At 38.2% G+C, this 281,911-nt stretch overlaps 27 protein-coding genes and 4 long non-coding RNA genes across 47 annotated transcripts; 17 read left to right on the forward strand and 14 right to left on the reverse strand.

Moving 5' to 3' along the window:
* Window positions 1-6,299: 6,299 nt before the first annotated feature.
* LOC114819267 (probable inactive leucine-rich repeat receptor-like protein kinase At3g03770) lies at window positions 6,300-10,938 on the forward strand. 2 transcript variants are annotated; one of them, XM_029090271.2, is made up of 8 exons: window positions 6,300-6,652; window positions 6,959-8,522; window positions 8,694-8,827; window positions 8,994-9,234; window positions 9,346-9,551; window positions 9,648-9,700; window positions 9,896-10,007; window positions 10,382-10,938. In XM_029090271.2, exons 2-8 carry the CDS (start codon window positions 7,190-7,192, stop codon window positions 10,658-10,660), a joined length of 2,358 nt encoding a protein of 785 aa, XP_028946104.2. In that variant the 5' UTR covers window positions 6,300-6,652; window positions 6,959-7,189; the 3' UTR covers window positions 10,661-10,938. The 2 variants fall into 2 exon arrangements, with proteins under 2 accessions (XP_028946104.2, XP_028946105.2); XM_029090272.2 differs by lacking the exon at window positions 6,300-6,652 and adding an exon at window positions 6,689-6,796.
* A 1,794-nt stretch (window positions 10,939-12,732) lies between these two features.
* Window positions 12,733-14,359, forward strand: LOC114820091 (LOB domain-containing protein 20-like). Its single transcript, XM_029090274.2, has 2 exons — window positions 12,733-13,414; window positions 13,847-14,359. Exons 1-2 carry the CDS (start codon window positions 12,986-12,988, stop codon window positions 14,180-14,182), a joined length of 765 nt encoding a protein of 254 aa, XP_028946107.1. The 5' UTR covers window positions 12,733-12,985; the 3' UTR covers window positions 14,183-14,359.
* A 515-nt stretch (window positions 14,360-14,874) lies between these two features.
* LOC114820090 (histone-lysine N-methyltransferase SUVR3) lies at window positions 14,875-17,398 on the reverse strand. The gene is made up of 2 exons (XM_029090273.2): window positions 16,597-17,398; window positions 14,875-15,432 (listed from the first exon to the last, which is right to left on the reverse strand). Exons 1-2 carry the CDS (start codon window positions 17,240-17,242, stop codon window positions 15,044-15,046), a joined length of 1,035 nt encoding a protein of 344 aa, XP_028946106.2. The 5' UTR covers window positions 17,243-17,398; the 3' UTR covers window positions 14,875-15,043.
* A 547-nt stretch (window positions 17,399-17,945) lies between these two features.
* Window positions 17,946-22,592, reverse strand: LOC114820150 (probable zinc metalloprotease EGY1, chloroplastic). The gene is made up of 10 exons (XM_029090535.2): window positions 22,068-22,592; window positions 20,785-21,249; window positions 20,528-20,668; window positions 19,873-19,974; window positions 19,190-19,401; window positions 18,979-19,029; window positions 18,830-18,899; window positions 18,577-18,645; window positions 18,334-18,384; window positions 17,946-18,221 (listed from the first exon to the last, which is right to left on the reverse strand). The coding sequence occupies exons 1-10, from the start codon at window positions 22,434-22,436 to the stop codon at window positions 18,063-18,065; spliced, it is 1,689 nt and encodes a 562-aa protein (XP_028946368.2). The 5' UTR covers window positions 22,437-22,592; the 3' UTR covers window positions 17,946-18,062.
* Window positions 22,593-23,436: 844 nt separating this feature from the next.
* Window positions 23,437-27,518, forward strand: LOC139187724 (uncharacterized). Its single transcript, XM_070810102.1, has 9 exons — window positions 23,437-23,680; window positions 24,291-24,513; window positions 24,733-24,890; window positions 24,978-25,123; window positions 25,321-25,383; window positions 25,487-25,588; window positions 25,714-25,875; window positions 26,393-26,484; window positions 27,090-27,518. Exons 1-9 carry the CDS (start codon window positions 23,590-23,592, stop codon window positions 27,193-27,195), a joined length of 1,143 nt encoding a protein of 380 aa, XP_070666203.1. The 5' UTR covers window positions 23,437-23,589; the 3' UTR covers window positions 27,196-27,518.
* Window positions 27,519-31,999: 4,481 nt separating this feature from the next.
* Window positions 32,000-36,234, forward strand: LOC103423162 (uncharacterized). Of its 2 annotated transcripts, XM_029090524.2 has the most exons (6): window positions 32,000-32,161; window positions 33,066-33,288; window positions 33,484-33,641; window positions 33,729-33,845; window positions 34,039-34,139; window positions 36,056-36,234. In XM_029090524.2, the coding sequence occupies exons 1-6, from the start codon at window positions 32,071-32,073 to the stop codon at window positions 36,092-36,094; spliced, it is 729 nt and encodes a 242-aa protein (XP_028946357.2). In that variant the 5' UTR covers window positions 32,000-32,070; the 3' UTR covers window positions 36,095-36,234. The 2 variants fall into 2 exon arrangements, with proteins under 2 accessions (XP_028946357.2, XP_070666204.1); XM_070810103.1 differs by lacking the exon at window positions 34,039-34,139 and having other exon boundaries at window positions 36,056-36,193.
* Window positions 36,235-38,165: 1,931 nt separating this feature from the next.
* Window positions 38,166-52,593, forward strand: LOC103423163 (uncharacterized). 3 transcript variants are annotated; one of them, XM_070810100.1, is made up of 14 exons: window positions 38,334-38,351; window positions 38,447-38,630; window positions 46,318-46,540; window positions 46,758-46,915; window positions 47,003-47,148; window positions 47,348-47,410; window positions 47,514-47,606; window positions 47,732-47,893; window positions 48,427-48,518; window positions 48,771-48,931; window positions 49,189-49,469; window positions 50,163-50,720; window positions 50,830-50,959; window positions 51,965-52,593. In XM_070810100.1, the coding sequence occupies exons 1-14, from the start codon at window positions 38,349-38,351 to the stop codon at window positions 52,198-52,200; spliced, it is 2,490 nt and encodes an 829-aa protein (XP_070666201.1). In that variant the 5' UTR covers window positions 38,334-38,348; the 3' UTR covers window positions 52,201-52,593. The 3 variants fall into 3 exon arrangements, with proteins under 3 accessions (XP_070666200.1, XP_070666201.1, XP_070666202.1); XM_070810099.1 differs by having other exon boundaries at window positions 38,166-38,630; XM_070810101.1 differs by lacking the exons at window positions 38,334-38,351; window positions 38,447-38,630 and adding an exon at window positions 45,505-45,718.
* Window positions 52,594-53,538: 945 nt separating this feature from the next.
* On the forward strand, window positions 53,539-60,062 carry LOC103413472 (disease resistance protein RUN1-like). The gene is made up of 5 exons (XM_070809836.1): window positions 53,539-54,143; window positions 54,238-55,330; window positions 55,450-55,725; window positions 55,843-56,955; window positions 59,511-60,062. The coding sequence occupies exons 1-5, from the start codon at window positions 53,659-53,661 to the stop codon at window positions 59,922-59,924; spliced, it is 3,381 nt and encodes a 1,126-aa protein (XP_070665937.1). The 5' UTR covers window positions 53,539-53,658; the 3' UTR covers window positions 59,925-60,062.
* Window positions 60,063-72,062: 12,000 nt separating this feature from the next.
* Window positions 72,063-74,744, forward strand: LOC103449342 (disease resistance protein RPV1-like). Its single transcript, XM_008388648.4, has 2 exons — window positions 72,063-72,793; window positions 73,814-74,744. Exons 1-2 carry the CDS (start codon window positions 72,330-72,332, stop codon window positions 74,598-74,600), a joined length of 1,251 nt encoding a protein of 416 aa, XP_008386870.3. The 5' UTR covers window positions 72,063-72,329; the 3' UTR covers window positions 74,601-74,744.
* Window positions 74,745-77,845: 3,101 nt separating this feature from the next.
* Window positions 77,846-81,749, forward strand: LOC103449346 (BTB/POZ and MATH domain-containing protein 4). The gene is made up of 4 exons (XM_008388654.4): window positions 77,846-78,500; window positions 78,992-79,337; window positions 79,525-79,804; window positions 81,231-81,749. Exons 1-4 carry the CDS (start codon window positions 78,106-78,108, stop codon window positions 81,515-81,517), a joined length of 1,308 nt encoding a protein of 435 aa, XP_008386876.3. The 5' UTR covers window positions 77,846-78,105; the 3' UTR covers window positions 81,518-81,749.
* A 737-nt stretch (window positions 81,750-82,486) lies between these two features.
* Window positions 82,487-89,687, forward strand: LOC103449345 (cationic amino acid transporter 4, vacuolar-like). Its single transcript, XM_008388653.4, has 14 exons — window positions 82,487-83,091; window positions 83,664-83,865; window positions 84,268-84,352; window positions 85,284-85,424; window positions 85,523-85,641; window positions 85,717-85,813; window positions 86,338-86,510; window positions 86,613-86,679; window positions 87,106-87,264; window positions 87,399-87,666; window positions 88,308-88,416; window positions 88,813-88,925; window positions 89,121-89,196; window positions 89,327-89,687. The coding sequence occupies exons 1-14, from the start codon at window positions 82,947-82,949 to the stop codon at window positions 89,481-89,483; spliced, it is 1,911 nt and encodes a 636-aa protein (XP_008386875.1). The 5' UTR covers window positions 82,487-82,946; the 3' UTR covers window positions 89,484-89,687.
* Window positions 89,688-98,756: 9,069 nt separating this feature from the next.
* LOC103449344 (cationic amino acid transporter 2, vacuolar-like) lies at window positions 98,757-104,952 on the forward strand. Of its 2 annotated transcripts, none has more exons than XM_008388652.4 (14): window positions 98,757-99,382; window positions 100,327-100,528; window positions 100,708-100,792; window positions 100,958-101,098; window positions 101,226-101,344; window positions 101,431-101,527; window positions 101,633-101,805; window positions 101,882-101,948; window positions 102,102-102,260; window positions 102,547-102,820; window positions 103,187-103,295; window positions 103,513-103,625; window positions 104,183-104,258; window positions 104,555-104,952. In XM_008388652.4, the coding sequence occupies exons 1-14, from the start codon at window positions 99,205-99,207 to the stop codon at window positions 104,709-104,711; spliced, it is 1,950 nt and encodes a 649-aa protein (XP_008386874.2). In that variant the 5' UTR covers window positions 98,757-99,204; the 3' UTR covers window positions 104,712-104,952. The 2 variants fall into 2 exon arrangements, with proteins under 2 accessions (XP_008386874.2, XP_008386873.2); XM_008388651.4 differs by having other exon boundaries at window positions 98,776-99,382; window positions 103,489-103,625.
* Window positions 104,953-105,468: 516 nt separating this feature from the next.
* Window positions 105,469-108,989, reverse strand: LOC103449343 (uncharacterized). Its single transcript, XM_008388649.4, has 5 exons — window positions 108,888-108,989; window positions 108,549-108,783; window positions 107,872-107,930; window positions 105,997-106,080; window positions 105,469-105,923 (listed from the first exon to the last, which is right to left on the reverse strand). The coding sequence occupies exons 1-5, from the start codon at window positions 108,918-108,920 to the stop codon at window positions 105,504-105,506; spliced, it is 831 nt and encodes a 276-aa protein (XP_008386871.1). The 5' UTR covers window positions 108,921-108,989; the 3' UTR covers window positions 105,469-105,503.
* Window positions 108,990-110,815: 1,826 nt separating this feature from the next.
* Window positions 110,816-111,958, reverse strand: LOC139190164 (uncharacterized). Its single transcript, XR_011574213.1, has 2 exons — window positions 111,077-111,958; window positions 110,816-110,959 (listed from the first exon to the last, which is right to left on the reverse strand). It is a non-coding gene; the product is annotated as an uncharacterized lncRNA (long non-coding RNA).
* Window positions 111,959-114,208: 2,250 nt separating this feature from the next.
* Window positions 114,209-214,705, reverse strand: LOC139190188 (uncharacterized). 2 transcript variants are annotated; one of them, XR_011574250.1, is made up of 6 exons: window positions 214,488-214,705; window positions 214,250-214,404; window positions 214,076-214,144; window positions 213,319-213,377; window positions 212,232-212,413; window positions 114,209-114,315 (listed from the first exon to the last, which is right to left on the reverse strand). It is a non-coding gene; the product is annotated as an uncharacterized lncRNA (long non-coding RNA). The 2 variants fall into 2 exon arrangements; XR_011574249.1 differs by lacking the exon at window positions 114,209-114,315 and adding an exon at window positions 114,521-114,602 and having other exon boundaries at window positions 212,230-212,413.
* On the reverse strand, window positions 123,593-124,598 carry LOC139190186 (uncharacterized). Of its 6 annotated transcripts, none has more exons than XR_011574244.1 (5): window positions 124,508-124,598; window positions 124,278-124,375; window positions 124,096-124,193; window positions 123,915-124,012; window positions 123,593-123,739 (listed from the first exon to the last, which is right to left on the reverse strand). XR_011574244.1 is itself a non-coding variant. In XM_070810108.1 (4 exons), exons 1-4 carry the CDS (start codon window positions 124,536-124,538, stop codon window positions 123,632-123,634), a joined length of 330 nt encoding a protein of 109 aa, XP_070666209.1. In that variant the 5' UTR covers window positions 124,539-124,585; the 3' UTR covers window positions 123,593-123,631. The 6 variants fall into 6 exon arrangements, 1 of the variants encoding a protein (XP_070666209.1); XR_011574245.1 differs by having other exon boundaries at window positions 124,513-124,591; XR_011574247.1 differs by lacking the exon at window positions 124,096-124,193.
* Window positions 128,430-130,123, forward strand: LOC139189756 (zinc finger BED domain-containing protein RICESLEEPER 2-like). The gene is made up of 3 exons (XM_070808943.1): window positions 128,430-129,532; window positions 129,639-129,755; window positions 129,856-130,123. The coding sequence occupies exons 1-3, from the start codon at window positions 128,536-128,538 to the stop codon at window positions 129,870-129,872; spliced, it is 1,131 nt and encodes a 376-aa protein (XP_070665044.1). The 5' UTR covers window positions 128,430-128,535; the 3' UTR covers window positions 129,873-130,123.
* On the forward strand, window positions 131,592-135,123 carry LOC108174742 (zinc finger BED domain-containing protein RICESLEEPER 2-like). Its single transcript, XM_017336156.3, has 4 exons — window positions 131,592-131,739; window positions 132,315-134,344; window positions 134,426-134,490; window positions 134,816-135,123. The coding sequence occupies exons 2-3, from the start codon at window positions 132,334-132,336 to the stop codon at window positions 134,473-134,475; spliced, it is 2,061 nt and encodes a 686-aa protein (XP_017191645.3). The 5' UTR covers window positions 131,592-131,739; window positions 132,315-132,333; the 3' UTR covers window positions 134,476-134,490; window positions 134,816-135,123.
* Window positions 136,782-139,501, reverse strand: LOC103449350 (uncharacterized). Of its 2 annotated transcripts, none has more exons than XM_008388660.3 (5): window positions 139,352-139,501; window positions 138,954-139,142; window positions 138,407-138,477; window positions 137,369-137,455; window positions 136,782-137,284 (listed from the first exon to the last, which is right to left on the reverse strand). In XM_008388660.3, the coding sequence occupies exons 2-5, from the start codon at window positions 139,084-139,086 to the stop codon at window positions 137,042-137,044; spliced, it is 534 nt and encodes a 177-aa protein (XP_008386882.1). In that variant the 5' UTR covers window positions 139,087-139,142; window positions 139,352-139,501; the 3' UTR covers window positions 136,782-137,041. The 2 variants fall into 2 exon arrangements, with proteins under 2 accessions (XP_008386882.1, XP_070666208.1); XM_070810107.1 differs by having other exon boundaries at window positions 139,338-139,463.
* On the reverse strand, window positions 140,022-143,934 carry LOC103449348 (phosphatidylinositol N-acetylglucosaminyltransferase subunit C). 4 transcript variants are annotated; one of them, XM_070810105.1, is made up of 4 exons: window positions 143,831-143,934; window positions 143,525-143,610; window positions 141,328-141,449; window positions 140,022-141,176 (listed from the first exon to the last, which is right to left on the reverse strand). In XM_070810105.1, the coding sequence occupies exon 4, from the start codon at window positions 141,117-141,119 to the stop codon at window positions 140,208-140,210; it is 912 nt and encodes a 303-aa protein (XP_070666206.1). In that variant the 5' UTR covers window positions 141,120-141,176; window positions 141,328-141,449; window positions 143,525-143,610; window positions 143,831-143,934; the 3' UTR covers window positions 140,022-140,207. The 4 variants fall into 4 exon arrangements, with proteins under 4 accessions (XP_070666206.1, XP_070666207.1, XP_017191959.2 ...); XM_070810106.1 differs by lacking the exon at window positions 143,525-143,610 and having other exon boundaries at window positions 143,831-143,896; XM_017336470.3 differs by lacking the exons at window positions 143,525-143,610; window positions 143,831-143,934 and adding an exon at window positions 142,563-142,875.
* LOC103449349 (DNA-directed RNA polymerases II, IV and V subunit 6A-like) lies at window positions 143,740-146,757 on the forward strand. The gene is made up of 6 exons (XM_008388658.4): window positions 143,740-144,197; window positions 144,298-144,331; window positions 144,427-144,605; window positions 144,714-144,765; window positions 146,233-146,300; window positions 146,481-146,757. The coding sequence occupies exons 1-6, from the start codon at window positions 144,163-144,165 to the stop codon at window positions 146,548-146,550; spliced, it is 438 nt and encodes a 145-aa protein (XP_008386880.1). The 5' UTR covers window positions 143,740-144,162; the 3' UTR covers window positions 146,551-146,757.
* On the reverse strand, window positions 147,284-151,432 carry LOC103423184 (replication factor C subunit 3). The gene is made up of 11 exons (XM_029090281.2): window positions 151,203-151,432; window positions 150,978-151,088; window positions 150,803-150,835; window positions 149,930-150,098; window positions 149,641-149,822; window positions 149,374-149,510; window positions 149,143-149,241; window positions 148,457-148,526; window positions 148,241-148,315; window positions 147,929-147,974; window positions 147,284-147,502 (listed from the first exon to the last, which is right to left on the reverse strand). Exons 1-11 carry the CDS (start codon window positions 151,284-151,286, stop codon window positions 147,444-147,446), a joined length of 1,065 nt encoding a protein of 354 aa, XP_028946114.2. The 5' UTR covers window positions 151,287-151,432; the 3' UTR covers window positions 147,284-147,443.
* Window positions 160,579-172,482, reverse strand: LOC103449351 (probable polyribonucleotide nucleotidyltransferase 1, chloroplastic). Its single transcript, XM_008388661.4, has 25 exons — window positions 172,034-172,482; window positions 171,128-171,196; window positions 170,595-170,701; window positions 170,459-170,501; window positions 169,591-169,674; window positions 169,317-169,381; window positions 169,043-169,199; window positions 168,470-168,526; window positions 167,977-168,090; window positions 167,557-167,820; window positions 167,185-167,259; window positions 166,840-166,953; window positions 165,871-165,963; window positions 165,215-165,393; window positions 164,880-165,063; window positions 164,676-164,723; window positions 164,518-164,590; window positions 163,915-163,988; window positions 163,709-163,816; window positions 163,523-163,617; window positions 162,687-162,750; window positions 162,482-162,535; window positions 162,349-162,390; window positions 161,157-161,565; window positions 160,579-160,983 (listed from the first exon to the last, which is right to left on the reverse strand). The coding sequence occupies exons 1-24, from the start codon at window positions 172,310-172,312 to the stop codon at window positions 161,257-161,259; spliced, it is 2,751 nt and encodes a 916-aa protein (XP_008386883.3). The 5' UTR covers window positions 172,313-172,482; the 3' UTR covers window positions 160,579-160,983; window positions 161,157-161,256.
* On the forward strand, window positions 180,581-182,597 carry LOC103449352 (cation/calcium exchanger 1). The gene has a single exon (XM_070810104.1). The coding sequence runs from the start codon at window positions 180,680-180,682 to the stop codon at window positions 182,423-182,425; it is 1,746 nt and encodes a 581-aa protein (XP_070666205.1). The 5' UTR covers window positions 180,581-180,679; the 3' UTR covers window positions 182,426-182,597.
* Window positions 201,552-202,780, forward strand: LOC114820159 (uncharacterized). The gene is made up of 2 exons (XR_003767541.2): window positions 201,552-201,745; window positions 202,333-202,780. It is a non-coding gene; the product is annotated as an uncharacterized lncRNA (long non-coding RNA).
* Window positions 214,706-218,987: 4,282 nt separating the features above from the next.
* Window positions 218,988-221,409, reverse strand: LOC139190187 (uncharacterized). The gene is made up of 5 exons (XR_011574248.1): window positions 221,192-221,409; window positions 220,954-221,108; window positions 220,780-220,848; window positions 220,023-220,081; window positions 218,988-219,117 (listed from the first exon to the last, which is right to left on the reverse strand). It is a non-coding gene; the product is annotated as an uncharacterized lncRNA (long non-coding RNA).
* Window positions 221,410-222,736: 1,327 nt separating this feature from the next.
* Window positions 222,737-225,031, forward strand: LOC103449355 (uncharacterized). Its single transcript, XM_008388665.4, has 3 exons — window positions 222,737-223,078; window positions 224,384-224,642; window positions 224,805-225,031. The coding sequence occupies exons 1-3, from the start codon at window positions 222,893-222,895 to the stop codon at window positions 224,864-224,866; spliced, it is 507 nt and encodes a 168-aa protein (XP_008386887.3). The 5' UTR covers window positions 222,737-222,892; the 3' UTR covers window positions 224,867-225,031.
* Window positions 225,032-225,157: 126 nt separating this feature from the next.
* LOC103449356 (protein PNS1) lies at window positions 225,158-227,508 on the reverse strand. Of its 2 annotated transcripts, none has more exons than XM_029090421.2 (3): window positions 226,994-227,508; window positions 225,679-226,824; window positions 225,158-225,598 (listed from the first exon to the last, which is right to left on the reverse strand). In XM_029090421.2, the coding sequence occupies exons 1-3, from the start codon at window positions 227,075-227,077 to the stop codon at window positions 225,464-225,466; spliced, it is 1,365 nt and encodes a 454-aa protein (XP_028946254.2). In that variant the 5' UTR covers window positions 227,078-227,508; the 3' UTR covers window positions 225,158-225,463. The 2 variants fall into 2 exon arrangements, with proteins under 2 accessions (XP_028946254.2, XP_070665578.1); XM_070809477.1 differs by having other exon boundaries at window positions 225,455-225,593; window positions 226,994-227,295.
* Window positions 227,509-230,048: 2,540 nt separating this feature from the next.
* LOC103449357 (beta-glucuronosyltransferase GlcAT14A) lies at window positions 230,049-234,284 on the forward strand. The gene is made up of 4 exons (XM_008388667.4): window positions 230,049-230,772; window positions 230,915-230,990; window positions 231,196-231,311; window positions 233,540-234,284. The coding sequence occupies exons 1-4, from the start codon at window positions 230,268-230,270 to the stop codon at window positions 234,058-234,060; spliced, it is 1,218 nt and encodes a 405-aa protein (XP_008386889.1). The 5' UTR covers window positions 230,049-230,267; the 3' UTR covers window positions 234,061-234,284.
* Window positions 234,285-235,088: 804 nt separating this feature from the next.
* On the reverse strand, window positions 235,089-238,484 carry LOC103449358 (multiple C2 domain and transmembrane region protein 14). The gene has a single exon (XM_008388668.4). The coding sequence runs from the start codon at window positions 238,368-238,370 to the stop codon at window positions 235,341-235,343; it is 3,030 nt and encodes a 1,009-aa protein (XP_008386890.3). The 5' UTR covers window positions 238,371-238,484; the 3' UTR covers window positions 235,089-235,340.
* Window positions 238,485-275,151: 36,667 nt separating this feature from the next.
* LOC139190096 (uncharacterized) lies at window positions 275,152-276,603 on the reverse strand. Its single transcript, XM_070809842.1, has 3 exons — window positions 276,141-276,603; window positions 275,992-276,050; window positions 275,152-275,631 (listed from the first exon to the last, which is right to left on the reverse strand). The coding sequence occupies exons 1-3, from the start codon at window positions 276,601-276,603 to the stop codon at window positions 275,152-275,154; spliced, it is 1,002 nt and encodes a 333-aa protein (XP_070665943.1).
* Window positions 276,604-281,911: the final 5,308 nt, after the last annotated feature.

A 281,911-nucleotide genomic window follows, 5' to 3' on the forward strand; every position in this document is an offset into this window, starting at 1 on the left:
AGAAACCTGATGCATTAATACTCTTAATACCCTTAGCTCCTACAACTAATTACAGAAAAACCACAACTAAAGTGTAACAATTTTAGCTAACTAACAGCTTGCTGATCTCTTTCAGTATCTGCCTTAATAAAAAATACGAGTGGTTTCCTAACTGAAAGCTTTAAGAGGACGTGTGTCATTTGACTGTGGTCATGAGTGAGCTGAAATGCCTTTAGCCTTTCCAGGCCTCACTAGGATTTAAGTCTACTATTCAGGGTTTGGGATACCTCATGCTACGGCAAAAAATAAACAAATTATCAGATTCAAATATAAGATATTAATTAAACATTGATGATATAACGATTAAAGATTTGACGATATTGTGATCAACTATTGAAAACTGATCAATTTAACAATTGAAATTTGAAAAATAATCATTTCGGCCAATTTTCACAAAAGATAAAGTTGTTATAACAATAAAAAAAATTGACGATATTGTGATCAACTAGTGAAAAATGATCAATTCAACAATTGAAATTAAAAAAAAAAAATGATCATTTTGGCCAATTTACACACAAGATAAAGATGGTAAGAAACTTAAGTTAGTTAAAAACATTAATCCTTATATAGGTATTGAGTTCGACTCTCCCTCGTTGAATATTATTTGTATAAACAAAAAATGGATAAGAATATGTGTGACTGTGATAGGTTTACAAGGAAACTCTCATCTTTTATGTGTAGTAGTTATGTACGAGTCCTAAAATGTACAAGTATATGCTGAATATTTAACCTGACGGTCCTGACCATTTGCTGCTTAGGCAGGGTCCTCAGTCATTCTATCTAACCACTGAAGAAATTTGAACTCCTAATTTCTCAATTCGTTTAACGCAGAAAAAATGCATCAATAGATATACCAAATTCTCAAATTCTTTGAAACGTAGTTCGCAGCCATATGTTAAACTTGTGAAGCAAGTGCAGAGCTTGATATACTTAGAACTTTTATTACTGGAATTTGATGCATGTTTGAGTTTATAAGCTATATCTTATTCGCCTGCCAATGGTTCGATGCAGATGGAGGAGCAACAGTAACAGAAGAGAAACGCGATTGTTATGGATGGTTGGAAGAGATTGAAATGCCCTTCGAGTATATATTCTTCTCCACACTCTGCACTAAACGGAAATCTCTCCTTTTTTTTCTTTGGTACAGTGTTTGAATTAAGATAAGATGGTTGTAGAGCTTCCTTTCGTTATTTGTTCTTTCATATGTACCATACTTACATGTTTTGAGAAAAAAAGTTGGTGGATTTGGTTAACCTTTGCGCTGACCTCTTGGAATTCAAATTTTGTCATGTAACTTTTTGAAACTCAACTCGTGTCATGTTTCACTTTGCCTTTATACTGTTAAAGTTCGTTAAATAAATTTGTTAAAACTATTACATGGCAAAACTCCTAAAAAAATTGTTAAGAGTTATTTTCTTATTTGGATAAGAAAACTTCGACTTAAATTTGTTTTATTTATTAATTTTTCAATCATATGACACCCATCTCAACAACAATGGGTTTCATTTGTGCCACATAACAATTTTGATAGATTAATTAACGAATTTTGACGATAAAGGCAAAGTGAGACACGAGTTGAGTTTCAGTTCAGGGAATAAAGTGACAAAATTTGTGTTTCAATGAGTTAAATGAGATCCGAGTTGAGTTTTAGTGGATAATGAATTGTATAATGTTGAGAGAGAGAATCTCGCAACTAAAGAGACATTACGACTTCAAGGCTTCAAGACACAAATTAGGGGTGGATTGAATCTAAGAATGCAGGAGGTGAGACATATAGGGCCTGCTTGGTGAGCTGTATTGAGCTTTAAGGATAAGAGTGGATTGGCAGAGACATGTAAGACATAACTTGTAATTCATGCATAAGAATAGGTTAGATAACTACTTTATTTTGGATTTATAATTCATCATGTCTAATCATATCCATCTCATATTTTTACACAACAAATAAAAGACTGAACTAAAGTCCATCCTAATTGTTCACAACTTATCCGAACTAGCTCATCAACCAGGCCCATACGGCTTGAAGACACAAATTAGGGGTGGGTTGGACCTGAGAACGCAGGAGGTGAGGTAGGTGGAGTTTTATGTATGTAGGTCGGATGGGTGTGTTCGTCCGGCCGGCCGAATATAAGAATTTCTGGACTGAAATAGCACTAGAGTGGAGTCCTAAATCAAGTGAAAGGGGAACATGACCTAGGTGGATCTCCTGTTCCAGGGGGCCTATGCCTTTAATAAAACATATCATATCTAATCACCCACCAAATCTATCTTCATTTGTCTTATGAAAGAACAATGTCCATTGAAAATTAAAAATCTTGGAGTGTATAATGAATTCTCAATGATTATAGGTTTGAACTTCTGAAATTCATGAGAAATTAATAAATTATTGGATAACTACGACAAGTGGTCTAGTGAAAATGCGGTAGAATTCCCAGTCAGGTATGCTTTCTGGTCTTGGTTTAAGGTACGAAGCTGGCAAAAATACTAGTGATTTCCTGGCTTGAAGCTTTGGGAGGACGTGTGCCCATTTGATTGTAGCCATGGGTGGGCTGAAATGCATTTAGCCTTTCTAGGCCTCACTAGGAATTAAGTCTACTATTCAAGGTATGGGATACCTCATGCCATTTAGTATTATTGTCTAATGATATTCCTCTTTACTTGTAAGTGAGAGGTCTTAGGTTCGATTCTCACCAAAGGAGAATTTGAACCACATTATTGCTAGCACATTATGAGACTTAGCCTATCCCTTCCCCCTTAGTGTAGATAATATCATTTATTAAAAAAAAAGAAGATATTAATTAAACATTGATGATATAATGATCAAAGATTTGACGATATTGTGATCAATTATTGAAAACTGATCAATTCAACAAGTGAAATTTGAAAAAATAATCATTTCGGCCAATTTTCACAAAAGATAAAGTTGTTACAACGATAAAAAAAATTGACGATATTGTGATCAACTAGTGAAAAATGATCAATTCAACAATTGAAATTAAAAAAAAATGATAGTTTTGGCCAATTTACACACAAGATAAAGATGGTAAGAAACTTAAGTTAGTTAAAATTATTAATCCTTATACATAGGTCTTGAGTTCGACTCTCCCTCGTTGAATATCATTTGTATAAAGAAAAAATGGATCAGAAAATGTGTGACGGTGATAGGTTTACAAGGAAACTCTCATCTTTTATGTGACGTTAAAAGGCTCTCAATTCCATGTTGATTGATACTTCCACTTTAAGTAAGTGGGTCTTTCAAACCCTAGAGGATCCAGTTGTGTCCCAACAAACACAACATTGGAAAATGCTTTTCCTTATCGACCTCCATTGTCCTCCTGATGTGATGTTCGCACACTTTCTTGAGTTAGGGACAATAATTTCTAAATTATTTTAAGGAAATCTTGGTGCATTTCATGTTGTTCTAATAAACTATGAGAGAGACGTTGCAACAAATGGAAGAAAATCGTGACAAGATAATCAAAATTTAACATGAAATGAAGGGAAATGAAGGGTTTGTAAAATCTTAAAAAAAAAAAACAAAATTTTCTAGATCAAATCTGCAAAAGGAGCAAGTGCATATATAATAAAATAAGATAGCACTTTACCTTAAGTGGTGGAAAGCAATAATATACTTGGGGCGGGTTTGATCCCTACCGATCTTCATTTCTCTTAATATTTAACAATGTAACCCAATAACATTATCGTTTGTAATAAAAAAGAGAGATAACTACGTGTATTAGAGGGATCCATAACGGATTTTTAAAGCCATACCTTTCTTAAGAGTGTTCTGAAAGAATTTTAACAAGGTTACGTTTTGTGAGGATTTTTGTAGAGATTCACAAAATCAAAATTAAACATTGTAAGTAGCTCATGTATTTTTAGAATAATGTTTTTGTAGATATTCACACAAAATCAATCAGACCTTGTGAGAAGCTCATATTTTATGTTGTCGTTAAACATTTTTTTTTAAACACAACGTACCCAGAATGGAATTTCTTCTAGGAGTTTTTTAACTTTAGTCCTTTAAGAAGATTGAAATTCAAAATAAATTTGGTGTTAGATTACATATTGATTATAATCCCTTGATATGTTCTTAATTCAAAATAATTAATGTGCATTTTATTTAATGTCTCATGTCACATCCCGGCCCAGGTCCACCACATTCTGGCCCCGTTCCACCACCGTAGCACGATATTGTCCGTTTTGGGCTTACCATTCCCTCACAGTTTTATTTTTTTTTGGGAACTCACGAGCAACTTCCCAGTAGGTCACCCATCATAGGAGTGCTCTGGCCTCCTTCTCGCTTAACTTCGAAGTTCCTACATAACCTAAAGCCAGTAAGCTCCCAAAAGGCCTTGTGCTAGGTAGGGATGTGAATATACATTTAAGGATCACTCCCCTAGGCGATGTGAGATGTTACAATCCACCCCTCTTAGGGGCCCGACGTCCTCGTCGGTACACTTCCGGCCAAGGATTGGCTCTGATATCATTTGTCACATCCCGGCCCGGGTCCACCACATTCTGGGCCCGTTCCACTACCGTAGCACGATATTGTCCGCTTTGGGCTTATCATTCCCTCAAGGTTTTATTTTTTTTTTTGGGAACTCACGAGCAACTTCCCAGTTAGTCACCTATCATGGGAGTGCTCTGGCCTCCTTCTCGCTTAACTTCGGAGTTCCTACGGAACTTGAAGCCAATGAGCTCCCAAAAGGCCTCGTGCTAGGTAGGGATGTGAATGTACATTTAAGGATCACTCCCCTGAGCGATGTGGGATGTTACATCTCCCATTAAAAAAATTAATTTATTAATATACAAATTTTAATTTATTTTTTTACCAAATAAGAGTTTTTTAATTTATTAATTTTATTTAACATTCTTCAAACTTGAAAGAATCAATTAATGCACCTAAATGTGTGTACCGAAATGTATTATATTGAACTAATGTATTTAAATGTTAGTACTGAAATATATGCATAAAAATGTATTATATTAAATTAATGTACCTAAATGTGTGTACCGAAATGTTAGCACCGAAATGTATTATATTGAATTAATGTACCTAATATTTGTATCGAAATGAATGTACCGAAATGTGTGTACTGAAATGTATGCACCGAAATGTATTATATTGAACTAATGTACCTAAATATTTGTATTAAAATGTATGTACCGAAATATGTGTACCTAAATATATGCACTGAAATGTTAGTACCGAAATGTATTATATTGAATTAATGTACCTAAATATTTGTATCAAAATGTATGTACCGAAATATGTGTACCTAAATATATGCACTGAAATGTATTATAATGAATTTAATGTACCTGAATGAAGAAGACAAAGTACATCGAAATATATTGTATAACAAAAATTAATTTATCTAAATGTTTACAATAAAATATATTACGATAAATGAAATAAAAATGAAAATTATAATGAAATAAAAATAGTATATTAAAAATTAGGAAGAAAAAGAGAAATAATTAAAAAAATCAAAATATACTTAATAAATAAGGTTATTAATGTATTAAGAGACTCAAATTAGATTTTAATCTTACTCATAATTTTTAATCTAAAAATCATCTTTGTCAGAGATTAAAATGAAGTTTTCTTTTCTTCTATCAAAACATTTATGCATATAAATTTTAAGAAACTTATGTTACACGACAAACTCCACAAAAGTAGTAGGTTTGTTTTGTGACTACTTTTGTAGAATTTCTCACCACTAATTATAAAACGTGTGTAACAATTTTTTGTTTGGGGCAAAATACAAATGAAGGACACTCAAGAGAGTTGACGGTTAGCAGAAGAGAACGAAGAACAACTGATAAAAGCCAGAAGCAACAGATTATGTGGAGAGAGTGGGCCACGGCTACACCATACAAAGACGAGTGGATGAAAAGCCAAAGCTCACCAGTACCACACCACCACACTCAGAAAGCAAAAGCATGGCTACCTTTTTATTTCACTATTTCCAATTTAAATAAATTTTAATTTTCGAAATCAATCTGGAATTCAGAGAATATTATTAGCAAGTTGATTTATGTACGGTTTACAGTCTACTACTTGTCTCTTCAATACTGTCCTCTAGCATGCTTCACCGTTATTATATAATTTTATCATTAAAAATCTCGATATAACGAAATGTCATACCTTTTTTAAAAGAATGCTGAGCAAAACTACACAATATAAGTTATATTTAATTTTGTTAACTTTTCGACGAGGTTCTTATATTATATTCTTCAACAACAGTCACAGTGAAATAAAACTTCCGGACCCTTCTGATCTGTTCTGTTTCTTTCTTTTGCTTTCAGTTGCAGTCCAAGTATGGCTTCCCTTTTGAGTTTAGCTTTTCCAAAAAGCACAAGAAAAATATTCCAGAATAGCAAAAATTAAAACACAGAAAAATAACTAAAATAAATATAAATGTAAAATGTCAGTTTCAAGTTGTCACTTGTCACTAGATTGTCTTGTTGTGGTATTTAAACTAGAAACTGATTTGTGGAGAAGAAAGAAGAAAAGAAGAAATATCCATCTCTTTTTCTGTGTCAGTAACTAAGATTTTCAATGGGTGGTTCCGAAAACTTTGGGATTTACTGAAGCAATAGGCAGGTCAGTGTTTGTTTATTTATTTATTTTGTTGGTTTTGTTTCAATTTATTGCAGTTTGATCAGATACTTTATGTTTATGTAGTTAAAAAGTTTAGAAATTCTTTTGTTTTGAGGGGATTCCTGTGTTTTTTTGGAGCAGTTTTTGGTGAATATTTACTTCATTTGAAGTTAAAGTCACAATTATTTGATTAGTTAATTATAACCAATGAAATCTCAACGTATCTGTGTGGTTAGTAGTAGCCAGTAGGGCAATGACCCTTCTCTCTAAGATGTTTGACATATCTCTCTTGTTAATTTGCTTTCACAGGGATTTGGCAAAGCAAAAGCTTGTGGATTTGTAACCATCATTATTTTCGTGGATTTGTTTGGATCCCAAGTCACATTGAACTATTTGTTCAATCTTCAATCCATTGAGCTAAGGTAACCTTCTTGATTCCTGAATAAACTTGTGTTCCGACCTGTAAAGCGCGGAGTCTTGTTGGCTTAAAGGGTTTCTGTATATGGTTTTGGGAAGCTGAATGTGTTAACTGGAACTGCTATGGCAAAACTCTCTCTCTCTTTTCTGCCTTTGGTTCTTGCTATCATTCTATCTTCAGTTCGTCATTCCGAACAACGTCAATCCTCCGAAGCTCAGACCCTTTTGAGAATTACGCAACTCATAAACTTTCCCGTTGTGAAAAGCTTGAATAACGACACAGATTTTTGCAACTTTGAAGTGAATGCTGCTTTTACGGTCTCATGCTACGAAGGAAGCATAACCCAGCTGCATATAATCGGCGAAAAACCTGCTCCTTTGTTGCCTCAAAACTTTTCGATTGATTCCTTTGTAACAACTCTGGTTAAGCTTCCGAGGTTGAAGGTCCTCACATTGGTTTCTGTTGGTCTATGGGGAACCTTGCCGGCTAAAATCGCACGTTTATCATCACTCGAAATACTTAATGTGACTTCAAATTTCTTGAATGGCACCATCCCTCCAGAGCTTTCCTCTCTAACAAGCCTCCAGACGCTTGTACTCGATGACAACATGTTTTCTGGACCGCTTCCAGAAGGGCTGAGTTCACTTCCAGTTTTGTCTGTTTTGAGTTTGAAGAAGAACTCGTTCAATTCGTCCTTGCCGAGTTCATTGAGTGATTTGGAAAATCTTAGAGTTCTCGGGCTTTCTCAAAACCGTTTCCATGGGGAACTGCCGGATCTTAGTCGTTTGACAAACCTTCAAGTTCTTGAAGTGGGAGATAATGCTTTTGGACCTCAGTTTCCGAAACTTGGGAAAAAGTTGGTCACCCTTGTACTGAGAAAGAACAAGTTTAGGTCTTCCATCCCTGCTGAATTGAGCTCGTATTATCAGCTACAACGTCTAGACGTTTCTTCCAACGTGTTCATGGGGCCATTTCCTCCATCGCTGCTATCTCTACCTTCGATTACTTATCTTAATATTTCGGGAAACAAGTTTACAGGAATGCTTTCTGAAAATTTGCCTTGCAATGCTGAACTTAAAGCTGTGGATTTGTCCTCGAATCTTTTGACCGGAAGCTTACCTAAATGTCTTGAGTCGGATTCTAAGGACAGGGTTGTCCTGTATGCAAGGAATTGTTTAGCTACTAGTAATCAAAATCAACATCCGGTTCAATTTTGCCTCAATGGGGCGTTAGCTGTTGGAATCGTACCTGACCAAAGCAAGCGAAAGAAAGCCTCCAAAGCAGCCCTTGCCATAGGTATAATTGGAGGGATTTTCGGAGGTGTTCTACTTGTCGGTCTGATTTTCCTTGTATATAGAAGAATTAATACCAACAAGACATTGAAGAAATCTCCACCAAGATCAATAACAGAGAATGCATCAAGTGGATATACCTCAAAGTTACTATCAGATGCAAGTAAGTTCTCATATCTCTCTCGGTCTCTAGCTCTCACACATGCTCACACACACACATACACGCAAAAATAAACGATGAGAAAGGAAAACCATAAATACTGGATGCTGGTTGGCCAATTTTTCCAGTGTACTCAAAATGTCTGATAATATGATCTTCTGCTTATACCTAAAGGATATATATCTCAAACAATGAAGACGGGAGCGCTTGGCCTTCCAAGTTATCGAACCTTTTCACTCGAGGAACTTGAGGACGCAACACAAAACTTTGATACGTCTACTTTCATGGGTGAAGGCTCACATGGACAGGTACATAACATAAACCTCTTACTTTCATGTGGTATTTATTGATGAGCTTTTGTGGATGCTTTTGAATGCAGTTTTGTGTGATTAACTATGCATTACATCATAGAATTTCGTCCGAGCTTAAATAAATGGTCGTTAGCTGGTGTTTTCGTCCCTTTTGTGATCTCAGATGTACAGAGGCCAGTTGAAGGATGGTTCTTTTGTTGCCATCAGATGCTTGAAAATGAAAGGAAGTCACAGCACTCAAAATTTCATGCATCACATAGAGCTGATTATGAAACTACGGCATCGCCATTTGGTCAGCGCACTTGGACACTGCTTTGAGTGTTACTTGGATGATTCGAGCGTCAGCAGAATATTTCTTGTTTTCGAATATGTACCATATGGCACACTCCGGAGCTGGATATCTGGTAATTCATCGTGAAATAGTTTATTTAATTTCTCCACCATGACCTTGTTTTTTTCTTTTGATTTCACACATTCATCTGGAATTTTTCGTTCTGTTTTTTCTTTTCCGGAAGAGGGACATCCCAGACGATCACTCGCGTGGACACAACGCATAGCAGCTGCAATTGGCATAGCGAAGGGCATTCAGTTTTTGCACACAGGGATCATGCCTGGTGTATATTCAAGTAATCTTAAAATAACAGACATTTTACTGGATCAGAATTTTGGTGCGAAAATTAGCAGTTACAACCTTCCTCTGTTAGAAGAAAATATGGAACAGGTAAAGATTATGTTGTAATTAACTCACTGGGGTTGTCAATTCAATTCTCGAAGCAAATCATTATGCACCGGTTTTCAGCTACGCTTCTCCTTGCAGGGTGGTCATGGAGTCTCTTCAAGTGGATCCATAACTTCTAGTACCGGTGCAAGGTCCGCAGTGAAAATTTTCAATCACTTTTAAGTTACATGTATACTAAAACACTTAAAATGCACCATTCATAGGAACTTCTTAATTCTATTACTTTTGATGTTAATCTTAGCACGCCTTTGTTCTTGTCGACACCTTTTCACTGCTCGCTACCTTCGCAGTATTGCTTGTAACCATTGTGCTATGTTGGTTGACAGGAAGAAACACGACGATAGGACTGATGTTCATGACTTTGGAGTAATATTGCTGGAACTGATCAAGGGGAGACCGGTTAAGTCTGAGGCTCAAATCGAGGATTTAGAAGATCAGGTAAAAGAAACTTGCTTTTCTTATATTTTCTTCGAAAGCTTCATTTTAATTTTTGAGGAAACAAGACCTGTCAATATCTCCCATGCCGCCTGCAATGCTCTCGCAGACCTTATGATTTTCGATCTTTCATGGAAGAAGTGTTGGCTAATTTCACTACTAGAGAAAACACAAACTCGTTTTGTTGGCCTTCGTTCGAGGATCAAGAGACTAAAAAATTTACTAAAATAAAGATGAAAGATTACAAAGAAAATTTCTTACAGTTACACTCAACCTTATAATTATTTCTGAAAATAATTCTTCTTTTTCTCTTTGCCAGGGTAATATATTAATATGGGAACAAGTAATCAATTTATATATATTCGTTGATGATGCAGGTACAAGTGGCCCTTACAGCTGATGATGCAGCTCGAAGAAGCGTAGTTGATTCACGGATTAAGCAGACGTGCTTGGATCTGTCAGTGAAGACAATGATGGAAGTTTGTGTTCGGTGTCTGGGCCAGGATCCAGCAGATAGGCCTTCTATTGAGGATGTTCTGTGGAACTTGCAGTATGCTGAACAAGTTCAGGATGCATGGCAAGGAGGAGAATCCCAGAGCAGTGAGGACTCTCCGGTTTCATCTCCAAAACCTCCACGCCTCGCCTTCAAGTTGTGAGTTACCGGAGTTTTTTTTAATGCTTGAGAATTCATACCACGGATACCTACACAAAGATGACGACTTCCGCCGCGAAAGATGTTACATTGCTCATATCCAGCATCATACGTTACTGAAGACCATAAAAAGGGATCAATTGATGGGGAAACTGCCTTGCCGGCCAGTGATCTATGTTCTGCAGCAGTTCAGAGATTTCTTGGTTTTCAAGTCACAACTGTAAATTAAGGAGTGTAAACAATCACTTTTGACCGTCTATATATGTTCATCATCTTATTACATTTGTACCCGATGTTTTGACTTACAACTAATCTTTCACCCAGCCAGCTCCGGTTCTTTTCCAATTGTAGCTGCCGGAGGGTGTCAGCCCTACCAAAGGTATATATTGATCCAACCGTAAAACAAATAGTTTTCTTTTTGACAAAAAGATAAATTTTAATGAGTTTAGATTCAAACTCAATCTCGAGTGCAAGAGTGAATGTTCTTAACCAACTGAGTTACAAGTCACTTGCTCTATAAAAAAGTTAAACTATTATTATTTCAGTAGTGCTATATATACGTCAAATTCGTGCACTAAATCTAAGCACCAGATGATGTCACATATTCTATACCCTATAAATTTTTATTATAACTATTAATCAAATGCCAACTTGAATAAAGTACAAATTTAATTGGTACCACATTATTTGATGTACCTAATATTATTCTTATTATTTAATTATACTACATGGAGCAATAAACTGTAGCACGGTTAGTTGTTAAGAGCATTCATCCTACTCTAATGAGCAAACGTTCACTGCCTTTTCCCATGTATCCTTCTCTCATTCTCCCTTCTAAGTTTGCACCTTTTTTTCTCTTTATATTAAATATATTTTAGTGTAAATATAAATTCTATTAAGCAAAAAAAATGCATATATGAGAAATAAAATTGTAATTTTTTTCATTTAAAAGACTGTGTCAAAAGTGGTCATATTTTAACTTTTTGATCACCAAATACTTAAAGAGGGCAGTGTTATATATTTTATGTATATATTTTCGACATTTCCCTACGTTTTTTCTTATTTTACGAAAAACAGTGTTAATGTGTTAGGATGTCAGATGCATCATCTTGTGGTGACAGTTAAGAGTTAGATATTAGCATAAACAGTACATTGTAAGAGAAGACAGGCAATTAATGAAATATTAATTGTTTGTATTGTTGTTCTTTTATTTCATCTCTGTGCAATTATGGAAGACGTAGAGTAGGGTTCTAACATAATGAGTTAGATAATTAGTCGTTTGGAAACGGTCAATCTGCCACCAAGGTAAAATGCGTGCACGTTTTCTTTATTAAAACATAAATATTCTGTTCTCTCCTAACCAAGGTAAAAGATCATGCTTGACATGTGCACCCATGCACTTTGAGGTTCTCCCCATTCCACGTGCCACGGGCAATACAAATCTTAATGCCAGCTGCCCGCCATGATGGATCCAAGACAACCTTCTACAAGTTCCATTCAAGTATCATTTGCTTTTTTATATAGTACTATACTTAAAACTAACACCAATAATGGTATAAATTAATAAAATTACTTCTCATAAAATTAATTTAATTAAAACATTAATTAATTATAAAACCCCGACCCCTCTTTAACAAGAAATTTTTATCAGTGCATAAACATATACTACATGGTATATCATTTTTTTATTTATAAATAAAGCGACAACTTTAATGAGTTAAATAATTAGTTGTTAAGAGAAAGAGAAATCAGTGGATCTAGAGCCCGTACTATGGTGCATAGACATGATTATTTTCTATCACTATAATAAAGCATCATCTGCATATAGTATATCATTTTACGTGTTATAATAAATGTGACAGAATCGATATATATATTCCACTCAAACTATATTAATAAAAAATAAAATAAATTCACGTATTATACATTGAGTAAAATATATAATAATGTCACAAGACACCATAAAATTACTCCCTTCGCCTTTGCACGTGTGCCTCACACACACCATGCAGCTACCATACTCACATTTCACTCACTCACTCAATATTCATCAACTTCACCAACCATAACGTCTCTCTCTCTCTCTCTCTCTCTCTCTCTAAGAAAGTCTAAGAAAGAATTAAAAGAAAGGCTTCGCACATTCAGCTTGCCAACTATTTCACGAGACAAACGTGCACTGCTAGCTCCGGCAGTTTCCTTATAAGCACCAAACTCGCCACCCTTCTCTTTTGCTCCCTCTCGAATTAATTAAATTACCCTTAATTTATACCTTCCTATATAGCCCATCTTGTTAACTAGCCAGTCCTTCCAATATAATTCCCATTGCTTGATGGCTGATCCGGCAGTACAACGAGACCATGGCACGTCTGAAAGCCGAAGGAAGGGCACATCCATTGGAGGGGGAGGCAAGCGTGCGTCTATGGAGGCGGCAGTGGGAACGACAACAATAAATAGTAATGCAGTAGGTTCTGGTGGTGGTGGTGGTGGTGGTGCAGCACCATGTGGGGCGTGCAAGTTTTTGAGGAGGAAGTGCATAAGCGGGTGCATATTCGCACCCTATTTCGGTTCAGACCAAGGAGCTGCACGCTTTGCAGCTGTGCACAAGGTGTTTGGGGCGAGTAATGTCTCGAAGCTTTTGTTGCACATTCCCTTGAACCGCCGGCATGACGCTGTCGTTACCATTTCCTACGAGGCTCAAGCTAGGCTCTCCGACCCCGTTTATGGTTGTGTCTCCACCATACTTGCTTTGCAACAACAGGTTTCATTAAATCATATACTAACAATGTTCATTCATCCATTATCTCTACACGCACTATCAGAAATTTTAGCCTTGGCCTATGAAATTTTGCCTGACGAAATCCGACAAATTTTGTAGGTTCATAGGGCAAAGCTGGTCAACATTTAAAGTTTAACTCCTTTTGTACATCTTTTTATTGACATCAAAATATTGTATATATAATCGATAAATTGTATTTACTCTTGCACTCGAGATTTATCATACAATGATCAAGTATCGATACAAAACAAATATACTTTAACGTTCATGAAGATGATGTCATAACCGAAAGGCTTCAGTTAAGATGCAAATTACCAGTACAATAGTCAAAACATATACATATATATTCATTGAAACGTACGTATGACTATCTGATGTGATATAGTTAACTATTGTGGCATGAATATCGTGCAGGTTGCATCTTTGCAAGCCGAGCTAGCAATGGTGCAAACTCAGCTGATAAACAGCAGGTTTGCATTTGCAAACGCTCTCCAAATCACCTCGCAGCAGCAACAGCATGAGCAGCAGCAGAGCCTGGCACTAATGTTGCAGCCTGCTTACTCTAACAACTCCTCAGCCACCACTAACCTCATCAACATGAACAGCTTCACCTCAAATTTCGACATCGAGGCGGCCCCGTCTTCACAGAGCTTCATGGAGCCTCTTCAGCTTTCGAGGCCATCCCGAGATGATGAAGATGATGAGGAAGAGAGTCGAGTTCCACTCTTGTTCGCCAATGATCGCTATTGATTTAGAATTTTCTGCTGCTTAATTTTGCTTGCTATCATCTATATATATCGTTTGTTATCATTAAACTACTCTTTTTTCACCAAGCACTGATACATGTGTGCATGGGTAAAATCTTGGGATAGTTACATTTCACACTCTCCCGCTTATTTTAAATGATCACGGTATTTTATTTTTTCACATTGCACCATGAGATTTTGAAGTCATGAATTTATGCTTGTCCATATTTGATTTGAGCATCTGGTTCTCCATTAGATTGATGACATGGTAAATGTTGAACCCATTTCTGGGTTGCGTAGAAGCCACCCTTGGACAATTGTGATCAAATTGAAATTGTCCAACTATTTTCCATTTTGGGAGAAGTCAAGCTTCATGATAACTAGTTTAGGTTCATGTGGTGCAAATGTTGCTTCCGCGTCAACCCATAAACAAGTATCATGGCTGCCAAGTCATCAATTTGACGAAGGATTAGAAGGTCAACTTGTGGGCCTGTGTAGCATCGAAAGTCATATGATATGTAACACTAGAATCAATTATTCATGTATTATTTGAAACAAGCGCAAAATTCGGAGAATGTTACCTGTTATGGCTTCTGAAAACAGAGGCTTAATTAATCAACATTATTCCAAGGTTCCTATACTAATATATTCTAACATAACAAACCAACTCCAGATGCACAAAAGTTAAAAGGCCAATTGAGCAAATCAATGGAAAATCAATGGATTCCAATAATATCATCCATTATATATTACAGTAGCACAACTGAACAATTCGTAACATTCCTCCATTTTGAACCAGAACAGACAACAAATGCTTTCAGTTGTTGCTTTGCCGGATTACTTACTATAGAGCCAAAAACTGCGACTAAGTCTGCTCTGCCGGCAACCTTCCAAGACAACAAGAGCTTCCGCAAAAGCACTTTAAACCCTTAGACCTTAGCGTAACTTCACCATAGCTAAAAGTAAGCTCCTCGTCTTCCTGTATGTTTTCTGAAGAAAAAAAGCAAAGGCGTGGGAGTAGAGCACCTGAACTTCTGACCAGTGTTGTGAACAAATTACCACCGTCACACGAATGGTTGATGAACCTTGCTACATTTCCAACTCTCGTTGCATCGATATTGTATCTTAAACACGCCTTTCTGGATGGAAGATGCTCCCTCACAACCAAAAGAGCAGGAGAAAAATTACCATCTGATGCAAATTCATCATATACTTGTTGCCGCAATCTTGCTTCTTTTGTTGTCAAGAGTTCACCTTTCTCACCGGAAAAGAAAAAAAAATATCAATATTTAAGTGTTGGAACATAAATAGTCCATCCTGCAGGATACACACATGAACATTCAAGAAATTATTTGCAGAAACATGTTAATCAACCTAATAGACAGAACCGTATCACAACATTCCAGGGGACAAGCATGGGAAATTGGGATTGTCCTAAACAAGTATCATATGGTGGAAGTAGATTATAATATAGGAGTTTTGGCAAGAGCTATAATATTAGGGGAGAAGAAGAGCAGCAGCAGCTGAAAGCCATTCATGAACAACAATTACAGCGATATGGTCAGACATTGTAGCAGTCCATGGTCCCCAACACCTCAGCTGATAAATAGGAAGGCCTTCTTAATTCACTCTTGCACTTCTCTTTTTCCTTTCCCCACATGCCCCAAAGTACCATACTTCACTCCTCAATCTTTGTTTTGTAAACTTTAATTTCACTCCCATCACATTCACTCCTCCTTAAAGCTGTACCTAAATGTATGATGATCCAACTACATGATTTCAAATCTAAAGGGTCCTGATCCCCACTCTAATTCGAGCTCCAAATATTGGACATACCATCTGTTCTCTTATCTACCTCTAATGAAGTTTTGATACCGTAAACCATATATTTCAATCCAACCTACAGAAAACAATGCCATTTCAGCAATGAAACTATAGTCCCCCTCCTATAAAGAACACCTTTCTATATTTTCAATCTTCTCTACCTCAATAACATTTCCACCAAAAAAAATAAGAACATCAGAATGATTACTCTTATTACTTCTCATGCAGGTTGAAGGATTCATTCATAAGGTCCCTGATTTTGATTGATTTGATGTTATGACACTGCATAACTATATATCCAATAAAATACTAAGAGCACCAAATTCAAAACTTCCCAACCCAATTCAAGCACATTCTTCCTAATCTTGAATTTCATGTCACAAAATTCAAGACATAAAACATTATTTTTTCATCTCCTAGTCAGAATCAAATCAAATCAACAGAAACACCAATCACATACCATCAGGACACACACTAAACAGAACACAAAATGCCATTGAGATATTCAAATCCCGCTCCGCTGCACGCAGTTTAAATTAGTTTAAAGTAGAATAGCGAAATGAGAATTGTAAAATGTGGTTGTTATACAAATACCTGCATATTCACAGACAAACCGACCCTTTGGAATGAACTGATCAGCATACAAGCTCCACCCTTTTGTCCTATCCCGCACAATCTTCAACCTCACCTCGATCCCTCTCTGACTCACCCGATTCCCACAATCCAATCCACACCCACAACCCAACCCACACTCCGAAACGACGCCGTCGAACCCACCAAACTCTGAACACGGACACCCACCACCCTCTTCCCCACACGTCTCGCAATCACACCCAGCCGCGCCCTCCCCCAACTCATCCACCAAACGCACCGTTTCGACACCGATTTCACCCGCCGAGTTCGGTCCCTGCGCGGAGCAACCGGAGCCCCAGGATTGGCGGAGTGGAAATCGGGAAGAGGAAGGAGGGGTTTGAGATGGGGTGTAGATGAAGAAGGCGTACGGGTGTCGATCAACGGAGTTACGGAACGGGATCGGATGGGGTTCCAGGGATCGGGAGGCGTCGGAGGCGCGGCGGAGAGTGATGGAGGTGGAGATTGCGCGGAGGGCGGTGCAGGTGAGAGAGACGGTGGCGAGTTCTTGTGGAGTTAGCCATGGGAGGATTAGGTCTGAGCACTGGAAGAGGAGGGAAGGGGAGTGGTTGCGTTTGGATGGCGGGGTTGGGGGCTGAGTTTGCTGCATCCTTGAGGCCCCCGCTTTCAGTGAGCTGCAAAGAAACCTTTGAGAAATTTGAATTTAGGGATGTAGCAAATTTGGGACATTTGGAATACGAGAATGACAATTTTGGACATGACACGATAAAGCTACGTAACATGAATTATGGTTAATCGCGTTTTTGTGTTGTGAATAATAATTGTCGCCTTAAGATGACATAACAATTTGATTCAATGTTGGAGCACAAGAGTAACGAGAATAAATTGGATTTCTAATTCGTTATCTATGAGTCTGCAAAACAAAGATCACTCACTTACAAATGAAGACGAATATCACTAAACTGTAATACTAAGTGGCAACTCTGATAAGTTTGAATGTGAAACCTTTGAGTATATTGTTTAAGGACAATCATTAGCGTTCCCGGTAGAGTTATGCATAGTGCATGCTCATTGCTGGTTGTGTGAACCATTATTCCGATCATCAAGTCAATTAGCCGTTTAATTCGAAAAACTGTGTTAATTAGGGTGGTTAATGCACCTTGTGACCAGGCGGTGCTAATGGTTCTTGCATCGTATTTGTCCCGTGTCTTACGGGAGCCTTGCAAAGTGCTTACCTCTACGGGCTTGTAATACGACACGCCTACTCAATTGGGCTTGTAATACGACACATCTGTCCAATCGGGCAGGCGTGCATGCTCCCACAATCTTCATTATTTCAAGAAATATGAAAATGGAGCACGAAAAATGGAATTTTATTAGATCGAATGCGTATTGAATTCACAAACTTTACAGCCAATGGATTACTATCGAAATTACTCGAACAAAAAAAGGCTCTCGCGTATGATACATCAAAATGTGGTTACAAGACCTATACCTAGCTCCTCGGCAAGCTCATCCCATACCGGAAGAAGTGTGAGTACAACAAGGAAAACGGCCACTGTAACAACTGTTTTCCTCCACGTTCCAACCTCGGTTACATCATTCAGGCACGGTTTCTCCGGAGTCCTCTGAACATATAAACAAAACAACGTAATGAGATGGAGCGTTTTTTCTTTCTCGGTAGCAGATAGAGGATTGTTGAAGCATGGAACCGCAGTATGTAAATTCTTATATGCAAACCTGGCATATGAGCACGTAGAGTCCCCATGGAAGTGAGAGAGGTCCGCCAAGCTGAAAGGGAGGAAAAGAAGACTAAAACTTAACGAGCCTCGGAAGTAGGAAAAACTGCTATTAATGCTTTTACCAAACATAAGCATGTTTTGTTTAAGTTGTAAAAGCTATCATACTCTGTTCAATCCAAGAATTTAAAGTTTGAAGCAAACATTAGCATGTTATGTTTAGGCCGTAAAAGTTAAGACATACCACTCCCAATCCAAGCATCGTGTATGTCGGCAAGCCAAAAGCATTTAGAGCATTTTTTCCAAAAGCGCCCTGCAATAAGAGAGATATACCATAAGCCACGTTAGGATACGGCTATCATCACTGTAAACTGTCTACCTTGGGCTACTTCAAAGAGAAAAAAACACAACTAAAACAAATTAAATAAAGATTTCATGAAATCATCATAATAAAGAAAACGGAAAGAGAAATTCAGTGCACGGATTTGTAAATTAACCTGCACAGCTCTTCCACCATCAAGACAGCCCACTGGAAGCATATTAAAAGCAGTTGTTGTCAACCCACACCTGCAATGTTAAACTTGAGTCACAAGCATGTTACGCATTGCAATGAAATTATTAAGGTTGTCAAGAAATAGTACATTACCAGCCAGCAATCATAAGAGGATGAATTGGAACTGTCGCAGCATGCATTGATCTGCATGTTCATGATGGTATCATGACAACTAAGAATATATGAAGCGAAATGAATTGAAACTTCTACTACATTAAATGAAAAAGGATTGTATAGATGTCTCGTAGCTCACATACGAAGAAGAATAGTTAAATAGTGGTACAGAGGCAAGGGAAGGACATACGCATAACCAAGAGTGGCTCTACTGATGAGTCCAAGAAGCAAAGAACCTTGAAACAGCATGCTAGGAACCTGCACCAACTCTCCTGTAGCGTTGGGATTAGACGAGAGCAGCAGACCTGCAGCAAACATTGACAATGACAGTGTAGCACCAGCAAAAGGGCCCGCCAGTGATATGTCGACTTTTGTGCTCCGGTCAGGAAGAATGGATTTAAACTACAAAACCAGTGACAAAACCAGTGAACGATGAGAAGAAATTATGTGAATCACCTTTAAGTACAAACAAGGGAGATAAGGGGGTCTAGGCGCACAGATGAACTAGTTTGAGCAAAGGTAGTCACAAATCTAGGTCAAACTACTGCATCAAATACAACATACCTATAGCTACAACTATCACATAAATATAGAAGTCCGAAACTATTCAAACTTACAATACTGGAGAAATGGAAAAGTCAGAAACTCATGACTCAGAAGTCGGAACAGAATAAGCCAACACTGTCTTAAATAAAATGTGTAACTCGTGTCTGGGATGGGGAGTGGCAGGGGGAAGAAGTACATTACAAAGATCAAATTTACATTATTCATTCGGGAATAACCTGCTCCTACTCAGATTGTATACTAAACAACAGAGACAAGTCTCTTAAACGGACATGTTTCAGATTGCTATACTTGGATTATTAGAGGTACCTGAGTGATTGAACCGAAGCTGCCAAGAGTAATATTAGGAATAAAGAAAGGAATGCTAAGTTTTACTTTCTTTGGGAAAGCAGCCACAAAATGCCCAACTTCCTGCATACAATTAACTCCATCATAATCATATTCAAATAAGAACAAAAGTAAAATTCAAATAGGAAATCACAAATTATAAAATATTGACTAATTCGTCAAAACTCAAAAAATCATTTGGAGAAGGTCTAATTGACAGAAATTTTTAAAAGAAAATGACATAATTTTTCATTTTTCACACAAAGCATATGCAAGTCATCAGAATTTTTCACTTAAAACTGACACAATTGAGTATTTACTTATCATTCATTTTATTCACTAGCATGCCCTCTCTTGAAACTGACAGAACTGAGTATCCACTTATTCTTCAACGTACATCGTCAGGGTAAGTGAACTTGAACAATAAGCATGCTCATTTTATTCACAATCAAATCTAGTATTATAAATAATGTACAGAAACATCACAATTAATCAGCTCTCTCTTTCATAGGCATAGGCTTAAAGATTCTACTCGGTAGTGGACAAGAAAGAGCACAGTGTGATAGCCAATATATAGAAAGAAATATACATTTTAAATTTGAACCAAAACCAACAAACAGCAAGACATCTCACTTACATGAAACAGTAAAACGCCCAAAACACCATATGCTACAGGCAAGGCTGAATCTACATACGGGAATAGCAACTCCATATCTGGTGGGTCAACGGCATTTGGATCTGTGAAGTATTTCACCACCTCTGGTGGAAGTCTATTTATCTGTTTAAAATAATGCATGAATATAAGTAGATACTCTAAAAATGAGAAAGAAATCAATTACTAATGGACCATTTATAGCATCACAAAACACATAAAAAAAACGCAAGTTGGCGTACCTGAGATGCAATTCCTAATTCCACAGATGATCCAATTGTTAGAAGGAATAATAAGAAGGCAATTACATATTGCCAAAGCGTTGTTGGCCCTGGTTCTGAGACCTCTTTCCGCAGCAAACCAAAGCTAACACGTGGCCCACCACGTGGATCTAGGTCTTCTGCATTGGGTTCCTCCACCATAAAAAGGTTGTACTTGTTACCCGTGACCTCAGCCAATAGACTCTGGAATTTGGCAAATACCTCTTCTCTCTTTCCCCTCAAATTCCCAAGGAAGAGAATGCCCTCACCAAGGTCTCCGAAAGGCTCCTCTTTGGTCACCCAAAAGGTAGAATAACCAAAAAGTGCTTCCTTAATCAGCTTTACATCAGCAGGATCAACCTTCTCAGGTCCAAGGAGTTCCATCAGTTTAAAAGAGTCAACTTGGAAATTATTGTACGCAGGCCCAAGTGGTGATATAGTTGGCGGCTGACAGACATATCGACACATAACGCTATTAGAGACTGTTACATTACTATATTAGATGTATGTGAGAATAAAACTCTGATGTCCTCTTTCTCGCACGTAGAATCAAGTCTATAGGTACATAACTACATATGCATATTGGCAGTGATAGTCAGTTGCCTCACAAGTACTGTGAACAAAGCGTACGTAGGAAATTAGCTATAACGGTTATCCGCAACCAAATTCAGATAACAGAGTTCAGATAACATGGTGTCTTTTACTAATTCATGCACTGCAGTCAGTCCCAATTGTTTTCCTTTGAAACTGAGCTCCCAACCGTTTGAAGACATTCAATGGCTGAAGCTAGCTAGATTCTGTCTATCTCAACCGTTGGAAGTCCAGATGAGACTCCACCTCCACGTATAATGTAGAAAACAAGATGGAAATTTCTCCAACACCAATTCTTAAAACAATTCAACAAAGACACTAACACTAACACAGAAAATGAACTCATACGCACTCTCGAGTGCTGCAACTAAAACCCACAGTTGGATAGCTACCATTTTTACTATACATGCCATACCGTCGTCAACTGAGGATTCCGATAAAAAAAAACCCCACTGACCAAACCAGAAAATTCTACAAATACAGAACCCTTTACTCCTATTTGCAGAACCCAAAACCGAATTTAAATTCCTATACCAATTTCTTCGCTAAAAATTCAAACTTGATAAATAAAACGCTGTAAGGTAACACAATTAAAATAAGAAGACTCTAATGCAAATTCAACAGCTAATGCAAAATATAAGTAAGAACACATATAACAAAGATACGCAATGTACCCTGGAAGAAACCGATGGACGCTCGGAATCATATTTGTTCGAGCGTATATTATCTTCATCTACTTCCGTTGTCGTCGCCGCCGTCGTGGGGTCTGTTGACTCATTTCTACTACTACCGCTGCCGCTGCTACTCTCTCCATCACCTTCACCGTCACCATTATCGCTAGAACTATGACATTTAAACCTACCAAAATTCCTACGCGGAACCCAACAAATGCTCTGGGTATTTACACTCGCTCTGCTGCAAAAGAAGCATGAATTCTTCTTGCTGCTGGGTTTCCTGGGAAATGGCAGTCTCGGAATTTCGCGGGTTTTGAGGGTGAAGTTGAAATCCAGGGTGCTGAAAGTGCAGCTGGTGAGCATCCCCATTCAGCTGAATTCACAGAGCTTGAATTATATGAGACTGTGAAATTACAATTACAACAACATTTGGAATTTGGAAGCAGAGGAGGGAGGAGGGGCTGCACTCATTCAGCTAGTTTTTTTTGCTGTGACAGAATATGTGAATATCCGATGACTTTTGCTAATATCCCTTTTTTTTTCTTTTTCTTTTTAAATTTTTTCATTTTGTATATTTCTCAAGTCTATTTTCTGCTCCAAACCATTTTACAATGCTTCTCATGCAATTCAACTACCCTCTAAAACACGATTTCAATTTCGATATTTTTTCAGCTTTGATTGCATGAAATCTTCATTATGATGTATAAACCTAATTTTACACGTTTCGAATTATAATATTCGGCTTAAATTATGTTCCTAATTCTTATATATTGTGGTAAAGTGATAATTGTGCGAGAAAAGAAAAAAATAACAGAATTAGGGTTTCTGCACCTTGACTTGCGTGAAGCCACAGCTTGAAGCCATTTAAGCTGCGTCGTCGAGCCACGTGTTAAAGTCGCTAAAGCGAGCCACTCCTATTCCAAAACCCTAGGACCAAACGTCGCCGTTTTTGCGTCGTCCCTATTCTCCATACTTGGGTTGTCAGCTGGGTCGCCTGAAGTTTGAACCTCCAGCTGTATTTTACCATTTTGTCAAATTTAGGAAAAGTATCTTGAAGTATACTTATTTGATATCAATGTACTATTTTTCCTACGATCAGGATCATTTTGTCCAACTGGGTTTTTTTGCCTGACGAGATTTTGACAAGGCATCCATTCTGAGATGGCCATACCTTTGTGTGCGTCCTACTTGCATCCTGAAGATGTTAAATTTTGACTGATTACATTTACTCACATTTTTCCTTAGAATATGAGTCTTGTTCCATATTGAGTTTCAATTTTGTGAAGATTACTCCTATATGCAATTTCTTAAGTGAAACTAACGTGTTTTCTATCGATGCCTATGGGGCAGCCAAAATCCAAGCCCTTTTCTTCAAGGCCCAAAACATGATGCTTTTGCTCCCTCTATAAGAAATCTTTCTTCAAAAATTGGAATCAGATTCAGAAACAGAAAAAATGGACACTTTTTTAGAGCCAAAGCTATCTCGCAACGCAGAGAGCGAGAGTAGCGAGTGTGCGATGCAATGGGCTCTTCTCTCTCCTCCGCCATTCTCCTTCTTCTCTTTGCTTTCTGTCTCTCTCTTCCGACCCTCTCACCTGCCACCGAACTCAAAGGTATCTATCTCTATATTGTCAATTTTTGTTAAGTGTTGCTCGTCGCCGCCTGTTTGTTTCCCGAGAAAATTTTAGGAAAATCAGTGATTGTTTTTTTTTTTTTTGATGTTTTGAGTATGTGGGCTGTTTACTTATTTCCATTTTAAGAGAGAAAAACTTGTACTTTGACTTGCTCTGCATTTATTTGCTGTGAAAATTATTACGTTTTAGTCTCCCTTTTGTTGTTTCTTTACTTGCAAGGCAGATAGAGGGTTAGGGTTTCGTTATGCCTCTTTAGGGTTTATTTCGGTTGCTGTATTGCTTGAGGGAAATGTCAAGTTGTTCGCCGGTTAGGGTTTCGAAAAATGTCGACTTTTTGGCCTTTAAAGTGGAATGTTAGTTTCAGTATTGTAGTTTAGCGTGATACCATTTTGGGTTTGGTCTGATAACATATGTTGCACCTTACCGCTCGATGTCGCTTTGATTTTGAGTTTTTAATCTGCTATAGCTAGACAGTATGTCCATTATAATTTTAGGGATTTGCACTTTGAAGAGTTCAAAATATCTCTTGTGTACTCCGGTGGTTTGTTTGCATGGTTGAAACTAACCTTTACCAATATTGAAATCACAGGTGTTGATATTGAAAACCCAGTACGAGAAATCATCCCGGCACCTCTTTCTGAGCACTCAGCTGTGCCTGGTTCTAAAGATGTTATATTTTGTCAACGGGCACGAGTTTCTGGTATATCCAGGTTAAAACTTGGGAGTTATGCAAGTTCACTTAAGATCACCTTGTCTACATCTCAAGGAATCCTGGACAGGTTGCTTAGCAAAAGTCAAGTCTGTTTTCATAGGTGAGTGAAATGTCTCATCTTTACTATTACAATCATTCTGTTTTTTTTTTTTTAAGGATAATTGTGTTTTATTGATTGAGTTATGAGTGCACCATATGCTACCTCTACCTCCCTCTCTCTGTTCCTCTTTCCCTTACTCATTTTCTCTAGTCGCACTCTCACACACACGCACATCTTTTTTCTGTGGATTGTTTTGTCTCACTCATGAATTTTTTTCAGGAATAATGCGCTTGGATTATGTCAGTGTGAAGAGGATGATTGGAAAAATATTCAGAAAGGGTTATGGAGCTCTGTCATGTCGCCTTATGATGAAAGATATGTCGATGTCAAGTTCATTGGCAAAAAACCTGGCTCTGTCACCATAACTGTTGAAGAAGGTTTGATAAAAATGAAAGTGTGGCCGACAATAATTGCTTATGCTACAATTTGCAGGCTCTGATAGTTATCTATTTTTGTCTGTACAGATTTTCAGAGATGGCGCCTTTTGTGTCTGGCACTGGGATTTACTTTACTGTTATTGGCACCAATTGTCAGCAATTGGGTACCTTTTTATTATAGCAGTTCAATGGTTATAGGAGTTTTTCTGGTCATTATAATCATTCTCTTCCAGGTAATTTTTTTTGTGATTCTGATGTATTTTCGTTTGACTTGCATGCTCTTAGTTTTTCATTGGGTAGTTTGAATTTCAGATCTCCTTTAAAACGAATTGTAATTACAGGGTTTTGTGATCATTATCCTTCACCTGCAGTTTTTGCTTGCAAATTTGTAGGTAATGTTTTGCATCATTGTTTGTCTTTAATCTTTCAGGGGATGAAGCTGTTGCCAACTGAGGGGAAAAATGTCCTCTATCTTACCATATGTGGATCAGCGGTAACACTTGGTGTCTTGAAGTTTACTGTTGCTTCATGGTAACTTATTAACCTCATGTAATTGACTGTACAAGTAATACTTACAATTTATATGCCTTTGACAGCTTGGAGCAGGATCTTTCCTTGTTCATCAGTTTTCACTGATGGTAAATTCAATTCTTTTGAGTTTTGGCCCTTTTGGGCTAAGTGAAGAGATGCATAACCCAGTAAGTATTGGTTCCCTAAATCTTATATTCGCAAAATTCTCATAAACATCTAGACAAATTATCTGCTTCTGATACTTTCTCTTTGGATCACTTTATTGTCTTGGCTTCTCATGTTTTTCTGCCAGGTCTCTATATTTTTACTAGTGGGAACTATCCTCCCGGGAGCTGCATTTGGGTACTGGATTGTGAGGAAGTTTGTAGTCTCAAAAGATGGGACTGTAGATGTTGGTATAGCACAATTTGTCAAGTGGGCTATGTGTATCATTGGAACAACCTCCATCTTGCAGGTGTTCTTTCGTATTCCTTTTGGCTGTATTCTTGATATTCGAGTACAAATGTTTGCCTGCTTAATTAAACTATGTGGGGTAGAAATTTGTAACGGTACTTTATGTACCTTGCTAAAAATATTTGAGGGACTTTTTATAGCCGATATTTGTCAAAGGAGAATCATTGGAATTGTTGGATAATTGGGCCATGTCTTTGTGTCCTAAGATTTAGCTAGTAGATTATTGGACACTTAATACTCAGTAGACATATACATAGCCAAGTGCAATACACCTAGATTGTGTTTCTTGTCTATTACTTGTCCCTTTGAGGATCAATTTTTAGATCATAGAAACACCATTTATTGCCTGGCACCATTAGGACAATGTTACTTCAAACCTTTTCTTATTTAAATTTGTCGTATGGACCCACAGGCACTTACGACTGAATTGGTTATTCAGTAATCTTATGTTAAAGTTAGTTCTATAATTTTATGTAATTGCCAAAATATTTGGTTGTTGATTCTTTGCATTTTCTCAGAGCACTCTCGATACTCCTTTAGCCATTGGCGCTTTGGTTTCTTCCTGGATTATCAGCAAATTGATTACTTCTCTGAAATGGCGTCTCAAATCGTAAGTCATACATTCTTTACCTGCGTACTTCTTGGTATTACAGAAGTGAATGCGTTTTAGCTGAAATAATTTTTAACTTTTTGTATGGAGCTATATTTTTATTGAAATAAGTTTAGATTTCTGGCTAGGTTTTGTATTTGGAAGCTAAACATTAGCAGTCCAAGAAAGTTCAGTTAGATGAATGGATGCGTCTCTGGTCATTCATAAAGGGTTTTGTCACATTAAAACATATTACTATTATTCCATGCAGTCATCAGTCGAATGCTGGGAGTGGGAGTTGATGATTGCATATTTTACTATTTATTTACTCGGAAAGTTACATTTTCTTGTGATAAGTTGGACGAAAATGAAAGGAATTTCAGAGATTTGTGCTTTTATGACTAGATTAATAAGAAGGCAACATTCCTAAGATTTTTGTGTAATTTCTAGTCAAATTGGAAGCTGCTACAAAATCAGAAAAATGAGAGATCATGTTGATTGGTGGTCAAATTATAGTGGGCCACCCAATAGCCTATTAAGTTGGTTTTTTTATTTGGCTCATGTGAAAGCACCAGTGGCTTTTAGAGGTTAATTGGCAGCAATTGCTGCTGCCCTTTTTATTGCAGCAAATTGCAGCAGAAAGGCTGGAAGACAAGCAACAGACAAGCTTCAGAAAAGAAGCAGAAAATGAGGAAGGGTGCCGCAGCCCATGGGAGAGAGGGAAAAAGATAGCAGAAAAATAGGGAGAGGGACAGACGAAAAAAAAAGAGGAGAGAGCAGAGTGCAGAAAGCAGAGAAGCCGAAGTGGAGAGCAGAGAAGAGAGCGCAGGGAGAAAGCAGAGCAGACGGGAGAAGGGTGCAGCAGAGCAAAGGAGTTTTAGAGGGTTTTCTAAACTTACATTTTATTTATTTTTATTATGAATTCAGTGATAATTTCAGCTATGTTTCGGAACTAATTTTCCTTTGCTAGAGCTACGATGTAGCCATGACTATGAATGCTTAAATTCCGAATATTTTCAAGTTTTCAAATTTCATTGAGTATCATTTGCTGTAAATTTGATGCAAGTTGTGCAGATGTCATGTTTTTAACTTGAGTGATAGCTTTTTGCAAATAGATACCACAAATTACCTAGTAGTAGATGCCAAACTCTAGTATTTGTGTAGTCTTTATATAAATTTCCAGTGATCGTAATGAGTTTCATTATGTTAAACTAATACAGATGCCATGGATGGTTGCATAGTGGAATATACGTAATAATCTAGATGCTATAGATATTACATGAATTAGGGAAATTTGACTATCAGTGAGATTAGGTACTTGTTAATAATTCGTTGCAGGAAATAAGTATGATTGGTTATGGTGAGTCGGACGTTCTAGTGTTTTACTCGATTGAATTATAAACTGCTTTCTTTGTTGGCACATCTAGTTTTATTGATCATACTTTCTTGTTTTCGTTATTTGTTTTTACATTAGTTTCAATTTTTAAGCCAATCTTCATTCATCAATCTTTGTTAAATTAAAAAGCGTTGTAATTGGAATTTAGTTAGTTGATAAGAATTAAATCATTTTCCGAGAGACGATATTAAGTGATTGCTTTCTATACTATCCAACAATTCATATGCTTACGAGCATAAAATTTGGAACTAAGTTGGACTGATTTCGGTTAGTTTAAATTTTGCAACAGTAGTCCAAAAATGTTTTCGTTAGATGAATGGATGCGACCCTGGTCATTAATAAAGGGTTTTGTCACATTAAAACATATAGAGTAGGATTCTCTCCCCTCCTATTCTCACCTCATTCCCTCTCTCCTCTCGCACATTGTTTTTTATCTTATTATCTTTATAAAAAAATCAATATAGAATGTTGACGTGGTTTAACCGTAACCGTTCAAATATGAGGAGAGAGAAGGGGAAAGAGATTAGAAGGGCAGAGAATTATCTTCCAAAACATATTACTATTACTCCATGCATTCATCAGTCGAATGCTGGGAGTGGGAGTCCTTGGTTGCAGAAGGGGAAACAGGTCAAGGGTAGACAAAGTCGTCTAGAATTTCTTAGCAGGTCTAGCGACTCTAGTCCACGAGATATTTTTCAATGTGACCGGTACATGAGATGATACATCACGTGCTATTATACAAATTGTGAGATATATGTGCTAAAAAGTTAATAATTTAAAAAATAAAATTTCTCACTTTTCCTATTAAAACACGTAGTGTACCACTTGTGTTCTCGTCACAACTAAAAATTTCTCCTAGCCCACAAGAAAAGAATTGGAAGAGCCGAAGGAGACTATATGTTGTTACGTTTATACATATTTTGACTGACTTGTTGTTCCAGCTACTCCCTAGTTATTTTGTTATTTACTTTAACTCTATGTTTGGATGAGGAAAATAAACTTGAAATTTAGATAAAAGTCATAATTATAAAATTGACATGCACCAATTCCTTTTGGAATCATAAGCATAGAAATTTATAATTTTCGCGTGGAAAAAATACTTAGAATTTGGGACCTCCAATTCCTAAGTTTAAATTATATGTAAATATGTGTCATTTCCCAATTTTTGTGATTGAGAGTTTAAAAATAACAAATTCCGTATTAAATTTCATTGTTCTTTTAGGTTAACCAAACAAGAAAATTCACAAATTCTAGAAAATAAAATTCCGTCATTTTAAAATTTCTTAGTAATCTTAAATTTCTTTATCAAAACATAGAGTTTGTGTTGGTTATTTGTTCTGCCTATTTAGAAAAAATTGAGTCGACATCCAAAATGCAGAATATCCATTCCCTTTTCAGCTTTGTATTAGGGGTGGGCGCGGTTCGGTTTGGTGCGGTTTTGAGTGAAACCAAAACCAAAACCGCAAGTTTTTGCGGTTTGGTTCGGTGCGGTTTTGAAGCCAAAACCAAAATGAAACCAAACCGTTTGGTTCGGTTCGGTGCGGTTTCAAACGGTTTCGGTTTGGTTTTTAAGAAAAAATGTACAATTTGCAATTTAACTTATTAAAAAGCATTTCCCAATAGTAATAGGAAAATGACATTTGTTATGTAAACAATTAGCATGTTGCATGTAGTTGTGAGGTTAAAACATGTTTGTGCAACAAAAAGGTGTCCCTTACAATATTTTTCATAAAACAAGTTGAATAAATTTGAATTCATTAAACGTGAGCGAAATTTTCATACTAGAATATGTGATATCATGCTTCAAATGAGTGGCTTTTAGTAGATCATTGTTCGACTCTTGATAACAAGATTAGTCCATCCTTGTACATATATGTGTGTGTGATGGTATAAAATAACAAAGGTCCTTCAAGTTAATGAACAAAAGAAAGTGATGAATGATGATATTCTAGTGTGGTTGAGTCCATACTAAGTGTATGAATTTTAACAAACGACCAATTAAAACATGAAATCTAATATGGACATTTAATTAAATGTTTATTAATATTTGCGGTGCGGTTCGGTTTCGGTGCGGTTTTCAAAAGCCAAAACCGAAACCAAACCGTTTTCTATGTTGCGGTTCGGTTTCAAAACCGAAACCGTTTCAAAACCGCAAAACCAAACCGTTCGGTGCGGTTCGATTTGGTTCGTGTTTCGGTTTCGGTTTTCGGTTTTAAGTGCCCACCCCTACTTTGTATATCATGCAAGAGTGTAGGCGGCACGTGTATGGTCAGCGTATCATTGTACACTTTAAATTAGGGAATTTTAACGAAAATTTTTTGGTACTGTTCATTTTAACGAAAACCCACATTTTTACGCTAAAAAGTCAATCGTGGTACTATTCACTTTACCCTTTATTTTGTCATTATCGTTAAAACTCAAATTTTTCAAGCCATTTTCATTAGTTTTCCTTTGACTTTTTAGCGTAAAAATGTGGTTTTTCGTTAAAATGAACAGTACCGGGTGCTTTTCGTTAAAGTTCCCTTTAAATTATGCTATTTGTTTCTGTTTGTTACAGGTGTCATGTCCCCATCTTCCAGGGGACCTAACCAACAGAAGTATTATTCAACCTTCCACAAGGTGCAGAACCGAAAGAAGTTCACAAAGAAAGAGTGGGATGATTTCACACATGAATCAACCCGCCAAGCTCTAGCAGAATGGGCAGCATCTCCCGAAGTCCCTAACTGGCTCATCGAGCATGCCGACTGCATGCAGCTCCTTCCAAGCGAGAGTTCAGATGAAGCCTAGTTTGGTACCTATTCTGAAAAAATTGGCTATAAAAAAAAACTCATTTTTATGTTTGGTAAACATTCAGCTTCAGTTTTTTTTCACAGTTTTGGGTGAAAAAAAACCAAAAACACAAAGCTGCAAAACCCAGCTTTTTTTCACATCTGTTTTATATAAAAGTTTATCAAACACTATAATATTGCTTTTTTTCTTTTCAAAAGCACTTTTACAAAAAAGTTTACCAAACACTACTGCTTTATTTCACAACTGTTTTTTTCTCACAGTACAGCAAAATCTGTTTTTTTTCAAAGCACATCAATACCAAACCAGCCCGTGAATCAGACTTCATAGTTTTTTTTTGCTGTGGAATATGTGAATATCCGATGGCTTTTGCTAATATCTATTTTTTTTCCTTTTTCTTTTTAAAATTTTTCATTTTGTATATTTCTCAAGTCTATTTTCTGCTCCAAACCATTTTACAATGCTTCTCACGCAATCCAAGTAATCTCTAAAACACGATTTCAATTTCGATATTTTTTCAACTTTAATTGCATGAAACCTTCATCATGATGCATAAATCCAATTTTACACGTTTTAAATTAAAATATTCTGGTTAAATTATGTTCCCAATTCTTATATATATTGTGGTAAAGTGATAATTAAATTATGTTCCCAATTCTTATATATATTGTGGTAAAGTGATAATTGTGCGAGAAAAGAAAAATAACAGAATTATTGCACCTTGACTTGCGCAAAGCCACAGCTTGAAGCCATTTAAGTTGCGTCGTCGAGCCATGTGCCGCCAAAACCCTAGGACCAAATGTCGCCGTTTTTGCGTCGTCCATGTCCTTCATACTTGGGTCGTCAGCTAGGTTGCCTAAAGTATAAACCCCGACCGTATTTTACCATTTTGTCAAACTTAGGAAAAGTATCATGAAGTATACTCATTTGATATTAATGTACTCATTTTCCTACGATCAAGATCATTTTGTCAAACTGGGTTTTTTTGCTTGACAAGATTTTGACGAGGCACCCATTATGAGTTGGCCATACCTCTTGTGTGCGTCCTACTTACGTCCTGAAAATGTTAAGTTTTAACTGATTACATTTACTCACATTTTTCCTTAGAATATGAGTCTGGTTCCATATTGAGTTTCAATTTTGTGAAGTTTACTGCTATATGCAATTCTTAAGTGAAACTAGCGTGTTTTTTTATTGGTGCCTATGAGACGAAGGATAAGAAAAGCCCAAAGGCCACGGTGCCTTTTGGGGCAGCCAAAATCCAAGACCTTTTCTTCAAGGCCCAAAACATGATGCTTTTACTCCCTTGATAAGAAATCTTTCTTCAAAATTTGGAATTTGAAATAGAAAAATGGACACTTTTTGGAGCCAAAACGTTATCAGAACGCACAGAGAGAGAGAGAGAGTAGCGAGTGTGCGATGCAATGGGCTCTTCTCTTTACTCCGCCATTCTCCTTCTTCTCTTTGCTTTCTGTCTCTCTCTTCCGACCCTCTCACCTGCCACCGAACTCAAAGGTATCTATCTCTATTTGTCAATTTTTGTTCAGAATTGCTCGTCGCCGCCTGTTTGTTTCCCGAGAAAATTTTAGGAAAATCAGTGAATTTTTTTTTTGATGTTTTGAGTATGTGGGTTGTTTACTTATTTCCGTTTTAAGAGAGAAAAACTTGCACTTTGACTTGCTCTGCATTTGTTTGCTGTGAAAATTATTACGTTTTAGTCTCACTTTATTAAACTTGGGTCCAATATATGTTTTGAATTGATATTCTGCTACAATTGCAGCAGAGTTTATAGACATTTTATTACACACACATGCAATAAACAAAAGCACTGGAAGTGGCGTCCTTGCTGTCCACTATGCAGCAGTCAGAATACACATGCAGTGACCTTGCTGTCCACGATGCATGTGTCCTTGCTGTCCAGAACAATGATACATCTTCACGTGCTAACCTAGCTGTCAAGGAATGTTTTATCCTTGTTAACATTCCTTCTGTCCAGGCTGTACTGTTAGTGGAGCACCTTTAACACACTTTTGTTGTTTCCTTACTTGTAAGGTAGATAGAGGGTTAGGGTTTCGTTATGCCTCTTTAGGGTTTATTTCGGTTGCTGTATTGCTTGAGGGAAATTTCAAGTTGTTAGCCGATTACGGTTTAAAAAAATGTCTAACTTTTTGGCCTTTAAAGTGGAATGTTAGTTTCAGTACTGTAGTTTAGCGTGATACCGTTTTGGGTTTGGTCTGATGACATATGTCGCACCTTACCGCTCGATGTCGCTTGATTTTGAGTTTTTAATCTGCTGTAGCTAAACAGTATGTCCATTATAATTTTAGGGATTTGAACTTTGAAGAGTTCGAATATCTCGTGTACTTTGGTGGTCTGTTTGCATATTTGAAACTAACCTTTACCAATATTGAAATCACAGGTGTAGATATTGAAAACCCAGTACTAGAAGTCATCCCAGCACCTCTTGCTAAGCACTCAGCTGTTCCTGGTTCTAAAGATGTTTTATTTTGTAAACGGGCACGAGTTTCTGGTATATCCAGGTTAAAACTTGGGAGTTATGCAAGTTCACTTAAGGTCACCTTGTCTACATCTCTAGGAATCCTGGAGAGGTTGCTTAGCAAAATTCAAGTCTGTTTTCATAGGTGAGTGAAATGTCTCATCTTTACTGTTACAATCATTCTGTTTTTTTTAGGATAATTGTGTTTTATTGATTGAGTTATGAGTGCACCATATTCTCCGTTTCTCTTTCCCTTACTCATTTTCTCTAGTCGCACTCTCACACACACGCACACCTTTTTTCTGTGGATTGTTTTGTCTCACTCATGAATTTTTTACAGGAATAATACGCTTGGATTATGTCAGTGTGAAGAGGATGATTGGAAAAATATTCAGAAAGGGTTATGGAGCTCTGTCATGTCGCCTTATGATGAAAGATATGTCGATGTCAAGTTCATTGGCAAAATACCTGGCTCTGTCACCATAACTGTTGAAGAAGGTCTGATAAAAATGAAAGTGTGGCTGACTATAATTGCTTATACTACAATTTGCAGGCTTTGATAGTTATCTATTTTTGTCTGTATAGATTTTCAGAGATGGCGCCTTGTGTGTCTGGCACTGGGATTTACTTTACTATTGTTGGCAGCAATTGTCAGCAATGGCTATAGGAGCTTTTCTGGTCATTATAATCATTCTCTTCCAGGTAATTTTTTGTGTGTCCGATGTATTTTTGTTTGGACCTGCATGCTCTTAGTTTTTCATTGGGTAGTTTGAATATCAGATCTCTAAAACGAATTGTAATTACAGGGTTTTGGGATCATTATCTTTCACCTGCAGTTTTAGCTTGCAAATTTGTAGGCAATGTTTTGTATCATTGTTTGTCTTTAAACATTCAGGGAATGAAGTTGTTGTCAACTGGAAGGAAAACTGTCCTCTGTCTTACCATGTATGGATCAGTGGTAGCACTTGGTGTCTTGAAGTTTACTGTTGCTTCATGGTAACTTATTAACCTCATTGATGTGATATAAACTAGCATACAAATGAAATCCTCTTATTGACAATTGCAGTGAAGATGTAAGTAAGGATCGTTCTAGGCCAGGGATTAGGAGGGATTGCTAATCTACTTAAAACTGACTCAAAAACATAAAACTAGGCTTGAAAACACTTAACTAGACTTAAAAGAACTCAAAACAAACTAAAAAGACTCAAAACAGCACAAAACTATCAAATAGACTCCAACTAGACACTAGAAGGTGATTTGGACGAAAATTGATTTTGACTTGACTCAAAACACTTAGAAACACTTAAAACACACAAATTGGACAGATTTTAACGAACTTGACACAATAAAGTAAAGATGATTGGGTTTTTGACGAATTTAAAGTAAAAACAAGCAGATTGTAAACTTAAACAAAGTTTAGACGAAATTGGGTGAATTAATGAATGATGGGATAGCTAGAAGCTAGAGGGTCATTCTCCACACATGACACTTGCACACGAATTGACTTCCAGTTACTCTTTCAATAAACCATGAATGACAATGCCCAAAATTAACCGTGTCATCATTAATTAACTCTCAGATTTTCCTTAAGTCATTGAATTGGACGGACAACGCATCAGCAACCAAATTATTTTTCTCAAGTTCCCTACATGAACTGCATAATAGAGACACAAGCAAAGATCATTAAGCTTTGTGAAAATCATAAGCATTGACAAGATATTTGTAATTATGACATCATGATAATTATGCCAGGAATTTTACTTAACACGATCGTGACCAGCGACCTTCACTACTTGTGAATATAAGTTTGTAACGATTATGTGAAATTCCCTTATATTCTAGTATCAAACTCATGCATGAAAACTAAGTATGCATCCTTAATCCACAAACAAAAATAAGTTTTGAATCGAACAGTTAAGTAAATTGCATTCACGATTCACAAAATTATAACTGGAAATAACCAACTCATATTGCATATATCATCATGGTTTCAAAGTCTCCTCTAGCTTAAACGAGTTTAGCCTCTCATGTTCACAGTAAAACAAAGAGAATATAAATTAAACATTGAGATCTAAGATAGATTACACCTAAAAACGTCCAGCAATCCAACTTGAATAGCCAATACGTCCAAGGCTGCTCCTTTTTCTTTGTTGCGGCACAAGGTGTGGTTGAAGGTTTGGGTGATGAATTGTATGAAGGAATGGTTGAAAGTATGAATGGTAGTGAATTGATCTTTGAATGGTGCGGCACACACTTAAATATATAGCAAAGTATGTTAAAACCCATAGGGAATTAAGGCTAGGGTGCGGCAGAAAATAAAGGGAAAGAAAAATTAAAGTTTTTATTATGGTAGAAGGATTTTAACTCTAAATCCCCAAGAGAAAAGGCTAAGTCAAATCAGAATCCAAGGGAAAAAGGTAAGGGGACGGGTTTGCCTTGCACGACAAGGAAAGGGAAAGGGAAAAGTGGCAAGGGGACAGGTTTGCCTTGCATGGCAAGGAAAGGGAAAGGGAAAAGTGGTAAGGGGACATGTTTGCCTATATGCATGGGTTTTGGTCTTCTAGAATCATGATGTAAGTGTTCTTAAAATCATTAAGGATCCTCTTTGCAGCTAGAATTTAATTTGTTTTGAGTTCTTGAAGTCTACTTAAGTGTTTTCAAGCCTAGTTTTATGTTTTTGAGTCAGTTTTAAGTAGATTAGCAATTCCTCCTAATCTCCGGCCTAGAACGATCTCTACTTTACTACAATTGTTAATAAGAGGGTTTAATTTGTGTGCTAGTTTATATCACATCAAATTGTTGGCGTCGTTGCCGGGGATTAGCAAAGTTGCTAATCCCCTGTTGTTTCTTTTTGTTTATTGTCATGTCTTTTGTTTTTAGTTTCTGACTTTGTTTTGTTTTCTTGTTTTTAGGTACTAGTTTATGACTCGAAGTTCTCAACTTGTTCGTGAGCACATCTTTGACTTTGACGACGATTTTGAGCGGACTTTGAGAAGAGGAATCAACAAGCATCTAATCCACCTAACCCTGAACCTGAGCTTGAAGGAGAAGAACTAAAAGAGGAAGAAGAGCCCACGACTCAGGAATTAGAGGAAGCACAAGTCATGGCAGTGGACAATCGAACAATCAAGGAACTCTCAGCTTCGGGATTGGAAAATGTTGTGCCCCTATGCATTCAATATCCAATGGCAGCTCAAGGCAAGACCGAAAAGTTTGAGTTGAAGTCCAGTTTGTTACATCACATTCTGAAGTACCATGGGCTGTCCATGGAGGATCCAAACAAGCATTTGAAGGAATTTGAAGTGGTTTGTTCAAGTATGACCCCAGTTAACGTCGATGAAAGCATATTGAAGATGAAAGTCTTCCCGTTTTCACTAATGGACAAGGCTAAAGATTGGTTGTACGAATTGGCACCTGGAACTGTTACTTCTTGGGAAAGCATGAAGAAAGCATTGTTAGAGAAGTTCTTTCCAACATCAATAATCATTCTTTTGAGGAAACAGATTAGTGGCATTCAACAAAATCAAGGAGAATCATTTTCGGCTTACTACGAACGTTTCAAGGCTCTTGTTGCATCTGATCCCTAACATCAAATGAAAGAAGAGCTTTTCATTCAATATTTCTACGAAAGACTTTTTCCAATTGAAAGATAAATGCTAGATGCCTCAGCAGGAAGAACGTTGGTTGACAAAACACCGGTTGTTGCCAAGACTTTAATTGCCAATCGAGCTTTGAATGCACAACAATATGAAGTAGTTGGACAAAAGGAACCCCTACTGCAGCAACATGTCAATGAGGTGAGTGCAATATCTGAAATTAACTCTCAATTGGCTCATCTCACTCTTCTTGTGTCACAGGTTGTTGACAAACCCAAATTGCAAGAAAATACAATTTGTGACGTATGTTCCATGCAAGAACATCTCAATGACCTATGCTCTCAATTGATTGAGAATGAATGATGGAAAACTGCCTATGTCGTGGGCTATTAAGGCCAAAATCAGCCACGAAATGACCCGTACTCCAACATTTACAATTCGGGCTGAAGAGATCATCCAAACTTCAAGTTGAGGGAACCTCAATAACCTCAACAACAAGGAGGATTTCGACAGCCACCTCCTGGGCTATATCAAATGCCATACGCATCACCACAACTTTCACCACAATCTGCCCAAACAAATTCAGGTTCGTCTTTGGACAATGATAAAGTTCTTTCAAAACTAACTTCTTTGACTCAAGGACTCCAAAATCAAGTCAAAGAGATGGAGGAAGTGAAGAAACAAATTGGGCAGATGGTAGAGTTCATGGGAAAGTTTAAAGAAGAAGGGAAACTAACTAGCTTCACCATCATCAATCCAAAAAGAGGCTTTGAATCTGCCAAGTCAATCACATTGAGGAGTGGACAAGAGGTAGGAACTAATCCACAACCATCCAAATCAAGTCAAAAAGAGGACAAGAAGTTGCAATTTGAAGAGGAGGAACAAGACAAGGCCATGGCAAGGAAGGAAACAACCTTGCCGCAACCTCCTACACCACTTAAACCGTCCACCACATGTAAGATAGTTCCAAATTTTGTTAATTCTAACCATATTCCACCTAATGTACCTTTTCCTCGTAGATTTATGCAATTAAAAAAGGAAGAGAATGATAATGACATTCTTGAGACGTTTAGGAAGGTATAAGTCAATATCCCACTCTTGGATGCAATCAAACAAGTCCTGAAGTATGCTAAATTCTTGAAAGAACTTTACACAACAAGGAAAAGGATTTCGAACAAAAACATGGTAAGGGTAGGTGAGAATGTTTCAGCTGTCTTGCAACGCAAACTACCCCCTAAATGCTAAGATCCCGGTAGCTTTACAATTCCTTGTGTGATTGGCAATACTCGGTTTGAACATGCCATATTAGACTTAGGTGCATCCATTAATGTCATGCCCTATTCAATTTATGCATCTATGAACTTAGGTGAGCTGAAAAATGATGGAGTGATTATTTAATTAGCCGATCGATTTAATGCTTATCCAAAAGGAGTTTTGGATGATGTTTTGGTGCAGGTTAATCACTTAATCTTTCCGGTTGATTTCTATGTGCTTGAGATGAAAGATTCGACTCATTCTTCTCCATTGCTGATTCTACTTGGAAGACCATTCATGAAGACAGCTCGCACCAAGATTGATGTGTTCAAGGGAACGTTGACAATGGAATTTGATGGTGACATTATTGACTTTCAAATTTCAGAAGCCATGAGGTACCTTAGTGATGATCACTCTTGTTTTTTTGTTGATATTATTGATTCATTAGTGCAGACACATCTTGAACAACTACATGAGGATGCATTTGAAACGGTCATTACAAATGGAATGAGACTAAAAAATCAAGAGGTGGTAATAAACCACACCCACGACACAATTGAAGAATTTCATGCTGTGCCCCCTTGTGAAGAAGTAGCTGAGATGGTGGTTGCCCTAAAATTGCTGCCACAACAATATGGTAAGCTTCCAATCCTAATTTCAGATTCTGTTTTTACTAATAAGATGCTTCCTTCAGTGATACAGCCATCATCCTTTGAACTCAAACCATTATCAAGCCATTTGAAGTATGTTTTCTTGGGAGACCACAAGACTTTGCCCGTCATAATCTCATCCACACTCACGGCACAAGAAGAAGAAAAGTTGGTGAGGGTGTTGAAGGAATACAAAACAGCCATTGGCCGACAAGGGTATAAGTCCTACAACTTGCATGCATCGTATACTCTTGGAGGAGGGGGCTAAACCATCTCGAGAAACTCAACGTCGACTCAACCCTTCAATGATGGAAGTAGTGAAAAATGAGATTATCAACCTACTTGATTGTGGAGTGATCTATCCAATCTCTGATAGTCATTGGGTTTCATCGATCTAAGTTGTTCCTAAGAAATCTAACGTCACTGTGGTGAAGAACGAAGAGAATGAACTTGTGCCTACCCTTATCCAAACCAGTTGGAGAGTTTGCATTAATTATAGGAAGCTCAACGCCACCACAAGGAATGATCACTTTCCTTTGTCGTTCATTGACCAAATGCTTGAAAGGTTAGTTGGTTATGCATTTTATTGTTTTCTTGATGGTTATTCAGGTTTTAATCAGATTGTCATAGCACCAGAAGATCAAGAAAAGACCACTTTCACGTGCCCATTTGGTACATTTGCTTATCGTCGCATGTCATTTGGTTTATGCAATGCATCAGCCACATTTCAAAGATGCATGGTAAGTATTTTTTCAGATTATGTTGAACAGATCATTGAAGTCTTTATGGATGATTTTGGTGTTTTTGGTAAGTCATTTGATGATTACTTGGTTAATCTCACCTTAATCTTGAAACGATGCATTGAAACTAACCTTGTTTTAAATTGAGAAAAATGTCATTTCATGGTAAAACAAGTCAAAAATAGATCTTGTACGCTACTTACCCTCTTCCACTTCGATGAGAGAGGTTCGTTCTTTTCTTGGACATGTAGGATTTTATAGATGATTCATCAAAGACTTTCTAAAAATTGCACAGCTCCTTTGCCGTCTCTTTCAAAAGGAGGTGCACTTTGACTTCAACGAGGAATGTGCGAAGGCTTTCAAACACCTCAAGGAGATGCTCACTTCGGCCCCTACCATAATTCCACTAGATTGAAGCTTTCCTTTTGAGCTCATGTGCGATGCCTCAGATTATGCAATTGGAGCTGTTTTAGGCCAAAGGAAGAACATGCAGCCATATGTCATCTACTACGCTTCCCGGACCTTGAATGATGCTCAATTGAACTACTCCACCACTGAAAAAGAACTCCTTGCTATTGTGTTTGCATTAAATAAGTTTCATTCTTATTTAATTGGCACTAAAGTCATTGTTTACACTGATCATGCATCTTTGAAGTATTTGCTCATAAAGAAAAAAGCCAAACCAATGCTTATTCGCTGGATGCTTATTCTCTAAGAGTTCGATATTGAAATTAGGGAAAAGAAAGGGAGTGAAAACGTAGTGGCTGACCACCTGAGCAGTTTGGTGCACAATGAGGAGTCCTTAACTATCCCAGAAATGTTCCCAGATGAGCAGTTGTTGTCCATTGAGGTAAGTGAACCATGGTATGCAGATTTGGTGTCTAAACAAGTTCCAAGCGCCCTAAACAAGGAGCAATGTGAAACTTAAAAAAGATGCACAATTTTATGTTTGGGATGACCCATATTTGTGGAAATATTGCCCTGATCAGATTTTACGTAGGTGTGTGCATGAGTCCGAATTTCATTCAATTTTAACTTTTTGTCACACTTATGCATGTGGGGGTCATTTTGGCACCCAAAGAACATCACTTAAGGTTCTTGAATGTGGATTTTATTGGCCTACTCTATTTAAAGATGCTAGAACTTTTTGCATAACGTGTGATCGTTGTCAAAGAACAAGAAACATAGGTGCAAAAGACCAAATGCTGCATACCCCTATCTTCAATGTCGAAATTTTTGATGTGTGGGGCATTGATTTCATGGGTCATTTTCATTCTTCTTATGGTTTTACTTATAACTTGCTTACGGTTGATTATGTCTCGAAATGGGTGGAAGCAAAAGTCACCGGTACTAATGATTCTAGAGTGGTTGCATATTTCATCAAAACCAACATCTTTTCCAGATTTTGGATGCCGAGGGTGATCATAAGTGATGGAGGCTCCCATTTTTGCAATCAGACCATTGAGGCGTTGTTCAATAAGTACAATGTCAAGTATAAGGTTTTGACACGTTACCATCCTCAAACAAATGGGCAAGCCGAGGTTTCAAATAGAGAAATCAAGCAGATTTTGGAGAAGACCGTGGGACCAACTAGGAAAGATTGGAGCATGCGTTTGGATGATGCACTGTACGCGTATCGTACAGCCTACAAAACACCACTGGGGATGTTTCCATTTTGGCTAATCTATGGTAAACCATGTCATCTACCTGTGGAATTAGAGCACAAGGCACATTGGGCTGTCAAGGCATTCAATTTGGACATAAATGTGGCTGGAATGCATAAGAAGCTCCAATTGAATGAACTTGAGGAAATCAGGAACGAAGCGTATGAGAATGCTCGTATTTACAAGGAGAAAACCAAGGCATTCCATGACAAGATGATTCGTGGCAAGATCTTCACCAAATGGCAGAAAGTGTTGCTTTTTAACTCCCGCCTACGTTTGTTTCCCGATAAGTTACGTTCTAAATGGATTGATCCTTTTGTTATTACTAATGTTTTTCCTTATGGTGCAGTCCAAATTCAAAGCTTAAGGAACAACCAAGAATTCAAAGTGAACGGGCACCATTTGAAGCCCTACTATGAGAATGTCGAAGGGCAGGTTGTGGAAGATGTACCCTTCCATGCCGTGGGCTCCGATAAAGTCTGAATAGAGGTATTCGTCCGGCTGCAAGACGTTAAAGCAAGTGCTTCTTGGGAGGCAACCCATGCATTCAACTAGGGAACGATGAAATTCTCACTCCAAAACCAAATTTTCGTTCCTAAACCCTTCTCTTTACTGCATTTATTTTGCCATGCTTAGTTCGTTGTTTGCTTTTGTGTGAGTCTATGTTTGAAACATTAAAGACAATGTTTGGTTTAAGTGTGGGGGGGGGTAAACAAATGCTTTTCATTGAATTTTCGTGGGATTTTCACCTATCACTTCTAATGTTGTTACTCACTGTTTTAATGTATTTTGAAGTGTTTTGTGTCATATAAAAGAAAAAAAAATCGAAAAAAAAAGTTTTGAAAAATATCAAAAAGAGTCATTTTTGTGTGTTTGAAAAATATCAAACTTTCACCCATGTTTGTAACTTTCTTTAACAGTCATGTAATTAAAAACCAAATCCTCAGCATTGTGTTGAAAGGTACCCTAAGACACAAACACACAAAAGCGACTCTTTTTTGATATTTTTCAAAACTTTTTTTTTCGATTTTTTTTTCTGTTATATGACACAAAAACACTTCAAAACTCACTAACACAGTGATTAACAACATTAGAAGTGATAGGTGAATAAATCCCACGAAAATTCAATGAAAAGCATTTGTTTAACCCCCCACATTTAAACCAAACATTGTCCTCAATGTTTCAAACATAGACTCATACAAAAGCAAACAACGAACTAAGCATGGCAAAATAAATGCAGTAAAGAGAAGGGTCTAGGAACACAAATCTGGTTTTGGAGTAAGAATTCCATTGTTCCCTAGTTGAATGCATGGGTTGCCTCCCAAGAAGCGCTTGCTTTAACGTCTTCCAGCCGAACGAATACCTCAATTCAGACTTCATCGGAGCCCACGGCATGGAGGGGTACATCCTCCACAACCTGCCCCTCGACATTCTCATAATAGGGCTTCAAACGGTGCCCGTTCACTTTGAATTCTTGGTTGTTCCTTAAGCTTTGAATTTGGACTGCACCATAAGGAAAAACATTAGTAATAACAAAATGACCAATCCATTTAGAACGTAACTTACTGGGAAACAAACGTAGGCGGGAGTTGAAAAGCAACACTTTCTGCCATTTGGTGAATGTCTTGCCACGAATCATCTTGTCATGGAATGCCTTGGTTTTCTCCTTGTAAATACGAGCATTCTCATACGCTTCGTTCCTGATTTCCTCAAGTTCATTCAATTAGAGCTTCCTATGCATTCCAGCCGCATCTATGTCCAAATTGAATGTCTTGACAGCCCAATGTGCTTTGTGCTTTAATTCCACAGGGAGATGACATGGTTTACCATAGATTAGCCGAAATGGAGACATCCCAAGTGGTGTTTTGTAGGCTGTACGATACGCCCACAGCGCATCATCCAAACACATGCTCCAATCTTTCCTAGTTGGTCCCACGATCTTCTCCAAAATCTGCTTGATTTCTCTATTTGAAACCTTGGCTTGCCCACTTTTTTTAGGATGGTAAGGTGTCAAAATCTTATGCTTGACATTATACTTCTTGAACAGCGCCTCAATGGTCCGATTGCAAAAATGGGAGCCTCCATCACTTATGATCACCCTCGGCATCCAAAATTTGGAAAAGATGTTGGTTTTGATGAAATCTGCAACCACTCTAGAATCATTAGTATCGGTGGCTTTTGCTTCCACCCATTTCGAGACATAATTAACCGCAAGCAAAATATAAGTGAAACCATAAGAAGAAGGAAAATAACCCATGAAATCAATGGCCCACACATAAAAAATTTCGACATTAAAGATAGGGGTCTGCGGCATTTGGTCATTTACACCCATGTTTCTTGTTCTTTGACAACGATCACACGTTATGCAAAAAGTTCTAGCATCCTTAAATAGAGTAGGCCAATAAAATCCACATTCAAGAACCTTAAGTGATGTTCTTTGGGTGCCAAAATGACCCCCACATGCATAAGTGTGACATGAAGTTAAAATTGAATGAAATTCGGACTCATGCACACACCTACGTAAAATCTGATCAGGGCAATATTTCCACAAATATGGGTTATCTCAAACATAAAATTGTGCATCCTTTTTAAGTTTATCACGTTGGTGCTTGTTTAGACACCAAATCTGCATACCATGGTTCACTTACCTCAATGGACAACAACTGCTCATCTGGGAACGTTTCTGGGATAGGTAAGGACTCCTCATTGTGCACCAAACGGCTCAGGTGGTCAGCCACTACGTTTTCACTCCCTTTCTTGTCCCTAATTTTAATATCGAACTCTTGAAGAAGAAGCATCTAGCAAATAAGCCTTGGTTTGGCTTTTTTCTTTGTGAGCAAATACTTCAAAGATGCATGATCAATGTAAACAATGACTTTAGTGCCAATTAAATAAGAATGAAACTTATCTAATGCAAACACAATAGCAAGGAGTTCTTTTTCAGTGGTGGAGTAGTTCAATTGAGCATCATTCAAGGTCCGGGAAGCGTAGTAGATGACATGTGGCTGCATGTTCTTCCTTTGGCCTAAAATAGCTCCAATTGCATAATCTGAGGCATCGCACATGAGCTCAAAAGGAAGGTTCCAATCTGGTGGAATTATGATAGGGGCCGAAGTGAGCATCTCCTTGAGGTGTTTGAAAGCCTTCGCACATTCCTCGTTGAAGTCAAAGTGCACCTCCTTTTGAAGGAGACGACAAATGGGTTGTGCAATTTTTGGAAAGTCCTTGATAAATCGCCTATAAAATCCTGCATGTCCAATAAAAGAATGAACCTCTCTCACCGAAGTGGGAGAGGGTAAGTAGCGTACAAGATCTATTTTTGACTTATTTTACCATGAAATGACATTTTTCTCAATTTAAAACAAAGTTAGTTTCAATGCATCGTTTCAAGATTAAGGTGAGATTAGCCAAGCAATCATTAAATGACTTACCAAAAACACTAAAATCATCCATAAAGACTTCAATGATCTGTTCAACATAATTTGAAAAAAATACTTACCATGCATCTTTCAAGTGTGGCTAGTGCATTGCATAAACCAAATGACATGCAACGATAAGCAAATATACCAAATGGGCACGTGAAAGTGGTATTTTCTTAATCTTCCGGTGTTATGACAATCTGATTATAACCTGATTAACCATCAATAAAATGCATAACCAGCTAACCTTTCAAGCATTTGGTCAATAAATGGCAAAGGAAAGTGATCATTCCTTGTGGTGGCGTTGAGCTTCCTATAATAAATACAGACTCTCCAACCGATTTGGATACGGGTAGGCACAAGTTCATTCTCTTCGTTCTTCACCACAGTGACGCTAGATTTCTTGGGAACAACTTAGATCGGTGAAACCCAACGACTATCAGATATTAGATAGATCACTCCACAATCAAGTAGCTTGATAATCTCATTTTTCACTACTTCCATCATTGAAGTTGAGTCGGTGTTGAGCTTCTCGAGATGGTTTAGCCCCATTCTCTAAGAGTATACGATGCATGCAAGTTGTAGGACTTATACCCTTGATGTCGGCCAATGGCTGCTTTGTATTCCTTCAACACCCTCACCAATGTCGGCCAATGGCTGCTTTGATATTAATATATTATTTTTCCTACGATCAGGATCATTTTGTCCAACTGGGTATTTTTGCCTGACAAGATTTTGACGAGGCACCCATTCTAAGTTGGCCTTAACTACCCCTTGTGTGTGTTCTACTTACGTCCTAAAGATGTTAAGTTTTGACTGATTACATTTACTCACATTTTTCCTCATAATATGAGTCTTGTTCCATATTGAGTTTCAATTTTGTGAAGTTTACTTCTATATGCAATTTCTTAAGTGAAACTAGCGTGTGTTTTCTATCGGTGCCTATGAGATGAAGGATAAGAAAAGCCCGAAGGCCACGGTGCCTTTGGGGCAGCGAATATCCAAGACCTTTTCTTCAAGGCCCAAAACCTGATGATTTTACTCCCTCGATAAGAAATCTTTCTTTAAAATTTGGAATTTGAAACATAAAAAATGGACACTTTTTAGAGCCAAAACGTTCTCGGAACGCACAGAGAGAGAGAGTAGCGAGTGTGCGATGCAATGGGCTCTTCTCTCTTCTCCGCCATTCTCCTTCTTCTCTTTGCTTTCTGTCTCTCTCTTCCGACCCTCTCACCTGCCACCGAACTCAAAGGTATCTATCTCTATTTGTCAATTTTTGTTCAGAATTGCTCGTCGCCGCCTGTTTGTTTCCCGAGAAAATTTTAGGAAAATCAGTGAAATTTTTTTTTGATGTTTTGAGTATGTGGGTTGTTTACTTATTTCCATTTTAAGAGAGAAAAACTTGCACTTTGACTTGCTCTGCATTTATTTGCTGTGAAAATTATTACGTTTTAGTCTCACTTTTGTTGTTTCCTTACCTGTAAGGCAGATAGAGGGTTAGGGTTTCGTTATGCCTCTTCAGGGTTTATTTCGGTTGCTGTATGCTTGAGGGAAATGTCAAGTTGTTAGCCCGTTAGGGTTTCAAAAAATGTCGACTTTTTGGCCTTTAAAGTGGAATGTTAGTTTCAATATTGTTGTTTAGCGTGATACCATTTTGGGTTTGGTCTGATAACATATGTTGCACCTTACCGCTCAATGTCGCTTTGATTTTGAGTTTTTAATCTGCTATAGCTAGACAGTATGTCTATTATAATTTTAGGGATTTTAACTTTGAAGAGTTCGAAATATCTCGTGTACTACGGTGTTTTGTTTGCATATTGAAACTAACATTTACCAATGTTGAAATCACAGGTGTTGATATTGAAGACCCAGTACTAGAAGTCATCCCGGCACCTCTTTCTGAGCACTCAGCTGTGCCTGGTTCTAAAGATGTTATATTTTGTGAACGGGCACGAGTTTCTGGTATATCCAGGTTAAAACTTGGGAGTTATGCAAGTTCACTTAAGATCACCTTGTCTACATCTGTTGCAATCCCGGAGAGGTTGCATAGCAAAATTCAAGTCTGTTTTCATAGGTGAGTGAAATGTCTCATCTTTACTGTTACAATCATTCTGTTTTTTTGTTTAAGGATAGTTGTGTTTTATTGACTGAGTTATGAGTGCACCATATGCTACCCCTCCCTCCCTCTCTGTGTTTCTCTTTCCCATGCTCATTTTCTCTAGTTGCACTCACACACACATGCACACCTTTTTTCTGTGGATTGTTTTGTCTCACTCATGAATTTTTTACAGGAATAATACGCTTGGATTATGTCAGTGTGAAGAGGATGATTGGAAAAATATTCAGAAAGGGTTATGGAGCTCTGTCATGTCGCCTTATGATGAAAGATATGTCGATGTCAAGTTCATTGGCAAAATACCTGGCTCTGTCACCATAACTGTTGAAGAAGGTCTGATAAAAATAAAAGTGTGGCTGACTATAATTGCTTATGCTACAATTTGCAGGCTCTGATAGTTATCTATTTTTGTCTGTACAGATTTTCAGAGATGGCGCCTTGTGTGTCTGGCACTGGGATTTACTTTACTGTTGTTGGCACCAATTGTCAGCAATTGGGTACCTTTTTATTATACCAGTTCAATGGTTATAGGAGTTTTTCTGGTCATTATAATCATTCTCTTCCAGGTAATTTATCTTTTTTTATTCCGATGTATTTTCGTTTGACTTGCATGCTCTTAGTTTTTCATTGGGTAGTTTGAATTTCAGATCTCCTCTAAAATGAATTGTAATTACAGGGTTTTGTGATCATTATCTTTCACCTGCAGTTTTAGCTTGCAAATTTGTAGGTAATGTTTTGCATCATTGTTTGTCTTTAATCTTTCAGGGAATGAAGCTGTTGCCAACTGGAAGGAAAAATGTCCTCTATCTTACCATATATGGATCAGTGGTAACACTTAGTGTCTTGAAGTTTACCGTTGCTTCATGGTAACTTATTAACCTCATGTAATTGACAGTACAAGTAATTCTTACAATTTATATGCCTTTGACAGCTTGGAGCAGGATCTTTCCTTGTTCATCAGTTTTCACTGATGGTAAATTCAATTCTTTTGAGTTTTGGGCTAAGTGAAGAGATGCATAACCCAGTGAGTATTGGTTCCCTAAATCTTATATTCGCAAAATTCTCATAAATATCTAGACAAATTATCTGTTTCTGAAACTTTGTCTTTGGATCACTTTATTGTCTTGTCTTCTCGTGTTTTTCTGCCAGGTCTCTATATTTTTACTAGTGGGAATTATCCTCACGGGAGCTGCATTAGGGTACTGGATTGTGAGGAAGTTTGTTGTCTCAAAAGATGGGACAGTAGATGTTGGTATAGCACAATTTGTCAAGTGGGCTATGCGTATCATTGGAACAACCTCCATCTTGCAGGTGTTCTCTCACATTCCTTTTGGCTGTATTCTTGATATTCGAGTCCAAATGTTTGCCTGCTTAATTAAACTATGTGGGGTAGAAATTTGTAATGGTACTTTATGTACCTTGCTAAAATTATTTGAGGGACTTTTTATAGCCGATATGTGTCAAAGGAGAATCATTGGAATTGTTGGATTATAGGGCCATGTCTTTGTGTCCTAAGATTTAGCTAGTAGATTATTGGACACTCAATGCTCAGTAGACATATACCACATGTCACTTCCCATAGCCAAGTGCAATACACCTAGATTGTGTTTCTTGTCTATTACTTGTTCCTTGGAGGATCAATTCCTAGATCATAGACACACCATTTATTGCCTGGCACCATTAGGACAATGTTTCTTCAAACCCTTTTCTTATTTATATTTGTCTTACGGACCCACATGCACTTATGACTGAATTGGTTATTCAGTAATCTTATGTTAAAGTTAGTTTTATAATTTGATGTAATTGCCAAAATATTTGGTTATTGATTCTTTTCATTTTCTCAGAGCACTCTCGATACTCCTTTAGCAATGGGCGCGTTGGTTAATTACTGGATTATCAGCAAGTTGATTACTTCTCTGAAATGGCATCTCAAATCGTAAGTAATACATTCTTTACCTGCATACTTCTTGGTATTACGGAAGTGAATGCGTTTTAGCCGAAATAATTTTTAACTTTTTGTGTGGTGCTATGTTTTTCTTGAAATAAGTTTAGATTTCTTGGCTAGGTTTTGTATTTGGAAGGTAAACATTAGCAGTCCAAGAAAGCTCAGTTAGATGAATGGATGTGTCCCCTGATCATTGATAAAGGGTTTTGTCACATTAAAACATTTTATCATCATTCCATGCAGTCATCAGTCGGATGCTGGGAGTGGGAGTCCTTGTCTGCCGAAGGGAAAACAGGTCAAGGGTAGACAAAGTCATCCAAAATTTCTTAGCAGGTCTAGTCCACAAGAAAAGAATTGGAACAGCCGAAGGAGTCTATCTGCTTGGTCTGACTCTCCTGTTACAGGTAATTTTATTTAATGTGCTGTTACGTTTATGCATATCTTGACTGATTTGCCGTTGCAGGTACTCGGTAGTTGTTTTGTTATGTACTTTTAACAAAGAGTTTTTTCTGCCACCTGTTTAGAAAAAACTGAGTCGACATGCCAAATGCAGAATATCCATTCCCTTTTCAGCTTTATATATCAGGCAAGAGTGTAGGCGTGTATGGTCAGCATACCATTGTACACTTTAAATTATGCTATTTGTTTCTGTTTGTTGCAGGTGTCATGTCCCCATCTTCCAGGGCACCTAACCAACAGGAGTACTATTCAACCTTCCACAAGGTGCAGAACAGAAAGAAGTTCACAAGGAAAGAGTGGGATGATTTCACACATGAATCAACCCGCCAAGCTATAGCAGAATGGGCAGCATCTCCTGAAGTCCCTAATTGGCTCATCGAGCATGCTGATCGCATACAACTCCTTCCAAGCGAGAGTTCAGATGAAACTGGGGGAAGTGAACCAGACTCCATAGATGAGAATGTCGTGGGGAGCACAGATCGAGTAGGTTTTCTTAAGTGGTAGTGACTGACATAGAGTGTCATATTGACTATGGCGTCTGCTATTTTCAGTTGGCTTAGGTTGAATTCTGTAACTGCTGAGGTAGGTCACACTAACTTGAACTGCCTCCTTGAAGGAATCTGTAGAGAGCTGTATAGAACACGGTAGGAACGATGTAGGTAATTTTTGCACCAGCGAACCTTACAATTTCTTGTCTGTCGTAGGATGTTAGATTCTACATGTGATGAGTTTTAACTGCAGTCTTGTACTGGATATGAAATGGATTTATGCTTTATGTATGTCTTCTCCAAAGGCGCTTTCTTCTTCTTCTTCCCCTACCTTCTCATACACTTAAAAGGATTCATGATGCTGTCTGTATTTTTTTCTCCAACGGAGCGTGCTTTTATCTTCATTGGAATCGTTCTTTCTTTCATATTATAAATCACTATAAAGATCGTCTTTGCAAAAATAGATCGTTTACTCATCAAACTGTATAGAAACAAATAAACCAAATTAATAAAATTATTACGAACCGTTATGTCTTTGTATTTGCTATAATAAATTAACTAAATAATTTTAGTTTTTATTCATTTTTTTTATGATCTTTATGATGATGAGCGCAAAACTATGTAATTCGAACTCGAAGTTTTGTTTCTTTTTTAATTTCCTGATTTTTATTTATTTTTACGTCTCCAGCCACAGAAAATAAATCCCCCCATTCGCTTGTGGACTCAACGGAAAAACCCTCCTAAACCCCAAACATTTCATTTCCTCTCCAACTCTCCTCAGTCCTCAGCAGGCCACCACTCCAAAATGTTCCTCCAGAGGCAGCGCGCCGCCGTCCTCACCCAAGCACTCCAAGTCCAACTCCGCCGCTACGCCCAATCATCCGTCGCCGCCCTCCTCCACCCGGACCCCGAACTCGACCGCGACCTCGAATCCACCACATCCTTCCCGATACCCGACCCGAAGTACGCCGAGACCATCTTCGCAGTCCCACGCACCACGTCCGGCAAGAGCATCTCCGCCAAAGAGCGCAAGGCCGGCCGCGTCCCCAGCATCATTTTCGAGCAGGAGGACGGCCAGCACGGAGGCAACAAGCGCCTCATTTCTGTACGGACCAACCAGATCCGCAAGCTCGTTGGTCATCTCGGCCGCTCTTTCTTCCTCTCCAGGCTCTTCGACCTCGAGGTTCGCTCCGACTTCGACTCTGAAAACGACGTCGTTGAACGGGTCCGCGTTTTGCCTCGCTCGGTATGTAGTCTTACACTCTGCAGTCTCTAATAACTTCAACAAATTTAATCCAAATGAATTTAATTTAATTTGCTGTTAGGGTTTATCAAATGTTGTGTTTTTTTGTTAGATTCATCTGCACTCTGCGACGGACGCACCCCTGAATGTGACCTTCATAAGGGCTCCTTCCCATGCTTTGTTGAAAGTCGAGATACCTCTTGTATTTCGAGGAGATGATGTCTCTCCTGGATTGAAGAAAAGTAAAAGAAACCACCTTTTTTTCTATCTGTTGTATGGGATTTCATTTGTTTCACTCCGTTGTTGCGAATTTCCGCTTGCACTGTCTGTTTCTATCCTCTTGTTGTGTATGCCATGCTTTGATTCAACATTGCCACCATTCTGTTGTGCATATAACAAACTATTGTAGTTAGCAAAATATGATACTTGGTCTCATTTGGATTATATCCCACTGTTCCTTTCTCATAATTCCGTTGTTGTGTTCCTCGATTTTTTATGTTTAGACGTATATAGAAAAGAAGAATGTAGGTGCTTGTTTTGAACACAACATAGCATTCAGATACTATCAGATTTTAGATTGTAGTTCTGGATTATTATGAGCCTTTGTGGATATGGAACATTCTGAAATCTTGAATGCTTTGAGAATTTATGTGGGAAGTCATTGTTTCTTGCAAGAGATTATGAAATGATTGGGAGTTTTGGTCTCAAAGCTGTAATTCCTAACATCGTTGTTTGAGCATACGAAGCTTTTGTTGTGGAGCATGTTATTGGCTCAAATCTGTAACTAAAATTAGGTTGAAAAGTCCCGGAAGTTGTCAGGGATTATACAAGGATTTTGTCAAAAGAAAAAAGTTTCGCTTTTATGGAAACAATTTTCACCATCCATTTCCAAGAGTCGAGTGCGTCTATGTTTTTTAAGGTGGTTCTCCCTATTGATTTTGGTAGATTGCTTTCTGTGTTATGTATAATCATTTTCAAATCATGGACCTGAATGTTAGTTGCAAATTAGTTTGCGGGTGGTAAATTAGAGTTTCAATTATAGAGGGAGACTTGAATTTGATAATGGCTTACTTTTCGAATTCTAAGATATATATTATGTACTGTAAATTTAGTACGTGAAGGGTCTTACTTTATGGTTTTTGTTGTACTTAGAATCTAGTTTGCTGTTTTGGTTACTTTCGATCAGTTTGCATTGTTATTCATATTGCTTTGATGATCTTACGAGTTGACATTGTACAATTTGGCAGATGGTTGTCTAAATACGATCAAGAGGACCGTAAAGTTCCTCTGTCCTGCTGATGTGATTCCTCCATATATTGATGTGGATCTGAGCGAGTTGGATGTTAACCAAAAGATAGTAATGGGAGATCTCAAAGTTCATCCAGATCTCAAGCTTCTCCAGTCGAAGGATGAGCCTGTTTGTAAGATCACAGGAGCAAGGGTTTCTGAACAAAAGAAGTCTAAAGACAAAGACTCTAAATAATTGCGGTCGTTGGATTCTGGTTGCTCCATATTAAGAAAAATGGCTTCCGGCATTATATCCCTTCTCAGCTAACATGTTTACACGTTGTTCGACCCATATCTTTTGATCTTGTAATGGTCGTGGAAGACAAGTTGATGGAATGCAGCTGTGAGTTTTCATCTTCTTTTTTGCAATTTTGTGGGTGTGATTCACTTCGGTGGGGGGAAATGTGGTTTGGCGGCGAAGGATGCCGTTAGAGAGAGGAAGAAACTGGTTCTGCTTCGTGTTTCTTGTGAATCTGAGCCAGAATTCTATGACAATAAGAATGTTAGTTTCTGAATGTGTTGTCAATGTATATGCCAGTGTTCTGAATAGGCAGCTAGACGGATCAAATATGTTTTTCGATTGCCTCAATTTTGATGTTTCTTTTCAATTTCTCTCATTCGAATGTTTTGTAGTTCAACTGTTTTGAGCAAATTGTGTTTGGCAAAACATAGCAACAACAACAATAACAAGCTCAAATGTCCCAAAGACCATGGAAACAATTACTGGCTTGTTTCTAAGTGCTTTTAAATGATTGAAAGCACTTTAGTTCGAAAAGTACTATAAGTGTGCTTCCTGTAAGAAGCATATAACTGGTGTGCCATGTAAGAAGCACTTTTAAGTGTTTCCAAGATTTACATGCATTTTTACTAATGATTAGTTCTAAAAACATTTTCACGAGAAACACTTTCAACAATTTTAAAAGCACTTCCAAACAAGCTCAACTACGTATCTGCACAAGCAGAAACAAAAACTAAACACCATCATTTTAGGGTGTTCTCAATTCGAAACCATAGGCTTTGTTTGATGTCTAAGATTGGATTGGATTGGATCACTAACTAGACTCAATGTATAATCAGTGATCCAAAATTTGAATGTTCGAGTCGCGAATGTATATGATGAAGAGATTGCCAAATTAAAAAGGCAAAAAAAAAACAAAATAAAACAAAAAAATATATATTCAATTAAGTTTTTGACAACTTGAACCATCTGAATTACTATTTCCAGAGTTAAGTTGTGTATTAGTGACATGATTTAACAAAAAAAATTAAAAGAATAACTTCCCCCTTTACGTGAGGATTGGCGCAAGGGAAAGTTGCTCATTTGTGACCAAAAGGTCACAGGCTCGAGTCGTGGAAACAGCTTCTTTACAAAGTAATGGTAAGGCTGCGTACGGTAGATGTTTTTCGACCTTCAGAAAGTGGGAAGCCTTGTTGGCTTAGGATCACCTCTTTTACAGAATATTATATAAACTCTTTAATGGTTTGCCTGGGCATTTCTCATCACTATTTATTTTCCACTTTCACAGGGATTCCCAAAGTTGAAATTCACCTGCGTATTACACTGATCCATGAGTTGTGATTGACAAGAAACTTTCCGTCAATGGTGTCTGATTTGTCTCCGTTAGCTTGAATCCGTGAAGCTCTTAAGTTCCGAATGGCTTCCAGTAGCATACAAACGCATCCAACACAATGCACATATGACATCTTCCTTAGTTTCAGAGGCGAGGACACTCGCATGAACTTCACTGACCATCTGTATGCTGCTTTGGACCTCAAAGGAATCATGACATTCAGAGACGACCTCAAACTTGGGAGAGGAAAATCCATTGCCCCGGAACTCCTCAAAGCAATCGAAGAATCAAGGTTTGCGGTAGTTATTTTCTCGCGAAACTATGCTTCTTCAGCATGGTGTTTGGATGGGCTTAGTAAGATTTGCGAATGCATGAAGGAACTGGGACAAACAGTTTTTCCTGTTTTTTATGATGTGGATCCGTCTGAGGTGCGCAGACAAACAGGGAGTTTTGGGAAAGCGTTTGCTGCTCACGAAGAATCTTTCAAGGGAAATGTAGAGAAGGTGCAGAGATGGAGGGCTGCAACGACGGAGATAGCCAATCTCTCTGGATGGCATGTGCAAGATAGGTAATCAAACTTTTGTTTTTGCCCATCGGAATATTTTCACTCATTGATTTGTGCTTACTGCTTGCTTAAAACATAGAATTGTCTTGTCCTGCAGGCACGAGTCAGAAGTTATCCGTGAAATTTCTCAAGAAATATTGAGTAAACTGAGTGACACATTCTCACAAGTTTCCAAGGAACTAGTTGGAATAGAATCTCGTCTGGAGGAAATAAATACATACTTAGGTACAGGGTTAGATGATGTTTGCATTATAGGGATCTGCGGGATGGGAGGAATAGGTAAGACAACTATTGCTCGCGTTCTGTATGACAGAATCTGGGGCCAATTTGATGGCAGCAGCTTTCTTTCTAATGTCAGAGAGGTTTCCGAAAAGCGTGGACTAGTTTCTTTACAGAGACAAATGATTTCCGAGATCCTGATGGAAACAAATGTAAATGTATGGGATGTCTTCAAAGGTTCCAGTGTAATAAGACACAGACTGCGGCATAGAAGGGTTCTTCTTATTCTTGATGATGTGGATCAATCAGAACAGTTAGAAAAGTTAGCAGGAAAACATGATTGGTTTGGTTTGGGGAGTAGAATCATCATAACAACTAGAGACAAGCATTTGCTTCTTCGCCATGGAGTAGATCAAATATACAAGGCTAAGGAATTGGATCAAGATGAATCTCTTGAGCTCTTTAGTTGGAAAGCATTTAAAAAAGACCATCCGGAAAAAGAATATCTAGACCTCTCCAACCTTGTCGTAAATTATGCTAATGGTCTTCCATTGGCGCTTGAAGTTTTGGGGTCCTTTCTGTTTCGCAGGAATGTATCTGAGTGGAAAAGTGCATTGGATAAACTAAAAGAAGTTCCCAACATAACAGTTTTCGAAATACTTAGAATAAGCTTCGAAGGACTAGAGGAGATGGAGAGAAATATATTCCTAGATATCGCTTGTTTCTTCAAGTTGAAGAACAAAGCTCGAGTAACAAAGATACTTGACAGCTTTGGCTTTCATTCAGATATTGGAATAAGAGTATTAATTGATAAGTCTCTCATAAGTGTTTCGTATAACATGTTATGGATGCATGATTTACTACAAGAGATGGGTTGGGAAATTGTTCGCCAAGAATCTCGTAAGGAGCCAGGAAAACGCAGCAGGTTGTGGCTTTTCGAGGATGTCTATGATGTACTAGTGAATAATAAGGCAAGAGATTTGGTGCAGTTTGAATTCAGATACTAACGTATAACTAAGCAAAACTATAATCTGTTCTTCTTAGTCTGCTATATCATGCAGTTGTCTTGATGTTTTCTCTTGTTAATTAGGGTACCGAAGTCATTGAAGGCGTAGTCCTAACTTCACGTGCAGACAAAGAGGTTCACACGAGCACTGAGGCCTTCTCTAAGATGAACAAACTTCGGATGCTCAAATTAGGTAATGTGCACCTTTCTGAAGAGCTTACATATCTCTCGAATGAGTTAAGAGTTCTCAAATGGCATGGATATCCTTCAAGATCTCTCCCATCAAATTTCCAACCAGAAAAACTTTTCGAACTTAGCTTGTGTAATAGCCGCATTGAAGAACTCTGGAAAGTTATAAAGGTACTATGGATTGTTATACATGTGATTTCATCGAAAAGCTTGCAAATCAGTAAACGCTAATTTAATTTCTCTTCCTTTTCTTTTTGTTTTTTTTTTCCCTTTCTTCTGGATTCATAGAAGCCTCTGGAGAAGTTGAAAATCATTAAGCTAAGTTACTCTCAAAGTCTCATCAAGACCCCGGATTTTACTGCAGTCCCAAACCTTGAGAGGCTGATCCTCAAAGGTTGCACAAGTTTATCCAAAATTCACCCATCCATCACAGGGCTTAAAAGACTTGTTTTGTTGAATCTGAAAGATTGTAAAAGTCTTCGAAGTCTTCCAAGCTCCATAGAACTGAAGTCCCTTAGAATTTTCATTCTTTCCGGTTGCACAAAACTCAAAAAGTTCCCTAAGATTGTCGGAAATATGGAACACTTGTTCAAACTGTCGTTAGATGGTACAGCTATACGAGAACTTCCCTCAACAATTGACCATCTACCCGGCCTTGTTTATTTAAGTATGAGAGATTGTAAAGACCTTGTGAATCTTCCGAGCTCCATTTGTGCGTTGGAGTCTCTTAAAGTACTTGCATTATCTGGTTGCTCAAAACTTGAAAAACTGCCTGATAACTTGGGGCATTTAGAATCATTAGAGGATCTTGATATTGGTGGAACAGCTATAAGAGAAGCACCGCCCTCCGTTGAACTCTTGAAGAACCTTAAGTTATTATCTTTCCGCGGATGTAATGGACTGCCATCTACTCCGTGGATTTCATCCCTTTGGTCCACATTGGTCATGAGAAGACGTCAAGATTCTACGGGGCTTCTAGTTCCGTGTTTGTCAAGCTTACATTCATTAACGGAACTTGATCTAAGTGACTGCAATCTATCAGAAGGAATGCTTCCCTCCGATCTTGGCTGCTTAAGCTCATTGTTGAAGCTAAATCTGAATAGAAACAACTTCGTTAGTGTACCTGCAAGCATCAGTCAACTTACAAAGCTTACAGAACTGAACTTAAATGGTTGCAAGAGGCTTCAATTATTGCCAGACATTCCATCGAGTGTAAGAGAACTAATGGCGCAAGATTGTTTGTCACTGCAAACGTTTTCAAATCCATTGTCTGCAGGCAGTTCAGTGTGGGCGGGGTTCAGTTTTATTAACTGCTATAGATTGGCAGGAAATGAAGGCATTAACCTGACCTTTCTCATGCTCAGAAAGTATCTTCAATCATCAATGAAAGCTGATTCTCAGGTCTCTCTCTCTCTCTCTCTCTCTCTCTCTCTCTCTCTCTCTCTCTCTCACACACACACATACACACACACACACACACATTCAGACACATCACATGATTCTTAAGCTATGGGATGAACAAGGCGGGGTGGGCGGTGTTGTGTTTGGCTCATACATTTGTGAGTAATTATGAGTAATGTGTTGACAACAATTGAAGACATGGTGACTACCACAATCCAAATGCCTTTCGGCTTGTAAAATAAACAAAGAAGTGGACATCATCATGTAAAGACATAATCATTGTAAGAAAAGAGAAAAAGTGGTGTTTTTTCTTTAATGATTATTCAGACATCATGATGTTGGGAATAAAATATAAGTGTGAGTGAAGTGCATTCGGATGAATAAGTGTGGTAGAAAAATATAGAGTGAGTGCATCAGAGAGCATCCAAGGGGGAGAGCATTCGGCTCTCCCATGGGAAAGCATGGGCATGGGTGAGAGAAAATCAAGAGAGCTAGAGTGAAAAGTATTCTAGTGAAAGAACTCTTGGGGTAGAGTGAGGCTCTTGGGAAAATTCTATGAGTGGGTGTACAAGGGATTTGCGATTGGGTTATGTCGATTTAACTCATGTGTACTTGTACTGTTATTCTCATAGTAAAGAGCAATATCTCTCCGGGGACGTAGGCAGGATTTTTGCCGAACCTCGTAAATTTCTCGGTGTCTTTATTTCTTGTAATTTTATTCTGTTCAACTGAGTGTGTTTTTGGTGAGGTTGTAATCTGAATCTCGTTTCCGCACTGACAAACGGGCCAAGGCACAACAATTGGTATTAGAGCATCGTTGGACGTTTGGTTCGTTGGAGGTCCAGATTTGTTGTTCACCATGGAATTTTCAGTTGAGCAGTTTAATGGGAGAGGCTGTTTTACTCTTGGTAAAGGAGAGTAATGGAAGCCTGAAGAAATGGATGCTTGGATCAACTGCAAAAGTTGATGTTGAGGAAGAAGACAAAGGCCTCTTTCTTCTTACCTCACTTTCAGATTCGTACGAGAACCTTGTGAAACTTTACTGCATGGAAAGTTACAGTAAGTTTGGAGCATGTGCAAGCTTGTTTGGTGTGGAATGATACACAAAGGAGACCATGAATGATGGTGGGCACAAGACTGCTTAAGTTATTAAAGGTTGGAATCGTGGAAGAAAATTGGAAAGAGGATCTGAGAGAGACAGCAGGTTCAGATCCTGTTCTGGAGGCAAGGGTCCACAATGCTACGAGTACAAGGCCGGGTTGTAGCAAGTTTGTGGTGGAAGACTTTGAGTATGTCCTCTAGGTACTCGAATCAACACTTCTCCTGGTGATGTTTAGTCTCAAGTGTTGCAGGGGTTTTGCAGCAGGTGGAGCTATGGGATTCACAGGTGATGAGATGGTCCTGAGGTAGGAGGAAGTGTGGGAATTTTGTCTGGCTCGATGGGTTGTTGCTGGAAATGGGTGCACTGACAAGTTTCCAGGTTGCAGACAATAAAGAAGGGGAAAAACCTGCTGGAGGAGACGAGGATGTGTCGAGATCCTGTCTAAAGCTAAATTGTGATTTTTAGCTTGTAGCAGCTGCACATGCATTGGCAGTGACTGAATCGGAACAGGACCAACGAGGTTGATTCAGTGTGTGCATGCTGGTACGTAAGGCCAATGGGCTTTGGTGATGGGTGCAAGGATTTTTGCATGGTGTATTCGCCAAGGTGGAGATTGTTGTGTTTGGCTCATACATTTGTGAGTAATTATGAGTCATGTGTTGACAACAATTGAAGACATGGTGACTACCACAATCCAAATGCCTTTCGGCTTGTAAAATAAACAAAGAAGTGGACATCATCATGTAAAGACATAATCATTGTAAGAAAAGAGAAAAAGTGGTGTTTTTTCTTTAATGATTATTCAGACATCATGATGTTGAGAATAAAATATAAGTGTGAGTGAAGTGCATTCGGATGAATAAGTGTGGTAGAAAAATATAGAGTGAGTGCATCAGAGAGCATCCAAGGGGGAGAGCATTCGGCTCTCCCATGGGAAAGCATGGGCATGGGTGAGAGAAAATCAAGAGAGCTAGAGTGAAAAGTATTCTAGTGAAAGAACTCTTGGGGTAGAGTGAGGCTCTTGGGAAAATTCTATGAGTGGGTGTACAAGGGATTTGGGATTGGGTTATGTCGATTTAACTCATGTGTACTTGTACTGTTATTCTCATAGTGAAGAGCAATATCTCTCCGGGGACGTAGGCAGGATTTTTGCCGAACCTCATAAATTTCTCGGTGTCTTTATTTCTTGTAATTTTATTCTGTTCAACTGAGTGTGTTTTTGGTGAGGTTGTAATCTGAATCTCGTTTCCGCACTGACAAACGGGCCAAGGCACAACAGGCGGTTGATCAGTACCTGATTGGCATATATAATTTTAACAAGGAACCCACTTACTTTTTCATTCTTATGAGTTAGTAAACGAATGATATGTCCGGATGAGAATGATACTCATACCTTGCATACATATTCCTGCAAAGTAAACATGTGATAAAAGTTGTACCTATTGTTGTACAGGAACCATTTGCTGGATTCAGTAGTGCTATTCCTGGAAGTGAAATACCAACATGGTTCATGCATCAGAGTGTGGGCACTTCATTAAGTATCAAGGTGCGTCCACATTGGTGCAGTAGTAAGTTCAAGGGAGTTGTCGTATCTGCTATTTTCAGAGTCTGTGAGAATGCAACCATCCGCCGTGTAGATTTGAATTCAACAGATGATCCAAAGATTCGGTGTGAGTTGGATACTGACAAAGGTACAATGAGCCCCCTGGCATTGTTTTTCCCTTCACCAAAGACATACGGATCGAGTCAGATCACCTTTGGCTGTGCTACCTATCGCGCAACGGGTTTCCAGAGAGTGCATTTGAGTGGTGGAAATGTAGACACATTCAGGCTTCGTTCAAGTCCAGTGTCCCTGGCTTGGAGGTGAAAATGTGTGGGCTCCGTCTGGTATACGAGCAAGACATGGAGGAGATATTCCGTGATGATTTTGATGAATCATCAGTAGGACTAAGAGGTGCTGTAATAACTGGACAAAGTCGTGATATCTACGAGTGTTATGATGAAGTCGAACGCAGGGAAAGCGGTAAAGTCAATCCGATGATTGGAAATGCAGTTAAATTCTTCAGAGCCTTTCTGGTTGGATTGCTAGTTTTGATTCTTTGGCAACTTTTCTTTTCCTGGGTTCCTTGTCCGTCAAGTTGTTTGGGTTAAAACTTGAACTTTGGGCTCAAAAGGGAGTTGGCCCAACAAGAAGACTAGGAGGAAATGAGCCTGAAGCTCAGCCAAAGCCCAGAATGCAGAAAAGGGCTTTTCCCGACTAGGTGCAGATCATTTGAACCACTTGTTCACCTACCTAGAGACCAAGTGGTGTAGACCAGCCAGCTAATCAGCCCAAAATCACTTTACAGTGGCAGTACAAGTAAAAAGCTGATGAGTCATTGCCCTTCAAGCTGCATTCGGGCAAGATTAAAGCTACAGGAGGCCAAGCCAAACTGTCTATAAAAGAAGAAAGAAATCAGAGATGAGGAGACTCAAACAAACAAACAAATACAAACACAAACTCTACTCAAGCCAGATTTGCCTTCAACGAAGCTGTAGTCAGCCCAAGCCTTCATCCCTTTCAGGATCAACCCTCACCAAAAGCCTTTGTAAAAGCTCTGCTACCTTGTCTAAATCTTGCTATAGTATCGATTTCCTTCTGTAAACTCATCTCCCTATCCCTCTTTTCAAGTTCTCAAACCCTTCTATAAATCACAAAGATAGGAAGTTGCAAGACGACCAGTCTTGCCCAACAAGGTGAAACCTTGTCCGACCCTCTTTGTTTTTATCTTTTCATTCATAAGTCTAGTAATATGTTGTATACTTTCATTTGTATCCAAGTTAGTTCTAGCAAGTTGATGATTAAAAGACTCCTCAGTGCTTGAATCCGATTGGAATATGTAGTCACAACTTAAATCAGATCAAAGTTCTAAACCCTCGGGCATGTAAGATTGATCATTCAAAAGTCCTTGGTCTCAAGGTATAAAAAGGAACCTTATGTGGACTTAACCCATCCACGACAGTCTTTGATAACAAGAAGTCCGAAGTTACCTGGGGCGCAAGTAATCGACCTATTTCCTAGTTTTATTTCTTATATTCTGATTATCGTAGAACGTTTGAATATAGAAGTAATTCTGATGGGAAGCCTCAAGGCCTACATCTAAGGCCCTACAAAGGCACTTATTTGGATTCATTCTGTTCTTCGGGCTCGGGTAATTAGAAGTATAATAGTCATAACATTTCTGCAATCAATAAAACAAACATTATATGTTCGAGTACTGGGTTAGTTGTTGATTGAAAGCCTCAAGGCCTACACCTAAGGCCCCACAAAGGCACATTTCATAACTAAAATGGCCTCTCGGGTATATATACAATTAAACTCAACATCTGTTTTACATCTGTCATGCTAAAGATGGCAGTGGCACGCCTGAACACCTAAAAGTTAATCTTGATTGTGAGCCTCAAGGCCTACACCTAAGGCCCTACAAAGGCACCTTTCAAAGTTAACCATGTCCTTCTCTTTCAGCCTTGCCCGACAAGATTTGCCGGACAGGCCCGCCAGTGAGCAGAAGCCCGACAGAAAGCATCAACCGGCGCCAACCTCTCGGGGAGCTATGTGCTCGTCTGCTAGGAAACATCCCCAATGAAAATTCTAGCCACGAACATAGTTTTGGCACGCCCAGTGGGACTCTTTTAATCAAATCTTACTTACCAAGGAAACATGTCAAGAAAACCTGAAGATTTAAAAAGAGCGGTTGTTCCAGACAATTTTGATGAAGACTTGCAAACTACCTTGTTGCAAATGTTGCAAAGACTGAAGAGCGCCTCCGCAGGCTTCAGAAGGAAAGCAGACCTAGTTGTAAGACCAACTATTCCTATATCTTTACCTCAACTTGGGGAAAAAGATAATAGGGAAAGAAAGAGACTTAAAAACAACCAGCTAGAAGAAGCAGTGGCGAACAAACATACAGATCCCTTCTCAGAAGCCCCAGTAAATATGATCAGTATGGCATGGGCCGAAAAGGGGAAAGAAAAGGTCACAAGGGAAATAGAAGAAGGAAGACTGGCTGACAAATCCACAAAAGCGGTGATCAAATTGACCGAACATCCAAAAGCAGCTATAATCAAAGGGATGGTTCTCTGCAGTAAATGCCAATGCGAGTGTGAGCTCGAAATACCACTAGCAGGAGTCCTCATGGATCATGAGCAGATCAGGAGGAAGGAAGAAGAAGAAAGAAAAGAGGCTCGTGAGAGAGCTAGGCGGACTGCAGGAAGAGATACTTCCCGAATTGTTTTCCAGCAATTAGGAGGCGATTCCCAACCCAGAGCTTTATCAGAGATATTTCGTAATCATGAAGCGTCTGAGGAGGCAGAAGACAAGGATGCCAAAAAGCCAAAAGAGGGGTGTAGAACATCTTCAATATGGCCATGTGGGAAAAGAAGTCAAGAGAAATGATAGGATAACAAATCCTGTCAAGAAAGATAACCCTGCCCGCCTCGGCCGAAAATGGTACGTGGTTGGGAAAAATGGACAGCCTGTTAAACAAATGGGAGCCTCCATGGTTAGAAGGGTCCAGAGGCAGCACAAAGCCTACATGAATTCTTTAAAGACCCCCGCGACGTCTGAAGCATCCAAGAATCAAAAGTTTGAAAAAACGTCATCTAGGGGAAGTAGTCAATTCCGCTGGAGGAGTAAAAAAGAGCTGGAGAGAGCTAATAGTAAAACAGAAGGTGAAGGAAACCATGTACCGCAAAGCCTACACCCTGGGAAATATAGGATCTTAAGGAGAGCTCAAGAAGATATGATCATGATGCCAACTCTTGGATGGAAGACAGAGCCTATTTGTTTTGAAATTGTTTCGCCTGAAAGAAAACCATCTTCTCTATCATTAATGGATCCTTTCGGTTAAGTTCCAAAGCAAACACCATATTCAGGCATGAATCAACAGGGGGCACCAGAACCACTGCTTCCAGAAGATGTGATGGCCTGGTTAGATGAGTTCATGGAACAGATCGGGAGCAAGAAAGAAGAACTGCCAGAGCCTAGCAATTTTCATATCAACATGGCGTATGTGCTATCCGCCATGTTTGGTGCCAAGCCTAATCAACCTGCCACTATGGAAGGAGACTATGTGACGATGGAGCCAATGATGGCTCATGTCAGTGTTGAGATAGCTGGAGAAAGAAAGTCGGGAAAAGCTGAATCTTCCGAAGCATCCAAAGATGGTCCTTTAAGGATCTATACAAATAAAATGGTGTTCAGCTGTCCAAACATGTTACTAGCCAACCATCTTAAGCCAATATATGTTGCAGCTCATTTGGAAGGGGTGCATTTCAAAAGAATTTTAATTGATGGAGGAGCGGCTGTTAATGTACTGCCAGCCAAGCAAATGAAAAGGATAGGGAGAGGCACAGAAGACCTTATTCCCACGGACCTCACGGTTTCAAGCTTCTCGGGTGCTATCACCAAAACTCATGGGATATTGCCCTTAGAAGTGGATCTGGGGTCCAAACAAATCATGTTGGCATTCTTTGTGGTAGATTGCACTTCCACCTATGGAGCCTTACTTGGAAGGGATTGGATCCACCAAAGTTTCGCCATACCCTCCATTCTACATCAACAAGTGGCTATTTATCATGACGCAAGGACAGAGGGACTAGGCTTTTGGGAGATGGTGGAGGCCGAATCACGGCTATTTCTCCCCACAGCCAATGTTGCGGAAGCGAGTTTCTACAATCCCAACATAGGAATTTTGAAATGTTCAGGAGCAGATGAGAACGGCTGCCCTACCAAGGTGACGGCCCAAAAGCTTTTAAAACAAGGAATGCTCCTTACTAAAGAGGAGTGAGATAGACCTTGTATCGTCCCAACACCCCTACACCATCAATGATAAAAACAAAAGAAGAAGGATCATGTAATGGCAATCAGGTCCCTGATCAAAAGACTGTTGGTGTATGGGAAAGGAAGAAAGCAAGAAATGGAGCTCTTAGACAAAGAAGAGCAAGAATGGCAGCTAGGAACTCCGACCAATCAGGATAAAAGCAGGGAAGAGCTTTACAGAGAAGAATTGGATTTGGCCATACGAATGGCCAAGTGCATATATGACTTGGATGGGCCAGACGACTTGCCCGAAAGCTCAGAGTTATTCGAATTTTTGTGCGCAGAACCGGACAAACCACCACTAGAGGTTCAGGATCCTTTGGAAGTCATTGATTTGGGGACAGAAGAAGATCCAAGACCTATACAAATCAGTGGCTTGTTAGAAACTAATGATCGGGCAAAGATTATCTGTCTTTTACAAGAATTTAAAGATTATTACAAGAATTTAAAGATTATTTTGCTTGGCATTACACTGAGATGTCAGGTTTAGATTCAACCTTGGTGGAACAAAGAATGCCCATCAAGGAGGGGTATAAACCTGTTAAGCAAGCACCACGAAAGATGTCAAATGAGATAGAAGAGAAGGTCAAAGAAGAAATTGAAAGGCTAGTAAAAGCTGGATTTATTAGACCAGCCAAATATGTAGAGTGGTTAGCCAACATTGAGTTGAATATCAGAGTGCGGAACAAACAAAACTAACAAATAATAAGAATATTATTAAACAAATTGAGAATGCCGAAACGGCTATAAAACCCTAAGAGACTACATTGTGGCTAACTTGTTCTCAAACTAAATTACAAGCTCTATTTATAGAGCAATAAACCTAAGAAACCCTAATGCTTAAATGCCAAAAATACCCTACTACAAAATCAAATCAAATCTTAATTAATTTCCTAAATAAACCTAATAAATTCCAACACCCCCCGTCAAACTCATGGCGGTACACGACATGAGTTTGCCAACAAGCAGATGTGGATGCAAGCCTCCAAATTCCGATGCTGATGCCGATGCCGATTCCAATTTCCGATGCCAATTTCAATACGAAATTTCACCGGTGCAAGTACAAGATTCCAATGCCAGTGCAAATTCCAACTTCCGAACAAACAAACAAAAAACCATATTCAAAACCATATTTTTTTCTTTGCCCGTGTGGGCCTAAGCCTCAAACCAGCCATACTTTTTTCCTTTTCTTATGACATGGGGTCTTCTCCATATCGCAAAACCAAATGATGCAGCAAACAAGTTTTGCAAAATAAAAGGATTGCAGCCGACAGAACAACTCTAGTGAAAAGTCAAACTGCAGAAGGGAAAGCCTCCAAACAGAGTGACCAAGAACAAGGGACACAGAGCAAAGCGGAAGCGAAGCCTAAACGAGACCAAAAGTAAACCCAAAAACAAAATGCGACAAAACAAATTGATACCAACAAGAACGGATTGAACCCTAAGGATCGAACCCGCTCTGATACCAAGTTGAATATCAGAGTGCGGAACGAACAAAACTAACAAATAATAAGAATATTATTAAACAAACTGAGAATGCCGAAACGGCTACAAAACCCTAAGAGACTACATTGTGGCTAACTTGTTCTCAAACTAAATTACAAGCTCTATTTATAGAGCAATAAACCTAAGAAACCCTAATGCTTAAATGCCAAAAATACCCTACTACAAAATCAAATCAAATCTTAATTAATTTCCTAAATAAACCTAATAAATTCCAACACATTGTACCCGTTTTAAAAGCCATAACAAAAGCAGTACGTTGTTGTATTGATTACAGAAATATTAATGGCGCCATACCAAAAGATGAATATCCCATGCCCATAGCTGACCTGTCCATAGATGCGGTAGCAAAACATAAAGTCTTATCTTTTATGGATGGAATGCCGGATATAATCAGATAAAGATGGCCCAGGAAGATATACATAAAACAGCTTTTAGGTGTCCTGGTCATGTGGGGGCATATGAATATCTAGTCATGCCATTCGGGCTCAAGAATGCTGGTGCAACCTACCAAAGCGCAATGAATGCCATCTTTCATGATTTGATTGGCCAGAACATGGAGGTGTACATCGATGATAGTAAAATCCAAAACAGAAAAGCAGCATTTGACAGACCTCGGGCAAGCTTTAACAAGGATGAGGATCCATAAGCTGAAGATGAATCCAAAAAAGTGCGCATTTGGAGTAAAAGCGGGCAACTTCTTGGGGTTCCTGGTTCATCAAAGAGGAGTAGAAGTGGACAAAAATAAATCTCGGGCAATAATGGAGTCACCTTCACCCACCAATAAAGTACAACTTTAGAGGCTGCTAGGCAAAATTAATTTCTTAAGGAGATTCATTGTCAATTTAGCGGGCAAGATCCAATCATTGACTCCTCTGCTGAGACTGAAGGATAAAGAAGATTTTGAGTGGGGACCATCACACCAAAGGGCTTTTGACAGCATCAAAGCCTATTTGACTTCTCCACCAGTGTTGGTACCACCTCAAAGGGGAAAACCCTTAAAGCTATATATCTCAGCTTCAGAAAAATCAATCGGAAGTTTACTGGCTCAAAACAATGAAGGTGGGAAAGAGCAGGCAATGTACTACCTCAGTGGAATTCTGACCAAGGTAGAAACAAGATACTCCCCAGTAGAAAGATTGTGCCTAGCTCTATATTTCATTGCCAATAAGCTGAGGCATTACATGTTACCTTGTCACGTGCACATCATTGCCAAAACAGATGTGATAAAGTATATGTTGTCAAAACCAATGTTGACGGGAAGGATTGGGAAGTGGATTCTAGCATTATCAGAATTCAACTTTCAGTATGTACCCTAAAAGGTAGTCAAATGCCAAGCAATTGCCGACTTCTTGGCGGAGCATCAAGAGTCTCAAGATGAGATAATCAATATCCCGGGGACCCTGGAAGTTACTAGTATTTAGATCCCGCCAAGCAAAGATATCTCAGGTAAAGAGGAGTGGGTCCAGTAAGAGATAAAAAGAGTGACTGGCCTCTGGATTACTCATTGGAAGCTTTATTTCGATGGTTCATACACTCAGAAGGCCTCTGGAGCTGGGATTGTCATTGTGAACCCCTAGAGGTTTATCATTATTACTCGTTCCTCCTAGATTACCAAGGGAACACCAATAATCTGGCAGAGTATGAAGCCTTAATAATTGGTTTGGAAATCTTGATGGATCTGGGGGCAGTAGAGGTAGAGGTGTTTGGTGATTCAGAGTTAGTAATAAACCAACTAAATGGGGATTTCAAGTGCAGACATATCACCATGGTAGGGTGTTACTTGGTGGCCACGCAATTGCTGAGTTATTGGGATTCTGAGATATCAATTAATCATGTTCCCAGGGGATCCAACCTAACGGCCAACGATATGGCGCAATTAGCCTCAGGCGTGCCAATACATGAAAGAAAATATGGGGTAGATGTCGAGATTCAAAGAAGAAACCTTCCTTCTATCCTAGAAAGAGGATTCAGTCTGGATGTAATGGTTCTAGAAACCGAGATAAAAGATTGGAGGTCGCCTATCATTCATCATTTAAAATATCCTTCTTCACCCACAAGCAAGAAGAATAGACAGCAAGCAACCAGTATGTCTTATGGGCGAAGAACCTGCTAAGGAAAACTCCAGACGGGTTACTATTGAAATGCTTAGGCTAAGAGGAATCTATGAGAGTGATGGCCGAGGTACATGAAGGAATCTGCGGGGCACATCAAGCTAGAACGAAGATGAGGTGGTTGCTTAGAAGGTATGGGTATTTCTGGCCCGACATGGAAAAAGATTGCAAGTCCTATGCCCGAGGCTGTGAAGAATGTCAAAGACATGGACCACTCTAACATGTGCCTTCAGTACCTTTAAATCCAGTAGTCAAGCCTTGACCCTTCAGAGGATAGGCAATGGACTTCGTCAGGCAGATTTATCCAGCTTCTAACAAGGGGCATACTTTCATAATTGTAGCAACGGATTACTTCACCAAATGGGTAGAGGCTTCAACCGTAAAATCCATAACCTCAGCTGCAGTCAAGAATTTTATTGAAACCAAGATTCTGCACAGATTTAGGGTGCCCGAAACTATAGTAACGGATCGTGGGCCATCTTTTATTTCAAAAGAAGTTGAAGAGTTTGCAAGCAAATACAAAATAAAGATGATCCAATCCAGTCTTTACTACCCACAGTCAAATGGCCAGGCAGAATCCAGCAACAAGATTTTGGTAAACATTATCAAAAGAATGGTGACAGATAGTTCGGAAAAGTGGCATGAAAAGCTGGGGAATACTCTGTGGGCATACCGAACCTCTAAAAGGGCAGAAACAGGGACAACTCCTTATGCTTTAACTTTCGGGCAAGATGCAGTGTTTCCCATGGAGATCAATGTAAGTTCTGTCATAATTCAAAATCAGTTTGGGTTACACAGTGAGGAGTACATAGAAGCCATGTGTCAAGGGATTGAAGACTTAGATGTAGCCCGAATTGAAGCCTTGAACCAGATTCAGGAAAGAAAGCGAGCTGTTGCCCAAGCTTATAACAAAAAGGTAAAGATAAAGTCTTTCAAGGAAGGAGATTTAGTGTGGAAGACAGTCCTCCCTCTAGGGGCTCAGCTTAGGGGCTTTGGAAAATGGAGCCTGACATGGAAAGGTCCTTTCATGATTAGTCGAGTATTAGACAAGGGAGGATACTACTTGGCGGACCTCAAAGGAAATTGGCAGAGACATCTCATTAATGTCAAATTCTTAAAAAGATATTGTCCTACATTATGGGATGTTAGAGACTGTTATATTGAAGAGGATGCAAGATAAAGCAGGCTTCGGGATGTCAAAGTACAGTGTTTGTTCATCAACCATTCAAGAAGACAGAAAGATAAAAAGTTGATAAAATAATGTTTTATTCATTTCGACAAATTGGTGAAGTTTACATCAGATTCTGCCTCAGTGCACTATGTATGGTTCCTTTTGGATGTAGTGGTGTCTCAACCAGTTTTTTGTTATCTTCATGGATAGAACCCGATCAGGTGATCGGGTTGTGCGGCCAAGATGAGCCTGGTAGAGGACCCTCAATGTGAACTGTCGCCAAGTATGATGGTAAAGCCCGACTTATCAAAGCAACGAGCAGAAGGGCAAGCTATCAAAAGGAGACCGCCTGACCAAAGATGTTAGAGATAGAGGGGTGTTTGACTAAAGGTGTTGGAGATAATAGGCATTTGATGAAAATCCTTTTTCTCACGAAAAGAGAGTTTTAGGAAACCCCAATTGAATTCGGAGGAACCCATTTTCCAATTTTAAAATAAAACTGAGAAGGCAGAAACATCTGAGGGAGATAAAGGAGAAGGCTGAAGAGGATCTATTGGCTGGACATGAGCAATTTCGAGCCTGAATTTATAGAAACCTCAGAGGATAGCTCAAAGGTCATGAGAAGAGCAAGAGATGCAAGATTGCATTCTTCCCGTTTAGAAAACACAAGTTCCGAGATGAGGTATACAGGCATGCGGCTATTCAATTAATATTGGCGCTTGGAATTCCAGCCTGAATATTAATTGAAGGGGGCACTGTTTGGGTTAAAACTTGAACTTTGGACTCAAAAGGAAGTTGGCCCAACAAAAAGACTAGGAGGAAATGAGCCCGAAGCTCAGCCAAAGCCCAGAAGGCAGAAAATGGCTTTTCCCGACTAGGTGCAGATCATTTGAACCACTTGTTCACCTACCTAGAGACTAAGTGGTGTAGACCAGCCAGCTAATCAACCTAAAAGCACTTTACAGTGGCAGTATAAGTAAAAAGCTGATGAGTCATTGCCCTTCAAGCTGCATTCGGGCAAGATTAAAGCTACAGGAGGCCAAGCCAAACTGTCTATAAAGGAAGAAAGAGAAATCAAAGATGAGAAGACTCAAACAAACAAACAAATACAAGCACAAACTCTACTCAAGCCAGATTTGCCTTCAACGAAGCTGTAGTAAGCCCAAACCTTCATCCCTTTCGGGATCAACCCTCACCAAAAGCCTTTGTAAAAGCTCTGCTACCTTGTCTAAATCTTATTGTGGTATCGATTTCCTTCTGTAAACTCATCTCCCTATCCCTCTTTTCAAGTTCTCAAACCCCTCTATAAATCACAAAGATAGGAAGTTGCAAGACGACCAGTCTTGCCCGACAAGGTGAAACCTTGCCCGACCCTCTTTGTTTTTGTCTTTTCATTCATAAGTCTAGTAATATGTTATATACTTTCATTTGTATCCAAGTTAGTTCTAGCAAGTTGATGATTAAAAGACTCATCAGTGCTTGAATCCGATTGGAATATGTAGTCACAACTTAAATCAGATCTAAGTTCTAAACCCTCGGGCATGTAAGATTGATCATTCAAAAGTCCTTGGTCTCAAGGCATAAAAAGGAACCTTATGTGGACTTAACCCATCCACGACAGTATTTGATAACAAGAAGTCCGAAGTTACTTGGGGCGCAAGTAATCGACTTATTTCCTAGTTTTATTTCTGTTATATTATGATTATCGTAGAACATTTGAGTATAGAAGTAATTCTGATGGGAAGCCTCAAGGCCTACACCTAAGGCCCTACAAAGGCACCTATTTGGATTCATTTTGCTCTTCGGGCTCGGGTAATTAGAAGTATAATAGTCATAACACTTCTGCAATCAATGAAACAAACATTATATGTTCGAGTACTGGGTTAGTTATTGATTGAGAGCCTCAAGGCCTACACCTAAAGCCCCACAAAGGCACCTTTCATAACTAAAACGGCCTCTCGGGTATATATACAATTAAAACTCAACATCTGTTTTACATCTGCCATGCTAAAGATGGCAGTGGCACGCCTGAACACCTAAAAGTTAATCTTGATTGTGAGCCTCAAGGCCTACATCTAAGGCCCTACAAAGGCACCTTTCAAAGTTAATCATGTCCTTCTCTTTCAGCCTTGCCCGACAAGATTTGCCCGACAGGCCTGCCAATGAGCAGAAGCCCGACAGAAAGCATCAACCGGCGCCAACCTCTCAGGGAGCTGTGTGCTCGTCTGCTAGGAAACATCCCCAACGAAAATTCTAGCCACGAACACAAGTTATTGCTAAGTTAATGTGTCTGTTCTGTCATAAAGTATGCAGATCCAAGTAACTTCTGGGTAACAGAAGTTCACTTCCCTGTTCTTCGAGTTCTAGTTCTGTTCTGCTGTCTCCGCCGCTGCCGCTTCGAATTCTTTTACTGCCGTCTCGAATTCTTTTACTGCCGCCATGAAACTGCTGATGAGAAATGGGAGATGCAAATACAATGAGATGATGGGATGGTTGATCATGATCTGCAGTTAAGAGTCAAGGGTTTCTGAGGACTAATTTATAAATATTTGGGTGTCTAATGTCCATATTCTATGATTTGGTTCAGACTCGCTTTCAACGAGAAAAGAATACCACTACATCGTAGTACTGAACGGTTCTTGTTTTTCGTCATAAGGGATACTCATCTAAACTAGAATGAGATGAAGGTAGGGATGAGCATCAAACTGACCAAAACAACTAAACTGACCAAACCGATCAATTTGAACCATTTTGATCAGTTTGGTTTGATTTTGACCAGACAATAGACAAACAATTTAAAAACTTAACCGAACCGATTCATTTTATTTTTTCTTCAGTTTTCATACCTTTGAAACCCACTAAAACTAAACCGAGCCAAATATGTATATTTTAGTTATTAGTTTAATTTCTTTTACACATGTTAACATATTATTAGTGTCACCATGTTATAAGTTTTATGACTATTAACAATTGGAGATTTGTTTGTATTTTATGTTTACATGAGATGTAACTAACAAAATTGTTTGCTAGCACCCTAGCATGAATTTTTGTGTTTTGAAAAACTTTATTCTTTTGATCAAATTAGAATGTGAAAGATGTAAGGATGTTTTGGAGAGTCAAAATTCATGAAATGTTGAATGTTTTTTATTGCTAGTGGTCAAAACCGAACCAAGCCAAATCACTAAATGTTTTTAACCGAAAACTAATGAAAATGATTCGAAAACTTTGAGTTTTAATAATAAGGACAAATAAAGAGTAAAGTAAATAGTAACATGATTGATTTTTTAATGTAAAATTTTAATCTAATCTTTCGTTAAAATAAACAGTATCAGAACTTTTATTTAAAGTTCTCATATTTTTAATGTCAAACCGTATCAAACCAAACCGCCTTCGAGGGTGATATAACCGCACGCGCGCTTCCCACACGTTTACTTACGAAAGAAGCTGAGTTTCCACTTTTGCCTTGCGATGCCTCTCCTCCTTCCCTCCATCTTCCACGAGAATTCCACGGAGTTTCCGAATTCCCAACGCGGCAGAACAAAGTCAATATAAGTCAACAAGCACAACCAAACCTCCATCGAATTCGAATCTCAAAAATCTCAGAGAGCTACGGAATTTCAAGAAATGGGGAACGAAAACGAAGGGTGGATATACGACGTGTTCGTCAACTTCCGCGGCAAAGACACCGGCCGTAACTTCACCGACCACCTCTGCGCCGCCCTGGACCAGAAGGGGATCATGGCCTTCCGGTACGATCAGGCACTCGAGAGAGGAAAGCCCATTTCCTCCGAGATCCTCAAGTCGATCGGAGAATCGAGGTTTTCGATCGTGGTCTTCTCGAAAAACTACGCCGCCTCGGCGCGGTGCTTGGACGAGCTCGTGGAGATCCTCCGGTGCATGAAATCGACGGGCCAGATCGTTTTTCCGGTGTTCTACGATGTGGATCCGTCGGATGTGAGGAAGCAGAGGGGGGAGTATTTTGAGAAGGCGTTCAGGAAGCATGAGGAGGATTTCATGGACAAGGTGGAGAGTTGGAGAGGTGCATTGAGAGATGCAGCCACCCTCTCTGGGTGGAATTTGTATAACAAGTAAGTTGTCATAAACCAATTTAATTACTTATGCGTAGTTCTGCTCGTCTAATCGACACTTATTGGCATAAAAAGGAGTAAAATTAGTTTTTCTTTTGGTAAAATTAGTTAGTTTAATTGTGGTCTACTATATTTGTTAGTTAAGTTGAAACGTCTGGTGTTGGCATGTTCTGGATTCGATTTTTGGCGCTGGTGAATCATACGTTAGTGATTAGGGAAGGTTGAAATACTTCTGTAAGTATTTTCGGCCACTAGTCGGTTCCCCTTTTAGAAGAAAAAAAGACAGTGATTAATCGTCACTAACACCTGGGTCTAGTACGGTAGTACCTAGTGGTACTCATTAGAGTGAGGTTTTATATTCAACTCACATAGATAACGATATTTGGATTGTGTTCGATGCATAATTATGATTGACTCCTCGTATGGTTTAGCACATAAATAAGGTAACTACTTAGACAGTGTTGCCAAATGGAAATTCTGAGCATACGCAGCACACCTGCTATAGGATAAAGTTTGGCATTGTTTACCCTTCACATAACTAGGTTGAAAAAAGAGGAAAATGTATTCAGTTATCACATTTTAGATAGCCGGAACAGAGATTTATTTCGAATTGTGCATATATGTCCGCCCTTTTCGAGGATCGAGTCATGTTTTCTATGTGATATTTGAGAAAAAATTCAGGCTGTGTTTTGAAAACAGCATTTGGAGCTTTTAAGTTACTCGAGCTGTGTTCATTTTTCGCTGTATGTCAGTATAACCAAGACTGTTTCATTTACTAAGCGGACATGAAATGTGAATGCTAGATTTCATTTCCAGGCCTTCGAATTTGGATCCCGCTTTCTCTGTATCATGCAATTTCCTTGAAAATTACGTCGCTGTATTGCTTTCGATTGTATAATGTGCTGTTCTATACAAAATCAGAGTGCATTTTATACATGCTTGAAATTGTGGCTCGCTTCTATCAAATTTTCAGTCTCACTGAAGAAACTAAACTACACTACGTATCTGTGTGTTTTGTAGGCACGAGGCAAAAGTTATCCAAGAGATTGTCAAAGAGATATCAAATCAATTGAGCCAAAAGCTTTCAAGCGTGCCCGAGGATTTATTTGGAATCGATTCCCGAGTGGAGGAAATGAATCTCTGCTTGGATATGGGGGTGAACGATGTTCGCATTATAGGAATTTACGGGGAGAAAGGTATAGGCAAGACGACAATTGCTCAAGTTGTTTACGACAGGGTATCTGGTCAGTTCAACGGCAGCAGCTTCCTTGCTAACATAAAAGAAGTTGATGAAAAACAAGGCCTAGTTCCTTTACAGGAACAACTTATTTCGGAAATCCTCATGGATAAGAATATTAAGATATGGAATGTACATATAGGAGTCAATGCAATCCTGAACAGACTGCGCTATAAAAAGGTTCTTCTCGTTCTTGATGGTGTGGATCGGTTAGAACAGTTAGAAGCCTTGGCTGGGAGCCGCGATTGGTTTGGCGCAGGAAGTAGAATCATTGTAACAACCAGGGACAAAAACTTGCTGATCAGATACCGTGTTGACAGGTTTTATAGGGCACAGGCGTTGAATCACGAAGAAGCGCTTCGCCTTTTTTGTTGGAAAGCGTTTAAGCAAGGCCATCCGCCGGAGGAGCAGTATGTAGAGCTGTGCGAGCTTGTGTTGAATCATGCTCGCGGCCTTCCGTCTGCGCTTGAAGCTTTGGGGTCTTTCTTGTTTGGCAGGAGTTTAGTTGAATGGAGAAGTGCAGTAAATAGACTAGCACAAGTTCCTTGCACGTGGAACTACTTGAAATGAATAATTGCTCGACGAGTAAGGGCTTGTAGCTCGGTTGGTGAAGAGCGTGCACCCATTTAGTCGAGGTCTTGAGTTTGATTTCCCCTCCATAATGTCACTTGTATAAACGAAAATCAAGATTAATGAATTATTTTAGTGCATTCACCCTTTTAGTCGAAATTCCGAGATTAATTTGGTTAATGGAGTTAAAATATCTCATTAGTCCATGTAAACCTTTCTAGTATCATCAAAATATTCAAGTGCATGCGTTAATTTTGAGGGGTGCATTTTTGCTCCCCACTTTTAAATAGTGGTAATGCTCGTCACCCTATTGATGACATTAAATGAGTTTAAATTTTGATATTTGTGTTTATTCATTACGCATATCTCAAAATTTAGATAAATAGGGTGATGAACATCATTGTATAATTTTTCTTTCCAATGGAGAGGGAAAGACTCCCCATGCACGCTTGTGATCTCAAAATTGGAAATATTTTTCTAACCGGCCTCAGTGATGATGCTCTACCTTATGTATCTCCGTTATATAAACTTAAATTTTGAGATTTGTGTGGTGAATAAATAAATATTTCAAAATTAAACTTATACAACATAAATAAATAAGATGGTGAACATTACCACCGCTTAAAGAGTAGTGAGCAAAAATACACCCTACAAGTTATTGGGATATTATGAAAAGAGGAGTGAGACCTAATTAAGGTGCATGCTATTGCTACAAGAAGTTTTCTGATGCAGATAAAATACTTAATCAAAGGAACTGAAAATGAACATGAAAACCATGCCTAATAAATTGGTTGTGAATTTCTACATTTAAGATTCGAAATTAAGATTTTTCACCTGCAATCGAGGAAAAATATCATTCGGCCGAATTATTAAGTGGCTAGATTGATAAATTAATGATAACATAAGGCGAACTAAGTCACATTTGTTTATGTTAATGATAACATAAGGCGAACTAAGTCATATTTGTTTGGGTTAAAACTTGAACTTTGGGCTCAAAGGGGAGTTGGCCCAAAAGAAGGTTTAGACGAGGAAAAGCCTGAAGCCCATCCAAAGCCCAAAAGGCAGAAGAGGCCCTTTTCCGACTAGGTGCAGATCATTTGGACCACTTGCTCACCTACCTAGAGGTCAAGTGATGTAGACCAGCCAGCTAATCAGCCCAAAAGTATTTACAGTGGCAGTACAAGTAAATAGATGATGAGTCACTACCCTTCAATCTACATTTGGGCAAGATTACTGCTACAGGAGGCCAAGCCGAAATGTCTATAAAAGAAGTAAGAGAAATCAAAGATAAAGACACTCAAACAAACAAACAAATACACAAACTCTGCTCAAGCCAGATTTGCATACAAAGTTGTAGTCAACATCAAGCCTTCATCCCCTTCGGGATCACCCTTCACCAAAGCCTTTGTAAAAGCTTTGCTACCTTATCTAACTCTTGTTGTAGTATCGATTTCTTTCTGTAAACTCATCTCCCTATCCCTCTTTCTAGCTCAAACCCCATTGTAGATCACAAAGATAGGAAGTTGCAAGACGACCAACCTTGCCCGACCCTCTTTGTTTTTGTCTTTTCATTCATCTAGTAATATGTTGTATACTTCCATTTGTATCCAAGTTATTGCTAGCAAGCTTATGATTAAAAGACTTCTCAATTCTTAAACCCGATTGGATTGATAGTGCCCAAACCATGCAAAATATAAGTTGGAATATGCACTCACAGTTTAATCAGATCTAAGTTCTAAGCCCTCGGGCATATAAGATTGATCATTCAAAAGTCCTTGGTCTCAAGGCATAAAAAAAAGAACCTTATGTGGACTTAACTCATCCACGACAGTCTTTGATAACAAGAAGTCCGAAGTTACTTGGGGTGCAAGTAATCGACTTATTTCTAAGTTTTGTCTATGTTATATTATAATTATCATAGAACGTTTAAGTATAGAATTAATTCTGATAGGAAGCCTCAAGACCTATATCTAAGGCCCTACAAAGGCACCTATTTGGATTCATTCTGCTCTTCGGGCTCGGTGATCAGAAGTATAACAATCATAATATTTTTGCAACAATGAAACAAACACTATATGTTCGAGTACTTGGTTAGTTCTTGATAGGAAGCCTCAATGCCTACATCTAAGGCTAAAGGCACCTTTCATAACTAATACAGTCTCTCGGGCATATATGCAATCAAACTCAAACATCTGTTTTACATCTATCATGCTAAAGATGGCAGTGGCACGCCTGAGCATCCTAAAAGTTAATCTTGATTACGAGCCTCAAGGCCTACATCTAAGGCCCTACAAAGGCACATTTCAAAGTTAACTATGTCCTTCTCTTTCAGCCTTGCCCGACAAGCACCGCCCGACAAGCCCGCCAGTAAGCAGAAGCCCGACAAGCGATATCAACTGGTGCCAACCTCTCGGGGAACTGTGTGCTCGTCCGCTAGGAAACTTCCTCGTTGGAAATTCTAGCCCCAAACAACATTGACTATTAAATTTAATTGGGAAAATTTTTGCTCACTAGCTCAAGTGATGTAACCAAATATTATTCAAAAGGTCCAAGGATTAAGCTACATAAACAATAAATTGATTTTCTTCTCTAGCAACAGGTTCGATGTGGTAGCATCGACCTTTGTTACGATCAAGACTAGTAAGATCGTCAATCTGGTAAAGCAACCCAAGCAAGATTTGCTATATCCATGTGAATTATGTATGTTATCTCTATGAATGAATTATTCAATTATAAGTAATGTTCTCTACCTTATTTATATGAGTTTAAATTTTGAGATCTGTGTAGTGAATAGACACATATCTCAAAATTTAAATAGAGTGACAAACATTACCACCACTTGAGATTAGTAAGCAAAAATATACCCAATTTGATTTCTTGTTTCACATAATGAATTAGTACAAAGTAAAATATCAATACTATTAAAAACAATGGAAAAGGATCCTCGCCGGACCCTTTTCCTTGGGGATCTAGATAATTTTGTAATCGTGTATGTTCATCGTCCATCGTGGGATCAGTTTTCGTTAGATATTATTTATATTTAATTTTAAATAATTTCTAACTGCACGATGTATAATGAACGAACACGATTACGAGATTTCCAAATCTCAAAAAAAATATCCGACGAACATCCTTTTCCAAACAAAATTACGAGAAATCACTTTAGGTGCAGAAGATATCATCACGTATCGTAGTAGTGGAACGAAATTGTTTTTACCCGCGTATTAAAAAATAAAAAGAAATTAAAATGGAAAAAGGAAACTTTGAGAAACATACCAAATCGGCTTCTTTCTCAAGCCAAAACACAATCCCAATTTCTCAGGCGAAATCCATCAATACCGCCAAAACCACACACCCAAAAGAACCAAAAATTCTCAGAAATTGCAAGAAATCTAAGAAAAAAAATCAATCAAATTCTCCAGTCAAAAGCTTTTGACCTACTTTTGTTACTGCTGGAATTGTGAAATTGCAGATTTCGAGCTTGCAATCCCCAATTGGGAAACAGATGATATCCGGCAGGCAGAAGAACGGCCGGTCTCTGGCGTCGCCGTCGAGCTCGCGCTTCGTGACGGAAACCGTTAACGGGTCCCACAACTTCATCATCAAAGGGTATTCCTTGGCCAAAGGAATTGGGGTCGGAAAGCACATTGCCAGTGAGAATTTCACCGTCGGAGGGTTTCAATGGGCCATCTATTTTTACCCTGATGGGAAAAACCCTGAGGATAACTCCGCCTACGTCTCCGTCTTCATTGCCCTCGCCTCCGAGGGCACCGACGTTCGAGCTCTCTTCGAATTGACTCTCGTTGATCAGGGTCCTAATGGCAAGCACAAGGTCCATAGCCATTTCGATCGATCCCTCGAAAGCGGGCCTTACACCCTTAAGTACAGGGGCAGCATGTGGTGGGTAATTTCACTTTGCTCGTATCTTGTTCTGGGTTCATTTCAATTCTTCGAAAATTTTCGCTAATTCGATGCTTTACTTAATTGGAAATGAGTTTATGTATGTTGTGAATGAATGTTTTTCGCAATTTTTTGTTAATTCTATGCTTTATACAATTGGAAATTAGTTTACTTATGTTGTTAACGAATATTTTTTCGCAGTTTTTCGCTAATTCCATGCTTTACTTAATTGGAAATGAGTTTATGCATGTTGTGAATGAATGAATTATTGCAGTTCTTCAATGAGACTGGCGGTTTGTTAGATTGGGAATAGGATTTTGAATAGCTACTTTGGTACTGGTAGGCATAGCAGGATTGCTATTTGTAATCAATTGTGTTTTTGTCTTAGAAATGGATAGTATTTGACTACTAACAGATTTGATATGTAATGCCATTTGAACTTCGTATCGTTTATACATTTTAAAGTAAACTTATTTGCAATTGGGTTTTAGGGGCTACAAACGATTTTTCAGAAGGACACTGCTCGAATCATCTAGTTTCCTCAAGGATGATTGCTTGAAAATCAATTGCACAGTTGGTGTTGTGGTTTCTGCAATAGATAGTTCAAGATTGCACTCCATACATGTCCCCGATTCTGATATTGGGGATCATTTTGGTATGCTTTTGGAGAATGAGGAAGGTTCAGATGTTACATTTAATGTGTGTGGTGAAAGGTTTCATGCTCACAAGCTAGTATTGGCAGCTAGATCTCCTTTATTTGAAAAAGAATTTTTCGATGGAACGGAAGAAGAGAATCATGATATAGTTGTTACCGATATGGATCCCAAGGTCTTTAAGGTAACGCTTCTCAACTATTTCTTTTCCTTTAAAATTAGGCTTTTTTAAGAGCGAGTTGTATTTGTTGTAGTATGTCATTTGGCATTTGGAAATAATATAATATACCAGTTTATTCTAGGTGGTTTGCTTCCTATGAACAAAGTTCATCTGGCTTTCCTATCTAATGTCTTTTGTGCTGTCTGAGCAGGCATTGCTACACTTCATATACACGGATAACCTTGTTGAAGATGAAGAGTTGTCAGATGCAAGTTCACTGTGCATGTCATCTCTATCTGATGGATTAGCTGCCAAGTTGCTAGCTGCATCAGACAAATATTGCTTACCTCGACTCCGACTGATGTGTGAATCTGTTCTCTGCAAGATTATGTCTGTTAATTCTGTTGCCATTATTCTGGCCTTGGCCGACCGTTATCGTGCTATGGATCTAAAGTCTGTATGCCTAAAGTTTGCTGCTGAAAACCTAGTTGGTATGTCCTCCCTGTTTAATTTTCTGTTTTCATGGTTCTTACTTTATGTAAGGGGTAGGTAAGGGGTTTGAATCAGGATAAGTCGTGTGTGTGTCCTTTTGGTATACTGTATACTGTTATCAGAAACAATTAGGGAGTGCAGCGGCTGGGATTCCAGTCTAATCATTAAGGGATCAAGTCGGAGCCCATGGAAAGACATTTCTCAAGAGATTAACTCGTTTTTCTTCTTGCTTCCAATTTTGGTGGGTAACGATGAAAGGGTCAGGTTTTGGGAACAGAGGTAGGTGCTGGAAAATGCCTTATGCCTTTTTTTCCATAGACTATACAATCTATCGCAGTTTCTTTTGAGTTGGGATTTTGAGTTTCGTAGTAATATGAATGAATTGGAAGAACCAATTCATTCTCTACATACTGGTATACTTCTTTCAAGTTTAGGGATACTTCTTCTCTACAAACTTTTCAAATTGGAAAGCAGCTGCCTTTTAAGTGCCTTTTGTGTATATACTGGTCCTCTGTAGTTTTCTCTCTTTGCGATAATTTTATTATTTTTCCTGGAAAAAAAAAAAAAAAGATTTGTTTCCAACTTTCCATTGCCATCACGATTCTCAATCTGCCCCTATGCAAATACACGAAAGCAGCTGATTGACCCAATCAAATAGTGCATAACAAACATAAGGGGTACTTATCTTCCAACTTCACGCTAGACCCTTTTACCCAATAGCAAAAGGACAGATTGAGGATGGTACGAGTAGGGAACCTATCTGATTTTGACTTAATTTTGAGCTTTCTGATTTCTCTAGCAGCTTTAAGTGTTTCATATCTGGGATAACTTGTAGTTCCTGGTTAGGTTTATGTTGCTCGCCAAAACTAATTGAGGTTTTGCATGAGCAAAGTGGGACCTGCCGTATAACAGTGAGTCTAACATACAGATTGTGGGAGTGAAATTACATACATATTGTGGGAGTGAAATTGCATATAACCAATAATGATATGCTTTTGCTGCCTTTATTGCTTATGCTTTTACTTTTGAAAGTACATATTGTGGGAGTGAAATTACAAACAGCATGCATTATTTTCCCAAAACAAGGATGATATGCTTTTGCTGTTTGCTTTATGAAGTAGAGCCATCAACCACTCGGTTCTCCCCACCCTTCCCCTCCTCTCTGTGCTTGTGATGAATCTGCAGTACGATTGTGCATTCACTTTAGTATTTCGTTGTCAATTTATTTAGTTATACAAATATCAAAATCTTAAGCTTGGATTACAAGTGAGTTCTTACGATCAAAATTTAGGGATCCTGCAGTTACTGAAAACCTGGGAATCGAGAATGGTGCCTGTCGTTTCTATTGCACTTTACATGCCAGTCTCGTAAGTCTCTGTGCTCACTTATCATTTCTACACTTTCTGATTGACATGTTTGATGCAGCGGTCATGGAATCGGATGGTTTTGAGTATCTCAAGGAAAACTGCCCGCTGCTGCAGTCAGAGCTGCTGAAGACAGTTGCTGGATGCGATGAGGAACTTAGCGGAGGGGGAAAGACTCGGAGTGTGTGGGCCCAGTTTTCTGACGGAGGGGATACGAATGACAGGAGCGTACGGCAACGAACCTGGGAAAACGGAGGCGAGAGAAGTCAAAGCATTTGGGCCCCACTTTCCGACGGTGGCGATGCGAGAGGTAGGAGTAGGAGTAGGAGTCCCAGGCAAGATGATTGACGTGGAGGATGTGTGTATTGGTTTGAATGCGAGTAGATGGAAGTAAAAAGGACTAGCAAAACTATGTGATAAAAGAAGAATGTATGACAGAATAAGAAAAAGCATGGCTGTTGTTATTTTGTCTGTAACGTTTATTTGTTTGATGAACTAGAGAGTAATTTTTTGTGTTTGTAAAGTTGCAAACGTTAACGCTAGGGAAAGTGACCAAGAAAATTGTGCTTTTTGCAGTGCATTTAGTGCGATCGGTGATGCGGCTAATGCATCTGTTTGAGCGACCCTGGCGGGCGCCTAAGCGGATCTAGACGTAATTATTTAATTTTCAAACTCCTAGGGACTAATGTAGGGCCTAACATCTCGGCAACGCTAGGCGGAGATTTGTAGAACACAGTGTACGTAAGATATCATGCCTTCGGTGTGGCTCCGATTGATTCCGAGTGTATTATGCTCACCACTCTTAATGTCAGTGTAACATTTTTCTTATCGTTCAAGACTTGTGACGTAGGAGGATCTTGTCCAAATTTGAAAATCCACTGAAGCATGAGCAAAAACGCTACTTTGGTTCTTTGAATAAAACAAATATAAAATACATTTTCGGTCTTTTTCCTAACCGTGAATTATAGAACAACCTATAAACCAATAAATTCAACAATTATTAAACTTTGATGGAAAAAATAAATGCGACCCATGGCTGAGTTTAGGCTCATATTTGACAAAGTGTGTGTTCTTTTAAAATGATCGAAAATGTTTTAAATGAGTATTTTTGGTAAACCAATTATGAGTAAAAATGTAAGTAAATTATAAAAAAACATTTGAAGTATTTCTTTCCAGAAACACACTTCTTTGATGAAATATTTAAATGTTTTTGGAACTTAAAAGTACTCTTTTCAAAAACGTTTTCAATCATTTTAGATACTTGCAAACTGTAAGTTTTGTGTTGGATTAAATTTGTTTTGTGGCAAGCAAATTGGTGGGGTAGTATATTTTCCTTAGAAATTCTTGGTCGAAGGTTCGTGAAGATTGGAATGTTGGTACACTCCAAAAATGCAAGCAATTCTCCACCTCTTCCCCTCGTTGTCCAGTTCTTACCAAAAGTGTACAACTTTGTGCTGCTGCTGCTGCTGCTGCTGCTGCTGTAATTTCTATATTTGTTACTTCTTACTTTACTTGGTAGAATATATCCATCACTATCAACCTCCATCCCCATAAATCTATCACCTTCGACCACCATCCCCAGAAAAGCACCCATCTTTCACCCAACAACCCAGTGGCAGTGTCATCCTGCTCCCCCTCCCCTTCATAAACTCCCTTATCTCAAAACTGTTCAGAGAAAAACCCACAATTTATTTCCTTTTTATTTCAGTGATATAGTGAACAGGCGAAAAGTGCTTTTGGAATTGAGTGTTTTTGGTTGGGTTTGCAAAGTGCTGATATGCAAAGTGTTGGTGGGGGCAAGTGCTTTTGGGGGTTTAGAAGTTTGATTCAGAGGAAGGAAGTTGATTCAGTTCATGGGGGGAGGAGGGAGGGGCATCATCAATTGGCTAGGATATTATCTGTCACTGACCTCATTGCCATTGGTAATAATTCCATTAACTTGCTTCTCTCCCTTGCTTTCTGGAACTGGGTTTTGCTTTGTTTTCTTATTTTCATTTTCGATAATCATATTCTAAACTACGGGGAGCAGGTTCGAACTTAAATGTAAGGGACGGACACTACTCTGACCAACGGACCTAACCCACATATGCACTTTTTTTTTCTTATTAGCTTATGATATGTTCATTCAAGTTTGTGGTATGTAGTTTATGAACGTAGCTAATTCAATTATGTTTTCTTATGTTGTTGTCTGTAAAAATCACTGTTTAATGGGGTTGTTAGCATAATAGTTTCGCTTTCTTTCCTTTTACTGTTCTTGTTTTTTTAAATGTAAAATGAGTTTGGTTCATTTGGTTTTATTGCAATTGCTTGGAAGAATTTGGTCTTAGGATCTTCCTCATTGTGTTAAATTAACCATGTGATGAGTGCACACTGCTTAGCATTGACGAACCAAAATACGTGTGCAACATTCAATTCGAGCTCATGCTAGGTTCATTGTATGTCTCATTTCCTTATAAGCATAGAAATGATTCAATTAAAACTTCCTATCAATCAGGAGTTGGAGCTACAATAGGTGCTGGAGTTTATGTTCTTGTCGGCACAGTTGCTAGAGAGTGTGCAGGACCTGCACTTACCATTTCATTCTTAATTGCTGGGATTGCTGCTGCACTCTCAGCATTTTGTTATGCAGAGCTTGCGTGTCGTTGCCCATCTGCTGGGAGTGCCTATCACTATTCATACATATGCGTTGGAGAAGGGTAATGTAAAATCTTTTTAATCATTTGAATGTACTGTACTATTGATAGTCTTTACCCGTGCTATCTACCAACAGAGTCTCATCCTTAGTGCACGTTAATTTATTTGATGTGCTGGCACTGTTTGATGTAACAAAATTCTTTGTTAATAGACTAGTTTCAAGGCATACTGGTTGTAAATTTTCTGACTCAATAAAAGGCAATTTCATTATAGGACAAAAACAGTGCTAAGTTTGAGAACATGGTTAAGGTGCTCAGGCATATTGCTAAGTGCTTCTTAAGATGTGGGTGGGGGGATATGTTATTGTGATTGATCCTTGAATAGATACAAAACCATGAAATCTTTCTTTTTATTTATGTTTATGACACCTTCAGTTAGTGACTCACATCATGTGGTTTCTTTAGTGTTGCTTGGTTGGTAGGTTGGGCTCTGATTCTAGAATATACCATTGGTGGTGCTGCTGTTGCTCGTGGCATAACCCCAAATCTGGTACAGTGTATATATCTTGTCTTCTCTTGACAATGTCATATGCAATTGTGCTTATTGAAATATATTGCTGAGAAATATGTAAACACACACACACACACACACACACAAACAAGCTGGATAAAGAGGGAGCATCCACAGTGTGGACAAGCGAAAATGCAAAGGTTGTTGCAACGACCAAGCACAGCCTTCTATATTTTTGTGTTTTGGTTTGCACAGACATGTTGGCACTTTAACTGTTATATATGTATTGTTTTAGAATACATTCAAAAAAATATTTACCTACAGAATGCATTAGATAAAATAATAATAACATGTACCTGTGAGGACCAGCTGTAGTATCATTTGACCAGTCTTGCTTTTTTGCTTTGCATACTTGTGAAACAAGGCTTCTTTGTGCCATTATATGGCATTGGCACGTAACGTTGAAATGCCTAAAATACTTGAGTTATTATACTGGCATCTGCTGCTCAAAATTTCCTTCTTCTGTGTATTATCAGTTGTTCTTTTGTTGAAAACGTTATCATTCTCAGCCTTGAAGATCTAGCAGACTTCCCCAGATGCTTTCAGTTCTGAAACTTTTTTACTTAAAATGAATTGGTTTTAGAACAATTGGAACAGAAGTTAACTTTCGTGTGAGTTACAACATGTGTAAATTGACTTAAAATAACCTGATGATATCTTTCCATATATGAGTGAGAGAGTGTCAGTAAAAATTTAAAAATAATTTACTATAGAACAAGGGAGGATAATGGTATACTCACACAGCAGAGAAGTCTGTATCTGTTTTAATTCATGGTGTTTATTACAAATTATCATATGTTTCGAAGCAATTTGTCCGTCCAATTTGATTAGTTTTTCTAGCAAACAATTTGGGAGGTCCCCAATGTTAATGGTTACCATATGGTCCTTCTGTTTTTTACTTTGAAATCAGGCCTTGTTTTTTGGAGGATTGGATAAGTTACCTTCATTCTTGGCCCGTCAAACCATCCCCAGGCTTGGTATTGTGGTTGATCCATGTGCAGCAGTGTTAGTTCTTATTGTCGCTTTTCTCTTGTGCACAGGGATAAAGGAGGTAATCTTTTTCCCAAAAGTATCATTGCAATCATTTTCATCCATTCAAATTTTTTTTTACTTTCATTTCTTACTAAAGTGAACGACCTGATTTCTCAGAGTTCATTGGTACAAATGATTGTTACGTCAGTAAATGTTTCTGTCATGCTATTCATCATGATAGCAGGTGGCTATTTGGGTTTCAAAAATGGATGGGTTGGATATGAACTTTCTAGCGGGTAATGCTTTGTCTTCACTTTCTTATATATTAATCTCATGAAACTACTTTCTCATATTGCACTTTAACTTTTTAGGTACTTTCCCTTTGGAATAAATGGGATGTTTGCTGGTTCTGCTGTGGTCTTCTTTTCTTACATTGGTTTTGATTCAGTTACTAGCACAGTTGAGGAGGTAAGAATTTTTTTGTAGCAGTTTATTTGTGTTGTGTGATGTATATGGAGCCTGCTGGAAATATTCATATGCAGTTAGGTTGTGCTGGAAATGTTTATTTTATTTTTTGGACGATTAGTTGTAAATAAAAGCATCACTAGATTGTCAAAGGTTTCTTTTGGGCAAACTGAAGTGTCTACAAAAGGCAGCTACTATTTAGAAACCACCATGTGGCAGAGGATTAAATGATAACTGGTAATATAAAATTTTACTATAGAAGCATGGAAATTTAGCAAATAATCTCAAAATTGACCAGATGAGTCACTTAATGAACACTTATGTATGCTGGTAAGTTTTGGTTTTCAATAAAATTTATTGGTTGCGGGCACTCACCTGTTAAGGATTCGAGCAAAATTTCATAATGAATGGTTTGCACATCTCTTGTTCAAAGCTGTTCTGCTGTATCAGATGTCAAGTCAAAAATTTTATATAATGTTATTGTCGTGTTGTCCTTCAAGAATTTAAGAGAATATTTTTTATGGCAGGTGAGGAATCCTCAACGAGATTTGCCACTCGGTATTGGAATAGCATTGTTTATATGTTGCATCTTGTACATGTTTGTATCTTTTGTAATTACCGGCTTAGTACCATACTATGACTTAGATCCAGATACTCCCATTTCCTCAGTATTTGCAAGCTATGGGGTGGAATGGGCAGTGTAAGCATATTTTCTTCTTGTTTCTGGTACTCCGTTCACTAGGACTTTGAGTGCCTTCCATTTAAAAGTATTTGTTTTAAGATTCATATGTATGGACTGCAGGTATATTATAACAACGGGAGCAGTTACTGCTCTTTCTGCAAGTTTGTTGGGTTCGCTTCTTGCTCAGGTGTGTCAGTAATACCTTCTTTTTAATTTAGCATAGTATAATCTCTTTATAGTGGAGTTTTACTAATGCAGACAGCACTTTTAGGAAGTTTTTGCATTCACTACTGCTTTTTCAGTTATATGTTGGTTGGTTCCGTCGAACTTTCCTGACAGTTTTATATAGTTCTTCCTGAAGATTTTGTGTCAATGCCAAAAGAATTTGCTGTTTGAAAGTCTTTTTGCTTGCATTCCCATACTGAGACAAGACTACAAGGCACTCTTCCTTATATCTAAAAAGTATTTAGGTTGCCAGTTTAAATTTAGGAGCTTGCCTCACCCGAATTTCCATTTATTTGGAGGCACTTTGTTCTCTGCATTATCATGAATCAGAGGTTTATTCCACCTGGTAATCCGAGATCTCTCGATTTGTTTTATTTAAATTTTACAGCCACGGATCCTGATGGCAATGGCTAGAGATGGATTGTTACCATCATTCTTTTCAGACATTAATAAAAAAACCCAAGTTCCTGTGAAGAGCACTGTTACAACTGGTATTTTTGCCGCAGTTCTGGCATTCTTTATGGATGTTTCCCAATTGGCAGGGATGGTAAGTTAACCAAAGTTTTTTTACTGGAGATAAAAGCTGAGCACATATTTATAATTTATTATTCTCTAGGGAGATGGATCTTTGTCGTTTTCGCGTTTTCATCCTCATAAGTGTTTATTACATTGTGGGTACAGGTTAGCGTTGGTACACTATTTGCGTTTACAACTGCTGCACTTTCAGTTTTGATACTACGATATGTGCCACCAGATGAAGTGCCACTTTCATCAGCACTTAAAGAGTCCATTACGTCAACATCATTGCAATCTGGTCGTAATATTCAGGAAAGTGACAGCGAAAACCTTCCACTTCCTGCTGGCTCCTCTAAGGATGATAGTCAATATTTACGTGAAATAGGGGAGGCATCACTTGGCTATCCTCTGATTCAGAAAGTCTTATCACAAGGTAATAGTAGCTCACGTGATTTGTAGTATGGGAAAACAGATAATGCACTGAATGTACCGAACTCATGACGCTTGTGTTTTGGAATAAGCAGAATCTCACTGAACATGGAGGATTAAAAAATAGGGGAAATGACCAATCCTTCTGGTTAGGGTATTTTTTTCAATTAGATCTCTCTAGTGTATTTTTTTTTTTGCTTTTCAATTCGGTCCTTATAGTTGAGTTTTGTTTACAACTTTACAATCAAGGATAATTACAAGAATCCGTCAATCAGTTAGAGGAAATACTTTTTCAATGAGATCACTATAGTTAATTTTGGTTTCTAAAGGTCCCTGCCTTATGTCCCACATGCAACTGAGGTGCGTGATATTTCAGTCTAACTGATTGACGGATTCTTTAATTTGCCCTTGATTGTAAACGAAACCTAACTACAACGATCTGGTTGGAGAAATTAAAATTACAGAAAAGTACTTTAGAAAACATCCAAACCGTGTCAATTTTGCTTAAGGATGGTCTTAGTTCCACTAGCCACTAGGGCCACATCCCATGTTAAATGAAGATGTTTACAATTTGGATTGTCTAAGGTTCTATCCTAGACAATTGTTATATGATGTTCCTCTTTTTTACTACAAATAATCACACAGACAATCGAAATGAACAAAAAAGGCGGAAGATTGCTGCCTGGGCCATAGCCTTTCTCTGTATAGGGACTTTTACCTTTGCATTTGCAGCTTCAGCTAAGGGCATTTCCAGGTTTGTCGTGTTTTAAATTACATTTTACGCAGGTTGATGTTTGATTAATGGCTGGCCTTTTGTACTTTGACTAGAATTTCAACTTGTGATAGGCTGTAAAATTTTTAAGACGACGCTTTTGTTTCTTGATAGACATTGTTGGCCCGTTCCCTAACAGCTTTTAGGTTTTTGGGCTTGTGGTTTTATAAAATGATATTGGAGCTATTAAAATTTGAACAACGTCTTATTAAGATCTATCTAGGTAGTCTAAGATTTAGGTATATTCCATTAGAAACATATGCAGTTTTGTCTTTGTAAATCATATGTCGAAAGAGATGAGATCAGAGATTCAGACATATATATCTAACAATTCCATCGGATTTTAGTTTAATGTTCCCAACTTGTTTACTGTGCCAGCATTCTTCGCTTCACAGTGTGCGGAGTGTCTGGCGTTCTACTGCTGTGCTGCTTAATTGTGCTGACCTGTATTGATCAAGATGATACAAGGCACAGCTTTGGACACACTGGAGGTACAGTTAATATCTATCCTATAAATATTGCTGAGATTGATTGGCATTACTCAATGTTGATGGGTTCATCCAAAAACCTCGATTATCTCGAATTTTCATCTCCTTGTTTCCTGCTTGTGTTTAGAATGGACTTCATCCTCGAAAGTTTAAGCAAATCATTTTTACAACTCCACAACCGTTTGCTTCTCTCTGCAGGTTTCAGTTGTCCATTTGTTCCATTTTTGCCTGCTGCTTGCATTCTCATAAATACCTACTTGCTAATTGGTCTCGGGTGAGTCCTCCCTTCCCCTCGTAACACACGCAAATTCGTATCCAAATCCAAAACCAGAATCTGAATACATTGATCCATGACTTTCGAAATACACTATATTCACAACTGATAACATGTTTCATACTCGTAGAGCTGCCACGTGGATCCGCGTCTCTGTATGGTTTGCCGTAGGAGCATTGGTATACTTGTTTTACGGGCGGAGCCACAGTTCACTTTACAATGCAGTTTATGTGTCCTCAGCTTATGCTAATGAGATTTATCGTTCCTCGTCAGACCACGCGGCCTAGTCTGTGCCGGGCAAGAACCCCGCTCGCCCCGGTGCAGGTCACAAATGTGTTTCTGTTATCATTTGTTTACTTCTCTCATGTTAATTTTTATGTTGGAACTTTTGAACAGAATGTTCATCTCATTGTAAGTAATCCAAATTACTACTTTTTATTTCAGTTTCTTTGCAATACAAAGTAAGCCTTGAAAGAGAAGGATAGAGAAAACCAAGCTCTGTTTTCTTTACTTTAACCATAGGACCATGGCGAGCATATGTTCCGTTTCGTCGCGTTTGGTGCCTAGGATTGGATTCGATTGGATATCCATGTTGAAGAACTTTTAGTTTTGACATAGTTGACAGAATTAGATAGATTAGTTATAAGGTGTTGATATCCTATCGTGCGGTGTGGAAGGGATAAGTTTTCTTCTCGACTACTACTGCCTTCAATTTGGACAAAATTTGAAAGTTGACGTCAGTTTCTTCCGGTTATCTTAACCAATGTTCGAACATTTTTTTTTTTTTTTTTGGTCTAAGAAAACATTATTTGACTCTAAAAACCGGTGTTCAAGGAACAAGTAAAATAAAAGGTTGGTGTTATCAACATACCATTTTTTTTTCTCCTACACACTTATATTAATTTTTGACCGTCGGATTGAATGAATAGAAGAAAATCAAAAGATGTAAATTAATAAAAAGTTGTGTATCTCCTACACACCTATATTAACTTTCAATCGTCGAATCGAATGAATGGAATAAAATCAAAAGATGTAAATTAATAAAAATCGTGTTGAAAGTAAAAATATGTGTAGTTAACATCAATCAAAGAAAAAAAAAGAAGCTAAGTTGTAACAAGTTTTTCTTTAATTTAATATTTTTTTTAAGAAACAATCGTATTTACATGAGAGAGTAGGTTAAGTTTTATAATGAACTAACAATAATGTGATTCAATTTTACCTTTAGCGAGAATCGAATATAAAAGTTTTCACTTACAAGCGAAGAATAATATATACCACTAGACCGTAATAGTGACTTTTTAATTTAATATTAAGTCATCCATCACAAGATGAATTATTTTTCTTTTTTTGGACAAATACAAGATGAATTATTTGAGTTGGCTTTTTGCTAATAAACGCGCTGACGTCAGTTTCGTAATGGGACATGATTGCGATTTATTATTTGACTCTGAAAACCCGTGTTCAAGGAACCAAGTAAAAGAAAAGGTTGGTGACATCATTTTTTATCTCCTCCGTATTTATATTAATTTTTTATCATCGAATCGGATGAATAGAAAAAAAAAATCATAAAATATAAATTAATAAAAAAAATGTGTAGAAAGTAAAAATATATGTGAAATTTTCAAAAAAAAAAAAAAAAAAACTGATGGCAAGTCACGGTTATAGACTCACCACACCGATACTCTAACTTGATAATTATCACATGTCAAATCTATCAGTTATTGAGTTTACCACAAAATGTCTGGATGTTAATTAAAGTAAAATTATGATAAACTATTATTTCTCTTTTCCTTGACAGTAACAATTTTTCTTTAATTTAATATTAAGTCATCCATCAGAATATGAATTATTAGAGTTGGCTTTGTGCCAGTGAACGCGCCGACGTCAGTTTCGTAAGGGAGATGATTGCGATTTACTATTTGCCCATTTCTTGACTTGAACCATGCTTTGAATACAATATATTACTTTATTTTACAAGTTGAGTGAGTGGAAATTTTATCACCATCTCAATTGAATCTTGTGTGTACCATTCAATGTCAATAAACATTACTGTCAACAGTTCAGTCCCATACGCATCGATTGCTTATGGGTACCCATAACTTTTTTTTTAAGATAAATCAAGGGGCTTGACAACATTGGATGGCGCGTCTATCGACATGTTAATTTTTTATCCGAGTCGAAAAAAGGAAAAAAGGAATGAGATTCTATCCGAATCCTCTTTGTGAGCATCTCTAGAATTTTTCAATCGTGTCTGTGTTATCGTAAATTGCGTAATCAGTTTTTATCAGGTACTGTTTATATTCAATTTTAAATAAAAAAAATTACAATGATTTTTTATCGCACGTAATACGATGAACGAATATGATTAAATGATGCGAGATTCTCACAAAAAGAATCCACATTCGAGAAAAAATATATAGATCATATCGTAATGCAATGATTAAGCTTTGATAAGTTGCATATTTAGATTCGTTTCTCTTTTAAATTATGTCCACAAAAACTAAATCATCTTCCACAAAAAATCATGAAGAACATTATGAAACCGTTCAAAAAGAATAGGGTAAATTACACTTTACCATCTCAGGTTTGAGGTCTCTTGCAATCTGATACAACATCTTTAAAACATTTCACTTTCATACCTCATGTACTATTTTATTTCAATATAATATATCTGTTACATTTTTCATATATTGATCCGTTAAGAGCTGACGTGACTGACACATTTGTGCCACGTGACTGTCAAATTTGTACCATGTGACAAAAAAATATTTTTTTTATGCATTAAAAATATTATAATATTTAACCTTAACCCCCAGAAATCGTCTTCCCCACCCAACCCCCTTCTCTCCCATGCATCATCACCCACCCCCAAAAATCCCACCGCAGCCTTTCCCCATCACCATCGCAGCCCCCAGACCACTCATTCCTCTTCACCTTCACGATCCATCTTCTCACTTTCTTCACCTCTCATCCACTCAAATTTTTTAATAATTAAAAACTTTAAAAATGAAAAAGAGGATATGGGGTGAAGGATTTTGGCTTTCTTCGTCCCCAATAACCCAGTACTGCTCAATTCACCTCCTATACATCTGCTAACTACGCTTCCAATTACCATCACCACAACCCGAGATCTCATAACTAGCGTCACAGCTTGGTCAATTACGTCACTCCAAGTTCGATCTCGACACAACTCAGCAGATCGAGAGGTTGATTTGGCGACGGGGCACCATCCATTTCAGCCCAACGCCTCAATTTCGTCTAACGAGGTGGTTGTTGACAACCCCCGTGCCTTGATGTTCCCACACTGAAGCTTTGTGTGTTCGCGACTGACAAGGCTGTGACAAACTCACCAAAGATGGTGATTGACTGCGGAAAGTTATAGCGGTGCAAGAGGCAACAGAAACTGTCGCGGTGGCATCGTCTGCGACGAAAGAAGCCCATGATGAGGGAGAAGAGATGGGAAATGATGTGTAGTCGGCAAAGACAAGTGCGACGTCGAAGACAGTTCGCGCATAAAGCGGTGAAGAGCATCGGATGTGGAGGGGTTTGGGCTCAGTGAAGGTGAGGGGGGTCAGAAGGGATGGAAAAGATATGTTTCTGGGTTTGTTTGTTTGTTTTGTTTTTTTTTAATAATAAATTTAAATAGGGTAAATATTATTATATTTTAAATGCATACAAAATTATTTTTTTGCACGTGACACAAATTTGGTAGTCACGTCAGCACAAATGTGGATCCCATATTTGCCACGTTAACACTTAACGGTTTACTTAACAAATTTTCTAACGGATGTATGAAATTGAAATAAAATGATAAGTAAATGTATGAAATTGAAATATTTTAAAGATATTGTAAGGAATTGAAATCAACCCCAAACTTGATGAGGTAAAATATAATTTACCCAAAAGAATAAGCACAATTGATTTTATATTAGTTATCACTTATTTGTAATTCCTGTTGAAATTAGATCCGGATCCACTTCGTGGGGATCTTAGGGATCCTCACATTTTAGTCATTCATCGTATATCATGTGGTCAAAAATGATTTAACTCTTTTTTATTTAAAATTAAACATAAATACTATCAGACGAAAACTGACAGTACGATATACGATGAACAACTAGGATGTGGGGATCCTAGGGATTCCCATAAAGTGGATCCAGATAGGATCATCTTCCATTCCTTTTAACTTCAAGCATGTGATTTGTCCCTAAAACCCTCATCTGCTGACTCTAGCAGTTGGCATTGGGGTCGCACTGATCTCTCTTGGTCTCTTCTTTTTATTTATTTTTAATGTTTCTTTTCTGCTTGTGGTCACTCTTTCACTATGGCGAGAAGAGTTTTTTGTGATTGTGGATGCTCTCGCTTTTTTGAGGAGAGCCTTCGTGATGACTATGCCTACGGATCAAACTCGGATCTTTAAGCAACGGCTATTGTTCATAGCTAAGGTTGGTTTTTGTTTTTGTTTTGGTTTGTGTGCGTGACAAGGGACTATGAGAAGGAAGCTCGACATTTGTTGGAGGTGGTGTAATCTTTTCCTCACAATGTTGTTACGGTGATTTTACGACTCACAAAGTTGTTGTCTTTTCTATTGGTTAGATATGGATCTCCATGGTGGTTGGAGAATTGTATTGTATTCATGATGAGTTTATCATTGTAAATTTGTGTGGTGTTTTTTTTTTTGGCGTGTGTGACACATTGGTTACATTCGACATGCCTACCCCATGTAGTTCTTATGGTTTTTTTAATAAAGTCCTTACTACCTATAAAAAAAAAAACAAAAAAAACTTTCATGAAAATGACTTGGGCTAAGTTTATTTTAACCAAAAATCATGCTATAACTTTATTTAATGAAAAAAATTAAATATTAATGAAAAACCTTTAAATTTTAATTAAAAAAAAAGAATAAAAGAACTTAAATTTTAATGAAAATTACACAATTTCAATAATTAAAAAAAAAAAAACTGTAGCGTGGGATCCTTGCGTCCATCATAGAAACTGTTTATGAAATCAAACACTATTTATAAAACCGCACTATTTATGAAATTGAACGGTACTATCTGTCCAATTTCATAAATAGTGCCTAATTCTTGGTCAATTTTCATAAATAATGTCAAGTTCTTGGTCATGTTTCATAAATAGTACCTAGTTATTGGGTCTAATTTCATAAATAATGTATAGTAGTTGGTATAGTTTCATAAATAATGTCTCTTTCTTGGTTCGGTTTCATAATTAGTGCCTAGTTATTGGTTCACTTTCATATATAGTGTCTAGTTCTTGGTCATGTTTCATAATTTTGTCTAGTTTTTAGTCCAGTATCATAAATAGTGCCTAATTCTTGTTTTAGTTTCATAAATAGTGTCTACCTGTTGGTCCAGTTTCATGTATAGTGTCTACTTATAGGTATAGTTTCATGAATAGTGTCTACTTATTGGTCAAATTTTATAAATAGTGTTTAATTCTTGGTTCAATTTCATAAAGTTTGAAACTTAGACCCTTTTTGGTCCTGTAAAAGCCCCATTTGCGCTGAAAACGGTGAACCCATAAGTGATCCTTTGATCAAAACCTTGAGCAGATTATGTTCTCAGTAATTTTATTTAAAAAGCTGTTTTCAATTACCAAATCAAAATTTTCTCACATTTTTTACATACCTACAATAATAAATGTAGCTCTCCATCCAATTGCTTGAGCTTGGTTGTCATCTTGGAGAAATTTTTCTTTGTGCTTGTAACATAAGTGATACACCACATGTTATTATGTAAGTGGTGGGAGATTTAATTTTTTAACACAAGAATCTCACAACTTGTATTGAGACACGTGGTGTACCATCCTGTTTTCCTGGTACATTGAAAAATAACTCATCATCTTGACTACTATTGGAAAACAACACCACGAAAATAAAAATGGGGAATATAATTCAATTTGAAGTCTTTTTCTTATGGAAAAATTAAGTTCTCATCCCTATTTTTCCTATTCCATTGATTAAAACCTTAATATTTTTCAATTTTTTTATCAAGGTCCTTAGATTTTAATAAACGTCATTAATTATTTCAATTTTTTTATCATATATTTTTAATTTTAATTTGCATCAATTTTCTTTTCAGTTTTAATTTTTACCCATATTTTAATTCCTTTTTATGCCCATATTTTTTAAACTTTGATTTGTATTTGTACCCATATTTTTTAATTTATTTGTACCGATTTTTAATTTTGCTAAATGTACCTATGCTAATTATATGTATTTATTTTATATTTTAAAATATATCAATAGTTATTTTTTAAAATATGTTAATAATTAAGGAGTTTTACATATAGAGACAAAAACTTTCACTATATTTTAAGTAACTCCACTAGTTTTTAAACATATCAAGTAGAGACAAAAACATAAAAATAACTAAAGCGTAGCCCAAAAACATGGAAACGATGTTTTAAAATACCAGTCATACCCTAAGACTATAGGGCTATTAATAGAACTCAACCCTCACAACTCCAACAAAATTAACATGCGTCATACGCTCAACCTATCATCAACTATTTCTACAGAATCAGTTTTGAAACTATATGTAGAATCAGTTCAACTCGTCCTCTATCATTTTTGCAGAATTAGTTGAATCTGTCATCGACCATTTTTACAAAATCAGTTCAACTCGTATTTGACTATTTTTGCATAATTAATTTAACATGTCTTCGACCATTTTTGCATAATCACTTCAACCCATTTTCGACCATTTTTGCCGAATCACTTCAACCCATCTTCAACTATTTTTGCAGAATCAGTTCAAATCATCATTAACCATTTTTGTAAAATCAGTGCAACCCTTCATCGACCATTTTTTGCAGAATCACTTCAATCCGTTCTAGACCATTTTTGCAGAATCATTTCAACTCGTTCTCGACCATTTTTGCCAAATCACTTTAACCTGTCCTCAACCATTTTTGCAAAATCAGTTCAACCCGTTATACCATTTTTTTTGCATAATCAGTTCAACCCGTCTTCGATTATTTTTTTGCAGAATCAGTTGTACCCGTTCGACCATTTTTTTTGCATAATCAGTTGTACCCGTTCGACCATTTTTTTGCAGAATCAGTTCAACCCGTCTTCGACCATTTTATGCAGAATCAGTTCAACTCGTATTTGACCATTTTTGCAGAATCAGTTTCAAATTCATGTAGAATCAATTTTGTATACTTTTTAGTAGAATCTTTTTGAATAGTTTTAGTATATTTAGTTTTGATATTTTCAATAAAACTGCATACATGCCATCAGTCCAATCTCTCATCGACTATTTTTGTAGAATTAGTTTCAAATATATGTTAAATCAGTTTTGTATAATTTTTAAGTATAACCAATTTTGTATATTTTTTGTAAACAAGTTTTACAACTGGCCATCCACTCAACCTCACTTAACAAATCCAACTCTTTTTTTATTTGAAATCCAACTCTATTTGTATTGGAAATCCAACTATGTTCTATTGAAATAAAAATAAATAAAAAATCAAACAAATACGATTCTTCATCAAAATTGTTTCCTTCTCCAACCATTGTTCACTTCCCTCATCTCTACACTGAGCATTGGGTGGGTTGGCCTGTTTAAAAGCAACCCTTAGGCCGATAAATTATGCTCAAGTCATCATTCGACCAACCCATCACCGATTGAACAATTTGTTACTCCGACTCATCCAACACAATTTGTTTTCGGTTTGGGTGGGCGGGTTAAAGAGGTATTTGTGTTTGAAAATTTTGAATTTTAAAAAGTCAGAATGATCGAAAGAGGAAGGAGGTTGCAAGCTGGTGTGGCGGCAAAGAAAAAATAAAGAATTGACAATAAGGGAGATGAAAAATGTGAAAAAATAGTAAATGGCTGCTAACTTTTGGGAATATGAGTGATTCCACGTGGTAAGCATGCCAAGTATGAAAATAAAGTGCAGCCAATATAACAAGTGCAGCAATGTTATTTATCGGGCGTTTGGGAGGGGCAGTTGTGGCTGCCTGGAAGGGTAATTTCGTTACTTGCAATAATATTCATGATGTCATCAAATATGTGTATAAAAAGTTCTCTCTTTGAAATAATTAAAGGGATATGCTATCCAACCATCTAATTTTACTTCTCACATATCTCTTGATAATTTATGTCCGTTGATCTTCTTCAATTCATTCAATCCGACGACCGAAAATTAAAAATGTGTGTGACAAGTAAAATGAGGTGTGTAGATATCACACCTTAATTAAAAAGTGTTATATCTTAATTTAAATAAAATAAAATAAAAATTTCCCACTCTCACATTCCCTATCACTATCTTCCTCTCTCATTCTATTTTAAAATGAGGTGTGTAGATATCACACCCTAATTAAAAAGTGTTATATCTTAATTTAAAACTAGCATATGGGCACACACAAAGTGTGTGTGATAAATTTTTATTTTTTTTGTTTTTGAAATAGAATGAGAGAGGAAGATACTGATAGGGAATGTGAGAGTGGGAAATTTTTATTTTATTTTATTTTAATTAGAGATATGTTAGGATTACATGCAGGTGAGGCTTTGAAAAAAAAAGCAAAATTTGGTTGTGTGAAACTACATTTATGCCCTATATTTCTTATTCATGTTATTTTTAATTAGAAGGTTAAACTGATAATTTCATAAAATTTTGGTTGACAATGAGTGTTTTATTAATTAGTAAAAATTAAGTATTAAAAATATACATTACGTGTAATTTTTCCTAATAAATCCTCAAAAGAAAAATAAAAATCACTCTCCAACTAGAATACGTGTCCCCTGCACACATTAATCGGCCTTTTTCATATCCAATAGGATTGTAGGACTAAGAATGAATACCCAAATTTCTGTTTATTTGGACCGATTCAATCCCCAATGCTAACAAAATAAAGAAAAATAAAATTAGAAAAAACAGCAACTTCAGATTGTTTGTGATATCATCAACAAAGACCAACACACCTATTGTTTGTGATATTATCAAAATATATGAATATATCAAAATATATTCCATCAGCATCATCATCATCATCCTATTGGTCCAATATCATAAATAGTGTTTACTTATTAGTATAGTTTGATAAATAGTATCTACTTATTGGTCAAGTTTTATAAATGGTGTTTAATTATTGGTTTAGTTTCATAAGATTTGAAACTCAGACCCTTTTTTGTCCTATAAAAGCACCCATATTGCCAAAAACAGTGAACCCATAAGTGATCAATTAGATCAAAACCATGAGAATATTATGTTCTCAGTAATTATATTTAAAAAACTGTTTTCAATTACCAAATCAAAATTTCCTCACATTTTTTACATACCAACAATAATAAATGTAGCTTTTCATTTAATTTCTTTAACTCGGTTGTCATCTTGGAGAAATTTTTTCTTGTGCCCGTAACACAAGTGGTACTATCACGTGTTATTATATAAATAGTGGAAAATTTAATTTTTTATATCATTAATTTTTTAACACAAACATCTCAAAACTTGTATAAAAATTCGTGATGTACTACTTATCTTCATATCCAATAGGATTGTAGGACCAAGAATGAATAACCAAATCCCTGTTTATTTGGACCGATTCAATCCCCTACCTACGCTAACCAAAAAAAGAAATATAAAACTGCAACTTCAGATTATTTGTGATATCGTCTAAACAAACAGACCAACACACGAACGCAAAGAGAAGTAAAAAGGGAAGAAATCCTCCCCTTCTTTCCTTAATCTGCCAGCTTCACCTTTCGGTGCAAGGCTTTCAGAAATCTGTATCAGATATTATGCATCCGGGAGTGTGCTGGCAGGTTGAATTTTATTGTACATAAATTTTCAATTTTTTTTTCTTTCAATTTTTCAGATTAAACTGTAGAATTTACCCTTTAGGATCGAAATACCAATCGAAACAGAAAAACCCAGCTCGTAATCTTTGGTTTGGACAAGGAAAATTTGAAAAATCAGTGTGGGAGGATCAAAGTTTGGAGCTTTCTGGGAGGAAATTGGGTTTTTTGTGGTGTTTGTTTGATGGGTTTATTGGGTGATTCAAAAGGGGGAGGGGGCGACGGAGGAAGTGGAAGAAACGGCGGTTCATGGGGCGGCCGGCATAGTTTGATACGGCGGAAACAGGTGGATTCTGTTCATGTGAAGTCACGGGGTCATCAATTGGCCAAGGAGTTGACTGTTCCCCATCTTGTTGCAATTGGTAAAAGCTTGTTGTTTTCCCCCTCTTATTTTTTTCAATCATAAATTTTGATATCTGTATTGTAATTTTAGATGAGATGATGATGCTGATGGAATATTCGGTTGTCTGCTATATTCATGTAATTTCGTCTGAATTTTCATCTTGCAGTTATATATTTTCCTCTCAACTTTATGGCTATTTATCTACATAGGGCTTGTTTGAGATTGCTTTTGTAGGAAATACTTCTGGTCTTAAGTGCCTCTGCTAGAAGTATTATTTCATATTAACTTGTAGAAATTTTTATTAAAAATACAAGTGCTTCATGGAAAAGCAGTTTTAGGACCTAGAAGTGCTTTTATGTGCTTCTTGGTAGAAGCAGTTCAAGTGTTTTCCAGAATTAATTTGCATTTTAACTAAGGTTTGGTTCCAAAATCATTTTATTTAAAAGCGCTTTTAGTCATTTAAAAGCACTTGTCAAACGAGCCCAACATGTACTGCTTCATAAAGCACTTTTAGGACCTAGAAGAGCTTTTAAGTTTTTTTTATTTTTTATTTTTATCAAATGTAGTAAAAAACACTTTTGGCTGTTAGAATACACATTTAGCCAATTCATAAGCATTTCTAATCAGGCATATAATCTGTTGAGGTTTTATCTTCGTGTGTTCGGTGCCTCACTTTAAATTTCAGGTTTATGGTATGCTTTAAGATTCTCCTTGTAGCTGTGCACCCGTCATTGTAGAATTACTTACTACTAACCCTTTGCATAATGATATTGTCGATTAATATTCTTAGTAGTTTCTACCTGATGTTTTCTTATTTTCTACATGATGAATATTTTGGATCCGTGTTCCTTAAACACACATGCACATTTCAGTACTGAACTAATGAAACAGGCTACTTCTGTTTTTTTTATCATGAATTATTTTGTCTATAATTAACCGTTGGTTATCATACACTTTGGTTAGGGGTTGGCTCAACGATAGGAGCAGGAGTCTATATTCTTGTTGGAACAGTTGCTAGAGAGCATTCTGGACCAGCACTAGCAATTTCCTTTCTAATAGCTGGAATTGCGGCAGCCCTTTCTGCCTTTTGTTATGCTGAACTTGCAAGTCGGTGCCCTTCTGCAGGGAGTGCCTATCACTATACATATATATGCATTGGAGAAGGGTAATTTCTCATTCCTTCTCTGTCCTTAAAGTGTTGATCTTTGCAATTGGGAAAGAAAAGGGAGAGTTGCTTATCATGCTTGTTCAACAATACATGCTTGCACAGTTGTACCAAACTGATTACATTGAATATTTTTTTTGTACGTCAGTTAGTGATATTAAAACTATCATTGTTTGCAGTGTCGCTTGGTTAGTCGGTTGGGCTTTGATTCTAGAATATACAATTGGTGGCTCTGCAGTTGCTCGGGGCATATCACCTAATCTGGTATAGTTCTTAAAAATATCTAGTTTATGTATTCTGTGAGAAAGATTATTAAAACTCTGACAATGTCCGCTCGAATAAAAAAAAGATCTTCCTGCATACTCTGAAAATATTTTAAGAGAAGTGTGTGACCTCTATCCTTAAATGGGTTTGTGTTCCTTTCTGAAGGCATTACTTTTTGGAGGAGAGGACAGTCTGCCTGCTATTATAGCCCGGCAACATATTCCTGCACTTGGTCTAGTGGTTGACCCATGTGCAGCAATTCTAGTATTTATTGTTACAGGGCTCTTGTGTGTTGGAATCAAGGAGGTATGCATATATCTTGTTTGTTTTCTTTTGTGTATCAGATCAATCCTTAAACTTGGCAAACATATTTTTTCTTCTGTTCCATAAATATTCTCTTTTTTTTCTTTAATGGAACACTCCATTTATGCAGAGTACAGTAGCACAAGGCATTGTGACGATAGCGAATGTATGTGCAATGATATTTGTTGTAGTAGCTGGTACTTATTTGGGTTTCAAGTCTGGCTGGACTGGATATGAACTTCCTACTGGGTATTTGGCATCCCTATTCCTATATTGACTCATATAGTTTTCAAGAATAAATTTTGAGTTTCCTTCCTATTTTATTCATGTAAAAGGTACTTTCCCTTTGGGGTGAATGGTATGCTTGCTGGGTCTGCGACTGTCTTCTTTGCATACATTGGTTTTGATTCAGTTGCCAGCACTGCTGAAGAGGTAAACATGTTCTTGTTATGTCATCTGAAATATCAATCTTACAAGTTTTGTGGAGATGTTTTAACTTGTTTAGAATCTGAATTATGCCTTTATGTTTTTCAAAAGGTGAAGAATCCTCAACGAGATTTGCCACTTGGTATTGGTGCTGCACTATCTATTTGCTGTGCGTTGTATATGTTGGTTTCGATGGTCATTGTTGGTTTAGTGCCTTATTATGCAATGGATCCTGATACACCAATTTCCAGTGCATTTGCTAGTCATGGGATGCAATGGGCAGCGTAAGTGAATAATATTGTGGGGATTTCCTTTTCGCCTTTGGGCAACCAAGTTAAATTTCCTGCTTATGTTTTGAAGGTATGTGATAACTGTTGGAGCTGTGACTGCTCTCTGCTCAACATTGATGGGCTCTATTCTTCCTCAGGTATTATTTGATCTTTTTAATATTCCTTTTATCTCCTACTTTTCGAGATGCATCGTGTATGGTCTCGGGTCTTGTCAGCTTGTTTATTGTCCATGAATCCCCCACCACACCTGTACTGTAACACTGATTAAGATATTTTCTTGTGTTTCTTAGCCACGAATCCTGATGGCCATGTCTAGAGATGGATTGCTGCCACCATTTTTCGCAGATATTAGTGAAAAAACTCAGGTTCCTGTCAAGAGTACAATAGCAACTGGGATGTGTTCTGCAGTCTTGGCCTTCTTTATGGATGTTTCACAGCTGGCAGGAATGGTAAGTTGACCTTCACGGAAAGATCTGGCTTTGTTGTTGATAAGGTGTATAACTTATTTACTCTTTGTTATGCTAAATGACATGCGAGTATTCTTAATGTAATGCTATAATTGTGGTTTACCAGACATTCTCTTTATAAGGGGGATTCCCACTGCATGTGAACTAGCCTTGAAGTTTTTTCTTTTATTTTCACAATAATTGATCCTTGATAATATTAATATCCTCTAACAAATTCATAGTGAATGTAGATGTGGAGACTGACTTAGATAGTACCTATGTTGTGCAGGTTAGTGTGGGTACACTTGTTGCATTCACTATGGTAGCAGTATCTGTACTGATACTCAGATATGTTCCGCCAGATGAGGTGCCTATGCCTTCGTCTCTTCGGGAGTCAATTGATTCAGTGTGGTTACGACGTGGAAGGAATTCTCAAGAGATCAATGTGGAAGATCCTAAGACTGGTGTTAGTTCTTCAAAGGAGAGTACCAAGCCTCTACTCGAGGAAGTGGATATCATGGTTGAACTTCCTCTGATTAAAAGGCAACTGCCTCTTATTAACTGTAAGTTCCTTATAGTCTCATATTCTCACTTCATTATATATAGCTACTGCAACAGTAGAAGGGTCATACAGAAACACACGAGCACGCACACACTCCTAAATGTCCTATTATCGTAGTTATGTTGCCATAATCTCAATCTGGCCCAACATTCAGGCAAGAAACAACCTTATAAATAGTCTACATTCTCAATCGGGCAAGAGAATATTTCCTTGTATCTATGCATGTCTATAAAGTATGCATGACAATGGGATATACGTGTCTTTATATTTGTGTCAGAAACAACCTTATATTCTACATAGTTTCTGCTCTACTTTTCTGTTATGTGGCTGATTCTGAAATATGTTTTCGCTGTGTTAATTATTACAGACACAATAAGTGAAGATAAAAGGCGTAAAATTGCTGGCTGGACCATAATGTTCACATGTGTCGGTGTGCTTCTCCTGACATATTCAGCTTCAGATTTGGCCATTCCCAGGTGGTTGAATTTCTGTCCTAGACTTAGTTCTGAGAATGACATTTTTCTGGCTGCATGATTGATTTTTAGCTGCAAAAACAAATTCTAGAGGAATTCTAGATTCGATTATGATTTTTTTATTTATGTTGATGTTACTTTATGTTTTACTTTCTTTTAGTAATATAGTTTAATTTTCTATTCATTAATTCTACAGAAATATTCTTGGTTTCAATTTCAGCTTTTTTCGCTATACATTTTGTGGAGGTGGCGGTATTCTTCTTTTATTAGGTCTGATTGTGCTCACATGTATTGATCAAGATGATGCACGGCACACCTTTGGGCACACAGGAGGTATGCTCACTATTTTACGGTAGTACAAATTTCACTGAAAAGGTTTCAGGGGATGCAACCTTGTCTGCAAGCTGTAAATAGTGAACTTGTAAAGTGTATATTACTAGTACACACATACATATAGATATCAGCTTTAGTCGATGTGGTCAGCTTTTCCTCGAAAGAATAGCCCATGAGGCTGGTTATCCTAATTAGGAAAACTAATGAAAAGGGCTTGAAAACTTTGAGTTTTAATGATAAGGACAAAATAAAGGGTAAAGTGAATAGTACCAGGATTGACTTTTTAGTGTAAAAATGTGGTTTTTCGTTAAAGTGAATAGTACCGGGTACTTTTCGTTAAAGTTCCCTATCTAATTTGGTTACTGTAGGCTTAGCTAGCTAATAATTAAATCGTGTTTTCATTTGCCGTGTTTAGAATGTTAAGACCGATAATAAAGAAACTCAACAGTATCTTCATCTCGTGTTTATTTATGTTGGCTTAAATGGTTAGGTTAGTGTTCATTGAGGAAAGTACTATTTGACTATATAATAACAATGATGTATTGGTTTCCTTTCAGGTTTCTTATGCCCATTTGTCCCATTGCTACCTATCATCTGTATTCTCATCAACGTCTACCTACTGATAAATCTTGGGTAACTATCCATTTAAATAGTCCGTTTCATTTTATTATTTTTGCACTTTTTATATCAAAGGGAAATCCTACATAGTAGAAATGGTTCTTGTACTTTGTGGTCGCATAATATTATCAGAATTGAGAGAATTCGTATTGTGTGTTCACCGGGAAAGCACTTTCAATGTTATCAGAATTAAGTAAAATTTGTAAAATGCAAATGAAGTTTCCCTGATTTCTGCTGAATGCACTGTGGCTAATCTGTCGTCTGTAAATATGCTTTCCTTTAAAATTGTTCGTATATTGTTTTGTTTTCAGAGCGGACACGTGGGCGCGTGTTGCTGTATGGCTGCTAATAGGAGTGGTTGTTTATATATTTTATGGCCGATCACACAGCTCATTGGAGGATGCAGTTTACGTGCCAGTAGCTCACGCTGATGAGATCTTTCGGAGCTCAGAAAATTATGTAGCGTAAGTTTGTACAGCAACTGCAAGGACGAACTTGGTCCATCATATCATGTACTATATCATCTGGCGATTGTGAAGTTTCCTTCTACCGCGTGCTTTTGACTCCGATTTATGTATTGTTGGTAATCTTGTTATAGCAAGGACTGAAATCAGTCCATTGTATAATAGCTTATTATCTTCTTGATGCTGGACGTGTTCGAGCAATGTAAATACTGTGTTATAAATGAAAGTTTCCACTCCCCTACCAATGTTGCTAAACGGTTAAATGCGTACAATTAACCGTTAATAAACGGTTATGGGTATGAGTATACCCATTTATGCAATTGTCCTGCAGGTAAAGGCTTAAACGGTTATGGGTAAATAATTGAGGTTACCCGCCCGTCATAACCGTCCATCCATAATACTGGAAATGGTTATCGTACTCTATGCTCTCTGTGTTTAATCTGCAGTCTAAATGTTATTTCCTTGTACAATGCCATACATTGTTTCGTTTTCAGACCAGATGTGCTCCCTCCATGCACCTAAGGTCGGATTTAATGAAAAGTCCGACCCAAATATTGGCTCATATTCGGATTGTTCAAGCTCATGGAACTCGATAAATTTCGCTAGGTTGTCCGATGGGTTGACCGGTCAATACGAATATAACTCATGCAAAGAGGAGGATTTCGAACTTAGGTGCATGGAGAGAGCACATCTGCGATTCCCATTTTTAAGATATTTCTTCAGTTGGATACATAACTCATCCACGACAAATTAAGCAGCGATTAAGATGTAACGAAAGGGGTTTTATTTGATCTGGCTAAGCTCCTTCAAATTCAACATATTCTTCTGTACCTACATAGGACTGCCCTTCAAGACACCCTCCTCCGAAAGGATGGTTATGCACCCCACATACAACCTCAAGTTTCCACTCGTCTCCGGGACCAACGTTTACACCTTTCAATAAAAATGGGCAACCACACTTTTTCGTACCTGTGGCCTTAGGGCGCTTTCTCTTCCGATGATCTATATCTGCACTGAAATTCATCGCTTGTTGGCCATCTGAATCTACGTTAGACTTCTTAGTATAGTATCCACTATGCTCACAGCAAAGATTAATTCTGGCTCGTCGTAATCTATTTTTTCCAGCAGCATCTGACCTCTTGATGACCACCCCTACACCACAACTCCGTCCTTGTACACGAATCCAATTGACCAATTCTTCTCGACTCTTGAATACCTGCCAAAAATACGTATATTTGTTCTAATCAACCATACACCACCAATAAGTTACAACAAAACAGAACTTTTACCTCATCAGTGATGAATTCACTTGTGGTGTCCAAAAGGCTATCTATTGCAACACCACTGCTTGTAGTAGAAGCATCGTGTTGTGGCTGCAAAATACATTTTCGATAAAGAAAGTTTCAGTATTCAGCAGTTGATGGATGAACTTAACTGTGAAAGTTTGGCCTGCAACCACCGAATGTTATGCTGCTCAGCCAAACACATGTCAGGTTCAAGCTTTAGGGTTCGTTCTGGGTGGAATGTGGTTCTAAAAGTTCGGTATATGGGGTCTGAACACTCTGGATATCTTCTCAGTTTGCTACTTACCAAAACAAACACTAACGTTCAGTAATTCAGCTAACCTTTCGGCTCTGCCATGCGGTAAGTGTAGAGAAAATTATTTGCGCCACATCATACATTATGTTGGAGACAATATCGGAAGGTATTTTTCCTTAATTCTTTTTCATTTCTAATTTCTTTGATACAAAAGGATTGAGATAAGTTAATAATTAACAAAGCTCAGAGGATAATAAAAAGAATTACATAGATGAACTGATAAAAGAAATCATTCCAGGAAGGTTCTCGAGAGCCAACGTGAAAATTGCACCAAGTACAAAAATAAAAACGAAAGCTAATACTATTTTTCCAATGTACGTAAAACTGATTGCTGGTTTCAACACCCTCTTTGGAACATGTAACTTGGCAGAACGCTACAGAAAATCATAAACATATATTAATACAAGCTAAAAGGTCATCAATTGATAAAGAACGCTACCCTTAATCGCTTATTTGATTGTATGTCATCAAATATACCCTTTTAAAAATCATTTAACATTGTACATTACTTTTCGTGAAACAAAAACTTTAGTTTAGAAGAAAAAGAAAACGTAACTATCACAAGTGCAAGTTTTCACTCCTCACATTACAAATAAGGTATTTTTACATGTGCACAAATGTAGATTACTAATCATTTCAGACAAAAACTTCAGTCCTATGAAGTATGAATACTGGTTGGTTAGAAGTGCATATGAACATATTTTGCAAGATTCGCATTTTCGGTTTACTTTCTGAGTTGTTTCTTTGAGATTTTATCTGTGTAATGGTATTTGTCTGCATATTCACTTGCGAAAGTTCAATTATCATGGCCAATCTGAGAACTTGAGATGAGACATATGGTTTCCCTCCAACAATCTACTTAGTACACTGACTACAACTTAAAAGAAACAATGACGACGGATCACCCTGCCTCACCATTATCTTCCCATCTAAAATAACTGAATAGTTTACTGAACTTAAACAACCTTCAATCCACAATCTCCACCTCCCATCAAAACCCTTGCTATCTGAGACATGGCCTAGAAATCTAAAGTACAGACTAATCCTTTCTTTTATTATTTCCATCTCTTTACACAACAGCATTCTGGACACCACTGGGCTCAAGCTCAAGAGTCAAGACTATCACCAAGCTGCTTCTATGCACACTCTAATGTTTTCCTTCCTAATGAGCCCGAGAAACTGAGCTTCCAGACTGTGGATACTATCTAAAGTATATATCTAGTCTTGGTTTTAGTCCCATTTTTCTTCCAAAAATCTATTTATAACATAGAACGTTCCACAAAGTCATCCAATCAAGCAACTGACTTGTTAATTAACAAACTGAATTCGTATTATTAAAGTTTGATTTTTTTTGCAGACGTGGGCATAGCCCTATAGTTTCCCTGTGCACCTGAGTTTGAATTTAAAGTATAATATCGCTTGTATATACAAAAAAAGGTTGAATCTTTCCTTTCATAATCACTGTAAACAAATGTCCAGTCCGAACTCATCTATACAATAAACACCAAACAGAATTCTTATTCACTTAACAGTTAACATACACAAAGAGATGAATAAGATCTTACCATTACATCGGGAACTGGCATTGGCATTGGCCTTACAACTCCTTCTCCACCTCCAAACCCTGTACTCGAGCAAAGACAAAAAATCATTACAACCCACAATTTAATCATTTTTAACAATACCCAAAAAATGAACTACAATAAAGAGTAAATAGAAGCATTGGTACTGTATTGTAGCTTTGGCGCTGAATTAAACATCCAATTTTTTAAATTTGACAAAATGCGGAGGATTGGTCCTTCACGCCAACTCTGCGAGAATTTCTGTCAAAGTTGGCCCTCGGTGCAGTTCCCGATTTACTTCTTGAAAGGGGCTCATGTGCACTTCATTTACAAAAATTCTTACAAAGTTGGCACATGTGACTTAGGACTAATACTCCGCATTTCGTTAAATTCAGACCTATACCAATTTTAATGGATTTTCAATTCAAAGACGAGTTAGATTCAGATTCCTATACCGGTTTGGATGGATTTCAATTCAGAAAACGAAAGACGAAAGCTACAATTCAGTCATAGTTCAGGAACCAATGCTCCAATTATCCTAAAGTTAAAAGGGTCAAGTGCACTTCATTGACGAAAGTTACAATTCGGTCATAGTTCAGGAACCAATGCTCCAATTTTCTCGACAACACAAAAAGTAAAGAACTTGGATTTGAGTGATTGAAGAGAAGGGAGTGAGTTACCAGGTGAATCCAGCTGGGTAACGGTCTGTAACCGCCAGCCACTGCCGTAATCGACCAGGGCGGAGCTGGGGCCGAAACTGATGGGCTCCTCACCTTCTTTGACGGCTTCAATGTGCAGAGCAAGTGGGTCCCCCGCACCCAATTTCTTGTTTATGAGTGAGACTGCGAATCCTGCCTCCGTCCCCATCGCGAACCGCCGTGTCATCCCTGAACTCTGACATTTCACCTCCAGAAACTATCAACCATTCACAAATTACAGTCAGATTCCCGTACAAATTCGATCGATCGGACGAGAGAGAGAGAGAGAGAGAGAGAGAGAGAGAGAGAGAGAGGGGTTACCGGAGTAGGAGTAGGAGGTTGAGCTTCGTCCATGGAAATTTGGATGATCAATAGTCAAAGGAACTGAAGTAAACTTATTTATTCGACTTAGATTGGTATTTTGCCCTTTATTTAATTTTTGAGTAAATTGTAGCAATATTCCTTAATTAAAAATTTATTACTATTGTTCTCTCAACTTTAATCTAACTGGATAAATGGTTCTTCATTTTTAATCCAATTGGAGCAATGATCTTTTAACTTTAACCAAGGAAGAAAATATCGGTGATATCGGAAATATCGGTAGTCCGAAAACACGGAAATATCGATGGAAATATCGATAAAAATTACATGGAAACCACGGAAATTGTAAGAAAAACTTGGAAATTTTTATTGAAACTTTGTAGGATGTTTATTTAGTCAATTATCTATTAGTTTATCACAAAAAATTGGAAGGAAATGCATTGCATGATGAATTTAACATTATCAAGTTGATTATATAGCGATCTGACAAACATTATGAGTGTAGAAAATATGTAGTAATTAATGAAAGAAGTCTAAACACACCATAATCATTTATATATAATGAATTAGTACAATATTTTACACTTTAGTACCACATAGAGTTCCTATGAGGTTCAAATTTGTCACTATCTTCATCATCTCTATGTGTAGAATGAGTGTATTGTGAAGAGTAGTTATCAAATGATAAATCCCCAAAATAGTTTTGCATGTAATTGTTAATATGCCACCCATATGGATCCGAGATTGGTTGAGGTTGTCCATAAGAAAAATCATTTGAAGATTGAGGCTGGGATTGATTCCATGAGTCGCTCGATTCCATCCCAACAGGAATGGGATATGAAGGGTAGGGAAATGGTTGGTTATGAGTATAACCATAGTTACTACTTCCCAATCCAACAGAGTCTGAAGTTCTAGATAACGAGTCATCTTCTTGACTTGACAAAATCCTTTTGCCTTTTTCTCTGCGAGTATAGTCCTTCCCTATGGCACCAATTCCTGGTCCTGCCCGCCTACTGCCATGGTCATCATCTTGTGTTGCATGCGTGAAGTTTGCCTCACCAGTGAAGGGGCTCATATATCCGGGAGGTGGTGGTCCATAATAGTTTCCATATCCACCACCACTACCTCCAGCTCCACTACCTCCAGCTTCACTATGTCCTTCATCATTCCCACCTCCGGTGGTAGGTGAGTCTCCTGATCTTGTACTAGAGCTATCATTAGTATCAGCACGATATTGTGGTTGTGTAGGATTGGAAAAAGGTGGAATTCCAGTGTTGCTTGGTCTTGGGTGCAAAAGTTCTTCGAAAGAGTCAGCGCTGCTAGATCCTACCTCCTCCTCTAATACTCTTTCTACATTTATCCCTTCATTACGTGCTTCTTCAGCAACTCTGGGAGCTGGGTTGCCTTCATCATCATCTAAATGAAGAGGTCTAATCCATTGAAAAAGTTGGTTACCCTCCGTATCATCATCTTCACCAACAATATCAAACACATCTAGTGGGTCACCACGGTCGACATGATCGATTTCTGCTTCCTTATCTCGAATTTGAAGCTTCATGTTGTAATAGCAATAAACTAATTTATCCAAGCTACTATGAGCCAACTTATTTCTTTGCTTTGTGTGGATGAGTGCAAATGTGCTCCAATTTCTTTCACAAGCAGATGAGGAAGCTGTTTGTGATAATACTTTTATTGCTAACTTTCTCACAGTTGGTGCATCGGTCCCATATATGATTCACCATTCAGCTACAATGAAAAATAATGTTGATAAGCCTAATAACTCCAACAAATTCTATTATAAACTTATAGTGAAATATGTTTATACTCACTAGGAGACATATTTGTTCGAGCAGCAACTGATGTTGGTTCTCCAAATGTTCTTCTTGCATCTTTAAACCATGTTAGCTGAATACAATAAATTGTGTTAGTTTAATCCAACAAAGTAATTATTATAATTTAAGTAATTGTGTACCTCATTTCCAAATTGGCCAACTGCTGGTGATGCAGGGTCTAATTTAGAGTATACATTATGTACAGCACGTATAAGGTTACCATCATCTCCAACACCGGGTCTGTATTGGTATCAGGGATTCAAATAATATGTTGTTCAAAGAAACACATACTCTAATAAGATAAATAATACTTATGCAACTAAAGAAATGAATTGCAAATTATGACATAATTTATACCTGCTGCATGCAAATCGTGGTATAATGTTTTATACCATCGGTCTTCAATTATTTTTACGACCCACCTTGCACCATGTTTTCTTTCCAATTCATCATTCACTACACGCATCAACTCATATACTGCCCCCATAGTAGGATACACTTCAGTGTCAACGATCCGTAAAACTTTGTAAAGAGGTTCAAACACTTGACACACATGTTCTGTTTGACTCCAAAAAGCATGATCAAGCACTATACTTTCCACCATACGACCTGTATTTGAGCGGCTGAAATTGTGGTTGGCCCAATCGTCACTAGTGAATAGTTGCTTCAACCCTGCTTTCTTCTTGAGTAGGCTGTTTAATGCAATATAGTTGGTGGCGAATCGAGTGGTAGCTGGACGAATAATTTCTCCTCTGCAAAATTCACGCATCTTTGCCAACAACCAACCGTGATTGTAAATATAATTTGTGATCGTTCTAGCTCTTTTGACCACAGTAGCAACATTCTCTCTCTTCCCCATTGCCTCAAACATAAGATCAATACAATGTGCTGCACATGATGTCCAAAACACATTATGATGCTTCATTAACTTTTTTCCAGCTTTGACAAATGCAGAACCGTTGTCGGTCACGACTTGGACAACATTATGCTCTCCCACCTCCATGATTACATCCCTCAATAATTTGTAAATATACTTGTAATTCTTTATATGGTCTGAAGCATCAACAGACTTCAAAAAAATTGTCTTTCCCTTGGAGTATACCATGAAGTTGATGATAGATAATCTGGTCGGGCCGGTCCATCCGTCACACATGATTGTGCAACCATTAGTTTCCCACTTTGACCTCAACTTGTTAACATACTCGCCAATGTCTTTATACTCCATATCCAAATATTTGTTTCTTATCTCATAGGGAGTGAGAGGTTGTACTCCAACACCGGCCTGTTGACATCCCATTACCATATTTTTGAAATGATGTGATGATGCCTTCGCAGCAGGGACATTTTCATAGATAAAGAACTTGCTAATTAGACGCCCCATTCCCTCCTTCACATTACCTCCCTTGAAATAACTCCAAACACTCTTTTGACGTGCGTTGGATGACTTATATAAACTTGGGGCTATTGGTGGTGTTGGTTGTGATTCTCTAAGACTGCCTCCCCGTCTCATTTGTGCACCACCACTTGTCCCGGAACCTTGTCCCCTATTAGGAATTTTATGAAGGTGTTCTCTTTCCCATGCTGACTGTTTGGAGGCACGTAATGCTTGTTTCAAACTGCGTCGTTCTTCAGGTCCCATTTCATCATCACATTCGTCCTCATCGTCATCATCATCACTGTCAACCGCTTGGCCATAGACTTCTCCCCGTAGCCCAGCTCGAATATTTTCCATTCCTTGTGTCATCTTTTCCTTCTGTTGTTTTTTATTTTTTAATAATGTGCTGATGAATGCCTTCACTTCTGGGGGGACATTATCGCATCGTTGGACATTTTTTGATGGATCTAATCCACTAAGATGATACTTCAGTCGTGTCACTCCGTCACTCTTCATTACCCGACCACAATATTTGCAAATTGTGCCATGTTTGTTTCCGTCTATTGGGTCTCCATGTTCCCAAGCTGGATCACGTTTACTGGACATCTTAAACGTACCTATATTTATTTTTCATTAAAATTAGACAATTATTTTTTGATAAAAATAAGAGAACCTAAATAATAAAGTTATTCTACAGAAGAATTAAATACAAAGTAAAGAAAATGATTGTAAAAAGTTAAGTAATTATACAAATAATATGGAATAATAAAACCTAATATTAATGAATAATAATCCAATTTGATAATAATTCAATTTAATGAATAATAATCCAATTTGATAAAAAAAAAATCCTAATATAAAACATGGTGATGAATAATAATCCAATTTGATAATAATCCAATTTAATGAATAATCCACCAATTTGATAAAAAAAAAATCCTAATATAAAACATGGTGATGAATAATAATCCAATTTGATAATAATAATCCAATTTGATAATAATCCAATTTAATGAATAATCCACCAATTTGATAAAAAAATAATCCTAATATAAAACATGGTGATGAATAATAATCCAATTTGATAATAATCCAATTTAATGAATAATCCACCACTTTGATAAAAAAAATTATCCTAAATTAAAACATGGTGATGAATAATAATCCAATTTGATAATAATCCAATTTAATGAATAATCCACCAATTTGATAAAAAAAAATATCCGAATATAAAACATGGTGATGAATAATAATCCAATTTGATAATAATCCAATTTAATGAATAATCCACCACTTTGATAAAAAAATAATCCTAATATAAAACATGGTGATGAATAATAATCCAATTTGATAATAATCCAATTTAATGAATAATCCACCAATTTGATAAAAAAATTATCCTAATATAAAACATGGTGATGAATAATAATCCAATTTGATAATAATCCAATTTAATGAATAATCCACCACTTTGATAAAAAAAATAATCCTAATATAAAACATGGTGATGAATAATAATCCAATTTGATAATAATCCAATTTAATGAATAATCCACCAATTTGATAAAAAAATTATCCTAATATAAAACATGGTGATGAATAATAATCCAATTTGATAATAATCCAATTTAATGAATAATCCACCACTTTGATAAAAAAAATAATCCTAATATAAAACATGGTGATGAATAATAATCCAATTTAATGAATAATCCACCAATTTGATAAAAAAATTATCCTAATATAAAACATGGTGATGAATAATAATCCAATTTGATAATAATCCAATTTAATGAATAATCCACCAATTTGATAAAAAAATTTCCTAATATAAAAGAATAATAATCCAATTTGATAATAAAAAAACCTAATATAAAAGAATAATAATCCAATTTGATAATAAAAAAATCTAATATTAAAGAATAATAATCCAATTTGATAATAAAAAAACCTAATATTAATGAATAATAATCCAATTTGATAATGAAGATGGTAAGGGAAATAAAATAATAAATAATATTAAACATATTAAAATTATCCTAGGGAATAATTATACAACATTACTTAATTACTTAAAACAATTAATATTAACATTACTTAATTACTTACAAAAATTAACATGCAAGTATTAATTACTTAAAAAGATTCACATACGAGTCCACACAAATTTATTTGTTGTTGTATAAATTACAATAATATAAATTTAAGTTTGTAAACTTACCTTAAATATTGAAGCCTTTGTGTTCAAGCTTTGGAATGGATCTGGAATGACTTTGAAAATGGTAAGGAAAATAAAATAATAAATAACATTAAACATATTAAAATTGTCCTAGGGAATAATTATACAACATTACTTAATTACTTAAAACAATTAATATTAACATTACTTAATTACTTACAAAAATTAACATGCAAGTAATTACTTAAAAAAATTAACATACGAGTCCACACAAATTTATTTGTTGTTGTATAAATTACAATAATATAAATTTAAGTTTGTAAACTTACCTTAAATATGGAAGCCTTTGTGTTGCTTGGCTATGGAAAGGATCTGGAATGGTTTTGAAAATGGTATGGGAAGAAGAATGTAAGTTAAAATTCGGTGAATGCCTCTGATACTCCACTGGATGAAAGAATGTAAGTATATAACAGACATTGACACTGTTTTGCATGTGAAAGACATTGACACTGTTTTGCATGTGAAAGACTGTCACACGCTTTCATTATGAAAGCAGTAGTATTTGTTGTGCATGTTCTGAAATTGCAAAAAGTTCTTTGGATCATTGGATCAGAGAGGTAGACATAGGTTTGGAATGATTTGGTTTTGAATAATTTGGAGCATTTGATGCTTTTTTTTCTTACACGCCATCACTCAGACAGTAAAAAAGACTGAAGAACTCACACTCCACCACACACACACTTCGAGACCCCCCCACCACACCACACACGCACACCACACACGTACACCACACATGGAGGTCTCTCTCTCGATCTTTCATTTCCCACTCCACTACCATATTCTCGAATCCTCTCAATCTCTCTCTTCTCTCTTCTCTCTCTGAGGTCGGTCTGAGCCTTCGTTCTCACCGAGAACTTCTCAGTCTTCTCCCTCCCTTCCCCCTTCTCCAGTTCTTCCACACACACACACAGACATCATCTCTCGAATCTCGATCCTCCTCGTCCGTGTCTCCGTGTCTCCGTGTCTCCCTCTGCTCCTCCCATCTCACCCGCCCTAAACCCAGCCGTCGACACCACTCCATAACCGCCTTCTAAACCACCTTGATCCATGGAGATCGACCGGAAATCATCGTAGTCCAAGCCGTCGACACCACTGAGGAGCACGACCTTGTCCCAGCCGTCTTGGATTCGTGAGGAAGACGATGTTCCAGGCTCCTACTTCTCTTCTTCTCGACTTTTACTTTAAATTTTTGTAGAGATTTCAATTTTTCTGCATGTTGCACCTTTGTTGTACTGAAATTGATTTTAGGGATTTAGGAATCAGGGTTTCTATTTTTGTACAGATTGCGATTTATCTGCATGTTGCTTGATTTTTGTACTGAAATCGATTTTAGGGATTTAGGAATTAGGGATTCAGTTCAGTTGCTTTGAATCCGAATTTGGGGATTTAGGGATTCGGTTCATTTGCTTTGATTTTTGTACTGAAATCGTTCTTCTCGGCTTGTAAACATGTTGATTTTTGTACTGAAATCGATTTTAGGGAATCCTGTATTGTAGATTCAGTTCATTTGCTTTGAATTAGAATTTGGGGATTTAGGGTTTCGGATTATTTGCTCCGGCTGTGTTCTCCGATGAGTCCATACCAAATATCGCGATAATTTCGAAAATATCGCGATATTATCGATATTATCGATAATATCGCGATATTCTGCCGAAAACAAGTTGGATAGTTACTAAAATATCGGGGTCCCAAAAAAACGATAATATCGGCGATATTTCGCCGATATTATCGATATTTTCTACTGTGACTTTAACCCAATTATAACAATGGTCTTTCTAACATAACTCATTTTGATAAAATTCTGACAAAATCGACGAAAATGACCATAGCTACATGTTTGATGAGTTGAGAGACCCCAATTGTACTCATGGTCATTCTAATATAACTTATTTTAATAAAATTTTGACGAAGTTGACAAAAATGATCATAGCTACATATTTTGATGAGTTGAGAGACCAATGGTAATGAGTTTTTAGTTGAGAGATCATTGCTCCAATTTGGTTAAAGTTAAGGGACCATTACTATAATTTACTCTTAATTTTTTAGGCTTATTTATTGTTTTGTCTTTGAATTTATTTGGGGTGTGCTATCTACACATCTCATTTTACTTCATACACCCTCTCTTAATTTGCGGGTGTCAGATCGACTGAGTTAAAGAAGATCAAATGAAAGAAATGAACAAGGAGTTTGTGAGAAGTAAATAGGAGTGTGTGGATTTCATACCACTTTATCTTTTAATCACATTTTACTTCCTTGTAACTAAATTCGTCTTTTTGAGTACATCGATATTTTTACATTAAGAGAAAAGGGAGTTCGGTTATACCACACAATGGGCAATCTAATTTGTTATCGAATTCGTCATCTACGAGATTCGAACCAAAGACTTCTCACTTCCAAACGAAAGAGGAATACCACTAGACTATAGTATTGAGTGACAACATTCGTCTTTTTAATCTCTAGAATGTTTGATATGATCCCTTTTTTGCCCACCAAGTAATTGACGAAATGCTTATCAAAGGTTGCGTCACTTGACAAATTCTCTTAATATCACTCATCATATTATTTCAGTATATGTCAATAACTTTTGACATATGTATAATTTAGTTCGGCTGACGACAACAAGCTCATCAAATGTTCAACAAAATATCTCAGACTCAAGTGAATAAACCTTTTTTTTTTTTTCCATTTCTGTTTCTATGAAAAAAACATTTGAACCTTTAACACTACAAGATTCGAATCTTGAATCTGTCACTGGCTAGCAACCCTTAGCACAATTTTAGGAGATATTTTTTTCCAAAATACGAAATGGTAAATCAATGACAATACAAGTGGTGACAAAAGACAAAAGTGCAACAAATCTGATTTTAGAGCACTGAATGGCAATTTAAGAGAACAAATCAATAAATAAGCCTTTCTTAGTGTAGGGCCGTGTGGGTGTATAAGAGCATCCGTGCGTGGAAAAAAGCTCTACCCTTATAATTTCTGCAGACTGAAAGCCCGCTCTTCCCGCCCTTTCGGTTCTCCCAGCTCAAAAGCTCGAAACTTTCTCCCAGCTCAAAAGCTCGAAACTTTCTCCGGCACCTTGCAGGGCCTGCCGGCTGAAACCGGTGAGTTTATCTTCTAAATGCACCCCATTTCTGGAATGTTGATTTCTCCTTTTACCATAATTATTATTATTTTTATCGTCACTACTTACATAGAACTGAAAGTTAGAAACTTTGGGGAAGATTTAATGCCCTAACTCACTGTAATTTATTTATGGGTAATGAAAAGCATAATTCTTTTTTGTTACCTAGCATGTTTGATGATTTTTGTACATGCCCAAATGGAGAATTTTTATTTTTAATTTTTAGTTTGTATTTTTTGTTAGGGATGTGTGTGATAAACCATAAATCTGTAAACTGAGTGATGGGTATTTGCAGCTTTCCATTTCTTAGAATTGCAAGTCTATCTGTGGCATATAAGTTGAAAATTACCATAAAATAGTGATGACCTCATTTACATGTATATTGATCCCAAGATTAATGCCTTGGGAAATTTCTGTCATATAGATATAGGCCCGTTGCGGACCCCACTTAGCGGAATAAGGGCTTTGTTGTTGTTGTTGTATAGACATAGGCCGGTTGCGAGTAGTTCATATTGTCATTTAACAAGCCTACATATGTTGTAACTATTGGGGTAGTTCCATTATATAGGTAGGGATTCTAACAACCGGGAATTACATTGTGGAGTGGGGCGCACAATGTGCCCCTTTTGTAAGCTAAAATAAGGGACTCTTAGCAGTTTGGATACTGCTCTGTGTGTGTGTGTGCGCCCCTTTTGTAAGCTAAAATAAGGGACTCTTAGCAGTTTGGATACTGCTCTGTGTGTGTGTGTTTTTTCTGTAACTATTGGGGTGGTTCCATAAGTGCATTAGGCAGACAAATGGGTCTCCGATTGCTTGGAATTTCTGATGCTTTGAGATTATTCGTGAGATATGTTTGATACTTTTGATGCTGTGTTGATTGTTACTATAATAATCTGATTTATAAGTCCATGCTCAATTTGATTTTTAGGGTTGAGATGGACAAGGATTCAACTCCCCATCCTAATTCTGTTGAAACTCCCTGAGCTAACCAGCTTCCACCAGTTCCTAAATTCAGTGCGAGCGTAAAAGGAAATCAACCTGGATCACTACCAAATGATTCAACTCGTCATCCTTCTGTTGAAACTCCCTGAACTAACCAGCTTCCACCAGTTCCTAACTTCAGTGTGGGCGTTCAAGAAAAACAACCTGGATCACTACCAAATGATTCAACTCCTCATCCTAATTCAGTTGAAACTCCCCGAACTAACCAGCTTCCACCAGTTCCTAAATTCAGTGCGGGCTTTAAGGCAAAAGAACCTGGATCACTACCAACGGTATGGGATCACTTCATTAAACTTGAAAATGATGGCCTTAGCGAGCCTAGATATGAATGCAATTACTGCGGGGAGGAATTCAGTGTGGATACTGTGAAGCACGGAGATAGTATTTTATGGAATCATTTGACAAATGACTGAAAATAACCCGCATAGATTAGAGCACAAAAGGAAAGAGAACCCGAGTTTTGAAACTAGCCAAGTTCCTAGTTGTTCTGGTGAGAATTCTTTGGAAGGGTGGTTAAGTGAAGCAGAATATATCAGAGCATGCACTGAGATGATAATTATCGACGATTTTCCTTTTAGCCATTTAGAAAGACAAGGGGCTCAAGTTTTTATGAAATCACTTCATCCTGAGTTTGATGTCCCATCTTCAGTAACACTTACTTGAGATGCATACCAGCTTTATTTGGATCAGAAGAAGCAACTGAAAAGCTTGTTGATTGACAAACTTTTTCAAGCTCTACTTCAGTTTGGTTTTCAGCAGTCTTCTTCTGATGCTTCCTTAGTTGTTCTCCAAGGTCATTCACTAGTCATTGTTCTTGTTTATGTTGATGACATTTTGGTAACTGGCCCTAATCCTTCTGTGTGCAATCTGTTCATTCAAAAGCTCAGTACTCTTTTTCCAGTCAAAGATCTAGGACCCTTGCACTATTTTTTGGGATTAGAGGTTCATCGGTCCTCTGCAGGTCTTTTTCTTCATCAGTCAAAGTACCTACTGGATCTTCTCAGGAAATCAAATATGGTTGGTGCTAAGCCATGTTGTACCCCACTTGGTTCTCAAAAGCTTGATCACACGGGTCCTCTTCTCTCTGATCCTACAGAATATCGGTCCATTGTTGGTGGCTTACAGTACTTAACATGGACACGTCCTGATATTTCATTTGCCGTCAATCAAATCTGCCAGTTCATGCATACTCCTCGTGCTCAACACTTGCAGGCTGTTAAGAGGGTTCTTCGATATCTTAAGGGTACTGTCACTGAAGGTATTTGGTTCAAAAAGGGTTCCACTTGTCTCACTGCCTTCTCTGATGCTGACTGGGCAGGTTGTACATTTGATCGCCGATCCACGAGTGGTTATTGTATCTTTTTGGGATCCAATCTTATCAGCTGGAGTGCCAAGAAACAATCCACTGTGGCTCGTTCTTCCACTGAAGCAGAATATCGTTCTTTGGCTCATACCGCTGCTGAAATTACTTGGATTTGCAAAATTTTCCGTGACATTGGCTTCCCACTCTCTCAAGTTCCCCATCTATGGTGTGACAATATTTCAGCTATCTCTCTTGCTTCCAATCCAGTCTTCCATGCTCTCACTAAACACATTGAAATCGACTACCATTATATCCGAGAATTGGTGTTGGCGCATCTCCTCACGGTTAAGTTTGTTTGCAGTCAAGACCAATTAGCTGATATTCACACCAAGTCCCTATCCAAAAGTCGGTTCAGTTATCTTAAATCCAAGCTGCCTCTTGGTTCAATGGTTGGTCCCAAGCTCAGCTTGAGGGGGTGTATTGAGACAGATGCCAAATCATCCAAACAAGTCACTGATTAGTTATAACTGTAACCCATTAGATATGGTATTTGTGTAATTAGCTTTGGAAACTAAGGGCACTAGTGTAGCTAGACTGTGTCTATATATATCATCTTGTATTGTTGTAATTAATTAATGTGAATGAAAAGTCAGTTTCTATATGCCTTACCACCCAAACATGGACTTCTATGCAACAGATCGACTACATGGCTCTGAAGGTCCATTTTATTGATAGTGATTGGAAGCTTCATAGGAAAATGTTGAACTTTTGCCAAGTACCTGATGATAATGAGGAGACAGTTGGAGAAATCATTGCGTCGTGTTTAGTTGATTGGGGGTATAGAAAGAGTGTTGACAGTTTCTATTGATAATGCGAATGATGCGGCTATGAACTCTATAAAAATAAAGCTAAAAAATTTTACTGGGAATTTGTTAGATGGTGAATGTTTACACATGCGATGCTATACACATATTGTGAATTCGATTGTGAAGGAGAGCTTGATAGATGTGCATGAATCAATTGATAGTGTTTGTACCATACTTGACCAATCCCGAAACTACCGAGCACCGGCCAACGCTATACTGTCAAGGACCCAGAAGAGTTCCCCTCCGACCAGGAGGCCAATCACTACTCGACACGTGTCAAGATTAGAAGCCAATCAGAGCGCAGCACGTGTCGACATCAAGAACCAATCATAACATGACACATGTCAATGTGACAAAGCTACAAGTTTTTCTATAAATAGGGGTCATTCCCCCACAATATTGCCTAATGCCATTTTGTGTTAAATCATTCACAAGAACTCACTAAATTGAGAGCTTGATCCTTTGTACTTGTGTAAGCCCTTCACTACTAATAAGAACTCCTCTACTCCGTGGACGTAGCCAATCTGGGTGAACCACGTACATCCTGTGTTTGCTTCTCTGTCTCTATTCATTTACGTACTTATCCTCACTAGTGACGGAAGCAACCAAGCGAAGGTCACAAAACCTGACACTTTCTGTTGTACCAAAGTCTTCGCTGATTTTGTGCATCAACATTTGGCGCCGTCTGTGGGAAACGACACTTATTCCTACTCTCTTCAGCTGTGTCAAGCTGGTTTCTATCATTCGTACACTTTCTTTTGATCAGGCATCCCTCTCCAGCATGGGAAGCGAAGGAAGCCACAGCACACAGAATGACACCCCCCTTGCACATAGTGCGAAACAACGAAAGAAGGAAGGAAAACGAGTTCTTCTTCAAGCTAAAGTCGATGAGTTGGAAGCTCAGAACAACAAGATAGCAATGAGGAATGAGGTCCTCCAGGAGCAATATGAGAAGCTCTTCGAGACACTTCACGAAGCTAGGCAAGCTCAGACACGCGAGCTTGTTGCCCCCGTGGAAGTCAACCATCAACTGGGTGCCCTCCAACATGGAGGGTCACATGCATTCGACATAGATATCCCTGATAGGGAACAAATTACCCCTCGATTTGATAATCAACATGAGGCTTCTCTTAACCCAGTTGCTTCGACCCGAACCATGAGAAGCGGAGGGAGACACCTCTTTGCTGAAGGGGCAGAAGGATCGAAAGCCGTCTTTCGCGATTGTCGGGATTTCCTGAAGCAACGTCGAGAGAATTCCATCCATATAAGCTCAAAGATCAATGACCCAAGGATTTCTGAGAGACTCGGTCCCCTGCCACGGCCCGAGCCGGCCACCAACTTGGGGAAGGGGCAACAAGTCCTAGAGAGACATGAGGGTACAGGGGACTCAGAGGTGTTCCGACAGACATACCCTGGAAGCCAGTACAGCGAGTCCAGGGAAAAATCACATGCCCTTGATCAAACCTTCCTAATTCCAAGAGGAGATGGAGATTTACGAAAGAAAGCTCCAGTGGCACATAACTCCGCTCAGGACCCCCTTGTCCTACAACTTCTTGAGGAAGTAAACAAGTTGAAGGCTGAACGTCAGGCTGAAATACCTGACTGGAACCAACCCAGGCCTGGCCCTCTTACAAGGAGGATCCTCAACACCCCCATTCAAGCAAAGACAAAGCAGAAGCTTGGCTTGCAACTTTATACTGGGAAAGAGGACCCGATTGAGCACCTTAACCTCTTTGAGTCCACCATGGCATACCGGATGCACACCGACGAAGAGCGATGTCTTCTCTTCCCCTCCACCCTTTCTGGCGGAGCTCTAAATTGATGACCTGTACACTATCCGCCAGAAGCCAGACGAGTCATTACGTATGTATGCTGGCCGCTTCAGCCATGAATACTCCCGGTGTGCCGAGGCAGACGACAAGACTGCCCTCAAAGCCTTCACGGCAGGCCTACGTGATTGTTTCTTTAAATACATGATCAATGCCAATACTTGGAAGACTTACTCTGAGGTGATGGCGCAGGCTTATAACCATGCCTCCGCCGAAGCAAAGACATATCAGGAGAAACCCCCTACAACCATCCTTTATCAACAAGTGGGAGGTGGAAGCCAGACTCACCTAAACGAGAAGACCTCGACTTTCCAAACAGCTTCATCCAAAAAGCTTCACCCGAAAAGCTTCACCTCCAAAACTTCACCCAAAAAGCTTCATCCAAAAAGTTTCACCCAAAAAGCTTCACCTAAAAAAGCTTCACCCAAAAAAAAAAAAAAAAACTTCACCTCCAAAAAGCTTCACCCAAACAGCTTCACCTAAAAAAGCTTCACCCACAAAGCTTCACCTAAAAAGCTTCACCCACAAAGCTTCACCCAAAAAACTTCACCCGAAAAGCTTCACTTAAAAAAGCTTCACCTACACAGCTTCACCTAAAAAAGCTTCACCTAGAAAGCTCCCTCTACATACTTTCACCATCAAAGCTTCACCATCAAAGCTTCACCTAGAAAGCTTCATCTACAAAGCTTCATCTACAAAGCTTCACCATCAAAGCTTCACCTAGAAAGCTTCAACACCAAAGCTTCACCTACAAAGCTTCAACACAAAACCTTGCTCCAAATAAACAAATTTTGTTCACAAAACCCAAGATGCCCTTGAACTTGTACAAAAACACTTGGGTAAACATAAACATTTTTTGTTTTACACCCACAAGGGCCCAAAATTTTCCTTCTTATTTATTCACTTATATATGTTCCCAAACATATTATAATAGATCCAACAACAAGCCAAAGTCCCAAGTTTCATAATGGACAAAAGTACAAGCAATTCATCAATAATGAAGGTGCTACAAAAATTGGAATCTGCCCCAAAATAGAAATCCAACCCAAGAGACTTTTTCTCTCTCTCCCTCTTCCGCCTCCTTTCATCTATCAAATTTCTGCAACCTCTGCTCTTCTCCAATGGAGCTGAATTTTGGACACCCTATAGTTCTTGAGCATATGAACAACTTTCAAGAAGGAACCATTTCTGTTTGAGCGACGGAAATTAAAGTGTTGAAGCTCCAAACATGACAGTCGGATTCTTGCAGATTTCGAAGCTGCTGTGATGTTTCGAAGATCTGGAAATATTTAACCATTAGTTCATTCTGAATTTTTGATATGTTATGAAAGAGACGATTAGGAACAACTTCAATGAAGAAAGCATACCGATCTGAACAAGAGAAAATAGAGTTTCAAAGCTCACAACAAATCTGACGGGTTGACAGAAAAATAATAACCAGTCATTCATCATACCTGGATTTCTGGAGTTATACTGCTCCGAGGGATCTCAAATTTGGATATGTTGTAGTTCACAAGCTGAGGAACAACTTCAATGAAGAAAGCATGCTGATCTGAGCAAGAGAAAATAGAGTTTCAAAGCTCACAACAAATCTGACGGGTTGACAGACAAATGATAAACAGTCACTCATCATACCTGGATTTCTGGAGTTATACTGCTCCGAGGGACCTCAAATTTGGATATGTTGTAGTTCACAAGTTAAGGAACAACTTCGATGAAGAAAGTATGTTGATCTGAGCAAGAGAAAATGGAGTTTTTGAAGCTCACAACAAGTCTGACGCGTTGATATACAAATGACGAACAATCACTCATCATACCTGAATTTCTGGAGTTGTACTGCTCCGATGGATCTCCAATTCGGATATGTTGTAGTTCACGAGCTAAGGAACAACTTTCATGAAGATGGTTTTGCGATCTGAGCCACAGAAAATGGTGTTATATTGAAGAAAAGCTAAAGGAAGACTAAAGGAAAGCAAAAATGGTAAAGCAAAGTAAAAAAAAAAAGCTAAAGGAAGACAAAATCATGGCACATGATAATGGGTCATACCCTACCCCTCATTGGATTCGAATACACCCATCCTCCAAAATCATGACAAAGGCCACATTATAGATATCTGTATAAACATTCCAAAGAAAAAGGGAGGGAGTAAAAAAAAAAAAAAAAAAAAAAAAAAAAAAGGGCCTAGGCCTCCACTTCTTTGGGCCTAACACATCTTCATAACAAAAAACAATATATGAAGAAAGAGCCCTGGGTTACCACTTCGAAAAGAAACAAGTGAAGTTTTCCTACTCATGACATTGACTACTAGCTAGACACCTCATTCGGCAACTCTCTTCGCCTGAAGACTTGGGGGACTCCCACCATATGCTACTGCACCTTGATACTCGGCAGTCTCACAACCACTCAGTGACTTGGATTTTTCAAGTCTCCAACCGAGAAGTTTTCCTCACTCGGGAAATTAAGGGAACACTACCTCAAACTACATGCTTCACTCACAAAGCTTCAACAATACAGGTTTCAACAAAAGCAAAAATTCAAAGAACTTTATGAAGAAGGCTTTGGTGTATTTAACACAATATGTTGAAATGAAGCAAAGCTTATTTATTAATATTTTCGATAAGCCACAAATATGTACATATACATGAGTCAAAATAAACAAACAAAAGGGAGCCTTCACAAAGGTTGCTTAGGGGAAGTCTCAGCAGTCGGTAGAGCCCCAGAAAGAGAAAGCACCGGAGGGTGGTTATTCGGAGCCTCAGTACTTGACAAAACCCCAGAAGGAGGAGGCATTTGAGGTTCATCATTTGAAGCTTCATTACCAGGTACAGCCCCAGAGGACGAAGGCAATAAATGCCTTTGGAACAAACCCACAAACCGCTGATGATCAAGTAAAACCTTACCATCAGATTCCTTCATCTGGTCAAGCTTCCTCTTCATGTTTGTAGCATAGTCATGGGCGAGCCGGTGCAACTGCTTATTCTCATGCTTGAGCCCTCTAATCTCCTGTTTGAGACTCATCACTTCAGCAGCCAATGATTCAACTTGGCGGGTTCTAGCAAATAGGCGTTGGGCCATATTAGACACAGAACCTGCACACTGAACACTAAGAGCCAGAGAGTCCTTAACAGCCAACTCATCAGACCGTTTGGAAAGTAGTCTGTTATCTTTGGGAGTGAGAAGGTTCCTGGCCACCACTGCAGCGGTCATATCATTCTTCATCACAGAATCCCCAACGGTAAGAGGACCAGTAGGGGATATGAAGGATGGGCGCCATATGTTGTCTGGAGAAGGCGTGGCTGTCTCTTCTCCAAGGTTCAAGTCAAAACGACGGTCGGAGGGTCCAGACATTTTCAAATGTGTTGAAGAGGGAAGAGGTCAGACAAATCAAGATCTTAGAAGTGCAAGAAATGAGCTTCTACTGGTAGAGATTCAAGTGTGCTGTGGAACTTAATGCCAGCCTCTATAAAAATCTGCACTCGACGGAGCTTCAGAAATCGAAGAGGCGTTTGTTTTCTCAAAAGCTGGGCTGCTCAGAGACCACGAGGGCCGATCTCAGAAATCGAAGAAACACCTGCTTTTTCAGCCTCGTCAGCACCTGTCACATGCACACTCAGCTTTGCGGAAATTACGGGCAATCTGTCGAAGATTTCTGGTGAAGTAGAAAGCACGTGAATCTTACTGTTCAATCACCGCTCTCCATATGCACCATCAACTCCTCGGGTACCACATATAACTTTATCAAAGATCTCTGACAAAGTTTAGGCACGAGAATTTCGAAGTTCCAGCTACCCTACTATTACCCATAAGGGTAAAGGAACAGCACCACTGCTTGACAACTGGAAAGTCCCTATGTGTGTCGACCTCCGTGTTTTGCGGCAAGACAGGTTGGCAAGAACGTCCAACCTTTACTCACATTCGAGAAAAGACTCCCAACATAATTACTTTCTCAAAAACCGGAGTAGCACCGCTTTCCGAATCTCGAGAGTCAGATCCTCGACGGGATTGCTTGTTCGAAAACCGAAGAGGCACAACTCTCAGAACTTCGAGAGCCAGATTTCCTTAGATAAAGCTTGTCTGTAATCTTCACACGTAACATCAGCTTTCCAGATACCACATACCACTTTTTCAAAGTGCTCTGACAAAATTAAAACACGTGAAGCTGGCAGCTCCCACTACATTGCTGTGACCAAGAAGGGTAAAGGAATAGCATTACTACTTGTTATTGGGAAATCCCTATATACATTGACCTCCCTCCTCAACGGACAGGCAAACCTGCAAAAATGCTCAACCCTTTCTCGCATTCGAAAAGGCACCCTCAACATAACCTCTCGAAATACTCAGCTTTATTTCCCCCCGATAATACCTCAGCAAATAAGCCACACCAAGAACAAGAGTATCTCATATCATCAGGGTCGAAAGCAAGAGTATCCCATATCATGCTTTCTCCCTATCTTTGTCTTTGTCCTTGTCCACACCTGCAGGACAAGGAGAAAGAGAGCAGTCAGTCGGAACCTGAAATCAAACCTCCAATTTGGAACTGACTGCCTGGAGCCTTTGCCTGGTTGCTTACTTAGCATTGCTCTCGAGTACTCATCCTCAACTGCTGTCAAGGTCACGAATTCCACCGGCAAATACCTCATGACAGTTGATCAGATATTGGCTCTTTACACTGAAGCTGCCAAGCGTGGATGAGTCACTATGAAGGAATGTTCTGAAGGACCATTTAAATGCAAAGGTTGCACACCACTTCTGCCATGCAAAAGATTGAAGCAGAAGGTTCAACGGTGAGCTGAAACAGATCACTACAGCACGACACCTTTCCATACCACATTCATTATTCCGTCAACAGCAAAAGTATCCCATATCATCAAGGTCGAACGTACTCTAGATTTGATGGACTTGTTTTGACCCTCAAATTTTTGAGTCGGCCTTATACTCTGAAGGGCACCAGAAAACCCTCCAGCACAGTTCAAGAATAAGCCTGTGGAAAGTTACTTCTTCAAAAGCAAAAGTATCTCATATCATCTCTTATCCATTTGCTTCTCCTTATCCTGGCAGTTGAATGAGAGACAAGGAGAAGGAGAACAATCAACCGGAAGCCGAAGTCAAACCTCTGACCCTGGGTTGCTTACTTGGAAGTTTGACTGCTTACCTTGTCTGTCACCTCTTTCGGCAGATCTCCTAGCTCGGCGACTTGGGGGACTCCTACTATAGGGTTTGTATCACACTTGACTAAGCCCGAAACTACAACTAAGCTTTAAGTGAAATTGATACATTACCTTGTGCGTCAACATCAGCTAAGTACACCATTCCCGGATGGAGGAAAGGTACTTCCAGAGAATGGCAGATGAAGATCAGACCACACTTCGGTACTTAGAAGTTTCGTGATTACTCAAGGGATTGGATCTTGCAAGTCCCCAACCGAGGAGTTTCCCTCACTCGGGAACTTAGGGGAGCACTGTTTGTACCATACTTGACCAATCCCGAAACTACCGAGCACCGGCCAACGCTATACTGTCAATGACCCAGAAGAGTTCCCCTCCGACCAGGAGGCCAATCACTACTCGACACGTGTCAAGATTAGAAGCCAATCAGAGCGCAGCACGTGTCGACATCAAGAACCAATCATAACATGACACATGTCAATGTGACAAAGCTACAAGTTTTTCTATAAATAGGGGTCATTCCCCCACAATATTGCCTAATGCCATTTTGTGTTAAATCATTCACAAGAACTCACTAAATTGAGAGCTTGATCCTTTGTACTTGTGTAAGCCCTTCACTACTAATAAGAACTCCTCTACTCCGTGGACGTAGCCAATCTGGGTGAACCACGTACATCCTGTGTTTGCTTCTCTGTCTCTATTCATTTACGTACTTATCCTCACTAGTGACGGAAGCAACCAAGCGAAGGTCACAAAACCTGACACTTTCTGTTGTACCAAAGTCTTCGCTGATTTTGTGCATCAACAGATAGTATTCGCAATGCTGTGAGATATGTAAAGTCTTCTCCCAAAGGATTATTGAAATTTAAAGCATGTGTTGAGCACGAAGAAATTGAGTTTAAAGGTTATATGGTATTGGATGTTCCTACTAGGTGGAATACTACCTATTTGATGTTGAGAGATAACTTAAGGTTTCAAAAGGCTTTTGGGAAGCTAGAAGAAGACGATGAAGATTATGGTAGCCATTTCTTGGAGGATGAGAGTGGATTAAAAATGATAGGTCCACCTACAGTTGATGATTGGGAAAATGTTAGGGCTTTTGTTAGGTTTTTAGAGATTTTTTCTGATGCGATGTTGAGGTTTAGTGCTTCAGGTGTCACTTCCAATATATGTTTTGATACAATGTGTTCAATTCGATCTAAGTTGACAACATTGAGCCAAAGTCAAGATTCACTTTTGGGGAAAATGGCAACTAGTATCAAAACAAAATATGACAAATATTGGGGTTCTCTTGATGACAACAAGCTGTTGATTGTTTCGGTTGTGCTTGATCCACGCTTTAAGTTGGATTATGTGGCATTTTGTTTTGGTGAGATATATGATGATTCCATGGTTGAAGAGATGGGGAAAGGTGTCAAAGAGCTTTTGTTTCATCTTTACAAGGTTTATAGTGCATCGGATTCCACCCCTAGTTGCAATGAAGCTTCTAATGATGATCAGTGTCATCACGAACGGATAAGTAAATTTCTAGAGTTCAAAGAAAAGAAAGGTTTACTCGTAAGAAATGAGGTGGATAGGTATTTGTCGGACACTTGTGAGAATCCAGCAGACGACAAGTTTGATATGCTGCATTGGTGGAAAGTAAACTCTACAAAGTATCAAATGCTATCGCGAATTGCAAGGGATGTGTTTGCTATCCCAGCATCTACACTGGCTTCATCTGAAGCTGCATTTAGCAGAAGACGGTGTGTTCTAAATCAGCACTGGAGCTCGTACACTCCTAACTTTGTGCAGGCCTTGATGTGCTCACAAAATTGGCTACGGAGCCCACCATCTTCTACTGTCTTGGTAGATGATGATGAAGTATTAATTGAGGACGCGATATTTTACAAAGAAATCGAGTCAGGTAACAGTTCAAATTCTTTGCTGTTCTTTCTTATTAACCTATTACTTTTGCATTTGGTCAGGGTAGAGTTTATGGATTTCTTCACACTTTCCATGGTTTTGTGTAGAGTATTATGCATCACGCCGAACAACTCAGCCTATGGATATTGACAATCTCATGTCAGATAACGAAGGCCTGTCAAATGACGAAGGCTCAGATAACGAAGGCCTGTCAGATGACGAAGGTTTTTTTTTTTTTTTTTTTTTGGTGTGTTAATATTCTCTTATCAGTTTAATCATATCAGATGCTTAACAACGTAAGATGATCTCGTGTTTGATTATTAGATCTCTCCGAGGATTGAAGTTTTCAACTTCAGATCGAATCGTGGATCATGGGAGCTTGGAAGTGGTGAAAGATTTCTGGTGTGCATTGGCAGTAGAGAGTTTGTTTGGAGTTGGATAACTTGACCTGAATGGATGGACAACAATTATCCTTAAATCTTTGTACTTTCTGTTGTATCTTGTTTCTGGGTGTGTGTCAATGTTGTTATATTGTGTTCAAGACCAGGTTATTGGTTATCACTGAGATATATGCACTCATGAATTTGGTCAATTCATCATCTTTTCTTCTTTTTCTTCTACTTCATTTTGCATTAGCCAAATTCCCCCTATTTTCTAACCACCACGAGTGGCCCAATCTGAGGGCGAATTTCAAGTTCTTATTTCACATAACACGTTTTGGGTTTAGTTTTTTGTTCTAATGAATCATATGATGGTGGCCAGGAGGTTTGAAATGCCTCTGTGGATTTTTCCGGCTCCCGGAATGGTAGATTATCGTAGTGAACCCACCAAATGGTCCCATTTTAATTATTAAAAAAAAATTCCCTTTATTTTCTGCAGGATGACTTGTAAGTTGTTCCTCTCTTTCTTTTTAAATTTATTCAAAGACAATGATATATTTACATAAAAGTACGAATTTTACACTATTGACCCTCTATTTGTTACGTACATTGCCATATCGATAACAAATAGATACACAAATGATGTATGGACAACACATACAAATTTTGCCCCTTATATTAGTAAGAACAAACTAATAAAGTATCATATAAAAAGTAGCTCTTAACTTCGTATTTCAATGAGGTGAAAGGGCCAATAATGTAACAAATATGTGGTAAAATGTCAATTTTTGAAGTGTAAAATTTAAAATTGATCCTTAAACTTTTATTCTAGCTTGGATTTAGTGTTAATTAGAATTCTGAACTTAACAAAACGTGCATTATTGGTCAATCTGAAATGTTTTTCATCAATTTGATTATTGCGCGGAACATAGGAGCCACAATTGATATGTAAACTTACACTATAGTTTGGATTTGGTTCCTGGAATTTCATCTTGATTTAGATTTGACCTTCTAACACATACTGAAAACATACTAACATAATTTTTACGACAAATAACGGTAGGCAATCAATGGTGCACTTGTTAAATTCAAGAAACCTAAAGTAATGAATTTTTGTTCAAGAACCAATCGTAAATTCGGTGATAACTTGGGGACCAATTCCAAAGTTTACTATTTAATAATAATAATAATAAAATAATAAAACTGTTGTAAAATTATGAGAATGAATGCCTATGTGCTTTTAAGTGAGCAAGACTTTAGAATAGTAGTGTAAATCTTGTTATGTGATGTTTTCAAAATGGCAATAGTTAGTGTAATTGTTGTTATCTGATGTTTTCAAAAAGAGCAATCATTTCACTTTTTGGTTTGTCACGGATGTGGCTCTATATCAAGAGCACTCCGTGTGTAATTACAATGCACATCAAAAGAAAAGAAGTGAAAGCAATAATATCAGTATCCATTCCTTCATTTTTTTACTTGCAATGCTTTTATGTTATAATTACAAAACTAAACAGAGTAATATTTTGTACTACTTCTCCCATGTTCCTAACAAAAGCCTATTTATGACAAAAACTTATTTCCCGCGCTTTCGGGATTTGTTTCGGGATCGGTTTCGGGATTGGTTTCGGGTTGTACGTACGTACTTGTTAGTATGAATATAGAATCACTTTTTGGTTCTCAGCTTTTTGCCAAAACCCTTCAATTTCTGCAGACTGCGGCTCACTCGCACTCTCCCTTTCTAGTCTCATCAGCTCAATTGTTGCAGCTAGCCTGCTGCTGCTGCTGCTTCTTCGGCCGGAAAGTGCTTTCGCGACGATTTGAAAAGTCGGTGAGTTTCTCTCCAAATTAGCGTACCCTCATTTCTTATTGCAACTCTTGGATTTGTTACTTTATCAGATGATCGGGTCAAAATTACTAGAAAATAAAATAGTAATGACATGAATATTTCATCCCCAGATCTGTCTTGGGAAATTTCTGTCATATATGCCGGTTGCGGGTAGTTGGTAATGGAAAATGATAAACACGCACCATTTTTCTCCTCTAGCACACCCATGTTTACTGCTGTTGTTGTAGTTTCCGTTTAATTCATCGAATCGGAATCCGATGACCAGAAATAAAGAGGGGTGTGTGAAAATCAGCTTCCGTTCATATTTGTGAACGTTTCGAGGTCATGACTTGTTTACTGTATGGGATTGAAAGGTGAATGTGTTGAGATTTGTAGGTGATTGGGTGGTATACTTTAGCTGATTAGGTATTTAGACTTTTCAGTTCCCAATTTGATTTTAGGGGTCTCCGATTTCTTGCAATTTCTGCTGCTTTGTGTTTATTTGCTGAGATTTGTTTCATAGTTTTGATGCCGTGTTGATGTTTGTCGCGATTATCTGATTTATATTTCATACTCAGTTTGATTGATAGGGTTGAGATGGAAGAGGATTACTCAAATTCAGATACTAATTCTGCTGAAAGTCCGCGAACTGACCAACCTGGATCGCTACCAATGGTATGGGATCACTTCACTAAACTTGAAAATGATGGCCTTACTGAGCCTAGATATGAATGTAACTACTGTGGTGCAGAATACAGTTTCGGTACTCTGAAGCCCGAGGAGAGTATTTTATGGAATCATTTAGCTACTGAGTGTGAAAATAACCTGAATGGTTTAGACCACGAAGGGAAAGAGGACCCAGGTCTTGAAACTAGTTGCTTTGTTGATGATTCATCGGAAAGCCGGATTAGTTTAGCAAAATATATCAGAGGGTTAACTAAGATGACAATCGGCACTGGGTTACCTCTTAGCAACTTAGACATGAAAGAGTTTCAAGATTTTGTTAAAGAGCTTTATCCTTATTTCACTGTGCCATCTCCAATAACAATTGCTCGAGATGCATACCGGCTTTATTCACATCAGAAGAAGCAGCTGAAAGAAATGTTGATTGAAAGTCCGCAGAGGCGGGTCTGCCTTTCCACCCAAACATGGACTTCTGTGAAAGAAATCAACTACATGGCTCTGAAGGTCCATTTTATCGATAGTAACTGGGAGCTGCATAAGAAAATGTTGAACTTTTGCGTTGTACCTGATGTGAATGAGGAGACAGTTGGAGAAATCATTGCAGCGTGTTTAGTTGAATGGGGTATAGAAAGAGTGTTGACAGTTTCTGTTGATAATGTGAGTGTAAATGATGCGGCTATCAACTTTATGAAATTGAAGTTGAAAAATTTGGCTGGGAATTTGTTAGATGGTGAATTTTTACACATGCCGTGTTATACTCGTATTGTGAATTCGATTGTGAACGAGAGCTTGAGAGATATGCATGAATCAATTGATAGTATTCGCAATGCTGTGAGATATGTAAAGATTTTTCCCAAAGGATTATCGAAATTTTCAGCATTTATTGAGCAGGAAGAAATTGAGTGTGAAGGTCTAATGGTTTCGGATAATCATACTGGGTGGAATACAACCTATTTGATGTTGAGAGACACCTTAAAGTTCCAAAGGGCTTTTGAGAAGCTACAAGAAGATGATGAAGATTATGCTAGCTATTTCTTGGAGGATTGGATCAGTAGGGTAAAATTGAAAGGGCCACCTACTGTCGATGATTGGGAAAATGTTCGGGTTTTTGTTATACTTTTGAAGATCTTTTATGATGCGACCTTGAAGTTTAGCGCTTCGTGTGTCACTTCGAATGTGTATTTCGATACCATGTGTTCAATTCAATCGAAGTTGACAACATTGAGCCGAAATCAGGATTCAGTTTTGGGAAAAATGGCGGCTAGTATCAAGAGAAAATATGACAAATATTGGGGTTCTCTTGACAGCAACAAGCTGTTGATTGTTTCAGTTGTGCTTGATCCGCGGTTTAAGCTGGATTATGTGTCATTTTGTTTTAGTGAGATATATGACGATTCCATGGTTGAAGAGATGGTGAAAGGGGTCAAAGAGCTGTTGTTTCGTCTTTACAAGGTTTATAGTGCATCGGATTCCACCCCTGGTTGCCCTGAAGCTTCTAACGATGATGATCAGTGTCACGGTGAATGGATAAATAAGTTTCAGGAGTTCAAAGAAAAGAAAGGTTTACTTCCAAGAAACGAGGTGGATAAATATTTGCTGGACCCTTGCGAGGATCCAGCAAATGACAAGTTCGACATGCTGCATTGGTGGAAAGTACACTCTACAAGGTATCGAGTTTTGTCGGGCATTGCAAGGGACGTGTTTGCTATTCCATTATCGACAATGGCTTCATCTGAGTCTGCATTTAGCACAGGCACAGGAGAGTGTGCTCTTAATAAGCATTGGAGCTCGTACACTCCTAAGTTTGTGCAGGCGTTGATGTGCTCGGAAGATTGGCTACGAACCCTACCATCTTCTCCCGTCTTGGTAGATGACGATGAAACACTTATCCGGGACACACAATTCTACGAAGAACTCGAGTCAGGTAACAATTCAAATTCTTTGTAATTTTGGCCCGAGTTGAATTTATGCATTTCTTCAAACATTTCCCATTCTTTTCGTGTAGAGTTTTTTGGACCACCCCCAACAACTCAACAGATGGACGTTGATGGTTGATTCTGTCTTGTTTTGGTAAGTTTACGTTAATCTTGTTTCGGTAAGTTTACGTTAATCTTGTTTCGTTAATTTAGTCGTAGCAGATGTTTAACAATGTATACCTAAGAGTGTTTAGTCTAATGGTCAGGCCCTTGGTTTGTTACCAAGAGGTCTGGGGTTCGACACCTCTCAAGGTACCCACCTAGCAATTGCTAGAGTTTCTTGCCTACCAATGTTGTGGGGTCAGGCGGGTGGCCTAGTGAGTAGTCGGGTCAAAGACCTGGAGACACTAGATTCCAAAAAAAAAAAAAAAAAAAAAAAAAGTTTAACAATGTATGATGATTTCATGTTTGGTTATTAGAACTCTTTGAAGGTTGAAGTTTTGAAGAACTTCAATTGAAACGTGGATATCATGTGGAGCTTGGAGGAAGTGGGGGATTTAGTCCGGTGGATAATTATCCTTAATCTAATACTCTCTGTTTGGAATCGGATAGCTTGACCTGACTGGATAGACAATTTAGCCCGGTGGACAATTATCCTTTTAAATCTTGTACTTTCTGTTGTATTTTGCGTCTGGGTGTCACTCAGTGTTGTTGTATTGTTTTCAAGACCAGGTCACCTCTGAAAAATATTTGCACTTATGTCATGCTTTATTTTTGGGCCCCTTCATTTTACACCGTTTAAGTTTGGAATGGTGTTTAACAGAGTATTTATCAAATATAGCCAGAAATTAACCCTTAATTTCAAAAATGTCACTTTTTATAAAATCTTTCAAATGTATTCAAAATTCCACTTAAATAGACACAAATACCCTCAAATTTAGCAATCAAATAAATTAAAGGCTTTTTAGCCAAAATGATTCGTGACATTGACATAACTTATTAATCTGGTCCTTAACAATTAATATGTTCATCGTGATCATTTTAGTTTTTTCGTGAAAAATCTATCAATTGCTCTGTTAGTGTGATGATGTGGCACCATATGGGTTTCACAAATACAATCATATAACTTTAAAAACTATTTTTTACATTTAAAACTAAAATTGATATTAGTAAGAAAAAAGGCGTTGAAGGCATGATTGAAATTTTGCTACTCCCACTTGCGGAACCGCAGTGACGCTCGATGTCGGTGATGAGGGGATCGAAGGGGATAGGGTTGTTGTGGTGGAGTGTAGAAGCGAAGGTGAAATTGGACCGAAACTTGGGGCGATAGTAGCTAAAAAGCCTTTAATTTATTTAATTGTTAAATTTGAGGGTATTTATGTCTATTTAAATGAAATTTTGGATATATTTGAAAGTTTTTATAAAAAAATGACATTTTTGAAATTAAGGGTTAATTTTTGGCTATATTTGATAACTACTCTTTTTAAAACTGGTCACGGGATGTTAATCTTTTCACATTGCATCATAAAATCTTGAGATCTTATCAATCTATGTCTTCCGTCAGGTTGACTTTGTAGTCCTTCGTTAAATTGAGTTTGGGTCCAATTTTATGAGTTGTGGAATGCACATTTGCACCACATGGACCAAAAGTAGTCATCATAGAGCTTCAACATCTCAATTAATACTTCTTATTCCAAAACAATATCACTTATTTTGATCCGATTGGTGTAAGTGTGACTTCTACACAGCCTAGTATAGTAGATGCTATCACACATACAATCATACTCAATTTGATGGAATTGTTTGATCTTAAAGGGGATCTTCTATAATTTCGTACGTGAGGGGTTATTTCTTGGTTTCGTCCAGTCATTAATAACTTGATTATTTTTAGATAATAGTAGATAGAAATGCATAAATGGAAACAGTTTTAAAAGCTCGTTTGGATGTGCTTTTAAAATGACGGAAAACGTTATTCGTGTAAATGTTTTTAGAACCAATCCTTAGTAAAAATACAAATAAATCTGAAAAAAAAAATACTTAAAATACTTTCTGAAAGAAGCACATAATTAGTGCTTCTTGTAGAAAGCACTTTAAGTATTTTTGGAACCAAAAAACATTTTCTCTAAAACCTCACGGTCCGATATGAGAAAATTGAGATTCTGTAGCACTTTTAAATAAACATTTTATCCCCCTCTAATTTAGGGATTTAAACTCTGAAAATCAAATTTTGGGGCTTACCGTTAACTTTCTAGCATTTGTTCCAAATTTCTGTCAAATGTTAAAAAGTTATACGGCAAAGAGAGCACTCGAGATTTTGTTTACATAGGTAAATTGACTTAAACATACACATCTCACAGGTATTCTACAGAACGAATTCTGGAGCACGATAATGAAGATCAAACGATACCAGGAAACCGCGATCGGGCATCTGATTGCTCGATGAAATCATGAAAACGGAAACTGCATCTGTTAGATAAAAATTGCATAGTGTGTACGTTTTTATCCGGTCCAGTAAAGAGAGGTACAGATTTCGAACTAAAAAGAAGTAAATAACAAAACCGAAAAAAGAGTTGTCGCTAAATGCTAGTGGCTGCCAAGATACATGGGATCACACTAGTATTGTTCGAGTTCCAAAGCCGATAGGAGCACAACCAACACAAGCAAAATCTTTCTACTCTTGTTTAAAACGATTTTCCGTCATTATGCTAGTCCATACCACCGATCTTCTTACCTGTGTTGTTCTTTCGCTTCCCCTTAGTTTTCCCTCTGAGCATACTCGGACCAGCATATGTGGATGAAGTAGGACGTAGCAAATGCTTCACATCAAGTACACCATTTTTAAAGTGTCCTTCACTTGCTTTCAAACCCCTGTTCTCGGGCCTCTTCCTCTCCGTGGATCTCTTAGAACTGCCACTCGAATTCCCACCAAAACGTCCAAGGACCATGTTCTATACAGATTGAGTATCGAGTTGGTTCAAGTTGACCAAACTACCATTTGCAAATTAAAAAGGGCAGTGGAAGAAGAAAATCACCTGTTCTTGCAGTTTTTGCTCCCTTTTCTTTTGATTCTTCATGACCAGTTTTGCTACACTTAGAGGTAGTCGCCGGTTCTTTTGAGGCTGTTTCAAGGAAGCAAGCACTCATGAATACTTTTGGGGAGCTTGTAAATGAATGCATACATAGCCATATTGAAAAAAGTAGAACTAGTCAGTGCTCAGCTGAAGAAGACCAATGTCCTATTGCTCTTTAGTTATAAGCTGTGTGCTTTCAGCTGACTACTAGCACTATTTGGAAACTTAAGCAAATTTCATTCCCAGTTACAGGAAATATAAAAACTATATTCAACTCAAGTAATAAATAAAACAAATGTACATTGCACCAAGTGAGCAGCCCACTGAAAATGCAATCAAAACCACCACGTTTACACATTAACAGAACCAAACCGTCATTACAACAGACTACACACCTCAAAACTAACAGCTGACTTAAGCTACATCAGCCCTCCAATCCACACTAATCTAAAACAATGGAACGTCCCTAAATTCATTGGCCTCGAAGCCTATAGAAAACCAGAAAATTTCCCCTGTTCCACAAAATTTATTTGTCCTCCACTTTTCTGTTTGCCCTGAACAGACCTTGCTTTCCAGAACAACATATACCTAAGCCTCAAAGCGATCACAGCGACTAAAAATATCGTCAATACTATCAATCAGATAATTGCACATGGTGCAATCAAAAGGTGATATTTCCTATGAGGAGGTGATAAGCCAACACTAGGCCTCTTTCTTCTGGATAATGTTACAGGTACAAACTTCTCCACAAGCTTATCCAAGCAAGTATTTTGTACCTTATGGGGTACCTTAGACTTCCAAATCAACGTGGCACAAACAGGCTATGGATACATGACAACAAAGCTTGTAGAGTGTGGAAATAATAGGCACTAACGAACTCCTCTCACCATTTATTTTCCTAAAACTAAATCCTTTTCCCATTACAACAAAAACATAAATCAAAACAAAGCAGTTCATAGATTAATACTTTTGAAATTAAATATAGGGATAGGTCTATACCTTTCCGCCTAGAGAAACCACCTTCCTATTTTCCAACTCCTTCCTCTCCTTCCATGTCATATTAGATGTACCTGAATGCAGTAATTTGAAGCGGAAGGGCAGACTAAAATTAGCATAAACATAACTGAAAAGGTACAGATAAATGCATCAAACACATGAAGTTGTCCAATCCCATTACTTAAAAATATATGTAAAATCCACACACCACGAAACGATACTTTTGTCTCACCATGCAACAAAAATTTGAGTGAACAATACAAAAGATTCACTTGACCACTGAAATAATCTTAAGAAGCTAGGCCCCATCAATGTGATGCATCAAACGAAAACATGAGCATTTCACGGGCATTATCCATGGAGCATGTCAAGCAATTCTATCATCTTCCTACACAAATTCGGTACGACAACACCAATACGCTTTGTAGAAGGAACTCACATTGGGCTTATAGGTTCTATAAAAATGTCGTTTCACCGAAAAATCTTAGGTTATTACAACAAAAGGAACTGTATGAATGCGAAAAACAATAGTGACAAATTATATACATACCCAAAAGCTCAATCTCTTTAGCAATGTTCCTCAAGTCCATTTTTTGGAAGTGGGTGTCTGTGTTTTCCTCCTTGTTATCGGTTCGTCTCGTAAATGGTCCACCTCCTCTTTGTCTTCCCTTATTCTTCTGCATTTTTTGCTATTTGTTGGAACAAATTGGGAACAAAGTATTGCAAAAGCCCTAATAACCTGCCAGAATTATGGTTAATTCAGAAATTTGTAAGAATTTAGTCACTAATTCACAAATAATAAGAAGTTAGAGACATAATTAAAGTTACTTTGCAAAAAAAATAAAACAGGAAAGATGATTACATTCACAGAATTCCTTGTAATAGAGAAGACTAAACGCAGAAGAGTTAAACAAGAAGAAGAAGATGAAATTACGAGGAAGGACTTACAGAGGGCGGCGCTGGGTGGAGGAGTGCTGCAGAATGGCGGTGGAGCGGCGGCTCGAGCTACAGGGAGGACTTAGTGCTGCCGACTGAGGAGGCTGCGTGCTCGCGTTCGGGACTCGACGATTTAGTCGAACCAAATGCCCTTACAATTTTCTAATTTATACATTTTTTTTTTTTGGATCTGGACATTGGACAGGAATGGGTTGTGGGCTGGGCTGCTACGTGGGCCTGGTAACTGGGCAACCCATTTTACATTCATATGTTTATCAAGTGAGTCTAACTTTGACTATGAGGTCTTGTGTTTGAATCCCTTCTCCATAGTTTAATGTAAATTATCTTACCGTTTGTCAAAAAAAAAAAAAAAAGTATACACATATTTTGACCGTTGAAATTGATCCAAAGCTTAAATTGATGATAAATAATTGTTCTAGAACGCTTTTTCGCACTTGCCGTCCCACTTGTTCCCATGCGCCTTTTTGATTGCCTTGAAAAAGGGCTTGCATTGATTGGTAGACCGCAAGAGGAAAGGTTGAGTGCACGTAGGTACTTAAGAAAAATACAAGAAAATAAACCTTATGACCTTTTTCTTCCTTAATGAGAATGGGGGGTTGGCCGAGTTTGGAGGGATATTTGAACTTGAGACCCATCTACCGGTTGAAGCATTTAACGACTGTTTGCACCAAAGAAAAACCGCTTTCTAATGACATAAGTTGATAAGCATAACATCACTAAACACGATTAACATCACTAAACACGATTAACGGTAGGAGATACAGAAGATAATGTTTACAGAACATTTGTATGTTCTACATTGAAATTACATATATTACAACAAACGGTCGCAAGGGCACTCAAAATCTCAATCTACAATCTCAAAACAAAGCTTAGCCTCGTCCCACGGACCGTTAATCTCAAATTTGTACTCCTGCATCCGTATCAGCCAATACGGACAGACCAAAGTTACAAAAACCAACAACCCTAACAACATTACGAAAAGAAACAGATGTAGCATATAAACAAAAACCAAGGTTGCAACCATCAGACTAAACGAAAACCAGAGGTGCAGACGGAAGGAATACTTCCTGATGCAGTAAGTTACCAACGGAGCGAAAAGGAAAACTTGCAGGGAGAAAAGCATGTTCGCAAAGACAAGAAGACTTGAAGGCAGGCGCGAAGCCATGAAAACCGAGGCCACAACAGAAGCATTTAAAGAGATGCAGCTTGTCAATGTCGGATTGTTTGGGGCCCCAAGAGTTCTTATGGTGGACCCAAAGTAGTCATGGAGAAAAAGGTGAAGCACAAGGAGTGAGACGGTTACTGCCCAAACGGAGTCTGAGCTAATGGATCTTGTAAGAGTTTGATAAATAGGAGCTAGAAGATATAAGCCGGTGGTAAAAAAAGAAATATTGAGGATGTAATGGAAAAGAAGATTGAGGGAAAACATTTCTTGAGTTAAAAGGAGTATGAGAAAACCCAATCCGAGAAGGGTGACATCAAGAAGCAAAAGCGAATTTTCGTTCAGAGTTGATCTGAGGGTGTAGATCCAAACCAAACCAGTGAGAGTTACGATGCACAGATATTGGGAGATGGAAACTGAATCCTGCATCACTTTTAGCATGTCCCTTTTTCGCACGTTGGCATTTGTGACCATCTCTTCGAGAAAAGATTCATCAGTGTAATTGTCATCAAAACCAGGTTGCATCCCTCCATAAGCCACTTTTCTCCATTTGGTTTGTGTCGGAGATGTCCTCTCAGTCGTGTTGGTATCCATTACAATCCAAATATTAAACCCCACCTCAAGAGTGTGCTTTGCTCTACTGGTTTTGACCTGTCCAATTACATGAAGCATCGACAATGAAAACCAAAATACAACGACTACTGACTGATATTCATTTCATCCCCCTAATTTGTTGAGGTGAAAATAGCTAACACCAGAGATTCATATGGAAATGTAGGTGTAGGTGTGAATAAAGAGATACCTCAAACAAGAAAACACGGAGCCATTGTTATGCACCCCATCTCCACCGGAAAAATCTCACACATTATCAGGGTTAGTGCGAAGTTGGCTGATCCGAACATGTGTCAGAATCAACTGGGGAACCTAAGAAACAGCAGACAAATTACGGCATAGTACTGAAATTTGGATTTTTAAAATACCAAGCTGATGAAGGACAGCTGAAAATTATTTGAAATAAAATGGCAGAGACTTTGCAGTGATCACAAAATACAAGCTAAAAAGTAAAGAAAACTTGAAGCCAAAACATCAGCATTTTTTATTACAATAAACCACTAAACAGGAAAACATCACATCATCATATCCAAATAAAAGGGCAGCCCCAAAATGTCAAAAAATAAATTAAGGCTTGAGTCGAGAAGAAAAAGGGTTTTCATTGACAGAAGACAGACGATCGCCAGGCTTATTCCCCCGCTCCCACAAATTGGGCTTCCTTTCTTGGAGCTCTTTTTCGTGATATCATATATAATAACTCCTAGGAAGGAACACTGACATTCAATCTCTAAACAGAATCTTGATATATTTCTCTTTGATAATGTCAACTTATCCACAGTTCCAACTTACAAGTTTGTGTTTTGAATTGAACAAACAAAACACATAAATAATCAAACAAAACTCAAACTTTCAAATCAAAACCGTTACACTGAAAAAAAACTAACTAACTATTTGGGTGTCAAAAAGGACTCGTTTAGTGTCTAGGATTGGATTGGACTAGATAACTCACTATAATCAGGATTGGATTGGACTAGATAACTCACTATAATCAATGTACGTTGAAGGAAGAAACGACAATATTGTGTCCATCTTGAAGAAAGAAGAAGGATTCCTCATTAACAAAACTTATCCATTCCAATCCCCTAAAATGGTAGGATTATAAGCGATGTTCATAATGTAAAATCCTCTCGAAAAGAAATATCATTCACCTCCACCTTCGTTACACCTTGAATTTTAATAGTATCCAATCCAATCCTAACGAACCCAAAAAGGCAGTGCAACCCCAACCTGTACCAATTCCCACCGTTATCCCAATTGCTGTCTTATTTCTAGAGGAACCACACACCAAAATAATAAGTAAAAATTATACTTTTCTGGATTCAAAACAATAGATTCAGGTATTAACTGCATCTGAGAGGAAACGCATAAACGAAAAGCAGTACAAAAACGAGAGAGAGAGATAATTAAAGAACCGAGCAGACTTACAAGTTACAAGCTGAACCTTACTCGGAAGAATGCCAAAGATATAGAATTGAGGTTGAATCTGGCTGGGGCAAAAGTTTTTAGGGTTTCAGGGAATTTGGGGCTTTAGGGTTCTCTATTTCCGGAGCAGAATTGGAACTTGGAAGGGGAAGAAGACTACTCGACGTCGTATGGAAAGAACGCTGTCGTCTAGAAATGTAAAACTGCAAAACGGTCCGCTCCGGCGCGTGTCCACAGCTTTTTTTTCTCGGCGCCCAAAGATTTTAATTTCTCTGCCCAATTATTATGATTCATTTTTTCGGACACTATTATGATTTTAGGGTTTGTAGTTTTGGCGAAACTTCACTTTAATTCTTATAGTTTCAATTGTTGCGAAATTTATTTATTGTTGTAATTTAAGAACAATAACATGATTCGATCAATTTTATGAGGCTTAGTCCACTCTCCACTCTTTTTTTACCAGAAACAATAGCCCAGAAACATCAACACCAAGCAATTGCAGAGTGTCATTGGGTACATAATTCCAATGACCAATAAATTGATCTAGAATGAATTTGCACAAAGCAAACACATAACATTAAAACCCCTAGTAGACACCCACAAGCTCAATCACACAGTTGCCAAGCGCACTTAACTACCAGTACAAATCTGTCACAATAAACGATAGCAGCAACAGAGAGATACTGGTAGACACAATGTCCATTACCGAATAGCGAGGCCACAAAAAGTCATCGCAAAAGTGTGAGACCACAACAAAGTCATCGTTAGTATACAAGACTCACAATAACAACGCACAAAGGCAAAGACCAAATTAGCTAAAACACCAGCGTCACTACGGTGCACAAGGGTGACAGGAACTAAACTACACCTTCAGTCATTTTAAAATTAAAAGTACATCTAAACTAAACGCCTCTAATTGTTTTTCGTACTTCGAGAATTGAAAGGAAGAGAGATTAACTACTCACTATCGATTCAAGTCGGCGTGCCCGGTTCCAACGTATTTAGCTTGAAGGTGTTCAAGCTGGGAATTGATGTTGAACCTGTCACTGGCCTAAACCAATCAAAATAAAAACAATTAGCTATGCTCTAATTGCTAATTTTAAGTAAACGAAGAAAAAAAATTAGGGTTTATGAATTTGGAATCCCCAAAAGGACAGAGCTTGAGGGAGATGGATGTTGATTTTCTTCCCCAATTTTCTCAGCAAACAAACAGAAAATTGGGGGTTTAAGAGATTAATTAGGGCGATAATATCGATTTGATATGTAGTTACCTGCATAATGGCGAACGAGAAGAAGCACCAGCTAGGGTTTCAGGTAGAAGAAGAAGATGGATATAAGGGGGAAAACGACGGCGTCTTACTGAAGAAGCTTTAAGGAAAGAGGTCTGTGTTAAAAACCGTTTAAACCCTCGGCTCATTAAAAAAATATTGCCAGTTGTTATACTGTGATTGGATTTTAGAAACTTTACGGTGGTCGTTGGCACACCTGATCGTTCAAAAACCTTATTTCAAACCCTAATCCCTTCCCACATTATTCCAGACGCCATCTCTCTCTCTCTCGAAAGTTCATAAACCCTAAACCAGAACTTCTTCACCCATCAACAATGGCGGACGACGACTACAACGACGTTGACATGGGGTTCTCTCTCTCTCTCTCTCTCTCTCTCTCTCTCTCCCCTCAGATTTTCTGTCATTGCGTATGTGAAGTATACTGATTTATTATTCTGTTTTTTTTGCAGATACCAGGATGAGCCTCCGGAGCCCGAAATTGAAGTAAGGGTGTTTACTTTTTTTAATTTTCCCCTTTTGTTGGTAAATATAATGTTTTTTTTTTTAAATTTCTGAGTTTTAATTGGAATGATGGGCAGGAAGGTGCAGAGGAGGAGGATGTTGACAATTTAAACAATGATGATGACGTTGCAGGAGATCCCATCGAAGCGGAGGAGAAGGAAGAACAAGAGGGGGTGGAACGGCCTCGGAAAACCTCGAAATATATGACCAAGTATGAGCGTGCTAGAATCTTGGGTACCCGTGCTCTGCAGATTAGGTATCTCAAATTTCCAAACTTTACCTTATCTGTCTACAATTTTTATTTTGTTTGATTTTGGCTTCGATGGACGCTAACAAAATTTTAATCTTTGGGTTGGATGAACAGCATGAATGCCCCTGTTATGGTTGAATTGGAGGGCGAGACTGACCCGCTTGAGGTAAGATTCCATTCCCCTACAGGTATTTATCACTCGTAAATCTATTAGCCTCTATTTCGATCTTGTCATTTTGCTGCTTTCACGTTGAGTTATGAGGTAAATTAAGGACTAAAACTTGTAATGTGAGATTGTATCATCAAAAGATGAAAATGTCGATAATGCTATATGTACAACATTCACCAACCGCCTTATTGACTATTTCTTCAAAAGTTTTTGGTAGCTAGAGTGTTGCAGAATGGAAATAGGGGTAGAAATGCTGTTTTCGTGAGCGCTTATTGTCCTGGTAGCATCTAAAGTCTTCGTAGTACAATGTAGATATGCAACAGCAACATGAATGATGCAATGCATTAAAAATATTTGATTCTGGTAGCTATTGAAATTATGAGCGTTGAATATTTGTTTCTTGAATAATGTTCATCCCTACCCAATTCAATGAATGTCGCATTAGGTGCTGCATTATCAATCTTGATATATTTGGGAGTGGGTAAGGCTATAGGTTTCTGATTGTTGATTATGTATGTCACTAACTGGTGTTTCTTGGTAATTAATTAAAGAAGATGAGGAAATGATGGAGAAAATGGAAGGGATGACTCTAAAGGAGTGATGTCAGTATATGTCATGAAAGCAAAGTATATCTTTTCGGTTCTCAGTTTAATCAACTGTGGTTTGTGTGTGTCATCTCTCTATGAACTGTGAACAGACAAATGGAGTTGGTGGTTCATCCCTCGTGTTCATTTGTTTATACTCTTCGGGGAGGTTAAAGAACGTGGTATATATAGTTGCCTTACACACGCACACACACACATATATAGGCATGGTTTAGGTGTGTGTCGGGCCTCTCCACTCCAGATGCATACATATAGCTAGATGTTAGTAATGGTTACATGGGAGAGAAAAGAGATTTTTTATGTTTCTCATTGGTACGAGCAATGAGATTGTTTCTCTGTAAGCGTAGTAGAGCTTATAAGCAAGTAAGATTTGCTAGTTATCTGGATTAACAGCGAAGAAGAATATCACTGCACTAAATATAACATTAATGACTTCTTTGGTTAATGTTCTCAATGACATGTTAAGCCAGCCATGCCACTCAGAATTGGAGAGGAGTATACGCTTTGTTGAATTTCCTTAATTTACTGTCTGTAGCTATTACAGTTGGGTTGGGAGGGAAAAAGTTGCCTTCATTTTCTACTTTTAAGTTGCTTTAAACAGTCAGAAACAAATAAGTTGCTATAAAAAGTGCCGGCATGAATCACATATCGTTAATCCATTTGACTGCATAGAAATTTAACATGGAGTCGACATTACTCCAATGTTCAAATAGGATGGTTTAAATTAAACCATTTAGGCGACTTTACATATTGTCTAATTGTTAGTACACAAAGTAATCTAATTGATACAACAGGTATTGTTCCCTTGTGCTATACTCTAGTGTGCTAACAATAATCTCTGGAATATTGAATTTCATAGATTGCTATGAAGGAGCTTCGTGAGCGGAAGATACCATTCACCATACGCCGTTACCTGCCTGATGGAAGGTGAGGTTCTAGTTTTAGTTTTGCCTATGATTTGAGAGGTCTTGGTTTAAACTACCTGTTTATGAGTTTTTTGAGAAGCTTGTTCATGATTGCACACGCAGGCACAAAACTTGCCATAACTTGTATTTTAAGATTTTTAAGTGGTTTAAGAAAAACACTAATTGGGGTTTAATATTTCAGCTATGAAGACTGGGGCGTAGATGAATTGATCGTCGAAGACTCCTGGAAGAGGCAGGTGGGAGGTGATTGATCAGATATCGTTTATGCATGGAGAATGGTTTCCGATGTCTATATTAGCCTCTAAGTATTAGGAAGATCTCTCTTTTGGCACTGGACCTATGAACTTACATGTTGGAAGACTTAAAAACTTTTTTGGTAAATATGTTGAAAGAATGCTGAGACACCCCAGCAATGTAGTTCATCAAGTGTGCTTATTTTCATTGCGGCTATTTCTTTATCTTTATGTTTGCGTTGACCATGGCAACCCGATCGCTTGAGTTAGGGATAAGCATTCTGCCTACATCCATCGTGTTCATTGACATATTTACAGGTTTATTAAGGGCAAGTCTGGAAGCGCATTTAAAATAACTCAAAAGTCGTTTTCAGTCATCAAAAGCGCTTCGACCCATGTTTTGCAGAAGAAGTAAGTGTGTGTTTCAAAACGCACTTGAAGTGTTTTATGGAAGAAGGAAGCACTTCAAATTCTTTTACTAGAAGCGCTTTAAAGCACAAGTGCTTTCTGAAGAAACTTTTCCAATTAGGCCCAAAATGTTTGAAAAGTTGGTTGCTTAAACATTGGTCAGATGAAAGTTGATTCTAAAATAGCTTTCCATAAGAATGTTGCACAAACATCACCTAGGTTTCTGCATGTTCAAGCTAACACACATATCCAACCATTAAATTCGATAACGATATATCATACATTGATGTACACTAGCCCTCCGTTTGAACGAAGAAACGAAAGAGTTTCGACAAAATTAGAATTTAAAAAGAAAATTCAGTAATAATAATGAAATGGAGTGAAAATACAACTGCATTACAAAGCTGGTTTGCGAGTACACATCTTATCATAATGTCTAGTAACATTAGTACACAATTCGTTGCCATAACGTTTGGTTGAAGGCCATTATGCCAGTCTACTGCTCAGCCAAACGCTTCGATGAGGAAAGCCTTATAAATGCTCATGAACTTTGCCACGAACCCTGAAAACCGAAAAAAGAGAGAAGAGAAAACCCATCAGAGATTAGAAAGCCACTTCGCCTATTGCATCATATTCATGAGCACATGCCCCTTTACCCATACGAAAAATGTGTGATGTGATAGAGGTCTGATGTTAAATATACATGCTACCAAAGGCAAAACATGTACATGATGGATGAGTACGGATCTGAAAACTCACGCCTCACGCTTTACGATGAAATCACACATAACATAAGATGAAACAAGATCACAACAGAGAACATCATGTGCATCATGGGTAGAAAGAAACAAAATTTAAAGTCTTCACGACATTTCAAGAACCCTAAATGAGATTCTTTATAAATCGAGCAAGCAATTGAACTAATACGTAATGATTCTTCATTTCTACTTATCATTATCTCAACCAGAATCTTGAAAGACAAAAGTACCTTCAAGGTGAAATATGGCTTTTTGCCCAAGACGCATCCTATGTTCCTGTAAAAAAAGAAAAAGAAATCTGCAATGTAAAATACTATTAAAATTGGAGAAACCAAAACAAGACTTTATTCCACAATTCCCAAACTTTGACTTGTCGCCCGGTGTAATGAGGTCAGTATGCTCATGATTCTTAATCATGTGTAAACAGCACAAGAGATTACGAGTACAGCGATGTTGATGAAAAATATATAAAGCCTAATCTAACCACATTGAACTACTGTCAGAAATCAAGGCTTCTGACATAACCTAGATTATATACTTACATAATATGCAGCCCAATGACAAACCTCGTGCTTCAACTCCGCATCCAACTTCTTCAATAACTCAAAAAGAAGTCTCTGAAACAGAATATATAAGCTTCAAGATAATGTCCGAAGTTGAAGTAGCTTATACAACTATTGCCGCACTTGAAAAGGCCTAAAGCAAATAGGTGCAGAGAAAATTGTATGAAACAATATTATAGGGAAAGAAAATTCTACCTTCAAGATGATCTCCGGAGGAATACAATTAAGCAGCAGCTCATACAACTTTTGCCGCACTTGATAAAGCCTAAAACCAACAGAACAATCTTTGATTAGGGTACAAAGAAACACTAGAAGATTGAGAATCATCTTTCCTACTTCTACAAGTGTGAATAGTGTTGGCAAAATGAAAAGAAAAACTTTAGACATCAATAATTGTATGCAACTAAATAACTTCTACAATCATCTTTCTTTTCATGTAATATGATTGCGTTATAGTAAACAAGGGCCTGCAGGTTGCTAGTCATGCAATTACTAGACTCAATTGGTGAGAAGATGACATAATAAAGACTAATAAGATAAATGTATTCAAATTCAATTATAAGTTTCCAAAAAAGTGACTTTTTGATAAAAGAAGGGCATGATCCCGTAAATACATATTCTGTTTTATGCTACATGGCAGCCATGCATGCTGTCACGAATGGCATGGTCATCTTTTAGCTTCTAAGCTATTCCTTTTTTACCCTCCCACCTTGTAGAAGGGTTTAATGTGTAACATACATCTGGGGAATTCAATTTTTTCTTGTGTGCTTTTCTTAGATTGGGTTTGATAATTAAACTACAAAAGGACGATTCTAAACTGAAGTGCAGAGAAAAAAACATCACAACAAATGCCAATTTGATAACATGCAGAAAAGCTAAACCTTTTAGGGCTTTGCTCCTTCATTATATCAGAAGCAATTTCAGAAACATATTCTTCCCAATCCATAGGTGGTATTGCCTGGTTACTTGTAAACGGATACCTGCAACCACATCAATGGTACACAGAAAGACCTTATGTATCAGGAACTGTGCAATTGCTACATGATGCACATTTGACTAAGAAAAGAACTGCTTGGTGTAGCTGATGATCAATAAGAACTATGGCACTTAACTCTTGAACACGACAAGTTTCCAATGACAATATAGCTCTCCTTAAGCTCCTATTTGATTTTTCAGCTATACGAGCAACAAATCCCGAAGGAAGTTGCAGCCCTTCTTTCTTTCCAATGAACTCCAATACCTTCACAATCTGGCATCTCAAAAAAGATATATGTTAAATGAAGAATAGATTATGGTGGAAGGCAACAAAATTGACAAACGTTTATTTCACACAAGTTCACACAAGCAGTTCTACTAGTTGGAAGCCAGAAAAATCAAACCTGATCTTCTGTCGGTGAATTTATTCGCACATTAAGACACCGAGACCTGATTGCTTCAGTAACCCTTGAAGAACTGTTACAGCATAGTATTAGCCGGCAATAAGCACTATATTTCTCCATAGTTCTTCGAAGAGAATGCTGCGCTTCCCTGGAAAGTTTGTCAACTTCATTCAGCACTAGGACTGACATTGAAAACAGGACATAGTATTAGTATATAATACTTAAACAATTGGATACCCAACTACTTACATATTGGGTAAGTGTAAATTCATTAATGATAAGAAGGTACCCTTATATCCTTTTTTCCCTTTTGTGTCAATGGGTCTATTTTTAGCCATTTCTTTAATTATCTCTTGAACAATGTATCTGTCTTGAAACCCTGCATCACTGGGGTTCAGTTCAATATGGTTGGTGCTCGATAATGTAGTCAGCTCTATATCAATCGTTCTACTCCCAGCCTGAAAATAAACCATACGAAAATTTCAGTTAAAATGGAATGCAAATTAAACATACTAAAAGTGGAAAGTTTTAGTTAAAATGGATACTATGCATCAACAATTTCAAATCGAACAAGGAGGATATCTGAAAAAAAAAAAATTAAAAAAAAAAAAAACTGTAGTCTTTTATTCAACATGAACAATGTTACTAAAAGTCAGAAGGCCCAAAAGTATGTTGAAACAAAGAGAGATGAAAAAACTAATAAATTGGGTTGATACACTATACTGAGCTAAGAAAGGAGACATCAGTGTTCTTCAGCCTTTCAACAAGTTTAAACTACAACTTATGACTTTCAGGTGATGGATGCTACAAAAGCTCGTGAAGCCATAAATGGAACAACACATTAGAGGAATGGGTAAATTTGAGATAACACATGCAAAGAGGATTTTTGGTCCAGGATCTTCACAGTCAATCAGCCTAGTAAGATATCTGAACCTTTCCATAAAGCTCCGATTATGTGGATGATGGTTTGAACAAGTTTTTTTTTCTTTAAAATAGAAGACTTTGTTCCTTTTTCGAAAAACCTATCATGGATAGATAATAATAAGCAAAATGCAAATAAATCTTGCTTCACCTAAACCCTAAATAACAAATCAACAATAGTTTCTACAGAAGCAGCATCAATGATCAATCACATAAATTAAAAAACGGGCGATTCGCTTACATCGACTTTCCATGCCCTGTTTTCCACCTTCACCTGCAAACCAAAATCACAAGAATTTCTCAAAGTCGATCACAAAAGAGAGAATTTTCTCAAATACCCACAATTCTGTAACCGGAAATGCACATGGAGACAGTTTAAAAAACATTAAAAATGTGAGAGTTAAGAAATCGGAGACCTTGTCGGCACTGGGTCCGAATATCTGACGAAGAAGGGCGATGATTAGGGTTTTCTTGCCGGAACCAGAAGGGCCATAAAAGAGCAAATGGGGGCAGTCCTGCTCCGCGACCTGTTAGAAATGAAAATTCCAACGAATTAGACAAAGACAACAAAAAAAACCCCAGAATTGGGGGTTGAAGGCAGTAGAGAGACGATAGGAGGAGAAAGGGGGTTAGGGTTTTACAAGTTTCTTGAGGTTTTGGGCGATATCTTGGTGGACAATTGCCTGGTCTAGGGTTTTGGGTCGGTACTTGTCGACCCACAACATCTTGTGAGAATACTGTTTTTCTTTCACTCTTCACTCGGAGAAGAAGGAGATGGCAAAAGTGGCGGGAACTAGTTCTCTCCCTCTAGGGTTTTGGGGCTGTAAATCGGCTGGATTTGTTGGAGTTCGGCTCATTTAAGCTCGACTTGCAAGTGAAACGAGCTGAGTTTGAGCTTCAATATAGTTTATTTATTTATTTACATCAATTTTCAAACCAGCAAAGCGTGGGCCTTAAGAAGGAAAAGAAAAAAAAAATCATTTACTACAACAGTTTAGTTATATTTTTATTTACTTATAAGTGAGAGATTTTAAATTAGATTCTCGCCGATTATTATGGCAAACACATTGTAAGGTTTAGCTTACTTCCTTATCCCTCTACATACTACTATTTGTTCAAAAGAAAAAGAAAAAAAACAAACGAGCAAAGCGTGGGCCTTAAGAAGGAAAAAAGAAATAATAATAATTTAGTACTACAATCTAGTTATATTCTTCTTACTTGTAAATGAGAGATATTAAATTCGATTCTCGTTAAAGGCGAAGTTGAACCACATTATTATGGTAAGCTTATTGTAAGGCTTAGTCCACTCTCTCATCCATTTAGTGTAGATACTATTGTTTGTTAAAAATTAAAAAAAAAAAAAAAACCTAATGATAAAGCTTTGAAATTTTAGATTTTAATAAAAAAAATAAGTTAATGGTTAGAACAAAGTTTAACATTTAATCATGGCCTAACCGAAATAACATAACATGTTTCCAATTTTAACCCTGACTTTTACCATTGTCGGTGTTTAATTTTTCCGTTAGTTTATTTACGTCATAAAACTATATGATGGGGGCCTGGGCTCCTGCTCCTGGCCGGGCTTGTGAAGCTTGGGCTGTAGCGAGCTGGGTTGGCGTTATGTGGGCCTGCAAAGGCTATTGGGTAGCAAGAAAAGCCTGCTGCTTCTGGCCATATGTGTAGGGTTTGCAATGCCATGTGTCGATATCCAGGCAGCCAAGGTGTGTCCGTTTGATGGAGGAAATAATTATTCCATAAATATCATTAATTAAATATTATCTTGTGGAATTCGTAATTGGATTTGATTGTAATCCCTTACTTGGTAGGGATGGTTTTCAATTAGAAGAGCATAAGGATTGTAATCATACTCAGGTTTTCAATAGATTTCAACAAGGCGTGGAATAAATGTGGGCCTCGCCAATCTAATAAGAGCATTCTTGTCAACTTTCGATAAAGGTCAACATGTCGGCTCCAGGATTTTTCAGATTATTTTTTGCTTTATAGTACTATTTCTGCTACTCGTACAAATGGTTCCAACACGTCCATGTATCATGTTTTGTGGAATTTCGTTGCCGTGAAACGATAAAAGGAATAGAGGAAAACTTTTATTTTGTTTGAAGTAAATTCATGGCAAAGTAATATTACAAGGATTTCTAACACGGCAGGAATCACTAACTTGCAAGCTTTTCTGTTTGCAAATTGTAAAGAACTTTACATATAACTGTGTATGTGTGTTTTTAATATTCTACTTATTGCCCCAACTGGCTGTGCAGCTTGCAAATAGTTAACCACATGATGAGGTAAACCTATTTGATCTTATTTAGGACTAGGATTCTCACACGTACGTGCCCTATCAATGTATATACACACGTATAATTAAACACATCAGATTTCTGTTATATAATCAAAGGTATTTGTCGATTTCCTCCTGAACTTGTAAAAAGCTGCCGATTTTCTTTGTAAACTTTAGCCAATTGCCTCTTGAACTTTTATAATGGCTTATTTTGTTCTTGAACTTCATGTTTAGCTGATTACCCCATGAACTTTTATAATTTGTCAATTTCCTCTCTTGATGTTAGATTTTGGAATTTTCCATCTATTTTGGTCACGTGGATGACACATGGCAATTGTCCAAAGGCACAAATGTAATTTTATATTGAATGTGGACAACTTATTTTTTATTCTTCTTCTTCTCCTCTTTCACTAGTTCACTCCGTACACTTTTTGTTTGAAAATTCTCTGTAATGTGGAAAACTATGAATCTTCTCCATGGTCTTGCTTTTTCAGCAACATGTTGATGTTGTGATGCCATTTCATTAGCCTTCCTTCTGACTTGATTCATATGACCGCCTTAGTTCACGTAGTTCAATTCAATATCTAAAATCAAATAAGAAAAGTAATTACTCGTCTTAACAAATTCCATACTAGAAAGTGGCCAATTATAAAATTAAAGTTTAAGGGGGAAATTGGTCAATTATAAAAATTTAGGGGTAATTGGCTAAAATTAAGGTTTAGGGAAAAAATTAGCAAATTATAAAAGTTTAGGGGCTAAAATAAAATTCAAGGAGAAAGTTGGGGGAGGGAATCGTGAATACCTCATTTAATTAAACACATCAAAATTGTGTTGATAGAGACTTTTTTGCCTTGAGGAGACTCTTAAAAGTACGACTCTTTATGAACTTTTCATGGACTCTCTTATCTCATGTTTTTTCGCATAATATTTTATAATATTGGCACATAAATAACGATTACACAGAGTTCATGAAAAGTTTTAGAGAGTTTCCTTAGACAGTGAGGTGGAAAGTACGTCTCCCGGTCCATATTCTTAATGGGGTGGATGATCAGGACTTCCAAGTGTCACGGGATGACTCTTTAAGCCTTCCGCCCGTGCGGCACTTAGACTTGAATACCTCGATGAACAAGCTAAGTAAGCCTTCGAAGCCTCGCTTCCCCGGATCGAATCACAAAGAAAGCTAAGATAGCTTGGAGAATGCTAAAATCACTTAGAAGATGGGAGAAATGAAGCTTTGTATTGAAACTTAAGAGAACTTTACAATTGCTTACAATTCTTGGATGGTTTGGCCAAATGGCCTTACCTCCTATTTATAGGCCTAAGTCACCTCCTCAATGGAGGGTTCTAGAATCCCCTACTTACATCCAAAAATATCTAGCATAGTTCTAGATACAACTTGCCTAATCTAGATTATTCTAGGTGAGGCTTAAATATGTACACTTGTGTGGAATGTTCCGGAATGCCCTAGATTATCTTGAATGCTCCGCCACGTTCTTGATTTCTCCGGGACGTTCCAGAAGCTTCCATGAAGACATGGCTTCATGGGCTTAGATATATGATGTCTTGGGCATTTTCTTTGTTTTTAACACATGGCCCGTGACATCCTCCCCCACTTAAGCCGTCGACGTCCTCGTCGACTCTTGCCTCTCGAATGTCTGAATCAAGTCCTTATATTGCCATAAGGACGTCTCCTTCTCCCATGTTGCTTCGGAGTATGGTAGCCCCTTCCATTTGACAAAGTACTCCACATGCTTTGGTTGTCTTGGTCGCACCACGACACGCTTGGCTTCAATGCTCTCCACTTCTTTGTCAAATGCCTCCGTCATCAAAGGGGGTGCTCGATGAGACTCACCTCGACTTGGTTCCTCATCGTCCGCATGATAAGGCTTCAAGTTGCTCACATGGAACACCGGGTGAAACTTGAGGCGGGGTGGGAGTTCCACAACATACGCAGCTTTGCCAACCTTCTTGATGATAGGGAATGGTCCCTCATATTTCCGCAACAAGCTCTTGTGCAAACCACGAGTACTCTTGTGCTGAGACGCATTGAGCTTCACAAAGACTTGGTCACCAGTTTGGAACTCCACATTCATTCGCTTACGATCCGCCCATTTCTTCATCTTCTTTGAAACCTTCTCCAAATGAGCTCGAGCAAGTTCGTGGGCTAATTGCCACTCCTTAGCGGTTTTGAAAACGGCTGGACTATTCCCCGTGTAGCCAGCCACGACCGTGTTCGGGGTCAAGGGTTGTTGCCCTATAGCCAACTCGAACGGACTTTTCCCCGTCGACTCCGAACGTTGCAAGTTATAAGAGAATTGGGCAACATCAAGTAACTTAGCCCAATCTCGTTGATTGGCACTAACATAGTGCCGCAAATAAGTCTCCAACAATGCATTAACCCGCTCCGTTTGTCTATCAGTTTGGGGATGAAAAGCTGTGGAGAAGTCTAACTTCGAGCCAAGTAGTTTGAAGAGCTCCTTCCAAAATCTACCCGTGAAGCGAGCATCTCGATCGCTGACTATGCTCCTCGGAACACCCCAATACTTCACCACGTGCTTTAGAAACAAGCGTGCAGCTACTTCGGCTGTGCACTCCACGGGTGCGGGTATGAAAGTGGCATACTTGGTGAATCTATCGACCACGACGAAGATAGATCCACATCCATCAGACTTGGGCAAATGTGTGATGAAATCCATGGTTAAACATTCCCATGGTCTTGATGGGGTGGGAAGTGGTTCCAACAGTCCTCCCGGTTGCTTTTGTTCCACTTTGTCTTGTTGGCACACAAGACAAGTCTTCACGTATGAATCTACATCGTCCCGCATTTGTGGCCAATAATAAGCATCGCTCACCAAAGCCAACGTGCGGTGAGTGCCAGGATGTCCTGCCCACATTGAGTCATGGCACTCCTTAAGGATTTCTTTCCTTAAGCTTCCCCACTTTGGGACATAGATCCGTTTGCCCTTGGTGTATAGCAAGCCGTCCTCAAGCCAAAACCTTCTTGTCTTCCCTTCCTTGACAAACTCCACAATGTTCTTGGCTTGGACGTCATGTGATAAACCTTCTCGGACACGGCCCAAGAGATGGCTTTGCGGCTTGAGTACCGTAGCCATTAACTCTACTCGTCTACTTAGAGCATCGGCCACCACATTCTCCTTTCCTTGCTTGTACTCTAGCTTGTAATCAAACTCCGCTAAGAACTCTTGCCACCTTGCTTGCTTAGGTGTGAGCTTTTGTTGGGTTTGAAAGTAGCTAGTGGCAACGTTGTCCGTCTTGATGATGAATAGGGTACCAAGCAAGTAATGCCTCCAAACTCTAAGGCAATGGACGATGGCGGTCATCTCCTTTTCATGGGTCGTGTACCTCTTCTCGGCATTGTTTAGCTTGCGACTTTCATAGGCTATCGGATGTCCCTCTTGCATCAACACTCCTCCTATGGCAAAGTCGGAAGCATCAGTGTGCAACTCGAATGGCTTACTAAGGTCGGGCAACCTTAGTACAGGCTCCTCCATTAGGGCCTTCTTCAACCTTTCAAAGGCCTCTTGACACCAGTCCGTCCATTCCCATGCCTTGTTCTTCTTAAGAAGGTCTGTTAAGGGTGCTGCTATGGCTGAATACCCTTTTATGAATCTCCAATAGTAGTTGGCTAGCCCCAGAAAAGATCGTAGTGTTGGTACCTTAGTCGGCGGTTCCCACTCTTGAATGGCCTTGATCTTGCCCTTTTCCATCATAAGTTTCCCCTCCTTTATCTTGTGGCCAAGAAATTCTACTTCTTTTGTGGTAAAGGAGCATTTCTCCTTCTTGACATAGAGTTCATGCTCCCGAAGGGTCTTGAACACTATGCACAAGTGCTTGACGTGCTCCTCCAATGTCTTGCTATAGACAACGATATCATCAATGTAAACCACAACAAACTTGTCAAGATAAGGGTGGAATACCTTGTTCATCAATGTGCAGAATGTTGCGGGGGCATTGGTCAGACCAAATGGCATGACTTTATACTCGAACGATCCATATCTGGTCACCATCGCCGTCTTCGATTCGTCTCCAGGGGCTATCCTCACTTGGTAGTATCCCGATCGAAGATCTAACTTTGTGAAGTACCTTGCTTCACCAAGTTGATCGAATAAGTCGGCGATCAACGGAAGTGGGTACTTGTTCATGATGGTAATCTTGTTCAATGCTCTATAGTCGATGCACAACCTTAGGCTACCTTCTTTCTTGCGTTGGAACAAGACGGGTGCACCATATGGGGACTTGGAGGGTTGGATGTAGCCAGCATCAAGTAGCTCGTTGAGTTGCTTCCTCAATTCCTCTAACTCGGGTGACGACATCCTATAAGGTGATTTGGATGGAGGCTTAGCACCAGGCTCCAACTCAATCGCATGGTCGACCTCTCTCCTTGGTGGCAACTTCTTTGGCAGTTCCTTAGGCATCACGTCCGCAAACTCCACAAGGACGTCTTCCACTTGTTTCGGCAAAGGCCCGTGCTTCTCCTCCCCTTCATTCAACATTAGGGTTGCAAGAAATGTGGCCTCGCCTTTCTTCCAAGACTTGGCAAATTGAATTGCCGACAAGTGCTGGGTACATTTCTTGGCTTGCCTTTCCAATGGCACCAGGCAAGGTTGTCTTCCGTCGGCCAGGATACAGAAGATATTGTAGAAGGGAATGGGAAAGGCTCGTACCTTGTCCATGAACTCTAACCCAATGACTACGCCATAGTCGTCCATCTTGACTACGGTGAAGTCGATCGTTCCCTTCCATGTGTCAATGTCTACGTGCACATTACGCGCAACTCCAACAATGGGGGTGGCGGCGGAATTTACCGTCTTCACGCTACCAGGCTCCTTTGTGACTCGGAGGCCAAGCCTTGTGGCTTCCTCCGACGTCATGAAGTTGTGTGTTGCTCATGTGTCCACCAACACACGCGTCATCTTGTCACCAGTCTTGACGTCGACGAACAATGATCCTCCCCCAACTTGAGCCTTAGGTTGTGGGAGGGTTGTCTGGATGGCATTTAGTAGACGGATGCATCCCATCGTTGCATCGTTACTCTCTTCGGCCTTGTCCTCCTTGAAAGCCATGGCCTTAAGGGCCTTCTTTTGTGGGCAATCTCGCATCATGTGAGGGCCGTCGCATAGGTAACAAGTGGGTTGCCAAGACTTACCCTTGCCTTTGTCATGCTTATCGGCTTTCTTCTCATTCGGTTTGCTTGTCTCGGCCTTGTCCTTCGGCTTATGTTCTCCCCCACTTCTCTCATGGTTACCCTTCTTCCCCGTGGACTTGGAATCACCTTGGTGGCTTGATTTAAACTCAATCAAGGATTCGGCAGCGGCAATGGCATCAGACAATGTTTGCACGTGTCTCCTTTGTAGTTCGAGTTTTGCCCAATTTTGCAGTCCACTCATGAAGTACATGAGCTTGTCTTCCTCTAACATGTTGGGCACCTCGAATAACAAGCTCACGAAGGCGTTGACATAGTCTTTGACGCTCCCCGTTTGCTTGAGCCACCTTAGTTTCTCCTTGGCTTCGTACTTGGCATTTTGGGGATAGAAGTGCAACATAAGATCTTTCTTAAATTCATCCCAAGTGGTGAGGGAGAACGTACCTTGCTCAATCTCCATGCTCCGACGACGCCACCACATAAGGGCATTGTCAGCTAAGAACATGGTTGCCGTTGAGATTTTGGACTCGTCATCTTCAAGCTTCAGGTACTTGAAGTATCGCTCCACGTTCCACACGAATGTATCGAGCTCCTTTGCTTCCCTCTTCCCATTATAGGATTTGGGTTTAAAGGAATCGATTACCTTGGAGTCCAACGCCTTGATTTCCCTCGGCCCTTGCACGAATTGCTTCACGACTGCTTCTTTACAAAACGCCACATCTCCCTTAAGTTCCCTTGTGTCCTTTATCTCTTCTTGAAGCGCCACAAACCTTGCTTCTATGTTGTCAAGGTGAACCTGGACTTCCCTCCGCATCTTGTCTGCCATGGTGTTGAGAGCGCCAAGGAGCTCATCTCGTAGCCCTTCCACCAAGCCACGCAATTCATCCTTACCATTGTCCACCATGGTTTGGATTTCCTCCTTGTCGACAACGTCCTCATCAAGTCGAGTATCGAACTCGAGTATGGTTCGTTCCACCTTCTCGAGTCGCTCTTCCATGGTCTCCATCGATGCTTGCAAGTCCTTTAACTTTGGCTTGCTCTTGGCAACGTCTTGGACCTCGGCAGTACGCTCCCTTAGATCGGAGACTCCGGACACCATCTCTCCACTTGCCATATCCTACTTTCCTTCAAGTGATTCACGAGCTTGGCTCTGATACCAGCTGTCACGGGATGACTCTTTAAGCCTTCCGCCCGTGCGGCACTTAGACTTGAATACCTCGATGAATAAGCTAAGTAAGCCTTCGAAGCCTCGCTTCCCCGGATCGAATCACAAAGAAAGCTAAGATAGCTTGGAGAATGCTAAAATCACTTAGAAGATGGGAGAAAGGAAGCTTTGTATTGAAACTTAAGAGAACTTTACAATTGCTTACAATTCTTGGATGGTTTGGCCAAATGGCCTTACCTCCTATTTATAGGCCTAAGTCACCTCCTCAATGGAGGGTTCTAGAATCCCCTACTTACATCCAAAAATATCTAGCATAGTTCTAGATACAACTTGCCTAATCTAGATTATTCTAGGTGAGGCTTAAATATGTACACTTGTGTGGAATGTTCCGGAATGCCCTAGATTATCTTGAATGCTTCGCCACGTTCTTGATTTCTCCGGGACGTTCCAGAAGCTTCCATGAAGACATGGCTTCATGGGCTTAGATATATGATGTCTTGGGCATTTTCTTTGTTTTTAACACATGGCCCGTGACACAAGGACGTGGACATACTCATCGAGAGAGGAATTATATCAAGCATGCTGGGCAGCAACACAGATCTGGTGGCTTTGTTCGACCGCATCAGCAAGATGGGCTGGCCACATGACTACTTGGATCTATGTCGGGAACTGCATGACTACTGCACGAGTAACCCTTGGCACAAGTGGAAAGCGACTTTGAAGCGCGATTAGTTCGACACCCCTTGGAAAATTGCTTCTACAATTGCTGCTGTTATACTCCTCCTACTCACTCTCATGCAAACTGTATGCTCTTTCTTATCGTTTAAGCCCTAGCTGCTAATTAATTAAGTTTGCTGCTCTTGTAAATAAGTTCAGTGATGGGTTTCCAACTTTTAATTTGTATACAATATACACCACGCATATTCTTATATGTATTTTATACATATTTACATATGCGTGTGTATATATATATATATATATATATATATATATATATATATATATATTAGTAGAGAGCACACATTTTGTGTGTGAACACACACCTCCTTCCACGTTCTCCTCAAGCGCAACCACTTCAGTTCATTCAAACAATCCAAAAAACATCAAAATTTTAAAGAGTAAGAGAAAATGATGATGTGATCTCTTAATAAGGGCATATTTTTCTGAATATTACATAATTACCATTTTATCCTCTTTATGTTAAATATTATGTATCAAAAGTGAGTGTAAAATAGGAAAAATGTGGATATGATTGTCATTTTGTCAAAAGGTACAAAATTACTATTTGCCCTCCTTTTTGTCTCAAGAGTATCTCTCAAAAGTGAGGGTAAAATTGAAAAAAAAATGGCAAAAAGTTGACAATAGGGTTTTCTTAATATATATAGTGTGTGTGTATTCAATCAAAAGTCAAGTCACAGAATGCGACTTTGCAACCATTTCCATTGATACTGCACACTCAAGACAAGAATATAACCGTTAGAGGAAAGAGAGTGTTACAATTCAAGGTTCAATCTCATCTGAACAAAAAATGCACCATGGCATCCTCCTGTACTGCAAAAGAAACTCTCAAGCAACTAGCAAGGAAGCTTACCCCACACCAAATGGGGTATTGACTCAAGACTCTTGAGCAAGTAAGAATCATTGCTTCAGCAAATTTTCCCAGCTCATAAGAAAGAGTTCCCAGCTTTCCTAAGGAACACATGGTGTAGTTACACTTAGTCAGGTTCCTCGGTAAAATGTGACACATTCATGTCAATGCACGCGAGGCGAGCCTTTTGGTACACACTAATAAATGATTTCCTGTCAGAAGGCAGATTCCATCATTTCTAATTAGTGAATGCTTAAGTAATACAAAGACAACGTTATATATCATGCTCAAAATCTAGTTTACTTCAGGCAGATCATATGAACCCGAAATATGTACATGCGTGCATATATGACATTTAAAGAATATATTAGGAGGTAACTCATACCATTTCTTCCTTAGCTGGAGGCACTGCACCATCATTTTTCAACATGACAAATGGGAGCAATAAGTAATCCTCGTGAGTTAGTCAAGAAGAAAATTCCATACTATCCGATGTTAGCCTCTCCATTCACTAAAGTATTTTCGTCCGTGCTGGAGACGCTACTGACTACTTTACTGTTGCTCTTCTTTGTCTTGTCTTTGCTGATATTTGGTCTATCTTTGGCAGTGCTGACTAATCTCCGAATAAACTTCTTTTGCGGGAGCTCTTCCCTCTTTGGAGAACCCTTGTCAGATGATTCTTGAGAAGCTACATCATTCGAGTCAGCTGTAGACTGCTTTGCACTGGCATTCTCTGCACCTGTATCTGGAAGTAGAGCTTTGCGGCTAAGGCGAAGTTGCCCCTTCTCATTTACCTGCATTATACGGCCAAATTATCTGATTGTAGTTCTTCATAGTTGGCCCAGTTAAAGCAAAACTCGATCAATAGATAGCAAGGAATGAAAAATGAAGGCCCTGTCATGGTTATGGCAGAGCTATACATAAACAAACACAACAAAAAAATTACAAATTAACCATACTGATTACCTAACGAGAAAAAAAAATAAAAAACAAAGCATCTGGTCTGCAACTATGCATTCTTGTCAGTATTCTATTTATAAAAGAGCTTTCTTAAAACCAATATGCAATGTTTGTTGAAATTACGACATTAGAAATGTTTCCAAAATTTTTATGCCAGGGATAGTGGACAGATTTTGCAAAGGATGGTTGTACGAAAATTCTCGCATGAATGCTCGAGTTATTGCCATCAAAATCTGGCAGTCGTATGCATTGGCATAAAATTTTTGAACCAAGTCTAATAAGTAATCTTGTCAACATGTCTTCAATGTGCGAGGATTCATCGTTTTGTAACTTGATGCAAAGGTTACGACTGGATTCAAACTCATTTAAGAAGACCAACGTTTGCAGGACCATAGACGGTAGTGGATTTTGCTTATCTTATTAGAAAAGACATTCTTCGCACTTCTAGGATAAGGAAACTCTACAATTTCTTATTTATTTGGCTGTTAGAAAATGTTATTGTTCCACTGAGACGAAGATCTATGATTTCACACTAAATTAATCACTTATCAGTTATCACTGAGCAGTTCACGTTAGGTTTTGTTTTTTCTAAAGATGTCAGGAATGGCAGAACGTACCTCAATAAGTTTAACATCAATTTGATCTCCAACTTTAACAGCCTGTTAAAAAAATAAACAAGAAAGCTTTTATCTCCATGATCATAACACACTCACACACATATAGTAATATTGAAAAACATTATGTGCTTACATCTTCTGCCTTGGCCAGCCACTCCGAAGTCAACTCGCTAATATGGCAAAGTCCCTGTAAAAGATTGAGAAGTGAGATGTCTGTTGATGTACTGATTTAACCCCATTTATTTATAAGTTGAGGCCTATCAATAGCACCAGGTTTATAACGCTTACATAGGCAAAAGAACTAATAAATCGTGTACTAATGATGCACTGCATTATACCTCTCGTCCAGGTGCTATTTCCACGAATACTCCATATGGAACTATTGATTTGATCTCGCAGTTCCTGATACATCAAAGCCAGAAAGTCAAACAGTTAGCTACTAATCTAAACCATAATTAACCACACAGAAGGCATATGAAAATGATGTCCTGTTTCCAGATACACTAATGAATGACAACATGCGTCGGTTATGAGTTCCCATACCACACTTGACAGAAACTACGTTCTGGTAGTAGCAGACACAAAATTCAGATAGCCTACAATTTCTAGTAAGCAACAGAGTGCCTGGAGTTGTTATGAGTACGGGGACTTTGGCCAGTTTTCAGCTAATATATTGATATACTCTTTCACTAAGCCTCAGAAAATAAATAAATACAAAAAGATACAAAATCAAGGGGATTATTTGATCCTGGTCTTTAGTCCATAAGATTATTAAGAATAGTTCCATAAATTACTTTAGTTTAAATGAGATCTCTCTATTTTTGCAAGTAGGCTGACTCTACATTTTGGACAAAATGTACCACCTTATATTGTGGTATTAAATATAATTAATAACTACTACATTTCCTCAGAATTTAACATTACCATTACTTTCACTCGACATGTATTTTACATAATTTTATATACAGCATGGCTCTTGACAACATATTTGAAAGAGATCAAGGAATGTTCTCCAACTGTATAAACTATACGTAAAAGTGATAATGCATTTAAATTTTACAAAAAAAAAAAAAAAGAAAAAAAAAATTGCAAAAATTTAATACTTTGAATTATAAGGGCAATAACAGTATCTTTTGTGAATTAGTCTATATTTTTCTACATAAGAAACAGCTACCTGAAGATATCGCCAACTGACGGAACCATTGTCAAGTTAGTAATAATAGCTTTAGACTTTTCTATGCTAGACAAATCCCTGCCAGTAATTTTCACCTGCAATACCCAGAACAAGAAAATATTTAATATTTGTCGTGAAATTTTTAAGGGAATTATATAATCTGACTGGGTAATTGTCTGCTCTTACAATCCCGTCATCTTGTGTGTCAATTGCGTCTACTCCACTCTCTTCTATAATACTCTTCACCTTCTTCCCACCACTACCAATGATTAAGTTTACTTTCTCAGGGTTGACCTATCACAATAACAGGTCGTGAGCAAGAAGCAGATTACATACTTCAGATCATCAGTTTTATAACTTGCTTAGCAATATTGTTCCGGTAATCAACAAACCTTCATTATGTGAATCAGTGGTGCATACATAGAAAGCGATCTTGAAGGAGGAGGTGAGCACTTCAACATTTCCGCTAATTTTTTACCCAAAATAACAGAAACACAAAAAATTAACTTCAAACTTCCACTGACAGAACAAAATACTACAAAATACGATATCTCTACAATCCAAACAACTAAACTTGACATCTTTTGTAGTTGTTTAGAACCCACAAAAGTGTAACACACAAACATATAAATTGACCCACTAGCTCTAATCCAAGAAGTTAAGATGATCAACAACATGTGTACACATGCAGCCGTCTAAAGCAAGAACAAAGTGTTTAATCAATTCTACTGCAGATAATTTGCTCGTTGTGTTGGCACATGTTTGGGAGTGGCTTGGAGGCAGTATTTTTACCTTGTAGCACCTTTGTTAGAAGGATATAAATTTTCAACAAAAACTGTTAGCATGTGTCGCTGTAATTAGGTTATAATTAGCATAAAATTAGTTAGGAGAGTTAACTTTGTAATAACTTTACTTTTGTTTTACTAGACTTATTAGGAACTCTTGTAAATCAGTGCAACTACCTTTATGAGAGAAAAGTAAATAGTAAAGTTTACCAATAATATGCTTCCGGCCATCCTTTGCCTGTAGGAGTGCCTCTCTCATAACTGGTAATGTAATCCCGCTCACCTAAGATAGGAGTGCTTCTGATTATTACTTACTAAATTGCACAGAAATCCCACACAACACAAACAGCACATATGTGATAGCTGACCTTTATGTCCATCTGAAATGCAGTTACACCATCTTCATTTCCAGCAACCTGCAATCACTGAATTATTCAATACAAATACGATGCCATAAAGCATGATCTTTGCAGACCACTTTGACAACAGATGATTTCAGATATGAACAAAATCAAGGAAAAACCAACAAAAAATCTAGGATAGTGAATTAAATAAATTCTAGAACATAAGACCTTGAAATCCATATCCCCGGATGCATCTTCAGATCCAATTATGTCAGACAGAATTAGTGGAGCACCATTTCCCCCAAATTCCTCAGTTTCCAAAACCATACCCATTGCTATCCCAACTATAGAGGACTTGATTGGAACCCCAGCATCCTGCAAAGCTAAGCAGCCCCCACAAACAGATGCCATACTGTATTCCGCAGAAGAATGGTGTTAAGATGTACATTTTAGTGGTATAAGTTGGATTAATATGTGCAAAACCATTCATAAGAATATTGACCATGCTATAGATGTTTGAAATATATTTGATAATAAAATTAAGTATTCAGTGGAAGGTCAACCTTGAAGAGCCATTGCTTTCAGTAATTGTACTCTCAACACGTATAGTGTAAGGAAAATCATCTTCGGAAGGCAAAATTGGTTCAAGAGCTCTCTCAGCAAGCATTCCATGGCCAATTTCTCTTCTACTAGGGGCTCCAGTCCGTCCAACTTCCCCAACACATGAAGGGGGAAATGTGTACTGAAAAATCAATACATTATTAGCCAGGTTCCCAAATGCTTATAACATGAAGAAATGCAAAAATATTTTGAAATGCCAATGGTAATAATTGCAGCATGATTTACATAGTGGAGTTCAAACATCAATGAATGGTGGTAATTCCAAAGTTCAAACAGAGAAAATTGTTATGAAATCAAACAACTTGTTTCTCTGTAACTCCAATTAGGACCATGTTGGTAATTATGACGAAACCTTCCAAAATAACACAAAAGAAAATGACAATAGATGACAATCATAAGTTAAATGCTTAAAGGAGACAGATGAAATCACAAAAGACAAATCAACTTAAAATCAGAAAAGAAGGGCAGAATATCACATCATGAACAGATGTACATATTTATATCTGTAGGAAACTACGTGTGTGCCAGAGCCACTACATTGCCAAAAAATGTTTACCACATAGCGAAGTTACCAAGAATAAGAGATATATAGAGAGACCTGGAGATAGAATCTCTTCCATTCGTCATCACCTACTAGGTTGTCTAACCTCTGTGCCATCTGTTTATCCCCGAGTGTAACAACAGCCAATGACTACAATAGAAAAAATGAAACGAAATGGTTAATGAAGCTAAACCAAAAACATTTACAGCCTTGAAATACCCACATAACTGAATAAATAACACTTGTTAAATGATTGCCTGAGAAATTCATTTTCTGGCAAGATATGAGATTAAACTAAATAAAGATAAGAGTGGCAATGTGACAACCTAAAAAATCTATATATAAAAACTGTGCATTAAGAGACTAGCAACAGGCTTAGTTAGTACAAATGAGAGTCAACTGAGAGGCTTTAAACGAATTAAAGAAGTCAATGATACTCTTCGGCTCCATCACTACTATACTGATCTCATTAACAACATATAAGAGGTAACTAGCTTCAACGACTGGGATAGGCAGACATAACCCTATTTCAAATGCCATTCACATTAATTTGTAAAACCATTCATACTATATATATATATATATATATATTTTTTTTATCAAATGATATTATCTACACTAAGTGGGGAGGGGGTGGCTTAGCCTCACAATGGGCGAGCAATAATGTGGTTCAAACCCACCTTCAGTGAGAATCGAACCTAAGACCTCTCACTTATAAGTGAAGAGGAATACCACTAAACCATTCATACTATTAAAGTCATACGAGAGGTAACTGGCTTTTACTATTGGGATAGCTCCATTCATGGAACTAAGTGCTTGGAAGAAATAAATCATGCTGAAATCCTTAAAACACAAGCGCACATGTCGCAAAGGTGACCATACATGAACAACAGGTAACTATCTACACATGATTTAAGTTTTAACTACACATATTAATCACAATAGAACAACCTAAAAGAGTAGTTACAGTACACAAAACACAACCAGGTAAGTCATCGAGTCATGCTGAATAATAAAATTCAAAACCTGTGTTTCCCCACGTGTGAAAAGAGCACTTCCATGTGCCCTTGGAAGCAGTCCACATTTTGAATTAATTGGACGTATCTCATCTGGGGTACGTCCATCGCTTCTTCTACCACCCTGTAACAACCAAAAAATGTCTAAGACATGAACTAGAATAGCACTTGTAACAGCTAGATGATAAAAATCTACTTCACAGTTAAAAATAAGGTTTCTATCAGTTTGATACTTAAATATTTAAAGTCATAAGTTTAACCTATAATACAATACATAGTTAAGTAAGCACCACCTTCACATCTACCTCCAATATTGTTAAGTAAAGCTTATCTAACTAGAAGAAAATTTTCATACCTCCACAATGCGTCTTCGCAAAAATTTGGATGTAACTTCTTTGAATACCAGCTTCACATCTACCTCAGAAAAGAACTAGAAAACAATAAAAATTACTGTATCAAAAACTGCACTCACAATCATGCGTTCAGAAAACTCAGAGACAGACCAAGAATAATACAAACTTTTATTAACACCATTCCAGAGCAATCAACAAATCAAAACTTCTAGTTAAGAAAACAAATAAGAATAAGATAATTCCATCTTTCTTAAATATTAACAGACATTTGGATAAATACATACACTACATATATATACACACACAATAAAAGATAATGTCATTCACATAACCACAAAACACTTGAATACAGAATAGAAAGAACTGTTCTATACCAAGGGGGTTGACTTTCGTGAACTAGGCTTTATATGAACATCACCCTCATCTACTTCACCATCCACAACCACTTCCTCATCCTCTTCTTCATCTTCAAATATATCCAGTATCGTTTCACTGCCTCCAGGAGCTGCATCCTTACTAACATATCCCTTTTCTGTAAGTATAGTTAAAACTTCTCCTTCCAATGACAAGAGAGCTTTCCTTCTAGGAATCTTTCCCTTAATCTGCAGAGCTCTTACCAACTCATCACCGGCAATTTCCTGCACATGGTAATCTATAATTCGTGAGTACTTAGTGCTTGGCACATATCAAAAAGTAAAGGAAAAACACTTTTCTTATGGAAAACTAAGTACTCAGCAATCATCTAATTCAAAAGGTGATATCTTTAAGTTACAAAAAACAGAGAGAAAGCATACCTCAACATGATTATATAGCTCAGGGGGAGGTAATTTGATTGCATCAAGCATTTTTGGCTTTCCACACTTCTTAACCAAAGCTTCTACCTCATTGCAAATTGCTCGTATGGCATCCTGACATTGGTGTATAAGTAAAGTTTATACATCTAATGTGGATTTGTTTCTGTTGTGGGATTGTTCTAATAAACAATCAAAGAAATAACTAACAAAAAAAACTCTTTGACCAACCAAATAGAGTTGCAGATCTGACAGCAACAACTTAGTACACATGGTTGGGATTTTTTATTTTTTTTATTTTATATAAATATAACTTCCATACGGTACATGACATACAAGCTACAAGCTTGCTGCTGGTCTAACTAGAAGATCTAGGGTTTAGTCTTGGCAAGGCCAAGATAATTGAACTTAGCTTAATCCTTTATTTAACCTAAAACAAATAATAAACTATAACTCGTGCAAGCAAGTAGACTGCATACTCAAAAGAAGTAACAACCTGCCCAACTTCTACTGCTTGCAACAACTTTTCCTCTGTGAGAAAATCACAATAGCCCTGCAAATAAGATGTTACACCAATGGGTGTGAGTCAGCATGAATACAAGGAAACATAGAAAACTTTGTGGAACTACTATATCTACCACCAGAGAATGAAAACTGTTAATTAATACTTTCATGTCAAATGCATAATGAGTACATAAAGTAATGCAGATAAAAAATGAATTTAAAAGGCCAAAACTAAGTAAAAATCTACTTGAAGCGATGCAAATTACTAAAAGATTTTTTTTTTTTCAATTACAAACAGCAAGGGTGCAATTTGATTCGCTGCTGACTATGTATTGGATAGCATGGTACCCTTTCTAAATACTATTTTCTACACTGTAATTTGAGATGAAAATTACTAAAAGATGTTTTTTTTTTCCAATTACAATAGCATATCAATGAACAGTTAAATTAAATATTGTTTATCAATACCCTGCAATAGACATTCCTTCCGCTACACCTAAGGAAAATTACGGAGGCTGAGAATTCGGAATTGTCAAACATTACATTTAACATTTCAGTAACTTACCTCTATCATCAGTATTGCAGTATCTGTGCCTGCAACCAACAAGTCCAACTCGGAGTCTTCCATCTCCTTTGTTGTTGGATTCACGATAAAATTGTCACCGAGAAGACCAATTCGCACTCCTGCTACGGTTTTTGAGTTTGGAACTTCTGAAAGAGCCCTGTGGAAGTTGAATAATTAGGCCTAAAAAATGTCATTTTCTTCTGTAAGAAAGGTGAACTAAATTGTATGATGTGCGTCATAAATGCTCCAGAGAATTGGGAACAGCCAGACTTACACTGCTATTCCAGCTGCTGTGACTGCCAAAGAATCAGGAGAATGCAAACCATCATAACTCAGAACCTGTAGGGGTAGTTGACAAAGGAAGTTGTTAGCAAGACGAAACATAAACCAAGCAATATAATGGCACCTTATTTCTATATTGCATTCTATTCACATGTACCAGAAGAACTTTTGATAAGTTAAAATTTAAATAATTATAAAATAGACACAGCAATTAACAAATCTAAAAACACATACATATATGCAGTTGAAACTCATGTGGAACGTACCCAAGAGAGTATCTGAGTTTCATGGTAGAAGCCATTCAACATAGTTGGACGCAAAGGCCTATCAATCAATCTACATATGAGAACCTGCACAGAACCAGACAGATCAATTCCTTCCACTATAGTACAGAACCAGACCTCCCAAATAAAGCTAAACCAATATTTTTTTTTAAAAAATTAAAAAAGGTGGAATGTTGAGTTATGTAATAAGAATACAAACAGTACATTTACGTGGGATTTGTAGTGAGACGATCTTCCCAATATGGGAACTCAAAAGAGAGGAAAAGCTTAGAAAGTTTAGGACAATAATTCCAAGCTACCGTTTCTGCTCTTAAATCTGATCTGAAATATACATGCTTGATAAGAAGCCATATCTGCATTTATATTTTCTTTTTTTGGCTTGGCAAATAAACTGAGAACCAGCACGACGTGAACCCACAACCACACCTTCCACCCTTATTGATGAGGAAAGGAGCTACCAACTGGCCAAAAGGCATATCTGAATTTTCGGTGGCTGATAAAGAGCACAGAGCTCTGAAGAGGAATCAAAGAAAACATCATTTTCATTAAAAAGAAATGGTAAGCATTCAACCTTTGATTCCTTCATTCCTGGGACCTAGCCGTTACATGTAAAACTTAAGAAGGCAAACTGCTGCATGTTTTCTAAAGGAAGAACAGATAAACACACCACTACACCAGACCTCTAAAGTAATGCGATAGCAATCGCATGAAATAAGCATTTTGAACTGCATGTCTATGATTAATTTTTTGAGAAGAAGCATGTCTATGATTAATCAAGACAACTTCAGCTGTCAAGCGGGGGTTGGGGGGTGATCAATGGTTCTTAATACTAAAAGCTGGTGGCATGTACCTCATGATCTTTCGCCCTTCCTTCTCGTTTGAAAAAGCCTCCACTAAAACAATGTCAAATACAAAGTATTAAATTGCACAATCAATAAGAAAGAGTCTAACCAACTAACCACAGAGGAATAAAGTCCAAGACAAACCTAGTTCGACCTGCTGCTGAAAAGCGCTCCTGATAATGTACCGAAAGAGGGAAGAAGTCCGAAGGCTCACTTGGAGTGTCGGCCAGACAAACAGATGTATAAACAATCTACAACAAGAAACATAAATCTGCTAAATCTTCAAAGGAAGAATACCTAAATTCAGCTACAAAATAACAGCAGGAATTAAAGTTTTACTGCATATCAAATGCAAAACCTTAAAGCTTTCTATTATTAGATGACAAATATGAGTTAGGAAAGGATGAAATGATATTAGTGGAAAATCAATATTCCAAATTTATGGAAATTCGAAATATAAGTAAAAATCAGGAAATGGCATAAGTTCACTTTAAAACTGGAAATTCTAAATGATAGTTTAGTAAATCAGTATCGTAAAAGAAAAAAACATGTAATTTTCCTCAAATAATATAACAGTTATATATATATGACATGCTGAACAAAGTTGTCTGCTGAGTACTGGAAAAAAGTACAAGACTAGAGAAGGAACCATTTGCTTTCAGGCACAAATAACTTACGGTTTCTCCATCTGTCACTGTAACAGAAGCACTGGCTTGTCTCCCAATATGACCTGTCTCAACCAAAATCTGTAAAGATTCCAAATAAATATTACATGATAAAACAATCGAGCTTAATTCAGTATATCTTTTTCTGTTAAATAAAAAGTAGCTATATCACAATTGTCCATACAATTCAATTGAACTGATAAACATGTTCTGTAAACCCATATATTTGGACACTTTTCAGTCCTAAGGGACATTCCATATAGCAGGATTCTATAAATAATCTATGGCAATCGTGGAAGAATTCAATTCAAATGCATTTTGCAGAAGTTAGTTTTTCCGGAAAGTAATTCATATGGCACTGCCAGGCGCAAATGAGTGGAACACATGATAAGAGCCCTTTGAAGAAGATACAAAGTAGCACAAAAGAAAAAAAATCGAACATTGTGAAGTAACAGATTAGTACTTCATATGACACTCGCTTGAAATAATCTGCAAGACCTCCACTTTAGTTTGTTTCGTTTTCAATTTGAACACCAGAAGTATTTTGAAATTGGGTTTTCGATCCTATTATACTCTGCTTTCAACATCTCGTCCATTTCAGAGATATGACTAATTTGTAACAGAAGAAACTACATTTGAGTTTCTACAAAAGCTTCCTGAATACAATTTCCTTTAGTTTTAACACCGCTTTACGGAGTTTTGTAGTACTTATTCAACACACTTGATGCAAATCCTATCCAAAATCTCTCTAAATATGCATATAAACAGAAGAAGAAACAGATTAGGATAATCCCAATTATCCAATGAACGAAAAGATACCAAAAACACGAAAGAACACGGAACAAGGGCGGCTAATAAACATACAAAATACATTCTTTTCAAAGATGAAGCTACCAGATTTTGTGAAACTCGACTCACATGTCTATCACCAACAGGGATTTTGACAGAGTACGGCTGAGGGTAGCCCTGAGGACCGCTCGACGGAACATCGCCGGGCTCGGACAAAGCTCTGATGCCAAGCCCCTTCTTGCTGGTCTTTCTGGGCAGAAGCAGGGACAAATTGCAGAACTTGGACTTGCTGGAGAAGCAGGGGGAACGAGGGCAGTTTGGGAAGAGGAAACATTTGGGCCTGTTTGGATGCAGGAATTGGGAAGGATTGGGGCAGTGGAGCCTGCAACTGTTAGGGTTTGCCAACATTTGTTGCTTCTATCAGTGTGGCGCTTCACTCTACTGGCTAGAGAGAGAGAGAGAGAGACAGCAGCAGCAGCAGACTTTATCCGCTCGTTTCAAAGGCGCGCAAAAAAAAGAAAAAAGAAGAAAAAAGAAGAAGAAGAAAGTCTTAATATTCATTTGCCCCTGAAATAAACAAGGACTATCATTTTGCCCCCTCAATATAAACATATTAGCATATTAAATATTAATTGAATTTCAACGTAAGCATGTACGAAAATATTTAAAAATGACAATAAATTGTATGTACAAAAAAGTTTGAGAATATTTAAAGTGTTATGGCCTATATTTTAACTAACAGATGCGGCATAGAGAGAAAGAGAGTGGAGAATAGGCTTGAGGAATTATATGTTAATTCTCCTGTGATGTGAAAAACTTACTCTACAAGTAATACAAAGTCTATTAGGAAAGATCTTTTAGATCCCAAAGGATTCCTAATTTATCTCTACTTAGGATTTACACAATCACAATATGTATTAGAACATATGTCACAACACTCCCCCTTGAGTGTGCAAATACTCAAGTAGATGGCGCATAAGATCTTTAGGCAAATGTAGAAGTAGTTGATGAAGTCGTCTCGTCTAGTCGACACAAATAGCGAATATGAGTCTCAAAACAAACGGAAGAATGCATGGGTGGTAAAACTCACAAAACCTCGCTATGGCAAAACCCAAGGTGAGACAAAAGCCTATAGCTAAAGGAGAAAAGTGAGAAGTTGCATTAAGTCAAAATTATACGCTTTCGAGATGCAAGTAGGACGTACATAAGGGTATGACCAATCCAGGATGGGTGCCTCGTCAATACCTAGTCAGGTAGCAAAAACCCAGTGGGAAAATGCTCTTAATCATAGGGAAAAATAGTACATTAAGGTCAAGTGGGTATACTTCTGGATACTTCCCTTGAGTTTGACAAAACTTCCAAATGAAACTACAAGCATCGCAAGTGAGAAAGTTACGCATACCAATTCCTTGGACAAGCTTTTGGAAGGTAGGCTTCGGCGGTGACGTCGTGTAGAGGTCAGCAAGGTTGTCTAGGATCAAACTGCTTGACTTCAATCTTTTGATGCTTATGCTGATGTAAACACAATATGTTTGGCGTTGACTTGTTGGATGTATCATGATCTGGTCGATACATACAGCGTTGTCTTCATGGATCATTATTGAGCCTCAACGATGGATGAAAATCACAAGGAGTTCAAATATGCTTAACAAGAGTTATCGACCATATCTTTCACGTGATGAGACACAATGAGTCTTTGAACGATTCAAAGGTTTTGCAACAAAGGTCTATTTGGTTGACCTCAAAATATTACGGTGTTCCTTAATGATAAAGACATAACCATTCGAGAATGTACCTTGTGCGGTCATAAAAATAGTCTGATTCAATGAATCCCACAAGGTAGGCATCATTCCGAGTATCAAGGGGGTGTGATCGATTATGAAATGCATAGGGATAAATAAGCCCAAATCCGTAGTAATGGAAAAATGTCTTTAACACCAATTAGCATGTAGGCGCAGTGCTGCTTTATGCCAAAATATTATCAACACATAAGATGTCTGATATAGTGCATTAAGCTAAGTACAACAAACGCCAATGGTACTTAGATATGGTTGCCTCACATTCCAATATGGAACCTTATGTTTCATACCCTCCGTAAATGTCTCATTTGCATCTAGCGTACAGACAATCAAGGTACACTTAAACGTAATACCTTCTAGATCTAGTTCAACTGGTAAACCAGAATATTATTAGAACTAGCTTGAAACTTCAGGTCGAGGTACTGTCGAGTTTTTCCAAGATCATTCATTTTAAAGTTCGACTGTAGATGAGAGTCAGTTTTCTCAACTTTAGTCATTTCGGATTTTGTATATGCAAAGACATATATCCCTAACTGATCAAATATTCACTTAGACGGGTATACCACATTTGCCCGGATAGTTCTGCATCCGCAAGTGAAGCCTCATTAGTACCAAGAGGGTGTTCTTGTGGTATAGAACTATTTGAATTAGTACATGTAAGTCATTTGGAAACTCAATGTAGGTTTCGCATCAGGATCCCAGAGATACTACAACCACGTTTGTAATGTTGCAATTAATCATATGGTGTATAAGAGAAGCATTGCACCACAAAGGCGTCATTTGCACTATTTCATTCATCTCATTTCTCATAGATTGATTCTTCTAGTTGATCAATCACTTTTACGTTGACACTAATCAACGAAACGCGGTTTGTTATTGTCGATTTTCATTTATGTCGGTAGTTACCATATAAATGACACATCATTTATGATAATCCCATTCCAATTCCATATCTCATCCAAACTAGTATACTGGACCAAGAATTTCAAGTATTAGGAGTAATCTGGATTTAATCTCATGAGATGAAAAAGATTGAGACAACGATTGAGGGGCATATTCATTCATGCCACGTTCCTCCACTTTTGAGGAAGTGAATCTTCGAACCAAGTGATCTGCCATACTTCTGGCGTAGGACAGATTGATTGGTTATCCATCAATGTACTAGGGTCGGCCACAATAGTGGCATTCATGTTTTCGAGATAAAGGTTTGTCGTATATTTGGTACACATCTTTGCAGGCACATTTGCAACTGATTTATGTGATCTTGTCACTTTTTACTAGATAAGAGAAAGTGTCTGATTATAATTTAACGATCTAGATTGGGATCGAGATGAGACATAGTGGGGACGTCCACGATAATTCGCGTCATTCTGTAGGAACGTTGACATTCTTATATCCTTCTAACGACGAGAATACCATCTCATAAAAGTGACAATCTTCAAAATGAGCGATAAAGAGATCGCCTATCAAAGTTACTAAGTAACGAATATTAGAAGGATAATCATAATCGACATAGATTTTCATCATTCCCTGATGCCCATTTTATTTGTATGTAAGGGCGACACAAATGGCACATAGACCGTATAACCAAAGATGCGAATGTCAGGTTCGTATCTGGTAACCAACTAACACACGCTATATAAGGTTAGGTTGTGACGGCCCTTAGGCAGACCAACATGGTTGCTTGCAATATTGCATGGCCCCTAGCAGAGATCAAGAACTTGGTATGTATGACCAATCAATCACGCAATCATTTGAAGGCGTTTTATGAATGCTTATGCTGGGTCGTTCTAGGTATAAACATGGGGTACTGGATGTTCAACTTCAAAACCCAATCGACATGCAATATCCATCGAAAGTTTTTGATGTAAATTCTCCAACTTATCTAATCAAATATATTTGATCAAATAATCAGGGTGGTGAACCCTGAGCTTGTTAATATGAGCCACCAGTGTAGAGAAGGCAGCTTGTGGACAACATCGACTAACATATATAAGCATCAACCAATACCATAAAGTATCTAAATGGTCCGCATGGTGGTTAAATCAGTCCACAAATGTCCATTTGAATCATTTGTAGAAAAGATGGAGGGTGCTAAGGTATAGTACGTGTCTAGGTATGATTTCTTTACTTCTGGTAAAAGGATGCCCAAAACGGCGCATCATGTATCATCCTAGATATCCCAGACGTACATTCACAACGAAAATTCCTTTGAAACTGCGGGTTTCTGGCCGGCCACATAATGGGCCTAAATGGGTGTAATTCACTCATTAAGTGTTCCATCTTCTTTAGAATATGTTTTTGGCTATATTCGTAGGAAGTGCAATATGGTAATATGCCAAGGAATTTTACTCCATTTCTACATTGGCTTCAATATGGTAATAATGCTCTTTAATATCCTTAAAGCTCAAAAGGCGTTCTTCCGGAATGAGTGAGTATAAGGCTTCCCTTTGTGGTAAAATTTATACCATTGGACAATATAAGGCAGTGCCATGCCTCACAATCAGGTTGGATAAGCCTAAAAGGTTGTCAGGGGATGATTAGGTATGAAGTTAGTATAGAACCATATTGCTAACTTCCCCACAAAACATACTTAAGTATGAGTTAATTGTATTAGTCATATGTTGTAATTTTTGTTGATTAACTCTTATTCGAGCATAATCATGACATCCAAACACCAATCTTAAATCCAAGAACAAAATAAAGTATTCATAAAGTAAACCAATATACAAGGGGGTTCGCCCAATATGGTCTTTTATGTCAAATTTTGCTATTCCAAATGTGTGAGGTGGAGCAAAATTAGTCTCACAGATTGACTACATGAATGATACTCCTCCACAACATTGGTAGAGGCACATACAAGTGTATAACCAATGATCTATTTCGTCAAAACTGAATTAGGTATGCAGGGGTGAGGTTCAGGAATACTATTCTTTATTCTTGAAGTTTTACGTGTCATGGATCATGCTTTGGGCGTGACACCACCTCTTAGCAAACCTGATTTTACCATATGTTGTTGTAAAACAAACTCGAAATAGGATTGTGAGAGAGAGATAGACCTAGATTTGGGTTCGGTAGACTCCAACTGAAACTGGAAAGGGTTTGTTCGGTAGCCTCTGCCAAAGCAGTACAATACCGTTCAGTGCACCTTTACCAAAGCAGAGCATGCAAGTCGGTGTATCCCTGCCAAAGTAGGGCACCACCACTTGGCTCGACTCTAGTGGCTTAGGCTGTTGGCCTGGCAGGTTAGCGACTTGGTTGCTTAGGGTTAGGCGGCTTGAAGCCGAGGCTCATCTAGGTTTAAAACCCAACTTTTTGTTTTTTTTTTCTTTTTCAGATTCAATTATATGCATATATAATTTAATGCTGATCTATATATAATTTCATGCAATATCAATTCACATAATTCCACAATTATGGATATAATGCATACACAATTTATGTAGAATCTAAAATTCGAAAAATGTAAAGTTGGGTCATGCATTATGGTGAATGTTCATGCTATCAGGGTTGTAAAAATATTGAGATAAAAATCGTTGTTTTGAAAGAACCTGATTGCGTGATGATATTGATGAATTGGTTTGATGCAGAAAAATTATTTCTTCAATTTCGGCTTTCCATCTCCAAAGCTTGTATCACGTTCAACATAAGAAAAATAAATTGAATCAATAAAAGTATATGAATTCAAGAAAACCAAAATTTAATAAGTTAAGAATAATTGAAACGTAATACTCCATTGATTGAAGAATAATCACGTCAGATTCCTTAGCGCAATGGAGGAGTATGTTGATAACATGTTGTGACCTATATTTAACTAAGGAGTGCGGCATAGAGAGAAAGAGAGTGAAGAATATGCTTTAGGAATTGTTTGTTAATTCATCAGTCCTTGTACCTTTATTTATAGTAATAAGGAAGAAAGAAACTTGCTCTCCAAGTAATACAAAGTCAATTAGGAAAGATCTTCTGGATCCTAAAAGATTCCTAATCTATCTCTACTTAGGATTTACACAATCATAATATGTATTAGAACATATGTCACAACATAAAGGAAACTATTATTAACACTCTAAAAATCTTATTGTCATTAACAATTATGTCTAAAAATCTTAGAGTGCCAATAACAATTCATAATATATCCAAAATTATATGACTTCTTAAATTATGTTTCAAAATTTATGAGATTGCTGTGATTCTTTAGTAAAATGATAACCCTTTTGGGAGAGATTTTTTGGGCATTTCAAAGCTTTTTCTTTGATAATTGACAAAAATTATTTAATTCAATATTAATGTGACAGGGATATGTTTGTTGGTTGCCTAGGATTTTGGTAACAAGAGTGACCAACATTTTTTTTGGGGGGAATATTTGACTCTTAAATTAATGCTAGATTAATTTTGCTTTTGGTTGGAAATTGGGAGCTGCATTTTATTAGTATTCATGTAGCATGTGGGTTTTTATTTTCCGTTTAACTTTTACTTGTTGAAAAATATTTGTTTACCACTCCCAACGAGGACCTGCAACTGGTTACTTATGAAGGATCTCATGGATCGTCCTCATTGCAGAAATCAAATTCAAACCGAAGAGAAACATGAGAAAACATAGGACTAAAGTCCACAACGCAAGAGAGAGACTGGCAAGCACATTAGAACTTTATCATATTTCATAAGAAAATAATTTTCACACACATTTTTAGTTTCTCAAAGATAATTTTTTATAATTTATGACTATTGAATTGAATGAATGAAACAAAAACAACAATCAAGATAAATACAAGTGTATAAAAAGTTAAAAATGGTGCGTGAAAATTGCAAGAGAAAATCATTATAAGCTGGCCTCATTTTTCGAAAAGAAGCTGGGCTAAATTTAAAAAAGGCAACTTGGACCAAAAAAATTGCATGGCACTTTTTAAAAACCCACAATTTGCCCTGTGATGGAGCGCAGTCCAGCCCAAGCATAGCTCCGCCCTCGGTAAAAACTATATAATACGACTTAATCAGGTCACGATCCAATCAATATATTACATACCTTCTTTAATTCTGAAGAAAAGGAAGAAGTTATAACTACACGGGTCGTCTAGTAGTTAAAGATGAATTATATGTGCGTATTCTACACGGTAAATTTTGGGATCGATAAAAAGAAAAAAAAAGGTTATGAATAAAACTTTTTGAGAATGAGAGGATCAAAGTATTATATCGTCCAAGATTGCTTGCATTCCTAACAATTGGTTTGGACTATATGGAGTTGTTATGTTGTGAAGATAATTACTTTCAAAATGGCTGTGAGAAACCATACTTGAAGGAAAGCAATTAAGCGTTCAGTGAATTATATATGAACTTTTTTTAGTGAAATAATCAATTTACGTATGTGGCTAGGGTTTAGGGACAACTTGAGAAAACCGTTATATATAAGTTGAGATTGTGTCTCACCGGTCTCGGTGTCGAATTATTCGTCCCATCTCTCTAAAACTTTGACAACCCATGAACTACTCAAGCACTACACTACTTAAACACAAGAAATGCACTGCATTACACTACTCAACCTATGTATTGCATCTAGTTATTTTCAAGCGCAAATATAATTTTTGTAGTGCATTCCTAACAATTCATTCAAAGTTCCATGGAACTTTAAAGGCCACCCAACTCTCCCAGATGCACCATAAAAAACAATAGCGTACGGGTTGCCAAAGTAGTTCTGGTTTCTTGTAAGTCTTAGTTATAATCTAGCTCTCTACTGCCATGCATACATTTCCAGTACTATCTAATCAAATAAGTTACAGGAAATACAAGTTCTCATTGTCTGTTTCCAGCCTGAGGTTGTCGACAAGCTTGTTGCATACCACGAAGGATGCCAAAAAGGTGTGTGCAAGTGCAACTCACAGTAAGTAAATTGCCTTTTAAAATATGAGGCCATTTATAATATGATAGTATGCGGAATTGTGGATATATATTTTGTTTTGCACCCCCTCTCCCTAATGCTTTTAGGAAATTTCGTTTTTTGACTTCTTTTGGGTACAAAACCATATGTCATAATTATTTTATATCCTCCTACGTACAGAAATGAAGGTGCCCAAAACTTTATCTAATTAAGTCCGGACTCATGAATTTTTAAAAGTGCATTGTTTGGCTCTTTACTAGAAGAAAGTAGAGGGAAGGAGCCAAGTGTCGTCCTTTCACTTTCTACTTTTGAACATAATTTACATGTTGATTGGCTTAATCCTAAACACCGAAAACATTTTCTTTTACCACAAACAAATTAAAATAGCTTGAGGTCATTACTTGAGTAATATGTAATTCAAAATTTCAAACACCTACTTCCTCTAATATGAAATATTTCATATATATATATATATATCCCTTTCTTTTGTTGAGATTGAATCCAAAGTCAGGAAAATGAGAGACTTTTCTTGTGCTTATAAGTAATTTAGTTAATATTTTTCATATTATCAAATTGGTTGTATGGTGAAAACCCGTTTTTTTTCATGATATTAGAGTATGCTGTTCATGTGGAAGCCCAATGCCACACGTGTTCCACGTCACCCGATTTGTGTTGTCCACGTGCTAAGCTTGAAAATTTGTCACATGTGAGGAGATAGTATTTTTCATATTGTCAATTGATTTTATGATAAACTCAATTCTTCATATTTTAACGACCAAAAAATAAAAGGAAAACTAATGAAAAGGGTTTGAAAACTTTGAGTTTTAATGATAAGGACAAAATAAAGGGTAAAGTGAATAGTATCAGGATTGACTTTTTAGTGTAAAAATGTGGTTTTTCGTTAAAATGAACAGTACCGGGTGCTTTTCGTTAAAGTTCCCAAAAATAAATGTCCATTTCTTTAGGTGATATATATAAGCTAATACTTCACGTTACCTCCACCAGAAAACAGATTCCCCAGAAGTTCCAAAGTTGGTGGACTCAAATTATATCTACATATCTTTAAGCACACTTTCTCTACAAGCTCTCTCTTGTTTGGTTTGAATGGCAAGCTCAACCTCCATTCCTCAACCCAAGAAACTCTCCCTATTCATCAACATTTCCTTTCTCTTTCTCTTATGTCTCTCTCTCATCACAACATATCTCCATCCTAATAACTTAGACTTACCAAACCACCCTAAATCCAATAGTATTAGTAGTGCAAATATTCTCAGTGAGGATATCAAATCAGTTAATGGCTGCAAAGATCTCCATCAACACGCAGATTATAAATCCAGGTGTTTGTATGTGAAAACCCACACAGGTTGCAACCCTAAAGGGTATATACATTATCTGAAAATATTTTACTGCAGTCTTGGCAAGTTTCCAATTCTGGGTCATGCTGCAGTTCTACTTTGGCTTATTGTTTTGTTCTATCTATTGGGCAACACAGCTGCTAATTATTTCTGTTCCTCCCTAGAGAGTTTGTCCAATATCTTGAAGCTCTCTCCTACCATCGCCGGCGTCACCCTCCTCTCCCTTGGGAACGGTGCCTCCGATGTTTTTTCCAGCATCGTTGCGTTCACAAAATCCGCAGACGGCGATGTTGGCCTCAACAGTGTATTAGGGGGTGCCTTCTTCGTGTCCAGCATTGTGGTGGGAGTTATTAGTATACTAATAAGCCCTCACCAGGTTTCAGTTGATGAGGCCAGCTTTGTCAGGGATGTCATCTTCTTCTTATTCTCTCTCTCATCCCTTCTGGCAATCATAGTCATTGGGAGGATCAACTTGTGGGGTGCCCTTTCTTTTCTTGCTATTTACTTTGTTTATGTTGGTACTGTTTCAGTATCTCAAATATACAAAAGGAACAAAAATCTTGCAGCTTCAAAGTATTTACCAGTGGTGCAAAGTTTTGATGATTTAGCGGATGGTACTGCAAGTATACCATTACTTGGTTATGTTGATGATGATAAACCCGTTTCCAACGCAAATTTGAAAACGGGACTTCATGATGATCAAGAACAAAATTATTGTTTTTTTTATTTGGGAAAATTGATTTATATCTTGGAGTTACCTCTCTACTTGCCTAGAAGATTGACTATACCTGTTGTGAGCGAAGAAAGATGGTCTAAGCCATATGCAGTTATTTCTGTAGCTTTGGCACCAATTTTACTGGCAGCCCTTTGTAACACACAGAGGGAAGATCTGAGTTCAAGAGGTAAGTTGGTAACTTACATGACAGCAGTGCTGATTGGGTTAATTTTGAGTAACCTTGCATACGTGACTACAAATAAGTGTAGCCCACCAAAGGAGTGCTTGTTCCCTTGGCTTGTTGGTGGGTTTTTGATGAGTGTAGCTTGGACGTATATTACTGCTGAAGAGTTGGTTGGCTTGTTAGAATCATATGGTAGTATTTTAGGGATAAGCCCTTCAATTCTAGGACTTACTGTCCTAGCTTGGGGTAACTCCCTCAATGATTTGATAGCTAATGCTACAATGGCAGTGAAGGGTGGGACAGATGGGGCCCAAATTGCTATTTCAGGATGCTATGCGGGGCCCATGTTTAACACATTGGTGGGAGTGGGAACGTCACTGGTTCTGTCATCATGGTTTGAGTATCCATCCCCATATGTCATCCCTACCGACCATTCCCTCTACGAAACAATAGGGTTTTTGATGGGTGGTTTACTTTGGGCACTTGTGATCTTGCCAAAGAAGGGTATGAAGCTGGATAGATATATGGGGAGTGGCCTTGTGGCAATTTACTTGTGTTTTCTGTTTGTGAGGTTAGCCAGGCTCTTGTTCTTTTGAATGCATCCAGCTGAAGCTCTTTTTGGTTGTAACAGAGTCATGTATGAGTGATTGTCATATCCAAATATGGTGTACATTAATTTATTTCATAAATCCAATAGTCATCGTTGTGTGGAGCAAGACTAATCTTGTATATAGAGCATTTAACTTTTATGACATGTTTATTAAAGGATCTGTTAGATAATCATTTAGTTTCAAGAGTAATATATGCTACACTTATCAAATCTTTTATACCACATTTGTATCACTTCTACGAGAAAATTTTCAAGATGCCAGAAACACGGTTTGGTACACTAATGTCATAATACAATTGGTTCAAATTATTTTTCTCAAATTTCCAAACAATTATAGTATTACACTTGGAGTTCTTAGCTGTGTTTCTAGCATACTAAGAAATCTCTCCACTCTTTAATAAAAGTAGGGTTCACAAATATATGTGAATCTTATATGTATTCGAGAGGTATGATATGAAAATAACTGTAGAGTAAGAATTTTGAATTTTTGATTTCCAATGTTTTTTTTATTAAGAATATAAGGATTATATACACAAGTGGAACAAATTAATATGCATGAAGAATATACAAAGTAAAAAGTGAAAACAATTTTTAGTAGGTTTTCTTTTCTGGCTTTTGTTTCCTACCTTCTCTTCATTTGTAACTGGACAGTGACTAAAGCAACTAGTCACGAATTAGTCAGATACATAGGTTACGGTAAAGGCCAAAACTCAGGAAAACAAGATGGTGACTAGTCATTGTGAGTGTGTATTTTTTTTGGTTGTGTCCACCCTTTCTCCACTTTTCTACATTCCTCATCTCTACGTATACATTTTTTTTGTATCTCTACCTAAAAAAAAAAAAAAACTAAAAACGAAATGCTTATTAAACATGTCCTAAACTTATTGCATGGAATTGATATATTTCATGCCATGCAAATTTAAAATATGTAATCCTAAACTTGAAAAAACCAAGAATCATATTGATAGGTTAGGAGGGCTAGTGGGTGACGCAGTGTGACAAAGAGAAGAGTACACAACGTTATTCTTAAAGAACAAGAACATTGAAATCCACTAGAGAAGAAAACCTTAAGAGTTTAATTGGTAAGAATATGAAAGATAACAACATAAGGCCAAGATGACATATTCAAAATGTAACTTAATTAAGCAATGGGATTCCAAGTAAGAATATAACTTAAGAAATAACCAAATATTGAAATTGTCCTAAACTTCAAAAAATGAGTTTGATGCGTAAGTCATTCTCCTCGAAATAAAGGGTCGTACATAGACACAAGTCTGACACTAAAGCTTAAATTTATAAAGCTTTGTTCTTTTAGTCCAATTTGCTCAATTTGATCTTCAAACCACTCCGCCATTTCATCTACATCATTAGGGCCCATATAGCCATTTTTTTGCACCACATCCCCGACTTCCTCATTCTAAATAAGTAGACATCTGTAAATGATTCCATATTTTTTAGGCTTTGTAGGGAATAAATAGTACACCCTAATAAGTAAAATTAGTATATAAATTAAAAAGTAATTACTGCTTCACCATTCTTTTAATTCTTAGTTTTGTTAATTATCTTTCTCTACTCTTTTTTACCTATGTAACTATAAGCAGACTCCAAACAAAACTAAGAAGCACAACAAAAGGCATATACATGCATGCCAAATTTTTGCACACGCGACCACTTCCATGAGGTACTCCAGAATTACAAATTTTGTGGTCCCTGCACAAACTATTCACACGGTGAGTTCTTCCAAAATCGAGACCCAAGATATAAGAAAGGTTGGGTTGTGTAACTAGGCTTGCCTCTTTTGGGAGGGTTAGGGTTAGGCCGTGAGTTTCGCAAATAATTGTATTTGTATTTGGTGTGTGGATTTGGCTAAAGGTTGATGCATGCCAACTCTCGTACGTTGTAGAATCGACATGCATGCGTATATTTGGAGTGTTTGCGTGATCAACTTAATCCAATCACTCTAACACAGAGGCCATAGCCTAAACAGAATTACATTCCTTCAAAAGTAAATCAGAATTACAATCTGGCGGGTCTTCAAACTATAGCCAAGATTTTTCACCATGGACAACAAAGCATGCAAGGATATGAGCTACATTGTTAGCTTGGCGGCGAACATGATGAAATATATTTCTAATGATCGTGGATTGCAAAGCCTTCGTGTCTTCTACAATATGACCAGTGTGAGACAAATTAGTAGAAGGATCATTTCATTTCTAAGGAAAATAATTGTTATTTCCTTCCTAACAAAATTATATAAAATTTAGGTTAGCTGATATTCAATTATATATATTTTTAAATTTTCTTTAACTTCTAAATCTTTTTTTTATAGGTTGAATTATATAATATTCTTGTTATTTTGGAATTTGGATGATTGAGTCCATTTCAAAGTTGCGGAGACTATCCAACAATTCACTAGTAATCAACATTGATAGTATTGTTGCTAACTTAATCACTAATAGTGTAATTTCAATAGGTATGAGATTTTATACACAAGACTTTGATTCAATTAGTATGAAACTTCATGAGGTTTTTGATGCAAGACATGCTTCAACAATCATGTGACTAACCACGATACTCTCGAGAAAGTAGTCTGATGGTTCGTAACTTTTAACCGCATGGACAGAAATGAGAAGGGATCAAAGTAAGGAGTCGAAGTAAGAAGAACATCATCAGAAAATGAGATCAAACTGTTCACTCTAAAAATTACTTAGCCTATGTGGTGCGCAGGCCAAATAGCTAATGAGCTAACTACGTTCTTATGATGAATGCGGGCTTGCCAACTCATCACCAAGCTCAGTCGGTGAGTAGAATGAATGTGGTGGTGTTGTCGAACACTGCTGACTTCTGTATTTGAGCGATCATGGTCGGCGAGCAGAATGAATGAGGTTCAGCTTTCAATATGCTGAACATTGAGTAACTGGGTAACACCTCACTCGCCCAGAAGCTAATGAGATGACATCTTTCAATGAGAAGACGAGGACTTCTCAATGACAGAAACTTGGATAGGTAGTCGGCCAAACTCCAAATTGAAGGTGCTCCTCGGTCTCTTGATTCTACGGCTTTAGTGCTATTAATTCATACTGAAAATATCGTTGATTGTCAACACAATGCTGTGTGTTGACGAAGTTAGGGAAGTTAGTGTTTTCTTAAAAGTTTGAGAAGATTTCTGTAGAGCGAGAATTTATACATGACATTTTTGTGTGTTGAGCTAAGAGTTCTTTTTACGTTGCAGAGGCTTCTAGGGCCGGAGTAACTCAGCCAACAAAGTGAAAATTCCAAATTGCACTATAACTCTCTTGACAAATATTCACGTACAGCCTTGTGGTTAAACATGATGAGAACTAACTTTTCCATGTTGATCAGAACGTAGACATTTGACCAAAATGTCTTTCATCCAAATAATTTCACTTCCATCCAAATCATTTCATCACTTCCATCCAAATCATTTTAAATACAGCACGAGCACCCTGTTGTTTGGTAGTTTTGCATTATCCCACAAAACCATTCTGATCATCACCATCCCATTTACTTTCATCTTTATCCCATTTGCTACGTGCTGATCGCCACGCTGCACAAAGGCTAATCGCTATTCCTTCTCTGCTTGCTGACTAATACAACTCTTATCCAACACCTGAATGCACGGCATGATCTTCATGTTATAAATTAATCACAACTCAATTCGGATTATTACACAACCATATAATATAAAGTGATTGAAATCAATTTCATATTTTACATTTCAACGTCTTAAAACTCTGCTCATTCAACGGCCTTGATTACTCGGACTGATGACGTAATATCACGTCTAAACACAAACAATTGGGCTTTACAATAATTGATGGTAAGGGAGGGTGAACTTCTCGTCACCTTACTGATTATTGTCTTATAGCTATTTGCTATATCGATCAGTCTTGTCAAGGTCTGCAAGAAAGAGGATATGTTCGTTCTCTCAGAAGATGATATACGTACCCATGTATTGGACTATACTGCGAAGAAATTGGACAAAAATTGAAAGCTTTTGAGACCATTCAGATTTCTGCACGGCTTTAAGAATGCAGTGTGCCAAAAATGGTAAACACTTTTTGAATTGACTGCAACGGGTGTCATGACATGTATCCTCTCTCCTAATGACTAACGATGATGTAAGACCTTATAATATTCAAGAGAGTGAGTGACTCTTTTTGCCTGGTTTCACTTCTATAGAGTGATCATTACTTATCTTAATTGTGATATGCTTAGATACACAAACTTAATATTCTTTAATACACGTGATTTTTGCATGCAATGACAGAGCTCATCTCTTAAATGCATGTTAGCAAATATGTCATTTTTGTCACTATCTGCTTGTAATGGTTATCTCCCCTTCGTAATAGAGTAGGTGTCTCGCACACGATCGTTGCTGAAGAGCTAATTAATTTCACCTAATTTTTTTCTATTTAAAAAAAATTTCGTGTTTATGATAATATTTTTAATTGTCATCTCAATTACTTGTACGAAATTTACTAAGCAGACAATTGCTTACATGTGTATGTATACAATTTGTGACGGGAGATATGCTAAAGAGACTCTCTTAAAGTGTGACCCTATGAACTCTCCATCATCTCACAATTTAACGTTAATTCTCAAACAAACATTATAAAACATTGTGCAAAAACATAAAATAGCAGAAAATCTATATAAATAATTCCACTTTTAAGATAGTTCCATTAACATTTCTCTTTGTAACTGTTGATGGTTAGAAGTCACTCCACACAAATCAATGGGGCGAAATCGCCCATGCGAATTCCATATATAGCACCAGCACATCTCTTGCTCATATTTCTATGTCAAATTATTGGCGAACCCTAATTAGAGCCAGGAAGAAATGGATTTTTGTGCAACTTGCACCTTTTGGTTTGGTTGTATTCACGTCTATGACTTCTAGCCATTAATTACATTTATCCAGTAACTAATTATGAGGTGTCACCTTCTTACTTTGTCTATATTGCATCGATTTTTCTCTTTTCCATTTCATTTTGTTAATTGAACATAAATATATATCGTGTATTGGTTTTAAAATAAGCGTTTCGTTCTTCTAACTTCATGATTCAGTTATTTACTGTTCGATTTTAATTTAACAATAAAAATAAAACGTACAACAAAAATTAAATAGGAAAATTAACGAAAAGTTAAAAAAAACTTCTCTTTTAATGAAATGTCATTTTTAAAGGTATACTGAATAGTATTAAGGAAATGTATAAATGTGGTTTTTCATTAAAAGTGAACAGTACCGAAAATGTTTTGTTAAAACTCTCAAACTAAATCTCTTGCATTAAAGATCGAATAATAGGTTACCACATTTTTGGACCATAAAGAATCTAGGAAAAAATAACTGCAAATAGCTGCACCAAAAGTTCAGTAAGCCTATTGCCTCCACACACAAAAATCATGGCCATGAACCCAGCCAGAATACCAATCATGCATTATTTAATTTGGCTCGTAGCCCAGGGTAGAGTAATTTACCTAGGCTGCAAATTCATAGGACCACTTGACAAAATTTCAAGTTCATATGGGGGCCGGACTTTGATCGATCAATCGTCCTCCTGCCTAAGGTCGCACTCAATAATTATTAGTTTGTGAACAATATGCAGCATGATGTGAATATTTACGAACATATGGAGGTAGACACACACTATAATGCAACTAGGTTAAAATATCGCGTACAAGTGCATGTATACAATTTTTGACTGTTGATGGTGAGAGTCAATCCACACAAATCAATGGGAGGAAATCGCCCATGCGAATTCCTTAGCACATATCTTACTCATATTTCTATGTCAAAGTTTTGGCGTACCCTAACTAGTTAGGAAGCAATGGTTTTTTGTGCAACATATACAAACCTTTGGTTTGTATTTATGTCATGACTTCTAGCCATTAGTTACATTTGTCCAATACTTAATTATGAGCTGTCACCTTTTACGTTTTTAATTTTTTAATTTTTTAATTTTTTTTTATTGTTGTCAAAAGTAGGTTTTATTCCCGGCACAACAAATTTACACAAACAGGGCAAAATTACAAGTGAAGTACAAAGCATAGCAATGGACCACCAAAGCAGCACAGAAAGGATCCCAACCCAACACAAGGATTGGAGCTCAAAACAGCAAAACACAGAGCAAAAACCTAGCAGCCTACTGCCCCGGCTGCCGGAGCACCACCCATTCAGCACAACCCAGCACTCCTTGAAGACGCAAGAGATCAAGCCACACCAATCCCTGAAGTCGAAAAAGAAGAAAGCTCCATCCTCCTCCAACAACCACCACAAAGATCTAAACCACAAAGCAAAGGAAGTCAGTGGGAAAATACATCCCACAAGATATAGTGCCAAGATCGGCAAACACAAGGAAAGTGGTGGTGTGGAAACTCGAGCCAAACTCTACACACCTTTCCATAAAGTCGCAGCAAATAGCGACGGAAAGAGGTGGAGGGATGAATTCGCCAATAAGGACTTCCGATATAGGGCTAAGGATGGTTAAATCAAAGGCAAGAGGATTAGGGGGACTAAGAAAATTGGGTTAGGGAAAAGCAGGCTGACAATGATGGAAAGAAAGGAAAGCGAAAAGGAAAAAGGACTGCCACCGAACGACTAAACTAGGCTGTCACAAAAAGGAGAAAGGCTCTCACAAAATGATAGAAAAGGAAATTAGAGTGTCTATCAGTTTGCAACTTTCTTTGTCCATATTTTATCGATCGAGTTTTCTCTTTTTCTTTTCATTTTGTTGATTGAGTCAAATATAAATATATCATGTATTGAGTTTAAGAAGTCTTAACGAAACACTTCTTGTACTGTTCACTCTTAACGTTAAGGAAATTTTTACTCTAAAAAGTCACTCATTGTACTATTCATTTACAACACCTTTTTGTCATTTTGGTTAAAACTCAAAGTTTTCAAGTCATTTTCATTAGTTTTCTTTTGATTTTAAGATGAGATCCTTGTTCTTTTAGACTTCATAGTGCAAAAAAATTGTAGTCATCCATTGTAGATTTTAATTCCACGTGAAAGATAGTACAATAACAAATGTCAAATATTTCCCATTGTTGCATTAAATCGAACAATAGATAACCACTGTCGTTTCTGATAACAAAAAAGAAAAAAAAAATACCACTATGGTAGAAAGAATCCGCCGTCTTCAGTCTTGACAAATTTATACTTATAAAACAATAAACACCTTTGGTTAAGGCCAAAGCCACACGCACCCATGAGGTTGGGGTGGGTGGGAAAGGGTTTGGCCAATAGATCTTCGATGCTTAAGTCAGTAGCTCTGAAAAAGAGTGAGTGTTAAGGATTATATGCGTAGTAAAAACTTATCAAAATTTGGTGGAGATGAAGTATTGTTGACCTTAAAACTACCAAGCATACGTGGCGCACATGCCGAGTAATTAATAAGCTAACTACGTCATTCGGTTGTGTGTGGGGCATGCCAACTCGTCGGTCGAGTTTGGTCGGGGAGTAAAATATATTAATGTAGTGTTGGGCACGCTATTGACTTCTTAATATTGCGGTTGCGGCCGAGGAAGGAACATGTATCGGCCTTCGGGTTCTAGAGCCTGAAGACAAGGCTGCTAGTTATGCAAAGTTCAATATCAAATTCGGCTTTCAATGTGCTGAATGTAGTAACCTGTAACACCTCACTTCGCCGAGAAGGCTGATGAGATGACCTCTACCAATAAGGACTCGAAAATCCTTGTCGACCGAAACTTGGATAAATAACCAGCTGGTCTCGAAGCAATGCTGTTTATCTAAACTGAAGGTGCTCCTTGATCGGCTGATTCTACAACTCCAGTGTTGTTTATCCAAACTGAAGATGTCGCCGGTTGCCTTCACAGTGTTGTTTATCTAAACTGAAGATGTGTTGGCGGGAAGAAAGGGGATACGGATAAAATTCTCAGGGTTGTTGAGAAGCTTTGCGCAGGGCAATTTATCTGTTGATTTGGAGAGAGCTTTGAACGTACACTCCCTCCTCTATTTATAGTAGCGAAACCCTTCATAGTCGGGCTAAAATCATACTCGAATTAGAACTTCTCAACTTAATATGATTAGGTTTCGGCTAATCCTAACTCCAAAAGGACTTTGAACCGAGCTAATTAACAAACCAGATTCATCTTTTAAGTCTCAGCATCATTAGCCTATTAAGCCTCCCCATTTCACTAGGTTTAGATTACTCCATCCTTATCTAAACCAATCCGTCATGCAATAGAATTCGGCTGATCCTGACTGGACGGCCTGTGATGACTAGACGACCCATGATAATTCTAGAAAAAGATTTCTAGGCCGAGAACAACTCTAACCTTAGTGGCCATCAAATGTAGATAGTCTTCATCAGCCGCGTGAATTAAAAGGCTGTCTTAAACACTAGGCTCGGCTATTAAGCTCTCTAGGTTCGAGCAATGAACCAGCGGATATAGCTGAATTCTCTTCTCAACAGGTTTATCATGACTTCCTTATTTGCCATTCTTTTGGATTCTTCTTTCCTAACAACTCTTTTTGTGCATCCTTCATGGGAGGTCGAGCTTGATGCCCTTCTTTCCAGCACTTCCGGAGTGGATGAGCCTTCTGGCATTACAGCTGAGTCTTCTACAACTGCAGCCGAGTCTGATGCCTCATCAAGTTGCAAAAGCTTCTATCCTTTTCGGCCTCCCAAGTTCTTCAACGCAAAGGCTTCGACTTCGTAGGAGAGTGCCTGAACGACCTTGTAGCCAGTGGCTTGTTGAGCACGGAAAGTGTTGTTCACTTATCAAATGTCTTAGAGCAAACTCGACAATACTTCACTACTTATGAAAGGGTTCTCCAGGCAAAGGACGACCTTAAGGCTGTAATGGTCGCTCATGAAGCTATTTGGCTAGAGCTTGAGGTAATAAAAGTAAAGAAGAAACGACTGACCGACCTCGATTGTCAAATCACCAAACTTCAATGTCAAAGGTCGGTCATTGCTTCAGAGCTTAAGAAGGATTTCGAGTCAAATAAGTCTCGACTGACGAACTACGCAGATGGCGCAAATCAGATATAGCAACTATAACTTGATAAGAGAACAAGGTAGGCTGAAGTCACGATGGGCGAAGTAAGGTGGTTGGAACTGAAAGCCGCTCTTGAAGCCTTCATTCCCTCGACCCCTTAGGACTTTGTCTTTAGTAGTAGGCTATTGGATTTTTTGGTAATTTTGCTTGTATGTCCTTTTGCAAAATTAATGAAATGGATCTTTCATTCTTGCATTTCCCAAATGACTGGATAATATTTCATTAAGAATTTCCCATTGATTGGTAATTTATGAATTGAACAAGTTCGATCCTTGAAGTGGTATGTCGCTTGTCGAGAACCTTGTGGATAATGAATGGTTTTTCCCAATTCGATGACCATTTTCCTAATCTAGGATCTTTAATTCCTACTGGAAACATGGTTTACCAAACTAACTCTCCTTCGTCGAATGTCTTTTGTTTGACTCGTCGATTATAAGCTCGTTCGGCAATCTTTTTCTGTGTGGCTAATAAATTATAGGCATCAAGCCGAACTTCCTCCAAGTCTTCTAACTCTTGTCTCATGGCCTGACTGTACTCGGCACTGAACAAATTACTTTGTTCGATAACTCGCAACGAATTTATGCTTAGCTCGACCGGTAACATGGCATCATGTCCATAGGTTAACGCATATGGGGTCGTCCCTATCCATGATCGTAGTGAAATTTGATATGCCCATAATGCTTCATTTAACTTCAAATGCCACATACCAGACTTTTCTTTTATCATTTTTTCAAGAATACCGAACAAAACTTTATTAATTGCTTTGGCATGTCCATTCGCCTGTGGGTAATACGACATAGACTTATCGAGCTGAATTTTCAAACTCGTCGTGTATTCCTTGAACCTGTCAGTGTAAAGATTGTACTGTTGTCCGTTATGATTGTTTTTGGTACGCCGAATCTAGTCACGATGTTTTCTTCCACAAAATTACAAACTTCTTTAGACATTAACTTGGTGTATGATATTGCTTCTACCTACTTGGTGAAGTAGTCCGTCATAATGAGTATCCATGCATCATTTGCTAACCCTGAAGACGACGTAATTTTGCTAATCACATCCATAGCCCATCCTTTGAACGACCATGGTTTGGTGACCGAGTGAAGTAATTCGACTGTGACTTTTTGTATAGGCCCATGAATTTGACATTGTACACACCCTCATGCGTACTCAATGCAATCTTTCAACATACTCGGCCAGAAATAGCCGTGTCATCGAAGCAGCCAACGCGTGTTGCGTCCGGATTGATGAGCTATGCATATTCCTTCGTGTACCTCTGTAATCGTTTGGGCGGCCTCTTGCGGACCGATGCATAATAACAATAAACCGTCCTTACCCTTTCGGTACAACTCATTCTGGTACATTACTTAATTTGTGGCATATACCTTTATCTTGCGGTTATGTTTGCTATTAGGATTATTGAGATATTGCATGATTGACCTTCTCCAATCGTCTGGTAATATTTCGACCGTGCAAACATCTACAGGATCTTCTCGTTCCAACAACGAAGGTAAGGACATGACTCATGTACTGATCATGTAGTCATGTTGGAAAACTTGTTGATTAACCAGGGCCGGGTGTGGTCGTCGTATTACTGGTATTACCCGGCCTAGCTTGCCTCCCAGGAGTTGTGCTCCGAGGCTATTTGAGCCAGTTCGTTTGCGTCAGTGTTTCAAACTTGTAAGATGTGCTTGAATGTGATGCTTTCAAATGAGTTGGCCAAATAGCTAGCGACCATGTGATAAGGCGCCAGAGTACAACTCATGCAACAAAAAGTTCCATTGAGTTAGTTAATTACAAGTTCTGAATCGCCAAGGACGAGTACGCATGCTGCCTTCAAGTCATGAAGGGTGTTAAGGCCGATGATAAAGGCTTCATATTCGGCTTGATTATTCGTACAATCGAAATCCAGCTTGAGAGAAAAATACCAGCGGTGGTGATCTGGGGATTGGATGACGATTCCAACGCCAGGGTACTAGAGCCATCAAAATACATCTTCCAATAATTATCATGTGTTTCCACCATGCCAATTTCGGCGTCGTTGCGCCCAAAATCGTATAGGGAGGGATGTTGAGGTAAGAAATCAATTAGTGCTTATCCTTTTGGTGGCTTTCTAGGGCATATATTGTAAATTGAATTCGGATAGTGCCATTGTCCATTTCCCAATTCGGCCTTTTACTATCAACCGAGTGAGCATATAGCAAATAACATTTGTTTGGGTGATGACTTGAGTAACTAATGGGAGCATGTAATGCCTGAATTTTGACATGGTGAAAAACAAGGCCGGATAGAGCTTCTCGACGGCTAAATAATTTACCTCAGGTGAGTTGAGATTCCGGCTAAGATAAAAAATAGCCTACTCTCATCCGGTGTCGTTGTTTTGTTCAAGAAGACAACCGATGGATTCCTCGGTCGCTGAGATATACAACTTGAGAGGTTTGCCGTGTTGAGGAGGCACAAGGACGGGTGGGGTCGTGAGGGAGACCTTGATTTGTGTGAAAGCATCTTGATGCTCTTCGTGCCATTCGAATTTGTCAGAATCCTTGAGTTTCAAAAGCATGGATAAAGCCTTCTTTTTCCGTCGAATTGGCAATGAAGTGGCGGAGAAAATTAATCTTGTCAAGTAAAGACTATAGTTGTTTCTTGGTCGTCGGGGGTGGAGTGTCGATTGCTCGAGCGGTGCTTTGATTTGACCACCACATCGTTGATATACACCTCTATGACCATACCAATCAGGTAATGAAAGATGGTATTCATAGCACGTTGTATGTGGCACTGGCGTTTTTAAGGCCGATTGGCATAACTACCCATTCGTAGGTCTCGAGTACCCCCGGGCAATGAAAAGCAGTTTTGTGGACATCGGCCTTGGCAATGAAGATTTGGTTGTAGACAGCATGGCCATCCATGAAAGATAACATCTCATGGTTTGCTGCAACGTCAATTAGTAAGTCTGAAATCGGCATTGGCTATTCATCTTTAGGGGTTTCCAAATTCAAATTACGAAAATCGATGCAAACTGCTTTTCTTTAAAACAGGGACTATATTCGCCAACCATTCAATGTATCGGGTTGTCCGAATAAACCCAGCTTTTAAAAGTCGAACGAGTTTGTCTTTTATGCCGAGTTGTACTTCGGTCGAGAATCGTCGGGGGGGGGTTGGCGAAAAGGCTTACAGCTAGTTTTTATGCGTAATTCGTGCTTGACAAATGTTCGATCTAGACCAGGCATCTCATGGTAACTCCAAGCAAAACAATCTTTAAATTTTTTGAGTAACTAACAGAGTTCTGTTTTCATTGGTTGAGGTAACAAGGCACTAATAAATAAAGGTCGAGGGTCATCGGTCGTTCTAACATTTATTTCCTCTAATGGATCATTGACCTGGGGTCGACTGTCTTCGAGCTTGGTCGAGGCAGCTTGGACTTTACCAAGTAACAGGACTTGACCGTTATCTTCTTCGGTGAGGAACTCGACTAAGTTCATGCCAGAATTCAGTTGATTGGAAATGGCATACCAGTGGGCCAACAGTCATTCCATGGTGGATGAAACTACAACATGACATCAATTTTGTTTGGTATCAGACATCAAGATTGGAAATTAGGTCAGCCAATCTAAGTCTCGCCGAATCCTGGTGAACAGCATCAACGTCAACCTTGATGACTTTTTGAACTGAGATCCGAGTCGGCCATCATTTCTCGTTGAAACCTTGCAGGGTAATGTAGCCGATGCGATCATCGTAATAATGAGCCTGAATCATATTAGCTTCGAATGGTTGATTGTCGGCCGAATGAATTACTACCGATTTGCTGTCTTAGAAGATAATGACTTGGTATAACGTCGACGGGATACAACTCGTTTGGTGGATCCAATCATGACCAAGCAAGGCATTATACTCGGTCTTTGAATCAACTATGAAAAACACGGTCATGTGATTGTGGCCTGCGATATTTATCTTTAAATGAAGCACTTCCGTGGTCAAGGACTTGTCACTGACAAAGGTGCTTATGTTTACCCTTGATGGGATGAGTTCGTCGTTGGAGCGTCGTAATGCCTTCATGATGGAAACATGCATGATGTTGACTGTTGCCCTACAGTTGGTGAAAATTTTGAAGACTGGGTATTCTTCAATATGAGTTGTAACATACAACGACTTTAAATGTCGAATATTTATGGAAGAATAGTAGGAGAATAGTTCGGTAAGAGCTGTCTTAAGTTTATATTCTTTGTTTGCTTGCTCGGCCTTCTCGATGGCAACAAAGTCGACTTAGGTCACTTCCTCGGTAACCACGTCGTCATCCAGAAAATTTGGTTGGGATGTGGTTGGTTGGAACTTAGCAGGTAAAACGCGGACCATGTTAATTTCCATATTTTTGACGACCGAATAACCCATCGGGTCGTGATCTTCGTCTTCTGGATTTTCAAGCGAGGTATCTTGCTCTTGAGTATTATTTGCTTGATCATCTTCTGCTTCAGCAAACAATTGTTCCTGTGGTACCTCCACTTAACCTGTTTCGTTCTGATTGTCAACCTCGAGCCTGCTCGGCATTAAGACTTGGTTATGTTTTTGTGAAGCCTTATGGGTCTACTTTTGATAGGCGATGCGGGTGTCCTTTGTGTCCAAGTAAACATCTAGATGTGTTATGCGCTCTTTTTCGTCGGTCGTAAGGTCGAAGAGAGACACAGCTGAAAAAACTTCAAAATGGTATTGTAGATATTTGAGGTCCTCGAGAGAGAAATGAAGCTCAACAGTATCTATATCAGTATATGGTTCAACCTCGAAGCTAAGAACTCGATCCTTACGTATATGTTGAAACCTGACATTCATCCCCAGATCTGTTGTCTTCTGGATGATCTGTTCGGCATCAGGGCAAGTTAGTGCCAGGTCAAGAGCTTCTTGGCATGTTTTTGGTAGGCCGTATAGGTCATTAGCGGAATGCGTCTTGTGAAACTCCTACATGTATTCCAAAGCTTTGCTGAGAAATGGTGGGTGAAGATTTCGTCGGACTTTAATTAATGGATGTTGTGAGGGTAATTGAGGAAATTTTCTTTCTGGTTCATTCCTGAAGTGCTCGAAACGAGCTTTCATCTCCCCAGGCTGAATGAGAAGTTTGATGCGCTTCTCAGATTCTTCAATTGTGGTTTCAAAGTCATGATTGATCACCTTCTTTCTTTGAAGTAACTCAGCCATGATTGACGGAGGTTGTCGGTCATCTTCGTTACCTTTTGTTTTTTTCGGCTGCCATTTGGTAGTCGAAGTAGCCCAGGCTGCTTGTCGGCGAGCCATACTGTCTATTCGCTAACACCAGTGTTTTTATGATTTAGACAGTGCGGTATATACGACAGTAGGAGAGTTATAGCTATACCAACGTTGGTCGTATGACTCAGGTGGCTTGAAGGTTTTTTGGTTCGCAGATGAACTCGAACTACTAGAGTTGCGTGCATAAAAATCCTTATTATAAAACGATGCGTTGAAATCAAGGCGTTGTCTGGCTGAAGGTTGCCCGTCATTCCATGTTTAAGGGCCAAGCTTATCAAAAACTTTCTGGCGTTGGACTGCGTCGAGCACGTTTTGAGGTGTTATTGCGGCCGTGGGTGGCTGTTGTGGTATTGTAGTCCGAAGTGGCTTTTCATTTGGCTCGGTTAAGATAATTTTTTCTTTGCACCGACTACACAAAACCATAAATCCATCCGTTTCCTCTGTGCTGAAGTTCGACATGGACTCGATGATAGCCGATCCTAAAAAGTCTTTGGGCGACTTATTCGAAAACAAATCAATCTTCAGTCATGGCCGAAAGTTGTGTTTTTGGATGAATTGCATTGGAATGAACTCGGCCTTCCCTTTTCCTTTATTTTTAGGTAGATAAGCATCTACCATGCTTACCGTCGCCGAATGGAAAAGAGCGGCGTCAACTACCATTTGCCTTTTCAGGGAATTTGAGCTTGCCATTATCGATCCAGTTTTGAATGGCATTACGAAATATAACACAGTTGTTTGTCGTATGTCTGTTCGAGTTGTGATATTTGTAGTAAGTTTTTCCTTTTAAGTCTTCGGCTTTGGGAATATTATGCCATGGCCGAAGCATGATAATTTTCGAGAGCAGTAATTGGTCGAAGATGGCATCGGCTTTAGTGATGTCGAAAATGTGGACCTTTAATGCTTTAATGGCAGTTTCCACAGGGGTCGAGCGGGTTTTGACATCTTTGGAGTTAGCGTGAGCCAACGCTTTGCATAAATATGGTTTGTTAATCACTATCTCAGCCGCATCTATGCTGGCGTATTGGGACCCTACCCCGTCGACCGATGCATAACTGACCATAGGGTTCTTGTAGATCGTTCCTCGGGATGGGGATTTTGAGATCTTCTCTTCTTAGAGAAAATAATCATATTGCTTGGCATGTTGAGCCAGTTCGTACATATCTCGGAAGTTTGCCCCTAAGAATTTCTTTTTGTACTCTACATCCAGGCCATTTAGAGCAAGTCTAACGAAGTCGACTTCAGGGAGAGGTACTTGGCACTAGTTTCTAGCCGACTTAAACCTCGTAAGGTATTCCATTGGTGACTCGTCAAAAGCTTAACCCATCCTGGCTAGAGAAGATACTGATACGTCCATCCTTGATCGATAAAATTGTTCATGCAACTTCTCGACTAGTTCCTCCCAACTGTGGATAGAGCTGGATGAGAGGTTGATATACCATGTGAAAGCTGAGCCCGTTAACGAAAAGTTGAACAATCGCAGCTTATGGAAATCACTGTTAACGTCCCCACATTAAGTAGTAAATCGAGCCACGTGTTCTAATGATGATATGGATGACTCTCCAGCGAAAAGGCTGAAGTCTAGGATCTTGAACCCCTTGAGGTACTCAAACCTTTCCACATAAACAGGATATGGATGAATGAATTTCAGAAACTTCGGCCCCTTTTTCAAAGTCGAATAAATCATTCTCAAGACTTCGACCATATCAACAGATGTCGTTTATGCCTTCTGATCGAAGCCATCCGAAATGCTGGTTGACCCATCATTTTTTTCCAAGTCAATCATTTTGAGCCAAGTGGATCCTGTCTCGGCTTGTATCGTTTGTAATGGGTTATTCTTGAACAAAAACTGCCTGATTCGATTGGCGGATTCACTATCATGGACTCTAATAACTAAGATATCATGCATTTCTTCACGTATGTTTTTTTATTTCTCGGCTGAACATTTGCTTAAATTACCGAGATTGCTCTTTAAGTCGCCGTCGAAGAAACGATCTGGTTGGTGGGTCCGAAGCATCACCATCGTCCTCATCACAATCATCCACTATTCATTCAACAAAAAATTCCTTTTGACGTTTTGGTGGGGATTTTTGCACCACGAGGTTGGTCGCCGAGTCTAACTTCATTTTCTCGGCATGTCGCATTTATAGCTTCAGGTATCACGGTAGCATGAAGAATATGTGCCTGTAACAAGCCATCTTGTCCTGGGTTCTGGACTGGAAGATTAGTCGTCGATTTTCCCATGACTATTCTCTTTTTTACTAACCGTGTCTCAATTGTCATGAACTTCGTAGCTTTAACATTGGGTCCCACTGGGCGTGCCAAAATGTTGACCATAAAAACTATCAAGCCTATGTGGTGCACAGGTCAAGTAATTAATAAGCTAACTACGTCCTTCGATTGTGTGCGGGGTGTGCCAACTCATCGGCCGAGTTCGGCCAGGGAGTAAAATATATTGATGTGGCGTTGGGCGTGCTATTGACTTTTTGATCTTGCGACTATGGCCGAAGAAGGAACACGTCTCAGCCTTCAGGTTCTAGAGCCTGAAGACAAGGCTGCTAGTTCTGCGAAGTTCATAATCAAATTCGGCTTTCAATGTGCCGAATGTAGTAACATGTAACACATCACTTCGCCGAGAAGACTAATGATATGACCTCTACCAACAAGGACTCGAAAATCCTTGTCGACCGAGACTTGGATAAATAACCAGTCGGTCTCGAAGTAGTGTTGTTTATCCAAACTGAAGGTACTCCTTGATCGGCTGATTCTACGGCTCCAGTGCTGTTTATCCAAACTGAAGATGCCGCCGGTTGCCTTCACAGTGATGTTTATCCAAATTAAAGATGTGTTGGCGGGAAGGAAAAAGATAAGGATAAAATTCTCAAGGTTGTTGAGAAGCTTTGCGCAGGGCAATTTGTATATTGATTTGGCGAGAGCTTTGAATGTACACTCCCTCCTATATTTATAGTAGGGAAACCCTTCATAGCTGGGCTAAAATCATACTCAGATTAGAACTTCTCAACCTAATCTGATTAGTTTTCGGCCAATCCTAACTCCAAAAGGACTTTGAACCAAGCTAACTAACAAACCAGATTCATCTCTTAAGTCTCAGCATCCTTAGCCTATTAAGACTCCCCATTGCACTAGGTCTCAACTACTTCATCCTTATCTAAACCAATTTGTCCTGTAATAGGATTTGGTCGATCTTGACTGGACGGCCCGCGATGACTGGACGACCCATGATAATTCTAAAAGAAGATTACTAGGCTGAGAACAACTCTAAGCTCGGCCCAAAATAATATTTTGGGCCCAAACAGGTATTTATAAGGAGGTGACCGACTTAGGTGTAGGTTGTTGCCCTACACTTGCCCACTTCCCATTGGTCTAGGTGAGTCATCCATGGTAAGGATGAGGAGAGAATTATCCCAAGATGTTAATTAGGAGATAATATCTCGGGATGATGATGATAATAGCATTTATTGATTGTGATGAAGCTTCCTTACTTGTTTGAGTTGATCTTCAATTTGAATGTATTAAAGATAGAGTTTTGTGATAAATCTTATCTTTAATGCCTTTAATTTTTCCATGCGAGGAGTAGAGGAGGTTGGTGTTCATAGTCAGTTGCTCAAAACTCCAAAGATGTTGGAGAGCATTATTGACTTCTTCTTCAAAAAAAAAAAAAAAAAGTCTCCGTATCGTCTGTATAATATTTTAAATATTTTTTGCTCCACAACCACCAATTTTCTAAACCATAGAGTGTTCAGGAAAACATGACTGCAACTAGCTGCACGAAAAATTCAGTAAGTCTATTATCTCCACACACAAAGATCATGGCCATAAACTGAGCCAGAATACAATCATGCATTATTTGATTTGGCTCGTAGCCAATAGAGTAATAATATATCCATGGGCTGGAAATTCATAGGACCACTTGACAAAATTCCAAGTTCATATTTGGGGGGGGGGGGGGGGCGGTCTTTGATCGATCAATCGTCCTCCTGCCTAACTTCGCATTCAAAGTTTGAACAGTAAGCAGCATGGTGTGACTATTTACGAACAAGTGGACGGGCATACTTTGCACAGCCCGGTCGTCGACCGGCACGCAGAGTACTATAATGCGACTAGGGCAAAAAATTGTGTCACTCTAGTCTTTATAACCAACTAAAACTCGTCGAAATGTTAAAAAAAATTTCAAATTCAAATCACGTCACCCTCTAATTTTATGTAATGAATCATAGACTAATACAAGTGGCAGTCCATGTATGGTGGTGTGGCCAGTGATAATGCCTAAGAATTAATGTGAGTGTTGACAACATAAGGAGGATGGGTGGCGATAGCCTCTCTTTATGTTTGAATAAACAAATTTGAGTATTTTTTTTTTCTTTCACTTTACTACTTATAAGTTAAACTAGTTTTTCCAAATCAACTTGCATTTATTTCATCAAATAAACAAGAGAAGTGATATTTATACACCTCTTTCTTTTTCAACGGACCATAGTTATTTATGTTTCTTCATTCTCTTTTTCTTTAATTGATTCAAAAATTATAAATGAACAAGGTGTGCATGGATAGGAGAAAGGTTTGTGAAAATAGTCTTTCATAACCAAATACTAAGCAAAATTGAGCATAAAAACGAAGGGTAATTGTCCTTCCTCTATTTTGATTCGAAAGTAAACTGTTTGATCCTTATCCTCCTTCAATTTTTATTCAATTTCTGCTTAATTAGCACTTGTTTTCGTGATGAAAATGCAAGTTGATTTGTCACGAAATCTTATAATTTGTTTATGTGATGATTTGTGTCTGTTAGGGAGGGCTGGGATTTCTCTCCACATCCCTTTCAACTGGATCCTCTGGATTCTTCAATTCTGAAGCTAGAGAGAGATAGAGATGGAGAAGATACAGAGAAGAGAGTCGGAGAGAGAGATGGAGAGTATACAGAGAGAAGAGAGTCGAAGAGGAAAGAAAATGAATATGAGAAGGTGAAGGGAGTCAAGATGAACATGAGAAGGTAAATAAAGTTACTTAATTTCTAGTCGTTTGATTTTCAGTTGAACATGCATTACTGAAAGATCCGAAAGATTCGGATGGAAGGAATCTGGAGAGGATCCTATTCTAGTTAACGATAGTCAGACCTTGGCTTTTTGGTGGCCTAGGGATTAGCACAAAACTGAGGCCCTTCCCTATATAGATATTGGAAGTTGTTCCGTTACAACTTGGTATGGTTTTTGGAATTGCAAATAGAAGAGATAGAGAATAAGTCAGAGAGAGAAGGAAAGGGCAAGAGAGGGAAGAGAAACAAAAGACTTTGATTTAATTAGTAATGAAACTTTATAAGGTTTTCGACGTAAAACATGCTTCAACGTCAGTAACCAACCACGATACTCTCGAGAAAATAGTATGATGGCTTCTAAGTTTTAACCGCATGAACAGAAATGAGAAGGAATCCTAGTGTTGAGTCGGAGTAAAAATAACATCATCAAAAAAGGAGATCAAACAATTGAGCTTATGTACTAGTTTACATTAGTTGATACATGGTAAGAGAGGTTGAACTCCTTGTTGCCTTACTGATACATGGTATGTTCTTTCATTTCTCAGAAAATGATATATGTACCCGTATCTTGGACTATACTGCAAAGCAATTGGACAAAAATTGACAGCTTTTGTGACCGGTCAGATTTCAGCATGGGTTTAAGATTGCAGTGCTCCAAAAATTGGGACAACCTTTGAATTGACTGGAACGGGCCTCACGAAATGTATCCTCTCTCCTAATGAATAACAATGATGCAAGACCTTATGATATTCAAGAGAGTGAGTGACTCCTTTTGCCTCGTGTCACTTCTATAGTTCTATATAGAGTTTTCATTACTTATCTCAATAGTGATATACTTAAATACACAAAATAAATATTCTTTAACACACGTGATTTTTGCATGCAGATAGAGCTCATCTCTTAACTGCATGTAAAAAAAAAATGTAAGTTTTTGTCCCTATCCTGTGTTAAATGATATATGGGGCTAATGTGGTTAAGGGGTTTCTTATGGTAGATTGGAAGAATTGTCTCTAGCGTCTTCGTCAAATACGATTTATGTCTACACATACTTATAGAGAAGAAAATTATGTTGTAGATGCTTTAGTTTCGTTTGGGGCATAAAGTTATGTTTAAGTCTAGTGGTCTACGGTTCCCGATTTTGTAACCTTTGCTCATGCTCGTGACATTTTTTTTTGTCCTTATTATCGTTTTTGTTGATCACTCTTGTCTTTGCGAGTATAGGTATAGTCCCCCCGCTTGTATCTTTTTTGTTTACTTTTATTTATTATTAATAAATTTGGTGGAGGAGAGACATGAGTGGAATTTCTAGGTGTAATGGTCCTCTCCAATTCGGAAGAGGGTATGTGTCTCGCACGTGACCATTGCCAAAGAATAATCTCACCTAATTTTTCTACATTTAAAAAAAATTGTGTTTATGAATAATATTCTTATTATCATCTCAATTACTTATACATAATTTACCAATCAGACAATCGCTTACACGTGCATGTATACAATTTCTCTAGAGAAATGTTAAGGAGACTCTCTGAAAGTATGACTCTCCATGGACTTTCTGCTACCTCACAATTTTAACACTCATTCTTGTGACAACATATTAGAACATTGTGCCAAAAATATAAAGTAGCAAAATCCACAAAGAGTCTCATTTAAAAAAAATCTCCTTAGCATTTCTATTTCCGATTGTTGATGGTTAGAAGTCACTCCACACAAATCAATGGGAAAAATCTCCCGTGCGATTCCATTGCACATCTCTTACTCATATTTCTTTGTCAAAGTTTTGGCGTACCCTAATTACCTAGGAAGAAATGGTTTTTTTTTTGCAACATGGACCTTTTGGTTTGGTTGAATTCATGTCTATGACTTCTAGCCATTAATTACATTTATCCGCTAATTAATTATGAGGTGTCACCTTCATACTTTTTCTATATTCTATGGGAATGAGAATCCTCTTCGGATGGGATCCTTCAATCACGTCTATTCATCGTACATTGTGTGGCTAGTTTTCATCAGGTACTATTTATATTCAATTTTAAATAAAAAATTTATAATGATTTCTGACCTTACGATGTACGATGAACGGACATGATTGGATGATCCTCGGATTCTTACAAAGAGGATTTGGAGAGGACCCTCATTCATTCTATCGATCAACTTTTCTTCATTTATCCGCCAAATTGACCCTTTCCCGCCAAATTTCACCTTCCTATTAATTGAAACCTTTTTTTTTTTTTTCATTTTTGATCAAGGTCCATTGACTATTCTTCATGTCATTATTTGAATATTAAGTTTTTTACAAGTCATTATATGTCAATTTAAAAAGGGAAAATTAGAATCCCCTACAGTTTTTCTATATCATTTAGATTAAACATCTATGCCTCTTTAAAATTTGATTAAAGTACTTTGACCAATAACCACCTCAAGCTAAATTACATGTCATTATTATATTTTTAAAATTAAAATAATTTTTGAATTTATCATTTTATTTGCATGATGCACTTTTCCTTATTTAGTGGAGATATTAGTAATTAAACTATATTTTCTATTATTCCATATATGTTTTTTCGATCATTGTTTTTTTTTTTGTTATGAAAACATTTAATATTATTTCTTTTTCCAAATGGGTTTTTTTTTCAAATAGTTGGTGATCAACATAAAAGCTCCATGTAATTTTTTCAATTTTTTTTTGTGAACTTATATTTTTTTTTGTTGTTGTTTTTTTAAGTATAGTTGTTGATGAATTATTATTAGGTATGATACATTACGTATATATTATTTGCGGGTAAGTTTGAATTTACAAAAATCATTAATTGGTACGTTTATTTGCAATTTTGGTACGTTTGATTTGATACATATTGTACATTATTTTTATTTTGGTATGTTTTATTTTGTACACATTGTGTATTGGTACGTTTATATTATTCTCAATCCTATTTTCTCTTAACGTACTAAAAGAAAAACTTATTTCGGTACGTTTGATTTTGTGGGATTTAAAAATATTTTAAACTATTTTGGAAAGAAAATATCTTAAATCGTAGATAATTATTGCTAAATTGTAGCATTATTGTGAAAATAAATTGAATCTAACCAACTTTTTTTATTTTTTACAATTATCTCTAATGGAGAAGAGTGTAATTAAAATGCTAGATTATAGGAAATTTGTTACAATATAATGTGCATATAGCACCCAAATTATGACAAAAAATGCTTAATCAAATCACTAAAAGGCATGTATGTTTTGTAACATCTCACATCGACTAACGGAGAAGGGGTGACGTGCCTTATATGTACATACCCGCCTTCTATAGCACGAGACCTTTTGGGAACTCACTGGCTTCGGGTTCCATCGAAACTCCGAAGTTAAGTGAGTTCAGGCGAGAGCATTCCCAGAATGGGTGACCCACTGGAAAGTTCTCGTGTGAGTTCCTAAAAACAAAACCGTGAGGGCGTAGTCGTGGCCCAAAGCGGATAGTATCTTGCTACGTCAGAACCGAGACTAGTATGTGACATAATGGTATCAAAGCCACTATGCCATGTGGTGCAAATATGCCGACGATGACATCAGGTCCCTAAGGGAGGTGGATTGTAACATCCCACATCGACCAACGAAGAATGGGTGATGTGCCTTATATGTACATGCCCACCTCCTATAGCATGAGACTTTTTGGGAACTCATTGGCTTCTGGTTCTATCGGAACTCCGAAGTTAAGCGAGTGGTGGAGCCGAGACTGGGATGTGACATGTTTGATCTAAAAAATTCAAAATTGAGGCGCCTATATCAAAATATCCCATTTAAAAATGAAAAATATGCTAGGGACTTTGATCAAACTATTTAAATAAAAAAAGTTTAATTCTAACAACTAGGCCGATTAGAGACCGGAACCAAAATGACCATTTCTCTTTTCCTTTTCATTTTGTTAATTGAGTCAGATATAAATATATATCATGTATTGATTTTAAGATGAGAGTTTAGTTCTTCTAGATTTCAGAGTTCAAGAAAATTATAGTTACTTTAATTCTTCCAGTGAAAAATCAGTACAATAACAAAAGTTAAATCTCTCCTACTATTGCATTAGTTTGAATAGTAGACTGCCACAATTTCTTTGGAACACAGTGAGTCTTGGAAAACATGACTCAACACAAAGATCATGGCCATAAACTGAGCCACATACGATCGTGCATTATTTGATTTGGCTCGTAGCTAATAAAGTAATAATATATCCCTAGGCTCCAAATTCATACGACCACTTGACAAGATTCCAAGTCGATATGGGGGCCGGCCTTTGTTGGATCAATCGTCCTCCTGCCTTAATGTCGCGCTCAATAATTATCAGTTTGAGCATCTAGCAGCATGGTGTGAATATTTTCGAAAATGTGGAAGGGCATATTTTCGAACATGTGGAAGGGCATATTTTGCACACCATAACCCGACTAGGGCAAAAAATGGCGTTGCTCCGGTTTGTATAACCTACAAAAACTCGTCGAATATGAAATGTTTCAAAATCAAATCACGTCGTCGCTCCAGTCCTTATATTATAACCAACCAAAACTCATTGAATATGAAATGTTTCAAATCACGTCGTCGCCCTAGTCTTTATAACCAACTAAAACAAGTTGAATATGAAATGTTTCAAAATCAAATCATGTCACTCTCTAATTTTCATGTAATGAAACCATACAAGTGACAATCCATATAGGGTGGCGTGGCAAGTGATAATGCCTAAAAATAGGAGGGTTGACGATATAAAGGAGATATTTTTTTTCAGTGTGCCGAGAATATAGTTCAGTACGCCACGTGTAACAATACAATTGGTTGTTAACTTGAAAAAAAATTATGAGTTATTTTGCACTTTATCACCTTTAAGTTAAATGAGTGTCAACATTTATGTACTATTTCATTTTTTTTCTTTACAATGTCGTATACCTAATTCAATATTATAGTGAATAGGGTGGTGGAAATGTTGGGTTTCCACCATGCGTCCTGAGTTCGAAATTCCCTCTCGCCTAAATTATTGAAGTTTCAAACTCTTTCCTCTACTCTTAGTAGTAATAAAAAAGAAATTCTCATACACAAATTTTTGTTCCGAATCAACTTGTCTATATTTCATCACAAAAACAAGAGAGACGATATTTACACGCCTCTTTCTCTTTTAGCACATCTGTTTATTCATATTTCTTGATTCGTTTTTGCTTTATTTGATTCAAAAATCATAAATAAACAAGGGTGAGCATGGATATAGAAGAAAGGTTTGTGGAAATCATCTTTCATAAACAAATGTTAAGCAAAATTGAGCATAAAAACGAAGGTTAAGTACCCCTCTGCTCTTTTGATTCGAAGGCAAACTGTTTGATCATTATCCCCTTTGGATTTCTATTCAATTTCTGCTGCTGTGTACTTGTTTTCATGATGAAGATGCAAGTTGACTAGGCACGAAATCCCATAAATCGTTTATGAGATGATTTGTGTCCGAAGATGCAAGTTGATTTGGCACGAAATCCCATAATTTGTTTATGTGATGATTTGTGCCTGCGGTGTAGTTAGGGAAAAAAAAAATTAATGCACCACGAACATAGTCAATGTAGTACTAAATGACATAATATAAATAGTTGACATTTTATTTTTAAGTATTCAATCAATCGTTTGTATAATGTCACTAAAGATACATACACTCAAAAATCTATCTTGGGGCGACCTTGGCATTTTCGTGGCCTAGGGTTAACACAAAACTGAGGCCCTTCCCTATATACGTATTGGAAGTTGCTCCATTACAACTAGGTATGGTTTTTGGAATGGCAAATAGAAGAGAGAGAGAGAGAGCAAGTCAGAGAGAAAAGGAAAGGAAAAGAGAGGGAAGAGAGAGAGAGGTGGGAGAGTGTTATTTCGTGGCAAAATGATGCGCTGCCAACGTTGAAGTATATGATTTTTTATTTTAAAGACTAGTTTTTAAGTTATAATTTCTTTACTATATTATAGAGATAGAAGAAATGGAAGGATTCACAAATTATTTATTTATGTGTTATTTGATTAGTTACTTTAAATCATTTTAGAGCTCATCTATTTTATCATTCCGAGTTAACAAATCTCTTATCAGCAAGTGTGATGGAGGTTAAGAATCTGTTGTTAGATAACATTTTGTCTACGAAAATGTCAAAAAAGAATTTAATTTAGATAGTAAATGTTGAAACTTGGTAAACTTTCAGGTAGTAAAGTGAAAATAATGTAGATAGGACTACATAGTTGTCCAACATTTCCCTGATGTCTTGGGCACGGTTGATGTAGGGCAAAGGTGTTTGATGCGATTGAGGCAATGAGGCTAGACCAGGAGGCAAAGTAGCATGTATTCTCTCGCCTATAGGAATAATTGCTCCTCTTTCTTTTTTTTTTTTTTTTTTTGACAATAAATGATAGCTGTATTTCATTGATCATCACAAACAATTACAAGGGTGCCAATTGGATACATTGCTTTAGTGACTAATAGTAATACATTGATTTGGAGTGAATTTGCACAAACAAAAGATTAATTAAAAACCCCTATATGACTACCACAAGCAAGGTGCACTAGTACAAATTTGTCACAAGAATGATAGATTCAACAAACTAGTACTAGTGCACACACCGATTTTCGCTTATGAGTGAGGCCACACAAAGTCATCATAGGAGAGCGAGACCATCTAAAGTCACCAAGACGAGACCACATCAAGCTGACACTCATAGGCGAGACCACATATTCCGCCAAGACGCGGCACAAACAAAATCTACACTAATCCAATAATAGAATCCACCGGTCCCCTAATCTCAATGGAGGATAAGGACACACAATCGAAGACCACCTGCAACTTCACCACACAAGTGAGATTCGTAGCTTCCACAAGGCAAGTAAGCAGAGCTGCCACAAATTTGGGTGCCTAAGGCAGCACAACCACACGTTTGTTGGCTCATGTTTGCTCAGGTTGGGGGAAGATTAGGGTTTTCGCTTTTTTCATATCACATGCTCTCACGTGTAGCTTCATGTGCAATGGATGACTGGCGCTAACACAACTCATTCGTCTTTTTGTTTTTAATGAGGCTATTTTTACAACTCAAACCTGCAATTGTTGAATCTCTTGCCAAAGTCATACCCTGGCGAAAAGACAGGTCATTTCCCAAGCTATGTAGTTTCCATATGCAAAAGAAAATGCAGTTTAGCCAAAACGGTTCCTGAAATTGGCATAACTTCTCACTTTGGTTTCTAAGATTTGAAATCGATGGAAGTAATCCTTGAGTTTGTCCACCATCAAACATCTTGGTCATTCCGAGAAAAACTTATGTTAAATAAGGATCAACATGACAAAAATACCCTCAAATTTTGAATTGGGAGTATTTTTGTCATTTTGATCTTATTTAACCGAGATTTGTCACAAAAGAACCAAAATGATTGAGGGCAGACATACTCAAGGACCACTTCTATCGATTTTAAATCTCATAAACCAAAGTAAGGAGTTATGCAAATCTCAAGAATCATTTTGGCTAAATAGATGCCAAATCATTGACAGTTTGGTTAGACTCAAACAAAACAATTCTATCTACATATATTTTTCATTGCTTTAAGATATACTTTACACAAGAATTAGAAACTAAAGGCTTATCAATTTACACTTAACACCTCATATTAAGCTATATAAAAGCAGCAATCAACTTAGTTTCTCAACTACACAAAACAAAGCGTGTAAGTAATTATTTACATTGTAACTAGTTAAAATTTTACAGACCCAAGTGTTCGAATCAACCTCAAAGACATGGAACTGATGTACACAACCAAAAGCCCAGCTCCCAACACCCCATCAAGCATCATACCTCTTCTCGGTAAAACCACGAGTGCCCAAAGCAAGCCGACTGCCAAGAAACACACCGTCTCCAAGAGGTATGGATCGCTCTGGAACAAGACGGGTGATGGAAATTTAGACCAAGCTGAGCCAACAAGCGATAACCCTAATCCAAACAGAGTGTTGAAGATAGGGCCAGCATAACATGCTGAAAATGCAATCTGAGCTCCCTTTGTTCCACCATTCAAAGCCATTGTCAAATTGGTTATCAAATCTCCAAGTGAGTTGCCCCAAGCAAGGACTGTTAGCCCTAAAATTGAAGGACTCACACCTAATATGTACCCTAATGAAACTAACAACCCTACCAATTCTTGAGCTGTAAGATAACTCCAAGTAATACTCATTACAAACCCTGCAGTAAGCCAAGGAACTAAGCACTTTTTGGGTGGGCTTGACTTCTCAGTTGTTAAAAAAGCAACAATCCCAAAAGTGATTCCAAAAACCAATCCAATAATATAGATTGCAAGCTTCGTCTTGAAGCTAACATTTCCAAATTGATGGTTCCAAAGTGTTGACAAAAGCACTGGTGCTAGTGTCACTGAAGCAACTGCATATGGCTTACACCATCTTTCTTCACAAACTACAGGAATAGTCAATCTCCTGGGCAGATAAAGCGGCAGCTCAAGTATGAAAATTAGCGTGCGAAAAAAAGCCGATGATATAAGATTAGAGCAGCATTTCTTGACTTGTACTACTTCAGAACTGCCTTGTGCAGCTCCTTCCTCTGCAGCACTGAGATCTTCCTCTTCAATGCTGCTAAGAATTGGCACAGTCAAGTCAATCTCATTGCTCGAATTACAGCTCAATTCAAAGCATTTCTTCCGACGAGTGTGTGAGACGTAAACCACAATCACATAGACAATATAGAGTGAGGAGAAAGCCATTGCAGCCCACACATCTATTTCCTTGCGAATCAAGATAACACCCAAACATACAATGACCAAAAGGTAGAAGCAAATATCTCTCACAAAGTCCGATTTGTTAACTCGAATGTGCCTTTTGCGCATCGAAATGCTTAAGATTCCAACCACAACACACGACACAAAAGAAGCACCACCCAAAATTGTATTAAGACCGATTTCGCCCGTCCCGCCACCCATAAACGAAACAAGACTGGAAAACACATCATTGGCTCCATTGCCAAGAGAAAGCAGAGTTACCCCAGCAATTGTTGGGGACAATTTTAACAGCTTAGATAAACTATCAAGTGAAGAACAAAAGTACTCGGAAGCTGTGTTTCCCATCAAATAGAACAAAACCAGAAGCCAAAGAAACATACAACAATAACCCAATTGAGGAAAAGTTCCAAATTTGCAGTAGAAAATGTTAAGATAGTTTATATAGCCTTGGGAGACACATGGGTTTTTGGATTTAAGGTGAAAGCACTTTGCTTTGTAGTCATCTAAACCAAGAAAACCCTTGCAATCTAGTGAACCAGAAAATCTGGAAATCCCAGAAGTGCTTATCTCAGTAGTGCTTAGAACCGGAAAATCTGAAGCTTCAAAATGTGCAATCAAGAAAGCACATCCCAGTAGCAGAAACGAGATGTTCAAGAAAATTATGTAATTTTTGTACTTTGGTAAGAAAACCGAGGTGCCCATTAGAGAAATTCAACTAAAAGTAAAAGATAAAAAATAAAAAAAAAATAAAAAAAAGTGGAGAAATTGATTGAAATTGAATCTACCTTTGTGATTGTGCTCCAGAACAATTGGAGATGATCATGAAAATCCAAAAATTGGGAAGAAATTCGGGAAAATATACAAAAATAAAAGGGTGGAAATTAAAAAGGATGGAGGGTTTATGAATTTGGTAAGCTCAAGGTCTGTTCTTTCTATGTGGAGAGAAGTGGTAGGAGTTTCCACATTGTGCCAATTTGGGGGACAGATGTCGAATGATGGTGCCGTTGGGGCCCATCACTGTGTGATGAAAAGTGGTCCCCACGATAAAGCTACACGTGGGAATTTGGTGGACGTCGGCTTTCAAAGTGAGTTGAGCGTCTGAACCGTGGGAGCAAAGAGGGCCCACGATATCAAGACTTGCGTCGCACTCAAAGCTTCAACATCAATCCTTCCCTCCTTGCCAATGTGCTTTACATTTTGCATTCTTTCTTAATAAATTGTTTGTGGATCACATTCTTTGATAAATGCTACCACTAGTATGTTTCACGTCACTCTTTCGACTTAAAAAAAATTATGTCAATATTCTTTCGTCTTAAGAAAAAGTTATGTCACTAGTTTGTCATGCAACATTCTTAAATTTATTAGTTGAAAAATACAATGTTTTAATACATAACCATTTAAATACAATATTTTAATACATAGTCATTTAAAACATTCATTTAATTATTTTTCTAATTTATACTCAACTTTAAACTTCAATCTCAAAATGACATACATTTTGGACATAAATTTGATGAGAAATCCTCAAGTGGTATTGGCCAATTTATCTTGAACTTGTACGTTATTATCAATTTTTTCTATGAACTTTAATTTTGGTCGGTTAACTTCCTAACTTTTATAATTAGTCAAATCGTCCTTGCAGTTGGATGTTTTTTTAATTTTCCATTCATTATTTTGTCTGACACACCCCGTCCCGAAGGAGGGCATGCTGGGCGTCACGTGAGAGTGACGTAACCATTTGCACAGTACAGAAGCTTTAAGATACAATTTATAAGTTGATACACCCGAAGGTGAGTCCTAATTTTGTCCAATCTGTCAGAACACCGTCGAATTCCTCGTAGTCACCACACCTTTGTGATTCCTGAACCTGGAGGGGCGCAAAACCAAAATTGAGTGGGTCAGTAAAACAATTCTTTTCCAAATCCAAACATTTCTCAAAACGTTGTAACCCCTCTCCGTAAAACCTGTATACTTTCCCAGAAATGTAAAATATAAATATACATATATATTCTCAAAACTTCATTTTTACTATCTCAACATTTTTCTTTATCAATCATGCCATGCCATGTCTAATTCAACAGTTAAATATGGATGCATCAACAATAATCATATCAGGTGCAAGAAAGTAATCAACCGGAGGCCCTCTAATAGCCTGTACGGTTGAACCTAGAGCTCAAAATCTATCACTATCACTCTACCGGAGTCACCTCTGTGACCCGTCCGGCCTTCTGCACACAAGTTACGCTCTAGTGCTTTCTCATTAATCATCTGTGCACATAATCTAAGGTCACCCACCAGTCGAAATCTCACTAACACTCTTCGACTGGCCTGTCGCACCCACTCCGCGTGGACTGTGCGACCAGCATCTACTTGGATCCAAGGCGAGCGTGCGATGCGGTGAATACTATAAGCACTAAACCATGGTGCAGGATTTGAGCTCAATATACATCAACATCATCATAACAATATTTAAATACTCACCTGATACTCACCTGTGCGTCCGCCGCACCATTCATTCATATGCATCATAAATCAATTCTTACATGTGCGTCCACCGCACCAATTCATACATATGCATCATATATTAATTCATGCATGGCATTTCAACTCACATTTCTATATACTTTTCATATCAATTCTATGCATGGTATTTCACTTCCCGTTTTTCCACATAACTCATATGCATTTCATTTTAAACATATTTTCATTTCAATTCAATTTCTGGGAAACGTCAAGTATATATATATACGGAAAACAAAACTGCCCACTCACCTGGAGTTCGCCCTACAACTCCCTAGCACAATACGCCAAGGCGTCATGACGATCGACGCCTAAAACAATAATCAATTCCAACCTCAGAATTCATAGTGATAGAATATATAACTTATATAAAATACGTCACTACGTAGATTGATCCGGAAGATCCACCACTCAGATTTTAAATCCATAACTTCCAGAGGTCCACATTATACCTCTAGGACAACATCCTAAAATTTCATTACCATCCAACGGTCGGATCTCCGTCAATTTCCAAAACTAAGTGACGGTTAACATTTTATATTATGGACTTACAATTCCAATTCCGGAAGATCCGTAACTCGGATTCCCAATCCGTAAGTTCCAATAATCCTCAAATATTACGTATTACAACGTATCAAAGTTTGGTGACGATCCAACGGTCGGATCGTCAATTCACATTTTCACCTAAATGTGAAAATTATAAAACGTTATTTGAACACCTAACCAACAATCCTCAATAACTTTCTCATACGGTGTTCAATTTAGGTATATGAATATACCACAGTGATCTACTCGACGTCACGGACGTCGACATATTTTTAAAATAATTTTATTTTTATTTTTTATTTTTACTGTAGCACCTTCTTCTTCCTTGGGTCGCCGGACTGGTTTTTCCGGCGGCCGTTTTCTGGGCAGTTTTTCAAATTGCCATAACTTTGTCATTTCTCAACGAAATCAAGTGATTCAAAAACGAAAGTTGTAGCCCTTGAAGAGGCAAAGAGAATGGTACCTTGCACAACACCTAGTTCGCCGTGGTTTGGCCGGAAACGGCCTCGAAAGCCTCGGAGGTCGCCGGAAACTGGGTATTTTTCAAATGAGTATAACTTCTTCAATACTCAATGAAATTGAGTGAAATAAAAAGGAAAGTTGTAGTACTTGACGAGAGGAAGAGATTGATACCTACCTCGACTCCTAAATCGCCGGGGATTCGCCGGAAAATGCCTCTAAAGCTCCGGCCAAACTTTGAACTTGTCGATCTCCGTGTTCTTACGTCCAAAAACTTCAAGCACTCCGAGCTTCCTTGGGACCTCACTAAGCTCGCTGTGATCTTGTTTTAGCCTAAAACGTAGTCATTTAGAATATCATGAACAGTACCATTTCACGGGAACTTTGAAACTAGGATTTTCCGAAGCAAAACTTACCTGAAATGGATACCATCGTGATCGTGGAGGTTCCAGGAGTTTGATGGTGGTTTTAAATCCGGCGTTGGTATTAGTTTTAGGTGGTTTTGATGGTTGCCTGTGTGTTCGAGAGGGTGAGAGAGAGAGAGAGTGAGGTCTGAGGAAGAGAGAGAGTATGAAGGACAGTATACGGGAAATGAGGAGGGTTTTGAGGTGTGGGGATCCCACATGTCCAATCCAAACTCAATTTCATAAAATTCCATCATAAAATTTAAGTCTAAGTCTCCACTCTAATTACCAAATTTTTTTGGAGCTTAGATATAACGAACGTGAAAATTATACCTTAGTCACGTATTAGGGACATTTCCGTAATTTCATGTCCTCGGAATTAAAAATTCCGGGACGGGCTGTGACAATCTCCCCTCCTTATAGAATTTCGTCCCCGAAATTCCAGCAACCAACTAAATCATCTACACTCCAACAATAGCTTCGAGTAAATCTCTCTCATCCGATTCTCTTTCTCCCACATAATTTTCTACTGAATGATTTCCTTCACAAAGCTTTTACTACTTACTCTGTCTTAATTCTTAGGACCTTCTTTTTCCAATCCAAAGTCGACATTAGTTCCTCACCAATCAGATCCGGCTTAATTCTCAATAGTTGCACCAAAGTCCCATGTAACGACTCTGCCACTTAGTGACAACGCATCCAACCCAAAATACATTAAGTACCTTAGCCAACTCTGAAGACATCACCACTTGTATGCAACTTTATTGATTCCTTTAGTGATAAAAAAAATGGTCTGATGTGTCTAAATCTTATCTTGTCTCCTTTCCAATTCTCGCCATTTCTGTTCGTGGTGAAATTTCCAAAAATATCAAACCATTTACCTTACACACTCGATTAGTGGCATATCAATCTGTTAGTCTCTTTTGCCATTCCTGGCTACCTTCAGGTTAAACTTAATCACCTGAATACTTTGAGGAGACTCATCCATAGTCTCAGGGTCTACTAAAACTCTTTCTTGATCGAATCTTTCTCTACCCAGAAACATTCCATTCACAAGTCATCAAAAACCGACTCACATGACACATTTCATGATCCTTATGGCGTTACTTCGGAAACTGCACAACCAACATACTTAAGAAACTCAGCAGTTCCGTAAACCAATTCTCTTTTCCATAAAACAAATAAGTAATGTTGCACTGTCTGGGAAAGGTTGTTACTCAACACTGGAGTAAATGTACTAACTTGTTACTTAACAAGTATAACTTCTTCTCGATCTTCCATTCTTAATTTTTCTTCCGTTGGTTTTCAATCCACAAGATGATACTCTTGGCAACGTGCCAGATATTAATCTTACTGTAGTCTTCTCACCAAGTGCTTCAGCTAGAACAAACTTTACGATCACCCTGATCGTACAATCATGTTCATTAAGCAATACAATTCACTTTCGCTGCCTCATATCAAAATCCTTCCAAGTAATGGATATTGAAGACTTTTTGGATTCGTAAAAAAAAATCTTGCATTCCTACTAAAATATAATGTCTCCATAACTTCACAGCAAGAATGGTAATCGTGACTTCCAAATCACCAGTAGGGTAATTCATCTTATGAGATTCCATTTATCGTGAAACGTATGCAATCACCCTAACATTTGCATCAACATGCCTCCAATACCATTCAAGAAACATCACTAAAAATTTATGATTACCACTATTCTCTGGGAATACCAAAATACGTGCATGAGTGAGGAAATACTTCAGTTGTTGAATCCTTTGCTCACAATTTCCTTCCCACTCATACATGACCTCTTTTCTCAACCGTCTCGTCAATGACAAAGCAATGACTGAAAAATCTTTCACAACCATCCAAGATAGCCTGGTAAGCTAAGAAATTCCAAATCTCAATTACGACTCGTGGTTGTTTCAAATTCTCAATTTCTGCTATCTTTTAAGGATTCACTTGAATACCTTAAGAGTATATAACCAATCTCAGAATGCCACCTGATTCACCTAACTTTAGCATTTGCTACTTAGCATACAACCAACGTTCTCTCAATCTTTGCTTCACCGATTTAATACGTTTACATGCTCTGCTCTGGCTCAGAATATGCCAGAATATCTTCAATGAAAATGATATCTATTTATCAAGGCATTATTGGAATACTTCATCCAATAACTCATAAAACAGTATGAGTATCCATATAGCATCACCAAACTTCATAAGGACCATAACAAGTCCAGAAAATCATCTTATGATCAACGTCACTTATAATATTCAATTGGTAGTAACCAGATCTCAATTCAATCTTTGAATCTTCGCAATTACTTCTGAGCTGGTTAAATAAACATCAGTACATTACCATGGATAACGGTTCTTAATCGTTACCCGACTCCATTGTCTATAATCAATGAACAATCTCTAAGTCCATTTTCTTTCTCACCAACAAACTGGTGCTCCTCAAAAGTGTTGTACTAGGTTGAATGAAACTTTTATCAACCAATTCTTTCAACTGAATTTCCAATTCCCTTAACTCATCCTGAACCAATCTTTAACATAAATTTATACCTGGCAACAAATCAATAGTGAACCTCATATCTCTGCCTGAAGGAAATCCAGGTATACTTTCAAGGAAGACATCAAGAAAGTCTAACCCCTTTTTACATTATTCACACTACTCCAAACAACATCATTTAGCACCACATGAGCTAATATTTTTGACAGCCTTTCGAAAACAATCTCTTTGCTCTCACAGCGTAAATAACGGCCTAACTCAATCCACTTTGCATACTTACAAAAGTAATCTCTGGTCTTCCAGATCGATGGAAAGTACTGGTTTCCCGTAACATTCCGTCTTGTCACAATTATAACCAACCAATCTAATGGAACAGAATTAACTGATACAATATATATTCTATTATTATTAAGCATTCTAAATAAGTACAATACTAACATAAAATAACCTACCGGTTTGCTTGCTTAACGAATCCACGAATGAGTTATTAATATTACGGTCTGCAGCCCGCAATACTGATAAATCATCGTTGTCTCGATAAGTAGGCAACCACTCTCAAAGATATAACAATACTATTTTGTCACTCAATGCAAAATACATACACTCGTCTCAACTACATTTATTTACTACTCTCTAGGTAATAACATACATAATAAGAAATATATCAGCCGAAGTCAACTAGAATGACCAATACGGCTGATTCAACTCTTATCTCAATAATACGTCGGCCGGATCCACTCCGCGTGGTCGGTACGGCCGAGCCTATAACTCACCAATTTCTCATGTGTCAATCGAATCCACTTCTCATGGTCTGTACGACTGAACATATAACTAATCAAATCTCTCTGTACTCACGGTCAATCCGACCAAACTACTAAATTCATAAACTTGTTGAATCAACACTATGATATCATGGAAAATTGTTGAGTACAACTGATTCTAGGGACGATTCACAATTATGTGTCCCCTCTGTTCACGTAAACACATTCATTAATTTCACATTTCCCAAAGTGTTAATTTTGTACCTGCTGCACAAGGTACATTTCCTTTACTCGAGACACCTTGTCTCAAATATCTGGGACTACCAGCATATCCATCACTTTTATTCTGACCAGCGACATTAAAACCTCAGCTGGAAGAATTAACTCTAGCTTCACTTCTTTCGAAGCTCTGAATCTTTCTATATCCTTGATATGACGAATCATTAACTCTATCGTCTTCTTTTGATTCCCATTCATTTCTTATTCTTCTTTATTCTCGTTGCTCATGTTCTCAGAGTCCTCAAGACTCAACAGCATCTCGTATATTCCTGGTAAGAAGTACAATGGATAGTGGTCACCCAAATTACCACTTCCCTTTTTGCCACCCAGCTTAAAACAACATAACACCTCCATCAAATTAACAACAATATCTGGATGGAACGAGGCAAGTCTGAAAACTTTCTATAATATCCCTCGATCATCACCTTCCTTGTCTCATATTTGTAAACTCTTATTTACTACCATCAATAAATGCCGGAGGGATAAACTTTTCCTAAAAAAATTTTAAATCGGCTGATTCCTCTGGTGACAACAATTAACATTCCTGTTTCCACTAGGATGCAAATTCATACCCAAAACAGGGTAGTCGTCTCGACCCACCTGTCAGAAGGAAATTTCCTTTGACTTGCATAATCTGAAACATCTTTTCCAATTGGTTAAACCGTCACTCCGCTCCCTCAGGTTCATCATTTCATAAGGTGATTCAAATTCAACTCGTAACCCGTCTTAAAATGTCCATTTTGATAATATACTGAATCACCATAATAATAGTTTTCCCTAAACCGCTATATTAGGGAGACTAAATTCCTCTAATTAAGTGGCTCGCTACGAGGCGGTGTAGTTCTGACAGAATTCACTATAACTTCTCAAAATGTCCAAGATTGCAACCATGCTCTGATACCAACTGACACACCCCGTCCCGAAGGAGGGCATGCTGGGCGTCACGTGAGAGTGACGTAACCATTTGCACAGTACAGAAGCTTTAAGATACAATTTATAAGTTGATACACCCGAAGGTGAGTCCTAATTTTGTCCAATCTGTCAGAACACCGTCGAATTCCTCGTAGTCACCACACCTTTGTGATTCCTGAACCTGGAGGGGCGCAAAACCAAAATTGAGTGGGTCAGTAAAACAATTCTTTTCCAAATCCAAACATTTCTCAAAACGTTGTAACCCCTCTCCGTAAAACCTGTATACTTTCCCAGAAATGTAAAATATAAATATACATATATATTCTCAAAACTTCATTTTTACTATCTCAACATTTTTCTTTATCAATCATGCCATGCCATGTCTAATTCAACAGTTAAATATGGATGCATCAACAATAATCATATCAGGTGCAAGAAAGTAATCAACCGGAGGCCCTCTAATAGCCTGTACGGTTGAACCTAGAGCTCAAAATCTATCACTATCACTCTACCGGAGTCACCTCTGTGACCCGTCCGGCCTTCTGCACACAAGTTACGCTCTAGTGCTTTCTCATTAATCATCTGTGCACATAATCTAAGGTCACCCACCAGTCGAAATCTCACTAACACTCTTCGACTGGCCTGTCGCACCCACTCCGCGTGGACTGTGCGACCAGCATCTACTTGGATCCAAGGCGAGCGTGCGATGCGGTGAATACTATAAGCACTAAACCATGGTGCAGGATTTGAGCTCAATATACATCAACATCATCATAACAATATTTAAATACTCACCTGATACTCACCTGTGCGTCCGCCGCACCATTCATTCATATGCATCATAAATCAATTCTTACATGTGCGTCCACCGCACCAATTCATACATATGCATCATATATTAATTCATGCATGGCATTTCAACTCACATTTCTATATACTTTTCATATCAATTCTATGCATGGTATTTCACTTCCCGTTTTTCCACATAACTCATATGCATTTCATTTTAAACATATTTTCATTTCAATTCAATTTCTGGGAAACGTCAAGTATATATATATACGGAAAACAAAACTGCCCACTCACCTGGAGTTCGCCCTACAACTCCCTAGCACAATACGCCAAGGCGTCATGACGATCGGCGCCTAAAACAATAATCAATTCCAACCTCAGAATTCATAGTGATAGAATATATAACTTATATAAAATACGTCACTACGTAGATTGATCCGGAAGATCCACCACTCAGATTTTAAATCCATAACTTCCAGAGGTCCACATTATACCTCTAGGACAACATCCTAAAATTTCATTACCATCCAACGGTCGGATCTCCGTCAATTTCCAAAACTAAGTGACGGTTAACATTTTATATTATGGACTTACAATTCCAATTCCGGAAGATCCGTAACTCGGATTCCCAATCCGTAAGTTCCAATAATCCTCAAATATTACGTATTACAACGTATCAAAGTTTGGTGACGATCCAACGGTCGGATCGTCAATTCACATTTTCACCTAAATGTGAAAATTATAAAACGTTATTTGAACACCTAACCAACAATCCTCAATAACTTTCTCATACGGTGTTCAATTTAGGTATATGAATATACCACAGTGATCTACTCGACGTCACGGACGTCGACATATTTTTAAAATAATTTTATTTTTATTTTTTATTTTTACTGTAGCACCTTCTTCTTCCTTGGGTCGCCGGACTGGTTTTTCCGGCGGCCGTTTTCTGGGCAGTTTTTCAAATTGCCATAACTTTGTCATTTCTCAACGAAATCAAGTGATTCAAAAACGAAAGTTGTAGCCCTTGAAGAGACAAAGAGAATGGTACCTTGCACAACACCTAGTTCGCCGTGGTTTGGCCGGAAACGGCCTCGAAAGCCTCGGAGGTCGCCGGAAACTGGGTATTTTTCAAATGAGTATAACTTCTTCAATACTCAATGAAATTGAGTGAAATAAAAAGGAAAGTTGTAGTACTTGACGAGAGGAAGAGATTGATACCTACCTCGACTCCTAAATCGCCGGGGATTCGCCGGAAAATGCCTCTAAAGCTCCGGCCAAACTTTGAACTTGTCGATCTCCGTGTTCTTACGTCCAAAAACTTCAAGCACTCCGAGCTTCCTTGGGACCTCACTAAGCTCGCTGTGATCTTGTTTTAGCCTAAAACGTAGTCATTTAGAATATCATGAACAGTACCATTTCACGGGAACTTTGAAACTAGGATTTTCCGAAGCAAAACTTACCTGAAATGGATACCATCGTGATCGTGGAGGTTCCAGGAGTTTGATGGTGGTTTTAAATCCGGCGTTGGTATTAGTTTTAGGTGGTTTTGATGGTTGCCTGTGTGTTCGAGAGGGTGAGAGAGAGAGAGAGTGAGGTCTGAGGAAGAGAGAGAGTATGAAGGACAGTATACGGGAAATGAGGAGGGTTTTGAGGTGTGGGGATCCCACATGTCCAATCCAAACTCAATTTCATAAAATTCCATCATAAAATTTAAGTCTAAGTCTCCACTCTAATTACCAAATTTTTTTGGAGCTTAGATATAACGAACGTGAAAATTATACCTTAGTCACGTATTAGGGACATTTCCGTAATTTCATGTCCTCGGAATTAAAAATTCCGGGACGGACTGTGACATTGTCCATCTAGGTATTCATGAGGGCATAAAGGTCATTTAGCACCTCACCAAAAACCAATCCCAGTTGATGCTTCAACAGTGTATGTGCCTTCCTATTCTATCAACAAGGAATCAAGGTTGAATTTTGATGAGAGAAGGGAATTAGGATCGATTTTGATGAGAGATAAAATGACCTCTTTGTCCTCAATTTTTCTTGCATGGGCAGCACGTGACCTAGATGGACGAAACAGTGGATGGAAAATTAAAAAAAATCTAAGTGATGGGGTGATTTGGCTAATTGTAAAAGTTCATAGGGTTAATTGGTTAAAATTAAAGTTCAAAAAAAAAAAAAAAGTGACTTACAAGGTCAGGGAGTAAATTGACTGATATCTCAATCCAAAAAGCACAAGTAGAGATCTCATTAATGGAAATTTTAAAACACTAACCATTTTCTAACATATAGCCTTGGATTGGATAACTCCTATATTCAAAAGATTATTAATTTTGATAAAATTTCATAATCAAGAAACCCTTGACGGCACGGGACATATTATTATTAAATTTAAAGAAAGTTATACTTATTCAAGGATACATAAGCCTTACTCGCCAAATTAAAGAGTATCGAAAATATGAAAGATGCACGAAAAAAGAAGAACATGAAGTTGAGCAGTCTTGAAAGAAAAAAGAAAGATACAAAAGAGAGCGGAAATCTAACATAAAAAAAGTAAAGCCTAAAAGGTATAAACCTGTAAAACTAACTTATAACAAGTGAGTTGTTATTGGCATATTACCGTTTCATAAAAGTTCTCTTACACTTTTTTGTAATAAAAAAATGAAAAAAAATGAATGCATGATGACTTTTTGTATCGCTACTAGAAAACGATAAAAACTTCCTTAAACTTGTAAATTATATGAAATCCGAATTATGTTAAAAAGATTCTTGATATCAAACCGATTCCAAAATTTCAGAAAATGTTTTCGAAATTGGAAAGAAAATTTGATTCCAAGAATTTCAAACACGATCCGTTTAAGAAGCATTACTCTCAAACGGGTGACGTTTGGATGGTCTACTTATTGGGCCGAGCTCGGCCCAAAAAGAAACTCTTTAAAAAACTTGGGCCAAAACATGTAAGCTTGACCCATCTGCCATCCTCAAAGCCCAAAGAAAAATGTTCGATAACACCAAGAAACCAACCAACCAAGCTGGAGAGACTTTCCCCAACCCAATTCGGCGTCGTCGATCACATCGAAGCATTTTCTTCTCACTCATTCCTCCCTGTAATTTCTCTATGTGATATTTGACATCAAAGATTCAAAATTTGATCAAATGGGTTCTGCTTCTGCTGCTGCAAATATGGCGTCTTTGATTACTTTCGTCCCTGTTTCTTCGACAAGATTGAATGTCCATGACAAGTTTTCATTTGGGTTTCATCACAAACGTGGTGGGTCGATCGCCAAATTTGCTGCCGCCATCTCTCCCAACGGCTCTGTTTCTCCTTCTTCTTCACATGGGGTAGGCCTCTGTTTCTTCACCTCTATCACTTTCCCTGCATATTATTTTATTTCCATGGAAATTTTTGTATTTTGAGCTGTTTATTTGTTTTAATTTCTTTTTAGTTTCATGGGTTAATTTTGTATCAATTTTTGTTTTTGTTTTTGTGGGTTGGCTACGTTTTTAGTGATCAACCTCTAGTGTTGGTTGAATTTTACTATTGATAATGTGGAAGTTCCACTAAATGACTCGTACAAATTGATGTTGGCTGGACATTTGGAATGGTAACGGAAGACATGGAGTATTGGGAGCTAAAACTTGGCGCATAACCGAGGGCACTGGCGTTTTAGGATTCATACAGCCGAAGCCTTGTTGCTGTTGTTGTTACAGCTAAATGATTTTGTATTAAAATCTTAATTTTGACTGTTTCTAAACGCTAATGGATTTGAAGTAAGTTCATTTATTAATTTGAGGCTCGTCTGGTACGTGTGTAGTTTATGTTTTCACAGATTTGATTCGTAATCTCCAAAGTTTATAATTCCATAACCTCGTATAGCATTTGGTCCTTATAACCAAGGTTTTTCGATTAATGGCGTATAAGCTTTTCTCAGCTTCTCGGTCATTTTTAAGAATGTGCACGTGCATATCTAGGAGGAATGTTGAAGTTAGGGATTGGAAGGAAATGAAAAGGGGTGTCTTTTTGTCAAAAGATGAGGTCAAGATAATTTTTTGAGGAAGCTTCAAGGCCTTGCCTAGATTGCAAGTCTCCGTTGAGTTCCAATTGATGAAGAGTTGTTTAAAACTGTTGAAATTATACTGTCTTATTGGAAAGGAACCCTTTACCTAGGAAAATATCAAAAGCTTGTAAGGGGGTTTTTTTTGTTCCTTAACTACATAAATTGTGCATTGAGATGATTTCTTATCCTGAATTTGTAAAACCACGGAAATGTGAGAATGTCACGTGATTGACGGAAAATGATGAAATAAGGTAATGAATTTGGATGGAGTAACATAATCAATCAATGCACACTTGGGTGCGTGCTTAACGCAAATATATGTTGACTTTCTATGTAACAGATGTCTGGTTCCTTTTCCTTCTCATGAATAATCTATTTCAACATATAGTACAATTTAATTTGGCTCTTTAAATAGTTTATTCTATCTAGAGTTCTATTTCTTAGTGTGCATGAGTATGCCAGTAGCTGTTTGAACATTGTACGCATCAAAGACAGAAGACTTGCACTTCTGTAACTAGTTAAAATTTGGGGTGCCTATTTGTCCATAATATGTTTATCATGAGTCTAAATCTCTTATTTGATGTTGTAGTCTGGGTGCTCAGCTGGAGATGCGGATAAACAAAGAAGTAGTCTTGAATCTCTGTTTTGTTATGACAAGTCTGTACCAGAAGAGAGAATCGAGAAGCCTATTGGGATATCTTTGACCGAGAAATTCATTGGAAACAAACCACGATGCATTGATTGTGAAGCCAAAGGTGCAGTCCTTTGCACCACTTGTTCTGGTTCAGGCCTGTATGTTGATTCAATATTGGAGAGCCAGGGTATTATTGTCAAAGTTCGCTGCCTAGGTAATTAGCTCTTCTTCTCCTAACTGAGTTTATATGTTGACTTGAAAAAGAAAAAGATGCTTACACTTGATTGTGAAATATTAAAGTTTTATATTGTTGACTGGGTCACTGGAGTATGTATGGCCAATGAGAATATGCTAACGCGATAGTTGCTCCACATAGGTTGCGGGGGAAGTGGCAACATTATGTGTGGAGAATGTGGTGGCCGCGGGCATCTAGGATGACCTAACCGGTTTGTTTATCTTCCTTGGATATGTTGTATGTGCAAGTAACTTGTATTAGTCATGAAGCCTTCTCGAATTTTTTGTGGCTGATTACACGATGAGTTAACTTTGAAGTGTAGTAGTATCATATTTGATTCATTTACTTTGAAATGGTATTTTTCCTCAGTTTTTATGTGCTCTTAATCACATTGAACGTTCAGAACTACATACCATTTGCAGAAAACTGGGTGATGTTACTTTTACGGTCATTTTATACAGTGCTTAACAAGAATATATGAAGTTTGATGGAGAAACAAAGAGGATTGCATGTACCTGTTATATTTTCGTAAAATTTCTATGTACAGATCGCAGTTTAGTTTGGAAAATGTAGTATAATCAACAGAAAAATGTTACGTAGTTAGTTTCATGGTCTGGTAAGATGTAGTCTAAGATTTTTGACATATACAAACACGAAAGCTACAAGTTTCCATGTTTAGCTCATCTGATCTATTTCTATTGTGGTACTTTCTGATATATGCCTCTTGAATGATTTGAGAATGAGTCTCTAGTTGACCGCTGCTGCGATAGGCTTGATCGCTTGTTGATAGCTTGCAAATGTTATGCCTGAAATCTCCGGAGCTCTTCAATACGAGCAGGTATGGTCGAATCAAATCTAACGCTCCGCGGATCCTCTGCATACACCACGTAGTAAGACGAAACGCATGCTTGTGGCCATGCCATAGCAACCCTACACTGAATCACATACATCAAAGACAAAGTTAAAGCACATTAGTGTTTTGATATTGCTAAGTTTACTGAGGAAGGATAAGTACCATGAAGTATCCGATGAAGAATGCGTATATTGAAACTTCTGTTGCATAGCTCCTGTGAATTATAAGAGCCCAAGTCCCACTCACTAGGCTGCAGATTGCACCTGCTGCCACCCCAGAAAGAAAACAGAACGATCCGGTGAGATCCGAGTCGATTAATTCTTTCAGTCCCTCGTCCCCGAACATCTCCCAAGTATCCGACGATGCCTGCACAAACCCCTTATTGTACGCACCTACGTGCACAAAACCCCAGCGATTCCCATACATCACCAGCGTCGAAGCCATTCCTGAATAGCAGTTGGCACATGAAAACAGAAACTCGTCTGTATCCCCTGCAGTCAGTTTCACAGCTCGGGCTGAGCCACGAACAACCCCAAGAACCGGGACCAAGATGGAGCCGATGCAGATACTCCCAGTCAAGTGCTTAATGGTATCGCGGAAAGCCTCACGTGTGTCGATCTCTGTTCCGAATGCCAAGTTCATATACTTGATTCGTGAGACGGTAACTAGCAGCGTGTTCTTGATTACTTGCATCGTCCATGCCATGCTTAGCAAGATTAGTGCGATGAACAGGGCCTTCCAACTACTCCTGGTAGCAGTGGCTCTTCCAATGCCGGACACCAAGAGACACGAGTAAAGAATGCTGACGGAAATTGATTGAATGACTAATATTGTAGTCTTCGGAGGAGGAAAGGCAGTGGCAACTGATAAAACTCGAATTGCGTAGTCAAAACGGGGACTGACCCAACAGGCGTACAGAGACTGAATTACGGCACAAACGATTGCAACCACACCTGCAGCCAAACTCGCAGGAGAACTTATGTCTATAAGTAGTACGCCGACCGCGCATGTTAGCAAAGGGCTAAGCCAGAAGGCTGCCTTGAAGGCTTTGGAAGGGCTTGAGCTAGTCATCCACTGCCATATGAAAGCAAAAATTGCAGAGAACCCAATTGCAGTGAGCAATGGAGGGTAATACTCGAGGGGTCGGAAATGGTGAGTGCGAGTGTTGAAGATGAGGCCATAGAGCGTAAGGAAGATTACGAAGATGGTGATGAGGATCAAGTGCAAGTAAAAAAGAAGTTTAAAGAGCCTCCTGAGAAATTGTCCGGCTGTGGTTGTTTCGGGTGGAAAGTTGCTAGGTTCTTGCGTCTGCATCCACAGAAATTAGAAAATGAATCCGATGTATCGATTAACAAGAAGATCAAAGAAGACCGAGAAAATTGATATTGGAAAGAAAGATGCAGCAAGAAAGAAGAAATAAATTGGTGACAGAGATGAGAGCCGGAGAAAGAAACAAGAAATGGATTAGAAAGAGAACCTTCATTAGGTTTATGGATGAAGGTCTGAGCTCTGCTTCTTGAACTTGTATGTGGATGTTCTTGGTAGTCTCTAAACTTGCCATAACTCGATTCACATATCTTAATGGCTTTGAAATTCCGAAATCAACTGTCCTTTCTCTTACAGAAGTTCTAGGAAGGTTTCTACCACTTTCTTTGCCTCCAAGTTTCAACAAAATCAGATGCACTGAAAATTCCCCCACTTCGAATTAAACTAATCCTAGGTTGTGTTCATAGAAATTGTCCGGCCGTGGTGGTTTCAGTTGGATTGTTGCTAAGTTCTTGCGTCTGCATCCACAGAAGCCGAACCGGATATATCAAGATCAACGACGACAGACGAAAATGATTTCGGAAAGAGGTAAACTACAAGGAATCTGTTATTCTAATCATCTGAAAGGAGTAACAAGAATGCGTGTGTGTGTATGTGAGAGAGAGAGAGAGAGAGAGAGAGAGAGAGAGAGAGAGAGAGAGCGTGTTGATGTGTATACAAGTATATATGTAAGTCAATGGCTCCCAATTCTGCTGTTGCTTTATCTTGTTAGATATCTGTGATTTCCTTCGCTTCCTTTGGCTCCAAGATTCAACAAATCGATTTAAAAATACGACAGACCGATCGAGTCTGTCTTAATACTTCGTCAAATTTTCTTCAGTTAAGATTAACTTGTTAGTCACGCAACTCTTGCTCTTTCCCTCTCTCTTTGCAAGTTTGGGTTGGCTAGCTCCACGTGGGCGTTTAGGGTTTGCTAATTAGCAGGTCAGCAAAGGTGACGTGATCCGCAAGAGGTAAACCAACTTCTGGCCCTGTGTTTTACCTCATGAGGCAGTTGGGCTACTTTTTTTATTTTGATTTTGATTTTATTTTTTTTTTCCGAACGCGCCCTTTATTAGTTTATGTTTCTTAATTTTATTCAATTCATTCAATATGACGATTAAATATTGAGAGCGGTGTGAAAGATAAAAAGAGTGTATGAACAACGGCAGTATCCCTCATAAAATGTGCAGCAGTAAGGAAAAGAAGTTTTTTAATCTGTTCAAAAGAAAGAGATAATTGTATATCTCCTTCCGTGAGAGACCTTCTCTCCTCTGTGAGAGTTTTCTTCCTCCTTTGGTGAGGGTCTTCAGCTTATCCACCTTCTCAGGCACCCACTCTAGGTTCGGCTGGAGTCGATTGCCTCTTTTCCTTTTCTTTTTCTGTTTTCTTCTCATTTCCCCTTCTTTGCTATGTTCTTCTCTTTTCCTTTTCTTCTTCTATTCTCTTCTCCTGATGCTTTTCATCCTTCTTCCTCTTCATTCTTCCCTTCTCTTGAGTTTGGCTTTCTCCTTGTTTTTCAGCCCGTTTATTTTGGTAATCCTTCCCCTACAACCTCCGATCTTACCTTTCTTGGGTCTCGATCCGACAGTCCCACTTCCAACCTTCCCTTTTCTTCTTCTTCCTCAAGTTTTTCCATCTCCAAGACTCTAATCTAGCCATTTTCTACCTTTTCCATTTGGCAACCATTTTCTACCTTTTCCATTTGCTTCTGTCCTACATCGTTCTCACACATGTCCAATTCTGCAACCATCTCTTCCACTCGCGTTTTGCGGTTTTCTAGGAAGGTGTGCAGAGCTTCGGCTCATATGGTGTACCCACCACCACCTTCCAATTGTATGTCGTTTTTGGCTTTGTTGTTGGGGCAAAGTTCTTTCCCTCTGGCTTCTTTCTTTGATGGTTGCAGTTTCGATTTGTGCGGTGTTTGGTGGAGGAAGATGGCGCCTTCTTCTTTGGGGCTGTGTTTGGTTAGATCTCTAGCCTGGGATTCTGGATTGTGGTCGGTGGCCGATTCTTTGACGGCGGCGGAGGGAGCTAATCTTGTAGGGTTTTCTGTTTTGGGCCTTTCTTCTGGTTGGGCTTTTGTTTAGTTTTGGGGGTTCACTTTTTGTTTTGTGTTTTCAATGTATTTGGGCTTCTTTATCTGTAATTGTGCTCTCTTGGTAACGAAGATTACCTTTGTCCAAAATTAAAAAAAAGAAAAAAAAAGAAAGAGATGATTGTTTGGTTCAACCGCTGACTTAACTTTAACTACTTTTAGGGCAAACATAATTACAGGGTTGCCCTTCAACAATATTTGGGGGGATGTTCAATATCCAGGTTCCAACTACTTACCAGGAAATGCTAAGGTGAAGTTGAACTGCTACTCTATACATTTTGTTGGTACATGGTTTGGGCCTCACAACATGGCTTGGGCCTCGTATTTTTGGGCTTCGTTTTGGGCCTAACAGAAATATGTCAACAAAAAAATGAGGTTGAGTCCTTGTCCTTTTAAAGGGCTCCCTCACCCTTACTTTTTTTTTTTTTCTGGAACAACCTCACCCTTACTTTAGAGACTCCGCACTTTACTCTCTTAAAGGCTCTCATGAGAAAACCGACGGAAACAACTCAATGTGGATTACCTTCAGTTCTTACTTCAACATACCTGAAAATAGACTCAAAAAGTTGATGCAGAACAGACTACACAATGTTAGAGGAAATTACAAATATGCATCATGAGCACTTGCACGGGCATGTATGATGAATTTGTAAATGACTCATTCCAACTAGTTATTTGCAAAGTTCTCCCACGTGTCTTTCTCGTATATAATAATTTGTAGTTCATTTCTCATTAACTTGGCCTCAATCACATGAAATTTGGAAATCTCCCTCCAAAACGTAACGTAAATATTATGAGTTACACAGTCAAATCAAAACCTATCCAAGGCATCAAACAAGCCTAAATAGTACTAAACTGAAATTGACCATTCTTTTAGTGTTTTAAACAATTTACATAGCACAGATACATTGTTAGTGTGATATTCTTTATAATTGTACAATGTTATGTAAAAAAACCTACACATATAATTATATTATTCACAAAAAACAATATGATAACCAATGTACGCATATCATAAAAGTCATCATTTTATCAAGTTCCAAGTCATTGCTAAAAAGCTAAGCCAATTAACCAACGCATCACCAGAACACTCATTAAAGCCTTAAAAGATCTCTCCTCACCCAACAAGAATAGACTGAGTGATACATCATACATCGCCTTCTCTTCAAAGCAAGGAACCCAAACTTTTATCTAATCCACCCCACAACCCCCAACACACACTTCCCAATCTCTCCTTTATTTTATTCTCCAACCTCATTAGCTTTGCAATTAGCACTCTCTCCCCTTAACCATTTTAACTACCCCCTCTCTTTCTCTAAACATTCATCCATGCCCAAAATCTTCAGCAATGGCCATCAAAGTTTGTGTGATATCTTTCCTCCTAACCTCAGTTCTCTTCTCTCTCCTATACATCCCAACTAGGTTAAAAATCCACATCCACAACTTCAAGCCGGTCATAAACTACTTCAACTTAACCACCATATCCAACACCAGCAACACCAAGCCATATCCAGTGACATTTGCTTACCTAATCTCTGCATCCAAGGGCGATTCCATGAAGCTAAAACGCATGCTGTACGCCCTATACCATCCTGGAAATTACTATCTAATCCACATGGATTACGGTGCACCAGAAGATGAGCACAGGGACATTGCTGACTTCGTGGCTGGAGATCCAGTTTTTGGGCAAGTTGGTAATGTTTGGATTTTGGGAAAACCTAATTTGGTCACTTATAGAGGACCAACAATGCTTGCTACTACTCTTCATGCGTTGTCTTTGCTCTTGAGGACTTGGGATTGGGATTGGTTTATCAATCTTAGTGCTTCTGATTATCCTTTAATCACTCAAGATGGTATGGTGAGTGCTTTTTATTTTTTGTTTTTTGTTTTTGCTGCAATTAAATTATTTTTTTGTGTTGGGGTTTTTCTTACTTAATTTCTTGCATCCTTACATTTTTACTTAATTAATTATTGTTAAAATTTGTTTAATTTCAGATATGATCCATGCGTTTTCTGATTTGCCAAGAGATCTCAATTTTATACAGCACACCAGTCGCTTGGGTTGGAAGCTGTGAGTCTTTCCTTCTTTTGTTTAATTTAGTAATTTCTTCTCCTACAATTTTTGTTTAGCACTAAACTAATTAAGTTTGACTAAAACAATGTACTCGTTCGTTCTCCGCTGTTGTTAAGATTAAAATAGAATGATCACTCTGATTAAAAGAACAATTAGTACTTCCGTACTTGTACATTGTTAAAACTAATTAGTGATCTTGCAGGAATAAGAGAGGCAAGCCAATGATAATAGACCCAGGACTGTACAGCCTCAATAAATCAGAGTTGTGGTGGGTAATTAAACAAAGGGCTCTCCCAACTGCATTCAAGCTTTACACAGGTTCAACCCCATCTCCCAAATCTTTTCTTATTAAGAATTATTAATTTCGTTAATTAAGTTGATAATTATAAATTAGAGAAAAACCATTAGCAAATAGATATCTTTTTTCTTTTATTTGTGGGTAATGGTACTGCAGTATCACGTGAACTTCTGAACAACACGCATGTGGTTTATGCATTTTGTATATAGTTTATATAAAAGAAAACTAATAAAAAAAGCTTCAAAACTTTGAGTTTTAATGATAAGGATAAAATAAAAGGTAAAATGAATAGTAGCAAGTTTGACTTTTTAGTGTAAAAATATGGTTTTTTGTTAAAGTAAACAGTACCGTGAATCTTAAAGCTGAATGAGCAAATTCTGCGTTCTTTGTAAATTTTTTTTTTTCAAATACTACACTAAATTAGAAACTATGGAGGAGGGTTTGAACCAGAGAATAATGGGTTGAAAAAGAATGTTTTAACCATTATGACAATCCACCGTTTACAAACTCGTCATACTAATTGAGGATTAATTTTCCTTGGCAAAGAAAAAAAGGCATTGTTTAAAGGTAGCCATTTATCAAATTTTAATGAACCAAGTATTAATTAGTACTAATTGATTATTAATTTTTCAATGTATTGTATATCTCCTTCTACCACTTATATCATATCTCTATCATCCAAATAGAATACTTTTATATATAAAAAGGGTTTTTTTAGTTAGAATGGTCTCTGAGATTTAAAATCGATGGAAGTGATCCTTGAGATTATTCACCATCAATTATTTTGGTTATTTTGTGAAACACTTCCGTTAAATTGAGGGTATTCTTGTCAAAGTAACTCCTCCACTTGAATTGACGGTTTCTTCAATTTAACGAATATTTTTCACAGAATGATCAAAATGATTGACAATATTTGAAACCATTTTTATGAATTTTAAGTCTTAAAATCAAAATTAAGAGTTATACAAATTTCAATAATTATTTAGGCTGAAAAGTCAATAGGTCAACATTAAGCTAATTTATCTAAAGGTCAATACAAAACTAGGGCACAGAACATTCCAGTTGGAAACCCATGATGAGTCCATAACAAGACGAAAGATATGATTAAATTTATGGATTATAAGTAAGTTGTGGTCTTTTCGTTTGGCGCGTACTTCAAATGTCTTTTTCACCCTTTTCTTTATTTCCACTTTTTGTGGTAGGTTTGTGTGACAGTTCATATCTATCATGGGAGGATATTGTATGCATCACGTTTCTGAAGAACATGCTTTGGCATTTTTGCTCTCTCCACCGAACAATTGTCGGCTGGACCAAACTACTGTTCAACACTCCACACATCTTAATCGCAACACAAAAAATTAGATTTTTAAAAAGATATCGACAACATGGCCATAAAATATTTGGCGATATCGCAAGAAGATATTGCAGACATTAAAAACAAACCATTTCAGTGATTGAGATTGAGATTTGAAAAATGATCGTTTAACTAATCTTCCTAATTTTAAACCCAACATTTTCTTGATTAACCTGGTTAAGAAATTAACTTTCTTGTTTTGGGGCGTAAATCTGGTTGAACTCTTTTTGCTGCATGTGGTAGTATGGTGTAGATAGAGTAATAAGCACTGGTTAACCAAAAAGAGTACTAAGCATTGAAGAGACAGCAGAGCTATGTCAGACAACAGACACCTGCAATCTGCATGCACCACACATCTAAATGATAAGCCCTTTATTTTACTGGGAATGCACGTGTTCTCTTGCTTCTATAGATTCTTTGAAGGAGTAATTTCCGATATTTACCATTGTTTATTAATTAAACACATAAATAAATCAATGGCTTGCAAATATGGAAGTTTATATATTATATAAAGAAAACATTGAACGCACTCTCATTTTGTTAATTAAAATTGTAAAATATTGGTTTGGACTTTGGAGTGCCCCTAGGGTTATGTATTTGAGCTGCCTTTATTTATTTTTAATACCGGATTAAGCCTTATATAGTGGGTTAGCTAAATTCGTTTTCGGCAAAAATAGAACCTAAAAACTCTTATTACGAGTGAAGAGAAATAATACTACTAAGCTGTAGTACTAAATGACTAAATTTGAGGTTTCTTTTACTAATAGAATGACGTTTTTGTACTGCGCACGTTGCTGTGAAATGATCGGCAATGTGGTTACAATAGCAACACTCTTACTAAAATGACCATAAACACTTATTTATATTGATAATTGCGTCTTGCTTTCAATCCAGGTTCAGCGTGGACAATTTTATCAAGATCTTTTTCCGAGTACTGCATAGTAGGGTGGGACAATCTGCCAAGAACTCTCCTCCTCTACTACACTAACTTTGTCTCATCACCTGAAGGCTACTTCCAAACGGTAATATGCAACTCCGAATACTACAAGAACACCACGGTCAATCACGACCTTCACTACATTACATGGGATACACCTCCAAAGCAGCACCCGAGGTCTCTTGGACTCAGAGATTTTAGAAGAATGATTCAAAGCAACCGTCCATTTGCTCGAAAGTTCAAGAAAAACGCCCCGGTTCTAAACAAAATCGATCGTGAACTTCTTAAACGACATCGCGGAGAATTTGCTTATGGGGGGTGGTGTTCTGGGAGTAATGGGAAGACGCAAAAAGTATGCTCGAGTTTGCAGAGTGAAAACTATGGCGTTTTAAGGCCAGGACCGGGGTCTAGGAGGTTGAAATCTTTGTTAACGAAACTCCTCTCCACAAGGAACTTCAAGAAACAACAATGCAGATGATTCTTTTAGCCAAAATGAATAAATTGTATGCTTGTAATTAGTGCTCTACATGATTTTTTGAAATTTGGGGTTTTTTTTTATATTATTTTATACAGAATTCTAAAAGGCGGTAGACGTGTGGCGGGCAGAAGTTAGGCATCTGGGCGGGGCACTAAACAAGCAATTGAACACATTATATTGTCCTTCTATTATCTGTTCAGTGTGTTTTTTCTTGTCCAACAAAATTATTAGCGTCTTACAATTTAGTGGGCTTCAAATATTTGTTTGTCCAATTACATGGATCATATGCAATAGTGTTGGGATGACTCAAGACCAATAGTTTAAAGAAAAACTAACGAAAAGTCCAAAAAAACTTTTCTTTTAATAAAAAGTCATTTTTAAAGGTATAGTGAATAGTATTAGTGTAAGGTATAAATGTGATTTTTCGTTAAAAATGAACAATACAGGAAATGTTTTGTTAAAACTCTCATATTTTAAACGTTGCCCCATAATTTTCAATTAAGGGATTAGGGTTTGGTAAGAGGTTATCAACTTTGTTAGTTAGTTAAGATCATTCTCACTTTTGCATCGAGTTTTTTTTATAGCAATCAGTATTTGATTTAGGGTTTAGGGTTAGCATCCAACAATACATAATATCGTATTTATTCAAAAAAGTTATGAGAGTTTACTTGAAACTTTTTGGTTGAATCATTGAACTTTGCCTGTCCAAAATTAGTTTACATTTAAGGATAATGTTAGGCCAATCAAATTTGCAAACCAAATGACGTATCATCAGTAAGAAATAAACACGTTAATTAACACTTAAGAAAAAATGTTTCCTAAAAAGTTTAATCTCTTTAGCATTACTCTTAAATTAATGATTTTCAATGCTATAACCAGCTAGGGAGAAGAAAAAAAAAAGACATGGAAATTAGAGCATGATCACTGATTTTAGCCAACTTTAAAAGTGGATTAGACAGTTGCCTGCATTTCTTCATATTATGGAACCTATACCTAAATTTGAATTTAGATGAAATCGCACTTAAGAGTAAATTAATTGTATAGTCCACACCCGTAGACAACAACAACGGTCGTTTTACTTGCACCTTTTTCAGCGCATTATTTCAAGTTACAATTTGACTAATTAATAAAAGAAATCTTCATATAAAATACCCATGAGAAATAAAAAAAAAAACAAAAAATGTAATACAGCATCAGCTTGCAGCTAGCAACTTAACTAGTAACTACGTACTTCACCAAGAGAGTGCAACAAAAAATTCACCCCATACAGATGGATCACCCTACATTATCTGGTCAGAGAGCGACGGCAATCGCCGGAAAAAGTTTACTGGAACCGACGGCATGTCGTCGCGGAACCGTGGGTGGCGCAAGTAGTATAACCCTGACCCTAACACAAAGGCCTTGAAAGGAACCATGTAAAACACCAAAGAAGCTACCAAGCAAAACACCACAAATATTCCCGTTGCCCTTGGGTCCCTCCAATTAAACAGGGCTTCCAAACGCTCCCCCTGGGCTGCCACGTCACCCAAAAGTGTTTGGGCCCTACCTCCGAGGGCCCGCAGTCGATCATATCGGATACGAACTATATCCGCCGGTCTTGTGGACGGAAACCCGTCGAGCTCCTCATCCAGCTCATCTGGGCTCACCGCATCGACGTACGACATCCTTGGGTCCATATTATGTGGGCCCCGTTGACGATACCGCGACCGTACCAGTAGGATAAAAAAGGCGTACATGAATATGGTGGGTAACAACAAGTGCGGACAAACCACAACCGCCACAAGCAACAAGTGCACTAAAACAGTGGTGGGCGGGTGCAACCACGTGCGGATTCCGTCGAGCCAACGGGCCAATGTTGCCGCACGTGATAGGCAGCCCACCACTCGAAACCAATTGGCTTTGCTTCTCCTCATGCTCCACACGTGTGTGTCCGAGTCCAACATGAACTGAACCACCTCTTGTCCCAATGGCGGCTCGGACCTCGCGAGCCGAGCCGTAACAATCCGCATAGCCGTGTGCCTCAAAATATCTTGCTGCGCCGGACCTAGTGGGCGCACGTAGTGCATCCTAGGAAGCATTGGTGACGTGTAAGCTTGGATCAGACTAATCCACGATGAGCATGAGAATCTAACGGCTATCTCAATCTCTCCCATTTTCTTGGCCCCACCAGGAAGCAACACCGTAAGGGAATATGAACTCATGTACACACGATTAACATCCAAAGTCGATAGCCGCACACGGATCTTCCCGACCCGAATATCCTTCTCGGGTTTTCCCGCTTCATCGCGCTTGTACCTTCCGTTATCAAAAACTCCAATTGTGAGAACCGTACAAGGATCGTATACGTCCCAAGTGTACTGCTCGTTCCAGCGTGGATTAAACCGGTCGAGAATGGTTCGGGTCCGGACCCACTTCGGCCCGTATTTGGCAACCACGTAAGTATCGGTGGTCCCACGCACGCCATTTTTGGTCTTCACCGGTAGCAAGTTGGTGGCCCCACGAACACCAACTTCTAGCAACCCAATCGGCGGTTTCGCAAGCTGCTTCGCCGCCGCTCTAACATCGCTGGTTACGTGCGCCGCCTCGTCCAGCACGTGATACCCGCCTTCCAAACAAACTCGCAGGTGTATTCTTCCCGCGTAAGGACGCTCCTCGTCGCCGACCAAATTGAACCACATGGACTTTGGCTGGGCCCGATCATCGATCCTCCTCTCAACACTCGGCACGTGTACTTTGGCATGGCCCACAGACTGCCCATTAGTTACGTCTTCAACGGTCAAAAACAGAAACGGCTCAAACGGCTCGGCTGCCACAAACACCAAATCTTCGTTCCAAGTTGGGTTGGCGGAGCTCGAGGACGTGGACCCTACGGCGGTCCTACTGGTCTTGAAAAGCTGTGGTCCCAGCTGGGCTTTCACGTAAAGTTCGGGATTTCGAGCCTTGGGTTTAGCTTCGGATCCCGAAGCTAGCTGCAGATCCTGGGTCTGGATGACCGTTAGTCTCAAATACCAAAGCTTTGGAGACAGATACACCTTGGCTCGGGTCTCGGGAATCAGCCCGCCTGAATCGGACTGCCACGCCTCCTGAAACGCCTCGTCCGCCTGAGTCCCAATCCACACCGCCAGCATGACGTCATTTCCCGCCGACTTCTCGGACTCCAGAGTGTACCATTGAGGAGCCAGAGGACTGTCCGGGGGGACTCGCTTCGGCACCTCCTGCAGATCAAAAGACACGGTCCCGAGGCAGCTCTCTGTTTTAACCGGCGGTTCGTTTTCCTTCTTCTCCTCCGCCTCCGCCCATACGGAAACTTCCAGCGACGTCGAATTCAATCCTTCCTTGTCAAAAGCAAATACTTGATCCCAATCTTTGCCGTCAATCTGAGTCTTGGTCTTGATGCTGTGCGTTCCGATCGCCAGCTTTGCGTAAACGGATTCGGTGCTGGTAGGACCCGCATTTGCTCTCTTGGATTTCACGACCCGGACATATAGGAACGGCATACGATCGACGAGATCGTACGCGCTCCGGCTCCGATCCCGAACCAACGGCTGAAGCTCGAGCTCGCTGATTCCGCCGTTGATCACTTGCGCGTTCTTCTCTTTCTCCGTTTGCTTTGTTTTCTCCGCCACTGCGTACGCGATTGGCGGATTCTGAACCTCCGGCGGTGGAGCTGGTGGTGTGGCAGCAGCTGAAGCCTCCTCAGCCTTTTCCGGTGGATTCGGCTTCTCCTCCGGTTTTGCCTCCTCTTTAGGCTTTTCTTCTTGTTTATTGTCAGTCTCCTCTTTCGTTTCCTCTGTTTTCGCCGCAGCAGTCTCTGATTTTGGATTCTCGGGCGGTTTCTCCTCCGTCGCCGGCTGAGTATCAGGCGCTGCCTCCTGCTTTTTCTCCTCCTCTGCCGGTGGGGGCGCGGGAGGATCTTCGTCAATGTAATAAATCTTCAATCCGACCTCGCCCTTGATCTGAGAAAACACGCTCCGCTTCTCCAGCGGAAAGTAAACCAGCGCCGCCGCATCAGATTTCACAAAAGTATTTCCCGGAATCTTTACTTTTCCGAGAAAAGTGTTGCGCTTGGCGGCCTTCTTGTCGTTGTAGATGTTGATCTCGAGGATCTCGGTGGCCATGGATTCGCTGTCGTTGACAAGAAACTCTAGCTTCTCGTCCCACTCAGGGTTGAGATCTCGCTGCTTCGTCTTCGTCCGCCGCCGCTGCCCGTCGAAGTCGACGATCGCGTAGGCGCTCGCTGTCCCCTGTCCGTCTTTCGGCATTAGGTTCTTGGCGTTGCACACTTCCACGATCAGCTTGCGGGTCGCCATGTTTGTTTCCAGAGACAGAGAGGAAAAAAATTGATGAAGATTTTAGAGAGAGAAAATGGTGAATTTTAGAGAGAGAAAGAGAGAAAGATGAGTGAGAGCGTGTTACTGACCTACTCTTATAAAAAAGAAGAGGGACCGGAAAGTTGAAAGGGGTTTTAAAAAGAGGTTGGGAGAGCGGGGACACGTCAGCAGGGCTAGGTAAGACAAGGTTGGCCACGTGGCGGGATCTTGGGGGGCAAGAGATATTGGATGGATTGTGGGGGCAATAGTAGCGTGGGGTCCTGAGAGGGCTGACCACCGTGCCTGGCGCTGCTCTCTGCAGAGCAAGAAGGGATTTTTTGATCGGTTTTTATCAGAGGGATAATTTTCTGATTATTTACAAATTTTGCCATTTATTCTTAATTTAGGAGCCAGTACTTAACTATTTTGTTTTCAAATTTTTTTTTCTGCAAATTGAAATCTCGTTTGAAAAAAAAAACGAAATAGTTACTAAACGACAACTTAACTACCAAATTTTAATTCTTAAACATAAAAGTACATTAAACAAACTAATTAATATCGCGTCACATATATGAATGAATGTTACAAAAATACATAATGTTGTGATAGGAGACCAACATCTGCGATAGCAAGTTTTCTCTCACATTTGATTACTATTCCTTAGCTTTTAAGGAATCCATTCATCGTGGTTGTAAGTGACGGATTTTTCTCACTTGATAGCACATGATCAAGAAGAAAGATTGAGAATAAGAACTATCTAATTTGATTCATTTCCAATAGCTATGAGATGATTATCTTCATTTTATCAACCGATACTTTTCTTACACTTGTAGTTTTTCAAGGCTGAGAATGAAGCCATGTAACTTCTCCATGGAGAATTTAAGTATTATACATGTGTGTCAAATTTACAAAATAAAAACAACATAATACGTAAAATGACATTGTAGGGTATGCATGATTTATTGGAGTAGTTACATCTTACATGCAGTAGGGCATGCATGATTTATTGTCTGCAATTTTATTTTTTTAAGATGCACAATTCATATATATATAATTCTTTATCTTTCTACAACGGCTTTATTTCACTGAACATTGCATTCTATTCCTTTCTTTTAAAAAGGTACAACATAAGCCAAAATCTATCTTATTTTCATGTCGAAAGCATACATTAGCTGGTTTTCTGCTACAATTGTGTTGTTGCAAAAGGTTTTTAAGTTGTAACTGGGACATTACCATTTGAGCAGAAATATTTACCTTCTCGTTTAGTTTTTTCAATAAAATGACAAGGAAACAAATTCGAACATGAGATAACTTCGAAGATAGTCGATATTGAAAACCAGAATCATACAAGCTTTTACCATTTTGTTTTTATGAATGCATTTACCAGCATCAACACATACAAAAAGTGAGTGTAGCTAGCGAAGATGAGAATACTTCATTGGATGTGTGACCACAATAAAAATGATGATGTATAAGGTCAAGTACAAGTGACTGTAATTGAAGATAAGATGAGTGAAAATAAATTAAGGTGATTCGGAAATGTGAACCGAAGACTTACAGATGCTCTGGTTAGAAAATGTGTCAGAGCCTCAAGAGATGTGGAGTACTTTGAGCTAATGGAAGACTTGACGTAAGACTGAGCACAATAGAATAAGAATTTGTTGTTGTTATTGTTGAATGCTTACAACTTAATTTACTTTCATTAGGCCACATTGGTAATTATACATTAACGAAAGATTCGAATTATCGTAACTTGATCACAAAATGCAATTAAAATATTAATAATTATATATAGATATGAAGATGCTCATAAGATTTTGGTTCATTTGGCTTATTTGCCCGTACGCACAAATCCCTTTTTCCTTTTTCTTTTAGAGGTAGGTAAGGTTAGTGGACACTTGCAGCCTTCTGCAAAAATGAACGTTGCTTTGTTCTTGTGCTCCATAATATATATTACTTTGCTCAGTCACTAAGGAAACAGATTAAAAAAGTTGGTCTGAACTTTAGCATTTTTTAATAAGCACTTGGGTATTAGGAAAAAAAAAAAGCACTTGATTGGAAAAGATCTCAAGAATCCAAAGACATGGTGTACATGCAAATGTTCTCAAAATGTTTTTTATTTTCTTTGCCAAGAAAAATATTTGAACTATAAATAAATTGTGGTGGGAGAAATGTGTGGACATATGAAGGACATGCAGTTTGTATTAGACTATCTAGTGCCTAAGCAATTAAAAAAGAATAGTACTTGATTACTCAAGATAAGTAGAAATTTTAACTCAAATCTTTTTGTGTTCAACTCAAGGAACTTTGTGTTTTGGACCGGAACTGGTTAGATTATGAATCAATATGTAAATATCATTGTGTATATGATCAATTAAAACTAAGGTTGTTTAATAGATAGAAGGTTTGAGTTTTAGCACGAAGTTTCATGAATTAGCCGCATAAAGTTTTGAGCATGAATTCTTTCTCATATTTGAGCAGTCAAATATTGTTCATTAATAGACTATTAACATTGAATGTGAAGGATACAATCAAGGGCGGAGCCAGCTAATGGATGCCCTGGGCTCTAACACATCCCAAAAGATGAAAATTTTGGGTGTGGAAAAGCATATTGTGGGAAAACTTAAGCCTAAATATTGGGTACAAAACAGAATTTAGCCTACCCCAATGTCTAAATCTCACTCCATACTACAAAAATAAATTAACCCACTCTTATTTAAATTTCTTCTTTAATCTTAAATTTCAGGACAAGTGGAGACAAATTTCTTCTCTATCTTGGTTGCGCGTAAATGGTGCGACCATCTCTCTTGTTCCTGCATGGTAGCTGATCCTTTTAGGGTTTACGCACGATCATCTCTCTTGTGCCTGCATGGTAGCTGATCCTTTTAGGGTTCTTGGGCATGTTGTCCTTTTTGCTTCTCTTGATTTAACTCGCCCTTTAATCCGAGTTATTGCTTTGACCTGAGTTATTGCTTTGACCTTCTTTCAGTATCAACATGTCGCAAGCTACAGTACATATGGACTTAAAAAACAAAAGGCTTTCAGTCACAGAAGGTCGTGACTAAGAGAGAAACTATTGTGACTAAAACACTTAGTCATGAAAAGGCTTTGTAATTAGGTTGTAACTTGTAACTACAAATCCTGTGACTAATTGATGTACTCACAAAAAAAAAAAAAAAAAAAAAAACCATCGACCAATTAAAAATGTACAAGTCAAAACATATTTAGAAATATCATCAAGAAATGACAGAGAAATACCATCAAGCTAATCATATAATTAAATTAATTGAATATTGTTTTTACAAGAGAAAACCATCTATAAATCCATCAAGCTAAGTTGAAATCAATAGAAAACCACCATCTGGTTCGTACAACTAGGAACTTCCAATTCAGTTCTCAAATACTAATTAAGAATGGAACTTCCAATTCAGTTCTCAAATACTAATTAAGAATGGAGAAAAGCTTCCACAACAATCTCTGAAGCTGGATGCATTAACTATGCTGCTATATTGTTGTTGCTGATAAACTGCTACTGCACAAGCATTCAAGTTTTGAGATCCTCTCCGACTACTCCTCAAAACTGCATTTACATGCAGATGGTATCGCTCTTCTTGGATATCGTCCATCATCAGCGGAAGCTTCCCTCAGAACTTGGAAAACTTAGAATCCATCGATCTGAATGCAAATCTTCAAACCTGAATAAAACAACAAGCATAGCAAGCAGCATACAAGAAACTAATTAGATAAGGCAGCCAACTAAATCTAGGATCAACTGCACGAAAATGTTCCTAACGACGAATTCAGTGCTTTATCCAACATCTGTATCACAAGAACCAATCTTCTCTCAGTCGAGTCAGTTTCTAACATCGAGTAAAATGCATGTCAATGATTTAATTTAAGTAATTATAACTGGATTGCTGCACTAGGGTTTCTACAATAGTTCAATCTGTCTCCTACTGAATATGCTGATTGTTTACAATAGTTTGCTTTAGTCACGTGAATTAGTAACATGACGCATGTGCATAACCAATTAGCCTATAATTTAATAAGTGGCGATTACTGTTTTCTCTAAATGACTTGGCTACAAATTCAGAAAAATGCAAAAAGTGTGAATCGCAACAATTCAGTCCAATCATCAAAATCGATTCAATGCTTAAGAACATTGAATTACTTCGGATCTCAACAGAAACAGAGTCCTCTGCAGCTCGAATTCGGACTGGATGGGTGGGAAACGGGTTGAAAGCGTATTGTAATTAATTAACATGGTCGAGTTGGTCACTTTTCTCTTTGGGCCAATAACCTCGGGAAGGTCTTTAGGTTTATTCAGTTGGGTTTAATTAAATTTTGTATTAGTAGAAGCCTTCGAAGTTTTTGAGCAATTACTCTGATGGCTCGTTCCATGTTACGTGTATTACTAAATCAATCGTTTTGCTAATTTTTCCATTCCTTCAAATGGCATGAGAGCCCCCCAAGCCATCGGGGTTCTTACTCGCTCTTTCTTTATGCTTAATTTTTGGGACGTGTTTTGATGGTTGTCAATTTAGACTATGAAATCTTTGATCGTTTCATGCTTCGTGCCTTGTCTAGCATCCCTTTATTGAGGAATGCACCTCACTCTCTTGTGAATTACGTATTTTCAAATGTATGAATTTTATAATCGAAATTGTTAATTTTTTTTAATCTTCATTTGAAGATCATCCATATTAAAATATTATTTGAATAAACAATTGTTTAGTCATCCAAGTTATTTGGTACTCACACGTTCGATTTGCTCCATACATTTTTTAACACATAAACCATTTTCAATTCAAAAGATTTTTGGTAGGGATGATCTTCAAATGAGCAAACAAAAAGTAAAAAAGAACAATTTCGATTATGAAAATATGTTATTGCAATGAGTGAGATATGTGTATCCTTATTTAGAAATACAAGTATTATCCTTAATTTAATGAGGTGAACCTTTAGTTTCTTGGGATTAGATAGGTTTAGGAAAGCAATGACTTCAATCAACCTTAATGCAATATATTGATGCACAAAACATGAGGTCTTGAAACAACGTAAATCCGACCGTGAATCTGCAAGAAACGTAAATAACACAAGATGTATCGTGGTTCACCCCAAGGTTTGAGTTACGTCCACACTGATTGTATTTCTCTGAGAGTATTTGTGAGGGAGAGAGTGTGAGAGCTTTGCTCTACATAGGAGAGACTTAGGGTTTGTGAGGGTGAGGAGATCATTTTATAGAATAAGGGCTCATTCCCTTTTTACATATTTGCCCATTCCTTTATTACATAATTATATTTGAGTCCCCGAGTATATGTACGAGGTCTAAATACGGAGGCCCTAAGTATGGTATAAATAGTAGTCCCCCAAGTCTTCAGTTAAGAGAGTCTTTGGCTGGAGACTTGAAATTCAGTCCATGTGTGGGCCGAAGTAACTAGATGCTGTCTTGAACTGATGCTCGATATGAGGCAGTGCTCAATCTGAAATGATGCTCAACTAGAAGTAGCACACGCAGTGAGGTTGCTCGGCTTGTGGCTTATGTTTCCTTGGTTGGCTCGGCTTATGGCTTTTGAAGGTGTGAGAGTCCCTTTTATAGAATAAGAGTTCACTCTTCAATACATGAATGATGGGCTAGAGTTGATGCTCTCTAATGATGGTGAGGGAGTCCTTTTTATAAAATAAGGGCTCGCTCCTCAACACATAAGTGATGGGCTAAGTCTCCCAAATATTTTTCATGAGTGCTCTCTAATGAAAGTGAGGGAGTCTCTTTTATAGAATAAGGGCTCGTTCTTTAGTACATAGATAATGGGCTAAGTCCCCCAAGTATTTTCATGAGGCCTAGTTGAGGCCCAATATATGGTACATAATGTAGTCCCTCAAGTCTTCAGTCAATAGAGTCTGTTGGCTGGAGACTTCAAATTGAATCCATGTATGGGCCGAAGTGGCGGTTGTTCGGATGCGGTATTTGTATACCCTGCACTAAAGCTTTGTAGGTGAAGCTTTGCAAGTGAAGCTTTGAAGTTGAAGCTCTGTAAATGAAGCTTTTGAAGCTAGGGCTTTTGTAAATGAAGCTTTTTGAAGCTAGAGCTCTGGAAATGAAGCTTTTAAAGCTAGAGCTTTTGTAAATGAAGCTTTTGAAGTTGGAGCTCTGTAAATGAAGCTTTTGAAGCTAGAGCTTTGTAAATGAAGCTTTTGAAGCTAGAGCCTTTGTAAATGAAGCTTTTGAAGTTGGAGCTCTGTAAATAAAGCTTTTGAAGCCAGAGCTTTTGTAAATGAAGTTTTTGAAGCTGATTGACATGAGTGATGCTCATGAATGTTTATGTTGATTGACATGCGTGATGCTCATGGATGTTGACATGAGTGATGCTCATGAATGTTGACATGAGTGATGCTCATGAATGTTGACATGAGTGATGCTCATGAATGTTTATGTATGATTGATATGAGTAATGCTCATGAATGTTTATGTATGATTTGACATGAGTAAGGCTCATGTATAATTTGGGAGTACTGGACGTACTTTTGATCACCTGGTTGGTGGTAATAGCGGCAGGTTGCTGAATAATATTGGAGTATTGGGCGTATTTTTGATCACCTGGTTGGTGGTAATAGCGGCAGGTTGCCGAATAATTGTGGAGTACTGGGCGTACTTTTGATTACCTGGTTGGAGCTATTTTGGGCTTATGGGCCTTCGCCCTCCACACAACATTCCAGCCTATTTATTTTGGGCTTTGCCCTTTTTTTTTTACCCTCTGATGGGGTTTATACAGATGTCTCCGAAAGATAAGAAAAATAAATCACATCATACATCTGCCAAGAAAAGTAAATCACATCATTCTGGTGGGGTGTTTATTCCTTGCTTTTGCTTTCTCTTTTGCTTTCTGTTTTCTCTTTTGCTTTCTGCTTTTGTTTTTTTGCTTTGCTTTAGCTTTCCACCGCACTCTCTCTGTCTTTTCACCTGGCAGACAAAAGGAATCGTTATAGAATTAATAATAGTAAGCTTTTCTTTATCTCCCCGCTCCTTGCTTTTGCTTTTGCTTTCTGTATTCATTTTCTTCCCTTTTTTCTTTTTCTTTTGCGTTGTCCCTTTCTTTTTTGTTCACTACATGTTCTCCTGCGTGAAGTTATCATTGGAAAATTGGGAGATTGGGACACTGAGGGCAGCTTCCTGGGTAGTGAGCTTAGCTTCGTCTTGGCGGACCCATTTTTTTGGGGCTTTTTATATTGCTCGTATGAATAGAAATTGACCGAAGAATAAGGAAGACGATGAGCAATTGTCACCAGCTTTCCTTTCCAGAAAGCTCTAAAACCTTCTTCACTAGCAATTCTGGAGCGTCCTCACGAGCGTCCGCACGCCACCTTCAACGGCCACGCCTCCATGGCCGGTATTCAGAGATCTCTAGATGTGCAATAACTCGTACCTTCCCCAGTTTCTTCCAGGATTGGATGCTTCGACAGATTCATGGCTCCTAGAACGACTTCTCCGAGACTTCGACAATGATCACGACCGGCGGCCTCTGACTGGTGAATGAGAGTTGTGTGGTGAAGCAGACCTTCTTTCTCTTGGGTGTGGCATCTTTGGCTGTGGTCGGTGGAATTGCTGAGCCAACTCGGATGCTTTAACTCGGCGAGAGGAAAACTGCCTCAGATCCGAAAGGGGAGAAAACGTATAAACAAATGCAATTTAGATGATGCTTTCTCAGTTCCCACGTGCAAGTAGAAGAATCTCTAGCATTGAGGATGGCTTTGCAATTAGTGTAGGGAAGCTGGATCTTTGAAGGATCAACGCCGTGAGGCGCAACATGGGGCAGAGGGGGTGGAAGAGGAGGCGGAGCGTGGTGACTCCTGCGTCCAAGGTCAGGATTTTTCCGCAGGTGGCGCAGTGGACCTCTCCTCCGGCTGGGGTTCACGACGGTCTGCGATTGCAGTGGGACTGGCCGAGGTTGATGTTGCTGCATCATGGTGGAAATAGCATAAATAGAGACAAGCCTTCTCTAAAAGAAGCAAGTGCAAGTCCCAGGAAAGCAGCTACCATCTAATGTCAAAGGATCTTTGCTTGATTCGATGAGGAAACAAGTTGATCCATAGATGGGAACAACGGATGAAAGCCCTTATGGTGCTGAATGAGAGCTTTGATCCTCTGTGGGTTAAGGGGCAATGAGGATTGTGGTATTTGGCGCATCATCACTGATGTAATGGTAAGACTTAGGACAAGGGAGGAGAAAAAATGGTGATTTTCTGTGGTGGAGTTTGTGACTCTTTTCATCTTTCTCTGTGTAGATTGAATGAGTGTGTCTCTGAGTGTGGGTGTTGGGTTGTTTGGTTCTTGGTTTCTGCAGATTTTGCAGATCCACGGCGGAGGTGAAAAAAAAAATGAAAAAGAATCGACATAACTTTTCGTATCGATTCCCACAGACGGCGCCAAATGTTGATGCACAAAACCAGAGGTCTTGGAACAACGTAAATCCGGCTATGAATCTGCAAGAAACGTAAATACCACAAGATGTATCATGGTTCACCCCAAGGTTTGAGCTACGTCCACACTGATTGTATTTCTTTGAGAGTATTTGTGAGGGAGAGAGTGTGAGAGCTTTGCTCTAAATAGGAGAGGCTTAGGGTTTGTGAGGGTGAGGAGGTACTTTTATAGAATAAAGGCTCTTCCTTTTTTTACATATTTGCCCCTTCCTTTATTACATAATTACATTTGAGTCCCCCGAGTATTTATACAAGGTCTAAATACGGAGGCCCTAAGTATGGTATAAACATAATAAATATATGTGAGTGGGTTAGAGTTAAAAAATAATTATCTTGGTTAAAAACTGAGTTCATTAAACTCAACTCTTACGTCAAATCTCTTAGAGCATCATTAAATGAAGAGTCAAAAAGTTTACACCAGTAATAACAGTTATAAAAGACAATATTAATATTTTCCAATTGAAATGTCAATTTTTTGTGACATAACATGGAATGTCAGCAAGCATGTTTGCTATCAAATTTGGCAGTAGCTTCAAATATATTTTTAGTGATGAACATAAGTTTTCATTACCACTTAGTACTACGCTTTAGTGGTATTCCTCTTCACTTATAAGTGAGAGGTCTTAGGTTCAATCCTCGTCAAATGGCGAATTTGAACTACATTACAGTTAGCCTATTGTGAGGCTTAGCCAATTAGAGAACAAAATTTTAAAAAAAGTTTAAAAATGAATTTAAATTTGATAGCTTATGTGACACTTTGACATCTTTTAAAGTTGGGTTGTCCACCAAATATGTCAAATTAAATTATTATTTTATTACATTATTATCTTATCATATTAATGTTTTATATTTTAAATTTGACATAAATAATTCACAATAAATTCTTATCAGTTAGCACTATTAATGAAAATAATTGAACTAACGGATATTACAATTTCATATTTATTTTCTTTGCATTAGTAATGAAAGGAAATAAACTAACGAGTATAAAAATATTTTTTTAACAAACGATCTTATCTACACTAAAGAAGAAGGGATACACTTAGCCTCACAATAGGCTAGCACGAATGTGGTTCAAATTTGTCATTTGGCGATGATCGAACTTAAGATTTCTCACTTACAAGCGAAGAGGAATATCACTATACCGTAGTACTAAGTGGCATAAAATCATTTAAACATTGCATTGGTAATGAAAGCAAATGAAAAGACAATGTTTTTTTTAACAAACGATATTATCTACACTAAGAGACATAGGTGGTATTAGCCTCATAATGGATTAGTAATAATATAGTTTAAACTCTCATTTGGCCACTTAGTACTATGGTCTAGTGAAAATGTAATATTTTAAACCAATATTACAAAGTTAATAAAAAGAATTTAACAATTAATTAAAACTTATTTGAAGCTGCTGTCAAATTTGACAGTAACCATTTTTACTGCCAATTCAAGTCATGTTACATAGGAATTGACATTTCGGTAGGAAAACACTAATATTGTCTATTTTTACTGTTGTTACTGATGTAAACTTTTTTACATCTTCTTTAAAAATACTTTTACGTGCTAATTTTATTTTAATATATCTTTCATGTATGAGTTGTAACATTATAAAAATACTGCTATTTGAAGGACATCTCGGACTAGTGTGGTGTTGTTGTGTTCTTTTAAAAAACTGATTCTACTATGCTGTGAAAATAAACAGCTGTAAAATAAAGTTGTTGAGTGGTTGATCATTTTTTGTTTTGTTTTGTTGGTAAAAGGTCTTTTAACAAAAAAAATAATGTCTGAGTGTTTGGTAAATTTTTATATAAATTGCTGTGAATATGTTAAATGGCGAAATATGATATGATATTTAATGTGATATAATAATTATCAAAGAGAATATTATAGGGGTAATGATTGTAATTTTGTAAAATATGTGGGGATATACTTGTCATTTGAAAATTTCATTAAATGAGCACTGATTATTATGCTTTGAAAAAAAAAACACTTTTTTAGAAGCACAATAGACCCTGCTTCTGCTTTTCATGATTTTATATTATCATTGACAACAGTTTTAAAAAATACTTTTTTTTACCAAACACATTTGATATTTCGAATTTCTTAATAAGTGTTTTTTTTTTTAAAGCACTACAATTCCAAACCAAACTATTAATTTATTTACCAATCTTTTATTTCTCTTTTACCAATTATATGTGACAACACATGCTTCACACTCCACTAAAAATTTGGTACCTAAGATATTTCGACATGGACTCGCACGATCGAGACCTTACCACCCAAATTTTACAAATAATCATTCGTACTTTGGAAAGGTTGTCAGATAATGCTATGAACTGTGTGTCATCACATGCTCCTCCATTCTATGATCTCAACACAATCTTTTACGCTTGGAGAGTTCATTCTAATTTCCATATATATATATCATAAACTGAAAATTTAAAACATACTAGATTACAACAACCAAAATCCAGAAAGATTTTATTCAACAAGTACGTTGTTTTTATCACCCAAAAAAATAATTATACATGAAATTATTACACATATGGACACGGAAGACATACATGATACATCCGCAGAAAACTAAGAAAACTCCAACCAGCTCTAAAGTTCGAAACCAAAATCCACCATAAGGCTCAAGTTCTTCATGGGGGTTTTGGATCATGATCCGGATTTGCTCCTACCCCTGAATAATCATTGGTTTCCAGCTCCATCCGCCCCTCCACAAATCCTTCTCCCAAATCCAGGACACCTTCATCCAGCAAATTCTGAATAACAATAGAAAACTCAAATTAATTTGTGCACTAAATATATTTTGGATTTTTAGTCAAAATAATATCTGAGATTAGCATAACTCCTCATTTTGGTCTCTGAAATTTAAAATTGATAGAAGTGGTCCCTAAGATTTATCATTTTGGTCATTCCGTAAAAAAATCTCTTTTAAACCGAGGGTATTTTGTCAAATCAACCTCTCTATTTGAACTGACGTTTTCTTCAAGTTAATGGAGGATAGAATAATCATAATAATTAATGGTGGACAATTTCAATGACTATTTTTATCAATTTTAAATCTTAATGATCAAAGTGAGAAGTTATGACAATCTTATAGATCATTTTAACTAAAAAAAACCATATATTTTCTAGGAAAAATAAAACAAGAACTAGAGGAATAATTACCTGACTCAGTAGGTCTTCCTTATTTATCTTCTGGCTTCCTATATGATCGATTCCTTAAGAAAAGAAACATAAATATCATTCGCAGAGCATCCTTGTTCTAATTTTTTCATTTTTTTTAAATAATACAAATGAATAACAAAAGGCTTACTTGTCGTAGGAGCAATAGCAATTGACGAGAAGACATACGTGAAACATAGAAAGAGAACTAGTTGTGTCATAAAATTACACTTGTGCGCCATGCCTGTGCTTCGTATGAATCACTCCATGGATCTACGCAGTAGACAGGAAGAAAAAGGAAGGAGGCAGAGGGTGAGTGATGATGGCAATTGGCACGAGGAAACATGTGGAAGTAGTTGGCGTTTTATATTAAGATAAGAAGAACAAGTTGAATATGCAAAAGCCAACATGTAACCAATAAGAATATTTCTCCTAAAGTCAACTTGATTAATTATTTATGGGGGGTAATCAACTTACATTTCGTTTGTGCGTTAGTTCCACTACCACATATTATCCACTGTATTTCATTTGTGTTAATCTTCAGCATATTCTTTGTTGATAGAACATAATTGAAGATCCAAAGTTGGAGGATGATTCTCTCTCATTCTATTCTCTTTTTCCTTTTCTTTCTTTCTAGTTGAACGATTACGATTAGGTCATATCAATATCTTATATTATTATTTTTTTTTACAAAGACAATAAGACAAAATGTCACAACCCGTCTCGGAATTTACCCAACAAAAGGGTATTTTCGTAAATTTTTACTTTGGGCTAGATATTTTGAAATGGGTTTGCTTTTGATCTTAATTGTTGTGCCCAAGAGGGGCCCACCCTCTAATTTTGTCCCCGGCCCAATTCCACTTTCCTTCTCTTCTCTCTAAGTTCCTGGTCATCTCTCTCTCTCTCTCTCTCACTTTAAACTCTTTCTCAAAATAGTTCACTCTTCCCTCAGCCCTCTCATAGCTCACTCTCATCCTCTCTTCTCCCGAGTTTCACACACATGGCACCATACTCACACACACCAACCTTCTCTCCCTTGGACCTCCTTACCTCCCTCATTCCTCTTCTCCCTCTGCAAACTAGGGTTGTTGCACCATGGAAACCAGTGCTAAACCTTGGTGAAATCCGGCGAGCATCAACCTCTGATTAGGTGAGCCTCGGAGTCCCTTTCTCTGTCTTAAAGGTTGTTTACCTTGATTTATAAAGTATGTATACCTGTTGTAGGTGAGGGCTTAACTTGAAAACAACTCGAAGGGATTTTCCCCAGATTCTGGTGTGGAATCCCGTGACTTCCAGGCCGTTTTCCGGCCAACTCCGGCCATGGCTGGACCAAAATTTGGTATCATTCTCTTCCCCTACTCCATAGCTTTAAATCCATGTATCGCATGACTTGTGTTGGTCGAATTTTGGGGTTGATCGGAACTGGGAATGCTCCGGCATTCTTCTCTGTCGAAAACGGCCAACCCGGCTTGAAATGGGTCAATCCGACTTGATGTTCATAACCTAGTTTCGAACTCAGTCCAAAACCTAGCTCCGGGCCCAACCTTTTAGCCTGGGCCCAACCCAACTTAGTTGACCCGACCCAAACCCACTGAACCCAAGGCCTTCGGCCCACTGAGCCCAACCCAAGCTTTGGCCCAACCCATTGACCGTAATTGTTGATCGACCCGACCTGGATGAAATATTTTGTTAAGGAATATTCCGTCAGGGAATATTCTGTTAGGGAATATTATTCTCTGGAATATTCTATTCCTGGAATATTATTTGTGTTGACTTTTACGAAATTTGCTCGGGACCTCTCTTAGGGTAATTTGACGTCCTGAATCCATTTTCGATGTCCATTTTCTGAAATTCAATCGTTATGATAGAGTTTTATTAATTGGACTCTTTATGTGCTTAGGTGCATTTATTGCGGCGTTTCCGTCTTCGCTAGTTTGAACGGCTCTTCGACGACGAAGTATCTGTGAGTGGACCTATTCTAAAATGCATATTTTACTATTAGAAATGCATACATGAAAAGCATGATTTTATGTCTATGTTTTATGAAACGTTTATGAGTAAATTGGTTTCACGCTTTATGAATTATCATGCTTATTCGACTTTACGTTCTTTGTGGTATATATGATTGATGACTATATACCTACTTATGAACATGGTTTTACGATATGACGTTATAGTTACTGAGCTCTGATTTGAGATAGATAGATATATGTATTAGAAACATTATGTTAATGTTTTCATGTGCTTACTTAGTGATTACTCATACGATACTGCCAACGGGCAAATGATACTACATTGGCTTCGACCGAGCGTGTGTAGGTGGCTTCGGCGTGAAGATACTTATATTGGCTTTGGCAGGGCGTTTGGTTGGTGGCTTCGGTCGGAAGATATTTATATTGGCTTTGGCCAGGCGTTTGGTTGGTGGCTTTGGTCGGAAGATACTTATATATTGGCTTCGGCCGGAAGATATTTATATTTGGCTTCGGTCGGGTGATGTAGTGGCTTCGGTTGGAAGATATATATATATATATATATATATATATATATATATATATTTGGCTTTGGCCGGGAGATGTAGTGCCTTCGGGTGAAGGAAGTTATATGTTTGTGTGTGTGTGTGTGTGTGTATATATATATATTTTATGGCATTCTAGGGTTTTCCGAAAACCTATTACATATTATACTATTGAGTTTTCATGAACTTTGGGGGTTAGTACATTGATGAATAACCGTTTCAATATTACTTATATATCAACTTGGTTCATTCATGTTTTTGTTTTGTGCCCCCTCAAGACTTAGAATCAAGGCTTATAATCCTGACGTCAAGGCGCTCCCGCATCGGCATCTTCGAGTCCTCTCGGTGTAGGACCCCATCTCTTTGTTCATTCAATTTTATATTATTCCTTTTTAGTGTCTCAGATTAGTTTGTATGCTCTGAACATGTCCCACAATTGCATATTCATTATAATTAAATATACAAGTTTCATTTATGTCAGATAATTGTTTCTAAGTTCTCATGCATCCTAATATGGCTTTGTCACCTTAGGGTGTCGGCCAACACGTGCCTACCCTGGTGTTTGGAGTATATCAGGGTCGGACATGTCACAAAAAGTAAAGTGTGAGAGAAGGGAAGGGAAGGGGATGAGAATAGGGGAGAATCCTACTCCTATTTAGATTCACTTTTAAGTCTAGCACATCTATCAGGACCAGGATATATTTTAATCAGGGGCGATTTTCAGTTTACTATACTGGAGTATCGTGGTTTTCAAATTTTCATCTATGTAGGCACCATGCCATCAGTTAACTGAGCTTCTAACATAAATACTAACATATTTATGAAAGTGTCACTCAATCCTCACTTTAGCATAGTAAACTGAGAATTACCCTTTAATTTGTTTTTGGAAGACTTGCTACGTGATGTATTATTTCACGTGTTAAGATGATAAGTGACAAGGTTCATACAACCCTATTTCAGGGTATTTTAATAAAAAAAAACCAAATACATGTATTATAATTTTAGTGGAATAGTATCACCATGTGATGATGTTCTATGAACACCAAAAATGATCTCCTATCTAGATAAGAATGTAAAATTGACGCAACGTGACAAAGAGAAGATCAATCAACGTTAATGTTCAGAACAAGAGGTCTGGAAACCATAAAGTATGAGAAAATCTCCAAGTTTATTAAATGATAATTGATAAGATTAGGGACGAAGTAAAAAATAACTAAGGGGGCACCTTAAAAAATTTTAACTCATTTTTGTGTCAAATAAAGCTATTTATTTTTACAAATGCTGAAAAAATTGGTTACAAAATGACTTTACTCTATTGTCTCATTTCATCTTTAATTATTGTCTGAGTGTATCCCAAAATGTCTATATTTCAATTTATTATTCATACGTCATCCTTAAAAACCAAAAACTATTAAGAAATTTATTTGTAGTAAAGAAAATGGACAACACGGTTTTGCAAAGAAACACTAAAATGACTATTATTTAATCTAACGGGTCATATGGTTTCATATTTTGGTGATTCGTGGATACTTGATCTTTGAGAGAGGACCTAAAAGATAGACGGTTCGGATTGTTACAATACATTATGAAGTAGGCCTTACCAAATGAATATCAAAATGTGTGTCAAAAAATGTCGCCCAAGCCTGATCACTCATTAACAAAGTATCTTAAACGTCCTCAAAACTTTAAAATGCTATAAGAAATAAGCACGTTAATTTACAAATTAAATGATGTGTCACCAATAAGAAATAAACATGCTAATCAACATTTAAGTAATAATCTAATTATCAATAACCGCATCAGTTAGTTTATAAGATTTGATAAATTTGTCTCCTTAGCATTATCCTTAAAACACTGTAATGATGGAACGTGTTCAGGATTTTCATGCACTCAATACATGATATATATATATATATATATGTATGTATGTATAAGGAGTGCATGCCAGAGGTCAAAAAGGAGTACCAAACTCACTAGTGTGGAAACCAATCTCATTCGATCGCTTTATTTTGGGTGAGATCTCATTTGATCTCTTATTAGGAAGAGAGAGAAAAAGAAGCTGATAAGGTTTAGGTGGCTCTCCCTAAAACTGGTAGCGGATGTCTGTAATTGTCTATTATCGTGGGAGGCAGATTGTCTGTACTCCTGTCTGAGTGCCCTTCTTATTCTCTTTTATTTTTTGCGATCACGGTTAAGGTACGTTAATATTTTATATTAATTTTTTATAAAGATAATAAGACAAGAAAAAAAAAGAATATAAAATATTGACCTGACTTAACCGTGATTGTACAAATAGAAAAAGATAAGAAGAGTATCTAAACAAGAGGGTAGACAATCTACCTCCATTATTGTGACCATGCATTAATGTATGAGTCGATCTCCATCACTGGGGCCAACAGCCACAAACCCTAAGTCAGTGAGTAAGTGGGATCTTAACCCTAATGACAAACGAACTTGCCGACGTTGCCATATGCGACAATGGAACAAAGTCGAAAGTAAGACGTCTTTCCACCGTCCAAGCTCTCCAAACTTCCCAAGAGGTCCATCAATTGTAGTCACGGAGATTCCTTACATTATTCAGTGGCATATCGATAATATTCTTTTTTATCAATCATAATGTTAATAAGTTAAATTATTAAATATTAGGAGAGGAAGTTTGATGAGGGCAGAATCTGCACACGTTACTATTTTCGTACTCTTTCTTGCAGAACCTAAGTCTCAATTGAATTTTTATCACTCTGCTACACACCAACAGCACTACCACTGTTCTAAAGTGTCATATGCCAATAATAATAATATTGAAAACAAAAACAAACATGTTCAAATAATTCACAAATGAACTTTTGTAAGAACAAAATAATATACGAGTGTATGTTTTATTTATTCATATGTCATGCCGATCAATGAGATGACACCAAATTATTAGTTTTCTTTCACAAGTGGTGGATACATTACAAGCAGGATATCCACATTTCTCCGATTAATATAGAGAATAAAGATTTAGGTCATAAAATGTTTTTATAATCAAGTTTTAGGACAAAGTCTTTTTTTTTTCCAAACCAAAAGTCTATTCATTTATGATCTTTTGAACATATGTTAAATTGATGATAATGAGAGCGTAAAACCTATATGAGCCATCATATAAGTTATATGTGCACCACATTAGAAAAAAAAAATCAATTTAATGAAATTAGATGTTTAAAGAGACAAAATAAATTAACACAATTTTAAATCTTAAAATGTATTGTGTGAAAATTAGAGAAGTTTATTGCTGTTTTTGAGAAGCATTAAAATGTTATTAGCCCTGTTTGTACCATACTTGACTAATCCCGAAATTACTGAGCACCGATCAACGTTATACCGTTAAGGACCCAGAAGAGTTTTCCTCCAACCAGGAGGCCAATCACAGTGCGACATCAGAAGCCAATCATAGCGCGACACGTGTCGACATCAGAAGCCAATCACAACACGACACGTGTCAATGTCAGAACAAAGCTAGAAACTTTATTCTATAAAAGGAGATCATTCTCCCACAATATTTCCTAATGTCATTTATACTAAATCATTCACTAGTACTCACTAAAGGAGAGCTTGAACCTATGTACTTGTGTAAACCCTTCACAATTAATAAGAACTCCTCTACTCTGTGGACGTAGCCAATCTGGGTGAACCACGTACATCTTGTGTTTGCTTCCCTGTCTCTATCCATTTACATACTTATCCACACTAGTGACCGGAACAATCTAGAGAAGGTCACAAACTTAACACTTTTTGTTGTACCAAAGTCCTCACTAACTTTGTGCATCAACATTTGGCGCCGTCTGTGGGAACAACACTTATTCCCACTCTCTTCAGCTTTGTCAAGCTGGTCTCCACCATTCGTACATTCTCTTTTGACCAAGCATCCCTCTCCAACATGGGGAACGAAGGAAGCCACAACACACAGAACGACACCCCCTCGCACTGGTGCAAAGCAACGAAAGAAGGAACAAAAGAAGTTTGCTTTCCAGGCTAAAGTTGATGAGCTAGAGGCTTAAAACAACAAGATAGCGATGAAGAATGAGATCCTCCAAGAGCAGTATGAAAAGGTCTTCGAGATGCTCCACGAGGCTAGATATACTAAAACACACGAGCTCATCACCTCTGTGGAAGTCAACCATCAACTGGGTGCCCCCAACACAGAGGGTCATTTGCCTTCGACATGGGTATTCCTATTGAGGAGCGAGCTACTTATCGAAATGACGACCAACATGAGACTTCTCTCAACCCAACTGCTTTGACCCGAAGCAAGAGGAGTGGAGGAAGACACCTTCTTACAGAAGGAGTGGAAGGATTGAAAGAAGTCTTTCGCGACTGTCGAGACTTCCTAAAGCAACCTCGAGACAATCTCATCCATGTAAGCTCGAAGATCAATGACCCAATGGTATCTGAAAGACTCGGTCCCCTCCCATGTCCCAGGCTGGCTACCAATTTGGGGAAGGGGCAACAAATCCTAGAGAAACACGAAGGTATAGGGGACTCAGAGATGTTCCGATAGACATACCTTGGAAGTCCGTACGACGAGTCCAGGGAAAAATCACATGCTCTTGATCAAACCTTCCTACTTCCAAGAGGAGATGGAGATTTACGAAAGAAAGCTCCAGTGGTACATGATTCCACTCAGGACCCTCTTGTCCTACAACTCTTTAAGGAAGTAAACAAGTTGAAGGCCGAACGACAAGCTGAGATACCTGATTGAACCAACCTAGGCCTGGCCCTCTTACAAGGAGGATCATCGACACCCCTTTCCAAGTAAAGACAAAGTAGAAGCTTGGCTTGCGACTCTATACTGGAAAGGAGGACCTGATTGAACACCTTAACCTCTTTGAGTCTACCATGGCATACCGGATGCACACCGACGAAGAGCGATGTCTTCTCTTCCCCTCTACCCTCTCTGGTGGAGCTCTAAACTGGTATTGCTGTCTTCTACCTGAGATGGTAGACTCATTTGAGGAATTGAGGAAATTGTTTGTTTCTCAACACATTTTCTAGACTTATTGCTTGCACTCTACGGATGACTTGTACACTATTCGCCAGAAGCCAGACGAGTCATTACGTATGTATGCTGGCCGCTTCAGCTATGAGTATTCCCTTTGTGTCGAGGTAGACGACAATACTACCTTGAAAGCCTTCACAGCAGGCTTATGTGACTGTTTCTTTAAGTACATGATCAATGCTAACACTTGGAAGACTTACTCTGAGGTGATGGCGCATGCTTATAACCATGCCTCTGCTGAGGCAAGGACATACAAAGAGAAACCCCCAACAACCATCCCCTATCCGCAAGTGGGAAGTGGAAGCCAGACCCACCTAAATGTAAAGACCTCAACCTTCCAAACGGCAGCGGTGCTTCCTCTGCCTTACTTAACACTTTGCCAAGTCAACATACATATCAATCTCAGGGTAAAAGGAAAGATTTCCATCCTCACCAGTCTCATTTTAGTAAAAGGAGTAAGAGACACTACCGCGATAACCAAGGGTATCCCCACGACAATCCCCGACCCCAGGCAGTTAACACATTGGGTCAAACACGTGTCAGGACAGGCCCTACCCCGAGGTATGAGGCATACACACCTTTGAACACCACATGCGTGGCCATTTACCCTAGCATAGCACACCTGATACCGAAGTCAAAGCCGAGGCACCCGGATTACAAGCCTACGAAGAACACGGGCACGTTTTGCTGCTACCACGAGCATAACGGCCATGACGGCGATAAGTGTATCACACTTCCTGATTATATTAAAGCTTTGGCACGTGAAGGAAAAATTGATCAATTCCTCCTTCATCATCCAAGTGGTAACCGTAACCAACGCCAGGTGAATACGATATATTCCATAAATGGCGGCACACCCATATCTAAATCTTCCAACAGGGCCATGAAAAATAATGAACAAGCTTTAAGGCTTGGCCACCAAGTGTTTCACGTGGAAGATATCAGGGGAGGCAAGTATCAAAAGCCTAACTGGGATCTAATATGTTTCTACCCTGAGGAAGAAAGAGGTATTATCTACCCTCACAACGACCAACTGATCGTGGAAGCTCACATAGCCAACTTTGAAGTACGACGAATCCTGGTAGACACAGGGGCTTCGGTCAATATCATGTTTGCTGAAGCTTTCAGGACACTTAATTTAGCTGAACACTTGGTCGATCGCTTGATTTCTCCTTTGATAAGCTTCTCCAGTGATATCGTGCAACCTTTAGGGAGCATACACTTACCTTTCACCATTGGTACATGCCCTTACATAGCTACCATTACCATTAACTTCCTGGTGGTTGATTTCCCAATGGCATACAATGTCATATTCGGACGCACATGCATCAATGATCTCAAGACCATGGTCTCTACATATATGTTGTTGATGAAATTTCTAACCCCCTATGGCAATGGTTACATCAGAGAAGATCAACTTAGTGTACGGTCATGTTACAACATTTCAGTCAAGCAACAGCACCTGCTTGTGCCCAATGAAACCCTTTCTATACATGACCAAGTCATAAAGACCAGCCTGGATGAAGCCAACTTGGATCTTCACGGTAACAACAGTCAACTCGATGATCCTCGAGACGACTCTTTCACCCAGTAAACATAACCCGCTGAAGAGTTGGAGAAGGTTTATATCTCAAAAGATTATCCAGATCGCATGGTGAAGATTGGCACCACCTTGTCACCACCCATACGGTTGGCATTGATCTCTTTTTTGTAAGAGAACACTGAGGTCTTCGCTTGGTTATACGAGGACATGCCAGGCATCTCTCCCGATATCATATGTCATCGCTTGAGTATTGACCCCAAGACCAAACGGTGAGACATAAGTGAAGATCTTATGACGCTGAACGATACGAAGTAATGAAGGCAGAAGTTGAAAAACTCAAAGGCATAGGCTTCGTCTGCGAAGTCAATTACCTAACATGGGTAGCAAATGTGGTCATTGTTAAGAAAAATTCGACCAAAGAAAGTCATCTGCTCCAAAACATCTTGTGGAGAATGTGTGTCCACTACATCAACTTAGACAAAGGATGCCCAAATGATAGCTTTCCTCTTCCTCTTTTTGACAGACTTATAGACTCTACGGCAGGGTGTGAACTCCTGAGCTTCATGGATGCTTATCAGGATACAACCAAATCCTCATGAACCATTCGGACCAAGAACACACAACTTTCACTACTGACAGGGGACTATATTGCTATAAAGTCATGCCCTTCGGCCTAAAGAATGCAGGAGCAACTTATCAGAGACTAGTTAATTCAATATTCGCCGAACATATTAGGAAGAGCATGGAAGTTTATGTTGATGATATGTTAGTCAAGAGCAAACATACTGACTAACACATCACCAACCTATCTGAAACTTTCACCATTCTGAAGAGGTATCGAATGAGGTTGAACCCCAACAAATGTGCCTTCGGCGTAGGCTCTGGAAAATTCTTAGGCTTCATGATAAGCTAATGAGGCATTGAGGCTAATCCCAAGAAGATCAAAGCAATCATCGACATGAAGGAACCAGTAACTTCAAAAGACATCCAAAGCCTTATTGGCAAGGTGGCAGCCTTAACTAGGTTCATCTCTAAGACCACATACAGATGTTCTCCTTTCTTCAAAGCACTTAAGGGAAGTAAGAAGTACATTACATGGACTGATGAATGTGCCGAGGCATTCAAGAACCTCAAGGACTACATGAGTAAAGCCCCTCTGCTTTTTAAACCTGAGGTTGGTGACACTCTCATTATTTATATGTCAGTATCGGCTTCAGCAGTAAGTTCCGTTCTCATTCGAAAGGATGGTAATGTCGAACGACCTGTCTACTACGCTAGCAAGGCCTTACAAGATGCGGAGTCACGATACTCCAATATTGAGAAATTGGTTCTAACATTGGTCATGTCTGCTCGAAAACTTCACCCTTACTTCCAAGCACACTTCATCATTGTGCTTACCAATCATCATCTTCGACATATACTTCAAAGTTTTGGCACTTCGGGGTGAATGATCAAATGAGCGATAACATTGGGTGAGTTTAACATCTCCTACCAACCAAAGCCAGCTGAGAAGGGCCAAACAGTGGCAGACTTCATCGCCGACTTCACATATCCTGTTGACATTGTTTCTACGCCTAAAGAAGTGGTTTCATTACATTCGAAAGCTCAGAAAATAGAACCAACAGCCCCATTATGAAGTCTATATATTGATGGCTTGTCCAACCAACAGGGTTGTGGAGCAGGACTGGTCCTTACGACCCCTAACAAGGTGGCGATGAAGTATGCTCTTTGTTTCAAATTCAAGGCGTCGAACAATGAGGCTGAATATGAAGCCATCATAGCAGGCTTACGTTTGGCCAAACACTTTGGGGTTAAACGAATTGATATATTTAGTGACTTCCAATTGGTGGTTAACCAGGTCACTAATGCCTTTGACATTAAGGATAGCTTCATGGCAGCATATCTGGCACAAACATAATTGTTGCTCAAGCACTTCCACTACCAGATCACCCAAATTCCTCGAGTGGCAAACAGTCATGCAGATGCTTTGGCTTGCCTCACCTCGCCTAAGCACCATGGCTGTGGAAGTGTGCAACTTACAACAGGGGGATAGTTGGATTACCTCGATTTATAGATTCCTTGCTCATGGCACCCTTCCAAATGACAAAGTCCAAGCTAAGCAGATTCGATACAAGTCTACTCGTTACTTGATCATTATCGTCCAACTCTACAAACGGGGTTTTAACCTACCATACCTAAGATGCCTTACGCCCACGGAGGTGGAAATTGTCCTTCAAGAAATACATGAAGGAGTCTGTGGAGATCATGCTGGATCTTGATCCCTAGCAAACAAGGCTTTTCGCCAAGGATATTACTGGCCAACACTCCACCAAGATGCCATCACAGTATCCCGCTCATGTGATAAGTGTCAACGTTACGTAACTATTCCTCATCCCTTTCTGAGCCGCTCACTCCTATAATCAGCCCTTGGTCCTTGGCCCAATGGGGACTTAATTTGATCAACCCAATGCCTGTAGAGAAAGGCAAGGTCCGCTATGCAATCGTTGCAGTTGACTACTTCACAAAGTGGGCCGAAGTAGAACCCTTGACAACCATTACTGAGGCAAAAATAGAAGACTTTGTATGGAAGAACATCCTTTGCAGATTCGGCATTCCCAATGCGATAGTCATTGACAACGGGTGATAGTTTAACAATAATAAGTTCATGATGTTCAGTTCTAAGTTCAACATCAACTTATGTTTCGCCTCCCCAGTCTAATGGACAAGTTGAAGCCATTAACAAAATAACCAAGCACTTTAAAAACCAGCTTGGATAAGGCTAAAGGCTGTTGGCCAGAATTTGTACCCCAAGTTCTTTGGTCATACCACACTTTGTATCGAACATCAACAGGAGAAACCCCATTCTCACTTGCCTTTAGTACAGAGGCAGTTGTCCCAGTTGAGCTTAAGCAAGCAACGTTTCGAGTCCAGAACTACGTGCAAAGCAAAAATGACAAACAACTTACCCTCAACTTAGATCTAGTCGAGGAACACAAAAACCAGGCTCACTTGAGGAATGTCGCTTACAAGCAGCACATCTCCAACTACTATGACACAAGGGTCAAACCTCGTTCTTTCAAAGTAGGGGACTGGGTATTGAAGAAAAGATTACTCTGCGACAGAATCCTGAGTGAATGAACACTTAGTCCAAACTGGGATGGACCATTTGAAGTTGTTGGCATCAGTCGCCTTGGCTCCTACAAGCTTAGAAGCTCCAATGGCAAGACCCTTAGCCATTTATGGAACGCTAATCACTTGAAGTACTATTACAAGTAAACTCACATTGTACAAGTGTTAAGCTTCAGCCGTTCGGCATCCTATGTAACGAAGACCATTTGGCATGAATTTAATAAAGATGTGATTTAGATAACTCGGTCCTAATCCTCTTACATTCCTAGCAATGAAACACTCGGGTTTAAAGCTTCAACATGAATGCTTCCAACATGAAACAAAGTCTAAGTATATGTCAATAAGACTATACAAATAAACGAACAGCTTCACAGTATATTCGTTCAATCATATATTCCAACACATTCATACATAAGCCAACAGTGATTCGAAAGGGTTCAACATACTTTGTGTCATTCGACACTTGCTACAATGTGCCTCGACACCTTGCATTTATTCTCACCAACTAGGTGATGAAGGAACTTACCTTCGTGCCACTAACTAGGTGATGAAATGTATAACCCGTACTCTAATATTATTTGGCAACTTGCCACTCTTATCACCAACTAGGTGAAGAAGGAACTGATTTTCGTGCCACCAACCAGGTGATGAAATGTGATGAAGGAACTCACATTCGTACCACCAACCAGGTGATTAAAGAACCTCACCATTCATTCCACCAACTAGAAGATTAGTGGTACAACTTGTACATGTGAACTCCTAGCATTCACAAATAATAAAAAACCCTCAAGCTTTACAACTCAATTAGGGGAGCACTTATGCTCAACAAGAGTTATAGTTACCAACAAAGTCTTATTGCAAGCTAACAACAACTTAAGTGCATGGTATACGAAGATCAAACTATTCAGCCCTTTTGCATCTGCTTTAGACATTTCTCCTCTGTAACAATGCAAACACTACAACTCGTAGAAAACTTTACACACTCTTCATTAAGACTGTTCGAAGCAAATTCAATTTATATAGTTCATCCAAACCTTCGACTACTACAAGGTGTGGCTTGTATATGTTGTCTCTTATACATTTTCAAATTTCCAGTTTTCTAAAAAAAAAATAAAAAAAAATAAAAAAAGGGAAATTGGGAAATTCAACAAAGCTTCATCAATGAAGGACAACTACAAAGTCTCAAAAGCTTCACACACTCTTGATCAAGACAGTGTGAAGCAAAACCAATTTATGGTGCCAACAAGAGCTTCATCAAAGGAGTTCAACCATAATTCTCAAAAGCTTCACACACTCTTGATCAAGATAGTGTGAAGCAAAACCAATTTATGGTGCCAACAAGAGCTTCATCAATGGAGGGTAACCATAATTTTCAAAAGCTTCACACACTCTTAATCAAGTTAGTGTGAAGCAAAACCAATTTATGATGTCAACAAGAGCTTCATCAATGAAGGGCAACCACAATTCTCAAAAGCTTCACACACTCTTGATCAAGACAGTGTGAAGCAAAACAAATTTATGGTGCCAACAAGAGTTTCATCAAAAGAGTTCAACCACAATTCTAAAAAACTTCACACACTCTTGATCAAGACAGTGTAAAGCAAAACCAATTTATGGTGCCAACAAGAGTTTCATCAATGGAGGGTAACCACAATTCTCAAAAGCTTCACACACTCTTGATTAAGACAGTGTGAAGCAAAACCAATTTATGGTGCCAACAAGAGCTTCATCAAAGGAGTTCAACCACAATTCTCAAAAGCTTCACACATTCTTGATCAAGACAGTGTGAAGTAAAACCAATTTATGGTGCCAATAAAATCTTCATCAATGGAGGGCAACTACAATTCTCAAAAGCTTCACACACTCTTGATCAAGACAGTGTGAAGCAAAACCAATTTATGGTGCCAACAAAAGTTTCAACACCAAAGCTTCAACTACAGAGCTTCACCAACAAAAGCTTCAACTCTAAAGCTTTACCTACAAAAGCTTCAATTCCAAAGCTTCACCTACAAAGCTTCAACACAAAAGCTTCACTTACAAAGCTTCAACACAAAAGCTTCACCTACAAAGCTTCAACTCTAAAGCTTCACCTACAAAAGCTTCAACTCCAAAGCTTCACCTACAAAGCTTCAACACAAAAGCTTCACCTACAAAGCTTCAACTCCAAAGCTTTACCTACAAAAGCTTCAACTCCAAAGCTTCACCTACAAAGCTTCAAGATAAAAGCTTCACCTACAAAGCTTCAACACAAAAGCTGCACCTACAAAGCTTTAACTACAAATGTCAAAAGCTTCACACACTCTTGATTAAGATAGTGTGAAGCAAAATCAATTCATGGTACCCAACAAAGCTTCAACCTCAAAACTTCACCTACAAAACTTTAACACCAAAGCTTCACCTACAAAGATTCACCTATAAAACTTAATATATATATATATATATATATATATATATATATATATATATGGAAATTTGAAAATTCGGAAAATCGAAAAAAAAGGGCCTAGGCCTCATCTTCTTTGGGCCTAACAACTTTCATAACAAATATATATGAAGGAGGAATTTTAGGCTACTACTTAGAAAGGAAAATGGTGAAGTTTTGTTACTTTGGAAACTTGGCTACTAGCAAGATACCTCATTCGTCAACTCCCTTAACCAGAGACTTGGGGGACTCCTACCATATGCTACTGCACCTTGATACTCGGAAGTCTTACGACCACTCATTGACTTGGATTTTTCAAGTCACAAACCGAGAAGTTTTCCTCACTCGGGAAATTAAGGGAGCACTACCTTAACCTACATGCTTCACTCACAAAGCTTCAACATACAAGCTTTAACAAAAGAAAAAATTCAAAGAACTTAGTGAAGAAGGCTTTGATGTATTTAACACAATACGTTGAAATGAAGCAAAGCTTATTTATTGATATCTCCGATAAGTTACAAACATGTACATATACATGAATCAAAATAAACAAACAAGAGGGAGCCTTCACAAAGGTTGCTCAGGAGAAGTCTTAGCAGTCGGCAGAGCCCTAGAAAAAAGAAGGCACCAGAGGGTGATCATTCGGAGCCTCAGTACTGGGTAGAACCCCAGAAGAAGAAAGCACTGGAGGTTGATCATTTGGAGTTTCATTACGCGGTACAACCCCAGAATATGAAGGCAATAAATGCCTTTGGAACAAACCCACAAACCTCTGATGATCAAGTAAAATCTGACCATCATATTCCTGCAGCTGGTCAAGCTTCCTCTTCATGTTTGTAGCATAATCATGTGCGAGCCTGTGCAACTGTTTATTCTCATGCTTGAGCCCTCTAATCTCATGTTTGAGACTTATCACTTCAGCCACCAATGATTCAACTTGGCGGGTTCGAGCAAATAGGCGTTGGGCCATATTAGACACAGAACCTGCACATTGAACACTGAGAGCCAGAGAATCCTTAACAGCCAACTCATCAGACCGTTTGGAAAGTAGTCTATTATCTTTGGGAGTGAGAAGGTTCCTGGCCACCACCGCAGCGGTTATATCATTCTTCATCAGAGAGTCCCCAACGGTAAGATGACCAGTAGTGGATAAGAAGGATGGGCGCCATATGTTGTCTTGAGGAGGCATGGCTACCTCTTCACCAAAGTTCAAGTCAAAACGACGGTTGGATGGGTCCGATATTTTCAGAAATGATGAAGGAGAAATGAGGTCTAATAAATATATAAAGTATGAAAATAAGGGGAAAATTCGTACAAGCAATAACTCTTTGAACGTACTTTTTGCACACAATTGGTGCCCCTATAAAAGAAAGGGTAGCAGAGCCGTTTGTTCAAAAATTGAAGAGGCACCACTTTCCAGATTTCAAGAAGCAGATTTTCCTGAGTAAAATATGTCGACAATCCCTACACGCAACATCAGCTCTTCGGGTACCAAAAGATAACTTTGCTAAAGATCTCTGACAAAGTTTAGATATATAAATTTTGAAGGTCCAGCTACCCTAATATTACCCATAAGGGTAAAGGAACAGCACAACTACTTGATAACTGGAAAGTCCCTATGTGTGTCAGCCTCTGTGCTCTATGGCAAGGCAGACTGGCAAAAATGCCCAACCTTTACTCACATCGAGAAAACACTCCCAACATGATTACTTGCTTAAAAATCGAAGAGGCACCATTATCTGAATCTCGAGAGCCAGACTCCTACCTGAATTGCTTTCTTAAAAATTGAAGAGGCACCACTATTTGAATCTCGAGAGCCAGACTCTCACCAGGATTGCTTTCTTAAAAATCGAAGAGGCACCGCTTTTCAAATCTTGAGAGCTAGATTCCCACCAGGATTGCTTTCTCAAAAATGAAAGAGGCACCGTTATCTGAACCTCGAAAGCCAGACTCACAACATGATTACTTTCTCAAAAATAGAAGAGGCACCACTCTCTAAATCTCGAGAGCCAGATCCCCGATTGCTTGTTCAAAAATCGAAGAGGCAACGCTCTCCGAATCTCGAGAGCTAGATCCCCAATAGGATTGCTTGTTTGAAAACCAAAGAGGAACTGCTTTCCGAACTTCGAGAACCAGATTTCCTTCGATAAAATTTGTCTGCAATCTTTACACGCAACATCAGCTTTCCAGATACCACAGACCATTTTTTCAAAGTGCTCTGACAAAGTTAAAACATGTGAATCTTGCAGCTCATACTACATTGTTATGATCGAGAAGGGTAAAGAAACAGTGTTAGTACTTGTTGTTGGAACAATTCCTATATATGTCGACCTCCATCATCCACAGCCAGGCAGACCTACAAATAAAAAAAAATGCTCAACTTTTCTTCACATCCGAGAGGACACTCTCAGCAGTCTCTTGAAATACTTAGCTTTTTTTCCCCTCGATAATACCTCTGCAAACAAGCCACACCAGAGGAGAGTATCTCATATCATCAGGGTTAAAAGTAAGAGTATCCCATATCATACTTTTTCCTTATCTTTTCCTTTGCCCTTCCTCTTACCTGCATGATAATAAGAAAGAACGCAATCAGTTGGAACTTGAAATCAAACTTCCGATCTGGAACTGATTGCCCAGAATCTTTGCATGGTTGCTTGCCTAACATTGCTCTCGAGTACTCATCGTCAACTGTTGTCAAGGTCGCGAATTCTTTCGGCAAATACCTCAGAACAGTTGATACAATATTGGTTCTTTACACTGAAGCTGCCAAGCATGGATGAGTCGCTGAGAAGTAGTGCTCTGAAGGACTATTCAAATGCAAAAGTTGCACACCACTTTTGCAATGCAAAAGATTGAAGCAGAAGGTTCAACGATGAGCTGAAACATATCACTATAGCACGACGCCCTCCCTGTAGAACCGCATAATCCAGATGCAGGAGTTTAAGTCAAATCCAAGCTCGACATCGTTGCCCTATTCGAATAGCTCGAGAAGCTTCAACAACCTTTCACTGACACGGTCGCCAAAGAGGAAAGCCTTGCCATGCCACATCCACTACTTTGTCAACAGCAAAAGTATCTCATATCATCAAGGTCGAACGTACTCTAGATTTGATGGACTTGTTTTGACCCTCAAATTCTTGAGTCGACCTTATACTCTGGAGGAAACCAGAAAACCCTCCAGCCTAGTTCAAGAATAAGCCTGTGGAAAGTTACTTCTTCAAAAGAAAAAGTATCTCATATCATTTATTCTCCTTTTTATTCTCTTTATCCTTCTTGTTGCCTGCAAGATATGGAGAATGAGAACAATCAGCCGGAACTCGAAATCAAACTTTTGATATGGGACTGATTATTTGGAACTCTGATTGCTTATCTTGTTTGTCACCTCTTTCGACACATCTCCTAGCTCGACGACTTGGGGGACTCCTACTACTTGGTTTGTATCGCGTTTGACCAAGCCTGAAACTACAAGTAAGCTTCAAGTGAAATTGATACATTACCTTGTTCATCTCCACCGGTTAAAGATACCACCCCTGGATGGAGGAAAAGTGCTTCCACAGAAGATGCCATATCTACCTATGAGACAGATAAGGCAAGTGAAAACGATACCACACTTCGGTACTTAAAATTTTCGTGATTACTCAGCGGTTTGGATCTTGCAAGTCCCCAACCGAGGAGCTTCCCTCACTCGGAAACTTAGGGGAGTACCGTTTGTACCATACTTGACCAATCGCGAAACTACTGAGCACCGGTCAACGTTATACCGTCAAAGACCCAGAAGAGTTTCCCTCCAACCAGGAGGCCAATCACAGTGCGACAAATGTCGACATCAGAAGCCAATCATAGCATGACACGTGTCAACATCAGAAGCCAATCACAACACAACACGTGTCAATGTCAGAACAAAGCTAGAAACTTTCTTCTCTAAAAGGAGATCATTCTCCTACAATATTTCCTAATGTCATTTGTACTAAATCATTCACTAGTACTCACTAAAGGAGAGCTTGAACCTATGTGCTTGTGTAAACCCTTCACAATTAATGAGAACTCCTCTACTCCATGGATGTAGCCAATGTGGGTGAACCACACACATCTTATGTTTGCTTCCCTGTCTCTATCCATTTACATACTTATCCACACTAGTGACCAGAGCAATCTAGCGAAGGTCACAAACTTAACACTTTATGTACCAAAGTCCTCACTGACTTTGTGCATCAACAAGCCCTTATTATATTATCAAATTAATTTTTTTTTTGTCAAATTATATCAAATTAATTTGGATAAGCCGAAATAATTTGACCTGACTTTTGCGGTGGGATAAAGAATTTCATAAATATTCTTTGTGGTCTTTCTATAAAAGCAATCATACTACAAGCCTCTTCTTGCTATTCACCAACCTCTTAACCTCATTATCCTCTTCTTCTTCCTCGTGTTTGATCAACATGCTGCAGAAGCCTTTCTTTAGACTGCTGCTGGTACTCTTATTGGTTTTCTCTCATGTTCTATTTTTGTCTGCAGTTCCTGCAACCAGTAAGACTCAAGAATTTCCCTTTTTCTTTCCTTTTACTTCTTAAATATTTTTATTTGGTCAATTGGGGTAAGTCTTAAGCTGATGCAACATGATATAAACATTTGCAGTCTATCTATATGCACAAGTTTATTTGTGCAAAAATAGTGGTTTATTTCATTTTTCTTATATAAAAGAAGTGGATTAATAATTGGTTGAATTATTCTTGTTTTGTAGGGAGCCTCAAGTTAGAGGATGAAGACTTATCGGTCCAAAAATCTCTGGTCAGCTCACTCCTTCGCCTTCTCATTCATTGTTTTCTTCTTGTTCTTTCCTTAAAGTAGTGATTACCAATGATAATTATTTTAGAACGCTGTTATTATCATTTTTTAGTGAAAAAGTCATACGGTAGTCCTTTTTAGTGAAAAAAGTTATCATGCACTTCCACACAGTAAAAAGAAAATTAAAAAAATGGTATTTTGACAAAATAGTTTCTGAGATTTGCATAACTTCTCATTTTAGTTATTGAGATTAAAATCGATACAAGTGATTCGTGAGTTTGTCCACCATCAATTATTTTGAACCTTTCGTGAAAAAATTCTGCTAAATAAGGACCACAATGATAGAAAAAATGTCCTCAACTAATAAACAAAGGGCCAAACTAATTTGACAAAAATTAAGAGTATTTTTTTCATTTTCTCCTTATTTCCCGGAGATTTTTCCCCGAATGACCAAAATGATTGATGATGGACAAACTTAGGGATCAGTTCTATCAATTTTAAATCAAATGAACCAAAATGAGAAGTTATGCGGATCTCAATGATCATTTTGGTTAAAAAGCTTTTAAAAAAATAAAGTATGAAACAGTGCATAATGACCTTTTCAAAATATTAATAATAATTATCTCATTTACCTGCTTTATTCAGCAATCTAGATATGCAGAGATTCGTACATAAAAAAAATATTTGTGTTAATGAATTGTAATTTATCCCCTAATTTTGCCTTTATTTATCTTTCTGGCAGGGTCTAGTGGATTTGGAGAGTGGAGAGGAGGTGTTTGATGTGGGTGGGGGAGAGGGGTTTATTGAAGGAAGGGTGACTATAGAAAGTGAAGACTATCCAGGAACAGGGGCAAACAACCATCATGACCCAAGAACCCCTGTTAAAGCTTAAAGATCCCTCCCAAGTCCCAAGTTTTGGTTTGAGCATGTTCCATATGTCTGTAAGCTGTATAGTCACGATCTAAGCGAACTTTTTGTGTGTGTTTAATATTCGTATGAAACTACATGAAACTTTAGAAGCATTAATTTTTTTTTCTTTTATTAAATGGTGTGAGATACATTTTATTATAAAAATGATAAACGATTTAAATATAATAATTGATTATTATATTATAGAAAAATGCTCATTAATAAATGTAAACTTTGTACTCGGAATGTGAAATGCCAGGTAATAGAAATGAGTATGTGGGAGGGTGACTTTCTTTGATAGTTTGAATACATAGATATTACTCACCTTTAAGATGTGTTAAAGGGATCACGAACAATCAACTTCAAATAGGTTTCTGAAACCATAAATCAGAATTTGCGTTTCTGATATGCTCTTTCTCAATCCTACGACACCTATTTTTTTTGTCGAAGACGGATTCTAGTAGTAGCATGTAGGAATATGATCCTTTGATCCTAATTTAAACTAGGATGTGGATAAGATGAGATCGGTAAGAGTGATTATCTTGCCGATGATTTCACTCTTCCGAGAATTGGAGTTAGTTGAATGATGTTTTCCCATCCAAGTTCAATAGGATTCAATATATATTTTCAGTAGAGACGTGAAGTCCTCGTTGGAGTCAAATGCCGAGATAGAATGTCATGAGGAGGGAAGTCCAGCTTCAACTACTTGAACCCATGTATGTGAATAATATAAGGACAGAGAACTCAGTACAACGAGCACAGAATCATATGCTTCGAGGGTTTCTCAAGTACTTGCCCTTTTGTGGCTTTACTAACCTTTTGCTAACCATAGTCGTCGATATCTACGACAAAATTGATGAAGTTGTAGTTGGCACCCAGTGAGATCTTCGAAAAACTTGACAGGGTCGTAGCCGTAATTGAACTTGAATGGGTGCACCTCTGCTAGATGGACCTAGTTGAGCCAAAGTTTACTGATTAATTGGTTAGCCCCAGTCCTTACGAAGTTCCAACCTTGGTGCTCTTCTCGATCTTAGCGTTTTCTGGTGTTACTAGAACAATACCGATACCAGATCCGCTTTCATTCGACGAGCCGTCTACGAACATTCTCCGCCCCCGAACTCTAAGAAAACAGGTCTTGGAGGCTGCCCTAGGAGCCAAGTCTGGGATGATCTTCAATTTGTTCGGTTCTCACCTCTGAGATGAGCTTGTCTGGAGTTCTTTTCTCTACGTTGGCCATAGAGGTCCCATGGAATAGTCGCGCGGCAGTCCCCCGGGTGGGTTGGCCACCCGCTACCTTGTTTATTGATAGAAAAAGCAAGATTTCACTGTATAATTTCGCACAACCGGTTGTATATATGGGAGCACGACCGTTGGAGGAAGGTGAGAACCCAACCTTGGTTTTCGTAGCTTTTTTGAAAGGCCACACGGATGCCATCTCGCCTTCTTGTGTTGCGACAGGAGAAGCGGCGAAGTAATTTAATAGTCAACTGAGATGGTTACGAAGTAAAGGCGCACAACTTTGACAAGAAGAGACTATGCAGTAGTGTGGCGAGGGTGCCTGATGAATCCACAAGATTCAGCCTCAGAATGTTCTTCATTCCTAAAAGGTTAGTTCAAGGGCTTGTTTGAAATAGTACCAGGCATGTTGTTTAGGTTGATAATGTTTGATAAAGCTTGAAACTTTCAATAATGGTTTAAAGAGATTTCTATGATTTCGAGAGAGAGAGAGTGTGTAAGTGTCAGTGTATATTTCATATGAAGAACAAAAAAGAATTACAAGGACTATATTCCCCACAGCTGGTCAAAAACTAGATCCTACATTTTAGGGACCTAGTACTCATCTCCGGCCATTAAGGTCATCGGAGGATATCTACCATCCACCTGGAGGAAGATGAGAAGACCTAGTACAATCATATAAGATAAGAACACCAGCTGTAATCTTTCTAAAACTAGAAAATGAAACTAGCCGTTGTATTTTGAATTCTAACGGCTCCTTTTAATTTTGGCAAGTTCTTCATTTCTCCAAACTTCTCAGCTTCCATTCGATTTCAACTGCAGGATTAACTTCTGCAGATTAACTCCAAGGCTAGTAAGCAGCTTAATTCTCAACAGCCTCTCCTAAGCTGCGTACTGGCTTCACTCCTAACTTCATCCTCAAGTAATTGAATCGCTCTTTAGGCAAAGCTTTTGTAAATATATCTGCCAGCTGTTCTTCACTTCTGCAATATTTCACATCAATGGATCCTTGCTGCAATGCATCCTGAATAAAGTGATATTTCCTGTTTATATGTCTGGTTCTCTGATGAAAAACTGGATTTTTGACCATCGATATTCCTGACATGTTGTCACAAAACAATGGTGTTGCTTCAGTTTGCATTTCACCAAAATCATCCAACACAAACCTTAGCCAGATAGCTTGAGTTGTTGCCTCAGTTGCTGAGACGTACTCAGCTTCTGCAGTTGACAATGCAACTGTGTTTTGCTTGACTGAGGCCCATGAGAATGTACCACTACCAAAACTGAATGCATACCCAGATGTGCTTCTACTGTCATCTTCACTACCAGCCCAATCTGAGTCACAAAATCCAATCAAAACAGCATCCTTGTCCCTCGTGAATTTAATGCCATAGCTGAGAGTACCTTGAATATATCTGAGAACTCTTTTAGCTATTCCTATATGCTTCTTCGTGGGACCATGCATGAATCTTGATAACAAGCTGGCTGCATACATTATATCAGGCCTGGTTGCAGTTAAATATAACAAACTGCCAACAATTTTCCTAAATAAACCTTCATCAGCCAGCTTACTTCCATCAACTTTCTTCAGTTTCTGACCAGTGGGTAGAGGAATTGTCACTGACTTACAATCCTCAAGGCCAAACTTTACAAGTAAGGACTTTGCATACTTGCTTTGATGAATGAATACCCCTTTATCAGTTTGTAGAACTCCCATTCCCAAGAAATGATGTAAGAGTCCTAAATCAGTCATCTCATACTTCTGCATCATGTCCTTTTTAAACTCACTGAGCAATGCATCACTGCTTCCAGTATAACTATATCATCAACATATATATAGACAATGATCAGTTTTCCTTCTTCATCAGTTCTGGTATATAAGGTGGCCTCACTGGTGTTTCTTTTAAAGTTGCAACTAGTGAGATAAGTGTCAATCTCATTGTACCAGGCTCTAGGAGCCTGCTTCAAACCATAGAGAGCCTTCTTTAACTTATAGACCTTATGACTTGCATTTTCCACTTCAAAACCCTCTGGTTTTTCAGTGTAAACCTCATCCTCAAGTACTCCATTCAAGAAAGCTGACTTAACATCTAATTGGAACAACTTCCAACCCTTTTGTGCTGCAAGTGCAATCAAGGTTCTAATTGTATCTAACCTTGCCACTGGAGCAAAGGTTTCATTATAATCAATACCAGGTTTCTGAGCATACCCTTTTGCCATAAGCCTAGCCTTGTGTTTTTGAACTATTCCATCCAGATTCAGCTTGGTTTTGAACACCCATTTGACTCCTATGACTGGTTTATCTGTAGGCTTTTCCACCAGTTCCCAAGTTCTATTCTTCTTAATAGTTTCAATCTCAGCATTCATTGCTTTTTTCCATGCTTTGTCTTCAATAGCTTCATGATAAGTTTCAGGTTCAATAATGGTCATATGACATCTTGCATAAATGTTCTCTAAACTTCGCAGCTTTACTGGTGTATTGCTTGGTGTTGACCCTTGACTGGTACTGCCAGTGTTGCTTCCAGAGACATGTTCATCATCAGAGATTAATTGAGTGAGATTTGGAGAGTTAATGCTTTGAGTTTCATGAGAGGATTCTTCTGTTTCAGTTATCCCAGAATTTTCATTTCCAAAGGTGAGAGGCATGTAAACTGTTTCAACTTGCTTGCTTTCCCAATTCCAGGATTTGTTCTCATCGAATACAACACTTCTTGAGAGTATAATCTTCTCAGTTTGAAGATTATAGATCATGTAGCATTTCTCATAGCTGCCATACCCCATAAAGATTCCCTTGCTTGCTTTGTCATCAAATTTATGTCTAAGATTTGATGGAATGTGACTGTAACAGATGCTTCCAAACACTCTCAGGTGTTTTACACCTGGTTTTCTTCATGTGAAGGCTTCAAATGAAGTCTTGCCCTTCACTGAGGTTGTAAGACATCTCTTCTGCCAGTATACTGCAGTTCCAACAGCTTCAGCCCAAAAAACCACATGGATGTTCTTCTCAGCCATCATTAATCTTGCCATTTCACCAATGGTTCTATTTCTTCTCTCAGCAACTCCATTTTGCTGAGAGGAGTAAACAATTGTTAATTGCCTATCTATTCCAGTGTTAGAATAGAAATCTAAGAATTCATGAGAGGTATATTCACCTCCTCTGTCACTTCTCAGCTTCTTAAGCTTGAAACCACTTTGTAGCTCCACAAAGGCTTTAAATTTTTTAAACACATTGAACACATCAGATTTGTTTATGAGGAAATACACCTAACGCATTCTTAAGAAATCATCAATGAATGTGATGAAGTACCTGTTGCTACCAATGGATTCATTCTGCATTGGTCCACAGACATCAGTATGCACCAATTCTAGTGGATGACTTGTTCTCCACACTTTTCCTTTATCAAATGGTTCTCTATGCATCTTCCCAGAAACACAACTCTCACAGATTTCCTTCATCTCCGATAGTTCAGGCAAACTAAGCACCATTTCTTCTCTCTGCATCCTTTTCAGATTGCTAAAGTTCAAATGACCAAGCCTTTTATGCCAGATCCATAACTCTTATCCAATTGAGGCTCTTCGAGCTACTGGATTTATAGATTCTAAAGGCAATGGAAAACATCTATTCCCTGCTATAACCACATTGGCTACCACATTCTCTAGGTTGCTGTCATCAAAGATCACAGCCATGTTACCACCAAACAGAACATAATAGCCGTGTTCCATCATTTGACCAACACTCAACAGATTTTCATCTAGTCTTGGAACCAACAGAACTTCATTGATGTATCTCTTCCCATGTTTTGTATTCACTACCAGTGTTCCCTTGCCTATTGCTTGAACCAAATCACCCGTCCCTATTTTAACTTTACAAGTAACTGATCTGTCAAGATTCAACAGTAGAGACTCTTGGGAGGTCATGTGGTTGCTGCAAGCACTATCCACAAACCACACAGATTTATCCTGAACTATTGACGCTGAGTGACAAGCATAAAACATTGTACCAGTGGTCACACCTTCCTCATTTGCACATTTAGCAACCTATTTGTCATTGTCACAATCCTTTGTAGTGTGTCCAAATCTGCCACACTTACCACATTTTGGTTTTCCCTTATACGTACAAATGCCAAAATGATATTTATCACAAGTTTGACATTGTGGTTTCACAGCACCTTGACTACTACTTCCTTGTCTGCTTTGGAAAGTGTTTCGATTTCCCTAATTTCCACCATTTTGGTTGTTCCAACTAGAGTTACCATTACCATTCCAGTTGCTACTTTGTGACTAGTTCTTCCCTTTCTTGTTCTGTTGCCATTTATGGTTCTGTTTACTCTGTGCACTTTTATAATTTCCACTAGTACTGCCATGAATACTACCTCCAATTTTTGGGCTACTAAATACCCTCTCAGTACCAGTAATCTTGTCCCCTTCATCATGTAAGTCTTCGTTTTTATCATATACTTTGACAGATGCAATAACTTCTTAAACTCTAATAGCATCCAGATCTCGAGTTTCCTCAATAATATATACAATGGACTTATACCTCATACTTAGACTCATCAATAATTTCTGCACAATTCTTTGTTCAGACACATCTTCACCAAGAAGCTTCAGATTATTCACAATTCCAAAAAACCTACCCAAATAGTCATCTAGGTTTTCACTATCTGTCATTTTCATATACTCAAAATCAGCTCTAACTGCTTGAAGTTTTACAGCCCTTACCTTTTTATCTCCTCTGAACTCTCTTCTCAGAATGTCCCATGCCCCTTTTGCAGTCTTCTCATTTCTGATGCGAGGGAAGAGCTCATCTGATATAGCTCCTTGTATAAGACTCAACGCCTTGGCGTTTTTTATTCTATCTTCTCTGGAGATGGTGGGTGCTTCCACTGGAACTTGCTCGGCCTCACTTCCTTCCTCTCTAGAGACTTTTTCCTCTTCGGGAATTTGCTGCGATTGCACTCCGAGTTCTACCACATCCCATATGTCATGTGCTATGAAGATAGTCTCCATTTTGACAGCCCAAAAATCGTAATTTGCACCATTGAACTATGGAGTTTGTAGATCTCCACCGGAAGAACTCGATCCTACCATTTCTTAGTGAGTATGAGTGAACCACTCAATAAAGGAACCACCTTTACCCTTATGGGAAATTTTCAGGCAGAACCTTCTCATAGTTTACGCCCCCTTTTTGAAATCAGACCTAGTGCTCTGATACCATGTTTGAAATGGTACCAGGCATGTTGTTTAGGTTGATAATGTTTGATAAAGCTTGAAACTTTCAATAATGGTTTCAAGAGATTTCTATGATTTCGAGAGAGAGAGAGAGAGAGAGAGTGTGTGTGTGTGTGTGTGTGTGTGTGTGTGTGTGTGTGTGTGTGTAAATGTCTGTGTATATTTCATATAAAGAATAAAAAAGAATTACAAGGACTATATTCCCCACAGCTGGTCAAAAACTAGATCCTACATTTTAGGGACCTAGTACTCATCTCCAGCCATTAAGGTCATCGGAGGATATCTACCATCCACCTGGAGGAAGATAGGAAGACCTAGTACAATCATATAAGATAAGAACACCAGCTGTAATTTTTCTAAAACTAGAAAATGAAACTAGTTGTTGTATTTTGAATTCTAACGGCTCCTTCTAATTTTAGTAAGTTCTTCATTTCTCCAAACTTCTCAGCTTCCATTCGATTTCAACTGCAGGATTAACTTCTGCAGATTAACTCCAAGGCTAGTAGGCAGCTTAATTCTTAACAGGGCTTTGGTAGGGAAATGCACACACTTGTTGTCATTTGAGATGCGATGGAAAAGCTTTTTGTCAAGCGTAGAGACTATATAGGAAAAAAAATGCGAATAGAGATACAGAAGTTCCAGTTGGAGTTAGAGGTGCAGAAGTAGTGAACATGACCCATGCAGTAGCTCCTGCAGAAGGAATAAATATGGTAAAGAGGAGTGAGTTCATTCAACTACAATAGGAGAAGCTGGGAGAGATCCATCAAGGTAACTCGGTGGGACTAAGACTAGGTTTTCCCCACCACTACCCTAACCAAATTCTGGCGAATGACCTAGTCTTGGCTTTCTTGGGTCCACTAGACATGCCATATACTGCACAGGATTTCCTCACAGCAAGCCATCCAGGGGGCTTGGAAAGCCATTTCTCTACCCAGAGATAAACCACTCCCCCACCCTCTTGGTCTCAACTATTTTTATCTGTCTACTTCACCGGTAACACCAAAACAATGAAAACATTCTAATATAGAAATAGAAGCAAGCAATCAACACCGAATATTACGTAAGGATAAACAATGCCACCCCAACGCATCTATCCAACCCAAGCCTACCGCTGAATCTTAAAAAACAGGACCGGGTGCTCTTGTCTTCTCTTCCCAATGGGAGTAATCACCCTGATAGGAGCATCTGTAGTAGCATCAATAACGAGGGAAAGAGAGGCGGAAGGCGCCCCAATAGAGAAGCTAAAACCTGCTATTAGAGCAGGATCCACTTTTTGGGAAATATGGATCAAATCTTTGCGGTGAGGAGGCAGCTTAGTCTCTAAAACAAGTTGCTAACTAGATTATGTTAAATTATATATGACAATATATTGTGAGGATATTTAACATTGTTCATCTTATCATATTTCCTCTGCTTTTAAGATTGAATGGAAGATACTTTTCCTTCTCTTAGCTATTCAATTAAATTGAGGGTTTTTATCACAAATGATCTCTGAAATTGATACATTCCATCAAGATGGTGCTTGAAATTGAAAATCAATCAATGTAGTTCCTAAAATTGAATGCTGCAAATCAATGTGGTCATTCCGTCACAATTCCGTAAAAAATTATGTTAAGTGCTGATGTGTCAAGTAATTGGGTCCCACAAGTCTAATTAAATATTATTATATAAATTAAAAATAATTTTTATTTCTATATAATTATAAACTTGAAGGACCAATATTTTGATTAGTGCTTAAGGTTCAATTAGAGATGAGGGAGTCAGCAATTAAGCAGAAAAACAAAAACAGAGAAAGAACCTTCCCAGTCATTCCGTTGGCCTGTGCACCTGCACACCCAAACCGACCCACTCCGGCGTTTTACGGCATTTTTTCCTTTGAATCAACCCCATCCACCATTTTCAATCTATTCCACAACCCTCCATCTACCATTCGACGGTGATTCCTCCAATTCGGTGAGCTTCACCACCCACCACTACCCAGCTCCCACCCCACCCCCACCCTACCTCACCCCGTCACCTACATAAGAAAAGAAAATTCTGAAACAACTACTCTCTCAAATATTTCCCAAAAGAAAACGATATGGAGGGAGAGCTTGATAATCCGAATTGAAACAACTACACTCGTCGGCGCCAATAATCCGAAATGAAATCTTTCCGGTTTTGCTTGACCCGGAGGTGCAGGCAACATGGTGGGTGGGGGCTCTCCTCCCCTTGAAATGCCACTGTCGCACCCTGTTCCCACGGTCTTCGTGCTTACTGGCACCGATAATCCGAATTGAAACCTCTATGGTGTTGTCGACGCGACGGGGTGGGGTGGGAGCTGGGTGTTGCTCGGATGGGGTGGGGAAGAAGATAAACACTAATCTTCTTTTGTTTTTTTTTAAGTTTATAATTATTAATATATTTTTAATTTTTGTAATAATATTTAATTAGACTTGTGGGATCTAATTACTTAACACATCAGCACTTAACAGAATTTTTTACGAAATTATGACGGAATGACCACATTGATTTGTGACATTCAATTTCAGGGACTACATTGATCGATTTTCAATTTTAGGGACCATCTTGATGAGATAGGTCAATTTCAGGGACTATTTGTGATAAAAATCCTTTAATTGATGAATTTATTATATTTCTTATTTATACTTTACATTGTTAAAGCATATTAAGTTTCCATATATAAATATTTCTTGACTTCTTAATAATTACTTCAGAACTATGAATTATATTCTTAATCTTGGTTAACATACCGGTCATTAACAGGCAAATGGTCTTGTTAAAGTGATTTAGTTCATATACTTTTAACGTGTCCTTCCGCATGCTTCCAAGTAATTATCAAAGATTAAATCAAGGGGGAGAAAAGGCAGATACCGGTGAATGTGGTGAGAGTAGATCCTAGAACGAAGGAGGAGGACAATAGTTTAGACCAAGAAAAGGGTTTTAAGAAGCCAGACAAGTTCCTTCCATGTCCGCGATGTGGCAGTCTAGACACCAAGTTTTGTTACTCCAATAACTACAACGTCAACCAGCCTAGGCAGTACTGGAAAAACTGCCAAAGATATTAGACAGCTGGGGGAGCACTGAGAAATGTTCCTATGGGTGCTGGCCGACGAAAGAACAAGCATTTAGCTTCACGATACCATCACATAAGAGCATCCCAATGAAGGATTCTATATGGGGCTGGAAATGTGGTGGATATAGCTCATTTTAGAGCTCCGATGAATTTTTGGGGCTTTATAAAAGAATCTCTCCTAATGAGGGGCTATATCTTTCGGGCTCTATATGAGGCTATATATATTTATTTATGTTATAATTTGATAAGTGATGATTTTTTTTTTTTATGTTAGCTTTTTTTAAGTTGATTTTTGGACGTGATATCTTAAATTTTTTTTTGTGCACCCTTCAAGCTAAAAAGTTCAAATTGTGACAAAGTTAGATTTCATCACTTATGAATCGTTTGTTGGATTAGATTTCCTTATCTCAATTTCATCCGTTGAAAGAAACAAACCCCCACTTCGCCCTTTGAAATAATTTGATTTTCACGTATAACACAACAATTTACCTAGCACCAATTGGTAAATTAGTATAATACAATTTTGAAAAAAAATTATTTGAAAATTTCACCCATCAAGGCCCATGAACGTTAAATCAATTTGAAATTTTAATTCTTATGGAATTTAAAACAATAATTAATTAGCCAAATTGCAAGAAAAATAAGTAAGAAAAAAGAATTTAAAAAATAATAAAAGGAGAGTATAAGGGTATTCGCAAGTGGAGGGAGAGTGATAAAATTTTGCTTACATGGGTTGCTATTTTTTTTGTGGGACCCACTATTTTTTGGGGCTAGATGTAGCCCGATTTTATGCTACCCAAGAAAGGAAGTTACTAGTCCCAGTGATGGATCTAGACCCATTTTCCGGCTCATTGGGAATGAAATTTCTCGCTAAGGCTAGAAATGTGGTAGCCTCATGGAGGATAAAGCCCCCATTGAGGATGCTCTAATAGTATCCTCCGATGGAGTACAATCACCAATTAACCAGGTTAGAAACCACAGCTAGAGCTGGAATAGTATTAAAATGTGGTCCTCGAGCACGACTTTGTGAATCTTTGGATACTGTTGTTAATCTTAGATACCCGAGGACATGTCTTAAGATGGGCTCTGTCAGTTGTAGAGAAAGTCGAGATGAGCCCTCCTCAAGCATGTCTTCAAACACAGCGTGTAATAAACAGGGAAGTGAATTACCCAAACACATAATGCAAGGGGAAAGGGTTACAAGGATCTTGTGTGTCAAATGCTTTGAATTGTCACCCAGTTGCTCCACGGGTTTACCCTTGTAATCCATCTTGGACAAATGCAGCTTATGCTCAAAATCAAATACAGTGGTATGCCGCATCAGTGGTGGTATGCCGCATCAGTGGTGGTTGTTCCTGGTCCTTGTTCTCTAAGCATTTCCTTACAAACTGTTCAAACATTACGTTGGGGTTGTATACCACTATGGCTTCCTGCTGGACAGGGACATGTGTTGTTGTCAGGATCTAATGGTTGTTTATTTCCATCCTCCTCTACTAGTAATAGTCATTGCTCAGGTATGCCTAACCTAGGAAAGCACTCTAAGGGTTTACAACAATATTGATATGGAGAAGTCAGAACTGTGTTTTTGTTCCGAAAACATTTAGAGTTGATGACCCGGATGAGGCTTCAAACAGTCCTATATAAATGGATCGCTTTAGGCATTAAGCCTAACCAGATGGAATCCACCTCAAAAATGTAATGTTTATCAGAACTTTAGAATCTAAAACAGGAGGCAAAAGCCATATACTTAAATTCATCCATGTTTATCACTAATTTCCCAGTCTCTACTAGGTAATGCTAGTACACAGGATTGTGTGTAAACCCATCAGCTCATACTCGTCTCACAAATTCCTAAAAAAGTACGTAAATCTTTGCTGTGTTTTTGCTTGAGACTACATGAGTTGTATTGGGTGCATATATATTGCTGGTTCTTGCTTCCTGGTCAGATGTGGTATTCAGCTTCTGGCTTGGGTCAGTACATTTTGCACTTCAAACTGAATTGTTGATCAT

This window comes from Malus domestica, chromosome 12 (assembly GCF_042453785.1).
Source record: "Malus domestica chromosome 12, GDT2T_hap1".
NCBI classification, from domain to species: Eukaryota; Viridiplantae; Streptophyta; class Magnoliopsida; order Rosales; family Rosaceae; genus Malus; species Malus domestica.

Excerpts from the sequence above, each read along its gene's own strand:
- LOC114819267 (XM_029090271.2), top strand. The coding sequence starts at position 7,190 with ATGGCAAAACTCTCTCTCTCTTTTCTGCCTTTGGTTCTTGCTATCATT. Across the intron at positions 8,523-8,693 it reads AAAGTTACTATCAGATGCAA|GATATATATCTCAAACAATG; the intron begins GTAAGTTCTCAT and ends TTATACCTAAAG. Across the intron at positions 9,235-9,345 it reads ACTCCGGAGCTGGATATCTG|AGGGACATCCCAGACGATCA; the intron begins GTAATTCATCGT and ends CTTTTCCGGAAG.
- LOC114820091 (XM_029090274.2), top strand. The coding sequence starts at position 12,986 with ATGGCTGATCCGGCAGTACAACGAGACCATGGCACGTCTGAAAGCCGA. Across the intron at positions 13,415-13,846 it reads TACTTGCTTTGCAACAACAG|GTTGCATCTTTGCAAGCCGA; the intron begins GTTTCATTAAAT and ends AATATCGTGCAG.
- LOC114820090 (XM_029090273.2), bottom strand. The coding sequence starts at position 17,242 with ATGCAGCAAACTCAGCCCCCAACCCCGCCATCCAAACGCAACCACTCC. Across the intron at positions 15,433-16,596 it reads GTTTGTCTGTGAATATGCAG|GTGAACTCTTGACAACAAAA; the intron begins GTATTTGTATAA and ends CCGGTGAGAAAG.
- LOC114820150 (XM_029090535.2), bottom strand. The coding sequence starts at position 22,436 with ATGGGGATGCTCACCAGCTGCACTTTCAGCACCCTGGATTTCAACTTC. Across the intron at positions 20,669-20,784 it reads AATTAGGAATTGCATCTCAG|ATAAATAGACTTCCACCAGA; the intron begins GTACGCCAACTT and ends TATTTTAAACAG. Across the intron at positions 19,030-19,189 it reads AGAGCCACTCTTGGTTATGC|ATCAATGCATGCTGCGACAG; the intron begins GTATGTCCTTCC and ends ATGAACATGCAG.
- LOC139187724 (XM_070810102.1), top strand. The coding sequence starts at position 23,590 with ATGGGCTCTTCTCTCTCCTCCGCCATTCTCCTTCTTCTCTTTGCTTTC. Across the intron at positions 24,891-24,977 it reads CACCATAACTGTTGAAGAAG|ATTTTCAGAGATGGCGCCTT; the intron begins GTTTGATAAAAA and ends TTGTCTGTACAG. Across the intron at positions 26,485-27,089 it reads CTGAAATGGCGTCTCAAATC|CAAATTGCAGCAGAAAGGCT; the intron begins GTAAGTCATACA and ends TTTTTATTGCAG.
- LOC103423162 (XM_029090524.2), top strand. The coding sequence starts at position 32,071 with ATGGGCTCTTCTCTTTACTCCGCCATTCTCCTTCTTCTCTTTGCTTTC. Across the intron at positions 32,162-33,065 it reads ACCTGCCACCGAACTCAAAG|GTGTAGATATTGAAAACCCA; the intron begins GTATCTATCTCT and ends TTGAAATCACAG. Across the intron at positions 33,846-34,038 it reads TTATAATCATTCTCTTCCAG|GGAATGAAGTTGTTGTCAAC; the intron begins GTAATTTTTTGT and ends TTAAACATTCAG.
- LOC103423163 (XM_070810099.1), top strand. The coding sequence starts at position 38,237 with ATGAAAGATTCGACTCATTCTTCTCCATTGCTGATTCTACTTGGAAGA. Across the intron at positions 38,631-46,317 it reads ATTGCTGCCACAACAATATG|GTGTTGATATTGAAGACCCA; the intron begins GTAAGCTTCCAA and ends TTGAAATCACAG. Across the intron at positions 48,519-48,770 it reads CTGAAATGGCATCTCAAATC|TCATCAGTCGGATGCTGGGA; the intron begins GTAAGTAATACA and ends CATTCCATGCAG.
- LOC103413472 (XM_070809836.1), top strand. The coding sequence starts at position 53,659 with ATGGCTTCCAGTAGCATACAAACGCATCCAACACAATGCACATATGAC. Across the intron at positions 55,331-55,449 it reads ATGTACTAGTGAATAATAAG|GGTACCGAAGTCATTGAAGG; the intron begins GCAAGAGATTTG and ends CTTGTTAATTAG. Across the intron at positions 56,956-59,510 it reads CAATGAAAGCTGATTCTCAG|GAACCATTTGCTGGATTCAG; the intron begins GTCTCTCTCTCT and ends ATTGTTGTACAG.
- LOC103449342 (XM_008388648.4), top strand. The coding sequence starts at position 72,330 with ATGGGGAACGAAAACGAAGGGTGGATATACGACGTGTTCGTCAACTTC. Across the intron at positions 72,794-73,813 it reads GGGTGGAATTTGTATAACAA|GCACGAGGCAAAAGTTATCC; the intron begins GTAAGTTGTCAT and ends TGTGTTTTGTAG.
- LOC103449346 (XM_008388654.4), top strand. The coding sequence starts at position 78,106 with ATGATATCCGGCAGGCAGAAGAACGGCCGGTCTCTGGCGTCGCCGTCG. Across the intron at positions 79,338-79,524 it reads TGGATCCCAAGGTCTTTAAG|GCATTGCTACACTTCATATA; the intron begins GTAACGCTTCTC and ends CTGTCTGAGCAG. Across the intron at positions 79,805-81,230 it reads TGCTGCTGAAAACCTAGTTG|CGGTCATGGAATCGGATGGT; the intron begins GTATGTCCTCCC and ends TGTTTGATGCAG.
- LOC103449345 (XM_008388653.4), top strand. The coding sequence starts at position 82,947 with ATGCAAAGTGTTGGTGGGGGCAAGTGCTTTTGGGGGTTTAGAAGTTTG. Across the intron at positions 85,425-85,522 it reads TGTGCACAGGGATAAAGGAG|AGTTCATTGGTACAAATGAT; the intron begins GTAATCTTTTTC and ends CTGATTTCTCAG. Across the intron at positions 88,926-89,120 it reads CAGCTTTGGACACACTGGAG|GTTTCAGTTGTCCATTTGTT; the intron begins GTACAGTTAATA and ends TTCTCTCTGCAG.
- LOC103449344 (XM_008388651.4), top strand. The coding sequence starts at position 99,205 with ATGGGTTTATTGGGTGATTCAAAAGGGGGAGGGGGCGACGGAGGAAGT. Across the intron at positions 101,528-101,632 it reads TTGCCAGCACTGCTGAAGAG|GTGAAGAATCCTCAACGAGA; the intron begins GTAAACATGTTC and ends GTTTTTCAAAAG. Across the intron at positions 101,806-101,881 it reads CATGGGATGCAATGGGCAGC|GTATGTGATAACTGTTGGAG; the intron begins GTAAGTGAATAA and ends TATGTTTTGAAG.
- LOC103449343 (XM_008388649.4), bottom strand. The coding sequence starts at position 108,920 with ATGGACGAAGCTCAACCTCCTACTCCTACTCCG. Across the intron at positions 108,784-108,887 it reads AACCTCCTACTCCTACTCCG|TTTCTGGAGGTGAAATGTCA; the intron begins GTAACCCCTCTC and ends AATGGTTGATAG. Across the intron at positions 106,081-107,871 it reads TGCCAGTTCCCGATGTAATG|CCACAACACGATGCTTCTAC; the intron begins GTAAGATCTTAT and ends TGTATTTTGCAG.
- LOC139190186 (XM_070810108.1), bottom strand. The coding sequence starts at position 124,538 with ATGGGTGTATTCGAATCCAATGAGGG. Across the intron at positions 124,376-124,512 it reads GTATTCGAATCCAATGAGGG|ATCGCAAAACCATCTTCATG; the intron begins GTAGGGTATGAC and ends TCTGTGGCTCAG. Across the intron at positions 124,013-124,277 it reads GTACAACTCCAGAAATTCAG|ATCAGCATGCTTTCTTCATT; the intron begins GTATGATGAGTG and ends TCTCTTGCTCAG.
- LOC139189756 (XM_070808943.1), top strand. The coding sequence starts at position 128,536 with ATGGTATTGGATGTTCCTACTAGGTGGAATACTACCTATTTGATGTTG. Across the intron at positions 129,533-129,638 it reads TTACAAAGAAATCGAGTCAG|AGTATTATGCATCACGCCGA; the intron begins GTAACAGTTCAA and ends GGTTTTGTGTAG.
- LOC108174742 (XM_017336156.3), top strand. The coding sequence starts at position 132,334 with ATGGAAGAGGATTACTCAAATTCAGATACTAATTCTGCTGAAAGTCCG. Across the intron at positions 134,345-134,425 it reads CTACGAAGAACTCGAGTCAG|AGTTTTTTGGACCACCCCCA; the intron begins GTAACAATTCAA and ends CTTTTCGTGTAG.
- LOC103449350 (XM_008388660.3), bottom strand. The coding sequence starts at position 139,086 with ATGCAGAAGAATAAGGGAAGACAAAGAGGAGGTGGACCATTTACGAGA. Across the intron at positions 138,478-138,953 it reads TAAAGAGATTGAGCTTTTGG|GTACATCTAATATGACATGG; the intron begins GTATGTATATAA and ends TACTGCATTCAG. Across the intron at positions 137,285-137,368 it reads AGCAAAAACTGCAAGAACAG|AACATGGTCCTTGGACGTTT; the intron begins GTGATTTTCTTC and ends CAATCTGTATAG.
- LOC103449348 (XM_070810105.1), bottom strand. The coding sequence starts at position 141,119 with ATGGATACCAACACGACTGAGAGGACATCTCCGACACAAACCAAATGG.
- LOC103449349 (XM_008388658.4), top strand. The coding sequence starts at position 144,163 with ATGGCGGACGACGACTACAACGACGTTGACATGGG. Across the intron at positions 144,332-144,426 it reads CTCCGGAGCCCGAAATTGAA|GAAGGTGCAGAGGAGGAGGA; the intron begins GTAAGGGTGTTT and ends AATGATGGGCAG. Across the intron at positions 146,301-146,480 it reads CGTTACCTGCCTGATGGAAG|CTATGAAGACTGGGGCGTAG; the intron begins GTGAGGTTCTAG and ends TTAATATTTCAG.
- LOC103423184 (XM_029090281.2), bottom strand. The coding sequence starts at position 151,286 with ATGTTGTGGGTCGACAAGTACCGACCCAAAACCCTAGACCAGGCAATT. Across the intron at positions 150,836-150,977 it reads TCGGACCCAGTGCCGACAAG|GTGAAGGTGGAAAACAGGGC; the intron begins GTCTCCGATTTC and ends TTTGGTTTGCAG. Across the intron at positions 147,503-147,928 it reads AGCCATATTTCACCTTGAAG|GGTTCGTGGCAAAGTTCATG; the intron begins GTACTTTTGTCT and ends TTCGGTTTTCAG.
- LOC103449351 (XM_008388661.4), bottom strand. The coding sequence starts at position 172,312 with ATGTTGGCAAACCCTAACAGTTGCAGGCTCCACTGCCCCAATCCTTCC. Across the intron at positions 169,382-169,590 it reads AAACTCAGATACTCTCTTGG|GTTCTGAGTTATGATGGTTT; the intron begins GTACGTTCCACA and ends CTACCCCTACAG. Across the intron at positions 162,536-162,686 it reads AAATAGCACCTGGACGAGAG|GGACTTTGCCATATTAGCGA; the intron begins GTATAATGCAGT and ends AATCTTTTACAG.
- LOC103449352 (XM_070810104.1), top strand. The coding sequence starts at position 180,680 with ATGGCAAGCTCAACCTCCATTCCTCAACCCAAGAAACTCTCCCTATTC.
- LOC103449355 (XM_008388665.4), top strand. The coding sequence starts at position 222,893 with ATGGGTTCTGCTTCTGCTGCTGCAAATATGGCGTCTTTGATTACTTTC. Across the intron at positions 223,079-224,383 it reads CTCCTTCTTCTTCACATGGG|TCTGGGTGCTCAGCTGGAGA; the intron begins GTAGGCCTCTGT and ends TTGATGTTGTAG. Across the intron at positions 224,643-224,804 it reads TGTCAAAGTTCGCTGCCTAG|GTTGCGGGGGAAGTGGCAAC; the intron begins GTAATTAGCTCT and ends TGCTCCACATAG.
- LOC103449356 (XM_029090421.2), bottom strand. The coding sequence starts at position 227,077 with ATGGCAAGTTTAGAGACTACCAAGAACATCCACATACAAGTTCAAGAA. Across the intron at positions 226,825-226,993 it reads CATCCATAAACCTAATGAAG|ACGCAAGAACCTAGCAACTT; the intron begins GTTCTCTTTCTA and ends CTGTGGATGCAG. Across the intron at positions 225,599-225,678 it reads TCTTCATCGGATACTTCATG|TGTAGGGTTGCTATGGCATG; the intron begins GTACTTATCCTT and ends TATGTGATTCAG.
- LOC103449357 (XM_008388667.4), top strand. The coding sequence starts at position 230,268 with ATGGCCATCAAAGTTTGTGTGATATCTTTCCTCCTAACCTCAGTTCTC. Across the intron at positions 230,773-230,914 it reads TCCTTTAATCACTCAAGATG|ATATGATCCATGCGTTTTCT; the intron begins GTATGGTGAGTG and ends GTTTAATTTCAG. Across the intron at positions 230,991-231,195 it reads AGTCGCTTGGGTTGGAAGCT|GAATAAGAGAGGCAAGCCAA; the intron begins GTGAGTCTTTCC and ends GTGATCTTGCAG.
- LOC103449358 (XM_008388668.4), bottom strand. The coding sequence starts at position 238,370 with ATGGCGACCCGCAAGCTGATCGTGGAAGTGTGCAACGCCAAGAACCTA.
- LOC139190096 (XM_070809842.1), bottom strand. The coding sequence starts at position 276,603 with ATGGAGACTATCTTCATAGCACATGACATATGGGATGTGGTAGAACTC. Across the intron at positions 276,051-276,140 it reads GAAATTATTGATGAGTCTAA|TATATGATAAAAACGAAGAC; the intron begins GTATGAGGTATA and ends CATCTGTCAAAG. Across the intron at positions 275,632-275,991 it reads AGATTACTGGTACTGAGAGG|GTTGCTAAATGTGCAAATGA; the intron begins GTATTTAGTAGC and ends AATGACAAATAG.